Source organism: Leptosomus discolor, chromosome 22 (assembly GCF_034619465.1).
Source record: "Leptosomus discolor isolate bLepDis1 chromosome 22, bLepDis1.hap2, whole genome shotgun sequence".
In the NCBI taxonomy this organism is placed as follows: Eukaryota; Metazoa; Chordata; class Aves; order Leptosomiformes; family Leptosomidae; genus Leptosomus; species Leptosomus discolor.
Genome location: NC_141412.1, coordinates 139,399 through 396,223, shown reverse-complemented (window position 1 = coordinate 396,223; position 256,825 = coordinate 139,399). Strand labels below are relative to the sequence as shown.

The window sequence follows — 256,825 nt, the reverse complement described above, 5'->3', positions numbered from 1 at the left end:
GCGCTGCCGGGCAGACCGGCGTAGGAAGGACGCGCTTCCCCCAACAGCGCACGTGTGGCCGGTGCTTTGGGAAGGCTTTAATTTCTGGTGTCCCCTCTCACCACGTAGCCCCCACCGTTGGATGCCCTGCAGAGGACCCGAGCTCGGGCGTGGGGCTCGGCCCCCGTTGCGGGAGGGTTCCCGGGCTGCGGCGTCGCAGGTGGGAGAGCGCCGGCGAGCCGCACGCGCTTCGGCGAGAGGATCCCTGGCGGGGATCCCGGCCGGAGGAGGGTGTTTTGGGGTAGGGATCTGGGTGCCAGCCGGGCTGCCTCATGGTGCTGCCCGGGGCTGCCGCCCTCCCCCTGACCAAAGACCTCTCTATGCATTTCCCTGCCTTCCCGGGGGGCGAGGGCGAAGCCCCCCACCGGGGAGATGCGGCCGGTTTGGTGATGCGCGGTTGATGCCGGTGCCGGCGGTGCGTGGCATCGCTCCGGACGGGGCGGGGGGGGATCCTCTTTTCTCTGCTAATTTGAGGTGCCTGGAAGGCGCCGAGCATGGTTTTTTGCCCAGCCCTCAGCTGCAGGAGCCCGCAAGCGAGGGGTGCCCGGTGGCAGGCGGCCTCGCTCGCCGCTTTTTTTTTTGCTTTTCGTTCGGTTTTTCTGAACTTTCTTTTGGAATATTTCCGCGTTTAGCACATTTTACTTGAAATTACCTCGTTTTTTTGTGACCTCATGAGCTTTTATTGATTTGGGGGGGACGGGGGGCGGCGTGGCCGGGAAGGCGCGAGCCGCGTTGCCCGGCACTGGCGGTGGAGGGGCGGCGCGGCAGCGGCGTCCCTGCCAGCCTCCCGTTGTGCATTATCCTTACCAAAACTGGTATTTTTTGCCCGGCCCCGCGGGGCCGGGGGTGTCGGTTCTGAAGCTACCTCTTGTGTTCGTTTTCGTTGTGTTTCTCCTTCGCGGTTGCGGAAGCGGGCTCTGCGGTTCCCATCCCGCGCGGCGCTTGCGGCCGCGGCCTTTCTTTTTTTGTTTTTGTCGTTTTGCTGCGTTTGGGTGAAAAGCAGTGGGGAGAAAGAGTCGGGGGAGCGGGTCGGTGTCTGGGTGTGGTTTGGAGGGGTGCCGGTGGCCCCTCTCGGTTTGGGGTGCCCGTCGCACCTCTCCGGGCGCCGAGCAGGGATGCGGCTGCGGGAGCAGCATCCTCCCTCGCACCCCGGCGCGGCTTTGCCCGCGTGTGCCTCTGCACGCGGGACCTTTCCTGCTGCGCGCGGGGCTGTTGTACAATCCGGGATGTGACTGTGGAGAACGGCTCGTTTAACTGTTGTGCCTAAGAAAAAAAAAAAAAGTAAAAGAAAAAAAAAAAATTAAAAAAAAAACCCCAGTTCTTTCACACGGAAAGTTGCTGCAATTCCTGGCGCGTGCACGGTGTCTCCCTGCGGCCCACCGGTGCTGCCGGCCGCGGGCGTCGCGGAGCGCACGGCCGAGCTCGCCTGGCTTTATTTTTTTGCTTTAACCTGCCCTCCCATCCCGCCGTCCCCCCTCCCTCCCTCCCTCCCCTAGTGCCGCAGCCTCCTGGCTGCGACGGCGTTGGGATCGGTGTTGGAGCGATGCCGCCGTGCCGCGGTGCCCCGGGCACGCGTCCCCGCGTCCGTGGGCAGCCCCCGCCGCCCCTCCATATATATATAAGTATATATATGTGTGTATCGTAGCAGTGAGGACCAAGCGCCCCGCAGGGCCCCGCGGCCCCGGGCTCCCTCTCCCCTGCCGTGTCGTCGGTGTCGTGAGCGCCCGCCTGCCCGTCCCCTTGCTCTGTGTTGCCGCTCGTGGTTCGGGTCCGTCGCTGTCCTCGTTCCGTCTACCTCAGCACCTCTCTGAGCCCGGGCGCAGAAGGTGCCCAAGTTCCCCTTTGGTTTTCTCAGAGTATCTATCGGCTCCTATTTTTTGTACGACTTTCTCCCTCTCCCCTCGCCGTTCGCTCCCTTGCGGTTCTGCTTGCGAGTCCTCTCTGTCCTCTAGCCACAGATGCCGTTAGCTAAGAGTTTCCTGAAAAATAAAGAGAAAAAAAAAAAAAAAAACACAAACAAAAAAAAAAAAAAAGAAAACAAAAAAAAAACCAAACCCAGTTGTGGTGTCTCCTAGTTGCAGCTCTCCGCATCTGCCTTCGTCCTGTGTAGATTCAGATGCATTTCTTTGTAAGACTTCAGTGTTTCTGACAGAGGAAAAAAAAAAAAAAAAAGACAAAAAAAAAAAAAAAAGAGGAAGAAGAATATACTGCTGCAGGTTTTTTTCTCTCCATGTGTCACTAAGTGAAGTTCGTGCCTTCTATAGCAAAGAGAATATTTTTTACATCCTACTAACGGTAGATTTTTTTGTAGTGAACATTTTTTGTATTTTTATTTATAAGTCTCATAAGGAAAATAGCAATGTTCAGTTGTATACCTTGAATCTGCAGTTAGAAAACAAAAAAACAACCAATAAAGTTAATTCCGTTGTCTCGGCCTGCCGTCTCCTGTTCCTGTGCCCGTGCCTGCCGGGAGGAGGAGGAGGAGGAGGAGGAGGAAGGTTGCGTCCCACCGGCTCGGGTGACCCGCGGTGGTGAGTTTGGGGGTGCCTGCTCGGCTCCCCTGGGGCCACGTCAGCGGGGTCCCATCCCTAAACCAACCCCCTGGGGCAGGGGGTGCCCCGGGAATGCCGACGACGGACGGGGAGTGAACCCGCAGCCCTCGCCCCGCGGCGCGCTGCCTGCGCCGCTGCCTGCCTGCCTGCGCGGCGGCTCACCAGGGAGCTGAGCAAGTTTGCCTCAATGAAAGTGAACTCGTTCATTTAAACCTGCCTGCAGAGTAGTCTGGCCCCCCGCTGCGTTAATTATCCTGTAGTTCTCGACTGATTGCTGTACACTAAGCTTAAGCCCTCCTTTATTTATTTACTGACTACATTAACGGCAGCGCCTGCGCTCCTCGTGTGCTGCGGCAAAACCGCACGGCACACCGCGGCGGGGCCAGGCCGTGCCCGCACCCAACGGGTGCCGCCGCCCGCCGGGGCACGACGGCGCGGTCGCGCGTTAGTTAACAACGGCGCAGCGGGAGTCGCTGGACGCGAAGCATCGCTTGGTTTTTTTCCAGGGACGGACGACGCGTGCCGGGCTGCCGCGTGTGCTGGCGTCGAGGCCGGGCTCGTCCTGTGCCCCGGGGCTTCCCGGTGGGTTTGGAGGGCTGCAAGCGCGCCCCGAGGTCCCGCTTGTGGTCTGTGCTGCCCAGAGCACACCCAGCACAGCTCTTCCAGGGAGGCTTTGGGCGAGCGGGGGGAGAACGTTGGTCCGGGTGCAGGCAAGCGGAGGTGGTCCCGCTGCAAGCACCCCGCCGGCTGCAGCATCCCGGGAGGAGGGGGGCGAAGCCCCTCTCCGGCGTTTGGCCGGGTACAAAGGCGTTGCGATAATAACGGGGAAATTGTCGTAGGACCGGGCCTTTGTCTGCACGCTCGCGCAGCAGCTGGGAGCGATTATGCTGCAACAATGTTCTGTTCCATCAACATTATGTCCTCATTAAACCTTTATTAGGAGATTAGATTCAGATTTATTGATTTTTCTTTTATTTTTTTTTAAAGAGGAAAATCCAGGCTCCTCTTGGAGAGACGCCTGGAACTTTTTCCCCGCGTGCAGCACTTCCCAAAGCAGCGAGAGGGCAAAGGGAGAACCTGGAGCCTTTCCCCCGGCACGAGCAGCTTCCTCTTCCAGGGGGAAAGGACCGCGGAGCTGCACGAGGGGGTTAGTTCAGGCGCGGGACGGGTTCCTAGCGCGGGGAAGGACGAGGACCGAGCACCCGCACGGCCACCCACGTGGTCCGACGGATGCGGCGGCACAGGTGAGCGTCTCACGGTGGGTGCCCGAGGGTGCAGAGGGACGGCGAGGCTGGCTCGGGGGTCCCGCCGCCCCGTCCCCTCCCGGAAGGTGCGGGCCGGGCGGCGCTGCGCGCCGGGGTCAGTGGGCCCATTGGATTTGCCTGTTGGAGCGTTTGATGTTACACGAAGGCAGCTCATTCCAGAGGGTGTTAATTGCCCGCTGCAGCGATCAGGTCTGTAGCACCATCGATCTCGGCAGGATCAATGGGCTGATTTAGTGTCTCACGAACTCTTTAACTGGACACCTCATCGATAGGCAGCCACTTACAGACCATCAGCGTGTTAGCACGGGCCGGCGCCGGCAGGGGCCCGCTCCGCCCGTCCTCGGCCCCCCTGTCACTCAGCCAGGAGTTTTCCTGCAGGTGATGGCTCCGGGACAGTGAGCGGGGCCCTCGCTCTGGGGCCAGTGGGCTTGGGGGCGGACGCAGGACAGCCGGCGCTGTCAGCCCACCTCTCCCCGCCACCCGACCGTACGCAGAGACGCTCCAGGGGCGCAGGATGGGCTCTCCCACCATCGCCGCCGCGCTGGAGGACAGTGCCCGCGCTGGTTGCTCAGGTACGTTACCGGTCTCGGGCAAGCACGGCGGGGCCAGCGACCGCCCCGAAAACATCGCTGGCGTTTCTCGTCACCGCACCCAGCTCTGAAACGAGGGTGGGCACCGCATCGGGCAGCTCTGGGCTCAGCCCCTTGCACTGGGGCACAGCCAGCGGTTCCCTCTGCTCGCCCTCGTGCCTCTGCCCTGGCACGGGTGGAGAGAGCCACCGGGGCGACGGACCGGAGCTGCGGCAGCAACCGGGGACCCCCCAGGGTCTCTCCTCGGCGTGCCCACGGAGCCGGTCCCGTCGGCGCCCCGGTTCGTTTGCTGTGGGCCGGCTCTGGTTCCCTCCCAGTTTGCCGCTGGGCAGGAGCGCGGTGGGGACCCGTGTGGCCCCGGGGGGGATCCAAGACCCGAGTGAGGCCCGGCGAGCAGCCGGGGGCAGGGCGGGTGCTTGGGGGGCGGCGGGGACCCCCCGGGGCGGCGGGGACCCGCTCCGGGGCCGCTGTCCGCGGTGCTGAAGCGGCGACCGCCGGTCGGGCTGGGCCGGGGGCGCTCCCGTGGGGGGGGGGGGGGGGGGGGACGGACGCGCTGCGCGCCAGGCGTGGGCAGGGGTCGGTTGCGGGGAAGGGGGGGGATGGGAGGCGGCTCCTCCCCGGCCCTATCCTCCGCGCAGAGCGGGCTGCGGCGGGGACGGGGGGGCGCAGCGAACACCGGGGAGCCCCCGCTGCCGCCCCTCAGGCGTCCCGCCACGCCGACCAGAGGGCGCCCAGCGTGATGGCGTAGGCCAGGACGGCCACCACGTAGGCGCGGAAGAGGAGGACGTCCAGCACGTGGCCCACCTGCAGCCACTCGCGGGCGACGTCGCGGAGCCCCTCGCGTTTCTCCAGGAGCTGGCGGACGGCGGCGACCTCCCGCAGGAGGCCGCGCGCCAGCGGGGAGCCCCCCGCCGCCTCGCGCTCCTGGGGGTCCTCGCCGACGTCGTGGTTCCGCTTGGCTGCGGGAGGGAGAAGGGCGAGTGTGAGAAACTCCTTTAAACGAGGTGGCGGGGCTTCTGCGGGTGACCCCGGCAGCCGGACCACCCTGCAGACGGGGGCTCCGTGGACGGCTACGTAGGACCTAGTCCCCGCCGGCTCCCGTGGGCGCTCTGGGCGCAGCCCTTACCTGTGCTGTCGTTGCTCTCCGCCTGGCTGGAGACGTCCGAGCTCTGCGTCCTGCTTTGGCTGAATTTCTCCCGGTCCCGGATGCAGAGCAGGACGGTGGCTCGTTCCAGCAGCAGGCGCTTCACCCACTCGGGGACGTGGGGCTGCAGGTCTTGCTTGTGCACCAGGCGCACGATGAGGATGGTCTCCGTCAGGCTGATGACGAGCAGCGCCATGCACACCACGAAGTAGATGCCTGTGGAGACGCCGGCGAGGTGAGCGGCCGGCAGAGGCTCGTGCGCGGAAGCACGGTCCTGGGCGAGTCCTCCCTTCCCAGGGGACCTGGGGTCTCTGTACAGAGCAGCAGCTCCTGCTCCTGCAGGCCTAGGACTGCCGTAGCGGTTGGCTCGGCCGGCAGTGCCGCCGTACCTATCAGGGGGGTGCCGACGGCAGTAGCCGGCAGCGTGTCGGATACGATGATGAGGAAAACCGAGTAGCCCAGCAGGAGGGTGATCTTGAAAGAGACCCTCTCGCCGCTGTTGGGAGGCAGGTAGAAGCCCACGATGTCCATCACCATCAGGAAGATGCTGGGGAGGAGAAGGCTGACGGTGTAGAAGAGGGGGCGTCTCCGGATGACTACCTGCAGGACAGAGAGAGGGTAAAGGCTCAGCGAAGGGTTGAAACGAGGGCTTGAGCTGGCGCGGCTCTCCGCCAAGGCAGGCGGGGACGGCGGGGTGCATGAAGGTGAGCCAGGGGAAGGGCTGAGCACCGGGAGCCTCCCGTCTGCAGGCAGGAGCACCGCGGCGCAGAGCAGCTGAGTGGTCAAGCAACAGGGGCGGCGGCAAGACCCCTCCCCGAGTAGCGCGGCGGCCGAAGACCCTTACGTAGAACTTCATCTCGGCGTAGCTGTCGCTGCTCTTGACGCTGAACTCCTGGAAGCGGCTGAGGACGTAGAGCAGCTCCCACTCGCCCTGGTTCATGAAGACGCTCCGGTCGAACTTGACCAGCTCCGGCTGCCGCCACAGCGAGAGGTTGATGTCGCGGACTGTGGGGCAGAGGGGAGGTGAGGACCAGGCGTGCCCGGCCTGAAGCGCCGGCAGCTGCCGGCACCTCCACGCCGGGCTGGGTGCCAGCCCTCCCCGCACGCATCGCCGATCCACTGGGGCCATCTAGAGGGACGAGCTGCCTTCTGCACAGGGCTCCAGCCTAGCGGAGGTCCTGCCCGCTCCCCCCCCCCCCCCCCCCGAGCCCCCCAGCCGCAGGGGTCCCGGCACTCACTGTGGTGCAGCCAGCTGGTGAAGGTGAGCGAGCAGTTCTGGACGTCGAAGGGGAAGTTGTAGATGTCCAGGCTGCAGGCGGTCATCACCTGGATGGGTTTGAGGTTCTGCACCTCCCCGTGGTGGCCAACGTAGACGTAGGGGAGGTGGGGGGACTTTCCGACATCCACACTGAGGGGCACGAGGGACAGAGATACGGGCTGAGGAGCACCTTCAGCGGGGGGCTTCTCCCACCCAGCTGCGTTCAGGAGGGGAGCTGCCCAGGAGCCGGGGACTTGCCCCCGAGCTGCTTTTTTGGCAGTACCGGTGCAGGCATGCCTGCCCGGCACCGCCTCTGCGCTGCCCGGGCTGCTGCCCTCTCCCAGCCCCAGGAGCACCTGCGTCCTCGCCCCGGCGCTCACTGGAGCCCCTGGGAACACCTCCCGTCCCCACGGAGCGGGAAGGACGCCGGCTGGCTTTGCAGGAAGGGCCGGCAGCTCTGCAGCTGCCCTCGCATTGTGCTGCCTTCACAAAGCCTTTCTCCAGATATCTGGATCCCACCCCTGGCACGGCACGCGTAATTACCGACGTTTGCGGTTAGCCAGCGTTGGAAACGGCCCAACTGCCAAGCCGTTCCCCATCTGCAGCTCGCCCGATGCGGGGAGGCTGCCAGCTCTGTGCCGGGAATACAAAGCGCGGGGCGGCGCGTGCCCGCAGTGGGCGAGGGGGGTCCGGCCCCCGGCCATCTCCCCCCCGCCCTGCGCGTTGGCCGCACTCACAACTCGTTGATGAGGATGTCGGGCACCCAGATGCTCTCCACGGGGAGGGAGATCTGCGTCAGGTTGTCGAAGCGCGCCGGGTCCCACCTGAGGAACTCGTCCGTCCAGTGCTGGGGGCAAGGGAGAGGGGGCTTGGAGGGCGAGGTCCCTTCCACCCCGCCGGGACCCAGACCCCAGGTTAGCACCCTGCCACGGGAACCAATCGTCGATGCCACCCGTGGCGGGGAGGAGAGGCTCGTCCTCCGGCTATCGCACCGCCCAACGGCGTGAAGCGCGGAGCGTGACAGCTGTGCCTTGAGGGCCGTGCCCTACAGGCGTCTGGTCATCCCCTGGGATCGCTTCCGCCTTGCTGCACGCCTCTCCCATGGGAAAACCTTTGTGTTTGCAGGGGTGCCCGGCCGTGGGGGTGGGGGCAGCAAGGCAGGGGTGAGGTTTCACGGCCTTGCTCACCTGCCTGTACCAGATGTAGGTGGTCAGCACCTGGTTCTTCTCATCCTGCGGGAAGAAGAGGACACGGGGTCAGCGCGGGGGCTATCGGCACTCTGGAAGACGGGCGGAGCGTGCCAGGAGGATGCTGCACACCGGGTACCGTTCCCCTTGCTGCTGAAGGTGGCCGCCCCCACCCCGTGTGGGACGGGAGCAGAGGACTCACCACGCTGAGGATGGCGTAGACCATGAAGTCGATGGCCACGTTGGTGGTCGTTCGCCAGTCCCGCACTGGCCGGGTGCCCTTCTGGTAGTGGGAGAGCAAGTAGTGGGACAGCCGGCGCAGGGCGGGCTCGGCAGGGTCTGGCGTCTGGCCCCCCCACTGGGTACCTGCTGGCAGAGGGAGGGATGGAGGGAGGGCTGCTCGCTCCAGGTGCGGCGGCCAAAATCACCCAGGGGTGTGCTGCAAAACCACGGGACACCGCTGGCTGCCGTCCCTCGCTTACCGGTTGGGCTTTCCCATCACGGGTCAATAGGAGCATCCCGATGGGAAACACCAGAACCACCGCCTAACGTTTTATTCACGGCTTCTGCTGTGCAGGCGGATGGGGCTGTGACCTTCCCCAGCCTCGGAAGGCAGGCCTGCCACCTTGCGCCTCTCCCCGGCGGGTGCCAGGACCCCGGCAGTGGGGAACCACGAGGGACTCGCTGCCCCCAGGTAAGTTTCCTACCGCTCACTACTGCCAGGGCCACTTCTTCTTTGCTCTGCAGGTGGAGGCAGTGAGGGTTAGAGACGAACCGGGACGCTAAGTTCATTTATTAGGTGTCTTGGTGTTTATTATGTATCTCGGTGCTTGTTTCCTGTGGAAACGACCCCTCGGCTGGTGCCGGCAGCATTAACTGCCGAGCAAATTGCTCACGGCACCCACGTCCTCGCTGCAAGGCAGCCGGTGCCGCCACGGCCGCTCCCAGGCAGCAGAGCTGCGCTCGTGGCTTTGCTCTGCAGCACGCCCAGACCCGGAGTCCAATTCCCGCCTAATGGAAGAGACTAATTGGAATAGATCTGTGGGAACTTGGGAAAAGCTGCTGGGAAAGGAACTTGAATCTCTCTTTTGAGCTAAAAAAAGAAGAACCCGGCAGCCTCAGCCCCTCCAACGTCGCAGGCGATCGGTAATGCCGGGGAGCCAGGCGGGCGCACGACCCTCGCCCAGGCAGGCGTGCGCCGACGGAGGCGGCGAGGGGGGGGCGAGAGGCAGCAATTAGGGCGAGGGGAGGAAAACAGGCGCTGCCGTTGGGGGGCTGGGGGCCAAGCGGCCTTTCCTGCTGCAGCTGGTGGCAGCTGGCTCACGCCCGCGCTCCTCCTCACACCCTCTCCTCCTCCTCCTCCTCCTCGCCCCTGCGCTGCCGAGCTCCGGGCTGGGATGCTTGGGCGGCGGGGAAACGGCTTTGCAGAGGGAGGACTGGGCTGGGTTCGCACCGGTGTGCTGCCCTTTCCCAGGAAAAGGTAAAACGAGAAAATAGTCGCGATGGCGGCCGAATGTTCTGGCAGTTGGTTTTGCTCCACGCAGAGCTGGGAGCGCAAACCGTAGGCACAGCACCGCTCTCGCACCCTGCCACCCGCAAAACCCAGCTCTGCGCTGTGAGGGGCAAAACGTGACATGAGAGAGAGAAATCCCCGTATCGGGAGGAGGGCTCAGGCAGCAGCTTCCCGACAGAGGGATGCAGGCAGGCAAGCAGGGCATCACCCTGTTCCTCTCTTTCTCTCCCGTGTGCGCTTCCAGAGTACTTCGAGGCCCCGTACCGACGAGCCCGCGACGCGGAGCTGGGTCCAAACTCCCTTGCTGCGGGCGTTCAGCCGGCGTCGCCCAGGCAGGCAGCGCCTCCAGGCTCTCACACCAGAGCTTTGCCACGCTCGGGCTTCTCCCAGGTACGTCGCTTCTCGCTAGCGTTAGGGTCTCCCTGGAAAGCAGCCTTTGCACGCCGTGCAGCGCTGCTCGGATTTTAGGAAGGCGTGGCACCGTGCCTTTCAGCGCCAGGAGCCCTCTAGCCCTGCCCGCGGGTCTCTCGCCTTACCTGGGCTCTGCAGCGTCGAGGCAAGGGGCAGCAGCAGGGCCAGAAGCGCCCCGAGAGCGACGGGCATCGTGGCTCTCGTGCTGCCGCTCCGCTGGCTCCCAGCCGCCGCCTGCCTCCTCCCCGGCTCGGCGGAGGAGTGAGCCCGAGCAGGGAGGCAGGCAGCACTCCTTGCTCGCTTTCCCCCCGCCGTCGGGTTTTTGAGAACGCCCAATTAATCTCGCGATCAGCCTCTCCCGCTGCATCAAGTTTCAGGCTGGGAGGATGCGAGAGGAGCCCACCCCGCCGGCTCCCCAGGGGCTGCCCCGGCGCCTGGCGGTGGAAAAGTGGGTTCTGGGGGGGTGCAAGCACCGTGCCTGCGTGCAGCAGGGGCAGGGGGGAGAGGATGCTGCCGGCACCAGGCGATCCTCAGCGGCCGGGAAGTCGGGGAGAACCCTCTGAGGTGGGTGGTCAGTCCTGGGAGGTTGCAGAGACATGGCACTGGCACGGGGTGGGTTTCCATGAGCAGGGGCACAGGGGGCTCTGGAGGCCCCGGGCTTCCCTTCGCACCCTGTGGGGGGCTGGATCTGTCCCGCCGGAGACGGGCACGCAGGCAGAGGAGGGTTGCAGGCAGCACGTGCTGGGGGCAGCGAGCTCTCCCCAGCCGCCTCCAACCTGCACCAAGATCAGGGTCTTTTTTCGTTGCAGCAATTTGCATTTGCGTGCAAATTTCAGCAAATGAAAGCACTTGTTACCGGGTTTTGCTTCCCCCAAATATTCAACACCATCGGGCGGACAAGACCACAAGCGAGGGTTGGTCTCGCATGAGCGAGAGCAAAAATTCATTGAGCCGAGGCTGCAGCGTCCTTCCCTCCACGTCAGAGCATCGCGTCCCTGGGGTAGGCGACGTCCCCCTGCCTGGCAGGGCAGCCTCACCCCGACCCCCGTTCCCCACCACCGTGTGCGTTCGTGTACGTGCTTCTGCGTTCCTACGTGTGGCAGGTGCCCGTGCCCCCGCGAAGCTGCCAGCTGCTGGGAGTGCTCGGGAAGCGGCGGGCAGAGACCGGAGCCTGCGGCGGCGGCGGCACGGAGCAAATCGCATCAGATGGCAGCGTGGAGTCACTTAAACGAGATAAGAATTAGTGCGCGGCCCTGATGAACTCCCCCTCGGCTGCCAACAGCGGTGTCAGGGAGAGAGCGAGAGCAGAGACGGGGCTAATTTGATTTCTCGGCTCCGTTAGCGGCTGGCAAGCCACCTCCCGGGGAGCGCAGGCAGCTCGGAGCTCTTTCCCCTTATTGAATCTGGGTAATGAAAATCACGGGCAGCGCCGCCGCGGCGCTGGGGGCCGTGCCCCGCTCTGCCCCCTCTCCTCCGGCCCCCCGCATCCGCGGCGGGCAGGATGCGGCCGAGGGGGGCGAGGACTGCTCGAGCGGAGCCTCTGCTGCAGCATCATTAACTCTGAATTTTCTCCCTCGGGTTTTACGTCTTCATCTCGAAGAGATGTTAATGCAGTTCCTATCAGCCCTCCCGTTATCGGATATCTAATTAGCGTGATCTATTACAGCCTCGCGTCACACGCGCGCGCGCGCGCAGGGGGCTCTGGCGGGACTTTTTGTGGGACGGCTGATATCAACCGGCAGCGCCCGGATCAGATTTACTTTCCGAAATGGCGTAATGGGATTTTATTAGCCCTGTAATCTGCAGCGCGGCGACGACTTTTCTGGGAATCGAAGCGCTCGGCGGCCGGGGCTTCCCGCGGCTCGGCCCCGTGTCCAGCAGCACCGACGGCGAGCGAGGGCGGTTTCCTAGGGCGTCCCTCGGCAGCCCCCACCCAAAGCCACGGGCCTTGCCAAGGGCTGCAGGGGCTTCTGCAGGCGCGTGGCTGGGCCCTGCGCGGGACGGGGTGCTGCGGCCAGGCCGGGGGCCGCGGCGGGAGGTCACAGCCGCGGCGCCTGCCCGCGCAGAGCAGGCAGGAGAGGGAAGCGGCCCTCCTCCGGGCTGCCGGGACTCGCCTTTCAGCGCGCGTTCGGAGCGTCAAAAGCAATAAAGCGTCACGGAGGAGCCCTGGCAGCGCGGCTGCCTGCCGGCCCCGTCCCCGTCACGCGCCCGAGGCCGCCCATTACGGAGCCTCGCGCTCCCCCGAATTGCATGTCTGCTGTGATTTAACGCTGCGAGACATGAAACGAGCGCAGCGCACCGGCAGGGCTGCCGGCGCCGGCACCGGCGGGCTCGAGGCAGCCCCCGGCGCCGGGGGATGCGGGACCCTTGGGGATGCTCGGGCTGGATGGAGCGGCCAAAAATCGCCCTTGGCAAGTAGCAGGCCCACCCTGCCTTGACGCCTTTAAACGCCCCGGCGAAGGGAGGGGAGCGCGTTGCTGTCAGTCCCCTTCTCCATTAGACACCCTTCAGGTGTTTGCAATATTCCGCCACCGTTTCATTGCCCATTAAAGCCAGGCAACGATCAGCGCACGTTTCGGAGCCCGTTGCTGTTAATGAAGGAGATTCGACTCATCCCGAGCGGGGACGGCAGCCGCGCGGCGCAGGCGCGGCATCACCCAAAGTTAGGCAGGAATTGCCTTGCCGAGAGCGGACCCGACCGGTGTTTGGTCTCGTGCAACCGTCTTCTTCTCTTTCTTTTTATTTTTTTAAAGGAGACCCGTGCCGGAGGCTCGCTGGGCAGGAGAGGGAAGCTGGGCTCCAGCGCCGTTGTGGCCGCACCGGCTGCGTGCCGCCTTCTCGTCGGAGAGCCCGTCCCAAGGGCGGGTTTGCAGCGGGGGTTGCGCACACGCCAGCTCCCTTGGCGCAAAACCCTCGTGCCTGCCTTCCTCACCTCCCACCCCAGCTCCAGTCAGAAACCGCAGCGCTTCCAGCCTGGGCTTTAATAAAACCACGTCGGCTGTTACAGCTGGCCGTTATTCCCTTCATTTTCTGGAGAAAATGAGAGAGATTTCAAGCACGTGGGACAGGTTAATTCGGGCTGAGAAGGCTGCTGGCTTGCGATGGAAAAAGTCTCGCAGAAACGCCTCCTCCCTCTTGTTTCTGTTGCACCCCCACGCACAGCTGGGGCGGCCGGGGGGTCCCAGCCTCGCCGGGTCACCTGAAGAAGCCCGAGGTGTCAAGGGGAAGGTGGAGGCCACCAGGCTGCACGTGGGCATCGTGTCCTGACCACCCCGCGGCCAGGGATTTCACGGGGAAGCATGAATGTGGGGGTGCTCTGTTTTCTGGGTGCTGAGCTGGAGACGGGGCCCAGCACGAGGCTTTGGGGGGGGGGGCATGGGGCAGGATGGGGGCAGGTCTGCACCTTGTTCTTCGTCCGAGAGCGTACGATAGCCCCGGCAGCACGTGGGGATCCCATAGCAAAAATTACAGGGACCGACGCTGCGGCCCCATCTCTCGCTGTTAACAGCCTCCTGAAATGGGCAGAATTCCTCGGGTTGTGTTTAAACTTCACCGGGTGTCTTGTTTTCTCCTGGCATAGCAGGGAAATTGGGCGATGCTGCCGGCTTGCTTATATTTACTTTATCAACCCTGCTAACTCCTCCTCCTCCTCCTCACCCTCTCGCCTCCCGAATTCCTGAGCTGGAGCACCCGTGAGAACCCAGGAGCCGAGATGATCCCGGAACGGGCCACGTTGCGATTCCCACACCTCTCCCAAAACAAAAGGCAAGGGATGCCCTGCGAGCGCCCGGGGGAAATCCGTGCAGCGGCTTCCGCGCCCGGCCGGGGAGAAACGCGGCTCGGTAATGGTAAGTGACACATTTCTGATGGTGCAGAAGGACATTTGGGTCACCGGCCCCAGGGGAGCTCGGCCTCGCCGGGCTGGGCCAAATTGCCCGGGGTGCATGAGCCACGTCTCGGCGTCGATGTCCCGGCACTCGAGCCGCTGACAGCACCGGGGCTGTGCTGACCTGCCCGCACCCTGCCCAGCCCCCCGGTCCCTGGGTGTCTCTGTTTTGGGTGGCTTGTGATGATTTGGGGCGTTAAGGTGTTTTATCGGGAGAAAGGTGAAACCGTGGCTGTGCGGGAACGGGGAAGGGGGAAGGGAAGGGCCCTCGGTGCCTTCCTTGGGCTCGGCAAACCGGGCAAACGCCCATTTTCTGCTGATTTTACCAGGACCCCGAAAAGCGCGGCCCCGGAGAAGGCCGGTGACCGCCCCTTCCCCCCCCGCCCCCCTCCCCGTTACGCACCTTCCTTCACGGTTCCCCCCAGGCCGCCCCGGGACCGCTCTACCGGGCGGCGGGGTCCGGCCCCTCCAGCGGCGCCGCCGGGGCAGGGGCCGCCCCCGCCGCGGCCCCACGGGGGGCGGGCGCTTGCCCGGGGCGGGGCGAGGGGTCCCCGGGGCCGGGGGGAACGGGCGGACACGGGCACGCACCGGGGCCGGAACCGCGGGGGGCGCGCATGCGCGGGGGCGGCGCGGCCCCGCTCCCGCTGGCGGGCGGCATGACGGCCGAGCTGCAGGCCCCGGGCGGCGGCGGCGGCGGCGGCGGGGTGAGACCGCGGGGCGGCCGGGGGGGGTGTGTTTGCGGGGAGGGGGGGCTGCTGCCGGCTCGGGCGTGGGCGGCCCCGCTTCCCCTGGGGCCTGCGGCCCTGCGCGGGAAGGCGCCCCCGGGGCGCGGCGCCCGCTCGGTGCGGGCTTCCAGCGCCGCTTCTCCGTCCGGGCGGGCGACGGCCTCGGCCTCGGCCTCGGCCCGGCCCGGCAGCAGCCGTCGTGCGGCAGCTGTTGTTGTTACAAGAGCTCTCGCCGCCGTTGTTCGCCTTCAGAGCCCCGGTGGGTAGAGCGCGGCGCGGTGGCGGCTGTGGGAAGGGCCGCGGGCAGCTCGGGGTGGGTTCCCCACGTCGGCTGCCTCCCTGCGGGGAGCTGCTGACCCCGCTCCTTTCCCTGTCACGCCTTCTGCTACCCGTTAACAAAAGCCGTTGCTCTTAAACTTCAGGGCTTTGCGTGCGTTGTCCCCAAGAGGACCCGGACCCCAGCGCCGAAAGGGACGCGTGGCTGCTCGGCGGTGCGCTGGGCTCGCGGGGCCCGTGGCCGTGCCCAGGGGACCGCAGCCCGGCGTGTCCCCAGTTCACGCGGGCGCCCGCGCTTCTCCGTAGCGTCTCTGCTCTCTCCCCGGGGACGGGGGAGAAGCGCTTCGGAGAGGCCGGCGTTAAAGGCGTGAGGGGCAAGAGGGTCTCGACCCTTTCGCCGTGCACGTAGAAGCCGCACGTCTGCGGCAGCCGTTTCCCGCCCGCGCGGGGATGGTGTCAAGGCAGTGCCCGGCGCGCAGGAGGAGTTCGCTGGCCGCCGCTTCGTCCCGTGATGGACGTCGGCGCGTAAAAGCCTCGGTCGGGAGCGCGGGCATTGTTCCTGCTGCCGCCTGCGGGATTTGGCCCTCCTCGTATCTGCTGCCCCGCTGCGACGGAAGCGCGGCTGAGGGGTGCGGAGGCCGAAGGCCGTGGCTCCCCATGCCTCTTGCGCGCCACCGCCGTCCCCCTCCTCGTGCGCTCGTGTTTCTGGAACCTCCTTGAACTCCCGCGCCACGCTTGCACCCTTCCCCGCTTGCGGTTCCGCATCAAAACAAACTCCTCCTGAGTGAGGGAAACGGCAAAACCTTTCGCTGTGATCGCCCGCCGGCCGACCACGTAATTTTTCTCTCCGGTGCCCTCCTTCCTCTCGGCCTTTTGGTTTTGTGCTCGTCTCCTGTTGCTGTAATTTGTACTATTAGCGTCTGGGTTTGGGCTGTTATTTTTCCGGCAGGTGGGACTTTGGTTTGGTTTCGTTTTTCAAGCGCGGTACGTATTAGCAGCGGCAGCACGCTGGGGGTAATTACCAGCTCTGGAGCCCGTTGTAAAGCGCCGCGGCGCGTAACCTCAAAAAGCAATCACCCAGCTGAGTTACAGCAACGAAACCGCGCGCGCGCGCTCCCCAAAAACGTAACCAAACCGTCGCGCAGAGTGCGGTTCCCAGTGGCTTGGCTTTTGTGGGCTGCCAGCCGGCCGCGAGCTTGTTGTACGGGATAAGCTCTCCGGTGTTCGTACAAGCCTGCCTTCGCAAAGGCCGGATAAAAGCGTGCTGGAAACCATTAGAATATCAAGCGGTAACTGGGAGCGGTGGATCAGGAATTAGCTTTTGTGGTTACAGCAGCCTTTGTGAGCCCTCCTTTTGGCGAAGCAGGAAAAACCCTGGAAATCGTGCCCTGTCCTGCCTCGGATTTCATCGTTGTGATTCGGTTGATTAGCGTGAGGGGGTTTTTTTTTTTTTTCCTCCAACGGAAAAACGCGCCCTGCAGCGTTAGGTGGGGTGAGCTGATAAGCACGCCGGCTGGCTAAGGCAGCAAAATTAGCAACAGGATAGGAGCGAAAGTATGCCCGTCCTGAGCCTCCTACCCTTGGCTCCTTCTCGTGCAGTTCTCATCGTGCCGCTGGCTGGGCCGGAGGATTTCCAGTGCCCCTCAGCTTTTTGTGGGACCAAAAGAGCACGTGGGGCGGGTTGGGGCGCACGCACGCGCGCTTTTTCTTGTAAAAGTTGAGCAAGGGCGGTATTTCGGGTGGGGCTGTCACAAGTAACTTGTCAGGGGAATTCTGATCCAAAAAGAAGGATTTTTTTGTTGTTGTAACACCCCCACCCCCCGTGTGTGTGCGTGAAGCAGCATCCGTCAGCGGTGAGAACAGATGGCTCAAAAAAGTAGCTGACTTGCTGCTCGCTGGGTGGAACTTGTGCCCCAGGGGCCTGACGGCGTCCCGAGTTTTTCCCAGCGGTGGGAGTAAGTAGAAACTTGAACGTTTCTGTCTGCAGCGTCGCTGGTGAAGACGAGTTAAGCGTGTGCTCTTAAGAACCTGGGGTTCCTCGGGCCGTGCTGACGGCAGGACCCTAGGCAGCCTTTGTCATCAGGCTGGGTTTCCTGCTGCGGCGTCCTTCCCGTCCCGTGCCGGCGCTACAGCCACAGCTCGCGGCGTCAGATTTTGCCCGGACCGAGCCGTCGGTGGTGGCGGCTGGGCTGCAGCCGCGACAGGGCGGTGGTGGGACGCTCGGCATCGGGGCTCGCTGCTGGAGGGGGCTCCTTGTAGAGAGCTGCCTCTCCTCCTAGCCGGTTGAGTGAAGTTGTTTGTGGCTCGGTGAGCACCGTGGCCGCCCCCGCGGTAAGCCGGGGCTGCAGAGGTTTGACCAGTCCGGTAAGGCAGATTTCTGCAGTTGATTCAAGGGGTTGAAGCTGTGGAAGAACTGGTCGTTGACCGTGGCTTAGGGCCTGGAGCGAGCATCTCGCTAAACCCGGAGTGGGCTGCGTGGTGGGGAAGGAGACGCGACGGCAGCCCCCCGGGCCCTCGCGCTGAGGCCTCATTGTCAGTGAGAAATGACACGCGCAAATGGCATGTGCGGCCGGACTTAAAATAGCCCCTCGCCTGCGCCCCGGGAGCGTGCGGCCTCCTTATATGTCCCGCCGCACATGCCGCTGCCGTCGGGGAGGGGGGGCGGGGGAGCCCCTTCCCACCGCAGGTGCCCTGCGTCCGACAGCGGGGAGGGCGCTTCCCCTCAGGCCGGCCGGCGTCCTCGCGAGGGTGCAACGGGTTGGACGTTCGTCTGTACGGGGAGGCGGGGGGGAAAACCCGAGTGCGATGCTCCAGCCGATGTTGGTTTCACCGTGAAGCAAGCGCGGCCGGGTTTCTGTGTCGGTCTGTCGGTAAAAAGGAGAGACGGAAGCCATACTGCGGTGAGCCCTCGGCTGGCCTTGCCGAAACAGCTCGATGTCCGTCCTGGCCGCCTTTTCACGTGAGCTCTCTGTGTTTCTTGCCCGTAGGACTGCCAGATGCTTTTAAACCAGCTGAAAGAGATCACAGAAATTCAAGACTCGGCTTTCCTTCACGCAGCTCTAAAGGTTTGTGCCTCTTGTCACTGTTCTGTGGGAAGGAGACCTCTGAATTTGTCCCAAAAGTCAGGCAAGTTCGGGCTCTCTCGAAACACCACGTTTGCGGGCACGTCTGTGGGCCGATAACGAGCTGGTCCTCGCTAAGATGGTCGGCGCGTGGCCTGGGAGAGCGATAAACTCTGTGTGCTGTGTGGGATAACGTGGGGCTCTCTGGGAGGTGGAGGGTAAACCCTCCGCTGCTTCTCTGCCCCTCGCCGGCGCTTCCTTGCGGTGCACCCAAGAGGCAGGCAGGTGGGCGAGGCCAGCGCCGGTTGGTGTCGGCGGGGGGACACGCGGTCTTGGCGTTCGCGTGCGTTCGTCCACATCTGGACCAAAAACCCCGCGCCGAGTTGAGAGCGGTTCGTTTTGCTAACGGTAGAGGTTTAGGTAGACCTTAAAATCCGCGCTGCAGCAGCGCCTGCTGCGCTGAGAACATCGTAAACGTTTCCTGGAAGTTCTGCTCCCGCGGGGCTGCTACCTGTGCGTTACGGTAAAGGCAAACCGAGGGGGTCACCGTAGGTTTTTCTTCGTGTAAACTGCTTCGGGAGCCCCAGACAGCTGCGGTAACGTCAGTAGCTTTGCGGCTGGTGGCTGTCTTCTCCGTCAGCCCTCAAAGCTGGCAGCCCTGATGAAGCGAGGGGACGCAGGAATCTCGGGCACTTGGAGAAGCAGCGTGTACGTGGAGAGATCCCTCCTCGAAGCACGTGTCTGGGTATTGGTGAGTTCTGGTCTTAAACCGGCTGCAGCCGCAGCAGTCTGGACTCACCGGGCGCCCTCCGTCCGCGGGAGGTGTCGCAGCAGGACGCGGGCGCTGCTGGAAATACACAGAGGGGTTTGTTTAGAAAAAATCCTGAGGCGTTCCGTCAAGAAGCGATGTCCGGGAAACGTTCGAATAAATTTGAAGGGGTTCAGTCTGAAGGAAGCCCTGGCTCGGTCAGAGACGCGTGCCTTGAAATCCACAGGGAGTTTGATTCCTGTGAGTCCATCCCCGTGGCAAAGTACCCTGTCGTGCCTCAGGCCTCCCGCGAGTACTCGAATGTCTCGCGTGGGAAACGAAACTAGGTAATGGAGCCTGTTGTCAGAGTCGCGAAGCCAAAGTGCTTTCCGACAGAGGAATTCTAGCCCGCGTTGTTTTCGTGCTGCTTGTCGCCGACAGGTAGCTCTCTGCCCTGCCCTGGCCAGGGTAAGCCAAGCTCGTGGCGGTGTGCCTGTCTCTGCCACGGGTGCATTAAGCGTCCTGCAAACGTAGATGCAGCGACCCTGCCACAACGGATTTCTTTCCCCTGTCGTTCTAGGCTGCCAATGGAGACCTCATGGAAGCCGTCGCCTTCCTGACGGAGGAGCGCGCGCAGGAGCCGGCTCAGGACGCGGCCGCTGCGGAGCCGTCCGCTTGGGAAGGCAGCGCTGTGGGCAGACAGCTCCCACCAGGTAAGTCCTTCCTCTCTGCTCGCCCTGCCGGTTCCACGTGTTTCGGGCCGAGCCGAAAGGGCGGGTGCTGTTGCCCCCTGCTTCTGCCGCTGGGTCCCGCCGGCTCCCGGCCCGGCGCCGCTCTGGGTTTGGCAGCGCTGGCCGCTTGCCGCGGGACGGTTCAGGCAGTTAAGCCTTGCTGGGGGAGGAGAGCTGCGTCCGAAAGGGAGGTGGCCTCGTAGCGCTTCAGTAGCGTTTGCGGGTGGCGCGTCCCGGTTACAAAGCTGTCGTCGTTCGAAACAGGTGGCCTTGGCCGACGCGGGGGGGCCCAGAAAGCTCCTAGAGCAGAGCAAGCGGAACGGAGAGCTGGATCCGTTTCGTTCTACTGCGCCTGCCGGCAGGGCGGGCCAGCGGGGCGTTCGGTATTGCGCTGTCCTGAGAAGCGGAGATGTCGTTTGAGCAGTTCGACCGCGTGAAAAAATGGTTTTAGAAACGTTACTGGTATTGGCAAAAGCGGGACGTCAGTTTGGCGCGTGTAGCTGGAGAAAGCGTAATTGTGGTCTGGGGTGGTCGGGGATAGCTGCTGTAAACCTTCTCGCTAACGGCACAGCTATTAACCGGAGCCTTCCCAAGCGAGACGGGTTCTCAGTGCCAAAAATCCGTGCTGGGAGCCGTGAAGCGCCGCCCGGAACAGCTCGGCTGCCCTTCGTTCCGCTGCGTACGGCTCCCGCCCCTTCCAGGGCTGCTCGTTTCCCTTCCTCCTGCTTCCCTGCGCAGCCAGGACACCAAGCGACTCGCAGCTGAGCACCCCGACGCGGGCGAAGGCGGGCGATTCTGTGTGGCCGTGCCGGTTTTGCTGAAATCCTTTATTTCGCGAAACGGTGTCGGTCGTCAGCGCTGGTGTCAGGGCCCGGCAGATCCGAGCAGCGGCTGATGTTCCTGTTCCGTTGTTTCGGGAGGTTTGAAACGTTCCCTTTAGCTCTGAGTTTGGCTGTGAGGAAACCCAGCCGGTACGCAGCTGCGCACAGCCCGTCCTCCTCTCCTCAGCTGGCCCTCTCGGTGGCTCTTTAGCTTCCCCAGCGCGGTCCAAGCTACAGGGATTTGTATTTAAATCTGAAGCTCGAAAATTACGCTCGTCTCCATCGAAAAGCCGTCTTTGCGAGGTCTTAACGTTTCCTCCAAGTTCCTTTTTAAAGAGAACGTTTGCCAGCTCCGGGTGGAGAGCTGATCAGAACGCTGCCTCCGCTTCCAGATGCTGCTACTGCGCTAACCCCTCACAACAAGGCCGACCCCCGCGCCGCCGCCGCCTTCCGGCCCCTGGAATCGCCCAAGGCTCCGGCTGCAGAAGGGGACGCTGCGGACAGGTCAGTGCGGCCGCGGGTTGGGTTTGGTTTCCCCGGGTGTCGCGAGTGCCGCCTTAAGCTGATGCCCGCGGCCCAGCCCTGGAGCCCTCACCAGCGGTACACCCCCTGCCTTTAGAAGGGGCCTGGTCGCCGCTGCCGTCCGGGTTGGCCTGTACTTCTGGGGCAGCGCTGCAGCGGGCGGTTGGAACAGCAAGGGCAGGTTTGCTTGCGGGTCGCTCGCTCCCGCTGCCGTTGCTGACACGCGCCATGCTGCCGTGTGGCGCCGGTTGAGGAAGCGCCTTGAAATCTCGTGCCCGTCGCCTCGCCTCGTGCCCGTCGCCACGTGGCTGTCTGCTTTCCCCTGTGGGCTGAGTTTGCCTCCGCTCGTGACTAAGGGCAGCAGTCGCGCGTGCAGCTGGCTCATCCTTCCCCTCCTTCCGTCGTTCCGAACGGTCTTGCGGGCGTGTTTGCCATCCAGCTCCTCTGGAGCCAGAGCAGACGTGTTGCCTCTTGCGCTGGGCGTCACCCGGCGGCGCGGGGCTCTAGCGTCCCGCCTGTGGCCGGAGGGCAGCGCGCTTCCCGTGGTTCTCGAGGGTCTCTGCGAGGGGGTGTTTCACGGCACGGCGCGCGTCTCTTGCGACAGGCCCCAGGAGGCGCATTCTGCTGAGAGCAAAAACCGCTCCAAAAGGAAACGCTGTGAAGTCTGGGGAGAGAACACCAAGCAGAGCGACTGGAGACGGGTGGGCGACTGGCCCGTCGGAATGAAAAACATTGGAAACACGTGTTGGTTTAGCGCTGTCATACAGGTAAGGTGACGGAAAAGCTCTTCGGGAGTCGCTGCGGTCTCGGCGTCCCGGCGTTTCTCAGTTAGAATTAAACGTGCGACGGCTCCGTGAAGCGTCACCGCACGCAGACGGGCGAAGGTGACCGTGCTCAGACGAGCCTTCTCTTTCCGTGGGATATGGTGGCGATGGGTTCTGGGCCTGCTCAGAAAGAGCCGGAGGGCGGTTCGGTGGACTTTGCCTAAAAGCAGACGCCGATGCCTGTAACCTGCCTGTGCGTAGGCAGAGGTTTTTTCGGTGCAGCGGCGTCCGAACGCTTATCGAGTGACAGAAGCCTGACTGGCAAAGCGAACCGATAATTCCCTCTGACTGCGGTTCTCGTTGGCTCCGCGATACGTGGTGTATCACGTTCCGGTTAATGGCGTACGCTGGCGTAGATGCTTGGACAAATAAGCAAGCAAGCAGGCAGCGTGCGTTATTAGCGATAGCTGAAACAAGAGGAGACGGCAGTAAGGGGAGCTGAGCAGATTTGTCCCTTCTAACCATTTCCCATCAGCAGCTGGACGCTAATGGCGCGTCTCAGCGTTGGGAGGGAGAAAGCAAGCTCCAAATGGGCTCCTTTCTCTCTGCGGCTCGTTCCTCGGTGCTTTTTCTAAGCTTGCCTGTGCCAAAGACAGCGCTCTTTCCTAAAGCGCCGCTCCGTACCCCAGAGAGTTTGGCCTTTGGTGGCTTCGAACATGCTGGTCCGGCACATCGACCGCTCGCTTCCCGAGGGTTGATTTAGCAGCAGCGGGCCATCGAAGCAGTAGAGGTTACCGAAAAAAGGCTGACGAGTAAAAGCGTGACAACGGGGCGGCGAGCGAAAGCCTCGCGGGTGCTGACTGGTCTCTGCCTCTCCTTTCCTTTCAGTCTCTGTTTCAGCTGCCGGAATTCCGGAGGCTGGTCCTCGGGTACTCCCTCCCGCAAAACGTGCTCGAAAGTTGTCATAGTCGCACTGTAAGTTTTCGTCGAGGGGCGCTGAAAAACTGCCCTCTTCCCCGGCGTCCTGTTCTGCTCTTTCTCTAGGCAGATTTAGTTTGGGGCCATCCGAGACGCCTCTGCCTTTGCGCTAATGGCTTTCACTTCGTCGGGCTGCGTTAAAGGCAAATTTGGGAAATACTTCTCAAAGACCGAATCACTGCAGGGAAAAGTCAGGCGCTTCTCATAAAGCTTTCCCCTAGAGCTTCTGACTGTGGTGCAGTGACACGTTTGCCCCGTGGAACTCCTTCGGTAGCTCCAGGTTGTCCGTGTGTTCGCGTGCACCGCGGAAGAACTGGTGTTCGAGCCAGGCCGAAGGTCCCTCTCACCCCAGTGCCTTCACAGAGCGGGCAGCAGGAGGGGCTTAGAAAATACGCAGAGCACGGGCCGTACGTAGAATAATCCTTCGCTTGTTACGTCGCTCTGGCGTGCGCCCGCCGCCGTTTCAGGGACTTTGCTGTACTCTGTTTACGCTCTAAAAAACCTCCAGCGCAAACAGACTTAAGTTCACGGATTCACCGGCTTCTGCCGTCCGGTTTAGCGGCTGCCGCTTCTGGCGCCCTTTTCTCTAAAGGGTTTGTTTCGCTTGGGTCTTTTCTCCCGCACGTCCGTTGGGAGAGCGGGTGGCTTCCCGGAAAGGCCGCCGGGTGTCTGTCTGTCTGCTGCTGTCCTCTGTCACGTTGCTGCTTCCCTCGGTTGCTGGCCTGCCCCTTACAGGCGTGCCCCCGTGGTGTGCAGGAGCCCGTTGCTCTTTTGAGTTGCGGGAAGGGCTTGGCTCTTCTTCTTTTTGCGACGCAGGGAAAAAGAAACGTCGTGTTCATGCAAGAACTGCAGTGCCTGTTTGCCTTGATGCTGGGGACGCGTCGCAAGTTCGTGGACCCTTCGGCGGCGCTGGAACTCTTGAGGGATGCATTCAGATCCGCCGAAGAGCAGCAGGTAAGACCGCCGCCTTCAGAAGCCTTCTGCTGTCTCCGACACAGCACGGCGACCCTGTCTCGCATCGCCCGGCCGGTACTCTGGGAGGCCCCTTCCGTGTTCGTCGGGTGACAAGCAGCTGTCCCCGTGTGGCGGCGCCCTGCCCCGCACCATCGGGGGCGGGGGCGGGTAGTGATCACGAGAACTTCCTCCGAGGTGGTTTTGGGAGGAGCAGAGCGTCCGCTGTCGGTCTGAGTCAGCACAGCGCTTCGGTTCCGCGCTTCCCTCGGCCGGGCGCGTCCGGCAGCGCCGGTCGGGTGGTGCGCCCGTAGGTCCGCGAAGCCGGCGCGCAGTGGGAACGCCTTCGGGTCGGCGCTGCGTTTGACTCTCAGCTTTTGGCTCTCTTCTAGCAAGACGTGAGTGAATTTACGCACAAACTGCTGGACTGGCTGGAGGACGCGTTCCAGCTTGCTGTGAACGTCAAGTGAGTGTTTTGTCACCTCGGGAGTCGGGGCTGGCCCTGAGGAGGAACAGATGTCGCACGCGGCGCCTTAATAAACGAGGGGGGCTTTACGTGAAAATTCCGAGAGAGTTCTGTGTTCGCTGAGGGCGATGCTCCTTGGGCTGGAAACGCCCCTCTCAAGCGTCACGTCCGCGTTTCCTGCACGTATGCGCAGGACTCGGTTCAGCGCCGGTACGGCCCGCGGAGTACAGGAGCTTCTTGGGGGAGAACTGGCGCGCGTGAACGATCTGGGGTTTGGGACTGCGTCTCGAAGGGTAGTGCCTTCACTGGGTGTGCTCCCCTTGCCCAGTGTAAGCGTTACCGTGCGCTCTGGAGTGCGACAGCGGACGAGGAGCTTCCTCTGCCTTTTGTGCTTGGACAGAAGACGTTACTTTTGACCGCAGGAGCAGCCCCAGGCCAAGGCTTGGTCTGTGGCTTTGGGACTTCCCTTGCAGCCTGCGGCTGCGCCTGAGCGCGTGCTTTTTCTTTCCCAAACAGGAGCCCTGGGGACAAATCTGAAAACCCAATGGTCCAGCTCTTCTATGGGACTTTCTTGACGGAGGGCGTCCACGAGGGTGAGTTAAGGCTTCGGCAGGTTCGCTTTTTAACTCCTTCGGGTGTTCCGAGTTCTGGCAGCGATGACGCCGGATTTTGTGGCGCGTTCCTGATGGCGTTGCCTCGCTCTTTAAACTTGCAGGTAGTCTTTGTGATCAAATGGCCTGTGGCATTCGTAAAGCCGGCCTTTGGGAAGCAACAAAGGCCCGCGGTGCTGCAAGCACGCGTTTCCGCGGAGGCTTTCTCTGGCGGCCGCGTGCGCGGCCGCGTGCGGTTGGGTGCCGGCAGGCAGCGCCTCTGGCTGGTGCTGACAGCAAACTCTTGAGCTAAGCAGAGCTTCGTGTTGCCTGAAGCTAGTTCACGGGTTTTGTATCGTTTCCATCATCCAGGCAATACTTTTTCCAAGATCGAAACCTTTGGTCAGTATCCCCTTCAGGTAAACGGTTATCGAAACCTGAACGAGTGCTTGGAAGGAGCCATGGTGGAGGGCGAGATGGATGAGGCGACAGCATCTCAGTCAGCCAAGTATGGACAGGAGGTTAGTCTGACGGGTTTTTGTTGAGCTGGTGCTTGCCTGTCGCAGAAACACGCACGGCGCGCCGCCCAGGGCTGTCTCGGTGTGTTCCCACACCTTTGCGAGTGCTCCCGGGGTGGAACACGAAGTGGTTGCCCGATGCCTGGAGGCTCCTGGAAGTACCCGCTGCTGCTACGCGGTGAGACGCTCCGTCTTGCCTTAGTTGTAAAGACGCGTGGTGCTCTACGGCCGGCTCGAGGAGTTTGTTCTGAGCTAAAAAGGCAAACGGCTGCTTCTGATGCAAGCGCGGTAAAGTCTCTCTCTTTCTGTTCAAGCCCACCTGTGCCCGAGTAGGGGGAGAACCCCTGCCCCCCTATTTTCGGAGGGTAGAAGTACAGTGCTTAACTCTGCGGTACGCCCTTTGGAATTTGTATCTTTCTCCCTACTACAGCGTGTGGTTTTTTTTCCTTCTCGTTCTCACTCTGCTCTTCCAACTGTGATGATTTTTTTCTTTTTTTCTTTTTTTTTTTTTTATTCTGCTTTTTCAAATCTCGCAAATCACAAGCCAACCCTAAAATACTTAGCTGCAGCAAAGTAGGAAGCGAAGGTGTACCCTTACAGTCGGCAGCCCACAGCGCAAGCGCAGCTGGGAGGTTAGCTTAGAGAAAGACTGGGAAGCCAGATGAGGAAGTTTGCGAAGGTGTCTGGCGTAGAGGGGGCAGGGAAGGGTGTTCCGCTTCTGCCAGACAGTCCGAAAAACATGCTGCTGTGCTCTGAACTGGCAAAGGAGAAAGGGAGCCTTGGGTGGGCCAGCCCTGCCCACCTCTGGGCTCAGAGGCTTGTTCCTGGTTGTCCAGCCTGAGGCGGCCCCGGCGCATTTGCAGCGGGCGCGGGTGAGGCTGGTGCGGGCTGGTGCCAGAGCCAACGGGGCGCGGGGAGCTGTTCGGGCGGGCTCTTTTCAGGTCCTCCAAAGCCTTTTCCAAAAACTGAGGGAAACGGGACCGCTCGTGGAGACGTTTGCATCGTTCTTTGTGTGCTCGGATAGAAGGAAAAGGCTCTGGCTTTATTTCCGAGGAATCGGACTGGAAAACGTGTGCGTCTTAATTTCACTCCCTAGGGTGTCGTGGCTAGAGGACTGCATGATAGGGGACGTAGAGGATAAGGTGCGTTTTGTCTTTTGAGAACGTAGGTGAGTGTACCGGAGCTCAGAGCGTCCGTGGGATTCACGGACGTTCCTCCTAGATCGTAGGTGTGTAAATCGCTCCTCCTCTGTGTTCGGCCGCCTTCTCAAAGAGCTCGGCTGCCTGGCCGTTCCCTTCCCTTTAAAAACAGTAACAAAAATTCGCCTTCAGCTGAAGTGTTTTAGACCTAAAAGCTCTCTGTGGCACTTTGGGGCGGGGCGGACACCTGACCTGAATGCCGCAGCGGGCGGTGAGCTCAGCGTGCTCGTCCTGCGGCCGGCGGGGAGGAGCGTTGTCTGGGGTCCGCGGAGGAGACCTCTGGCACCGGCTGCTGGGGTGGCCCGGGGGGAGAGAGAGAGGAGGTGTCCGTTCAGCCGAGACTCACTCCTTCAGCACGGCCCTCTGAAACGGTGTGCGGCACGTACAGAAAGGGGGTGTCGGCTCCGAATCGGCTAAATCTTGACTAGTTTGTACGTAGAGGGAGGAGGAGGAACCAGCGACTGCCTCGGGACTTGTGTTTGGTTCTTCATCTTTGCACGTGGTCCACGTTGGACGGGGGCTCTCCTGGAGGCTCTTAGCTGACGTGCAGAGCGTGCGTAGCGTCTGCTAATCTTGTAAAAAAGTTCGCTGCGGGGCCCGTTAATAGTAATAATCCGTCCGGCTGGATGCGTCAGGCAACGAAAAGTAGCTTTCCGAAGGCTATTCGGAGGGGTTTTCACAGCAAGAGCATAAAATGGAAGCGGGAATTTTAACCTCCTAAAGTTCGGCTTTCGGACTAGTCGCTCTGCAAACAAAATAGACGCTAACTGGGTGTCTGAAGGCGGACGGATGGGTCTAAAATCGTTTAGGACCGGCCTAAAACGTGCCGTTTGGCAGCCGTTTTAAAGCAAGTCCCTTTGGGGGCGTTTCTGCTTTTGCTGCAGCGCTGGTTTACAAAGCTCCCCCCGGTGCTGACCTTCGAACTCTCCCGGTTTGAGTTCAACCAGTCGCTGGGACAGCCGGAGAAAATTCACACCAGGCTGGAATTTCCCCAGACCATTTTTATGGACAGGTGAGTTGCGCTGCTGGACGGGCCGCTGCGAGCTACTGCTCCGCCGTCGCGTGGGTGAGCAAGGAGGGACTCGAAAATGGTTGTGGCAGGTTGGGGCTGCTGGAAGGGAGCAAACCTCGCGTGGCGGGGCTCTGTCTCTCCGCTCAGGTACCTCTACTGCAGTAAAGAGCTTATCCGGATGAAGAGAGAAGAACTGAAGAGGTTGAAGGGGAAAATGGCGCTTCTGCAGCAGAAACTGGAGAGGTGAGTAGCCGGCGAGCTGTATTTTTGCGCCCTGGGGCAGCGCGCGGAGGCTTCCTCTGAAGTGAGCTTTCCAAGAGAAGAGAAGCTTGGAGGGGAAGGAGGAACGGCCCCGGGTTTGTTCCGAGGCGCGTGGAGTGAGGAGGCCGCCTGTTCTTGAAAACAAACCCGGGGCTCTGACGGTTTCTGAACGCTGCTGGTGCCGTTGCTTGCGCTGGTGGGAGGTGGCGGGTCGCGCCCCCTCCCGTCACCGGGGTTTCTCCCCTCCTTCCTTGGCCGCTTAAACTGCCTCCGCCCCGACCAGGACTCTGCTTCCCTCCTGGCCCCTCAGGTTTAAGCAAGCGGCCGCCTTCCTTCGCTCGTGCAACGTCTCGCGTTTTGCCCTAGGTACATGAAGTACGGCTCCGGCCCGGCCCGCTTCCCGCTGCCCAACATGCTCCAGTACGTTCTCGAGTTCGTCGCTACGAAGCCCAGTTCGTCGCTGCGGTCCCCGGCCGAGCCTCCTGTCCCGGACGCGTTTTCGCAGCCGAGCGGGTTAGTAAGCAGGACCGAAAGCGATCCGCAGGGGAGCGCCCTGCCTTTCAGCCAAGGGCTGCTGGGTCGCGCTCGAGGGCGCGGTGCTGCGACGGACGGGTGCCCCTGCGGGCAGTCCCTGCTTCGCCCGTGGTTTGGTGCTGCTCGCGTGAACAAGGCGCCGCATCCAGCCCGTTCTTTTCCCTTTTCTGAAAGCGTCGCCCCAGTCCCTGTCTGAACAGCCAGGCTGGGTTCAACTGGGTGCTGTTGTTGCTTCGGCTGTTGGTGGTTTTGCCACACTCATCAAGCAGTAAATTACTGCAGCATCGGATTGTTACGCAGCCAGCCAGCGCGGTCGGTTTACGCTGTAAATTGAGCCGAGTAAAATACCCGAGCGCCTCAGCCGTAAGGGAAGGAAGGGTTAGAATTGCTGGTCGTGGATCTGGGCTCGCAGAGCTGGGTCAGAGCTTTCGCCTTGATTCACCCCGTGTATCCGCCTGGCCTGCGAAGGCGGGAGCGCGCCTCGGCGTTCTTGTTCTCTCCGCGTTTTGCGCCGCCCCGCGGGGGAGATCCCGCTCTGGCTCCGGAGGGGTTTTGGCTGTGGTTCCTTTCACGTTCTTTTCCGCAAAGAGGAAAGAGAAACGGAAGATTGAGAAACCTGTCCCCTGCTCTTGGATTTTGCTTCGCAGCATCCCAGAAAGAGAGGATCCTAGGACCGAGGACGGAGCTTTCTTTTTGGCGGAGTCTGAGCCGCGGCAAAGATCGCGCGCGTCGCCCCAGCCTTCTGGCTCTCCAGCAGAAGCGTCAGAACGTCCGGCTCCTCACGTGGTTTCCGAGGAAGAGCTGAACCTGGTTCGGACGTGTCTGCAGCGCTGGAGAAACGAGATTGAGCAGGACGTGCGAGGTTGGCCCCAAAAACGTTTGTTGGGATCTTTCTGTTGAGTGCCAGCCTGGTTTCCCCTCTGTTGCTCCAGCTGGGTGCGTCCCGAACTGCAGATAGTGTCGTGCGTGGTTCAGCTCTGCTCTCCAGTGTGTTTGACAGCCCCTGCAGGCCTGAATTCAGCCTTTTTTGAAGTGAGAGGGGCCGGAGCAGCCTCACGAGTAGTCGCTGATTTCGATGTATTTCTCTCGTTCCCGATGTTCTTGGCAGATCTGAAGGAGTCTATTGCCAGAGTCAGCCTGTCCGTTGAGCAGATGTACTGTGACCCTCTCCTCCAGCAGGTAGGAAGCGCGGCTGCCTTGGGGGTACGTGTGAGAGCGATGTTGCTGGCGGCCGGGTTTTGTCGCGGCCGTCGGTTTAAATGGCCGCTTTGTTGTCCTCGGGGAAATCCCCGTGCTAGGCCGAAGCAGAGAAAGGAGTCGTTTCCGCAGCTCTTGCTGCCGTTTCCCTTAGCGGCCGCCCTCCCGTAGTAAGGAGGTCGCTGTGTGACCCGGGAGCCTCGCGCCGGGCCGCAGCTCTGAGCGTGTGTTGCAGGTTTTGCGCGGAGGCCAGAGAAAACCCTTCCCTGGGAGCACGTCTGAACGCCGCGTCCGTGTGAACTTGCAGGTTCCCTACCGTTTGCACGCGGTCTTGGTCCACGAAGGGCAAGCAAATGCTGGGCACTACTGGGCCTTCATCTACGACCAGCCTCGAAGAAGCTGGCTCAAATACAATGACATCTCGGTGACAGAGTCATCGTGGGAGGAACTGGAGAGGGATTCGTTCGGAGGCCTGAAGAACGCCAGCGCCTACTGCCTGATGTACATCAGCGACACGGTGTCCCGCTCCGTTGCAGGTACTGGAGCCGGACGCGCGGGTTCCTTCGGCGTTTGCGCGTCCCCGTGCCTCGCCAGCCTGCGCGATCCTCGCGTCCCTCCGCCTCTCGTCGGCACCGTTGCCGAAAGGCTTCGCCCCAGGTAGAAGCGGAAGTCGTTTGCTCCCTGCTCGGCGCGCTTCAAAGTTCCCCCCCGGGGTTGCAAACAGAGGACGGCGGGTGCTGGCAGGGGAGGGGCAGCGCTGGCTGTCTTAGTAACGCGCATAACCGTTCGGGCTCCCCGTTTTGCCGCTTTCCCTGTGCGCCCGGTGGTGGTGGTCTTGGTTTTGACCCCGCCCGTAACTTACGTGACGGAGTTCCTTTTACGAGGGCACGTGAAACGCCTCTCGCTTTACCTCCCCCGGTTTTTTGTCGCGCTTTCTGCCTCGTTGGCGTGGGTTTTAGTGGTTGCGGTGCATCGGACCTCCGCGGGGCCCCTTTTCGGCGCAGCCCTCGACCGGCGCGCGAGTTGTTGGTGACGGGGGGCTTAGGCTTGCGAGCGCGTTTGCCGTGCCAACGCGTAAATAGTCGTGTGGAGAAATTACTGGGCACGTGGCGCCATCCATGGCAAACAGCTGTCGAAGAACCTAATAATTTCACGCGTGGTTCATTTTGATGTAATAAGTAGGAAGAAACAATGGGGAACTGTCATTCTGTTCACTGCTAAATATGGCTGATGAGGGTCTGGAGGCTGTTCTTTGTCTGTCTTCCTGTGACAGCTCCGTTTCTGAAACGAGCCCGCGGTGGTGTGTTTTCTCCCATTTAATGCGGTTTTGGTGGCTTTTGAAAGATGCTCTGCCTTCCCAGTGGGCGCGTAAGAAGTATCCGGCCAAGAGAAGCGCCGTGCGCTTTGGGAAATGCTGGGACTTGTCTAAAGCTGCGGCTGCTGGGGGGGTTGGTGCTCTTGTGAACGCGGGTGCTGAAGGAGACCCAAGAAGCGCTGAGGAGTACCGGCAGGGCGCTCGGGCCGCGCGATCCCTGCCGCTGTGTGCCGAGTGCCGTTGTCGGTATGAAGCCTCCAGCCAAACGCCCCGGCCGTCGGCAGCCTAGACGCCGTTCTGGGTGCGATCGGAGCCCCTGGAGGAGGCTGCCGCTCTGCCCCGCTGCGTCAGCGGGCGCCGCTTCTGCGGTTCCGCTGTGGCAAGTGCTCGCCCGGTGGCAGAGCGAAGCCGGGGTTTGTTCCGGCTAACTCCGTCGATTCCTCTTTGCTTTTGCCCTTACGAGTCCTCCTAAATTACGAAGCCCGTAGGAGCCGGTGTTCTTCCCGTTTATCCCTCGGCCCGTTCGATTGCGGCTGGCCGCGGTCCCGCCCGTTCGGTTGGTCTCGGACGGTGGCGTCCTGCTGCCACGCGCGTTCCCTTACACGCCGGTCCTGCCTGCCTTCCAGACGGGGCCGAGGGCTCGGAGGCGGGGCAGTTCCAGAAGGAGGTCGAAGCCTTGCCCCCGGAGCTGCGGCACTACGTCCAGGAGGACAACTGGCGGCTGGAGCAGGAGGCGGAGGAGTGGGAGGAGGAGCAGTCGTGCAAGATTCCTCAGATGGAGCCTTCGCCTGCTTCTGAATCGCAGGACCTCTCTTCCGAGTCGGGGCCAGGTAATACCGCGTCGGCATTTTGCAAACTCCCGTGCGAGCGGCGGCCGCCGGCGGGTCAGACGTAGCGCCGCGCCCGGAGCCTCCGCGTACGGCGCTGGGTGTGGCGGAGGGTCGGCTGACGGAGTGGCAAGGGCGGCTGGCGGAGGCTCAGTCCTGGCAGCGCCACAGGCCGCTCTGCCTGGTTTTTTTGCACGTGCTTGTCACCAGGAACGCTCCTTTCCCTCCGTTCAACCATCGTGGGCTCGCCTCGTGCCGCTTCCGCCTTTGGGTTTTTTCATAAATGCCGAGCAGGACGCGTTCCAGCGCCGCTCTCCGGGGCGGGAAGGCGGCGCTCGGCCGTCCCTGGGGGCAGGTGGAAAGGGGTGTCCACGATCCCAGGGCGAAGTGCCTCCCCCTCTCGGGGTCGAACGCCGCAGCCGCTCAGCCCGGCGCCGGCAAGCGACCAAGTGCTTCGGAACAGGCGAGGCGAAGCCGTCTCGCGGCTCGTGCCGACTCGTTCCTCTGTCCCGACAGACCAGGCCTCCGTCTGCGAGCAGAGCCTGCGCTCGCTGTCCTCGGAGCACGCCATGATCGCCAAGGAGCAGACCGCCCAGGCCATCGCGAACACCGCCGACGCCTACGAGAAGAACGGCGTGGAGGCAGCCCTCTGCGAGGTAGGAGCAGAGCCCTGGCCCGGGAAGCCTCCCGCCCTGCTCCTTGCGTTCTGCTTCCCGACAGACCTTTGCCTCTGCCCTGTCTGTGCGATTCTGTAGCTGTGCCACGCGTAACTCGGCCCCCTTTTGCTTTCCTCTACTCTGCTGTGGGTTTTCTTACTCTTTTTCTTCTTCTTCTTCTTCTTCTTCTTCTTCTTCTTCTTCTTCTTTTTTCTTCCTGGCCGCAGCCCAAGGAGGCAGAGCCAATGAAGGCCCAGCCGGGAGAAACGGCCCTTACAGTTCAGGCAGAACCACCGCAGGACGCTCAGGGAACAGAGTCTGCTGCCCAGGCTAGCTCACGGGTCTCTGAAGTGGAGATCCCCAGTGTGGGGAAGATTCCCGTTAGGTCCGATGCAGACGGATATAACGAGGAGGTACAGGTCCCACTGCAGGGGTTAACCACGGCCGGGCAATGACCCTGGCGTCGTAGCTGGCAGCCGTTGGGCTTTCCTCACGCTGGGTACGGCAGAGGCTGTCCCGGAAACGGCGCCCTCCGCAAACTCCGCTTCCCCGCGGCGGAAGCGAGGGCGGCCAGACCCAGCCTGTCAGAAGTTCCCGTGCTGAGTGCCCGCGGAAGGGCAGCTCTGTCACCCGACCGGTAGCTCTGCCCGTCGGTCCTTTGGGTCTCCTGTCTGGCACAAGCGTGTCAAAGCGGAGCCTAGCCGCGCCAGTTTAGCTGCCAGCCTCGTCCCCGCCTTCCGCTACGCTGCTCTTCCCCTCTCAAAGGCAGTAGCCGCTAACAGCACGGGCTGCCCTGGCGCTGGGCTGCGGGATCGGGCCGTGGATCCGCCCTCGCACGTGCTCCAGCAGCCCCGTGGAAGCCTCAGGCGGCCTCACCAGCGCCATCGCGTTCCGCACCGGCCCCCGGCCCGTTCCTCGCCCCCCTCGAGCGTGCGGAGCGGCCGCGCGCGCGGCGTTGGCGCGGTGGGTGGCCCCACCGCAGGCGCCGCTCCCCGGTTCGTACCACTGGCAGAGACGGAACGGGACGCAGCGGGGCGAGGGCTGGCGTGCTTCGCGCGCTCGCCTGCCGGACGCGCCGATCCCAGGCTTGGAGTGAGCGGCCGTAGGGCCTTTGGGTGCTTCGACCCCCCCGCGCGTAGAGCGTGCAGGTGGCAGAATGGAGAGGGTGGCACACGAGTAGGTCGCAGCTCTGGCTTGTCCCACCCGCGTTCCTACGGTTTCCTTGAAACCCAGGCTTCTGAAAGTCTTTTCTGTCCTTCACCAGGCCTTCTCTTCTTTCCCTGTCTGTTACCGTTCCTTTCCCTCGTTCCTGTCTGTCTTTGTTTTCCTGCTTTCGTGGTAGGTGATGCTGAGTCCAGCCATGCAGGGCGTCATCCTGGCTATTGCGAAAGCCCGCCAGACCTTTGATCGAGACGGGTCTGAAGCGGGGCTCGTTAAGGTCAGAGAACAAACCCGCACCCGTGAGTGGTTTTCCGTGGCTCCGCCACGCGCGCGCTCGCTCGCCCGCCCGCCGCGCCCCCTCCGCTTAAACGCGCCCCCGCGGGACGGAGGGGCGCGAGGGACGAAGCGCTGCTGGGTAGCGAAGCCGCTGTCGGGGTTTGCAGGCAGGCGGGCCGCAAGCGCGTCGCAGCCGGTTCTCACAACCTCGGCGCTTGCGAGGGGACGGCCGCGGCCAAGGCGGCTCCGCGCCCCCCCGCCCCCCTCCCTTCTCGGGAAGGCGGTGCAACACCTCGGCGCCTCCGCAAAGCGTGCGCGGGGTTGGCCTTGCCGCGGCGCCTTGCCTTGCTAGCCCGGGTGCTCGTGGGCTTCCCGTCCCCGCCAGAAGCTGCCCCAGGCGGCTGGGTGCCGCCCGCGGGAGTCCCGTCACTGCAGGAGAGGTCTGAGCCGCGGAGCCGCTGCCGGGGCAGGGGAGCGGGCACGTGAGCGCGTGCATCTCGCCAGCAGGCGTTCCACGAGGAGTACTCCCGCCTCTACCTGCTCGCCAAGGAGACCCCGACCCCGCAGAACGACGCCCGCCTGCAGCACGTGCTCATCTACTTCCTGCAGAACAACGCTCCCCAGCAGGTGGTGGAGCGGACCCTCCTGGAGCAGTTTGCGGACAAAAACCTCAGCTACGACGAAAGGTTTGTGCCGCGCCTTGCGCGACGGGGCCTTTCTCGCCCGGCGGCTGCTCTGACTTGTCTCGCCCCTGCTTGCCCGGAGCAGGTCCATCAGCATCATGAAGGTGGCGCGAGCGAAGCTGAGAGAAATCGGTCCCGACGACGTGGACATGGAGGAGTACAAGGTAAGGGATGGGCGAGCTGCCTTGGACCCTGCCCGGGCCGCTGCCCGCGGCGCGGGTCGGCGGCGGGGGATGCTGGGCGGGAGGGTGGCGACGGCCTGAGCCTGGAGGAGCGGCTGCGCGGTCGCCCGAAGGGGTTTACGCGCGGCTTAAGCTCTTGGCGGGGTAAAACCTGGCGCCGCGCCGCGCGGCGGGGGAGCATGAGGCGCTGACGCCCTGCTTGCCCCCCTCTCCCCGCAGAGGTGGCACGAAGACTACAGCCTCTTCCGCAAGGTGTCCGTCTACCTGCTGACCGGGCTGGAGCTGTACCAGAACAGAAAGTAAGTGACCGCCGCCGGCGCCTCCGGACCGGGTCAGCTGCAGCCGGCGAGTAAGGGCCGCCTCGGCGGGGCTCCGTCCCTCTGAGCCGCGGGGCCGGCTGCCCTGTGGGCTCGCGTTGGAGGGCAGGGGGCTTTCTGTTTGGCCGGCCAGCAGCCCGCTCCCCAGGCTGCAGCAGTTGGGACGTTCCGCCCGGGTGCTGGCCGCCCGTTCCCTAGAGCTTGCCCTGCGTTCGCCCTCTGCGAAGCAGATCCAGAGGCGGGCTGGCAGGAGCAGGTGCCATCCCTGCCCACCCCCACCACCCCCACCCCCCCCCGCCTTGGACTCCGCTGTTAAAAGGAAACTTGAGTTGGACACTCTGCTTCGTGTAAACGCACGCTTCAGAGTGCTCCAGGCTCTTAAGAGCCTTCAAAGGGCCTGGGCTTCCCCCCACACACACACCCCCCACACCCCCCCCCCGCTGTTTTGGAACCGGTGTTTCACAATAAATGCTGTGGTGTGGAGAAGGGCGGTGCCTCGTGGCGAGGGGTTTGTAACTGGAAAAGCGAGATTCTTCCCACCCTGGCTTTCAGAAACAGTCCGTGGATGGAGACAGAACGGAGCTCTGAGGCGGTCAGCAGCGACGAGCTGCCCCGTGCGGGTGGGCAAGGGGGCGAGAGCCCGCTCAAGCTTCCCTGAACCGAGCTCACCCCGTCGGCTGTTCTGCTTTCTCGCCAGGGGGTTAGAGGCTGGGAGGAGGCGGCAAAACCAGTACACCCCCCCCCGGCCCCCCCCCCGCTTCTTGGAGCGTTCCCTTGAGGTGCAGAGCTCCCAGAGCAGTACAGCGAAGGTCAGCGCCAGCGCTCATGCTTGGGCTGTACCCAGACGGGGCTGTGCAGGGCCCTCCCTGGGGGGCGCGGTGGGCATCCTGGGCGAAAAGGAGCGCCGGTTACCGGCCGTAGGGCGTCCCTTCAGTTACGCTTTGGCAAGGAGATGGTTTTTTCCTGTCGGGCCTGACGCTGGTTACCGTTGAGGCCAAGCAGGAGACGTTTCCCGAGCTGCCGCGCCCACCTGTGCCGCCGCTCTTCCTTCCCCCAGGTACCAGGAGTCGCTCACCTACCTGGTCTACGCCTACCAGAGCAACACCAAGCTGCTGCTGAAAGGCACCAACAGAGGAGTGAACGAGTCGCTGATCGCCTTGTACAGAAGGAAGTGTCTGCTGGTTTGTATCGAGGATCTCTGCGCTCGCCCTCGGGCAGGCGGGGAGGGAGCAGCCCCGGGGGACGGCGGCGCGGTCGGTAGCGGCTGCTCGGGGCGCGGCGCTGTCCTGGCTTCGCAGGGAATCGCGCGTGTCGAGCCGTAGATCGATCGGTTTGCTTTCTGCGGCGTGCTTCCCGCGGTGACGGTGGCCGTTCCGCCAGGCGCCTGGTGCCGCCGGCCTTAGCGTCTCCGCGTGGCCGCCGGCGAAGGGCCCCGAGCTCTGCGTGGCTTGCTGGTGGTCCGGGGTCCCTTCTCGCTCTTGGCGAGCTGTCCCCCCCGCCCCCGTCCTCCCTTCTCCCGCAGAAGCTGAACGAGGTGGCGGCCTCCCTGTTCGTGAGCTGTGAGGAAGCTCGTGTGGCGGAAGGCGTTGGCATCCTGAACGAGCTGATCATCCCCTGCATGCACCTCATGAACAACTTTGAGATCTCCAAAGAGGACCTGGACGCCATCGAGGTCATGAGGAACCGCTGGTGCTCCTACTTGGGACGAGACGACATGGACGGTAGGCAGCGGCTGCCGGCCTCGCCTTTTTCGTGCTGGTGGGGGCAGGGCGGCGCCTAGGCCTGGACCAGAAAGGGGGGTTAAAGGGCCGTTTAAAACCCTTTCTGCGGCAGTGGGGAGGCACAGGCTCTGCCGCTGGCCAGAGGCGTTTCCAGAGTTGCGGAAGACCAGACAGGGGAGCGGGTTCGGGGGATCTTTGCTTCCCGAAGCAGGGTTTGGCCATTTGGAAGGGGAATTCCAGCCCCCGGGTAGCCGTCCTTGTTCTGGATCCCCTTCTGCAGCCCAAGGCTGGGCTCCCACGACTCCCCTCAGGTCATTTTGGTTAAGAGAAATGGGTTTCACCCCCCCTTCACCTGTGACTCTGGGGAGTCGTGGCGGGGATTCTGGCATTAGCAGAGGGCACGCTTGCTGTAGGAAAACCAGGCAGGACTTGGGGGCCGAGTGAGGCCCCGGCCAGCAGCTGGTGCGACGCCTCCCCCCGCGTCCGCGGGCGCTGCTCGTCCTTGCCTGCGGCCGGGCAGCCTTCGGCGCTGGAAGATGGTTCCCTCCAAGGCATCGCAGCTTTTTAGCTCGCGGCCCCGGAGCCCTCTGCCGCCTGCTCTTTCCCGCTTGCGGCGCCGCTGACTGTCTCCTCCTCTCCCCCCCCGACAGCGAAATTGCAGATGAAGCTGGGCGAGCTGCTGCCCCGGCTGCTCGACGGCTCCACCGAGGTCGTTGTTCTGAAGGAGCCCCCCAAGATCCGGCCCAACTCCCCCTACGACCTCTGCAGCCGGTTCGCAGCCGTGATGGAGTCCATTCACGGGGCCTCGACCGTGACGGTGAAGTAGAGGCCAGAGCCCCGCCGCGGTGTGGTGGGCGCCCCGCAGACCCCCCCACCCGCCCAGGCTCCTCCCAGCGGGCGGTGTCCGAAAAGGGGGAGGGAGGAGAAGGGGTGATGGGGGTTCAGAGCTGTGTTCCTTGTAAATACGAACAAATAAAAAAGCGGTATTGCACTTGTGAGAGGAAACGATCCGCGGTGGCGCGGGGGGCCTGAGCCGCCCTTCGCGAGCCTCACGCACTGCCAGGTCCTGGCAGCACCGTCTGCCCCGGGGTCCCCAGGCTGTCTCGGGAGGCTCTGCCCCTCAGCAGCTTCCTCCACGCAGGTCCCTGGGCCTGCGATGGCAGCAGAGCCCCTCTGGCGAGCCAGGCGGCGAGCTGGCCGCGATCTGATCTGCCTGAAGGCTTGGCCGCCGGAGGTTGTGCGCTCAGGTCGGCCGAGCTCCCGCTAGCAGGAGGCCGAGCTGCGGGGCGAGGAAGCGGAGAGGAGCAGGTCCAGCCAAGCGGGCGTTGGCCTTTTGGCATTTTAACTGGCCAAAGGGAAATAGGCAGGAGCCCCTCCGAGACGGGCGCAGCGCCGTAGGGACCGTGACAAGGGACGGGACGGGACTAAAGATTCCCCCGCGGTGCGGCTGTGCCGCAGCGAGATCGCGCGCCCCAAAGGACGTTCCCCTCCCGGGTCGGGAGGCACGCGTCCTGCTCGCCTCTGGTGGATCTTCCGTGCCGCATTCGCGTTCGCCAGAGGACTGCGAGGAGGGTTTGGGGTTTCCCGCTGACTTTCTGTAAAAGATGGGCCCTGTGTGTGTCTGCGCTCGCGGGCGGCCTGTACCTGCGTTTGGGGAGCAGCCGCTGTTGTAAACGAAACGTTCTGAGCGAGCAGAGGGGGACTCGGTCTGTTTGGACGATGCAGAAGTTCCTGAAAGTGCAATAAAAGCGTTTGTTCTATGTTAGAATGAAAAAGCTCCCTCTGTGGTTTTATTCACCCCGGTGTCGCGCCCTAAGGTTCCTCCTGGCTTCAATATGAAGAAAGGGAAGCAGAAGAAAAAAAAAAAAAAAAAAAAAAACAAACCACAAACCAAAAGAATAAGGTGGGTGAACCAACGCAGAAATTTCTGCAGCTTGATGAAGCCCCCCAGCTGGGCAGAACCGTGCGCAGGGTCCTGAGCTTGACTTGGGTCTCCTGTGAAGACAGCGGAGCCCTCGGGACAGGAGTTTCACGTGCTTTAGCAGAAAACCAGGTGAGTTTGGCGCCTCTGAGCGTAGGTAGGTGTGGAGCGGGCACGCGGAGAGGCGCGGTGGGGAGCAGCTGGGAAGGCGGGCGCCGGGGAAAGGTCTGCGGTCGCTGTCGGTGCCGGGGCGGTTCTGTCGAGTCTTGTTCTTTGGAGCAGCGGGGGGTCTGCGCTGGAGCCCCTTCCCCCTGCAGCCGCTCTGCCTTCACTCGCGGGGCCCCGGGGAGGGATCCTGCCGTTCCCAGGGGACCAGCAGCAGAGAAGCATTCACGTTCAATGAGGAAAGAGGAGGGAAAACCGCTCTTTTCCTGTAGCCAGAATCCCTGTTTTCTTTATTAGGAGCTGAAACGTTTAATTCCGTATTGAGCTGCTGACGTGCCCCCGTGTTCTAATGGCCCCCTTCTACCTGCTGCTGCTGGCGGCGCGCTGCCAAAGCACAGATTTCTTGTCAGCGGCGTAGGAAGAGGGGAGAGGCGCGCGCGCGCTCTCGGGCGAGGGTTTTTTTCCCCAACAAATTAGGCAGATGTTTGTAGGACTCGTTCCTCGTACCGCATTCGTGGCAATTAGCAGAGCTGTCTTTGGATGGAGCTTGTCGGCGCGGTCGCACCGCTCTGCCGGTGCGCCTTTCCCCGTTATTTAGGCCTGAAGGGCCCCCGTGGGAGAACCTCGCGTTCTCCCGGTTCTCTTGCGATACAGGGGAAGCGCTGTTATCTGCCGAGACCGCAGCTGCCCGCAGCCGAGCGGCGAGCCGTGCCGCTCCCGGGTAACGGGGGTGCTGCGGAGCCGGGGCTGCTGCTTTGGCGGCGTTTTCCCCCCGTGGCCGTGCCGGCGAGCGGAAGGACGAGACCGCCAGGTTCCTTCTCGGGGCCTGCGGTGAAGGAAAACACTGAACTTCTGCACCGTGAAATACCCAGCCGGTGTCCAAAGCCTGCTTTGACAAAAAAAAAAAAAAAAGACTTCTCAAGAGCACAGGTCGGTGCCTGGTGGTGTTTGGACGGGGCTGGAAGCGGGGAGCATCCTGAAGCTGGCAACCTCTGCCCAGTGCCTTGTCCTCCCGTTGCCTGGGGATGTGGGTGAGGAGTTACAGCCAAAACACACCCCCTGGGCTTTCAGGGTTGCCCAGACCTCTCCAGGGCAGCTAACAGCAGGTGCCGCTTGTCCGAAAGCAGCTGGCCGGCCAAGAACACCTCCCTCCTGGCCCCTCTGGTGTTCCTCCCTGGGTTTCTCGAGGGAGGACCGAGCACCCGCCTCTCCCCTCTTAACCCTCTGCACGGCCGGCTGGGCGATGACCACCCGCCTGGGGATAATCTCTTCCCTCCCTCCCTGCCCACCCGCAGCCGAGCAAAGTGCAGGTTTCAAAAGGCGACTTTCGGAGGAAAGCGGACTTTGCCTCCCCCAGGAATGCCGCTGCCGGCTGGGGGCTTCCTTGGGTCCGGTCACGCGCCCGCGGCTCTTGGCCTGCGGGGATTAAACCAGCCGTGAACCCGGTGTTCAAGCGGCGCTGCGGCCGCGGGCCGGCTCGTTGTCAGGGCTCCGGGCGTTAATCCAGCCTGACGCTCCGCACCGTTGGTCGCACGGAGGCGCGCAAGGAGGCTTTGTGTTCACGGCTGAGTCGCGAAAATGTGGAAGAAGCGGTGGAGGAGACCCACAAAACACCGCTCTTACCCCTCGCGCACAGGCAAACGGCGCAGTGGAGGTGCTCTCTGCGCGCAGGTCTGTGGCACGCTCGCGGCTTTATCACCTCAGCTGCCGGAAGACGAGGCTACCGCAGGGGATGCGGCCGTGGCAGCCGGCCTTTGCAGCAGGAGCGGTCTCGGGTGCCACCTCGTCTCTCGTTTTTCCCACCCCGCCTTGTTTGCCACCCACCTTTCTCTCCTTTTTTTCACCCCAATTTTTTCTGGACAGATCAAAGCATCGCTGGAGCGGCAGCGCTGGCCCTTGCCGCTCCCGCCCTTCCTCCTCGCTCGTGCAGGCTGCAGCTGCACTTTCAGAGCACAGAAACAGGCTGCCGACAACCGCGATAATTTATTGCGAATACATCAGAGCGATACGGTCGTGCAGGGAATGAGCCGCTGCCCCGGGGCGTGGCCGCTGGCCACGACAGACTTGGCTACGGGGGCTCGCGGGGGATGCTACACGCAGCGCCGCCAGCAAGGGACTCTGCCACGCGTGTCACCACGGGCACAACGTGCTGCCTGCTCCTCTGCCTCTGCCTCGCTGCCTTCCCACGCTCGCTCGGCTGCGGGGGAAGCTGCTGCTCCTTAAAAAGGAAAAAGCGAAGCGGACACACGAGAAGGAAAAAAAAGTCTGCGGGGCTGCCATAGGAATTAGCGAATCATCCTGTAAAACGCGCAGGAGCCGTCCCTGCGGCACCCGCGAAGAGCCGGGGGGGTGGGGGGGGGGGGGGGCGGTGCAGGGCACTAGAGTCCCTAGATGACCAGGTCTGCGTTTTCGGGGTGCGGGTGGTGGCCACCGGCCGGGCCCTGCGTGGTGGCAGGCTGGGGGCAGGCAGGGGCCGGCGGCGTCGCCGTCCTCGTGGAGCGGGCGCTGCAGGCGAGGAGCAGCCCACCGGCGGCGAGGAAGGCTCCGGCGAACCACCCCAGGAAGGTGGCCTCGCCAAATTCCCACCGGGGGACGATGTCGGGGACGGTGTCATCCCAGAAGTCGAGGACGGTGTTGTAGGCGACCCAGGAGACCGGCGCCAAGGTGGCCATCCCCGCCGTGCCGAAAGCCGCTCCCCCGGCGAGCAGGAGCCGCCGCTTGCGCCCGGGTTTGTCCTCGCAGGCTCTCCAGCCCTCCAGCCCCGGGGCGGCCAGGAGGCACCCCAGCAGCCCCAGCCCGTTGGAGAGGCACATCAGGAGGCGGGAGACGCGCAGCTCGGGGGGCAGCGCCAGGAAGGAGCCGTGGGCTCGGCACTCGACCGCCCCCTCCTCCCGGGCGATGCAGACCTGCCAGAGCCCCATGGTCCAGACCTCCAGCTCGTTCAGGTCCAAGTTGAGGCTCTTCCAGAGGGGCACGAAGGTGGTGACGCAGGAGGAGACCCACCCGAGGAGGGCCAGCAGCGTCCCCCCCGCCTGCGCCTTCGCCCGCCAGCTCCCGGCCATGCTAACGCCGCCCCGCAACCTGCGCGCCGGCCGAGATAAGCCGGCCTGGGCGGCGGCCGCGGGCATTAACGCTTGTGGAGCAGCGTCCGCCCCACTGCCGGCCACGTCTGGCACCCGGGGGAGCGCGTTCGAGCCCGTTCCTCCAACGCTGGGGTGTGGCCTCGGTCGTTTTCCAGCCGATGTCGGCTTTTCCAGGCTAAAAGGGAAGCGCGCCCGGCTCAGCAGGGAAAAGCCGGGTGCATCCCTGCCGTGACTCCAGCCGGCGTCCCGCCCGCTGCCTCACCGAGCCCAGGAGGGTTAAGCCAAAGCATGCAAATCCTCCGAGCCTCGGCCACCCCGAAGCGAGGGCCTTGGCAGGGAAAGTGCCTCTCGGCAGCGGCGGTTCCGGCCGCAGTGGGACGGAGAGGGGGTGCCGAGGCAGGACGCTGGCAGCAGAGAGCCGGTGTCAGGCTCTTCTCGGGAGGGTTTGAGGCATCGAGCCCCCATTCGGGCACTAGCTAAATGTGCAAAGGAGCCCTTGAGAGCTGCGTTGAGGATGGGGACGTCCGGGGGGTGGGTGAGCCTTTACCCGCTGCCAGCGGGTGGGCACTGAGCGGCCTGTCCTGCACCCAGCACCTCACCAGGGGACGCGGTTCTCGGTGCTGGACGTGAGCAAGCGCTTGCCTGGGAGCAGATACCCTGCCGCCAAAACAAAACAACGAGGGAAAAGGATGGGCCGCGCTGTCGGGAAAAATCCCAACTTTGTGCTGGCGCTCGGCTCCCATCCGCCCCTGCGCGTGTCCCCTCCGCAGGGTCCAGCTTGCGGCTTCATCTTCCCTGGGAGATTAGCGACTAATCTCTCCTTCATCTGCCATCTTTCTTATCCACGAGGATATCAGGGGCCAGGCTAGAAATTACCGAGGCCTGCCGCAACTGGGGGTCCAGCCCCAGTAAGCGTCAGGGTGGGGGGGTACACCTTCGCAGGGTGGGTCCCAAAAGGAGGGAGCGAGGGAAGACGGACTGCGTTCATCCTGGAGCACAGACTGGGCGGGAGAGGGGGGACGTTTTCCAGCCCTTTGTTGACGGCCCCGTCCCCAAGAGCATCAGCCCGAGGGTGAGAGCTGGGAAATCCGCCGGGAAACATGCTGGGAAACCCCTCCTGCTCCTTCCCCCGGGCGCCGGGGCGCCCGCTCCTTCCGATTAAATCGTCTCGAGGTAATTGTGCCTGTCATTGAGACAGATTAACGGGCGACCTTCTGCTGCTGGAGCAGGATTGGCGGCCGCCGCCGAGCTCCCCGTCCTTCCCTCCCACCGGCCACGGCGGCACAGCCCGGTGGAGGATTCCCATCCACGACTGGTGGGAAGATGCCCGGCGCCGGCGGCGGCCGGGGCGGAGCGGGAACCACCAGCCGGGAACAACGTCTGCCGGCCCGGCAGCCGCTCCGCCTGGACATGAGGTGGGTGCCCCCCTCGCCCAGGGGTCTGCGCGGGGCTGGGGGGGGCCGGGAGGTCGCTCCAGAGGGTGACGTCCTCCATCGCTGCGCCGAGGACGGCTGGTCCCGCCACTTTGCAGCTGCAGGGGATGCTCAGAGGAGGCAGCGCGCCCACGCTCCCCATCCCCATCCCCATCCCCATCCCGGCAGTTCGCCGCTCTCCGGGTTGCGTTTCCAGGAACGTGACCTCCCACCGCATCTCCCCATGGGGACCCGGCTGGACTCAGTCCATCCCGAGGAGCCCAGCTGGGGGGGGGGGGGGGGTCTGCACCTCTGTCACGGGCTGTCCTTCCTCCCACACCCGGGGGCCGCCCATTCCCACTGGGTGCTCGTCGCAGAGCCGGCGATTACGGCCGCGGCCTGGGAGAAGCGCGGAGCGCAGCCGGGGCCGCTCGCCTGGGGCCTGCCCGCTGCTGGGCTGCTCCCCGCCGGAGGCGGATGCCTCCTTCCCCGGCCCCTGCAATGCAATTATGGCCCCTAATGGGCTTAGCCATCTGGTGCCAGCCAGTAGCCGCCCTGGCACGGCTCTGTGCCTGGCACATGCGCTGCCGGGCAAGGGTGGCCCTGCCAGACCCTGGCCCGTGGGGGATGTGGAGAGGGGTGGGAGCCCTGCACCGCCCTCTGCCCCCAGAATAACACACGCACACACACCCCCCGCTTTGTGTCCCCTGTGGCAGGACCCGAGGCTGAGCCCCCGCCCCGGCACTGCCATGGTGCTCCCCTGCGCCGGCGGCGGCGGCGGCGGCAGCTGGCTGGTGCCCGAGGAGCCCCGCGGCCGCAGCAACTCCATCCCCCCGGCGCAGACCCCCACCGCCAAGCACATGCTGGCATACCTGCCCCGGCCGCCCACCGACACCAGCTGGTACGGCACCTTCCCCCAGAAGGTATGGCTCGCACCGGGGCTCTCAGGCATCCTTGATGCCGCCGGGCGGTCGTGGTGGTGGTGGTCTGGCGGCGATGTCTCACCGGCGGGCTCCTTTCCGCCCTGCAGCCTGAACTCCCGGCTGCCCCTGGGGCTCTGCCAGAGCACGACTGGCAGCAAACCAGCACCGCTGCTGCCGAGAGAAGCACCCTGATGCCAAACTACCCATCCCTGCCCTGCCGCCCCGGCGTCGTCCCCAGCGAGCCGTCCCTCCCGTCAAGCCACGGCAGCGTGGCTGCCCAGCGCCATCCGGGAGATCTGTCCCGGTGCCCGCCGGCCGCCCCGCGGGAGACAGGCACCCACTGGTACCCGCTGCACGCGCTGAGCGTGCCCAACCTCCCCGCCTCAGCGCGCAGCAGGACCCCCGTCCGCGGCAGCTATGCCGCCGCCGCCACTGCCGCCGTCTCCACCCCGGAGGGGCTGCAGGGCCGGCGCCGCAAGCTGCTGGAGGAGGACAGCCCCGTGGTCCAGGCTGGCAAGCGGCAGCGGCAGCGCTACGTGACGAAGGTGGGCAAGTGCCAGGTGAACCTGGGCAACATCCAGGAGAAGAAGCGGTTCCTCTCGGACATCTTCACCACCATCGTGGACCTCAAGTACCGCTGGTTCCTCTTTGTCTTCATGATGTGCTACATCGTCACCTGGGTGGTCTTCGGCACCGTCTACTTCTTCGACGCCTGGGTGCGGGGCGACGTCCGGCACCGGGGCGATCCCGAGTGGCCGGCGTGCATCGAGAACATCGACGGCTTCGTCTCCGCCCTGCTCTTCTCGGTGGAAAGCCAGCGGACCATCGGCTACGGCTCCCGGATGGTGACGGCCAACTGCGCCGAGGGCGTCATCCTGCTGATGGCGCAGTCCATCGTCGGCTCCATGATCGACGCCCTGATGGTGGGCTGCATGTTCGTCAAGATCTCCCGGCCCAAAAAGCGCGCCCAGACCCTCATCTTCAGCAAGAACTGCGTCGTCTCCCGCCGGGACGAGAAGCTCTGCCTCATGTTCCGCGTGGGGGACCTGCGGGAGAGCCACATGGTGGACGCCAAGATCCGGGCCAAGCTGATCAAGTCCCGGCAGACGGCCGAGGGGGAGTTCATCCCCCTGGAGCAGTCGGAGCTGAACCTGGGCTACGACACCGGGGAGGACCGCCTGTTCCTGGTGGAGCCCCAGATCATCTGCCACGTCATCGACCGCCGCAGCCCCTTCTGGGACATGTCGGCCGAGTCGCTGCGCCGGGAGCAGTTCGAAATCATCATCATCCTCGAAGGCATTGTGGAAGCCACAGGTGAGGGGGCCGAGGGGAGGGAGGTGAGGGGGCCCGAGGGGAGGGAGGTGAGGGGGTCCCGCAGGTGCCAGGCGAGCCTGGGCTCGGGGGCCAGCGTCCCAGCAAGAGACACCTGGGGCCGGCGATGGGTGACCCGGGGCTGGGAGCCCCGCCACGGGGCAGCGGGAGGGTCGTCGCGTCCGCCGCTCTGCCCGCCGGCCTCGTCTCGCCGCAGGAATGACGTGCCAAGCCCGCACCTCGTACACGGAGGACGAGATCCTCTGGGGGTACCGCTTCGAGCCCTGCATGTCGCTGGAGAAAGGCGCCTTCCGCGTGGACTACAGCCGCTTCGAGATGACCTTCGAGGTGCAGACGCCGGCGGCCAGCGCCAAGGAGCTGCAGGAGCTGAAGGAGCTGGAGCAGCAGGAGCACTCGACCCTCAGCCTCTGCTGGGACCACCTCCTCCTGCAGCCCTGCGCCCCGCCGGGCGCCGCGGCCGGCCCGGACGCCCTCGCCCCCACGCCGACAGTGCCATAGCCCACCCGCCCCTCGCCCCCGGCCGCAGCGGCGAGGTGATGTCTCCTGCGGCGAGACCCACGCGAGGGGGTGGGGGGGTGTGTGGTGTGTGTGATTAAAGGCGTTGATTAAAAAAAGCCCACGGGACCAACCTGCCAGTGTGTGTTTTGTGTGCTCGGGGTGGGGGGGTGATGTTGGGAGGGGGGTGTGTGATTTGCTCCCACCCCCACAGGTGTGTGGCCCCCCCCCCCCCCCCCAACGCGTGGCCTCAAGGCCCATGGACCCAGACGTTGCCCCACGACACCCCCAAACTGCCCCACACATTGCCCTGGGGCACTTCCCCCCCCCCCCCCCGCCCAAAAAAATGTCGCGTCCGGCCGGTGCTGCCCGAGGCTGGGAGACAGTTTAATAGAATTAAAATAATTAAATTAAATTAATTACATTAATAGAATTAAATTAATAGCATTAGGCTGGTCGGTATCCGTTCCTGTGCGGGGGTCCACGGGGGGGGGGGGGCACCCGAGGGTGGCCTCACCCGGGGTGGGTTGGGGGGGGGGGGGGGGGGGGGGGGGGGTGTCCCGCCCATCGCTCCCGCCCACCCCACCGATCACCGGTGTCGCTGCCCGGCTGCCGCTCCGCCGCGGAGGGGGGGGGGGGGGTGTGGGGGGTGTGGGGTGGGGTCCCGCCGGAGCGAGGAGGGGCTCGTCGAGGGGTCGCGGTGCCGGCGGCACCGGGGTGTCCGCGCGCCGGTGGACGGTGTCAGCCCCAAACGCCCCACAGCCCGCGGCAACAACGTCACCGAGCGGGACGTGACGTGGTTTATGTCTGTGTTAAAGAACAGGGTCAGTGCTGGGCCTGGCATCGCCCCCCGCCCCCCCCTCACCGCCCCCCCCCCCCCCCCCCCGCCAAGTCAGGGCCATCGCTTGAGGTTAAGGGTCGTGCCCAACCCCCCCCCCCCCCCCCCCAAACACGGGGGCGTCACAGCCCGTTTCTCCAGCCCCACGCATTGTCCCCAGACACTCCACACAGCACCCCCCCCCCCCCCCCGCCTGACCCACAGTTTGCCCCCTCCCATCACACACACACAAACACACCCTCCCCCCCCCCCCCCCAGCCCCACATTTTGCCACAGCACAGACACCCCCCCCACCCCCCCCCGCAGCACCAGGCCCCCCCGTGTGTGTGTGTGTGTGTGTGTGTGTAGATAGATAGATAGATAGCTATAGATATAGATCTATCTATAGATAGATCTATAGATAGATATATATATAGATCTATCTATGTATCTCGGGTCCCCAGTGAGGCGGTAGCGTTGTGGTAGCCCCACCAAAACCCTATAGAGCCACTGTTTGCCGCCCCCCCCCCCCCCCCCCCCCCAAGAGGAAAATAAAAAAGACACAAGAAAAAAAAAAAAAAAAAAAAAAAACACCCCACAAACCCACTAAAAAAAAAAAAAAAAAAAACCCAAAAAAAAAAACCACACCACAAAATACCACCCCCCCCCAAAACTTGAAACCAAAAAAGGGGTTTTTTTAGTGCCTTTATGCAACTGCAAACAGGTAATTATTCATGCAAATCACAAGCTGCATATTAATAATCTCATCAGCATAACAATTAGCATATTAACCACATAATTTACATATCATTAATATGCAAACGGCATGTCCTGGCTCCGGTAACACCGGCCAGCGGGGCCACAGGGCACGGCCGGCGCTGCCCCGCACGCCAGCAGCCTCGGCCGGGCCTGGGGCCTCCGTCCCGGTGTCCCCGTGTCCCACCGTCCCGGTGTCCCCACGTCCCGGTGTCCCCAGGGACCTCCCGCCGCCAGGGGCCGCTGCCGCCCGCTCTCCTCCCGCCCCCCCCCCCCCCCCTCCGGGCTCCTCCTCAAAAGCGCCCGCCTCCCCGCCGCCCCGCTTCCGGCGCACGGCGGTGACGTCTATCGCGGCGCGCCCGCCCCCCTCGCCCCCAGTGACGCGCGGCGCTCTCCGGCGGCGGAGGTCAGCGCACCGGGCCCGGTGAGCGCCCCGCAGCGCGGCCGCGGGTCGGGGCCCGGGGGCAGCGCGGCCCGGCGGGCCGGGGCCCTGACGGCGGCTCTCCCCGCAGCCCCGCCGCCCCCCCGCATGGCGCGGCGCTGAGGGGCGATGACCGACCAGGAGAACAACAACAGCATCTCCAGCAACCCCTTCGCCGCCCTCTTCGGCTCCGTGGCCGACGCCAAGCACTTCGCCGCCGTCCAAAAGCAGCAGCAGCAGCTGCGGCAGCTGCGAGGTGCGGGGGCGGGCGGCGGGGCGGCCGCCGACGGGCGGGCGGGCGGCGGCGGCGGCGGCTCGCCGGGCGGGCCGCTGAAGGGGCCGCGTTTTGCAGGCGAGGAGAGCTCCGTCAGCCACGATGACTCCGACAACAGCGTCTCCGAGAGCCTGGACGAGTGCGACTACTCGGTGGCCGAGATCAGCCGCTCGTTCCGCTCGCAGCGGGAGCTCTGCGAGCAGCTCAACATCAACCACATGATCCAGAGGATCTTCCTCATCACCCTCGACAACAGTGAGCGCTGGGAACGCGCCGCCTTCTGCTGAGGGGCGGGAGGGGATAGGGAAGCCCGCGGCGCCAGCGGGTCTCGCCGCATCCCCCCCGAAATCGGAGGGGAGCGCTGGGAGCGGGGGGGGGGGACACGTGCCCGCCGGTTCCGCCGCCTGCCTGGGTGAAACTCTGCGTTTTTCAGGCGACCCCAGCATGAAGAGCGGGAACGGGATCCCGGCGCGCTGCGTCTACCTGGAAGAAATGGCCGCGGACCTGGACGACCAGGACTGGCTGGACATGGACAACGTCGAGCAGGTGGGGCCGTTCCACCCGCTGCAGCCGCAGGGGTTCTTGGGGTGCGGCGCCGAGTAGGGTTTAGGATTTGGCGCCTGGAGGCGGCAGGAGTTCGCGGGGGGCAGGGAGGGGAACACACCGGGCCCGGATGGGGCGTAAGGGGAGGTGCGGGGGGCGGCCGCAGGAGGCAAACGCTGCGCTGCGACGAGCCGTCTGTGATGCGCGTGCTCAGCTTGGTCTGCAGGCGCAGGGGTGATTTTTGGGGTGGGGTTTCCAGCATAAACAGCTGCCATCGGGCCTCGTGGGAAGCTGTTTGGTTAGCCGAGGAGCAGCCCGAGGGCTCTCGGCATAGCGCCCTGCTACTGAACGAGGGGCGGAGCGGGCTCCTCCGGGCAGAAGTCGCTTCGCTGGCGGTGACCCGGGCCGTTTGACGTCCCGCTTCTCCCTGCTGGTGCCTAGGCCCTGTTCGCCCGCCTGCTGCTGCAGGAGCCCGGGAGCCACCTGATCCACATGACCTCGGCCGGTCGCAGAACCTCTCCGCCGACCGCGACGCCGGGGAGAGGCAGATTCTGCGCTACCTCTACGCCTGTTTCCAGAGGGCGAGGGAAGAGGTGGGCAGGGCCTCCTGAGGAAGAGGGCGGCTTTGTCGCCCAGCTTCCCGGGCCGAGGCGACCCGGCTGAGGTCCCGACGGTGCCTCGTTCCCCTGGCGCAGATAACCAAGGTCCCCGAGAACCTGCTGCCCTTTGCCGTGCGCTGCCGGAACCTGACGGTGTCAAACGCTCGCACTGTCCTCCTCACCCCGGAGATCTACGTCAACCAGAACGTGTACGAGCAGCTGGTGGACCTGATGCTGGAGGCGCTGAGAGGGGCGCGTAAGTCCGGCTGCGGGCCTCGCGCCGCGAGGCTGCCCTTCGCGTCCCGGAGCCGCGGGCAGCCTGGCTCCCCTGGCGCTGAAAGGGAGGGCCGTGCTCGGGCCGTGGCGCCTGCCCACGTGCCGGGGTTCGGCCACTCGCTGCAGCGCGAGCGACAGCCTTGCTTCCCCTGCTAGACTTTGAGGACGTGACCGAGTTTCTGGAGGAGGTCGTAGAAGCCTTAACGATGGACGAGGAGGTGCGGACGTTCGGGGAGGTCATGGTCCCGGTGTTTGATATCCTCTCGGGCAGGGTTAAGGACCTGGAGCTCTGCCAGATCCTGCTGTACACGCACCTCGACGTGCTCCTCTACTTCACGAAGCAGAAGGACATAGCGAAGGTGGGTGCCTCGGCCCGATCGGGAGCTCCTGGCGGGTGCTGTGTGCAGGGGCGCGTTTACGGCACCCGGTCTGAGGTCCAGCCGGCAGTGCGGCACCGCCTCGTGGGCACCCACGCACCCCCTTCCTCCTTCCCAATACCCTGCCCCAGACCCGTAAGCGCGGGCTGTTTTTTTTTTTACTGGGATTTCATACAGCTGTCGGCGCGTCCCGCTATGCTCCCCAGGTTTTTGCAGGCTACATCCAGCCCAAGGACCCCGGCAACGGGCAGATGTACCAGAAGACTTTGCTGGGCGCCATTTTAAACATCTCCTGCTTGTTAAAGACCCCCGGCGTGGTGGAGAACCACGGCTACTTCCTGAATCCAGCCCGATCCAGCCCGCAAGAGATCAAAGTGCAGGAATCCAACATCCACCAGGTGGGCTGTGCCGCTTCCCCTTGCGTTGTGGTGGCCTCCGAGGGTCGAAGAGCCGAGGCCCGGGCTCAGGTTCCGCCACCGGCTCTGGCCGGTGACGAAGCAAGTCACAAAACCGTTTTGGGTTCTGCAGCTGAGGCGCGCCAACGGTTTTGCCCGCTTGCCTGGGCGGTTGTAACCCAAGTCTCCGTGTCGAGCGAGCCCTGGATTATCGAAGCGGTTGTCTGAGCGCTGGGGAGGGGGCAGGGTGGCGCTCGTGGGACGGGCAGCGGCACCGTAACTGGAGGCGCTACGCGGCACCGGTCTGCCTTGGGCGGTGCCGTCACCGGGGAATAGTTTCAGCGCCTGCCCTGCGGTTGAGACACTAGCTGACCCCCCGGCTGGGAAAGTGAGAGGCGACGTTCCCTCTCTGTCACGATGAAAGTAAACAGCTTCCTTCCTCGGGGGAGCGGTGCTAGGAGGGCTGTCAGGAATGTTCCAGAAGGAAGGAAGCGTCAGCACGCAGGGTATAAGCGCGGGGGTGAAGACAGGCACAGAGGTGGCCTCGGAGAGGGGCTTTCCCCCTCACGCATGCTTTCAGGGTCGTTGGTGCTGCCAAAAGCCTGTCGAGAATTTGGGGTGTACTCCCCGCGGACACAGCTTGCTCTCGACTGTGCTTTTTGAGTCCGTCCCTGATTGATTGTTTTTGGCTGCTGGTCCCGGGATTTGACCCGCTTGTAAGGCGCTGGGTGGTCGCTAGAGGCCTCCTGGCCACGACCGACCGTGGAAGCCCTGCCCTTGGGAGCGGGATGCCGTCTGGAGCTGGGGGGGGGCTCCGGGAGCGTCGATGACAGGAGAGGCAAGGGAGGGACGCGGCCAACGGCACCCTTAGCCCCGCCCTGTTCCCCCTAACAGTTCATGGCCCAGTTCCACGAGAAGATCTACCAGACGCTGAAGAACCTGCTGCAGTTGTCTCCAGAGACGAAGCACAGGATTCTCTCCTGGCTGGGAAACTGTCTCCACGCGAACGCGGGCCGCACCAAAATCTGGGCTAACCAGATGCCGGAGATCTTCTTCCAGATGTACGCCTCGGATGCCTTCTTCCTCAACCTGGGAGCCGCCCTCCTGAGGCTGTGCCAGCCCTTCTGCAAGCCCAAATCTCCGAGGCTGCTAACCTTCAACCCTACCTACTGTGCCCTGAAGGAGCTGAACGAGGAGGAGAGGAGGAGTAAGAACGTACACATGAAAGGTACGCCCGAACCTCGGGGAGCCAGGGGATGAGAAAGGGGACCTCCGCAGGTCCTCGCCTCTCCCAGCAGCGCGCCCTCAACGCCCGCGTCCCAGTGCAGGGAGAGGAGCGAGGGGAGAGCCGAGCACAAGTAGCGCCGCCAGCAGCCGTTTTTGGAGTCTTTAGCAGGGGCTCCCTCGAGCCCTCTCCGCCCCAGCGCTGACCTGACGCAGAGGCACTTTTCCTTCCAGGGCTGGAGAAAGAAACGTGCTTGATACCCGCGCTGAGCGAGCGAGAGCCGGAGTTTGCCAGCAGCTACAACCTGGTGACGGAGAACCTGGTGCTCACGCAGTACACCCTTCACTTGGGGTTTCACAGGTAACCGCGCTCGGTCGCCCCCGGGGCTGCTCTCCGCCCGTGCGCGGCCACGTGAACGGTTTGCCAGTGCTCGGGAAACAGAGCCCGAGCACCTTTCGCCACCCGCCTCGGCTGATGCTTGAGCCTCAGGCTGAGGGATTTCAGAAAGGATTTTGTCCGCTGTTGTTCGCAGTCACCGCGAGCGGCCTTGGGGCCTCCGTGGTGTTTACAGAGCCGCAACAGGCGAGTGCAGGGTGCCCGTGGGTCGCTTGGTTCCTCCCTTTCCTTGGGGGAACGGGCCGCTGGCGTCTCGCTTCTCCACTAGAAAGCATCTCGGTGGCAGAGCACCTGCCCGCCCTGAGCTCCCTGAACCGCCCTGGTAAAGGGGATCGTACGCGAGGCAGAAACACGAGGTGGCCACCCATTCCCAGGAGAGGGCCTTCTGGACAGCAGAACGCCCTGTTTTTCTGTGCTTCCCTCTGCAAATCGTTGCCTGGAGACCGTGAGGTCACGGCTGATCCGTGCGCCGTCCCCTTCTGGTTGATTCTCTAAATATAGAAATCGATAAAAAAAAGTTACACAGGCGGCTCGTTGCTGGGAAACTGAAAACGTCACCTTGCAGGCAGCCCTCGGGCTGGCCGGATCCCTGACCGTGGTAACCCGGGGGGGCCCACAGCTGTGCCGGCTCGCCATCCGTGCCCCGGCGGGGGGCTTCGCGGCAGCCCTCGTCTGTCCAGACCGCTCTGCGGCTCCTTGGCGGGGTCTGGTACCCTCCCGAGGCCTGGCTTGCGTTTCTCTGAGGGCTTCCCGCAGCTGGCACCCCAGGCCGGTCGTCCACACGAAATGCTTTGAACTCGGACGCGCAGGGCTCTTATCCTCACGAGCAGCCTGGCTCGTGTATCGCTTCGGCAGCACGTGCGTCCCGTCTCATCTCCTCCCCTACCGTGTTTTCCGGGCAGGTTGCACGACCAGATGGTAAAGATCAACCAAAGCCTTCACCGCCTGCAAGTCGCGTGGCGAGAAGCTCAGCAGAGCTCCAGCCCCGCTGCCGACGGCCTCAGGGAGCAGTTCGAGCGCCTGATGACCATCTATCTCTCCACCAAGGCGGCGATGACGGAGCCGCAGATGCTGCAGAACTGCCTGAACCTGCAGGTGTCCATGGCGGTCCTGCTGGTGCAGCTGGCCATGGGGAACAGCGGGACGGAGCCGCTGGAGCTGAGCTTCCCGCTCCCGGCAGTGGAGAACAGCGCGTTGGCCTACGTGCCAGGTGAAGCCGCTTGTCCCGCCGGCGGTCGGTCTGTGCGGCCACCGCCGCTCGCCGCCCGAGCCTGGAGCCGCTCGCAGGGTCGTTCCACGTACGCGGCCGATTCCCTGAGGAACGTCCCCTTCGCTGACGTGCCGAAGGGGCGTCCCGCCTTTGAAAAGAGGGGTCCCTGAGCGTGCCGGGAGGCGTAGGGGGGGTCGGCCACACCTTCACGCTGTCCGCAGCGAGATCAGGAACTCCCAAGAAAGCTCGCCCTCTGGACAGTGGTTTGTGTTCTCTGGAGGTTCTCTCCCCGTGGGTTTGTCGGCGTAGCGGTGCGTACGATCAGTGGACAGCCCTGGGTTTCACCCTGGAGGCGACCCGACTTTGGACAGAGGTGAAGCGAATCCTGCGCGTTACTGCTTTCGTCAGGCCGGGCATCCTCCACGGCTGCCACGTTCTGATACAGCTAGCTGGTGCTCGAAACCTTAGTCAGATTTGGGGCGATGAGAGGGGCGTAGACAGGAGGCTAGAACGGGGCAAAACGAGCTGCCCGAGGAGGAGGAGCTCACGTGCCGTCTCTTCGCAGAGTTCTTTGCCGATAACTTGGGCGACTTCTTCATTTTCCTGCGGCGTTTCGCCGATGACATCTTGGAGACTTCCGCCGACTCTCTGGAGCACATCCTTCACTTTGTCACTGTCTTCATGGGTGACGTGGAGAGGTACGTACGGCCCCGGGCGGGAGCCCTGCAGAGCACCCAGCAGGGAACAAGCGAGTGGAAACGCTCAGAGATGTCTCGAGGCTCGGGCTGTAGAGCCACGAGTGGGTTGGTCTCCTGGGAAGAGCGAAACCCTGCCCGCAGGACGGGGGCTTCGCGCCAGGCGCAAAGCGGGTTGGGTGTCGGAAGGCTCGTTCGGCCGCACGACGCGGCTAGAGACACTTTGGCGCCAGCTGAAGGGAGCTATTGGGATTGATCTGCTCGGAGTATCTCCGTGAAGCCTGCTGCGGGACCGAGCGCGGGACGGAATCGAGCAGTTGCGTCGATCGTCCTGATAGGCAGTTGCCGCGCACGCCACACGTCCGCTGTTCCTTCGTTTGTACGTGTGCGCGCAAGCACAGCGAACGCGCGGCGGCGGCAGGCGAGACGGGGATCCCAGCCGTCGGCCCCGCTGGCTGGCCCTCGGCTGGCCCCGGGAGGGCGAGGCTGTCGTTCTTCCTGGTCCTCCGGCCTCTCCGCCCGAGATGTAGCCGCAGGCATGGGGTGCGCACCTCCGCCCCGGTGGTGAGAGGGAGCTGCTGGGCACCAGCGTGAGCTCTGCCGATGGGCGCTCCTGCACAGATGGGAGTGGTTCCCGAGCGGCTCGGTCCCTGCTCCTGGCCCTCATGCCCTGCTGGGGTTTGCTTTGTGTTTTCTCCTGCAGGATGAAGAATCCTCACCTGCGAGCCAAGCTGGCAGAGGTGCTGGAAGCTGTGATGCCTCACTTAGATCAGGCCCAGAACCCGCTCGTCTCCAGCGTATTTCATCGCAAGCGAGTGTTCTGCTCTTATCAAAACGCTGCCCATCTGGCCGAGGCGCTTATCAAGGTCTTTGTGGATATCGAGTTTACCGGTGAGCACGCAAGGGGAAGAGTTGTGTCGTCCTCCTCCGGGGTTTGGGGTGCGCCAGTGGAAACGAACGGGTCTCTTTTTGTGCTGCGTGAAGCTGCTCGGCCGTGTCAGGCGGACGGCGTCCCAGCGAGGCGTCGGGCTTTCCAAACCTCTGGCTCGCGCAGAGCCGCGTACCTAGAAGGGATACCCTCCGGGGCCGAAGCTTTTCGGCTCGGCACTGCTTCCGGCGGGTCCTCTGCTGACGTGGGATCGGTTCTGCTGCTTTGAAATCGGTGACCTGTGCGGGAGCAGGGTTTTGTTTGACACAAGCCGTGGAAAGGAACTGGCAGCCCCTGCCCGCCCCCGCTGCCTGCTGGAAACGCTCTTGCTTTGCTCGTGTCTAGGTGACCCGCACCAGTTCGAACAGAAGTTTAACTACCGCCGCCCCATGTATCCCATCCTGAGGTACATGTGGGGCACGGATTCGTACCGGCAGAGCATAAAGGTGAGGCGAGGGGGCGTGTGTGTCAGCCTCTGTGTGTGTGTATGTGTGTACAGCTCCGTGTGGGGCGCCCGGACCTGCGTCCCGCTGTCGGGACCTGCATCCCGCGGCACTCACCGTGCTCACGTTCCTTGCAGGCGCTGGCTGATTACGCCTCCGAGAACCTGGAGGCAATGAACCCCCCTCTTTTCTTGCGCTTCCTTAATTTGCTCATGAACGACGCCATTTTCCTGTTGGATGAAGCCATACAGGTAGGGCACGTGGGCGATGGGTCTCGCTCTCTCGAGGCTGGCCGGGCGCAGCGCTGTCCTCCCGTCCCCAGAGCACTAGCGGCTTGCTCCGGTCCTGGCCGCCGAATCCGTGCAGTAGATACTTGCAGGGGGCGAATGCAGGCTGGTGAAGGGGCGGAGGGCGAGGGGCGGCGGGGTCTGGGACCCTCTCCGGCCTCCCCTTGGCCTTGGGAGGCGGGTCAGAACGAAGAGGAGCCTCCCCTTTACCTGCCTGTTGTCCCAGACGCTTCCCTGCCGTGTCTTTGCAGTACCTCAGCAAGATTAAAGTTCAGCAGATCGAGAAGGACCGCGGGGAGTGGGACAGCCTGTCCCCGGAGGCTCGCCGCGAGAAGGAGTCGAGCCTGCAGATGTTCGGCCAGCTGGCGCGCTTCCACAACATCATGTCCAACGAAACCATCGGCACTCTGGCCTTCCTGACCTCAGGTAGGGCGAGCAGCCCCTCCGGAGAAGGGCCCTGCCTGGGAGCGGGCTGGGCTTCAGGGTGGCCGGAGCAGGACGGGGTCACTGTGGAGCTGAGCGAGCTGTTGGCTTCTGTTCCAGAAATCAAGTCCCTGTTCGTGCATCCCTTCCTTGCTGAGCGCATCATCTCCATGCTCAACTACTTCCTGCAACACCTGGTCGGGCCCAAAATGGGCGCTCTGAAAGTCAAGGATTTCAGCGAGTTCGATTTCAAGCCACAGCAGCTCGTCTCTGACATCTGCACCATCTACCTCAACCTCGGGTAGGCGGCGAGGCAGAGCCGGCTTGTGGGGTGGCCGGAGGCACCCGGGAGGGAGCCATCCCGCGGTCATCGTGCCTAGCAGAGCCCCGTGGCCCGCCCTGTCGCAGGGCAGGAGCCTCCCCTGACAGAATCGCTCTGTGTGCTTTCCGCCGTCCTCGGTGGGCCCTTTTAGCAAGTGTCCCGTGCTGTTCTGCAGCTGTTGGCACGGGAATTCCCCGGGGTGGTTGGCTGCAGCCCAGCGAGCAGGGGTGGAAGTTAAGCACTGTCACGGGCGTGTTGGTACCGCGGGTCGCTCTGGAGAGGCCCCGGGGGAAACGCTTTGTTACGGTCAAGCTTTTCTCCAGCTCAGAGTCCTCTGCTGTTGCGGGGACCGGGTGTTGCAGCCCGCTAAATGAGGGTTCTTACACCTTCGCTCTCTTCTAACTTGCGGTCCAGGGATGAGGAAAACTTCTGTGCCACGGTGCCCAAGGACGGCCGCTCCTACTCGCCGACGCTCTTTGCCCAGACCGTTCGGGTTCTGAAGAAAATCAACAAGCCTGGCAACATGATCGTGTCCTTCAGTAACCTGGCTGAGAGGATCAAGGTGAGAACCGGAGTGACTTTCAGCACGCAGGAAAAGGCAGAGCTGGTTCCTGGCGTCCTGTTCCATCTGTGTGTTGCCGCATCCTTGGTGCGGAGCTGGATTTCTGGGAGTGGGGCTTCCTCTGAGGCTCGGGCGGGGCAGCGGGGAGGGCTCCCTGCCAGTGCTTCAGACACGAGTCAGGAGCAAACCTGGTTTTAGAAGAACCGGGAGACTGGGCCTCTGAAAGGCACATGTGCCCACCAGTCTCTTGCAGACCGCCAGCAGCAGGAGGAGGAGACGTACGCGGACGCCTGCGATGAGTTCCTGGATCCCATTATGAGCACTCTGATGTCGGACCCTGTGATACTGCCCTCCTCCCGCGTCACCGTGGACCGCTCAACTATAGCCCGGCATCTCCTCAGGTACGCACCGCAGGCCTCGTACCTCGGCGCTTTTGCGGGATCAGTTTCACTTATCCAGTGGCTCTTCCTGGCCATTGTTCCTCCTCTTTTTTTTTTTTTTTATTTCTAGCACCGGCACCATCCAAATAATCTCCTCGATGCTTTGTCTTTCAGTGACCAGACGGATCCTTTCAATCGGAGCCCCCTCACTATGGACCAGATCAGACCAAACACGGAGCTCAAAGAGAAGATCCAGCGGTGGCTGGCGGAGAGGAAAAAGCAGAAGGAGGAGCTGGAGGACACGCTGAACTGAAAAAAAAAAACCCAGGATCTCATCCCTAGACCTACAATCCCGGGCGCGATCGCTGCCTTGCAGGGGGCAGCAGCCGGAGCTCCGCGGCGTCTGTGCGACTCGCCACCTTAATCATCAAGACCGCAATTAGCGCATTGCCACCGCCTCCTAGGACCTTCCCTTCCATCCCTCGTTCTGTCTCTTCCTTCCAAGACTTACTCTTTAATACTAAGACTTTCCACTGCAGTACAGCTTTGAGCCTCTGCCTCGGGTGAGGACCGCAGCCTCTCCTGCGTGGCCACGTGCCCCGGCCCCCTCTCTTACTCGGGCCGTGCGTTGGCACTGTTCTTTTTCAGCGGCACCAAAAGCCTCCCTCTGTTGCGTGGCTGCGTTTAAGCTCTGTAACGTGAAAGCGGTGCCTGCGCGCCCACGGCTGCTCCCAGGGTTCGGCGCGGGGACGGGCTGGAGGGCGACGGTTTTGTACGTGACGGGCTTTCTCTTCTAGAAGAGGGCTGGGAAGGGCGAGGCGTTGGAAATTAAAGTCAGAGGTGATCTTGCAGCTACCGGGAGCAGTAGAACAGCCGGACGCGAGTGGCTCAGCGGGTTCAGCCCCGCCGTGCGAGGGGCCCGGCCCGGGTCTCGAACCCGCGGCTCCGGCGGCGCGGGGCAGCGCGCCGCGCCCCGCCCCGCGCAGGCGGCCCGGGGTCCTGTCTGCGGGCTGCCCGCGGCAGGCGCCTGCCGGGAGCGCGGGGGGGCGGGGCGGGCGCGCAGGCGCGGCGCGGGCAGCCGTGGCGGCGGGGTCCTGGCGGCGGCGGCAGCGGCGGCGGCGGCGGGGTGACATTCAGCCGGTGCCCGCAGCAGCATGGCGCAGGCCGCGCAGAGGCTGGCGCAGCGCATCGCCACCCAAGGGCCGCAGCTCCTCAGCGGTGAGCGGCGGGAGGGACGGCGGGAGGGACTGGCCCGGGGAGGCCGCGCCGGTGGGAAAACGCCTTTCGATTCCTTCTCCCGGCAGCCGCCGTGGCGTACTCGAAGCCGCGCTTGGCCACGTTCTGGTACTACGCCAAGGTGGAGCTGGCCCCGCCGACCCCCGCCGAGATTCCCCGGGCCATCGACGGCATAAAGGGCTTGGTCAGGAGCTTCCAGACCGGCCGGCTGGCGCAGCTCACCGTCAGGGTAACGGCGGGCCGGGCGGGAGCGAGGGGTGGCGGCGTCCTCGCCTCCTCGTTCTCTCCCTGAACGCTCGGCTGGCGAACGGGCTGGCGGCCCGGTCGGTCCTCCGCGGGGCCTGGACGCAGGAGCGAGGGAGGCGGCCGTCCCGGGAGCCGGCGGCCTCACCGGTGGCGGCTTTTCTTTCTTTCAGGAGGCGCTGAGGAACGGGCTGGTGGCCACGGAGGTGCTGATGTGGTTTTACATCGGGGAGATCATAGGCAAGGGCGGCGTGATCGGGTACAACGTCTGAAGGCTGGTCCACGGCGATGCCGTCGTCCTCGGTGCCGGGGTCCCGCGTCTGTAACGGGGTCTGTCACAATAAAGCCAGGAACCGGTGTCGAGCTGTCGTGGTCTTTTGGGACGGGTGGGGGGTGAGCCCGGCCCCGGCCCGGTGCGGAGGGGCAGCCAGCCAGCCGCCTGAAGGGGCCAGTCCCCTGGGACGGCCCCAGAGCTGGTTCAGCGCCGCCACTGCTCGTTACCGCGCCCGGGCTCGTTCTTTGGGCGACGGCTGCGGCGCTCAGGGGACCCCAGGAGCCCCAGGGTCGCGCTGGGAGCGCGCATGCTCTCCTTTGTTTCCGACTGTTTCACGTCAGCTCCCGGGGACCGCTTTATTGATGCCGTCAGAGCCTGTCTGCCCTGGCTCGTGCCGTAGGGTACGTCGCGCTGTGCCACGCGGTTCTGCTGCTTTGGGGTGCGGCGCGTTGAGCAGGAGCCCGTGAAGGTAAGCGGAGCTTTCCCGTACACGTCAGCTCGGTTCGCTGCCGGCCGGAGGCGCGAGCCGTCCGGAAACCCCCCAGCTCGCTCCTTTTCACCCCGCTGTGGTGGAGGCGCACCCACAAACCCAGCGCGGCCCCTGCACCCTGGCGTGTTTTCAGAGAACGGTTTGTAGACGGAGCTCTCGGAAGCCAGCGCTCCCGCTAGGGCAGGACCTCACCGGCCTTATTGCCTTAGAAGATGGTTCCCAGCCAGCGCCGCTTCTTGTCGATACTGGCATCGTACCGGCCGCTCCTTTGCTGCTCCGGGCCCTGTGTTTGGCTCCCTGGCGCACCCACAGCCCCCAGTTTGGCCGCCCCGAGTGACCCAGACAGTGCTGGGGCGGCTGCGCCAGCAGCACAGCAATTCCTGTTCTCCCTGCAGCACAGCGGGCCTGCTCCACGCTTCGTCCCGGCGAGAAGCCCCCTCGGACCCCTGACAGGCGGCGCAGGTGAGCTCACGCGCTTCGCATTTGGTGGCTGGAAGGTTATCAGTGGTATCGATGGAAAGATTTGCCTATTTTGTGAACCAGAAGGGTTCCCGACCCAGCAGCTCTGGGTCACAGCTGGCAAAGGCCAAGACGGCCCCGAAAACTGCCCCTCCCTGGAAGCTCTTCGCTCCTCTTTTCCCAAACCCATTGCCTGGCAGGCAGATACCGGTAAGGGGAGCCCACCGGGCCCCTCCGTAGGGGTCTGCAGTGCATATTCCCTAGTGAGGGACAGACAGACTGCTCACACGAGGGATTTAAGGTGTGATGCTGGTTTGCAGAAGGGTTCTGGACCCACGAGAATCTCCCTGACAGCCAGCCTGCCTGACCTGGCTCAAAGGCCTGCTCGCCCCCTGCGACTTGTCCCTACCTGTGCGTGCTGCTAGCAAGGGATGGGCGCTCATAGGCACTCGGGCGCAGCTTGCACAGCAGCGCCGGGGCTGGCAGACCCGCTTCCTTGGGAGGACTGGCTTAAACTCGACTAGGAAAAACATCCCTTGCTCCTTAGAGAGACAGAAGCCATCTAATTTTAGTTTTCCGCCCCCCTGGAAGTCCTCACAAGAAGCTACCCTCACCCCGCTCCCCCAGCAGAACCCCGGCAGCATATCAAGTGTGCAGCGTCTGTGAACCCGGTGGAAGTTTTCTGTCCTCTTTAACATCACAGACACTGTTTGGGTGCTGCTGCTGGGGGCGAACAGCCGTTCTCTCCTCCACCATCACTCTCCCCTCCTCAGCAGATGGGCTTCCAAGGAAATGGGCGATTTACGGTTCCCTGTTCCCCAGGCGGAGGGGGTTTGTAACTGGTACTCGTGTGTTCGCAGTGGTGTTTTTCTGCGGGAATACAGCGGGCACTTGTTGGCCGTTAACCCCCTTCTTGCTGCACTGTACAAGATGGAGGAGGCGACCCTGCGGCGGGACACCGGGGACCAGAGCGAGCTGCCGGCCTGGCGCCATCGCCTCCTTCCCGGAGGTGGCACCGGGCGGGACCCCGGCGCGGGGGGCGCAGGTAGGAGGTGGACGGGGCGGCGGAGGGGAAGGGCTGACCCCAGCTCACGGTACCTCAGTGCCGCCACCTCCTCGCACCTACCTGGGTGGCTGCTTGCCGCCCCCCAGACAGCGAGCCGGGCTGCCCCGCTTTCCCGGGCGGGCCCCGAGCCCCGCGTCGGCCCGGACGGAGTCCCTGCGGGGGGGGGGCGGGTGCCCTGTCAGGGGCCGGCGCGGTCCCGTTGTCGGGCGGCCCTGGGAGGCCAGGCCCGGCCCGGCCCCGCCCGGCCCGCTCCGCCGCCCTCCCGCCTCAGCGCCGGCCCCGCGCCCTGCCTGCGCGCCGCCGGTATGCGGAGCGCCAGCCCGCGCCTCCCGCCCCAGGCAGGGCCCGGGGCGGCGCCGAGAGGCGCCCCGCGCCCCGCATACGGCCTGGCGCTATGGAGGGAGCTGGCGGGGCGGCCTATGCCGTATGCGCGGTCCCGGGCGCCGGCGGCTCGCGCTCTCGCTCGGCATCGCCGTCGCGGTTATGCGGGCTGCTTGCGGCCCGGTTATGCGGCAGTCAGGTTCTGGGGTCCGCTCACGGGGTGCCCCGCGCCTGCATGGCCCTCCGAGCTATGAGGGACCGCGGCGGCGGCAGTCTGCGCTATCCAGGACGGGGGTCCGCGCTGGGGCTCGGGCCCCGGGCCCTGCATATCGCCCAGCGTTATGCCGGGCTAGCACCCGCCGCGCATGGCTTAGCCAGGCGCCCGGGCGGCGGGATGGCGGGGCCCCGTAACCTGAATGGCGGCCTCTGTTATGCAGCACCTCTGCGGGCCGGCGAAGCGCCATCCAGGGCGCGGGGCGCGGCCCGGCCCCGCTCTCTGGCTCGTCGCCTCACAGTAAAGATGGCGCACAGCGGTCGGTGGCGCTTCCCTGCCCGGCCCGGCAGCGGCGGCTGGGGCCGCCGGGGGCTGGGGGGGTCCCGGCTGCGGGTGCCGGCCGTGCGGAGCCTGCGAGCCGCCGAGCCGGCGTCGGCGTCGGCTGCGGCGGGCGAGGGGGAGCGCGGCGGCCCGTGCTCCGGCGGGGCGGCGGGAAGCGGGGGAGGCGGGGCAGCGCCGGGCTCCGGCGGCTCCGGGGGCCCCGCGGCCGGGGTGGGACCCGGCTTCGACGCGGCGCTCCAGGTCTCGGCCGCCATCGGCATCAACCTGCGGCGGTTCCGCGCGGCCTGCGGCGCCGAGGCGGGCAGCGGAGAGGTGAGGAGGGGCGGCGGGGCGGGGGAGGCGGGGGGGGGGGGGGGGAGGGGGGGTGGTGTGCGGCGGCGGGCGGCGGCGGGAGGGAGGGCGCGGCGCGGCCCGCGGGTCCCGGCCCGCAGCATCCCCGCTCCGCCCCGGCGGGCGGCACACCCCCCTGCCCGCACACCCCGCGCCGCCGGGACACACCTACCGCGCCCGCGGGGCCCGCGCCGCCGCTCCCGCTCCCCGCACAAAGGGCGCGCCCCGCCGCCGGGCCCCGCCGCGGCGGGGAGGGAGGGGGGCGGGGGGGGGTGGGGGGGGGCGGATTGGGGGGTGCCGGACGCCCTCCGCCTCCGCGCCGTCCCTCCCCGCGCACGCGACTTGCCGCCGGGGTGTCCTCCCCGCCGCCGCCGCCTCCATTATCCTCCTCCCGCCGCTCCCTCTCCCGCGCCGCCGCGGGGCCGAGGAGCGCGCTCCCCGCCACCGGGAGGTAGGATGGGGCCGGGGGGCGGCGGCGGCTCCTCTCCCCGCGGAGGGCGGCGGCGGGGCGAAGCGGGGCCGGGCTCTGGTTTCTCCCCGTTGCGGAGGATGCTCCGCCGGGGTATCGCGTCCTTCCCCGGGAGAGGGGCCGCGGGGGGCGATCGCCGGGCCGAGCCGGGGGGCCGGCTCCTCCTGCGTGCCCCTTGCGCCGCCCCGAGGGCCCAGCCAGAGCCCGGGGCAGCGTGGCCCGGGGCGAGCGCCGTTCGCTGGCACCCAGAGAGATGGCTGTCTTCCCCCCCCCCCCCCCCCGCCCCCTCCCTTTTTCTTTTTTCTTTTTTTTTTTTTTTTGGGTTGCTCTTCCTGCCTTTTTTTTTTTTTTTTTTTTTTTTTTTTTTGAAGCTTTTCTAAGGCAGCCAGAGCAAGAGTCTGACAACAGCCCACCTATTGACAGAACAGGGAAGACATGATGGGGGTGTGTTACTCACTACAAGCTGCGGCACTCCTTTCCCCCGGTTCTTGTCTGGCATCACTTGTTAGCTGCGTCCTTGCGCCGGCAAGAGCGTTCCCCGGGCCCTTTGTAGCGGGAGCGCTGTATCGCCTTCTGAAAGGCCGGTTCTGTCTCTCCTTCCATGGGCAGGCTGTCAGCTGCGGGGCGGGCGAGCGTAGCTTTGTCTGTATTCCATCCCTCTAAAGAGTAGTTGCTTTGCTTTTGAGTTGCTGGCGATATCAGAGTTCATTAAAACGCACATAAAAATACAGTTTTCTTGTATCTTTCCAGCTTAGTTTTGGTGTTTTCTGTTGGGAGCCGTGAAGCGGAGCTAGTCGCTCACGGCTGAGCTGGAGGAATCCCTGGGCTGTGGGGTCCCAGCTCCGGCAGGCTGCAGTGTGGGGAGGGAGGGGGTCATGTTTGCATGCACCGAGCTGACCGTGGGCGCACTTTAACCTCCCCGGCGCAGCGCTCGGGGTTTTGGCTTGGACTGCCTGCCAGCATCCCTTCTCTTTGATGCCAGTCTCTTGGGATGCTCCTGCTTTTCTCCGTTTGCAATAGACGGGGTGCAGTGGAATTTACCGGGTCTACTTGAAAGAAGTTAATGCCTCGGAAGCACTAGTTCAGGGGCAGAAATGACTGAAATCTGGCTAACCAACCTGACCACAGAGTTAACAACTCGGGAGGTTTTCATGTGGGGGGAGGCGGGTTGCTTTGTTTCTGTTCTTTTTTTTTTTTTTCCTGAGATGGCATTGGGTCGTTTGGTTGTTTTGTGTTTTTTCTTTTTAATTCCAATTGTCTTAAAGTATACTTTTGCATCTCCGAAAAACTCTGAAAGATCTTTGTGAGTTTGGCCTTTAGGGCATCTTTGCTTTAAAGTAACATAGCTTTGATAGGTTCTTGGTGCTAGCGGCTGATGAAGACAGGATCTCTTAGATCTAGAGTGTTTCACTTCTTAGGCCACTTTTCTATTTAGCTGCTCAATAGTTCTGTCTAATAACGTTACGTGCAGTGGGAGGTAACGATGAAAGCTCTTTGCGGCCTGGTCTCTGTAGGTCGAGCTTCACCTGGCCGCTCGTGAGCAGGGAAGGGGGAGACCCCGGGTGCTTCCCCTCGCTCTGAACTTGCAGCACGCGCTGGCGTACTCGAGGAGCGGACACCCTCAAGCGTTCAGGTGTAGCCGGCCCATGGAGTTGGTTTCTTTCCTTCAGCGGCACTCAAGAAGCAGAGCCTTGAACGACCTAGTGCTCCCGACCGGTGACTTACTCCGCGTGCGCTGTAGTCATAGTGAAGCTCACAGCACCGCTGCCGGTCACCAGAAGCTGTAGGACAAGCTCTTCTCTCTGCGGGGTGGGAGCGGGGGGTGTGGGAAGAGCCCTAGCACACGTAGGAAATCGGTGTGCGGGTGCTGCCCGTGGTCCCTTTAGAGGCGTTGGCATTGAAACGGTGAGGCTCTGGTGCCCGTGTGGTACCCCGCTTTGGGTGCAGAAGGGGCTCCCCAAAGACCCTGCTTGCTGGAGCTCCCCGTGCTCTCGGAGGGACTGCCCGGTGCTCGGGCCGTTCCCTTCCACAAGGTTGAGGGTCTTCCCTGAACCAAGCTGGTTATGGTCTTCAGCTGAGTTGGCGTTTTGCATCGGGAGTAAGCGCCGAGCTGTCGCTTTGAGTTTTGGGAGCCTGGGGTGATCCGGGGAAGAAGCTGCGTTGTCTTTTTATGTACAGCTTCTGCTCCGTGTCCTTTGGTTTTGGCCTCCTGGTGTCACGCTGCCTTCCGGTGTTCGCTTGTGTAAGTACCTGTTGAAACAGTGCATTGACGTCCAAACTGGACGTAACAAAGCATAGGAGTCCAGAGCGAGTGTTACACTCGGTCTTTCCTGTGTCTCCTTGGCCGTTTTGTGGTACAGAGCAGACCTCTGGAAGGTACCTGAGTTCTGGGGTGTCGCTGCGTACTCCCCAGCTTTCTGGTTGCTTTGTACGAATCCTCGACTTCTGCTGCAGCTCAGGGTTTCACTGAGTTATCTTGAAACCGCCTTGCTCAAAGGGAGCTTCGTTATGATGCTTGATTTTGGCACTGCAAGAGCTGGGGGGGAGCTTTTGCACAGTAAAGCTACAACTGGTTGGAAACGGTGGTGTTTGTACTGCGATTTTTCCCTTTCTGCCTGATGCGAACAGCACTTCAGTAATAAGGGAAATTTGCTTGTGTTTTCTTGATTCATTACGTCGGTAATTGGCATAAAAGAAGCTTGCGCGTAGTTGTTAAATATCTGCTGCGCCTGTCAGTTCAGAGCTGCCTCCCCGCCCCTGAAGCTTAATTGAAGCTTTGGGATGTAGAAGTTGAGAGCGTGTTGGATGCGCGTTGGCAGTTTACACCACGAATCTCCATCAGCTGGAAAGCTGCAGAAACCTGAGGTTTGAAACGGAACGTCACGGTGATGATGGTGTCTCTAGTAGCGCTGCTGTAATTATGCACGGGTCGTAATTTTTTACGAGGTGAGCGTTAGAGTCGTGGATGTTCACCGAGGGCTGGCTTGTTTTGAAATGGTCCGAGACCCATGTGCTGCGAGGAAGGAGTGGCTTCTGCGCTGCCGCCACGGTCACGCCTGAGCTGGAAGTACGGATGATTTCTTTCCTCCACAGGCATTGAAATTCTGTCCGCCTCAAAATTTTCTCCGCTAGCGTTAAGCTGAGCAGCCACTGTCAAGCTGCCCGGGTGTTTAATCTGCGAAGTGGAGGTGCGGAGCCCGGCCCGTTCCTGGCGTGTGCATGGCACTCGTGGGCAGCCGCTCGCGGGCACTGGTGTCGAACAAGGGTGAGGAGGATACGGATCACATCCCGAGAGGCGGAGGGAGGGCTCCTTCATGCTTTTTTTCCCCTTTCTGAAGACTCGGGTGCTCCTTTGGCCGAAGCGTGACAATAAAAGTCCGTGTTTTAGTCCTCCTGGTGAGTTTCCCGCTTCCGTGGTTCGGTCAGCGTTACACAGTACTCGGAACCCTCCAGGGAGCCGTTTTGTGAAGCTTCTTGGCAGAAAGGAATCGGGGTTCCCCGTGGGAAGCTGTTTTCGACGGAAGGGAGTGTCACTTGTCTCACTGGCAGAGGTGATGGGTAGGTATTTCAGAAGCAGCAGCAACGTGCGCTGACCGGTTTGCTCCGGGGGCTTTTCGAGGTTGAGCTGCCTTCAGCTGGACACCTCGCGGGACAGACTCTTGCAGCAGCGTTTCCCCGCATGCCTCTGTGTTGTCAGCAGGGCACTGAAGTACAGATTTTACTGTACCGCCTTTGGAGGAAACGAGGGAAGAGCCTGGGTAACTCTTTGACTCAGTACTTCGCTTCTCGGCCTCTCTTAGCCGGCTTCCGGGTGCGTCCCCGCTGAGGCGGCATCCCCCCCAGCCTTTTGAGCGCCTGTGGAAGGTGCTGATGGCTTCCACTGGTGAGGGGGTAGTGGCGCGTGCAGGCGCTTTTCTCCTGCGGGCGAGGGAGCTCGCTCGCTGCAGGCTCGCCTGCTGTGGTGCCCAAGCTTGCTGCCCGACCGCTTTTCAGCGGCGAGAATGAAGTGGGGAAAAGGCGCTGCCTTACGTGAGGTAAAACTGCGACAAGGAGGCGTTTTTTTCGGGTTTCAGTTGTGTTTGGCTTCAGTGAACAGAAGGACGGGCAACCTGCGTTCAGAGGGAGCCTTCCGGCAGAGGGACTTTGTGGGTTCGGGTCCCCGACCAGCAAATGTTTGCCACTCCAGCCGGCTCCTCTTCTTGGCCTGTCCCGTCAGCTGCCTGAGGAAACCATACCTGCTGTTTATCGGAAGGCATCCTCGTCCCCGCTGATCTCTCACGAAATCGGTGCTGTTTTGCGGTGAAGTACCTGTAAAGGGCAGACACGGGGAGTCACTGATGAGGTGCCGTGTTTCGCGTCCCTCTCCAGCTTTGCTGTGGCCACTGGGGATGGCCTTGGCAAAGAACGTGGGTTCTTGCGAACTTATTGCTTGGGTGTGACGCTTCCCTGGCAATGAAATCCTTGTAGCCAGGTGGCCACAGCACATAGGAGCTTGTTTCTTACTGAGAGTAATGCCCTTCGTGATGGTCAGTCCCCTCAGTTCGGTCTTGGGCACCGACAGCCAGTGAATTCTCGATCCTTAAGGTGAAGGAGCGCCGCAAAATTCCCGCAGAGGGGTGAGCTGTTCCCCCCCTGAGCCAAGCTACAAAGCGTAGTTCGACTTGAATATTAAACACTGTCACGCTTTGCTGTGTGGTGGAGATTTCTTTAGGAGCAAGGGATGAGTTTGTGGCTACCAAAGGTTTTTTTCATGCATCGATACAGCAACTCTAGAGCGTAGCCGCGTGTGCACAGAACAAGCTGAGGTGTTGCAGCCCGCTGCGTTGGGCAGGTGTTAGTTAGGTCCACTTCTATTGAACAGCAGGATTCTTTCCTTTCCTCGGTTGTCCAAGTCCGGCTGAAGCATTGCTTTCTGAATGTCCATTGTGGAACCGGGAGAGCGAGCGACGTGCTGCCAGTGGTCTCTTGGGTGTGGTCCCGGAGGCTTTGGTCTCACTTTTCTCCCACCAGGTGCGAGCCGGGTCTTTCTAGGTAACAGTTGGGCTGACCCTCTTCCTCAGAGGTGGCATTGAAAGCTGGTTGTGAGCAGAACGGGGCTGTTTCAGGTGCTCTAAAAAGCACCCCTCTGTGTTCAGAGCAGGAACTGTAAATCAGCGTTTCTCATCCGGGACGGAGCCAGGACTCTGCGGGAAGCAGGGACCGATTTGGTTTCGTTAGTGGGACGCTGCTGTGGGTCAGCCTGTCCTGCTGCTCGCAGTTTGGCCGGACAGCGAGGGCCTGGCTGTGTCCTTGCCTCCCGACGCTGGCTACTCTCGTTTGCCGTCTAGCAAGCTGGCGGACTGGTCCGCGCTCCCGGTGGTGCTGTCCGAACGGGCGCTCTCTGCGCTCGAGCCCCGTAAAGAGGCTCTGTCCAGTTCCAAAATCGGGTGTCGTGCAAGGGGCTCTGGCAGCCGCGGTCCTAATGACGGTTGTGTGGTCGGGGTTGATTGCCGAGGGTACAGCTGGGACGCGGTGGCAGGGGCGTATCTTCCCGTTGTTCTGGTCTGGGGGTTGTCGTGCGGAGGTGACCCGGCCAAGAGCTGCTCTGCGCTCTCGGGACACGCTGTGTAGGTTGGTGCTGTTTCGAGGCGAAGCCCCGGCAGAGTCCGTGCGTCACTCCCCTTCAAAGCTTTTGTCTAATTAAAGAACGAAGGGACAAGTGGACCCTCAGCCGAGTCGTTACGTAGCGGTAGCCCCAAGTGCCCTGCCGCTTATTAGCGGCGTTGCGGTGCCAACGATCGCTTGGGAAGCGTCTCCCCAAACTCCCAGATGACTTCGCTCCCGACAGGGCGCAGAGCGCACCCGGCGTTTGTCTCTGGGTCACTTAGGATGTTTACTCTGCTGCAAGAAGAGGAGCCGTTGGGTATTGTGCCGTAGTTACTAAGCAGGCTTCTGGATGAGCTCCTGAGAATAACTCCTCTCTTTCCAAGAAGGTGAGGTGCTGTGTAATTGGGGGCCAAAACCAAGATGATGAAGAGGAGGAGAAGTAAAGCTTTGTTCAGACGACTCTATCTTAACATTAACCAAACCTTTTCAAGAGCTGATCGGAACAGCTGCATTGCGGGTGTAATGCTTTGGACAGCTTTGATGACAGTCCTGCGTGACTTCTTGGGTCCGTAGTGGTACGGGTCACACTGTGATTCCTCAGACGGAGACCGGAACATCAGTCGGTACCTTCAGAACGAGTTTCTCGTTTGAAGGTGGATTTTTCCTCCAAGATCTTTAGTCGGGAATTCTTTGAAAAGTAATTTTGCTCAAGAGCGCTGCTATTAGGGATTTGCTCGCGACTTTTCTGTTCCCGTAGTAGCTGGGTTACTCCAGGAAAAGCCTTTCTCCATCTGCTCACAGCTCTGAGCTTTACACCAGTTGAGGTGGTGTGATGTTTGAGTGGGAGATGCACGTGGAAGCTCCGCTGCCCACGGAGGGATCGCCCCTTGCCTGCTGAGTTAGGCTTCGTGTCTTGCACATGAGGCAAGCCTTCCTTCATCCTTTTATTTATAATCCCGAGTGACCTTTTTTGTGTTGCGTTATTCTTTCTCCGGTAAATGAGGTCACGTTCAAAACCATTATGGTTTTTAATCACTCTCCATCTGTCGTGCTGTATAGTCACTCCTGAAAAACTGAAGGGAGGCTGTTCCTGCTTGATTTGCCTCAAAACTGTGTGTCGACTTGTGATGGCCGACCGGGCGGTTTAGCCTGGCAAACGCTTGCTGGTACTTGGTGGCCTTCTCAGTCCTCTCTGATCAGTTATGAGGCTGCCTTCCAGGCGACGGGAAGGACCGCTCTGAGGTCACCGACGCGCTCGTGAGTGTCACCGAACAAACGTGAACGGCGTAGCGGTCGTGCTACTTGTAGCTGTAAGTGAAGCCGGAGGGATCGTTGTGTGGAGAGTGCCCTTTTGCCGTGGACGCTTCTGGTGACTGCTCGGGAGGAAATGGAGGAGGAATGACCGTTCCCAGGACATCGGGGCAAAGCCAGAGTTTTTGTATCCTGTTGGAAAAGTGAGCTAGCAGAGCTCGGTTCAAAAATAGCGCAGGTTCTGAACAAGCTTTTGGGGGCAGTAGAAGTGGAATACCTCTCTGAAGAGCGCGAAAAGGTGGAGGAGCAGCTGGAGCGTTAGAAAGCCGCACGACGGGTTCTTGGGTGTCTTCAGGCCCGGTGTTTTGTTCTGGGCAGAAGAGCAGTTAGCAGAAACTACTCGTCTGTTGTGCGGCACCGGTACCTGCAAACACCAGCCTGTCAAGTCGTAGCTGTGAGCGCATGCTTGTTCTCCGTTCCTAAGGTCTCGCTGCGCGCAGTCAGCCCCTTGGCGACTCTGGTGCTGTGTGTGAGGTTGTCTTCATTCGCAGCTGCTGGAGACTGTATTGGATATTAGCTGCGTCTCTGCCTTTGTCACAGGAGACGTGAAGTCATTGGCCAACGGTGAGTGTTCCATACCCGTCTAAGTTGGGCGCCAGTGAGGGATTTCCGTGGAAAGTATTATTTGAGGTTACACCGAACTTACCTGCCTCTCTGGGCGGGGATGAGCTCTAACTCAGTCTTGTAAATACAGGTCTTTGTGTCTGTTACTCTTCCTGAAAACTGTTTGCTTGTTTATTTAGTGTTTTAAGTGGTCTGTTGGAAACGTGGCTAGTCCTTGGAGCTCGGTACGTTGGCGCTTCCGTAGGGAGGGCCCTGCGTTTGGCAGGGTGGGCTTCTGAGGCCGCAGCGCTGTGGTTCTGGAGGTGCAGCCGGCGAGCTGCCCCTTCCTCTGAGCTGCTCCCGCACAGCAAATGAGCAGAGCATGGGGGAGCTCTTTAGTTAGAGCTGTGAGACCTGGGAATGAATCGTTTCATGGAAAGAAATCGCTGCCGTCTTTTTATTTTTTTGCCAGGCAGTCTAAAGGGTTCTCCTGTCAGGGGCTGTATACCTGCCTTAAGAGCCTTCTGCTTGCGGCAGTGAGTTCTGCTCCCTCGGGGGAGATGTGCTCGTACAGGCAAAGTCAGCGTTTTCCAGCCTTTCTCTGTACCCGGCGTACGCTACACGCACGCGATCGTGTGTTTGAGGATGCTGCAGATCTCGATTTTTGGTAGGCTGGCAAAGAAGAAATTGCGTGGGGCGAGCGGCTGTTCCCTTTGCGTTTCTAAACCTGGCTGTTCGTAGGCAGCGTGTTATTTTTCCAGCTCGCATTCTCGGGGTTTAGACCGTTTCAGCCCAGATCTGGCTCCGTGCGCAGCCTCTCCCTCTGCGGTGCCGGGGACCCTCTTCCCTGCGAAGGCCGTGCCTGCGCAGCACTGTTTACATCCTGCAGCGAGCCCACGTGCTCGGGGAGCGGCAGGCAGGCGTGACAGGCCATCGATCCGCAGCGCCGGGAGCCGGCGGGCAGCCAGGCCCTTCCGCAGCCTTCCTCGCTCCCGTTTCGTCGCTGTAGGTTACAGCTGGGAGGCGGCAGCTTTTCCCTTTTCGGGGAAGGGCCGGCGGGGGGGTGGGGGGGCTCCTGTGTGAAGCAAGGTTCCTCGGGTAGAACTAGCGCGCTTTGGCGTAACTTTTTTGGTTTCCTTGGCATCGCTGCTGCAACTGCAAAGGGCGGGTAGGCAGCAGGGAGGTGAGGAAGGGCAGGACTATCCCTTCCCCAGCCATGCGGGCTGGTGGTTGCTCACAGCGATGATGACCTGCGGCCCAAATTCGTAGGTGGCGCGTTGGACTCAGCGGAGCGCTGTCTGCATTGAAAACTTGAATGGCCTTCTGCTCGGGCTGTTTACTCTGTCCGAATTGTTTAATACTGAGGCTTGTCAAACAGAAACAGAGCAGAAAATTTTTGAGAAATTGCGGCTTATCACATCGTGACTTTCCCGCAGATGCGGGCGTGGGTCTCGGTGCGTGTGGTTTAGTGTCTGTAAAGCTCGACTGTGGTTTCAGTAGCTGAGCCTGACTGCGCGGTCTGTCCTGTAGCCCTGTAAATTGTGTGTCGGAAGCACAAGGTGGAAATAAGGCGCCGTTTCGACAAAGGCTTCTGCCGGGGCCGAAGCTGCATCAGGAAACGGCGTTACTTCTTCGCCCAGCTCACCTTCTGCTGTTCAGTGTCGCGCCTTGTCCCTTTCGGGCTGCTGGTCTGTGGTGCTTGCTCTTGGCAGAGCTCTTTGCAGACGCCGGTTGTCACAGGAGCAGCAGAATGGCTTTCTAGCGGGCGGCCACCTTGCGCAGCAGTTTAAAGGAGCAAGCAGCAAGTGGCCTCTCTGTTTTCGGAGAGAAGTTAAGACTGGCAGACCCGAATGCCTGAGGTGAAAATGGACTAGGAGGGCTGGAAGGACGTGAAAACAAAAAATGTGTCGGAGGTTTTGGTGGCAGATGAATAGGATTGACAGCTTTGCGTACTCCCTGAAAAGGCCGCCTTGACGTGAACAGAGTGCCTTTAACGTTGTGCCTCTGCCCGAGAGAACAGCTCTGCAATGGAAGTCGGGTTTCTGTCTCTCCTAAAGACAAAGTCTGAAGCGAATTGAAAGAAACCCGCCCAGCCCAACCCAGCCCAACCACCTTTACTGTAGTCAAGAGTCAGTTTTTAAGACGGTGGCCCGTGACGTTCCATAATGTTACCTGCACGGCTGCTCGTTGCGTTATTCTTTGAAGTGTAACAACTAGCAAAGGTTGTGGTCCCTTAGCGAGAAGTGCTCCTTTGGTGGTGGCTTCGCTGGGAGCCACCGGAGACGAAACAACCTTTGGTGCCCCTGAGAGGAGGCTTGTTCTGCCACCTCACCTGTTCGCAGTGTTTCGAGGTGCTTAGTGCTATGACGGGCTGCGGCTCTTGGGGTGTACGAACGGTGCCTGCACCTCATGATGGAGCTGGGGGGGGGGGGGGGGGGGGGTGTTCATCTGACGGCAAGGCGATCCTATAGGGTCCAGAACGGCCCAGCGGTCGAGCGTTCTCCACCCAGAGGCTGACAGCATCGCTGTGGGGTCTTGTGGGAGCAGGAGGCGAGCCCTCCCTCGGGGAAGCTGTCGGACAGGGGCCGGAGCGAGCCGCGAGGTCTTGTTCGAGCTCCAGGCTGCTTGGGCAGAGTTACAGACCTCGGATGCTCCTGCGCATCCAGAGGGGCTTTTGCGTGAGTTTGGAGGAAGTTAGTCCACTAACAAAAAAACACGGAAACGCTGCTTCTGCTGAAGTGTGTCTCTCGGGTAGTCTGAAGGATAGCTTGTGAGAGCAGAGCTTTGTGATCTGGTACAAGCAGCAGATTCTCTGCGTTAAGGGTTTGTTTCCGTATGTACTTATCCTTTGTTTCCCCGTGACGCTTTTTGATCGTTCCGTAGCTGTAAACTGTAGCTGCTTTATATGTACATATGAAAGTTGTGTTTCCTTTTCAGCAATTGTTTGCTGGAAGAACAAATGCCAGTGTGTTACCGGGGGAGGGAAAGTCCTCTAGAATCCTTCCACGCGTTGATCGTGGTGAAGTTTGTTTTCATGTTAATAGCCCCGTCTTCAAATTTCCATCCCCTTTCTCTTGCAGGATGAACAGTTTTTAGGTTTTGGTTCAGATGAAGAAGTCAAAGTACGAAGTCCCACCAGGTCCCCCACAGGTACGTTCAAGTCGCGGGATTGACTGTTGGCTTTGTGCTCTCCATTGTGACCGTTTTGCCATGTCTCTCCCATTTGTTCCATCAAAGCTCATGCACCGTAAAAGCCACCCCAGGCTGTGGGTTTGACTCTGTAAGTTTTGGACTCTTTACACCTGGTCCGTTACGGAACGGGGAAACGTTGAGTAAAAGAGTTATCCTGGTGAAACCGGAACGTTAAACCTCGTGCTGGCGTTTTGGTAGAGGCAATTATCTTAACAGTAAGGATCTAAGACCGTCTTGACTGTTTTAGTAGACTCATTGCCTGTGACTGGAGCCTTCACTTTTTTGGAAACAGAGGAAATACTGAAGGCTTGAGGATAAGTTGTAGCTAAGCTGTTGCGTTTCCAGCTGTGGAGATGCAGGGTCAGATCATGATGGGACTGCCAGCGAAGGAGTTGAGCTTCGGCTTAGATTCTTGTCCATAGACGCTCTCGCCGCAGCACTCCGCTCGTTCGCTGCAAGCGTCTGCTCGGCTTGGCCTCGCCAGCCCGTTGTGCTGCGGAGAGCCTAGTGACCAGGGTGTTTCAAGTGAGCAGTGAAGCACGCTGTCGGAGCTGGGAAGACCCAGAACTGGGAGGGCTGGGTTTGGTGGGCACGCACTGAAAAGCATTGGTGGAGGTGAAGAGTCAAGTCTCGCACATCTGCGTGCTAATGCCAAGTTTCAAAGGAAAAGCAGGGTATTTTTAGTAAATTATCTTGTATCAACCTCTCCCTGTGCGTTGTTCCTGCCTTACTGACCTGTCCCTTAGCAGTGTAGATGGATGGTACCGGGGAGGAAGGATTCCCGCCCCCTCCCCCCCCCCTTCAACTACCTGTGATCTGCTTAAAAAAAAAAAAAAAAAAAAAAACCAAAACGAAACAAAAAAAATCCCACAGCAAATCTTTTAATGCCTCTGAAAGGTGGCACGTGCCCTTAAGAACTGTTGTTCCCTCTCAACGTTAGGTTGATAGTGGGCTTGTGCCGTGGCAGATGTAGTTGGGAAAAGGCAAGCGTCTGCTTTGAGAAAAAAATTGCCTACTCGTATTTTATGTGGGAGAAGAGGTTTGTTGGGAAGGGACTCTTTACACGTATTGATAAAACTGTTTGTGTTGGTGATTCACCGGAGTGTCTTGGCAGCTTGTACGGACGGTGTGGCTGATCCTGAGTAAACCCTCGCGTGACCTGGGTATGCCGATCCGCCGCTCGGAGAAGTGTAACGCGTGCTTTGCGTTCTCTCCTTCCCTCCCAGTGAAATCCAGCCCGCGGAAACCTCGCGGGAGGCCCCGGAGCAGCTCTGACCGCAGTTCGGCTGTCCTGTCGGACTCTTCATCGGTGTGTTCCCCTTCGAGCAAGTCTGAAACTACATCCATGGAGAAGGTAAAGAAGAAGGAGCTGAAGAGTGGGGAGAAAAGACGAGGAAGGCCTCCAACGCTTACGAGCGTGAAGTTCAAATTGTCGCAAGTGAAGGACGCGTCGGACGTTCAGAAGGGCAGTAAAGAAGAAAAACAGAGCCTGAAAAAAATCAAAAGGTCGCCATCCACTACATTTCAGCAAGCAACTAAAATCAAGAAGTTAAGAACTAGTAAGCTCTCCCCCCTGAAATCTAAATTTAAGCCTGGGGCGAAACTTCAGATTGGGAGGAAGAGCGTTCAGATCGTGCGCAGGAGGGGCCGGCCGCCGTCCTCCGAGCGTTTAAAGACTTCCTCGACCTTAGTCATGAACTCGCAGCTGGAGAAACCCCAAAGGATTCGCAAAGAGAAGGATGGCACCCCGCCTCTTACGAAGGAGGAGAAGACCGCCGTCAGACAGAGTCCGCGCAGGATCAAGCCCGTTCGGATTATACCTTCCACCAAAAGGACAGATGCCACGATCGCGAAGCAACTCTTGCAGAGGGCCAAAAAGGGGGCGCAGAAAAAGATCGAGAAAGAAGCGGCCAAACTGCAGGGCCGGAAGGGGAGGACCCAGCTCAAAAATATCCGACAGTTCATCATGCCGGTTGTGAGCGCTATCTCTTCACGGATTATCAAAACACCCAAACGGTTCATTGAGGACGAGGACTACGATCCTCCTATTAAGATATCCAGACTGGAATCCACACCGAACAGCAGGTTCAGCGCTACGTCTTGTGGCTCCAGCGAGAAGTCCAGCGCTGCTTCTCAGCATTCGTCTCAGGTGTCTTCGGACTCCTCGCGGTCCAGTAGCCCCAGCGTGGATACGTCTACGGACTCCCAGGCTTCCGAGGAGATGCAGACGCTTTCTGAGGAGCGGAGCAATACTCCAGAAGTTCACGCACCGCTGCCTGTTTCTCAGTCTCCCGAAAACGATAATGGCGACAGGAGAAACAGAAGGTTTTCGATAACGGAAAGAAGTTTTGGCCAGAGGACCGCTAAAAAGCTGTCGGCCTTACCAAGCGTGCCGCAGCAGCAGTCCTCCTCCTCTCCTCCTCCCCCGTTGCTCACTCCCCCGCCACCGCTGCAGCCTGCTTCCAGCATCTCGGACCATACCCCTTGGCTCATGCCTCCTACCATACCGTTAGCCTCACCCTTTCTTCCCGCTTCCGCCGCGCCGATGCAAGAGAAACGGAAGTCGATCCTGCGAGAGCCGACGTTTAGGTGGACCTCCCTGAAGCACTCCAGGTCGGAACCGCAGTACTTCTCATCAGCGAAATATGCCAAAGAGGGTCTTATTCGCAAGCCGATATTCGACAACTTCAGGCCCCCGCCGCTGACACCGGAGGACGTCGGCTTCGCGCCCGGCTTCTCGACGCCGGGCGCGACGGCTCCGGCGCGTCTCTTTTCTCTTCACTCTGGAACGAGGTTTGACCTGCACAAGAGAAGTCCTCTGCTGCGAGCGCCCAGGTTCACACCGAGCGAGGCCCACTCCCGGATCTTTGAATCTGTGACTCTGCCCTCGTCGGTGGGTCGCACTGCTGCGGGGACCTCCGCTACGGGCGCCTCCTCTCGGAGGCGGAAGAGGAAAGCGTTCAGCCCCATCCGATCGGAACCCAGATCTCCTTCGCACTCCATGAGGACGAGAAGCGGGAGACTGAGTACCTCGGACCTGGCGACTCTCACCCCACAGTCTTCTGTCTCTTCCTCGTTAACTAGCATTTCTGTTAGTTCTCTTGCCACTAGTGCCTTAAATTCAACTTTTACTTTTCCTTCCCATTCCCTAACGCAGTCTGGGGAATCGGCAGAAAGAAGCCAGCGACCGAGGAAGCAGACGAGCGCTCCAGCGGAGCCATTCTCGTCCAGTAGCCCTACTCCTCTCTTCCCCTGGTTCACGTCGAGCCCCCAGACGGAGAGAGGCAGAAGCAAGGACAGGGCAGCAGAGGAGCTCTCCAAAGACAAAGACGCTGACAAGAGCCTGGAGAAGGACAAGAGCAGAGAGAAAGACAGAGAGAGAGAAAAGGAGAACAAACGGGAGTCGAGGAAAGAGAAAAGGAGAAAAGGGTCAGATGTTCAGAGTAGCTCCGCTCTGTTTCCTGTAGGGAAAATGCCCAAAGACAAAGTTGTCAGCGAAGATGTGGCGGCGGCATCCTCGTCTGCCAAGAAAGCCGCCGGGCGGAAGAAGTCTACGGCAATAGATGCCGCGGCAGACGTTTCCACCGCTGCTCTGGTAGAGACGGCAGCCATCAAAACCAAAACGTCCAAGAAAGGTAGAGGGGGCTTAGACAAGTCGGACCTGGACCTCAGCCCCGCCGCGCCGTCTTTGGAGAAGGAAAAAGCCCTGCGTCTTTCTGCTCCTTCGTCAAGCACCGTTAAACATTCCGCTTCCTCCATCAGCTCTATGCTGGCTCAAGCAGACAAACTGCCGATGACCGACAAGAGGGTGGCCAGTCTTCTGAAAAAGGCAAAAGCCCAGCTCTACAAGATTGAGAAGAGCAAGTCCCTCAAGCAAGCAGACCAGCCAAAAGCACAGGTATTCCTGTTTTCTAGTTGGGTTTTTTGTTTGGGTTTTTTGTTTGATTTGTTTTGTGGGTTGGTGGTTTTGTTTTTGTTTTTGTTTTTTTGCTAGAGCGCATCTTATTTTGAACTTGCACTGGAAGTCACGAGTAGCTTTCTGATCCGAAGCGTGAAGAATTAACGTGCCGAGCTAAGCAGCTGTTGGTGCAACAGATGGCAAACGATCCAAAAACGAGAAGCCCTGGGCAGAAGCTGAGGGGGAGAGGGAGCCGCTGTGTAGTCGGCTCAGGGGGAAGCTGCGTGCCTTTTTAGCGATCAGTACGGCGTAGCTGCTTATTTGGTTCCTCCGAATAAATCTAAGGAAAGTGGTAGTCTGGAGTAGTAGTACTCGCTCTTAAAGCACGGCTCCAGCGAACGGCAGTAGTTGTTCTTGGCCCCAGTATTTCTGGTGGGCCCTTCTCGAGCGTGAAGCTGGTCCTGGCCTCTCTCTTCTTTCTAACTCTACACGGTGGTGACCTTACTTACAGCTTACAGCGGGAGTAATATCCATTGGGATTTTGCATCTCATTGGGGGAATGCTTGCTACCGCTCTCCTCTCTTCCCTCTCCCCCCCCCCCCCCCCCGCCCCACCCCCAGCCTTTTCCGCAGTCCTCTTTAGCCACCAGAAAGGCAGGTGCAACACACTTCCAGAGAATACTTCCTTTTTATTTCAGCTTCTACTTGCCTTAGTGGCACTGTTGAAAATCACTAGCGCATACTTTAAACAGAAAACTCTCAAACTTTTGTGTCTGAAATGAAGAAGCGCGTGCTTCTGTTTGCCTGGCCCGGTGTCGAAGCAGCCCAGGCCCTCGCGGTTGCCCGTGTCGGGGAAATGTTTCAGAATCCTGCAACGAAAACATGGAAAATTGCACAAAAATGCTACGTTTCTTTCAGCACCTCAGTAAACACAAGCCCCTCTTCTTAAAGGCCAGCTGCTACGAAGCTGTCAAACAGCTTGGTTAGCTTCTGGCTTCTGCTGGATCAGGTAGCACCGAATGTTCAGTCTGACTCCAGTTGACTCTTGGTTTTTGTGGTACCGGTGCCTCGATAACACGGCTTCACGGGCAAGTTTGCTTTCCGGTAGCGGGTAGAAGCTTACCTTGTAATTCCAAATCAGTAAGACCTCTTGCACTTCTGAGTTCATCCTCTCATGGATAACTGAGGCTCAGAAGGCCGGGAGTCTGTATTTTTATCCCGATTCTTCCCAAGACATAGTTTAACTCTCTTTAGGTTGTTCAGAAGTTTCTGTTAAGTGTGTTGCCCAGCCTCGTTTTGGTACCTTCCTTAGGCACAGTGTCTGTTCTCCTTTTCTGACATCTAGGGGCAGGAGAGCGATTCGTCAGAGACGTCAGTCCGAGGACCACGAATAAAACATGTTTGCAGGAGAGCAGCCGTGGCGCTGGGCCGCAAGCGAGCGGTGTTTCCTGACGACATGCCCACTCTGAGTGCCTTACCGTGGGAAGAGCGGGAGAAGATTCTGTCTTCCATGGGGAACGACGGTGGGTTCAGAGCTTTAGTTTTCGCTTGTGGTTTCCTCCAAAGTCAGCTTCGGTGGACCGCTTAAAGCGAGGGCTTCGAGCGGTTAACGAGGGAAGGTGCTCCGGGCTCCCCGTGGCAGCGCCACTCAAACAGGGTGAAGCCTTTTAACCGTCCTTGGTAACTGTTGTGAACGGGTGCCCTGCACTAAACTGTTCTTCTGCCGGGGGGGAGGGTGTGTGCTCACATACGCACTCCTGGAACGTTCTTGGGCATCGGCGAATTCACATCAGACGTTTTTCTTGATAGATAAGTCGTCGATAGCCGGCTCAGAAGAGGCTGAACCTCTCGCTCCACCTATCAAGCCAATTAAGCCGGTTACCAGAAACAAGGCGCAGCAAGAACCTCCGGTGAAGAAGGGCCGGCGCTCGAGGCGCTGTGGGCAGTGTTCGGGCTGTCAGGTCCCAGAGGACTGCGGTGTCTGTACGAACTGTCTAGACAAACCCAAGTTTGGTGGGCGCAATATAAAGAAGCAGTGCTGCAAGTAAGTGTGTGCCTGAGCGATGGCTCGGCTGATCCCTGCGCCGAGGGGATGAGCGCGCCCGCGCGTCGGGGCAGGGAGCAGCAGGTTTGCCCCGTGGCACAGGCTTTGGGTGGACTTGCCCTGGGCTGCGGCTGGAGCGCAGCGGGGGATCGTGAGGAGTTTAGTTTAAGGGTCAAGGTCCCGATTCGAGGCGTGCTGGGGACAGGCCCTTTTCCTAACCTTCGCCTCCGGGTTGTTCTCCCCAGTTCGGTGAAACTGGCGTAGCATTGGAAAGCGTTTGCTGTGAGCCCGGGGGCTTTCGTTAGGCAGTGTGGGTTTTTGCAAGGAAGGCAACGTGCACGTAAATATTTAGCTCCTGTTCCCCCAAACTGCGTTTGTGAAGAGCTTTTCGAGATGGTGTTTATCATCTGCTGTACAGACACTTCCTATGACAAAGGTGTCTCTGGGTGTCATCAAGAAATACCGCTCTTGCTTCGTTTTTCCCATCATTTTCCATACGTATCGCTTCGCCTGAACCTTTTGCTTTTTTTAAATTGCCGCATTAAGTTGATTTTACCAGACTAGATCATCTGTCTGAAAAGGCAGCAACTGAAGTGGCACCAATGACGATTGTTGTGGCATGAAAGCTATTTATAAAGCGTAGCTGTGAGGATTGCTGTGTGGTGCTCATCCGTGTGAAAGCACTCCGCAGACTACAATCTGTAAGTAGTCTCGCTCTTAGCAGCTTCGCCCAGGCCTCGGGCGAGGTTTCAAAGCTGCGGGCCCTGCTGCAAGAACGGAGGCAGAAGGGAGGCCTAGCCCGTCTTCTGGAAGCCGCCGTGTGCTAAACATGAGGAAAATAGGAAATAGAGTTGAATGCTTGGGGAAAAAAAAAAAAGGGCTTGGTCACCTGATCCGATCCCACTCCCAAGGGTAACTACTCCTGTCTGAAGTGGCCTCGGTTCGGATTGCACAAAACCTACAGTTGAGATAGTTTGATGTGGTTTCTTAGAGCTCTCGGAAGTATTCTGACGCTTCTCGAATCGAAGAAAGGGAATTGATGGGGGCTTCACTGGTGGAGCAGCGCTGTTGCGAAAGCAGTCTTGTTAACCTCAAAATTGTGTTCAGTGTGCAGCAAACCAAAAGGGAAATACGGAGGGAAATGAGAAGTGTCTTTTGCGTGTCTCTGAAGAAAGGGGCGGGGGGCAGGGGTGGGAAAGATTGCTTGGGAAAAGGTAGTGGCTGTACTGATGATGTGTTTTTCAGTGTTTCATGTTGAATATGTACGGACTGCCCGCTTGACGTCCGCGTTTTTCTTCTGAGTTCACGACATGCTCTTTCTTTGTAGAATGAGGAAATGTCAGAATCTACAGTGGATGCCTTCAAAAGCGTATCTCCAGAAGCAAGCTAAAGGTAGGCAGAAAGGCTTGGCTGGAGTATATATAGCACAAGAGGGAGGTTTTCACCTCTCGGGTTTTGCTCTCGGCGCTGTTGTTGCGGCTACACGGAGCTTACAGAAGGTTAGTCTGGAACCAAGCGTTGACAAGGAGCCTGGCTGTTCTGCTGCGGTCGGGTGAAAGCTGCAGGAGAGTTGTGGGCGCAGGCAGCATCGGTGCTCCCCGGTGGTGGCTGTCCCGTTCGGCCCTGGGCTTGTAGTTTTTCCTTCCTGTCCTAGGGAGCTGCTGCCGCTGGCTCTCGGTCTCCCCTCTGCCCCGCAGGTGAAGCGTTTCTCAGAGGTTTGCCTGCTCCCGTCTGGCCCGGGGACCGATGAGTCTCTCGGAGCCTCCTTGTCTCCGACACGAGGCTGAAGCGAGCCGTCGTGTGCGTCCTGTTAAATCCCGGCGTCCTGGGACAGGGCTTCGGGAGGCTGTGCGTTAGCCTGACGGCGGTTGGGCGGCTGCCTTGCGCTCCCCGAGCCTCGCCGTGCCAAGTCTCCTTTCGCCTTTGCGCGGTTAAGCTCCGAATCTGCTTTGCTACAGACGGGTTTTGCTTACTGCTCTGTCGGAAGAGAGTCCCCAAGGTATTAGAAGGCGGGTTGTGACGTAGGCCGAGCGCGTTGTTTTTACCAACAAAATGCCTTGTTTTTTCGAGTACCCTTTTTTTCTTTTGTACGACAGAATGGCAGCGTTGTGACATCAAAGTGTCTGTTTCCTTGTTTTAAAAGAGCAGCAAGTCATTTGTAGTCACGCCCTTTTGTCTGTGTTGCTTCACTGATGCTTCTTCTTCCTAGCTGCAAAAAAGAAAGAGAAGAAATCGAAGGCAAACGAAAAGAAAGAAAGCCATTCTGGAAAGAACCAGTTGGACTCTGGACAGAAGCAAACTCCTCAGACTGTCGTGTCGAGAGAAGACAATGCCATAAAGAAGAGCGGCGAGCCTGCCCGTAAGCCCGTGGAGGAAAAGCACGAGGATGGGAGTTCTGCCGCGCCAGCGTCGGAGCCCAAACAGGTCCCTGCGTCTGGTACCAGAAAGGCTGGCAAGCAGGCGTCCCAGCCAGTACAGCTCCCTCCTCCTCAGCCGCCGAGCTCAGGACCTTTGAAAAAAGAAGCACCTAAACTTACCGCTTCTGAGCCCAAGAAAAAGCAGACTCCCCAGCCAGAAATAGGTAATCGGGACTGTTTGTCCTCAGTGTGGTTGAGTCACGTTAAGTAGCGATATTAATGCCGCTAAAAGCCGTTGGATTTTAAAACTGACGAGTGCTTTATGATCTGGTGGAACTGCAGCAGAGTGTTTCGGAAATTTGGCGTAGAGCTGGCTTCCTTTTTATTGAACTACAGTGCGTATCGGGGTGGGGAGGAAGGTGGCCGTCTCCGGGGTGCTTTTTAGTCGTGTAGTCTCGGCAGTCTTGAAGCGTATTTTCGATCGGGTTAAGTCTGTCGGCTGTTGGCAGTCTGGGCGCCAAACGAGAAGGACGTAATCTTTTACCGCAAAACCGGAGTCTGCGCCTAGCACGGGGCAGCATGAGCAGTGACCCCCGGGGCAGCTGCAGCTTTGCACCCAGAGCGCTGCCGATCTTTGGCAGAGCAAGCTCTCCTGGTCGTGCCTCGAGGAGACCGCTCGAGTCGTAGCTGGTGAGGTGCAGTCACAGAGGAGAGCGGAAAAAGTCCGGTCTACATACAACTCGTCGCATGTTACCCAGCTGATTTTTTTTTTTTTTTTTTTTTTTCCCTTTTCTTCTCTACAGGTGGCTGTTAGTTACTTGAAATACTGATAATTTTTCCCCCCCTTCCTAGGCACAGAACAAAGCAAACAGAAAAAAATTGCTCCCCGTCCAACTTTCCCCGTGAAACAGAAACCAAAAGAAAAGGTGAATACAGTTTTTTGTACGCAGTGGGTAAATTTCAAGAACCTGGCGCTTCTGTCTGTCTAGAAAGCAGAACTGTGTTACTTAACCCTTTAGCAGATTTTTTTTTTTTTTTTTACCTCAAGATGTTAGTTTTTTTCCTTGTGGCAGTGCACGAATACCAAAGTACGGGGCGTAACGCCTAAGATTTGGCTCAGGTGTTTGTTAACTTGTTCTCGAAGGCTTGCGCGTTGTGGGGTGGAGGCTAGCTTTTGCGTTAAAGCGTGGCACCGTCTTCACCTCAGAAACAACTCCCTTGTGAAAGAGAAAATTAAAAAAAGAGTTACCATCTCTCAATCTGAGCGAGAAGTGCGCGGGGGCCGAACGGCGCCCAGAGCAGCCCCGCGGCGGCGACGTAAAGCCAGCGCTCTGGTGGGAGCGAGCGGCGCGGCGTTAGAGGAGAGCGCGGCAGGCGGAATTAGAAGCGTGATCGCGGGCGCGCCGCCCTTCAGAAAGGGGCTGCGGAGCGGCTGCTCTCTGGCAGGTTCTGCGGGCTCGTTAGTTCTGTGGCGGTTGGGGGTTTTGTCCGCAAGTCGTCTGCGGCGTTTAACGCAGCTACTGGCGGAGCTTTCACGTCCGGGTTGGGATTAACGCAGGCTCCTTTACTTGACTAGGAAAAGCCCCCTCCTATAAGCAAGCCAGAAAGCAGCACGCTGAATTTGCTCAGCACCCTGACCAACGGAAGCAGTTCCAAGCAAAAGCCACCTACAGATGGAGTCCACAGAATCCGGGTGGATTTCAAGGTAGAGGACAATGTGTTTTAAGTGTTTGAATGTGGCCGGGCTCTAAACGCTGGAAGTAGAGTCCCGCGAGAGGGCTGGCAGTGCCTTCTCGGTTTGTGTGTCTGGTACCGTTCAGAGAGAGCTGCAAATAGGAGCCTTCATGACAAGTCACTCGGTTGATTCCTAGAAGCTTGTTATGCCTTTTTTTTCTTATAATTAGAGTACTGGACGAAGAGAGACACTTAAAGCTTTAAAACCTTAACTGTCAATGTGTGAGGATGAGCAAGAATTTGAGGTTTATGAAGAATGATTCCATTAAGATGGAACTATAAAACCTTACCACAACTTGGGCCAACAAGATTTGGGGAAAATGTTAGTAACTTGTAATTCACAACATTTGGGGTATATCTGGGGGTTTTAAAGTGATAAATCATGTACTTTTTGAACAACAGTGTTGAAATAATAAAAATCAATATTTTCCTAATAATTTTTCAGTCCATCTATAAGCGTTGATACTGGAGATTATAGCGAGATCTCACAAGTGTTTTATACGACTATGGAGCTTTAATAAAGTACAATTCTTCTGAAATTTCACTTTTAGTAATAATTGTGCAGTCGTGAAAAACTTTGTCTCGTTCCTTAAGCCGGCTTTCTGTAGAAGGAAGGCTAGTGTATTGTTGAGCTCTCTTGGCGAGCACAGCGCCGAGGCGGGACTATTCCGATACACGCTGTAAAGTAGCCCGAGGTAGAAGTTGAGATGATCGCAGTTTGAGGCCGCTTAATCGCGGGCCCTGTAAAGCAGCAAGCGATGTGAGCTCTCTTGATACTGATGATGTGTTGCCTTGTTCTGCATGGTGATATGTCCTTTTGTACTTTCAGGAGGACTGTGAAGTGGAGAATGTTTGGGAGATGGGTGGGTTAGGCATCGTCACCTCGGTACCTATTACTCCCAGGGTGGTCTGTTTTCTCTGTGCCAGCAGTGGACATGTGGAGGTAAAGCATTGTGTTCTGCTGTCGATGACTTAGTTACAGCACCGTGTTGTTACAAACGTAAATAAATCAGAAATGTCATGGCCTTAATCCAGAAGAAGTTAAAGTGACACCTGTAAGTCTGTCCTTGCTAAGCTTTGTCCCAAGATGCTAAACCGCAAGGTGTTTCAAATGGGTCTGGAAATTTCTGCGGTGCTTGCTTTGGAGGTGGACTGTGTTAGACGTAAAGAGTAGCGTATTTGAGAGCACCCGTGTCTCCTCTTAATTTGGAGCCCCACATCCGACGTAAAGCGGGGGCTTTGCTGTCTTTTAACCCGAACTGAGAAGGGCCGCCCGATAACGTTAGAGGGCTTGAGGCAGCGTTGGCTTTCCCAAGGTACGTCTGTATCTGCTGAGAGCTGCAAGCCGTTACTCAGACGTGGCTGGGAAGACTCTGGTGCTGCAGAAAGAGCTGGATTGAGACTGTTAAGTGTGTTTCCAGGTGTAGATAGGTGCCTCCTCAGCGTCTTCAGACCAGCTGCCCTGGGAAGGTGATGCTAGCGCTCTAGAAAAAGACTTGGCCGTGAGGAGTGAACAATACTTGGGGGGGGGGGGGGGGGGGAGGGGGAAAGGGGGTTAAGTTCTGCACGTGGGCATCGGTTCACTTGAGGACCGTGAAAGTCCCCTGGGGCGTGGAGCCATCCCCTTCTCAGTCAGGTTGCTCAAGGGGCCAGACGATTCTGATGTCCCGTGCGAGCCTGCGGCGTTGGTGCCCTGAGCATGGTCCTTTTTCTAACACGACCGGCCTTGCAGGGGGTACGTGGAAATCGGAAGAGCTTTCACGTGGGCCGCCTGAGGCGAACGGAGGGAGAGATGTCTCCCTTTGCTCTGCACATCCCATCCCTCTGCACTAAGTGGTTCTCCTGGTGCGGCTGGCTTGTGTTTCAGCAAGGGAGGGGGGTGCTGAAGAGCCCTGTAGGCCTTTGCCAGGACTCAGAACGCTTAGCTGACAGGACCAGGCTCCCCTTTGCTGCTAGGTGCCGCGTCCGGGTAGGCGAGCGCGTGTCTGGGTTACCTGCGGTACGCGCAGTTTCCCTCCTAAAACACGCCGGTAGAAACCCTCGTTCTGTCAGTCGTAAAGCAGCGTTCAGAGTAGTTCGGCGCGCGAGGGGGCTTGTTTGGGACTCGAGAGCAGCTTCTGACTCGCTAAAACCTCCCTCTCCCCCCTTGCAGTTTGTGTATTGTCAGGTCTGTTGCGAGCCTTTCCACAAGTTCTGCTTAGAGGAGAGCGAGCGGCCCCTGGAGGACCAGCTGGAAAACTGGTGCTGCCGTCGCTGCAAGTTCTGCCACGTCTGTGGGAGACAGCACCAGGCCACCAAGGTACCCCCAAACCGCCGGGAGAGCCGGCGGGCACCCCCCGCGCTGCTCCCAGAGCCCCCCTCGCTCTGGAGCTGGGCTGAGCGAGCGTGCGCCGGGGAGCGGGGAGGCGCCGGGTCTCTGCGAGGCCGCTCTGCGCTGGGGGGAATCCCTCCCTCTCTCTCTCTCGAGTCGCTTCGTTCCAGCTTCTTCCTGGGGCCCCGGGCGGGGCGTCCCCCGTAAAACGAAAACGCCCAGGATTTCGCGTCCCTTCGAAGGGCCCCTGTTCCAGTGCTTTTTCCTCTCGTTCTTGTAGCAGTTGCTGGAGTGTAACAAGTGCCGAAACAGCTATCACCCCGAGTGCCTGGGCCCGAACTACCCGACCAAACCCACCAAGAAAAAGAAAGTTTGGGTGAGGAATTTTGATTTCTTTCTTGCGGCAGTTCGCCTGCTGACCGACCGTAACGCTACGGGCCAGAGCTGCGCAGGCGGCTCGCTCTGGTGCAGTCGCTTAGCCCCGCGAGGCAGGGCGCCTGTTGCCTTGGGAGGTACATTTGGAAACAGGTGGTGAGGCGGGTTGTTGATAAGGTTCTGAACAAGCAGGACTCTTGGAGGGATTACGCCTTTCTTTACTTGTTGTAATTCTTCTGATGGTGGTCCCAGGAGGTGGAAGAAGCTCTGGAGAGGTGGAAGCCTTTGCCTGGTTTGCCTGATATTGAGAGACAGTTTGCACTACTGTGCCGTTTTGTGTCTTTCACGTTTCTGTTCTAGACAAGTGCCTGTGGTGTATTTGGTACTAACAGTTTTTCGGTGATTCCTACTGCGATGCGAAGCAGAGTTGGAAAGCTGTTAAAATAAGGCTTGGTATTTCAGGTCAGAAGAAATGCCGCTTAACGCTGTTGTTTTATGTGAAGGGAAAGGTGGTGTTTTCTCCAGGGCAAATACGAAGGACAGAACAACTGTACTGTGACTTACCTTCTTTTTGTTGTCCTGTTGCATCATCACCATCTTACCGTAAAGGGAGTGAAAGCGGTGGCATTTTAGTGAAAGTTCTGCTGTTTGAAACTCCTTATTCCGCGCTCGCTAAATAACAAAGACTGTGCAGTGTATCGTTAGGACTAAAGAACGGACGCCGACGCCGCCGGGTAAAAGCGAATCACTCTTGCCAAACGCGTTCCTTCCCCAGATCTGTACCAAGTGCGTTCGCTGCAAGAGCTGCGGATCGACGACGCCAGGCAAAGGGTGGGATGCGCAGTGGTCTCACGACTTCTCGCTGTGTCATGATTGTGCCAAACTCTTTGCTAAAGGTACGTAAAGTTGTGATCCTTCACAGCAGCGGCCTCTTCAGGTGCTCGGTTGTGAACGAGGCAGCGTCAGTGCAGGGGGAACAGAGGGCCTGCCGGGCGGGTGAGCTTGCCGCGGTGCAAACAGGAGTGGAAGCTGGTGTTAGGGTCAAGCGTGAGAGCACGTGTAACCGTTTCTGTGGGACAGGCAGGCCCTTAGCTTTCACAGGGGCTGTGGTGACAGAAGTCACCACCGTGTTACTGTCGGAGTTTGAGACTTCCAGAAGTTAGACCCTGTGCCGAGTAAAGCGGCTGTTACACGCCTCTCGGCCCAGGGTTTCAACTAGCCGTGGGGAAGAAGGCGTTTGAAAGGACCCCTGCCTTAAAAGCAACAGAATTCCTGTTGTAAAGCGGTGGTTCCTTCTCGCGTTGGTTACTGTACGTGAGTGACGCCTTTGGATCCGGGAGGAGCGCTCTAGGGAGGAGTCTCAGGACGGCAAATCGTGGCTATCCCACCCGATCTCTTGCCTGTCCTTTGGTTTTGCTCTGTCGAGCCAACTGCATACGGTGTTTTGTTAGGCTCGCCACCCCCAAAAGATGGGTACCCGGTCCCGGCGTCCTGGAGTAGTCAGGGGTCTTCCAAGCAGGTTGTTTTTGCGGCCGTGGCTGGCGGTGTTGTAAATGTGGACGTAACTGTGGGCAGCTTGCTGGTGGGGGCTTTCAGGGAGCGGCTGTCGTCTTGGCACGCTAGTAAGTAGGCGCCCAGCCTGCCGGGTGTGTGCGGCGGCTGAACTTCTGATCAAAATTGCGTCTCGCTTGCAGGGAACTTTTGTCCTCTCTGCGATAAGTGCTACGACGATGACGACTACGAGAGCAAGATGATGCAGTGCGGGAAATGCGACCGCTGGGTCCACTCCAAATGTGAAAACCTTTCCGGTAAGGCAAATCCTTACCTCCTCGGTACTCCGGAACGCGGGGCAGCGAGCAGAGCAAAGCAATCCCGTGTTGGACCTTTCGACTAGAGTGTTAATGCTAGCACTCTCCCCTGGCGTGACCCACCTGAAAAATACCCGTAGAAAGGCTGCAGGTAAACCTCTGCGGTGTCAGAGACCTCCTGAGCGCGTAGGACCCGCCTCGAACGCGGTATCGCTCGGTTGCTTGTGTTAGGTGGGACGTCTTCCAGTCAGACAGTGCGGGCAGGGTAGGGTTTTTCCCTGTCTCCAGCAAGCAGATCAGACTCACTCCGATTTCCTTGTTTCTTGCCTGCAGATGAAATGTATGAGATACTCTCTAACTTGCCTGAGAGCGTAGCGTACACCTGCATTAACTGCACGGAGCAGCACCCTGCGGAGTGGCGCCTGGCGCTGGAAAAGGAGCTGCAGGTTTCCTTAAAGCAGGTTTTAACGGCCCTGCTGAATTCTAGAACTACGAGCCACTTGCTGCGGTATCGGCAGGTAAGCTGGAGCCTCGCGTCTCGTTCGTGTTTTCTGGCTTGAGGAGCTGCCCGGCGTTCAGCCGGATTCTGGCGTGGCGGTGCGTCGTCCTGCAAAAGCGTCTGTTGTCGTACTTGGAACAACACCTACTGTGATTTTTGTTTTCTTTGTTTCGTCCACTCCGGTGGAAAGAAAGAAGTGAGTATCGACGATACGACTTGTGAGGCTGGGAGAAGAAAGAGGGTGAAGTTCTTTGGGGACCGGGAGGGTTTAGCTCTGTGGTGGCGAAGGTGCTCTCTTGGCAGAACAGCAGGACCTTGGTCTTGAAATACCGACTCAGAACCAAGACTTCCGACAAACGGGTGTGATCCTTAGAGCTGATTGCCCTGCTGCGTGCCTTACTGGTCGGCAGCTGGAAGCTGGTGAAGATCTCCTCTTCAATTTTGTCCCTGCGTTTCGGACAGGAGCTCAGAACTCGAGTCTCCTCTCTTTCGTGATAGCGGGGGTCTCTGGGCCGATAAACGCGCCTGGGCGTGTGTCGCGAGTAGCAGCCACGCCTCAATAGCCAGCGTCCCTCTGTCTTGTCGCTCATGTCAACAGGCAGCAAAACCGCCTGATTTAAATCCCGAGACGGAAGAGAGTATCCCATCCAGAAGCTCTCCTGAAGGTCCCGACCCACCTGTCCTGACAGAAGTCAGTAAACAGGAGGAGCAGCAACCTCTGGATCTGGAAGGAGTGAAACGGAAAATGGATCAAGGAGGTTACATTTCTGTGGTACGTCGCGCCTTTCGTGTTCTGCCCTGATAGTAGCTCCTGTGAATTGCTGTATGACCCGCGGTGTTTATAGCGGAGCGCGCTGCAGCCTTGCCTTTGCGGACCAGGAAACGGGTTAGCGTGCTGCTAAAAGTACTTCTGACCGGCGCTGGTGTTGGCCCACGGGCGTGTCACCTAGGCTGCCTTATGGCGCGCTCTAACCAGCAGCGGTGCTCGGTTAAACCCCTCCTGCTCTTAGCCAGACGCGTACGTCGGCGGAAGCAGGATACGTTGTCCTTCATGTGCGCGTTCCGGCCGAAGGCCTGGCCAAGTGGCAGTGGTGGTGGCTGGTTCTCTGGAAGCTCGTGATTCCCGTGTGGAGGGACGGTCCCTCTGGGGGGGTCGTTCGTACGAAACGCTAACGTTGACCGAGTTGGTTTTCTTTGTAGGGAGCAGCCTTGTCCTCTCGCTCCCCTGCAGAGCCTGCAGTCTCGAGAAGGGCTGCGCATTGCCAAGCGCCGGGCAAGCGTGCTGTTGCCAGGTTTGGGGGCAGATCCTCGTGAGGTGGCTAGCTTGGCCGATTTAAAGCCGGTCAGCCGTCGCCCCCTGGGAGAAGAAGGGAGAAGTGTGCAGTTGCGGGCGTAGCGGTTCCGCCAGCCGGCTTGCGAATGCAAGGGGGCTGCTGCTCTCTTCCCAGCCACGTTCTTCTTCTGATTTTAAGTCGATGCTCTGGTTCGGTCTCCTAGTCATCCGGGTGCTCGCTTGATGCCTTAAAAAATTAGAGGGTGGTGTAGCTGTACAAGAGGCGATCCCGTTCATGTGAGGTTCTGTGGCTTTCTTACAGCTGGATTTCAGTGACGATATCGTGAAGATAATTCAAGCGGCCATTAATTCCGACGGAGGGCAGCCAGAAGTGAAGAAGGCCAATAGCATGGTCAAGTCCTTCTTCATTCGGGTGAGACAGTTATTTTGAAGTCTGTTTGGTACCGTACCGCTGCGCGTTGCTGTCGGAATCCAAAGGGCCCGTCACGCCTGCCGTTGCTCGGCTATTTCCAGGAATAACATAATAGGTTGTCAGCGTTGTTGATGTTAATGAAATCTCACTAGTTGTGCAGTAGATCTTGGCTGAACGTCTTTGGATTTTGGGGTATGTTGCATAACGTTTCTAATGGAGTGTTGTTTTCCTTCAGCAAATGGAGCGTGTTTTCCCGTGGTTCAGTGTAAAAAAGTCCAGATTTTGGGAGCCAAATAAAGTAACAAGCAAGTAAGTAATTGTTGTGTGTCCAACTGCGACACCCTGCGGTTTGCCAGCTGTCCAAGCAAAAAGTATCAAGAGAGCCTGTTCGTGGGGTTGGGTTTTCTGTTTTTCCTTTTTCTTTTCCTTTTTTTTTTTTTTTAATTTTTTTGATTTTTTAAAGAAGATAAAGGGTAATCCCATTCCCAGGTTTTGTGTACGCTTCCTTGTTCTAAAGCAGAGAAACCAAAAACACGATTTAGGACTGGGCGTGCTGTGTGTTGGCTTGTCGGTCCTGTCCTTCCTTCCCCCTCCTCCCCCTCGCCCCCGTTTGGTGTGGCCCTCCTCCTGCCTCTGTTACCCTCAAAAGAAACGGGCAGCCCCAGCACAGACCTTGCGACGTAAGTCGCCGCTCGTAGCCCTCGCTGAGGGCGTGTCGGGGCGTGTAGGTGAGGAGCTGAGTTGCTGTTGGCGTGTCAAGCGTTGGCAGCGCTGGCAGAGCGGGCGCGAGGTCCCCTGGCGCCGTCAGGCCTGACAGCGGGCTCCGTGTTGCGTTTCAGCAGCGGTATGTTGCCGAACGCGGTGCTGCCCCCTTCGCTTGACCACAATTACGCTCAGTGGCAGGAGCGCGAAGAGAACAGCCGCACCGAACAGCCCCCTCTGATGAAGAAAATCATTCCGGCTCCAAAACCCAAAGGGCCTGGGGAGCCAGATTCACCGACTCCTCTACATCCTCCCACCCCACCGATCTCTGGTAAGAAACGGAAGGCAGCGCTGTTGCTCCCAAACCCGGAGGGCTTCATTCCAGGCCTCCTAGTGGTTAAGAGAGGGCGGTGTTGGTTCTGTGTGCCGCTGAAGGATTTCGGAGGCCTCTGTGACCTGAAATCATTCAGAGGCCCTTACAGGTGAGATGTGTCTGAGCGGAGCCTGGGCCCACAAATGCATTTGCAGCCCCTTCCTCTTTTCCCCCAGAACAGGGCGGGGGGGGGTTGTGCTGTGTGGAGGCTGCTGTGTGCTTTTCCTCCCCTTGCGAGGTGGGCGTTGAAAACTCCAGGCTGCTGTTTGGCTCTGTCTACCCTGTTGGCTTACTGCCCGTCCTCCCGGGTGCGTTTTTGCCTCCCGACCCTCAAGAATAAAAGAGCGCTCTGTCTTTTAACTCTTCAGGCTCCGACAGAAGCAGAGAGGACAGTCCTGAACTTAACCCACCTCCGGACGTGGAAGACAACAGGCAGTGCGCGTTGTGCCTGAAGTACGGCGACGACAGCGCTAACGTGAGTGTCTGGCGCGTGCCCGTTTCGATGGGAGCCGACGTGGGCAGCGCTACGGGCCCGGTGCTGCGCACAGGCTGCGTGCTCGTTGTGCGTTGCTGTGTCTCGTGGAGCGCTGGAAAAGAGCGTTTCCTTCCGTTCTTTAGGATGCTGGGCGCCTTCTCTATATTGGCCAAAACGAGTGGACGCACGTGAACTGTGCTTTATGGTCAGCAGAAGTGTTTGAAGATGATGATGGCTCGCTGAAAAACGTGCACATGGCTGTGATCAGGGGAAAGCAGCTGGTGGGTATAAGTAAAGAATAGTTTGTTAAACTTTGCGCCGATTTACGCGGAACCGAGACAGGAAGACGGCTGAAAGATTCCTTGTGTGTGCTTTTTTGCTCTGTCCTCTCCTTGTCATTTCTTTTTTTCTTTTTTCTTTTTACACTGACGAAAGATATTTGGACATTGATTTTATCCTTGCTCAGTTCCGAAGTATTGTGGAGACCAAAAGGAACTTGTAGCGGGAGAACTGGAGTCGTGTTTTTCTCAGAAGGTCCGCAATTGCCGGTGCTGTACCTTAAGCAGTTGATGCCGTATCTGTCGTCACAACCTGTTCTCAAAAAACAACGTGGAAGACCTAAAGCACGGCCAAGCGCCGTGTAGAGCCCAACTCCTCTCTCTAGTGCAGGGATGTCACGGTCCACCCAGTGGCCTCGTGGTGGGGGCTCATTCTGTTGCAGCCCAAACGGGTGACAGCAGAGGAAGTCCTCATGCCCCGTGGTATTTTGACCAAGGTTGAATCTTATGTATGTATAAAAGAAATACAAGTGGAGAGCAAATCTTGCCCACTTCAGGTGTTGACCAAGGAGCGTCCTTTTAACGTTTGAGCCGAGGTGAAGGAGCTCGACATCTAGCTTGTACGTCGCCTCTCTGTTGAATACCGCGAAGGGAGGGGGGGGTGTCTTTTTTCTGAACCTCCACGCAGTCCTAGAAAACAAAATAGTCTAAAACCCCATTGCAAATTGGTTGTCGCTTACTTTCCAGAAGAACAAAACGAGACTGGAAGCACGACTGGAAATGAGTTTGTCCAAATTTTGGTTTAATATTGCGTCCTTTGGTCCTAAATGTTCAGTAGCAGGGGAGAAGCAGGGGGATGGGACTGCTCTTAGCCAGCAGTAAGCTGCCCACGTGGGGAATACTCTGTGCAAGAGAAATAGTTGACATATTAATAGGCGAAGCTCACAGATATGTGACTTGGACGTGGCGTACGAGCAAGGGAGCCTTAGGCTTGGAGGAGCCAGTCTGCAAGTGCGAAAGTTGTTCTGTGTGGAGGGCTCCTTCTTCCTCTCGCCTCCTCCTCCGCGTCTCACTTGTGCCTGTGAGTCACGGTGCTGGAAGCGCTACAGCAGCGAAGCGGGAGGTCGAGCATTACTCTAGGCTTCTGTCTGCGCTGAAAGAAACGCCTGACGACCGTCATGGTAGCCTGGGTTTAGAAGAGCTTAATTTTTAACTGGTTTTGTTGCGGTTTTTTTTTCTTTTTTTTTCTTTTTTTTCCCTCTTGCAGAGGTGTGAGTTCTGCCAGAAGTCAGGCGCCACGGTGGGCTGCTGCCTCACTTCCTGTACGAGCAACTACCATTTTATGTGCTCGCGAGCCAAGAACTGTGTCTTTCTGGACGATAAGAAGGTCTACTGCCAGAGGCATCGCGACTTGATTAAAGGAGAGGTGAGATTCTTCTTTCACACCCTGCCTCGTCGAAGGGGGGGGTCAGCCTGTAGCTGTGAGCGCTTTTTAGAAGTTGACGTTGAACGTGCTCCTCACGAACGAGGGCCGGACCGCAGCGCTGTTAGGAAGCCGTCGGCGATACAAGTGGCACGGGGACGTTGGGCCAGCGGTACCGTGCGGCAGTTCCAAAACCGAAAGGCCGCGCTGAGGATCGCGTTGGACTGTGTGGCGTACACGCGGTGATTCCTCTAAAGCCAATGAGTAGTTGGGTGGGTTCTTGTTCCAGGTGGTTCCCGAGAACGGGTTTGAAGTTCTTAGGAGAGTTTTCGTGGACTTTGAAGGGATCAGTTTGAGAAGAAAGTTTCTTAGTGGCTTGGAACCAGAGAACATCCACATGATGATTGGTAAGATCCAGTCTCGGGACACTCGATCCACCTTTGGTGCTGGAGCCTGGCTCACAGACCCCTTCTGTTCCTCTCTCTGCTCAGGGTCGATGACCATAGACTGTTTAGGAATTCTGAATGACCTCTCAGACTGTGAAGATAAGCTGTTTCCCATCGGCTACCAGTGAGTATAAGCTGTTTCACGATTAGACGCCGTAGCGGCGCCCAAGTAGCTTCTGTACGAATCGACTGTAGCTTTCGTACGCCGCTCCGGTATCAGGCGATTAGGCTGGGTGTGCGACGTGTTGTGCCAGGGAGCCCCTGTCCCGCGCGGCTTTGAGAAACTGGAAATTTGAAACGGGAATGCTGAGGTTTCCTCGACCGTTGAGTAAATTGTGTTGTGTTTGAATTATCTTCCAGGTGCTCCAGGGTGTACTGGAGCACCACAGATGCCAGGAAGCGCTGTGTGTATACGTGCAAGATCATGGAGTGCCGGCCTCCGGTCATAGAACCTGACATCAACAGCACCGTAGAGCACGATGATAACAGAACAATTGCCCATAGCCCCGTTCCCCTTACAGGTAATCTTTCAAGGACTCTCTGAAAGGGTATTCTCTACAGGTTTTTGCCTACTGCATCCTCACCGGAAAGCCAGGTGGTGGCTGGGAGCTGTGTCGCTTAAACCGATTTGGACTAGGATCCACTTCAGGCTTCCAAATTATGTTACAGCATCTTAAGACTTCAAAAAAAAAAAAAAAAAATGCTCCCGAGTCTACTGGTAACTTCAAAAACTGGAGCCAAACGAAAGCTGCTGTGCTGTAGTACTGCTTTCTAGTCTGCAGATCTGAGGTTTTTCTGGTGATCTAAAACTCCAAATTGTACTTCACGTGTCAGTGGCGTTCTGTCCTATGGGGGCTGTTAAGTACAGTGTTGACCAGGGTGCTGCTTCTGTATTTCCAAATCACTTTCTCTGTATCCACAGGTGACTAAAAAAAAAAATTAAAAAAAAAAAGTCTCAGCCCTGTCCTTTTCGGTCTCCAGAAGGTGAGGCTGTGGAAGGTATTTGAAACATTCGTAGTGGTTGTCATTGTCAACGTAGAATGTTAAACTTTGTTATAGTGTAATGGGGTTTCCAGTGTAAGCTGAGGGTTACTGTATTGCTGCAAGTACGTGAAAATCTTCTTGGGAGAGGAAGCCAGGCATTATCCGATGGCAAGGAAGCAGGAATCTTGACTTGGTCAACAAATACCCTGGTTCTCCAAGTGATATAGCCTGATAGCAACAGGTACTTTTATCAGATCGTAGCTTTTAAGGTTCAGCGGTGGCTTATACTGTCGTTTCTCTTTTCTATAACAGCAGAAACTCTACCTAAAGACAGCCGAAACACACCTGAAATTGTAAACCCACCGTCACCAGATCGTCCCTTGCATTCTCAGACCTCTAGTTCCTGTTACTATCCGGTGGCCTCAAAGGGCCCCCGGATCAGGACGCCGAGTTACCCGTCCACACAGAGGTCTCCCGGCTCTAGGCCCTTGCCCTCTGCAGGTATTTCAAGTGCTGTTGATGTTGATTTCTGGGCTTTTGGGGAGGTTTTGTTTGCTTGTTTTGGAAGTGTTTTCGGTTTGGTTCGTGTTGTTTTTGGCTTCATTCAGAATGTGGCGTTCAGTTTTCTCTTCCTAGAGAAAACAGCGCAATGGCCGTAGTTCAAGGGAAGGACAGTTCTGAAAACAGACAGTAGCGCTGGCCTGTCACGAAGTGTTCTGACTGAAACAGAAGTTTCCCTGGGGTGAAGAAAGCAGCGTTTGGGCAATGTAATAGCAGTAATACGGAAGAGCCGTAATACAAGTCAGGGACTTGATCATCTCAGCGGGTGTTTTTCCAGAGAGGGTCGGAAATGCGGTGTGGGGGTTCAGCTGCTATCCCCGTATGAGTGAGTCGCGTTTTGTTTCAAAGCGGTGTTGGAAACGCCGCGTCTGAAGTTGGGGTGCAGAACCCCGAGGCACACGCTCGTCAGCTCTGCCTGGTGGGCGCTGACTGACGGTAGCGGGTGTCCGGTACCCGTCTCGAGTGTCGTCGTTAGGGTAATGCTGTTTGCCTGAAAGGTTTTGCTGGATTTTGATCTCTTGCGTTTCGTATGAAGGAACTGGGTGTGCATCGATTGCGAAGGTTTCAGATCACTTGACAGTCTTTCTTGCCTTGTTTTCTCAGGAAGTCCTACCCCGGTGACCCACGAAATAGTGACAGTAGGAGATCCTTTACTGTCCTCTGGACTGAAGAGCATTGGTTCTAGGAGACACAGCACCTCCTCTTTGTCGCAGCAGCAATCAAAACTGCGGATGATTTCCCCTACGCGAGCCGGGAGCGCTTATTCCAGGCACAGTGCGTCTTCAGTTTCCAGCACGGGGTCCCCCTCAGAACATGAGCCGAGCGTCAAAAGCACCGACCGCTTCGTGGGATCGGCGAATGCAGGCGCTCCGAGCGCTCCGGTTCAGAGCAGCTCCGCCAGCTCAGGCTCCCAGAAAGCCGCGGCTACGAGTGGAAGTAAAACTTACCAGCTGGATGCACCTCAGTCCGCGGAAGGAAAACATTCTAGCGGTTCAGATTCCGTAGCCAAAGGGGTGCCTTCCAAGGGCGAGAAGATGAGAACGCTGACCTCGAAGGACCCAGATTATTCAGCTCATAGTTTTGCTTCTGGAGGAAACTCCAAAACTCAGCCAAGCGCTGCGTCGGGCGCAGAAATGAACGTTAAAATAGGAACCTTTCAGGAGTGTTCCGGACCGTTTTCTTCCAAAGAAGCAATATCCTTTCCGCCTTTGCACCAGAGAGGCCCGAGGAAAGACAGAGATCAGCACGTGGAACCCGTGCAGCCGGAGAAAACGGCTGCGGTCGATGAGATGGAGGCGAAGGCCTTGAAGCCTGCCGGAGTGAACAGCAGGTCCCCTGCAGCAGGCGAGCAGGTAGTTTCTGCCTCGAGAGACCGGCGCCAGAAGGGGAAGAAGTTAACGAAAGATAAAGAGAAGCACTCCCTGAAGTCTCTCGCGGAGTCCGGTCAGGCGGCGGGCGGTGACGAAGGAAACCTGAAACCAGAATTTGGTAATCCGGGTTTGGCGACGGAGCAGATGAGCCAGCGGTTGTGTAACAGTGTTCCTGCTGAGAAGGCTGGCGAGAAGTCTCCACCTTCACAGGGGCTGTCCAAAGGTTCTGCAGGGCAGATCGAGGGGGCCTCTAAGGAGTCGCAGGCTCCCAGGAAACGCACCGTTAAAGTCACCCTGACTCCTCTCAAGATGGAAAGCGAAAACCAGTCGAAAAATGCGCAGCAGGAAAGCGACGCTGAACCTCAGTCTGCAGGGGCAGAGCTGGCCGCCTCGGCGGAGCCGCCCTCAACGGCGGAAGGCCCGGAAGATCGCCCTGGAGGTCAGGGAAGTCCAAGCGACGCGTCGGCGCAGGAATCTCAAAATAACGCGTATGAAAACTTGCCTGTTCAAGATAACAACTTGATGCTCCAGGACGGAGCTAAAGCTCAAGAAGAGGGCTCGTACAAGCGGCGGTACCCGCGGAGAAGTGCTCGGGCCAGATCCAACATGTTCTTTGGGTTGACTCCTCTCTACGGCGTGAGGTCTTACGGAGAGGAAGACATTCCCTTCTACAGTAACTCAACTGGGAAGAAGCGAGGGAAGCGGTCCGCGGAGGGGCAGGTGGACGGCGCGGATGACTTGAGCACGTCCGATGAAGACGACTTGTACTACTACAACTTCACCAGAACGGTGGTTTCCTCGAGCGCGGAGGAGAGGCTCGCGTCCCATAACTTATTCAGGGAGGAGGAGCAGTGCGACCTTCCGAAAATCTCACAGCTCGACGGCGTGGATGATGGAACCGAAAGCGATACGAGTGTCACGGCCACGACGAGAAAAGTCAGTCAAGTAACAAAAAGGAGCGGGAAGGAGAACGGAACGGAGAACCTGAAGCTCGACAGAACGGAGGAAGCCGGCGAGAAAGTACAAGTCACCAAGAGCTCCGCCGTCCACAAAGGTGACCCGAAGATCGATAACTGCCACCCCGCGAGCAGGGTTAAAGCGCAAGGTCAGGATTCGCTGGAAGCTCAGCTGAGCTCGTTGGAGACGGGCCGCAGGGCTCACGCGAGCACGCCTTCCGACAAGAACTTGCTGGACACTTTCAACACGGAGCTTCTGAAATCCGACTCTGACAATAACAACAGCGACGACTGCGGGAACATCCTCCCGTCTGACATCATGGACTTTGTGCTGAAGAACACGCCGTCCATGCAGGCACTGGGCGAAAGTCCGGAGTCCTCGTCCTCTGAGCTTCTGACGCTTGGGGAGGGTTTAGGTCTCGACAGCAACCGTGGCAAGGACATGGGTTTGTTTGAGGTGTTCTCCCAGCAGCTGCCGACCGCCGAGCCGGTGGATAGCAGCGTCTCTTCCTCCATATCAGCGGAGGAGCAGTTTGAGTTGCCGCTGGAGCTTCCTTCCGACCTCTCTGTCCTGACCACTCGCAGCCCTACGGTGCCCAGCCAAAATCACAACAGGCTCGCCGTCATCTCGGAGTCTTCGCTCTCCTCCTCGGGAGAGAGGTCCATGCTTGCCTTGCCTTCCGCGGAGTCTGGGGAAAAGAGAGTGACGGTCACAGAAAAATCTGCCCCCGGGGAAGGCGACACGGCTCTCCTGAGTCCCGGAGTGGACCCGAGCCCCGACGGACACATGACTCCCGATCACTTCATCCAGGGCCACATGGATGCAGAGCACATAGCCAGCCCGCCCTGCGGCCCTGTCGAGCAAGGACACGGCAGCAACCAGGATTTGACGAGAAACAGCGGGACTCCGGGCATCCAGGTGCCGGTATCGCCCACCGTGCCCCTCCAGAGCCAGAAGTACGTGCCAAACTCCACGGACAGTCCCGGCCCCTCGCAGATCTCCAACGCTGCCGTGCAGACAACGCCGCCCCACCTCAAGCCGGCCGCGGAAAAGCTTCTGGTAGTCAACCAGAACATGCAGCCGCTGTACGTCCTCCAAACTCTTCCCAACGGCGTTACCCAGAAGATACAGTTGACGCCTTCCGTTAGTTCTGCGCAGGGCGTGATGGAGACCAGCGCTTCGGTGCTGGGGCCTATGGGGAGCGGGCTCACGCTGACCACCGGGTTAAACCCGAGCTTGCCCTCCTCGCAGTCCTTATTCCCTCCCGCGAGCAAGGGGCTGCTGCCCATGTCCCATCACCAGCACATACACCCCTTCCCCACAGCTGCTCAGACTGGCTTCCCACCGAACATCAGCAGTCCTTCGCCGGGCCTTCTGATCGGCGTGCAGCCGCCGCCCGATCCTCAGCTCTTGGTGTCGGAGGCTAGTCAGAGGACGGACCTCGGTACCACCGCTCCTGCCCCGGCTGCTGCCCTGGGCAAGAAACGGCCCATATCTCGTCTGCAGTCGCGGAAGAATAAGAAGCTGGCTCCCTCCGGCACCCCTTCTGCTATAGCTCCTCCTGACATGGTCTCCAACATGACCTTAATTAATTTTGCTCCTTCCCAACTTTCCAACCACCCCTTGGATTTGGGAACCATTACGAATTCAACGTCCCACAGAACCGTCCCCAACATTATCAAAAGGTCCAAGTCTGGGGTCATGTATTTCGAGCAAACATCGTTGCTCCCGCAAGGTGGGACCACCACTGCGGTTGGCACGTCTCCCAGCGTGATCGGGCCAGATGCCAGTCACCTGCCAGCGGGGCCCGTGTCAGGCCTGGCGTCGAGTTCCTCGGTGCTGAACGTCGTTTCCATGCAGGCCACAGCAGCCCCTGCTGCCGGTGGGTCGGTTCCCGGTCACGTTCTGGGACAGAGTTCGGTCACGTTAACTAGCCCTGGATTACTAGGGGACCTCGGCTCGATAAGCAACCTCCTGATCAAAGCTAGTCAGCAAAGCCTTGGCCTTCAGGAGCAGCACATGACTTTGCCGCCAAGTTCTGGGATGTTTTCGCAGCTGGGAGCGTCCCAGACTCCGTCTACGGCAGCGATGACAGCTGCCTCGAGCATATGCGTCCTGCCTTCCGCGCAGACAATGGGCATGACCGTTGCTCCGTCGTCTGCCGACCCGGAAGGCTCTTACCAGCTTCCCCACATGACGCAGCTCCTAGCCAGCAAGCCCGGCGTTGCTTCCTCCCAGCTGGACCTTGGCACGGCTTCGGCGGCAACACAGTTGTCGAGCTTCCCGCAGCTGGTTGACGTTCCCAGTAGCACCGGACTCGAACAAAGCAAGGCTTCCTCGTCGGCGATGCACGCCAGTTCAGCGTCTCCCGGAGGCTCCCCGTCGTCTGGCCAGCAGTCTGCGAGCGGCTCCGTGCTGGGTCCCGCGAAAACGAAGCCGAAAATCAAGCGCGTTCAGCCATCGTTAGACAAAGGGAACGGAAAGAAGCACAAAACTTCTCACCCGTGGGCCAGTTCGTCCGAAGCCCACCTTCCCGACAGAGGGGCCGTTGCTGTACCCCCGGTCTCAGCCGCAGGGTAAGAGGAGTGTTTGGTTTCGCTCATCCTTGAGGTTTTGTAACGGTGTAAGAAGGAATCTCGCCCTAGCTTCTGCAGCAGAAGCGTCTTTTGATCATTTCTAAAAGGTAGAAACCTCAGCTGCTGGCGGAAAGTAGGTACGGAAAGGAGTTGTTGGTGGAACCCTTACCTCTGGAAAGGGAAGGATGAAAAACCCAAGACTTTGAGGGTCAGGGTTACGAGGACGTCCTCCGTCGCTGGCAGCTCTGGCAAATGACAGAGCATTTTAAAGACACCGGTAGAGAAGGCGGCACTCCACGGGTGGTGGGTTCTAGTCCTTTACGTTGTTAACGCGAGCGCTCTCGAAGCGTTGGTCGTGCTGCCAGCAGTGTGCCAGGGCACCAGGATGGCACGCCGTTAACGGCGTTGCCTTGGTCGTTCTGACTACCGACTCCGAACTGCACGCCGGGTTCCGTGAGCCTAGCGGCTCTCCAGCGTGCGGTCCGTTCTTCCTGCCCCTCTTCCCTCCTCTGTAGTCCCTACAGGCAAGAGGGCCTGGGGCGGAGCCGGGAGAAGAGGGAGGATCGTGCTGTCTTTGCCAGCAGGGCACGCACTTGTCTCTCGCAGCAGGGGATTACTTTGCAGACCTTAGGTCAAAATTACGTTTGAATTGACTCCTTGGATCTGTAGAGAGAATAGGAGCCGCTGGTCGGCGTTTTGTATGCAAAACTAGCCGGTTTTCTTGACGCGGGCCACAGCCGTGTCTTAGTAGCACGCTGCCAGCAGTGGCGCGTTCGGCAAAGACGTTGCCCCACTGCCGGCCGGTCCTGGCCGCCTGAGAGAACTCTCCAAAACGCCTGCTGACACTAAGAGACGATAACGTCCAGCTTTTGGAAACTGGGGAGCACTGCACGTCACTTGTGCAATTCCTGGGTCGTCTTACTGTCTTGCAATAAGCCCGGCTCTTAAAACATTGATCCCGAGCTCTTTAGGCAGCCTGACCTTTTAGGGCCGCTTTTTTTTGCGTTGCTGACAGATGCCGATTTGGCTCAGTCTGTAGAAGTTTTCGGTAGCTGCGTCTGCATCGCGCCTGCACCGCTTGATTCCTGGGCTCACTGCTTGTGGTTGCTCAGGCGCGTTTCCCTTGCACCCGGGCTCACGCTCCTCCTTCCCCCTGAAGTGCGAGCCTCGATTCTGATGTGGCGCTGGAAGCGTGGTCTGGTTCCTCGTGTCGCAGGAGCAGTTTTACCGCTTCCGTAGTTCTGCTGAACTGCTGCGTCGCTCGTGGCAACTCCCGGCGGGGGGGGGGGGCTGTTCCTGCTTCCCAGTCCCGTTTGTGGCACACGCGGCTTGGCAGGTATTCCAGACTTCCCTCCACCTTCTCGTTCCAGGCCTCCTGCTATGAAGGCAGATACACAGGATGCAGCCAGCATCGACCAGCCATCGCAGAAGCAGTGCGGCCCGTCTGCAGGGTAAGCGTTCCACAGCCCTCTCCGTCAGCTCCTGCTCGCTTGAGCTTCAGGGGGTTTGTCCGGAGAACGCGAGAAGTCTTGCTTTGCTGGTCGAAGCGTCTCCGGAGCGCTCGGTCCGGAAGGAGCGGTCACGTTTAGTTGCCGCATGGAGCCGCTTTTTAAGCGAGGCTGCGCATAGCTCTGGGAAGCTCGGCGCTCGCTGAGGAGAAGTCTGCTCCGACCAAACGTTGGCGCGCGCGCGCCTTGTTACTGAGGAGGGCTGGCACGAGGGACAGGTCGCAGGCTGCGCGAAGTCAGACTGCCGCCCGCAGGCTGGCAGGTGCCTCGGAGAGGGGCGCTACCAAGCGGGCTGCTCTCGAGCCGATGTTAGAGCGCGCGAGCTGCAAAAAAGGTTCCGGGGTCTTTGTCTGCTTCTCGGGATCTTACAGGCGGCTGCTCGGGGCTGGTGAGGAAGTGGGGCAGGCTGTTAAATGCGTTCCTCCATGTTCGCTTCCTTCCCTCCCAAGGCAAGCGGCAGTGCTCCCAGAATCTCAGTCAATGCAGAACTCAACCAGCGAGCAAGAAAGCGCAGGTACGTTGCTTCTTCCGGAGCACCGAGCCAGGGGATTCTCCAGGGCTGGGAAGTTAGTACCTGGAGGGTTCGATTGTTGTGTGTCTCGCTCTCTCGGGAGAAATCTGGGCGCTCCCAGTTACATTATTCTTGCTGCGAAGGGAGGCGAGGTTTGTCCGCTCTTGATAGGTACTGGGCAAACAGTTACGTCTCTGCCTTTAGCGAGCGGAAATTTCAGCACTCGAGGTTTCACGCTCTTACTGCAACGCTGTCTAGATTTTTTTTTTTTTTTTTTTTTTTCTTGGGTGGGTGTACTGCTCAGAAAGCAACTTAGTAAAGTAGTTTTCAGTTGTGGGACAGCCAGTGGAAAAGAGCCGGTTCTGCCCCATTTCCATCTTGGTGCTGGCTTCTGTCTTTTCAGGCTCAAAAGCTCTCGAGGAGGAGGAGAGCACCTTCAGCTCCCCCCTTATGTTTTGGCTTCAGCAAGAGCAGAAGAGGAAAGAGTGTCTTGGTGAGAAGAAACCAAAGAAAGGTTTGGTCTTTGAGATCTCTAGCGATGATGGTTTTCAGATCTGCGCAGAAAGCATTGAAGGTGAGAACTGCGTGCTTTGCTTGGGCTGCGCTTCGCTTTCCTTGCCAGAAGCGAAACGGTGGCTTCTGAGGATCTCTTGCTTGCTTTTTTTTAATAGATTTAAAACCCCCCAAATCTCTAGGTTTGCAGCCCTGGAACAATCCTAGTTCCTAACACCGTCTGGATTCTGTTGGTGGGGGTTGTTCCCACACCCCCCCCATCCCGGTAGAGTGTATCCAGTGGCATATATATTGTTGTCCCGTTCTGTTCTATCAGTCGGCCGATGGTGTTGAGCCATGTTTTGTCGAGAAACGGGCAGTGTGGGTCAGGCAGCCTGGTGTCTAGACTGCTCCTCCAGACCAGCGGCGGAAGGAGCTTACTGCCCTTTGTGCCAAAGTCAGTTTTGGAGAGGACGGAAGCAATTGGAGCCGAGGGTCTTAATTGACGGCCCCTGAAAGGGTGCAGACTTCGCCTTCTCCAATTGGCCTCTTCAGACGCGAGCGTCTCGTTGGCGCGCAGCAGCGCGCCGCTGGTGTGCCATTGCACTGGAAACCCGAGGTGGTGTGGCCAAGAGGGGGCGCGGCGCGGCGCCCGTTTCGGCTGCCCTCGGGGCCCCGCGCTCGGGTGTTCGCTCACTGCCTCATCCCTGTGTGTGCGCCCGCAGATGCCTGGAAGTCGCTGACCGACAAGGTCCAAGAAGCCCGTTCCAACGCCCGCCTGAAGCAGCTCTCCTTCGCAGGTAACGGCCAAACTCACTTCCGTGCTTTTGAGCCTGTGGTGGGAGCGAACGGATCTGGCTGCCAGGCTCCTGGGGTTCAGAGCCCTGAGAGCTGCGGTGCAGCCGCTGAGGTGCTTTACGGAGGATTGTGGAAAGGATTGAAGACGGGAGGGAATGACCTGGCTAAGGCCGTGCTTCTGTGGCGGTCGCAGGCCGGCACACGAGCTGTGTGTGTAGCAAGGCGGCTGTGTCCTCCTGCTCCGAGGCTGCATCGTCACTTGGGGTTTTTGTTGGGCTCTGCTGCTTCTTCCAGGTGTGAATGGTTTGAGGATGCTGGGGATTATCCACGATACTGTTGTGTTCCTGATCGAGCAGCTGTATGGAGCAAAGCACTGCCACAACTACAAGTTCAGATTTCACAAGCCGGAGGAGGCCAACGAACCTCCTCTGAACCCCCACGGCTCCGCCAGGGCCGAAGTCCACCTGAGGCAAGTGTGAGCGTTGTCGTCCTTAAAGGGTAGCGGCCCGTCCGCTCCGGTAGCCGACCCCGTGGCAGCCCCAAACCCCTGCAGCACCGAAGCTCTCGGTTAGAAAGAGGCGTTAGCCACTTGGGCGTGCCAGTCGGTGACGGTGCATCTCCTGAGCCGGCACGTTCTCTCCTGTGCCGCTGCGCTGACCGTTGGCGTTGTTCAGCAAAGCTTTCCCGGCCGGCGCTTTTGTCCGCGGTTCTCCGAAAGCGTTGCGTGTTCCCCTGGTGTGCCGAAGGCCTGGAGAGAGGCCAGGCTGCAGAAGGCGTAAAGCAGAGAACGTGTCGGACTCTTGCGGCGGCCACGTGCTCGTTTTCGGTCAGTAAAACGAGCTTCCCTTTGGTCTCTTCATGTTGCAGGAAATCTGCCTTTGATATGTTTAATTTCTTGGCTTCTAAACACCGGCAGCCACCGGAATACAACCCAAACGACGAGGAGGAGGAGGAAGTGCAGCTGAAGTCAGCCCGGTAGGCAGCAGGGTTTGAAGGTTCAAGGGGGAGAGCGAATAATGCTGTGGCGTCAGAGCGAGCTGACCGGGCTCGGTGGCGCGTGGTGCCTTCTGAGGTGGCGACTGAAACCCGAAAGCTGCCGGGCCCTAGGAAGTGCGGAGGAGTCTGCTGTAATGGCAAGAGGGCTGGCAGCTGAGGGTGACCGGACCAGAACGCTCCTCCTTGGGTCATTTCTTTTCCTTGCTCGTGTGGAACAACCTGAGGAGAGTTTGGGCAGAAAAGGGAGGAAATAATCTTGTACGCGTGTGTGAAAACGCCGAATCAGCTTTGATCGTGTTCTCAGCGGGCTGCAGCGTCGCGGTGTCTAAAGTACTGTATCTTGGAAAGTGTCCCGCGTACGGCGTGGCCTAGACTCTCGACTAAAGGTCGTGGCTTAGCAGCGCCTCTTTGTTCTAGGAGGGCGACTAGTATGGACCTGCCAATGCCCATGCGCTTCCGACACCTGAAGAAGACCTCCAAGGAGGCAGTCGGCGTCTACAGGTACGGTTTTGCTCTGGTCACGCTGCCTGTGGGACGGCGGAAGGCGAAAACGGGAAACTGCAATGAAGTCGGGCTCCCAAAGCGAGGGGGAAAAGCAGGTTTGGGGGTTTTGCCCCCTCCTCCTCCCCACACGAGTTCTGCATCTGAAAAGTGATCCTCAGCACAAGCGGCTTCTCCCTCGCTGGCCTGCCTGGGTGGCAGCTGAGGCACGTGCTGGCGGGTGGGCGGGGGGCGGGGGGGTGGGGCAGGAGGGACCTGGGCTTGTTCTTGGTGGCGCTGCTCGTGGAAGAGTGTGAAACGGCGGTCGGCGATTCTCGTAACGGGTGATAACCTGTGTCCCGCAGTGTTGGCAGCCTCGTGCGCCTGCGCTTCATCCTTGGGAACGGCCGCTTACCTTGTTGCCTTTCCAGGTCTCCCATCCACGGCCGGGGTCTGTTCTGCAAAAGGAACATCGATGCAGGTGAGATGGTGATCGAATATTCAGGCAATGTCATTCGCTCCATCCTCACTGACAAACGAGAGAAATACTACGACAGTAAGGTGAGTTGTGGGCTTTCGCAGAGGTTCTTAAAGAGTTTGGGAGAAGTAGAAAGTGGCTGTGAAGGTAGGACAGGCTTACGCGAAGGCTGCGTTTGTTTGGAGCACGGTGAATTGGGACCGCGGGCTTCTCGGGGTGCTTCGTTCCTGCTGGAGCTCCGGAGGGGCGCCGCCTCTGCGGGCTGGGAGGCACCTCGGCCCGGCCGTGGCGTTGGCAGATCAGAGGGTGCGGGGACGGAGCGGCTCCGGGCCGAGCTTGCCCCGACGGGCGAGGAGAGGTCACAGACGCTCGTGAGGGCTTGACGTGAGGCTGCCGCCGTGAGCTAGGCTGTCTGCTAGGGCGGCTCTGCCGTCGCTTCCCTGAGCTGACCCTCTCTCTGTCCTCCGTGCGTAGGGGATCGGTTGCTACATGTTCCGCATTGACGACTCCGAAGTGGTGGATGCCACCATGCACGGGAACGCGGCCCGCTTCATCAATCACTCCTGCGAGCCCAACTGCTACTCCCGGGTCATCAACATCGACGGCCAGAAACACATCGTCATCTTCGCCATGCGCAAGATCTACCGGGGGGAAGAGCTCACGTACGACTACAAGTTCCCCATTGAAGACGCCAGCAACAAGCTGCCCTGCAACTGCGGCGCCAAGAAGTGCAGGAAGTTTTTAAACTAGAGCTTCCGTCAGCCGCGAGCTGAGCCCTGCGGGGCCCGGGGCCGACCAAAGCCACGAGAGAACCCCTCCCCGGCCGTCCGGAGGGGACGGGGAGGCCGGAGGCAGGGCTGAAGACCGGCTGGGCTCAGGGGCCGGACTGGCGGCTGCGCTTCTCTGTCAGAGTCCACATCGTCATGTCTCGCATGCGCACACTTACCCCGGCGAAAGGCGCGGGCGACCGGAGAAGATCCTCGGCGTGATTATGTTTTTGCTAATTCTCATTTCCCCCGGTGTGTGTTTCTCAGCGTGGGGCTGCTCCCGAGCGGGAGAGGGGAGGGGCGGCCGGCCCAGGCCCGAGCGTGGGGGAGCGATCGCGGGCCCCGTCCCTCTGCCCCGCTCCGTCTCTTGGCTCCGCGTGCCGAAAGCAGAGTTCTCCTCCTCCGCCTCGGCGGCGGTTCGGTAGCGCGGTGTGTTGGAGGGAGCTTTGCCCCGCGGAGAGGGGCTGCACCCCGCGCAGCCGGCTGCCCCCAGGACCGTGCGCGCGTCCCCGTGGTTCCTTGTGCGAGGCGCCTGCGAAACACTACGTGTGAGCTTGGCCGGCGTGCGGCGCGGGGGGCCACGCGGGGTGTGGGTCTGGCTCGGCCTCTTCCGTCTAGGAAGGCCGGAACGGAGCGGCCCACGGCTGGACTGAGGAGAGCTGGGCTGGGCTTCGCGCCGAAACCCCTGCCCGAGCGCCGGGCCGTTCCCGGGGGGTCTCTGGAAGGGGGCGGGCGGGGGCGGCTTGCGACGGCACGGTGAATGTTGGAGAGCGAGGGTTCCTCTCGTCAGTGCCCTCCCGCTCGGGCTCTGCGGGAGGGGAGCGATCCTGTCCCCAGCAGCTGCCTTCCCCTTCTACCCGGCGGGCAGGAGGTGCTTCCAGCCGGCGGTCCCTCTGTCACCACGAAGCTGGTCCGGGGCACGGTCGTCTCTAGGGGAGAGGTGGGGAGCGAGGGCCAGCCCCGGCGCTGGCTGCGCAGAGCGGGAGCGAGGCAGGACTGGCGTGGAGGCTCCCGCTCCGCTCGGCCTCGCTGCAGCGTCCGAGGGCCATCCGGGGGGGGGGGGCACGGAGGAGCGATCCTGTGGGCAGGCGCCCGTCACGGCCCGTCTGCCAGGCGTAGTCGCGTCGTCTTCCCCAAGCGGCACGGGAAGAGGCACCGGAGCGGAGCCTCCGTTCCTGCCAAGGCAAGGCCAGACGCTGCCCGGCCTCGCGCCGTCCCGAAGGTGACCGGCGCGGCCGGGCTGGCCGGGGCCGAGGGACCGAGCTCGTTTTCAGCGCCTCAAAAGGCACCGTCGGCCTGGTCGGAGCCGCGTAAACCCTCCCCCGTCGGGGTCCGCTCCGCGCCTCCCGAGCGAGAGCACAGAAGGAAGCAGAAAGCCCCGAGCCTGGCAAGTGACGACGTTGGGTTTTACTCTGTTCTGTTTACAGTTTAGTATTTAAGGTTTTATAAATGTAAATATATTTTGTATATTTTTCTATGAGAAGCACTTCATAGGGGAAAGCACTTATGACGAGGCTTTTTAAACAGTGGTATTGTCCTAATTTAAGAGAATCTCTTTTTAATGATTTTTTTATTTTCGTAGGTCGGTTATAGGAAATACCTGGCTGGACACAGTCTGGTCCTTTCTCCAGAGAGGGGGGGGGTGGGGGTACGCTTTATTTTTGTGTTTTACTCTGGTTCTGCCTTTTTGACTTCAGTAAGTGTTTCCAGGAGGTTTGGCTGGACCTTAAACTCGATTATTTACCCGTCAGGATGGGAGCGGGAGGGAGAGTTGGCCGGCTTAGGAGGAGTTTGACTCTGTCTGAAGGACGGTGGGTGCCCCCGGGCGGGAGGCGAGATCCGCCTCGCGCGCCCCCCGCCCCCGCCAGCATCCCCTGTGCGCTTAAAAAGGAAAAATGGGGAACGCTGAGGGACCCGACCCTCGGTGCCTCCCGTGCCGGGGGGCTGCTCCGGGGCACGCGCCTCGCCCCGCAGTCTCTCCCTCGAAGGCAGAGGAGCTGGCGGCAGAGAAGGGAGCGCAGGAGGCGCCCTGGCTTTTCCAGGCTGCCCCTGCGGCTGGAGCGGGAGCCGGCGGTCGCGGGAGGGCTGCCCGGGAGCGGTGCCGGCGGTTGGTCAGGAAAGGGATGGGGGCGCCTGCCGCCTCCCCGGCGCTCGCCGTGCGGCACCCCGAGTCCTCTCCCTCGGACCCGAGAGCGAGCTGGGGCGCTCAGAGGGCGGGGAACGGCCCGTTTCCTTCCGTTATTGCACTGTGTGACGATGATTTGGCGATAACCGTTGAAAGCGAAGTCAAATTGACGCTGCATTTGTTACTGAGACGATTTGATGCACTGACAGTTTGGGAACGCACATACCTTGAGGAGGCCAAGGAGCGTCCGCCCGGGGGGCTCTCAGCCCCGCGGCCCCGGGCACGGCCGCCCTCGGCCCTTCTCCTCTCCGGTTTCTGGCGGCAGTGCTGGGGGACAGCCCTCGCCCCGGCGAGTTTCTCCGGGTGGCTCGGCTCCGCTGCGTTCCCTCTCGAGGGCGGAGGAGGAGTGGGAGACGTGCCCGAAGCGCTGCCTGAAGCCGCCCCGCGTCGGGAGCAGGGCCGGGGCAGCGGCGTGCCGCGGGGCCCCCTGAGAGCCGAGCGCGGGTCCGGCTGGCCGTCCGCTTTGCTGCTATACCCGCCGCGGGAGCCGCCGTGGCCAGTGACGCCGCCCGTACCCCCCGGGGAGCTGCGCTGCGGCCGGCCCGGGCCCTTCGGGGCGAGGGCAGCCAGCCCCCGGGCTCGCCCGCCGCCTGCCCCCGGCCGGCGGCGAGCGCGGCGCGGCCTCCCCGTGCATGAATGTATATTTTATAAGGACTGACACGGATCGCGGCGCCTGAAAATACTAAAAAAAAAAAACAAACGAAAACGGAACCTTAGGGCGTTTGTTTTCCTTCGTGCAAACCGACGTGGTGGGTTTTTTTTTTTTAAGGAAAAGCGGGTCATTGCAAAGGGCTGGGTATCTTTTCTTTCTGGTTTTCTTTCCTTTCAAAGCAATACCAGGTTCTTCAGCGAGACGGTCCTTGTGCAGAATCGTGCCGTTCACACCCATGCTACTGGTCCACTCCCGGCACTCGCAGGTTTCTTTTGTAACTATAAATACGATATATATAGGAGCTAATATAGTGATGCACCGTGTAACGAAGCCTAGTTCAGTATCGGTCCATGGCTTTTGATTCTCTTAACACTATAGATAAGGATTGTGTTACAGTTGCTAACGCCGGCCGGGAAGGCCGCGCCGCGCCGTCCCCGCCGGGCGAGGGCTGCCGGCAGCCGGGAGCGGGCGGCTCGGCCCTTCCCGGCCCTCCGTGTTACCAGTCAGTACTCGTACCACTTGGCTTCTCCTTTCCTTCCTCTCGTTTTGGTTATGGATGTTGGGGTACCACCTGCATATAGGGAAAAAAAATGTGCTCTGTGCTTTCCTGGTCTCTTTTTAACGAGGTACAGTAGCTTCGTCTTTCAACCGAGAACTATTACTTGTGGTGTTTCTTTTATTGAGCTTAACAGTCTCTTTAGTAAATAACAGGTAGGTGAGTAATTGTTTCAAAAAGAAAAAAAAAAAAGAAAAAAAAAAAAAAAAAGCTCTGCAAAGGCAAGGTTATGTTCTAGCAATGCATTTCTTGACAACTTATCATGTATAACAGATCTCTCCTTTTTTTTTTTTTTCTTGTGTTCTTCCGAGCTTCTGGTCGTTTGGGTTTTGTTTTGTTTTGTTTTGTTTTTTAAAAAAAAAAAAAAAAAAGAGGAAACGTGTCTAAAGTACATCAGTGTTAACTCCCTGTCACAGGGAAGAAGGAAATACTTTAATAGTTTAAAAAAACGCTGAAAGCTCTGCAAAAGACTGAATGTAAAAATAAAAAAGTGTACATAGTTGTAAAAAAACAAAAAAAAAAAACAAAGGAGTTTTTAAACATGTTTATTTTCTATGCACTTTTTTTTATTTAAGTGATAGTTTAATTAATAAACATGTCAAGTTTATTGCTGCAGAGGGCTGCTCTCGCTTTCTTCTTGAGGGTCCCGCAGCTGCCTCCCAGCGCCCCGACTTCTCCTCCTGGGAGCTCCTGAGGGGGGACAACGGGAGCCCCTGGCCTGGGACGGCCGAGGGCTCTGCGGGGCCCCTTCCCCCCCCGCCCCCCGCTGCAGGCCCCGGTGGCGTTTCGGCGGGGAGGCACTTGGCCGTGGGCGGCCGCAGGTCTTCCAGCGCAGCCCCCGGCGCCAGGAGCCAGGCGGGCGGCGGGGCCTCGCGCCCCGGGCCGGGATAGGACGGGGCCGGGTGGAGCGATGCCCTGGGTGTGAACATTAACCCGCAGCCTGGCCACGGCGCAGAGGGCACCATGGCCACGGTGAACGACAGGGCCGTCCTGCAGACCATCTTTAACCCCAGCACCCCTTTTGGGGACATCCCCGGGCTGGACGACGAGGAGGAGGAGGACACCCAGGAGGAAGGTGAGGTGACGCTGCCGGTGGCGGCGGGGGCGGCCGGGCACGGGAAGGAGGCTCTGCGGGCTGGGAGCAGCCCCTGCCCGAGGCCAGGACGAGGGGTGAGGGGCGGGCGCTGCCCCGGGGATGTCCTGGGGCCGGCTGCTTCCCTGGCCAAGGGCTCCCCGTCGCCCCCCCCCCCCCCCCCGCAGATGCAGCCTTTGCGCCGGAGCTGCTGGAGCAGGTCCGGGACCTGGAGCTGCAGGGGGTTTCTGCGGCTGAGTCCGGAGATGTGAGCACGGCCCTGGAGAGGTTCAGCGAGGCCATCCGCCTGCTGCCCGAGCGCGCCTCGGGCTACAACAACCGGGCCCAGGCCCTGCGGCTGCGGGGCGACGTGGCAGGTGAGCAGCGCCGGCGCGGCTGGGTGGCGAGCGGGCAGCCCCCCGTAGCCACGGCCCACCCTGACGCCTCTCTGCCCCCGGCCAGGAGCCCTGCAGGACCTGGAGGCGGCCATCCGCCTGAGCCGGGGCTGCGGCCGTGCCGCCTGCCAGAGCTTCGTGCAGCGCGGCCTGATCCGCCGGCTGCAGGCGCGCGAGGAGGAGGCCCGGCGGGACTTCGAGCGAGCGGCGCGGCTGGGCAGTGCCTTCGCCCGGCGGCAGCTGGTGCTGCTGAACCCCTACTCCGCGCTCTGCAACCAGATGCTCTGCGAGATGCTGGGGCGGCTGCGCAACCCCGGCGGCGCTGGGAGCGAGTGAGGCGGGCCAGGCGGAGTCATGCTCCTGGCATGGCCCAGACGGGCCCCTCCTGGCTGCTGGAGAAGATCCATCTCTGCTGCCAGGGATCCTGTTCCTCATCCTCCTGGCTGGGCGGCTGGGGGACTGAAGGTCCCGCAGCGCCTCGCTTTGTCTCGGCTCTGCTCCGCCCCCAATAAACCTCCCTGCGACCCTGGCACCGGCGGCGGTGTTGCGGGTGGTTTTGGCGTGATTCCACGATGGGCGGCCCATGGGTGCGAGGCGGGGCTGAGCATGGTGCTGAGCCTTCCCCGTTGAAGAGGGGAGATGGGGGCCATGGGGATGTTCGTCCCCCGTCCTGGCTGGGTGGTCTCGGGCTGCTCTCGCTTGCGCCGGGGCCCTGCTCAGGACCACCCAGGCTGCCGGCAGGACCAACCTCACTGCCGCAGCGGCTGCATGCAGCACCGGCCCTGCTCGGGGAAGGCGGCTGCGGGGCCCGGCGGGAGGGATGCTCGCAGCCGCGCTGGGGACCGCCCCTGTGCCGCATGCACGGCTCGCCGTGCCGGGGCCCAGGCGCAGAGCTGCACTGCGGGCCGGGCTGGATGCTGCTGCGGCCATGCTCCAGGTAAGGTGCAGCCCAGCCGCGTTCTCCAGCCTTGCTGCGTGCCAGAACACCGGGGGGCCCGGTGCAGGGACGGTCCCGTGTCCCTGCTCCAGCTGCCTCTCTCCTAGCGCTGAGTGTGGTCAGCGTGCCATGGGGGGTCCCGGGGGCCGGCCGGGGGCTGCCCTTGCCTGCCTGCTGCTGCTGCTCAGCCTCCCGGCGCTCTGCTCGGCAGGTGAGGCCGTGGTGGGGTCTGGCACACGGCTCCGGCAGCGGGATCCAGCCGTGGCTCTGACGGGACGCGGGCTCTCTGGCAGGGCTGGGGGAGCCGGGACCCACCATCGATGGGCAGCCGCTGGCGGTGTGCGTGCTGCGGGAGGAGGAGAGCCGTGCCTTCACCTGCCGGGCCCCCCGGCCAGCCCCCGGCGCCACCCTGGTGTGGTACCTCGACGGCCGGAAGCAGGAGGTGAACTGCTCGGCCGCGGGTGCTGCCAGCACCCTCACCCTCACTGCCCGGCGCACTGACCGCGAGCTCAACTGCTCCCTGACGGACCCGGCCTCCGGCGAGACCTACAACGCCTCCGTCCTCCTCGACGTGCAGTGTAAGGTCTGCGGCGCCGGCCCTGCTCTGGCCGGAGGTGTGGGGAGGGCGCGTGGGGCTGCTGCCCAGCCAGGGCGGGACCGTGACCTGTGCCCATGGCAGCCACGGTGGGGCCGTATCTCGTCAGTCCTGTGCCAACGCGGCTGACGAGTGCTCCTGGCGAGATAAACCCTGCTCCTGGCTGTGCTGCCGCCGTCCCTCTTGCCCATCTCACGGCCTGTGTTTTTTCACGGCCCAGATAAGCCAGAGATCCTGCGGGCAGACGCCCGCTACCAGGAGGTCGAGGGCGCGGGGCTCCTCCTGGTGCTCTTTGTGCTGGTGCAAGCCAACCCGCCCGCCAGCATCACCTGGGTGGACCCGGACGGGCACGCGATGGCCAACGCCTCCGAGATCCTCCTCCTGGGCACCACACGCTACCCGGGGCTGGCCAACCACTCGCTCTGTGTCCACCTCGACAGCGTGGCCGGCAACTTCTCCGTCAGCGCTGCCAACAGCGTGGGCGTCACCAACGCCTCCCTCCTGCCCCCAGGTAGGTGTTGGGGGGGGCTGCTGTGGAGCAGGGGCCCTGCGGAGGGGCGCTGAGGGGGCCGCACTGCCCATGCAGGTCTGCTGGACGCCCGCGTGGAGCTGCCCCTCCTGGGCGTCGCCATCGGAGCAGCCCTGGCCCTGAGCGCCCTGCTCAGCCTCGGCTCCTGCGCCGCCTGCCTGGCGTGCCACCGGCCCAAGCCGGTGCCAGGCAAGGGGCAAGCGGGACGGAGCAGCCCACCTGGCCGGTCCTCCCGTTGCAGCGGCTCCGAGCACCCGCAGCCCCAGGGCGCACGCCTGCCCCGCCAGACCCAGTCCCTGCCACCCGACCTGCGCCTCGGCGACCTCACACAGGAGGCCGGAGGTGAGACCCCGAGGTGCTGGCGGGGCGCGTGGGGCCACAGCTCCTGCCGGGGTGAGGGCTAGGTGTCCTGCCTCTTGCCCCCTTCCTTCCCTGCAGCTGCCCCCGAGGACGCGGGAGCCGGTGCCAGGGAAGAGGAGAGCACCCTGCCGGGGCTGGAGAACTCCCTGGTCCTCAGCAAGCTCGGTGAGTGGGCGCAGGCGGGCGAGCAGCCCCAAAAGCCATGCTGCAGGATCGCCGGCCCCCGCGGCTGCCCCAAAAGGCCACGGCAACGAGCCGCCTTTGCCCTGCAGGTTTTGTCCAGCTCCCGACCTCCGGGCGCATCTACAAAGTGCCTAGCGGGAGCAGCGACGAGATCTGGCTGTGAGACGCGGCGCGATGCCCGTGGGCCAAGGCTGCCCGGCACTAGGTACGTACCAGCCAAGGGTGCCGGGGAGGCCGCAGTGGGCAGCGGGCGCTGACCGGCCCCCGGCTATGCATTAAGCTACGCACTGCAGGTCTCGCCAGCCGCCCTGTTAGCTGAGGCATGTTTTTATGTAGCCCCTTATGAACAGACTAATCAAAACGCATCAGAGCCGTTTATATCCAGGCTCTGGCACTGCGAGTCCTCCCGGGGCGAGGCCAAGTACCAGCCTTGCTTTAGCAGGTTCGTGGCCTGCGTGCTGCGTGACCCTCCCCACCCTGCCAGAGCGGCGGCAGACGGGGGGGGGGGGGGCGGGGCAGGCAGCGTGGCAGGGGCTGGGGAGAGTCGTCCCAACAGCAATAAAACAAAAACTCGAGCGTCTCTGTGGTGCCGCACCCGTTACTGCTCCCTGGCAGCAGCCAAGGGGCTTAAGAACAGAAAACGGGCTCAATTACAGGGGGCAGGGGTGAGGTGACTTGAGATCCCCAGATCAGACCTCGGAGCACACTGGGCAGATCTGAGCACGGAATTTATTCCCACTCGCTCTAGCACCCATAGCGTGCAAACTCGAGGAGCCTCTGCTCTGCAGTGCCTGCGGCACAGGGACCCTCTCGTGGGGAAGAGCTGGTTTAACGCTCGACTCCTCGAGAGCGAGTCAAAACTGGAGCGATCGGGCAGCTTCTGTGATGAGCAGAGTCCTGCTCTACGAACGCGGAGCAGCGCAGCAGCATCTAGAAAACCAGGGAGGCTCCCGAGGTGCCACGTGCTGCTTCGCAGGCTCCTTTGGAGGGATCTCGATGTCCAGCAGCAGACCCTGATCCGGTGAGGCGAGGGTTCGACGCGAAGCTTCAAGTGAGGCTTAACGCCTCTGCATCTGCTGCTTGTGAAGGGGGGTTGGACGGCGGGGTCCTGCCCTTCTTCCCGTCAGCCAGGGGCTTGAAATGCTGCAGGGGACAGAACGCGTCAGGGCGAAGGTCTGACGCTCGTTCATCAGGGCACGTGCCTGCCGCTGGAAGGGCCACCTCTGCCCTGCGCAAGTCGCCCTGGCGTCGGTGGGAAAACCACTCTGGGCTTATGCCGGACTGTGAAACGGCGCCACACGCCAGCCCTGCCGCGCACGAGGCTCCCCGTGTGATGCTGAGGCACGAGGGAAAGCAGCAGCCGCCTAGAAAACGTTCTTTGGGGCCCTTCGCCCTGGCCAACCAGCCCTTTGCACACCCCGCAGCGCCCCAAAGCCAAACGCCAGGAGAGCAGCTCTGTGACGCTCCCAGCTGGGCGAGCGGGGCCTGCCCGGCGGCGCGTACCTGTGAGTTCTTGAACTCCGAGTAGAGGGAGAAGAGGACGTGCAGCGGCTGCACCCGGCTCTTGTACACGGGGATGTCCAGGACGGCTACGAACGAGAGCAGGAGCGCATGAGAGCGGCCGGGCTGCGCCGCCCTGCACGGGGTGCTGCAGGTCAAGGCTGAGCCTCCCGCTGCCCACCCGTGCCCAGGCCTTCACTCATCAAGGACCGCGGGCACCCGCTTCCTGCTGGCGGCAGCCGAGCACGATTTGAGGGGTCGGGGCTGAGCCTGCACCCAGAGGCCTCTTGCTCTACAGGAGGGAGCCCCAGGCCAGCAGCACGCTTGTGTGCTCAGCACAGCCTCCCCCGCTCACCACAGATCATGTCGATGTATTCAGCCAGGTCGCAGCTCATCTCCGCGGTCGGGAGGCCCACCTGGAACAGACGGGGATGACAGCTCTGCTCCCAGAGCCCGAGAGCCGGCGCCGACCTCGGGCCGAGCACAGAGGCCACCTGGGCGGCAGCCGCGAGTTCCGGCATCAGGCTGCTCCCCGGGGCGAGGGAGAAACAGCCCGCGAGGAACAAACCCGCCCGGGCCGGGCTGCGGGCAGAGAGCTCAAAACGGAGCAGGGACCCGGCGCTGAGCGAAGACGTTTCTAACGCCGCGCGCTGAGCCAACCCCTTCCCGCTCAGGTAACGCACCTTTCCCAAGAGCTCCTCAAATTCCGGTGACCATTCCTGCATCAGGGTCTCGACGTCGGGCATGGGCCTGCCGGGGAAGAAAAGACCATAGACGTGAGGGTTGCAACAGCTCCCTGCTAGCAGAGGGCTGCACGGGGGACAGGCCCCGTCCTGGTTAGCTGAGAGCGAGACGTGTGTCTGCTGAGGGGCAACGCGGGCGTTTCCGTTCACCAGAACAAGCCTGAGCTTGCTGAGCCGCAAGTTCCGTGTGCTGTGAAGGTAACCCATATGACGGGGGGGGGGGGGGGGGGGGAGAGAGAGAGGTGCAGAGAGGGAAACAGAGCGTCCTGCACACGGGCACGGCGGGACTACCCTGAGCACCAGCCCCTCTTCTCCGTCTCAGGGAGGTTTGGGTGGTTTCACTCGGCGGCGTCGCTGCCGGCCTCCCGCGGGCGCGGGGCGAGCGGCCGTCACGGCTCACCTGCTGTAATGGACCGTGGCAGGCGGTTTGCAGCGGTGAAGCTCGCTGATGCTTTCGATCCAGCCGTCAATGGCTTTGGGGTTCTTCTCCGCATTCTCCAAGCTCTTCACCTTGATCTGCTGCTGAACGCACAAACACAAACCTGGAAGCGTTTCGCGGGGTCTGGGGCCGTTCTCGCCAGCCCTGTGCTCGCTCCCGCTTAACCCTTCCTAGCTGCGCTTACACCAATGGGTTTCGGCAGACCGAGGAGCAGGTGGCAAACAGACCGCTGAGCAAAGCCTGCTACGGACCACCAAAAGGGAGCAAAGCTCCACCCGAAGGAAACGGATCCCACGGCTGTACGGAGCCCTGCCTGGCGCAAGGCTCAGTTTAAAGCCACGGTTGAAGGGGAAGGTTAGTCCCGTGTCTGAAGCCAAGCTGTCAGCTGTGCTGCAATGCTGTCCTCGCAGAGACCAAAGCGAAACGCGACGCTTTTGCTACGGCCAGTGCACCCTCCCTCGCCCCGGCTCACCGAGACGTTGTGCTGCTTGGAGTTCTCCGTCAGCCAAAGGGACAGCACGGTGGGATCCGACTGCTTGGTCGAGGGCTCGTCCAGGACCAGCAGGCCGAGGTTATCGGGCTTCCCGTCGGGACGGGGAACCTGCGGAGCAACAGCGACCCTCTTTCCTGTGGGAGTCCCGGGCGGGGGCATTCGGGACTGCTTCGTACCCAGCCTCCCCGCGGGCTAAACCTCGGCCCCTGGAAGGAAGGGGCAGGCGTGCTCTTGTGAACACTGGGTGCTAGTACAGCACCACCCCGAAAGCACAAGGTCCCGGACGAGGGAAAACCCAGCCCTCGCCCCAAATTACGTATCTGCTGTTTGAGAAGTGACGGAGCCACTGAGCGTGGCTGCCCAGGTCTCTCTAGAACGTTCTCGCCGCCAGCGCAGGGCACGGCTGCAGGGACGGACCGGCCGCCCCTCTCGCCCCGCTGCCACTTGCGGCAGGACGCGCAGAGGCCCCCAAAGCCACTGTACCTTTAGGAACGCGTCAATGTCTCCAACGGCAGGAATGAAGTCGGGAATGAAAGGCTGCAGCTTGGGCTCAATCTCTACAACCTTGGGCGTGTACCTGGAACGAACCCCCACCACAGCGCAGGCGATGACGAACGGTCCTGCAAAGCTCGGAGGAAGAATTGACTCAAAGGAGGGCCGAGAGCGGGCTACAGCCCCTGCCACTCACCTCTTGATGTATTCAAAGAGTTCTTTGATCTCAGAAGACACCGGCAGGTAGTCGTAATCGGCTAGGTTGAGGTCTCTAGAGAAAGGAAGAGAAACACGGGCACAGATGGACGTGGGGCCAGTTCTGTACCGGCGGGAACTGGGACCCAAGACACTCATGAAGGGAGCTGAAACAGCAGGTGGCCAGTCCTCTCTGAAAAAGGCTTCTTGCACAGGAAAAACACTACGGGGCCGTGTTCTGCCTTCTGCCTCCAGGCCCAAAAAGAGCAACTGAGCGATGGACAGGGGCTTGTGGCCAGAAAGCCTTGTGCGGGGGACGTCAAAAGCGGACAAGTGCTCTGCGCAAAGGCGGGCGTGAGGACAGCGACTGGGGAGGCAGCGATGGATGGAGAACGGTGCAACCGGAGGAGGATCAGCAGGAGCAGAGGACGCGCGTGGGATGTTCCTGCTCTTTCTGGGGCAGGCGCTGCCGGCAGGGCTGCAGCCAGGACGGGAGGCGGGCTCACACCTCGGGTCCCCGGCGGGGCCGAAAGGGCCCCGACGGCACCGGGCCTGACTCCTCCGGCCGGTAGCGCCCCTTACCCGTCCAGCGCGGCCCCGTGCTCCTCCGAGTCGTCCTCCGAGTCGCTCTCGGAGGAATCCTCCTCTGAGTCGTCCTCGTCGTCGTCGTCGTCGTCCTCCTCCTCGCTGAGGGCGGCGGGGGGGGCCGAGCGGGCCGCCGCCTCCTCCTAGGCGAGAGGGACCGGGCCTCACCGGGCGGCCGCCCCACCGGACCGTCCCCCCCCCGCCGCCGCCGCCGCCGCGCCTACCTTGCCGCCGCTGCCCTCCTCCTCGCTGCTGCGATCGCCGCCGCCCGCCGCGGGCAGCCCCATCCGCCGGGGGCCCCGGGGGCGGCCCGCGCCCCCCGCCCGCGGCGAGCGGGCCCCGGCCGGCCTCCCCGCCGCGCCGCCCGCCTCCTCGGCCTCCGGCAGCTCCAGGCTCTCGTCGTACGGCTGGTTCTCGACCAGGCGGGTCGGGGAGGGCGGGCGCGCTGAGGAGGAGGCGCCGGCCCGGCCCGCCCCGCTCGCTTCCAGCGCCCGCCGCTCCGCCATGCCGGCGCGCCGCCGCCCCGCCGTCGCCATGGCGACCCGCCCGCCTCGCTCGCCTTTGCCCGGCTAGAGCGGCCCGGCCTCCGCGGCGCCCCCGGGCGGGCGGGCGGGCGGGCGGGGCGGGCCACCGCCCCGCCCCTCCCCGCGCGCCGTGCGTAAGAGCGCTTCCGGCTGGGGACGTGGCTCGGCGCCGCCATCTTGTGGGGCTGCCCGAGGGGACGCGGAACGCGGAGGCAGCGAGCGCGGAGCCCAGCGCTGCCGCCGCCGCCATGGTAAGGGCTCGCCCGCGGCCTGCCGCCCGCCGCAGCGGGGCGGAGTGGAGCGGGGCCTGGGGCAGCGGCGGGGGGCCGGCCCGGCCCCTTCCCGCCCCGGCGCGTAGGCCCGGCGCTCGCCCAGGCCCCGGCGCAGGCCGGCGTCGGAGCCCCGTGGCCTGCGGGGGCAGAGCAGGGCGCTGTGGCGGGTTCTTCCGTCGCCCGGGGAGCCGGGGTCGGGGCGGGCGGCGCTCGGGACGCGCTTTTCGGCGGAGCTCCGCTTGTAGAGCCGCGGTGCCGCTTCGGCAGAGGAGCCGGCGGCCGCAGCCTTGGGCACGCGGTATTGCACTTGTTTTAAAGGTCGCCCGGGCTGTTGGGGCCCTTCCCTGGAGGGCTGGGGGGCGATGGCCGCCTGTCCCCGTGTCGGTGCGGAGCGTAACGCTGCGAGCTTTTGCTCTCCTGGAGCTGGTCCTGCTCCTCGTCGCCCATCCGCAGCGTCGCTTGACGGCGACCTCGGCCAGCAAAGGCTGGCACAGTGCTCCGTTAAAGAGCGGAGCTGCGTGCAGCCGGGATCCCTGGTGCCCTGCGGTTCTCTTGGCACCGTGCTCTGAGCGCTTGCGGGCAGAGCTTGGGGGTTTGTTCGTGGCCCGTGAGTACTTCGGGGCCTGTTCGTCCCGGAGCCGTTCAGCTGCAGGGCCCCGGGGCGGGTCCGAAGGTGCCTGGCACTCTTACCGAGGTGCACAGGCTGAGCGCTGTCGACCTGGGGCCGGGGTGGGGCTGGAGATCTGTCTCTGTGTGAGAGTTTCTGGCGCTTGCCTGTTAAAAACAGTGGCTGGGGACTTAAAAGACCTTGAGCGTAAAAACGGCCTGGTCCCGACAAAGTTAGTTAAGAAGCTGACCTGCGAGAGAGAGAGAAATGCGAGGAGGAAGTCCAGGCAGTCTGAGAGAATGAGAAAACGTAGGCTGGCACTCGCCTTCCTGCAGTTTTATTGCCGTTGCGATAACATCTCTGAGGTGCCCAGGAGAGTCCTCCGTGGGCCGAGGTTAATCGAGCTGCCGGTGTTTTATTAACCCGGCTTTGCTGTGAGGGGGGCACGGGGAAGAAATGTCGTGGGTTACAACGTTCCTGTATTTAGGCGTAAGGTGGGGCCGGCCTGACAGAAGACTGAAGAACTCGGAGCCTCATCTAAAGCGTTCGGGCGCGAGGGGGAAGGGGTCTAACACCTCTGCGTGCGTAGGGAAGGGCGGACTCGCCACGGGAGCACTCGGGGCTCTCCTTGAGGATAACCAGGAAGAGAAGGCGGGCGGGAGAGGGAGAGGGAGAGGAGCAGCGGTGGCTGCGCGCTTAGCGCCGTTCAGTTCCTGGCGCTGGTCACAGAAAAAGCCCCAAAATGGCGTGCAAGGAGACCCGCCAGGCCGCGCGGCGCACGCGGAGGTGGAAGGCGGCGGGGGGCGACCCTTCCTTCGAGCGGGGCCGGCCGAGGCTGTGCGGCGTGGGAGGCCCCGCTCAGCGGCGCTCGCCTTCTCCGCAGGTGCTGTTGGCAGCAGCCGTCTGCACGAAGGCGGGGAAGGCCATCGTCTCCCGGCAGTTTGTGGAGATGACCCGGACCCGCATCGAGGGGCTGCTGGCGGCTTTCCCCAAGCTGATGAACACGGGGAAGCAGCACACCTTTGTGGAGACGGAGAGCGTGCGGTACGTCTACCAGCCCATGGAGAAGCTCTACATGGTGCTGATCACCACCAAGAACAGCAACATCCTGGAAGACCTAGAAACGCTCCGGCTCTTCTCTAGAGTGGTAAGGGTCTGCCGCTTGACGCAGAGCCGGTGCGTGCGTAGCCCCAGACGGCGCCGTCGGCGAGCCGGTGCTGCGGCGCTGGCTGCCTCCGCCTGGCAGCTCGAATCTGCCAGAGCCTCTTCCCGCCCTGGAAGCGAGCTCGGAGGTTTCGGTGGTGCTTCTGAGTTACACGTGACAAACTTCTGGTCGCGTTTCAGCCGGGGAGGCCAAAGGGATGACATTGTAAATTTGGCACTGAACGTTCTCCCTACGCCCCTGTTTCTCCTCAAAGTAACGTGACGTTGCGGTACGTGATCGTGACAAGTACGGCGCCGCTTTTAAGCGCGTTTCTAGGCAGCCAGTGCGTGCAGCTGTCCTCCTGCAAGCGGAGGATACTCGGGGAATTCGCCGTGTGTTTAGGTTCCTCCGAGCTAGTGTTAGGATGAAGCTAAGAGGTTGTGTAAGTATGTTAGTGTAGGAAAAGCTGGTAACGGCAAAACTTTGTCTTGTTGTTCGTCAGCAGCGTGAGGTTACGGGAAGCAGCTGAGTGGAGCGCTGGCCTCCTGGAGGGCTAGTGCAGCTGGGGACGGCAGAAGGAAAATGTTTGCACGGTGTTGTCTGCTGCGGGTGCTCCTCTAAACTGTTTTCCCCTGACTAGATCCCTGAATACTGTCGAGCTCTGGAGGAGAACGAGATCTCCGAACACTGCTTCGACCTGATTTTTGCCTTTGATGAAATTGTGGCCCTGGGCTACCGTGAGAACGTGAACCTGGCGCAGATCCGGACCTTCACCGAGATGGACTCGCACGAAGAGAAGGTGTTCCGAGCAGTCCGAGAGGTGAGCGGGAGTAACCGCAAGGCTGGTGCGAGGTACCATGGCCGGGCAGCGCTGCTCTCCCTGCGCAGCGGCGCTGCTCCGCTCCGACGGGGATCGTAGAATTGCTTTCCTGGAAGCTAAGCGCCCTCCTCTTGTTTCCGTTCTCCCCGCAAAGGGCGCTAAGTTCCTGTGTGGGGTGAGGCCGAGGTGGCAAAGCCCTCTCAGCCTGGGGTCTTTTGCTTCAGACTCAGGAACGCGAAGCAAAAGCTGAGATGCGCCGCAAAGCGAAGGAACTGCAGCAGGCCAGGAGGGACGCGGAGAGGCAGGGCAAGAAGGCGCCCGGTTTCGGCGGCTTCGGCAGCTCGGCCGTGTCCGGGGGCACGACAGCGGCGATGATCACGGAGACCATCGTTGAAACGGAGAAGCCCAAAGTGGCGCCAGCGCCTGCCAGGTGGGTGGGCAGCAGGGAGCGAGCCTTCCTCGGAGCCAGCCGCCTGCCCAAAGAAAGGCGCTCTGGCACGGGTTCTGTGGCCCTCCCGTTCGGATGCTGCGCGGGCAGAGATCGTCGCGCCACCCTAAAGCCTCCCCTTGGCGTTGCCGATCTGCGTGCGTCGACCTCCGAGCCCCGAAGGTGGTGGGCGCGGTCTGGAGACCCCCCGCTCTGCCCTTGAGCAGCGTTTGTGCTGTGTGCCGCGGGGGGCGTCCCGGAGTCTCTCCGGAGTCTTTGGGCCTCTCGCTTTGCGCGAGGAAAAGCCGTCCCAGCTGCTGGCAACGCACGGAACAGAGCCCAGGTCTAAAGTGTGACTTGGCGCCCTGCGTGTCCGATGGTCGGTTTCAGGCGCGTTCTCCCCCTGCGGAGGCTGCGGAGGTGAAGGCCGTGTGGCCGGGGTGGTGCGGCTGCAGCGCTTGAAGGTGGCTGGGGAAGGAGGGGTCTGGTGCCACGAGCCGACTTGGAGATTCCTTTGCCTTTTGTTTAGGCCCTCAGGTCCCAGTAAAGCCTTGAAACTTGGTGCCAAGGGGAAGGAGGTGGACAACTTTGTGGACAAGCTGAAATCGGAAGGGGAGAATATCATGACTGCCGTCGGCAAGCGCTCTACGGAAGCAGCCAAGGTTCTCACTCCTCCTGTTAATATGGAGAGGTGGGTACGGCCTTCGCTTTGGAAGGGCTCTCATCGCAGCGCTCTCTTCGGGAGCCAGCTTCCTTTTTTTGGGTCTCAGAGCAGGCCTTTTCCCGCCGCTCAGTCCAGCGTGCGCACTTGGCCTGTTAATTTCGGTAGCTGGTGGGCAAGATCTTGGCAAGCAGAGCAGCGGAAAAGCGAAGGGCTCGTTCGATTAGGAGTCGCCTTAACTAAAACGGGATGGACGGCCACTGGTCGGCTGAGGCTGGGGGTTTTCCTGTGCCTTTTTCTCTTAAAATAGCTGCCCTTTGTCCTGTTCCCCAGACACAAATCGTTCCTCATTATTACACGTAGCCCGTCCTTGCTGGGCGCAGACCTCCTATCTCGCCCGTCGGCTGACGGGCACAGGACTCAACGGCTGCTTTCTTGTCTGTCCGTCTGTCTAGCGTGCACATGAAAATAGAGGAGAAAATCTCCTTGACTTGCGGCCGTGACGGAGGGTTGCAGAACATGGAGCTGCACGGCATGATCATGCTGCACATCTCCGACGAAAAGTTTGCGCGGATCCGCCTGCACGTGGAAAACGAAGACAAGAGGGGAGTGCAGCTACAGGTAAAGCCTGCCGGGCGTCCGTGCCGCTGAACGCGCTCCTGCTGCTCTCCGGGGTGAAACGGGGGGGTGCTCCAGCGTGTTGCTGTCCCCTGCTCTCGTCCGAGCCCTCTCGGCAAAGGCGTTGGCAAGGGGAGTAGTCGCCGCAGACGCGGCGCGGCGTAGGCACAGGGCGAGCTCACGCTCAAAAGGTTGAGGTTGGCTTGAGAAGCCCGGCCTTGGGCGCTTACCCTCCTGCCCTCGGAGCCGTCTGTCCTGCAGCGCGTGTGGCCGTGCCGTCCGAGCTCGCCTGCGCTTTCCCGCAGCCCGGTGCGCCGCTTAGCCGCGCGCTTTGGCCGCAGCGTGGCAGCGTTACAGTAAACGTAGCGTGCGGGCGCGGCCACGGTCCCCTGCCAGGAGGGCCGTTCCTCTTGGGGTCGCTTGGGGCCTGTCCCTGCGACAGTATCCGAGGTGGCCGCGGGAGCCCTTGACTGCTGTCAGTAGCAGCAGCTCCAGAGGTCCTGAGGAGAGACGTCCTCCCCCTTTCCCCTCTCTGCGTGGTCTTACTGATCCCTGGGGACGGCGCTGCTTTGACACGCTCTTTTGCTCCCTCCTCCTCCTCCTCCTCCTCCTCCTCCTCCCCGAGAGCTCGTCCACACGTAGCTGGCGGGCGGTCTCCCTGCCCAGCCGTAGGTTCCTTATCAGGGCGTCTCGTGAGCGAGTTCCCAGCACCGCTCCCACGCCCGCTGCTTCAGGTGGAGGGCGAGATCCAACCCAGTGCTGGCTCCCGTCTTTCTGGAGTAGCTCGAGCGTTGGCTTGCAGGACTCCCCTGCTTCTGGAAAGCTGCCGACGCCGCTCCATTTCCGAGGGCTCTGGCTGCTGTCGTGTTGCATGTGCGAAGGCTGCTGAGGGGAGAAGGGGGGTTCGGGGTGTTCTTCCCAGCAGCATGAGGTTGTCTTCTCTTCAAGAGAGAGAGATGTCCATGGTGGGTCCTCGGGGTGGTCTCTGAGCTCTGGAGGGCTGTTACGGTTGTACGCTCGGTTACAGCCCAGGACACGCGTTGCTGGAGTCTCTGGCACAGTGGCTTGGGGAAGGGGCGGTGGCGTGGGTCCTCCCTGACAGGTCAGCGTTCCCGGGAAGGAATCCTGGGTCCATAAGCAGGTGTGCTCCGGCTGGGCTTCCGAGCCAGCAGCAAAAGGGGTGCGTCTTCTGTCACGGAGAGTACTCTGGGGTGCGTAGGCTTGCCTGCCTCGGGCCCGCGCTGCCCGCACGCGCTTCTCCTTAGGCCGGGAGTTACGGCCCGCGCCCGCGTTCCCCTTCCAGACCCACCCGAACGTGGACAAGAAGCTCTTCACCGCAGAATCGCAGATCGGTTTGAAGAACCCGGAGAAGTCATTCCCCATCAACAGCGACGTGGGCGTGCTGAAGTGGAGGTTGCAGACGGCGGAGGAGTCCTTCATTCCGTTGACCAGTGAGTGCGAGCGTGCGTCCGGGGGGCGCGGGCGGAAGAGGCTGCCGCTCATCCGGGGGGCTGCCGTGCGGCAGCAGCCGTTCTCTGTCACGCTCCGGAGGAAAACAAAAAGCTGTTCTTCAAGCCCGAGTTTCTTTGCCGCGCGTTTTGGAGCACGTCACCTTTCGAGAGCCCGTTGGGCGCGGAAAGGCGGCGTGGTCCAGCGTAGGGTTTCTGTGCCCTCAGTTAACTGCTGGCCGTCAGAGAGCGGGAACAGTTGTGACGTGAACATTGAATACGAGTTGCAAGAGGAGAGCCTAGAGCTGAACGACGTGATCATCACCATTCCCTTGCCGTAAGTGACGCTCCTTGGCTGGGCAGCGCCAGCGGGTGCCGCCTTGGGCGCCGTCGGTTCCTTCCCCTCCCTGGTTTGGGGGATGGGCCTCTGACAAGCGTTTCCCTAGCTCTGTGCGCGTAGGCTATTGTCGCCTCTCGTCGCCTGCTCTAGGTCCGGTGTCGGCGCCCCCGTGATCGGGGAGATCGATGGCGAGTATCGCCACGACAGCCGGAGAAACCTCCTCGAGTGGTGCCTGCCAGTGATAGATGCCAAAACCAAGAGCGGCAGCCTGGAGTTCAGCATAGCAGGGCAGCCAAATGACTTCTTCCCGGTGCAAGTCTCCTTCGTCTCCAAAAAGAACTATTGCAACATACAGGTATGCTCGCCGCTGGCGCCCTGCGGGCGGGACGTCGCTCTTGCCTCTCTCGAGCTGCCTCAGCCATCCGCTGGCTAGAAACGGCCACGCCGCGGCCCATGGGCCCTGCTGCCCCGCTCGGCGAAGGCCCGGCTGTCAGCGTTAAGTTGCCTCTGTGCCGGCGGGTCCAGCAGTGCCGGCGGGCCGCGCCGGCAGCTGCCGCCTCCCAGGGCTCGCCTGCGCTTCCGGTGGTGCCTTCGGGCCTCCTGGGAATCGTTAGTTCCCCTCGGACGCGGTTAGAGGGCCCGTCGGCCTTCCCAGCCAAAACGCTGCTCGGCGCAGCAGGGCCGGCCGGCTGTCCCCGCTGCGCTGTGGGCAGCGGCTGCTGCCCAGCTCCTCCCCGGCCGCTTTCAGCCCAGACGCGGGTACCCCAGAAAGGTCTTTCCCCCGTTCTCAGGTTGCCCGGGAACAAAGACCTTCCCTGGGGGGCTGGCTTGTGGTTCGAAGGCGCTGGGCCGATTCCGCCCTCGTGGCTGTCCCGGCGTCAGAGCGCGGTGCGCAGCGGCGGTTAATTTAAATGTAAAACGCTCAGGAATTTAAGGACAAAAGTAAACATAGTGTTTTATACTTTTGTTTGTTTGTTTGTTTTTAAATATTCACTGTAAAGTAAATCTGAGGTTCAGAGCAGTGCGCACAGCTCCTAGGACATTCAGCACCACCATGTCACAAATTAATAAAAATATCCTCCTTTAACTGCACAGTTATTCTGACAGCATTAAGACGGGTACACGGGAAGGGTTGTGCAATAGCAATGGAACACCTTTATGGCTTTTACTGACACCAAATTCAGTTTTTGAGAGGATCATGATGACACCTAGCCTGTATTTTCAGTTATCGAGGTCCTGAGCACGCGTACGTTGCTAACTCTGCCTGTTGCCTCCGCAGGTTACCAAAGTGACCCAGGTAGACGGGAACAGCCCTGTAAGGTTTTCTACTGAAACCACCTTCCTGGTGGACAAGTACGAAATCCTGTAACGCCAGCCGTGGGGAAGCGCAAAGGAAGAAATTTTTAAATTAAAGAAAAAAAAAAAAAAGGCCGAAGTTTATTCTGAATGTTGGGAATGCCACAGCCCCTTCTCTGCTAGGACGCGTGGCTCTGTCTGCCCTCTGCAGCGTTCCTGGGTCACAGACATTTTTGGCAGAGAATTGACATGCTCACAGGGGGAAAGGCTACAAATTTCTTTGGCAGATTTTTCCCGGCCGGCAGAAAAGCAAGACCTCTGCAGAGAACCTGGCTTCGACACGTCCCCTTCTCCCCTGAAGACGACCGGAGCTCGGTCCCGGAGCCTACCAGGCATCGTTCTCTTCCTTCCTCAAGCGTCGCACGGTGCTCCGCTGTCGGCGCTGCCGTTTTAATTTCTCCTCGGCCTTCAACTCCCGTCTCGGCGGTGAAAGCAGGCATCGAGATGACGTGCGCGGGGGCCCCGCTGCCTGGTGCAAGCGGAGCAAGACAGCCTCGGTTCCCAGGGTGGGGGGGGCTGGCGGCCGGGCCGTGGCGTGGGGAAGAGGGGTGTGGGGCTTCAGCCCTTTTGCCCCACGCGGTCGCTGCTGTCTCTCTGCCGCAGCCCTGCGCCAGGGCGTGCTTCTCTGGCTCAGGGCGGGCTCCGAGGTAGCACAGGCTCCGGCTCCTGCTGCCGGAGGAGAGCGTCCAGCAGGGCCTGTCCCGCACAGGGCCTTGCTGTCTGCTGCAGCTGCTCCTGGGCCGGGCTTTGGAGGCAGTTTAATGAGGTGAGGACCAGCTGCGAGTCGTTCCCAAGGCCATTTTGTTGTCTCCGGAGGGTGACCTGTCCCTAACCTAGTGTCCCTTCTCGGTGCTTGCGGACGGAGGAGAAGGGAGCCCTGGTTTCCAGAGAGCAGGGGAGCTGGTCGGCGTGCAAGCAGAGCCCCAGCCTTGTCCCAGAGCTGTTCCTACCGACTATAGTGTTACTCGCCTTGTCTCGCAGACCGGTGCTCCCCTCAAACCCCGTCTCCTCCTCAGCTGCGGGGGAGCTGCTGAGGGGCCCGCGTGCGCGGATGGAAAGCCGATGCCCAAAAGCTCTCTGCTCCCCGCGAGAGTGAGCGTGTCGCAGTCCCCTGCCAAAGAAGTTTGTGGTCTCTCCTCCTCTGTCAGCAGCACCCGAGAGCAAATCGCCCTCATCCCTGTCCTGCCAGGGCGGGAGAGCAAGCCCCCTTCCCTGGCAAAGTAGGGGGCTGCCCCGTGAACTCGGTCGTGGGCGGGAGTTGATTGTCCGTTTGATTTTAAAATGGAGTCGAGGTTAGTTCAAGCATCCGAGGAGCTTTTTTTTTTTTCTTTTCTTCTTACAATCGTTGAGGGTAATATTTAAACCGCGCCGAGATTCCCCCCCCCCCCCCCCCCCCCTTTTTGTAACCCTGTACGATCCTGGCCTAGGGCATAGAGCACATTCCAGTGTACGCGGAGATCGCCGAGTCTTTAATCCAATAAAGAGTATTGTCAGAGGAGCCGGGCCGGGGTCCTGGGATCCTGCGGGAGAGGAGAGGGGCCGGGCCAGCGCCGTTCCCCGCCCCGCGGGGGCGGGACGGGGCGGCGGCCGCCGGCAGAGAGCGGCGGCGGAGCCCGGTCCGGGGCTGCCGGAGCCGCGGGACGGAGGTGAGCGGCGGCGGGGAGCGGGGCGGGAGGGTCGGAGGCGGCTCGTCCCTCCCGGGGCTGGGGGGGGCCGGGCGGTGGGACCCCCGCGGGCGCCCCGGGAGGCTCGCGGGGCCGGGGGTGCTTCGCGTGGGGAAGGGGCGGCAGAGCAGGACACCCCCCCCCCCCCCTTCAGCCGTGATAGCGGCCCTCACGGGGCGCGTTGGGGCGGCGAGGGTGGCCCGGGGCCGGGGGTCCCCGTCGGTGGCGGGCTGAGCGAGTGCGGGAGCCCCGGGAGCGGGCGGCCCCACGCGGGAGGGCAGACGAGGCCCGGATGAAAGTCTCCGTCCCCAAATCCTCCTGCGGCTCGTGGGCGGTTGCAGGGGGGAGACGGCGCTTACTTGGCCCAAGGCTGCCCCTGTGTCCCCGACGCCTCCCAGGGAGCCTGGGAACGGCGCTGGCCCGGCCGGACCCCACTCCGTGGCAGGACCTTGTTTACTCCGGCTTCCTGACACGCTCTCGCCGCAGCCTCTTCGGTCGCTGCCAGAAAAAGCCCGAGGAATTTGGCAGCCCCAGAAGGTATCCAGCTGCTGCACCAAGGGGCCGCCCGCTCTCCCAGCCCTCCAGCCGTCCTGCGAGCCCCGGGCACTGCTCAGGGGCTGCAGCGGGGCAGATCCCCCGGCCGAGTGCTGCAGGCAGCACGGAGATGGGGCAGGGGCAGGGCAGCGCTGCCCCGGTGCTTTTTCCGCAGCAATTCATGTGTTTGGGTTTGCCGTGTGTTGGCACGCGTGGGGCTGCAGCGGGCAGGGCGCCGTGCAGGGTGATGGAGCCGCGGGTTTGCGTGGCGTGGCGGTGCTTGCCGACAGCCAGACACCAGGAAGGAGGGAGCGATGCCCGTTTTGGAGAGGTGAGGCTTGCCCCCACCCCTCTCCCAGTGAACGCAGGGCTGGGTGATGGGCTCACGCTGGGCACCGGATCCAAGACCCACCAAACCCATCCAGTGCTACAGTCGCTGAGCTGTCATTAGCAGGAGCCACAGATGCTCCCCGCAGAGCCGAGCCCAGCGTCGGGCCTGCAGGTGAGAAGCCATTGTTTGCTACAAGAGGGCTTTGAGGAGTAGCTCTCGGTCGTGCAACCTTACGAGGGGTCCTGATGCTCAGCGGTGGTGGTTTCCCTGTCCATGCTGCAGTGACCAGAGGCATGTGCTGGCGCTGGGCTTGGTGCTTGAGCTCCAGCAGCGATCGGGACTGTGTAACGGTGTCACCGGCCCTCGGAGCTGGCTCGTTTCAGGGAGCGCCGGGTGCAGGAAAGCTGGGCTGCATGCCTTGCCGGGCTCAAGCACGCGGCGGGCGTCCCCCCGCCTGCACAGAGCCCAAGGCGCGATGCCGGCAGCGCGGTGGCCTCAGCCGCAGCGCAGCTGTGCCGCGGCCGTGCGGGAGCGCTTCCCGGGAGCGCTGAGATCAGCGGGTGCGGCCGGGATTCCTCAGCTCCCGCCGGAGCTGTCTGGCAGCTGATTTACGGTAATGTTATTGCCAGGAGCGTTGCGTCGTCCCAGCAACCGCGATGCGGCCCCTGCCGCCCCTCGCCCGGGTGGGATGGGGCTGCCTGGGTCTCCTCTCCTCCGCGTGGGGAAGCCCCAGGCACGGAGGCAGCGGCTGGGAGCTGGCTCCTCGCACCCCTCCGGCTTGGTGCTGGAGACAGGCTCCCCCTTCCCAGCTGCCGGCGGAAGGGCCGGTTGTTTACTGGGGCGGAGGGTGTGGGAAGGGGTAAGCGCGCCCTAAGCATGTTAGCAGATGGGGAGCGAGCAGGCAGCCAAGTTGGCCAGAGGCTGCGATGCTGCGTGGTGCGCTCCTGCTAGCTCGGTCGCTCTGGCTTCCGCACGTGACTCACCCGTGCCGTGGGATGCCGCGTGCCTGCCCCTTGCACACTGCATCCCAGGTACGGTTGGCACCACAAGGGGCGTGTGGCAGGGCGCGCCAGGCCACGCTCCGGTGCATTGGCACAGCCCTTTGCGACCGTGGGCTGGCTGACCATGCCCGGGTTGTGCCCCCGCACACGGTGTGGCTCCAGGGTCTGCCTGCCGGCTGCTGGCACCCGGCCACGCCGATGGGGCACAAGGCAGGTCGTGCCGCGCCTGGGTTGGGTCTTGGGGGGCAGCGGTCGGTTGGGCAGGAGCGGAGCCCCCGAGCACCCATGCCCGCGTGGGCGTGGGGCGGACAGGCAGGCAGGTCACAGCCTGCGGGCAGTGGGGTGCAGGGGCTCCCCAGGAGCGTGGTGGCGGTGGGGCGGCGTGTCGGTGTGCAGCCCGCCCGGCGTCGGCAGGGGCCCTGCGTTGGCGGGGCTGGGCGTCCTCCCAGGTGAGGCCTCTGCCTGCGCCGGGAGAAGAAAGGGGCTTTTGTCCTCCGGGAGGCCGGGGCCGAGCAGGCAGCCCTGCGCGCGAGGGGCACGGGGGCCGTGGGCTGTTTGGCGGTAACCGAGCCCGACCCCTTGGCATTTGCTGCCTTCGCCGCTTCCCACGGCGGGAACAAGCGTCGCGTTCTGCAGGCGGCGGCGGGAGAAGAAAGGCCGCCTTGTCCGCCCCAGCGGCGGGGCGCCGGACGGGGCGGCCACGCTCCCGCCCCGCATTCCTACGGCGGAGCTGGCTGGAGAGGGGCTGGACCCCCGAGGGACGGGCTGGGGGGGACGGCAGGCGCTTCCTGCGCGGTGAGAAGCCAGGTGAGGGGCTCTGACGGGCGGCGATGCTGGGGGGCCGGGGGCCGTCAGCTGGCAGGGTGGGCATCGGCGAGCAGCCGGATGCCAGGGTCCCCCTCCAGCTCACGGGCAGGCAGGGCTGCCTGCGGAGTTGCAGGGTGGAGTGAGTTTGGGCAGCAGGAGATGGGCAGGAGTGGGGGCAAACCCCCATGCAGCAGGGCCGGGGGCCCCCCACGATGCTCACCCGGGCCCACCAGCACAGCTGTGCTGGGAAGGGGTTAACGCCGGCACAGGATCCCACCCTGTCCCCGCTCCTTTCCTATGCAGCAGCCTGGCCCCTCCTGGCTTTTCCTCCTTCCCGGACATTGTGGTGGGGCCTGGGTGCGGGCGAGGGACAGGGGCTCAGGGCAGGCTTCGGGGGCTCCGGATGCTGGGAAACACAACCCTCCTGCACCCGGGGGGCATGGGCACCCTGCCACGGAAGGCGCCGCTCGGCGCCCAGGCCAGGACCAGGCAGCAGGTAAGGGAAAGTGGGGGTGCCTCCTTGGCAGCTGGTGGGCACCGGGGAGCTGCTCCCGGGGTGCTGCATCCCGGCTTCCCCCTGACCCGGCTGAGCTGTTGCCATCTTGCGTGGGGTGGACGCGGTCCCCGTGGAGCCCCCGCTGTGGGGCAGCCGACCCTGGTGTCGCACGGAGCCGCCTGGGTTCCGTCCCAGCCCTGGATCCCACGCCTGGTGTTTTCCAGCGTTTCATTTTTTCCGCAGTGTGTAATAGCCACCCGCTCGCTCGCCCCCGCAGCCGAGCCCGCTGCTGCTGGCCGAGCCGGGGTGAGGGGGGGGTTTATCGCCCCGCAGGACGCTGGGGCTGGTGGGACCGTGGGCAATGCTGCAGGGAGTCGAGCCTGGGGGTCCTCCCGGTGCCCCTGGCTGCACCGGGACTGGGGTCCCTAACGGGTATGGGTCCACTCCCCAGTTTGGCTGCCCCAGCCAGCCCAGGAAGGGTTAAGCTGCGCTTGGCCAGGCCTGGGCGGAAGGGAGGGACAGGGACGTGGGGAGCAGCAGACGGTAAATTTAGTAACCCCGGAGCATCCCGGGCAGTGACGGTGGCGTGAGCACCGGGTGACGGAAACCGTTCCTCCCCCCCACGCAGAGAACGGCAGCAGGCGGCTGCTCCCGCGGGCACAGCCCTGCCAGCCCAGCGTGGGCGCAGGCAGGGACAAGCCGTGCTCCGATGGGCTTGTGCACCCCGAAGTGCTGCTGCTGCCACCGCTGCCAGGCTGCATGGGAGCAAAGGTGTGCGCCTGGGTGCCAGGGATGGGCACTCGTGGCACGTGTGGGTGTGCTGGGGCGTGCCACGGGCCATGCACAGGCAGGCAGGTGTTGCTGGGGCCGGCTGGGTGCTGTGCTCATGTGTCCTTGTCCACCGGCGGCCATCGGTGTCCGGCTGCCCATCTCTCTCGGCGTTTGGGGGCAACTTTCCCATGCTGCCTCCCCAAAGCCGAGCCAGCGTGCCGGCTCCTCCTGGCACCGTGTCCCGGCCTGATGCTCGGCGCGTGGGTTTCCCTGGGCGGGCAGAGGCACGTGCCTTGCCAGGCGGGGATGCTCGCCGGCTTCGGGCAGCTGCTGTGGGGCTGGAGATGGGAGCTCAGGTGGGGAACGCCCTTGGTGGCAAATGCTGGTTTGGGGTGGGGTTAGGGTTTGTGAGGCTTGGGCTCTGGCTGCCGGAGGTGCAGGCAGCCCGCAGGGATGCGCGGGAGGAATACAGCAGAGCTGTGCCCAGCGTGGTCACCTGTACTGGCGTCCTCTGTTTCTTCTGGCAGCAGCCTGTCCCTGGGAGTGCCTGGCGTCTCCGAGCGGGCACCATGGAGTCATCCTGCAGGACCCCCGCCAGCCCGACCCGCAGAGTGCAGACTGTCATCCAGGTGAGCACATGGGGCTGCAGGACCTCTGGCCGGGAGCCCTTGTCCTCCGTAGCCAGCCCTGCCAGGGGCCGCTGGCACTGCCCTCCAGCCTCTCCTTGCCCCAATCCTATTACAGGATCGGTGGCAAAGCCAATTGAGCTGAGTGGCCGGCAGCTCAGATCCTCTTAGATGCAGCCCCGGGGATCTGCTCCCGCAGCAGCTCACCTCTGCTCCCCAGGACGGAGCCCTCAGCTCCTGCGTCCTGCTGCTGGATGGCCCTGCCCGCCGGCGGCTGTGCCTGGGCATCGCTCCCTGCCTGCACGCACGGCCGTTTCGGAGCAGCCTGGGCATCTGGCGCAGGTGAGCGGGCTGTAGCGGTGCGAGCTGTGAGCATCCCTCCCTCTCCTCCTGCAGAACAGCCCCCTGGACCTGATCGACACGGGCAAGGGGCTGAAGGTGCAGACAGAGAAGCCGCACTTGGTGAGCCTGGGCAGCGGCCGGCTCAGCACCGCCATCACGCTCCTGCCCCTGGAGGAAGGTGAGTGCCGGCTGCCAGGGGGTGCCCGCGGGCATGCCGGTGGCAGGGATGCTGAGCTGCTCTCTCCACCGGCAGGGAGGACCACCATCGGCACGGCCGCGAGGGACATCGTCCTGCAGGGCCCCGGCCTGGCGCCCCAGCACTGCTACATCGAGAACGTGCGGGGGACGCTCACGCTGCACCCCTGCGGCAATGCCTGCGCCATTGATGGCGTGCCGCTCCGGCGGCCCACCCGCCTCACCCAAGGTAGGGATGGCCTGGTCCCCTCCGGAGCAGGACCCGATGGCGTTCGTGGGTGGCGTTGTGCCGTCGGGGCGTTTGCGGCTCCATCCTGCAGCGGCTCCGGCCCCTTTGCCCTGGCGTGGGGACACGCCGGGTGCCGGCACCGTTTGGGAACCGGCTTCGAGAGCCGGTTTTGAGCGCGGGAGGCAGAAAGCGACTGTGGGCGGGCGGTGCCGGGCAGGGTTTGGGCCCCGCCGTCGCCCCCGTTCCACAGCCAGCAGCAGAGGTGCTGGGCCGGGTTTGGGAAGGGGAGGCGAAGGAGGACAATGGCTCGGGCATCCCGGGGCACGGCTGCCGGGGACCCGCCGGGGTGCTTGCGCGGCCGAAGGGGCCTGGAGCCCCCTGTCCCCCGCCGCGTCCGCTCCCGGGGGAGCGGGGGGTCCCTCCCCACGCCGTCCCCTCTCCCCGCACGCTTTCCCCGGGTCCTGGGGAGGACCCTCCGCCCGGGCGGCGGGGCAGGGTGAGGCCCGGCCCCCGACGTCCCCGCCCTCCCTCCCTCCTGCCGCCCCTCCCCGGGGGCGGTGCGCGGCGCTGCCCGGGCGGTGGCGGCGGCGGTGGTGAGTGCGGCGCGGCGCAGGGGGGCCACGCGTGTCCGCGGCGGCGGGGAGGGGCGGGGGGGGGAAGCGCTGCGCGTACCTCCGCGGGCTGCAAAGCCCCTTTGTGTCCCCCGTCTCCCCGGGCGGCCGCGCTGCTACCCCGCTGTGCCTTCCCCGGCGGGGAAGCGGGGGGGACACGGGACCCACCGGCGTGGGCGCCGCCGCGGGCGTCCCCTCGGGGGACAATGGGAGCCACGTGGCGGCCGGGGAAGGGACGCGGCGGAGCGCGGGGGGTGCTGTCCCCCCCAGCAGGAGGCTGGGGGTGCAGGCGGGGGCCGCTGCGAGGCCGGCGCTCGGGGCGTGGGGTGGGGGTGCCCCGCTTTACCGGGGCGACGCGCGGCTCCCCGGTGCCGGCAGCCGGGGAGGGCGCAGGTCGGGGCTGCCCCGCGGCGGAGCAGCCGGTGCCGGGCCGGGCGGGATGCTCTCGCCGAGCCGGGGTGCTGCGGCAGCTCCTGCCGGGGAGCGGGACTCCTGCCCGCCCCGGCGCTCGGGCGAGGAAGCCGGGCCTCCGCGGCGGCGGTGAATCCGTACGCCCTCCCGCTCGCCCTGCCGCCGGCCTGGGCTGCTCCGCAAACGCGTCGCCTCCGGCGAGGGATTTTCGGTGGCGGCTGCCGGTGCAGAGCGAGCCTCTCCCGGGGCGCTGGCAGGCGCTTCAAAGCGGGGTGTGGCGGCAGCACGAAGCCGCCCCGCCGCGCCCCGCCGCCGGCACGCGGCTCCCCGGCCCCGCCGGCGCAGCGGCGGGCAGCCCGCGGCCCCGCTCCCCTTCCCCAGCCGCCTTCCCCCGGAGGGCTGCCGCTCCGGGCCGCGAAGAGGTGCTTTCGGGGCCGGGGACAGGAGCGGTCTTGTCCGCCGCTGGCAGCCGCGCAGGCCCGGGAGCGCCGCCAGCTCCCCCGCGGCAGCGCGGCCCCCGGCGGGGACCCCAGCTGTGCCTGCGCCTGCGACGCGCCGCCTGCAGCTGCCGGGGAGTGACCTGGATTTCAGCCTCCCCCGAAGCCTCTGCCGATGGCGGGAGCTCGCTCCCCTCCCGGGGACGCCGCTTAGGGACGGGCAGCGCCCGCCCGCCCGTGCCGGCTCCCGCCTCACCGCTCCCCGGCACCGCTCGGGTGCGTCCGGCCAGGCGGCGGCTGAGCCCTCTCCCCTCCCTCCCCAGGGTGCACCATCTGCCTGGGACAGGCCACCTTCCTCCGCTTCAACCACCCTGCCGAGGCCAAGTGGATGAAGAGCATGATCCCGGCGGGGGGCAGGAGCCCGGCGGCTCTCTACGGGCTGCCAGCAAGTAAGTGGCCCCCTCCTCATCCCAGGCGGGGCGGGGGGGATGCTGGGGCACTCCCTGAGCTGCGCCACCGGCCCTCCCGGCACACGATGCTCTCCTGGCCCGGTCATGCCCGGGCTGCGGCGCTCAGGAGCTGCGCTCGTGCCCGGCCACGGATGTGCCGGCCGTTGACTCGGCACGGCAGCTGCGCTGGTGTTCGTTAATGATTAATATTGCCTCGGAAGAGGGTTATTGCGAGGGCAGCGAGGCACGGCACTTGCCTCTGCCCAGCCTGGCCGTGGCAGAGCCATCGCCCGTCAGCCTGCGCCAGGGATGTGGGGTGCGCAGGGCCCCCCCCGGCTGCCTTGGAGCCCGTGTTTACGTGCCAGGGCGTCCAGGCGAAGGCTGTGAAGGCCGTTTCCCCGGCTGCAATCCTCCATCTCGCCAGCCGCTTATCTTGCTGTGTCTGCCTGTCTGCGGGGCTGACGGGACGAGCGCCTGCGCCGAGATCCGGTGCCGCACCCGGTTCCCGGGGATGTCCAGATCCCCAGCAGCGATCCCTGGGCTGGTACTCTTTCTCCCTGCCCCGACCAGCACGCCCTGGCACGGGGAGAGGAGCTTGGCAGCCTCCCCATGCCACGTGTGTGTGTGCCGGGAAGGCAGCACACCCCGCAGCTGTGGGACGGGAGGAGGGACGCGGGGAGGTGCCACGACCGTGGAGCATCCCGCGTGGGCCCCATACGGTCCCTCTCTTTGCCCCGCGGGACCGAGTGGGATTGCAGGGCAGGGCTGCGGCACATCTCTCTGGGTGTGGAGGCGCTGCCTGCCGCCGCAGGGGAGCCGCTGGGTGCCAGGGCGTGACGCAGCCTGGGTGGCACGCTGTCCTGGCCGGGCTCCGCGCCTGCCGCTATTAGCTCATCCCCTGAGTGACAGGCACATTGGTGCTGTGCCGGGAGGACGGGGCAGCTCGAGCAGGGGGCACCCCAGCCGGGGGCGCAGGGAGGCTGTGGGCAACATGGCGGTGGGTTTGGACGCGCCGTGGGTCTGCGCTCAGCAGCTTTTGTCCGTTGCATCTCTGCCCCCTTGCTGGGGTGCCAGAGCGTGCCAGGGGGCGAGCGGTGGGCGCCGGCGGCTGGCACGGACAGCTGCTCCCTGGGGAGCGGGGCCGGGAGCTGCGGCAGCGCAGGGATGTCGGAGCGGGCGGCTGGGCTGCGTTATCGGGTTTCTGTCTCCCTAGTGATGGGGCCAGCGGGATGCTGGCCTCCTCCCCAGCCCGGTGCAAGAAATGGTGGGAAAAGGTGGCAGTAGGGTGCAGGCAGCTCGGGGTCGGGGGGAGAGGAGCTGCAACCTGGCACTGGCTCCACAAGGCTGTGGGGATGGGTGATGCCGGGCTGCGCCCTGGGAGGCAGGCAGGCAGGGGCCATGGCGGGGTCCCACCACGCTGACGCCTGCTCCCGTGTCTCCCCGCAGAGCCCGAGGCCGTGGTGAATGGTGGCCACCAGGCATCGGAGCATGGGTGTCCCAGCCACAGCTCCCTTGTCAGCTCCATCGAGAAGGACCTGCAGGACATCATGGACTCGCTGGTGCTGGAGGAGCCGGCGTCCCCCAGCGGCAAGAAGCCACCTGCCCGCGGCCGGTCTCCCCTCTCCCCCGTGGTGAACGGGGGTGGGCACTGCCTCCTGTCCCCCCCGCCCAGCCCCGGCGCCGCCTCGGGGGGCTCCAGCTACGAGAACTTCTCGCCCCTCTCCTCCCCGGCCAGCAGCGGCAGCTACACCAGCCCCTCGCCCAGCAGCCAGGAGCAGGGTCCGGCCGTGCCCCCTCTCGTCCCGCTCCGCTCCTCCAGCTACAACCACGCCGTGCAGCCACCCCCCCAGCGCCCGCCCCCCCCGCCTGGTGGGGGTCCCGGTGAGCCTTGGCCGGCTGAGAGGCTTGGGGACCACCGGGCGGGCAGCCCCCAGCTGAACCCCAGGGCGGCGCCGCGGCCACGGGCGGCCCTGCAGGAGCGGCCCCCCAGCCCCTTCCGGGAGCCACGGGACCCCCTGGCTCCCAGCCGGCAGCCCACTGGCAGGGTGGTCCTCGAGGCCCGGCTGCAGCCCCCCGAGAGCCCGCGGGCGGCCCGCAGGAACGTGGAGAGCATGCGGGAGCTGCCCCCGCTGAGCCCCTCCTTGTCGCGCCGGGCCGCCAGCCCCCGGGCGGCCCCCGACACCCCCTCCCCACAGCCCCGACTGGTCAGGGAGGTGCCCGGCAGCCCCCGCGCCAGGCGCAAGGGCCTGGAGGAGCCAAGGGGTCCCGGGAACCCCTCGCCCCCGCTGCTGGCGGAGACCCCTCCACGCCGCCCCAGCTTCGGCACCTGTCCAAGCCCAGCGTATGGGCTGGGCTCCCCGGCTGTGCCCTCGCCCCGGCAGAGCCCCCGCGCCCCCAGGAAGACCTTGGGGGACCCGCGGCCGCTGGCGGGGCCGCGGGAGCGCAAGAACAGCATCACCGAGATCAGCGACAACGAGGACGAGCTGCTGGAGTACCACCGGCGGCAGCGGCAGGAGCGGGTGCGAGAGCAGGAGATGGAGCGCCTGGTGAGCCCCGGGGCCTGGGGAGGGGGGGGGGGGAGCATGGGGCCGTGTTCGAGCGTGGGACACCCTCTTTGCAAACACCTTTTGGCTTTTGCTGCTTTAAAACCTGGCCCTTGCCTCTTGGGGATTTGCTGCAGCTGCCAGGCTGCCGGCTTATCCAGGGGGATTACGGCCAGGAGCGGCTGTCGGTGCACGGCAGCTCTCTTTCGGGGGCACAAAGCCCCCAGCTTGCAGCAGCCCGGGGAAACCCTCAGGGTCGTCGGGGCTGCCGGCTGAAATTGTGGTGCCCCCGGCTTTGCAAACGCATCCACGTCTCGTCCAGCCCCGCCAGGGCCGCCTCTGCCGGCGACAGCGCTGTGGCTTTGTGGGCATTGCGTCTATATTTAGGGTAGATGGAGTTTTTATAGAGCCAGCAGCTGCCTGGGTGGGGTTTGCCCCATGCGTCTGCCGGTGCCGGGGGCTGTGCCGCCGGAGCCCTGTTTGCTCAGCCCTGACTCACAGGCGGCCTGAGTCACCGCCTGGAAATAGCGGAGGTGCTCGGCAGCCAGCACCGCCGCCTGTAATTAGTCTGTCTCCAGCTCCCGGCGCATCGTGCGCCTGGCTCTGGCGTGGGGTCAGGGTGGGCTTCATTGGGCTTTGCAACGTCCCCAGCCTGTCCCAGTGTGCGGGTGGGCGAGGAGCGAGCCCGCGTCCCGGCGCCTGCCGTCGGCACAGGGTCCTGCAGGCCCTGGCGGTGGCACGTGCCGAGATGGGCGCCACGCTGACCGTTCTTCCCCGCAGGAGCGGCAGCGCCTGGAGACCATCCTGAATCTCTGTGCCGAGTACACCAAGACGGACGGCACCGAGCCGGGTGATGTGCACCGGCTCCTGGCTGGTGGCGCGGATGCTGGCCGGCGGGTGCCCAGGGGTGCCGTGGCTCTGGGCCGTGCTGCTGAGGAGCTGCGACAGAGGGAGAGCCTGGAGAGGTCGGACGAGGAGAACCTGAAGGAGGAGTGCAGCAGCACTGAGAGCACCCACCAAGAGGTATGGGGATGGCCGTGCCGTGGCATGCCACTCCGTGCTGCCCTGTGCCGTGCCGTGCCGTGCCGACCTGCCCTCTCTGCAGCACGAGGAGCTGGTGGGTCCCCGGGCCAAGGAGGCGCAGCGGCTGGAGGAGGAGCGGGCCAGCGTGCTCGGCCGCCTGGACCAGCTGAAGGGCCGCGTCAAGGAGCTGGAGCAGCAGCTGCAGGAGACGTCACGAGAGGTGAGGGGATGGGGAGCCCCGTCGCCGTTGCCTGCTGGTGGCTGCTCTCGCCAGCCAGTGCCCGAACCTGTGGGCGTGAGCCATCTTGACACAGCCCTGCCCGTCCAGGCGGAGATGGAGCGGGCGCTGCTGCAGGGTGAGCGGGAGTCGGAGGCGGCGCGGCTGCGGCAGGAGCAGGAGGTGGTGCAGCAGTTGCAGGAGAAGCTCTCCAGCCTGGACGCCAGCATTCGGAAGGAGCGGGACAAGGTGAGCCCCGAGGCAGGGCACCTCGCCACCGCCGGCTGTGCCGTGCCCTCCCCGGTGCTCACAGCTGGTGCCGCCGTGTTCCCCTGCGGACACGCTCTGCTGTCGCTGGGCTCCACGGAGGCGTCAAGGAGCACCCCCTCGAGGTTTGCGTCGCCGGGGGTTGGGGGTCTGTCTGTCCATCTGTCTGCCTGGGACCAGTCCAACAGACCTGCCAGAGGAGGAGGGCAGGGCTGATGCTTGGGGTGCGTTTTGGCCACTGTCTGTCACGCTGGCAGGGTCTTGCAGGGAGGCTCTGTGGCCTGAGGCTTTCCCGGACGGCCGCTGCCTGCAGCGGCCAGCACCAACCCGGGTTGGGGACCTCGGCACTTCCCGTTCCCTGGCCTTGCTGGGGGGCTGTGTCTTCCGGCAAGCGGCCCTGCTCTGTTGCCCATTGGGGCACCTTCATCCATGATGGCGGCCACCACTGTAGTGTTCAGCTCGCTGGAGGTGGCCGGGAAATCACTGTGGGTGTTTCACTTGGCTTGGTGGCTGAAAAGGGGGTCCCGGCCCCCTTCCCCTGGAGTCGTCTTTGGTGCAATCGCTGCTGGGGTCTGCCAGCCGTGCCTGATGGCACCCATGCCGCTGCGTGCATGGCACGCTCGTCCTGGCTGCTGGTTGCCAGCCATCCCGCAGCCTTATGGGCAGCGTGGCATGGCCCTGGGTGAGCTGCTCCACGGCAGGAGAACCGCCAGGACCTGGCTCTCCGCTGCCCGAAGCTGGCATCTGTGCGCAGCCTCTGCCCGGGTCCCACCAGAGGGCCTGTGCCGCCGTGATGCAGCACCAGCGTCCCTGGGGGCCTGGCCGGCCCCATGGCTGGAGGTGCCTGGGCTGTTCGGTAGCCTATGTACGGGCAGGGCTGCCATCGGCGCCTGCTGGTGGTGCCCCCGCGTCATCTGGGGGTCTTGGTCTGGTTTTGGTCTTCCAGCGCTTTGTGGGTGTCTTCTCTAGCCAGGGGCAGCCTCGTGCAGAGCCAGGAGAGGAGCACAGGGAAATCCCCCTCCTGACCTCTCTGCTGACCTAACCACCCGCTTTCCTAACCAGCCTGCACTAATTGCGCTAACGGTGCCTGCTCTGAAATCTGCCGTCACCTCTGACACCTCTGCATGCCTGGGAGTCCCCTGGGCACCCTGCAGCCCCTTGTCTCGGGGCGCCTGTCTCTGCCAGCCCTGTCTCCCGCCTCAGCGTGTCCCCCTGTTATCCCTTTCTGTGGATGCCCCGTGTCTCCGCGCTGCCGCAGCGTGGAGCAGGGTCTCTTGCAGTGGCGTATCCCAATGCTGAGCCCCTGTACGGTGCTGCTGGACCCGTGGGAGGTGACCCGTGATGCCAGCCCCATGTTGCTGGCCTCGGTTGTACTGTTCTGTGGCTGCAGGAGGGAGGGTTGGGGACGCTTCCCCCGTCCTCCCAGGGCCAGGAGCGCCTCGGCATAGCCTGAACATCTCCGGCAGCGGGGTTGGACCTCAGTCTCCCATTTCCACTGCTGTCCTGTGAGCAGCCCTCTCCTTCCGATGGATGCGGGTGCTCTGTGGTCCCTCAGCCTGCGTACAGGACCTGCTGTGCCTAGTTGGCAGCGCCCCGGGTGGTGAGCATCAGTTAAAACAAAGCTAGTTAGCGGTGGTTCAGAAGGTGTGCGTGATGCAGCCACTTGCAGGACTGGGATGATGTTATCCGTGCTCTCGGCACCGATCTTTTTGCTGCCCCTAAGTGGGCTCTCGGCACGGAAATGCAAGCCTGAAGTCAAGGGCCGGCCGTAACCCCTCTAACACCGCCCAGCCCGGGTCCCTATGGCTGTTGCTCTCTAGACCCCTCCGTAGAAGCCATGATGCTCCTCCTCACGAGCCCCCTCTTTTTCCCGCTGAGCAGCTGAGCCCCTCTCTAACTCTGCAGCTTCTGCATGGCGCGGATTTGAGAAGTGTGTTTTCTCTCTCTCTCTCTCTCTCTCTCTCTCTCTCTCTCTTCCTTTTTCTTTTCTTTTTTTTTTTGTTTTGTTTTGTCTCATTCTCCCCTGATTCAGGAAAGGGCAAAGGTTGATGCTGAAAGGAAGGAGCTAGAGCAACTCCGGGCGCTTTACCATGAGTCGAAGAGCCACCTTGATAAGTGCCCCGAGTCAATGCGGGAGCAGTTGCGGGAGCAGATGCGAAGGGTCAGTGTCTCCCCCCACCCCTCCCGGACCATGGCCCACCTCCCTCCGCTCCAGCTTAGGCCAGCTCTTCCCCGCCAGCCGGGGCCGCACTGGGAGCGTCGCACCTGGGCTGGAGGCGGCTGGCGCCGGGCACCGCCGTCCTGGTAAGCTTGCCGCTCGCCCGGGCCCGGGGCGCGGTGCCGGCTTGGCAGAGCGCGGGGCTGCCCCCGCCGCCGCGGAGCCGCCGTGCTCCTCTGGACCGGGCAGGACGCGAGCACGGACCCTGCCCCGTCAAGGAGGGCAGGCTGGGGAGCCTTGGGGACCGCCGCGTCCTCGTCTGTCTGCTTCCAGCTGTTTCCTGAGAGCTTTTATTTACACGGCGCCGTCAGTTTACATTACCGTCGGTCCGCAGCGTTTTTTCTCGTTATCTAATATTTTGCGGTAGCGGCCAACCTTTCCCCCCACCGTGCTGATAAACCCACCTCGCCGCAGCCTGCTTGGGGCAGGCACGCCCGTGCTGGACGTGGCTCCTGGCATGAGGCGGGCAGGGGTGGTGGCGGGGCAGCCCTGGTGCGTGGGAGCCCTCGGTAGCCGCCACGCTGGCGGTGCCGCGCCATGCCACGAGAACAATGGCTGCCTGGCTCCGGGAGCAGGGTGAAGCACATCCCCGCGGGGAGCGCGGTGCAGTTGCTGCCGAGGTGGCACCGGCAGACCGTGAGCAGAGCGCTGCCACGTGCCGTCGGTGCTTGAAGGCTGGGAGGGCGCACAGGTGTTTGTCCGGTGCCAGGCTCGCCCGTGGGTGCTGTGCTGCCCGTCGGCTCGGTGATGCGGGGCCACGTGTTGGTGATCACGCCAGTGTGTGGCATTTTGCCACCCGGCAGGGCCCAGCAGCGGCCTGGATGTGGTTCAACGGGGGCTGCTGGTCTCCAAGGGCTGGGTGAAGCCCCCGGCCAGGGCGAGCCCCTCGTCCCACGGGGCCAACAGCTCTGACCCGGCCAGTGCCCGGTGCCTCCACCGCCTTCTCCAGCCGAGCTGAGGTTGACGGTGGCTCCCACGTCGCTGGCCGGGGGCAAAGCTGCCTGTGTCCCTGCACAAGGCACTGGGGACAGGCTTTGCCCCAGGTCCCTGTTCCTGGCCTGCGCCAGCAGGACGTGGGGGCATGCAGGAGGTTTCTCTGCGGGAGAGCAGCCAGTGGGATGCAGAGATGCCCACCCAGAGGGAGTGATCCGCCGTGCCCTTGTGTCCCCGAAGGAGGCGGAGGCGCTGGAGACGGAGGCCAAGCTGTTTGAGGACCTGGAGTTCCAGCAGCTGGAGCGGGAGAGCCGCCTCGAGGAGGAGCGGGAGGCGCGGGGCCAGCACCTCCTGCAGAGCCGGGCCGAGTGCCACCGCAGCATCGCCCGCAGGAAGGTAGGGGCAGAGGAGGGCAGTGGGTCTGGCATGGTCAGGCTGCGCCCCGCAGGTCGGTCTGGCTGAGCCCCGCGGTTCGCCAGCGGCCAGCTCATCCCCTGCTCCGCAGGAGCGGGTGGCTGCGCTGGACGCCCAGGCTGCCCAGATCCGGCTGCAGAGCGCCCAGGAGGCCGAGCGCCTGGCCAGGGAGAGGAACGGCGTCCTGCAGCTCCTGCAGAAGGTAAGGCAGCAGCTGGGACGTCTGGGGCTTGGCAGGCACTGCCCAACCCTGGGTGTGCCCAAGGCAGGGGACAGCATCGCACTGGCTCTTGCCAGGGTGCTGGCAGTTGGGGTGAGCTTGGGGGGGGACCAGCCATGGGGGGCCAGTAACCATCAGCTGCCTCTGCTCTTGCTGTCGCCCCACGCTCAGGAGAAGGAGAAGCTTGTGTCTCTGGAGAGGCAATACCAGCTCGTCACAGGCGGCAGGAGCTTCCCTAAAATGTCCTCAGCTCTCAGAGAGGTAAGCAAGGAGAGGGGGGGTACGATCCCTAGGGCTGCTCTCCTGCCACCCCGAGCTGCTGTCGCCAGCAGGGACGAGCCTGCTGTATTGCAAACTCTGCTCTGCAGCAGCTCCTGTGCGTCTGGACGGAGCCAGGTGCTCCCGGCCACGCAGAGCCTCTCCGTGGGCTGCAGGGACCATGGGCAGGTTGGGAGGGAGGGGGGAGAACACAACAGAGCCGGGCTTGGGAGCAGCAGCGTCTCCCCTGCCAGGCTGCTCGGGTGCTGCAGGAGCCCCGGAGCAGTCCAGGCTTTTAGCAGGCGGCTCAGCTCGAGCTGTGAGTGCCCACGAGGGAGAGGCTCAACGTGGCTGTGGAGCACCCAGGGCAGGCACCGCCTGGGGTCCCGTCCTGCCCAGAGAGCAAGCCTGGGGCTGTCTTGGTGCCCGCACGGGGGACTCCTTCCAGTTCATGTTCGAAGGCTTTTAGGTGGGAGTGGGTTACCCTGCTTCTGGTTCTGAACAAGGAGCCGGAGCCGTGATGCCCTTGGGGACCACGGTGCTGCCCGACCTGCTGCTAGGGAGAGGGGCGGGATGGCAGAGTCTCCTTGCGCCCGCCTGCAGTGGGGCTTCTGCAGCTGCCACCTTGCTGCCTGTGCCCACCTTGCCTACGTGATCTTTACCCTCCAACAGGAGACCCTCCATATCTCAGAGCCTTATGAGCTGTTGGAGGGAACTAAGCCCCTGAGCCCCCTGCCAGCAGCAGCTGCCTCCTTAGCTTCTCCTGCCGCCCGCTCCTACCCCAAGGCACAAGAGGTAACGGGACTAACTGCATGTGCTTGCTCGCTTGCCCGCTCCGTGGCCGAGCCACCGCCAGACCCTTCGCGCGGACTAACAGCAGGGCATCCCCGCCACAGCGCGCCGAGATGGCACGGCCGGGGCGTTTCTTGTTCAGCGCTCTGGCGGCTGCGCTCAGACCCCTAATTTCAGGTGCTCTCCTGAGCCTGCTGGGCATCCCAGCTCCTGCTGTCGCCCTCGGTTTTAAACCGGGCACAGTGCTGTGTGGCACAGGCATCCCTGCGCTTCCCCTTTGCTTGCCGCTGGCTGGGCGCCCCCTGACAGCGCCCTTTAGGGTCCTGCTAGCCTGGCTTCCCCAAAAAAAAAGAGCACGTCCCCAGCTTTAGCATGTTTCGTTCAGAAAGGGTGAGGAAGTGGGTTTTAAGCTGGCTCGGAGCAGCTCGAGGTGCCTTATCCAGTGCTGTCGCACCAGGGAGGGCTTGTGGCCAGGGACCCTGGAGGGGACCCTGAGATTTGGGTGACGGGAACAGCTAAAGGTGCCTGGGGCCTCAGCAGGGCAGGTTGCAGCCCTCCGTCCCCAGCCTGCACCCAGCAAAGCTGCGCCTAAGGCAGGAGCGAGGCGGCGTGCCGGGACGCCCGGCCCAGCTCGGGCACCCTGCTCCTCTTGTGCGGTGCTGTGCAGGGAGGGCAGCTGGGCAGGGAAGGGCTGGGCAGGTGGCGGCGGGGCGCGCGTGTGCGGGGAGGCTCGCTCCTGCTTTGCAGTCAGCACCGTGATGCCAGCGCATGGGTCTAACTCTCCTCCTTCTCCTCCGCCGTGGATTTCTAGGAGTACATGAGGCTGTCTGACGTTTTCAGGTTCTGCAGCAATGCGCACGGCCCCAGCCCGGACGCTAAAGCTTCTGCTGCTGCCCCTGCTGCTGCTCAGCGCTCTTTCTTGCTTGCTGTACCTCCCGCAGCCGACGAGGTACCCGCTCCAGAGCATGCTCGGGTTTCCTCCCTCGGGTTGCCTGCCGCATCCCGGGCAGGGAGGATGCTGCAGACCGTGCAGCCGCCCCGTGTGCCCTGGTGCTTGGAGCCCACCTCTTTCTTGGGCTGGGGGACTTGTCCGGCTGCAGCTGAGCAGGCAGCAGAGGCTGGAGCCACCCGGTCTCCTTGCCGGGGACCGCTTCTCGATGGCCCTGCACGGGCTTTGCCCTCTGGGGCGGTGGCAGCGGGGCTGGGGAGCGGAGCGAGTGCCCAGCGGGGCAGGAGGGTGGCCCTTTGTCTGTTGGACCTGGTCCCGGCTGCCGGTCCCGGGCAGGGAGGACGCAGAGCAGGCAGGGACCTGACCCCGTGCTCGGCACCAGCTGCTTTTCCTCCTGGGGATGCGGCACCCTCTTTTGGGGGCTGGAGCCGCCTGCTCATCCCCTTGTGCCTGCTTGCCCTTGCTCGAAGCCTCTTCTCCTGGTTTAATCTGCTTCTTTCTGCCCAGTACGTGACCGTTGAGCAGCTCTCGGGCATCCTGGGCGGTCTCTGTGCCCCTGCTGCTTCCCCGCTGAGCTGCGCCCCTCCGGCTCCTTCATCCTCAGGCTGTGCTGCTCCTCCTCCTCCTCCTCCTCTCCCGTCTCTCACTTCTCCCTCCGTCTCTGCAGAGGTTCGTGTCCTGTTTCCCTCCCTCCACCCCGTGCTCTCCCCGGGAGGTGATGGGGATGCCTGGGAAGGGGTGACCTGCGGACCAGGCTGAGCAGTAGCTCAGGCTCTCACCGGCCCACACACCACTTGTTGCCCTGCCTGCCGGGTGCCCTGCCACTCACCTGAGCCCTGCCTGTCCCGTGGTGCGGCGCAGGGGCTCTCTGTGCCCTCCTGGTGCTTGTGTTGGCTCTCGCCATCCCCGTGAGCAGCATGAGGGTGCTAGAGCTGCTGGGACTCGGCCAGGGAGTGCCTGGGGTCCCTGGGGGGTCTGCAGGTCAATAGGGCTGGGCTGGACGGTGCAGGTGCAGGCGGGGATGCTCTGACTTCTCTGTCTCTGTGCGTCTGTCCCTCTCACTGTCTTGCCCTCCCTCCTTTCTCATGAGGCGTCTCTCTCCAGATGGAGCAGCAGCTGCCGGGGGGCCCCGTGTGGCTCCCGGCCCTTGATTTAGAGAAGTGGTACCAGGAGGTCATGGCTGGCTTTGAGACCTCCTCCTCCTCTGTCTCTCCTCCTTCTTCCCCTCCTCCGCTTCCAGCTAAAGCTCACTCCTCTCACAAGCCTCTCCAGGTAATCCCGGCTCCCTGACGCCGGGGCTCGGGCATTTGGGCTGCTGGCTGCGGTGGGAGCGGGGCAGCACGGGGACGTTCCCACCGGCTCTGCACCCTGGGCTATGCCAGGCACCCGGCTGCCACAGCAGGCAGGGGCAGAGCGGACTTGTGGCAGGCAGCAGCTGCCGCCTCTTGCCTGCGCCGCTGCCAAGATGTCACCGACACAGAGGCGAGATCTGGGGAGGGGATGCTCGGCCCTGCCGGCAGCTGAGCCATCTGTCCAGGGGGGGACTTTTGCAGTCCCCCGTGCCCCCTCTCACCTCTGTGCCTCTGTGCCCAGGTCTACCGTGCCAAAACGGAGGGCGACGCTGGTGCCCTCACCCCTCGGATGAAGAGCGGGACCCCCTCGTCCTCGCAGCTCAACCTCTCCGTGCTGGGGCGCAGCCCCTCGCCCAAGGTACGGCTTGCTGGGGACAGCTGGGTGCCACGTGGCCCCGGGCACCCTGTCCCTGGCTCTTGTGCGCCCAGTGCCAGCCCCCGTCCCCACAGCTGACTGCCTGCCGTCCTGCGCAGGGTCCCCCCAGCCCGGCGGGCAGCCTGCCCCGCAACCTGGCGGCCACGCTGCAGGACATCGAGACCAAGCGCCAGCTGGCCCTGCAGCAGAAGGGTAAGCTCCAGCTCCGCAGGGCGGCGGGACTTTGGGAGGCGCTTCCCCCGCTGTCGCTCGGGAGATGGAGAAGGGAGCCCAGCCACGGGTGGCAGCAGCGGTGCTCTGGTGGGACGCAGTCCCTCTCTCACGGTCTCTCGCTTTTCCCCCTCTTTCCCGCCCGACGGCATGTCTCCAGCCGAGCCGCTCCCAGCAGAGCCCTTGCAGCCGGGCGATCTACCAGGTAGAGACATGGGGCGGCTTGGACTGCCTAGAGCAGCCCGGAGGCAGCAGCATGGCTGTTTGCTGGCACCTTCTGCCATGCATAGGAGGGGCACGCCCAGCCCAGGACCCCGGGTGCCTCTCAGCCTCTGCTTAGGGACAACCCTGTGCATCCCTAACACACTAATGCTTTGCCCGGCCTGCTCCTGCCAGCCTGGCACATGTGCCCCCCTTGGCTGCCCAGGCCCCCTCCTCCTGCCCGCACAGATGCTGCCTGCTGTGCTCACCCGGGAGTCGTGGCAGCGGCTCCCACCTCTGCACCCACCATCCCTCCCCGGCTCCAGCAGCACCTACAGCATCTTCTCCTGGCCACGCTGTGCCCTAGCCCGCTGTGGCATGGCTCTGAGCGTGGCGTGCTCAGTCGTCACCTTCTTCCCGTGGCGCAGGTCAGCAGGTGATCGAGGAGCAGAAGCGGCGGCTGGCGGAGCTGAAGCAGAAAGCGGCTGCCGAGGCTCAGTCCCAGTGGGAAGCCCTGCACGGGCAGCCCCCCTTCCCCACCACCTTCCCGCCGCTTGTGCATCACTCCATCCTCCACCACCACCGTCCCCACGGCGTCGGGCCCCGGGCTGAGGAGCTGGACCATGCGTACGACACCCTCAGCCTGGAGAGCTCGGACAGCATGGAGACCAGCATCTCCACCAGCAACAACTCTGCCTGCTCGCCCGACAACATCTCCAGGTAACCCCGGGGCCAGCTCCCGTGGCCGGAGGGAGAGGGTGCTCTGCTGGCTGTGCCCCGGGCTCTGGGTCCTTCCCGCTGGGACAGCAGCTGTGGCTGTCTTGCAGTGCCAGCGGGATGGAGGCAGGGAAGATCGAAGAGATGGAGAAGATGCTGAAGGAGGCGCACGCGGAGAAGTCACGGCTGATGGAGTGCCGGGTGAGCGGGGGGCGCTGGCGCCGTGCCCGGCTGGGGAGTGGATCCCTGATCCCCAAGACTGAGCGCTTCTCTGTGCCAGCAGGAGCGGGAGATGGAGCTGCGCCGGCAGGCGCTGGAGGACGAGCGCCGGCGCCGGGAGCAGCTGGAACGCCGGCTGCAGGACGAGACTGCGCGGCGGCAGAAGCTGGTGGAGAAGGAGGTCAAGCTGCGGGAGAAGCACTTCTCACAGGTGCGGGGCAGGCTGCCACTCTCCGATGCGGGGTCCCCTCTCCCAGGCCGGACGGCGAGGCAGACCCGTCTCCACACTGCTGCCCCAGGGTTCCTGTGGCGGGGGGACACGTGGCTCTCGTCACCACGGGCACAGTTTGCAGGGCTGCGTTGCTTTTCCAGGCTCGTCCCCTGACACGGTACCTCCCCATCCGCAAGGAGGATTTCAACCTGCGGCTGCACATCGAGTCCTCGGGCCACAGCGTGGACACTTGCTACCACGTCATCCTAACGGAGAAGATGTGCAAGGGCTACCTGGTGAAGATGGGCGGCAAGATCAAGTCTTGGAAGAAGCGCTGGTTCGTCTTCGACCGCATGAAGCGCACCCTCTCCTACTATGTGGGTGAGTCCCTGTGCTCCCCGTGCCATCTCCCCCTCCCCGTGCCGTTGCCCACAGCACCGTGGTCAACACTGGTTCCCTCTCTCGGGCAGATAAACATGAGACGAAGCTGAAGGGCGTCATCTACTTCCAGGCCATCGAAGAGGTTTACTACGACCACCTCCGCAGCGCTGCAAAGGTGAGAGCTGGGCACCGCTGCTGCCCCGGTGTCCTCCCGGACCCTCCGACATTGCCACTCCCGCGTTGCCCTCTGTCGTGCAGGCAGGAGGCAGCGGGGCAGCTCGTGCCAGGGATGTGCCTGGAGCGGTCCCTGGCCCCTAATGCCACCCGCTCCTCTGAGTGCCGACAGCAGCACCTCCATGCTGGGCATTGGGGGGAGGGGGGGTGAAAGGGGGGGCACACCGCGGCGGGAGAGTGCTGACCCTGTCCTCTTCCTCCTCCTCCACAGAGCCCCAACCCTGCGCTCACCTTCTGTGTCAAGACCCACGACCGCCTCTACTTCATGGTGGCACCCTCGGCCGAGGCCATGCGCATCTGGATGGACGTCATCGTCACCGGGGCGGAGGGGTACACCCAGTTCATGAACTGAGGGGGGGGCAGGGGTGCTGCGCACCCCACATCCACCGGCGTGACGGGCTCCGGAGCGACACGAACGCAGAGGATCTCCCGGTGGCTGCGGTCCCTGCTGCGCCCCCTGCTGTGCCCCTTGTCATCGGCCACGCGGGCCGTGCCCCGCGCCGGGCGGCGCTGAGCATCGCCTGCTCCGCCGCGGGAGGAACTGTCTTCTTTTTTATGTTGACTTTTTAAAAACGAAATTTATTTGAAACGTATCAAAGTGCTGAAAGGTAAAACGCTGCCAAAGAGCTGCCGGTGCCGGAGCTGTGTGTCGGGGGAGCGGCGGGGGGGGCGGAGCCTGGAGGGGCGGCCAGTGAGTGGCGGGGCGGAGCTCGGAGCAGGAGCGGAGCCCCGGAAGGGGCGGGGCGGCGCTCGGGGCAGAGGCGGAGTTCCGCAAGGGGCGGGGCGGCGCTCGGGGCAGAGGCGGAGTTCCGCAAGGGGCGGGGCGGGGCTCGGGGCCGAGGCGGAGTTCCGCAAGGGGCGGGGCGGGGCTCGGGGCCGAGGCGGAGCCCCGCAAGGGGCGGGGCGGGGCTCGGGGCCGAGGCGGAGCCCCGCAAGGGGCGGGGCGGGGCTCGGGGCCGAGGCGGAGCCCCGCAAGGGGCGGGGCGGGGCTCGGGGCCGAGGCGGAGCCCCGCAAGGGGCGGGGCGGGGCTCGGGGCCGAGGCGGAGCCCCGCAAGGGGCGGGGCGGGGCTCGGGGCCGAGGCGGAGCCCCGCAAGGGGCGGGGCGGGGCTCGGGGCCGAGGCGGAGCCCCGCAAGGGGCGGGGCGGGGCTCGGGGCCGAGGCGGAGCCCCGCAAGGGGCGGGGCGGCGCTCGGGGCCGAGGCGGAGCCCCGCAAGGCGAGGGGCGGGGCTCGGGGCAGAGGCCTAGCCCGGGCAGGGGCGGGGCGGGGCGGGGCGGTGCTCGGGGCAGAAGCCGGGCCCCGCAATGTTGACGAAAGGTCGCAATCACGACAAACTTCTCTACGCAGTTGCAGATAAGCCGGCACTTCTTTATTGCAGCGCTGGGAAGCACGGGGAAATAGCTCCACCTGACGTGCTTTAAAGTTACAAAAAAAAAAATTCAGCATTTTATTTCCTTTCTCTGCAGAGTCCTGGTCTTTAACATAGTTTAACGTAAGCATGCATGTTATGCCCGCTATGAATTTTGACATTTACAATGATTGGTCCACCTTATTAACTGACTTCATTAATATTCCTATACTAATATAATCATTGGTTATCTTACTGATCAAGATCTCTGATATACAAATTAGGATGGGGAGGAGGTGTGGGTCTTCACCTTAACATTCCTTAGTTTCTCTGGTTTCATCACATAAGACAAGAGGACACGTCAAGAATGTGCACTTTCAGTCCCTGTACCTGCCTCCCTGCCTCCCTGTTCTGTTCTGGACAATTTCACAATTAGCTGCAGCTTTAGCTTTGACCTTCTTGGCAAGGCCTGCAGCTGTTGTTTCTTAGCCTACGTGAGGTTTTGCGTATTTCTTACTACAATGTAAACTAATATCATTAATCCATAGCGTTAGTTATGCCTTAAAGCAATTAAGTCGTTCATTAAAAGCAATTACTTATCCATGAAAAGTAATTATCTATTCAAAATCCAAATCTGATTATAACAGCAAGGGGCGGAGAGGGGCTCGGGGCAGAGGCGGAGCCCGGGGCAGTGTCTGGGCCCGGCGGTGTCGTGGCGTCTCTTTGCCACCAGGGCGCGCTCGCGCCAAGCTAACGGGCCGCACATGGCTCCGCTGGCGGCTGTTTGCGCGCGCACGCCTACGCATGACGCCATCACGCATTCCCCTCACGCCCCCTCCCGTTGCCCCGCCCAGGCGCGTCCGGCCAATGGGGCCGAAGCTCCCGTCATGCCCACTTCCGGCTTCCCCCGACGTGGCCCAATGGGGGCGCGCGGGCCGCCGGGATTGGCGCGCGGCGTCCCGGCACTGGCGGCCGCGCCAATGAGCTTGCGCCGCGTCCGGGCCGGGGGTCGCGCGAGACGCCGGGGCCGCCGCCGCCGCAGCGCCTGCCGGCGGGCTGGAACGGGCTGGGACGGGCCGGACGGCGGCGAGGATGGCGGCGCGGGTGCGGTGCTGGGCGCTGGCCTGGCTGCTGCTCTGCTTCCGCCTGCCCGGTGCCGGTACGTGCGGCAGTGGGGCCGCTCCCGCGTGGGCCGCGGTGTGGGGCCGGCGGCTCTCGGGGAGGGCGCGGAGGGGTGCGCGGCCGGCGCCGGCCTCTTCCTCTCGGCGCTGCCCCTCGGTGCTTCGGCACCGGCCCGCCGCCGCCCCCTCTAGCGGCCCATGCGCCCGCCCGGGAAGTTTGGCGTCCCGCGGCGCGGGCTCTTAACGGCAGGTTTTCGTTATTTCCTCGCCCGCTGCAGAGTCCGTGGCGGTGATGTCGGTGGACGTGGGCAGCGAGTCGATGAAGATCGCCATCGTGAAGCCCGGGGTGCCGATGGAGATCGTCTTAAACAAGTGAGCGGCCCGGCCGTCGCAGGCGTAACGCGGGGCCTCGGTCTGGGGCGCTGGGGTGCACAGCACCCTCGCACGTGCCGTAGGGAGGCCGCGGTTTAGGGTGGCGGGTGCCCCACCGGCGCCGTCCCTCTGCTGGGGACGGGGGTCGGGATTTGCTGACTTGCTCCCTGACGGAGGTGAGCAGCCGCCCAGCACCACCCAGGGCAGAGGTTCAGCCTTTGGCCTGTCTGCAGGGGCGCTTTCTTGTACCCTGTGGGCCTCGTGTGATTAACGGTAGGTGGTGGTTCAGGTGTGAGGGGGCGCCGCATCGTGTTCTTGGCTGCCCCAGCCCCAGCTCTCCATGAGGGACCCCCGAGGAGGGTTCGTTTGGCTGCAGCTGTTCAGAACCGCTACTCGTTCGTGAGGCCTATAAAGCTCTCCTTTCACTTGGCTGCTGCCGCCCATCCCCGAGACGCTGAATGAAAAACCTGTGGTTGGGAGAGGATGTGCGGTCAGGAACATCCTGGTTTTCCGGGAGCCTGGACTGAGAGATAATATTCACCCAGCTCCCTGAAGCTTGGCAGCCGTTGACAGAACGAGGGAACTGTCTGGACTTGCTCGCTGGTGGAAGAAAGCAAAAATAAAGCAAGTTTTGTCTAAGTGTGAAGCAGCGTGTTGCGGAAAGCTACTTGTGAACCTTTCCTCTTCGTGGCAATTCGTTCTGTTGTAGCCTGATGTTAGAGAATTGCTAACCTGTTGTGAGGTATTTGGAAGCGGGTATTGGGCACTGAGCTTAGTGGCCAGCTTTAAACCATTTTGTGGCTATCGTGGAGAAATACTTACCTCGGTGTGCTGATGCACAAATGGGAGCAGAGATGAGTCACCTCTCATTAAGGCCTCTTGTGTTGTGGGAAAAATAACATCAGGAGGTGCGAAAGCTCTGGAGGGACGGGCACGGTTGAAGCTGGCCTTCCTCTCTGAGCACCCTCCCTTAGTCTCTCCAAAAAATGGAAACCACCCTTCCCCACTAAGGACACTGAACGTTCACCTGTTTTAACTGGTTTATTCCTCTGTTTCTACGCAGGGAGTCGCGAAGGAAAACGCCCGTGGCTGTTTCTTTGAAGGAGAACGAGCGTCTCTTTGGTGACAGCGCGCTAGGAATGGTAAGAGTTCATGTTGCTCACCGCGCCAGCTGCGGTGCCTGTACGCAGAGTGTGTCTTCCCGCTGCTGGGTCCTTCGCGATGAAGGTCCAAGCTAGGAAGTGTCCTTTCTCACCCTGTACTTCCCATGTCCTTCGCGTGTTGCTGGCTTTCTGCGCTGGCTCTTTGCGTACCGGTCTCGTGCTCATAACGCCCATAACAAGGGCCGTTTGCCACGTCACTTGGGAGAGGTTTGTGTGACGAGAGCAAAGCCAAAGAAATGCAGCTGAGTAATGTGCTTTTTCTTCTTGAAGTCCATAAGGACCCCCAAGGTGGCATTCAGATACTTTCAGGATCTGCTGGGTAAGCGTATCGACAACCCCCACGTGGCGCTGTACCAGTCCCGATTCCCAGAGCATGAACTGGTGAAGGATGAGAAAAGGCAGACCGTTATCTTCAAGCTGTCCCAGTAAGTGGCTGCTTCTGGGTTCCTTGTGGGTGGGACTTTGGCTACTGGGCTTCTGCAGCCGACTGTTGTTGCTGTCATTTTTTTTCCTGTCTGTTTCTTGTAGAGCGATGCAGTATTCTCCAGAGGAGATGCTGGGGATGGTCCTGAACTATTCCCGTGGTCTGGCTGAGGAATTTGCAGGTTGGAAGGATTTAGCTGTTTCTTATAGTATCTGCGTGTGTGTGTGTTTGTCTGTTAGAGGGTTTGAGTAGAGACGGAAAGCGTTTGAAAACCCGTAGATGTTGGGTCTCTTCAGCTGTCGGCTGTAAGCAAGAGCTAGCAGCTACCGAGCGGCCGTTTGTTCCTAATACGATGTGAGTTTGGGGCCTTAATTCTGTTCTCGGGGGCAGGCGCCCCAGGTCCCACCCAGCCTTGCAGTGAAGAAGCCTTACTGGCAGTCTCTGGAAAAAGAGCGGCGTGTTGTCTCCCTTGCGTGCGTGGCTGGAGCGGGGGCACGTTGGTAGGTAGCTGCAGGGGAAGGTGGAAGTGGCTCTCTGGAAGCCTGTGTTGTGCCCGGTCTGGATGGAGACTGGCTGCCGGAGCTGAGCTTCAATTAAAGAGCAAAGCCAGCGCTCCGTTGTGAAACGGGCTCGCTGGTAAGAGGCCGCCAGGCGTTTTGCGTGCGGTGATGCTGGTGAGTTCTGTGACTTGTTGATGCGTTTGACTCGCGTGGCTGCTAGGAGGCTGTGTGGCATTTGGTCGGTGATAGTAAAGCCAGTCCAAAGACTTTTTACTGTAGACAGTGAACAGAGTCCAGTGATAAAGCGAGGCTCCGTGAAGGTGGCATCTGTTGAAATCTAAGGCGTGCCAGAGCGGTTGAGAGTATCGAATAGGGCGAAGAGAGGTCGGTGGACACGTGGCTTTGCAAGAATCTGCAAAGGCTGCTCGGTTTCACCAGGACACAGAGAGGTTCATCTCTAATGGTCCTGGCTGCTGGTGCCGCTTCGGGATTGCACCCTGTGCGAGTCTTGACCTTGGGCTCTCTGGCTTTGCTACCGTCACCCCATGAGAATGAGTCCTTGCGCGCGGCTGGACTGGTGGAAAAACACGTTCCCTGCAACTCTTTCAGAGCAGCCCATCAAGGATGCGGTGATCACCGTTCCCGCCTACTTCAACCAGGCGGAGAGGAGAGCGGTTCTGCACGCGGCGCGCGTGGCCGACCTGAAGGTGCTGCAGCTGATCAACGACAACACCGCTGTCGCATTGAACTACGGAGTTTTTAGGAGGAAAGACATCAACGCCACTGCGCAGGTAGGCGCAGCTGGGAGGTGTGGAGAGTCCCGTGCAAGTGCCTGCGTGTGGGGGAGAAAGCGCTGCAGATAAAATGGAAGGGACTTAACTGTGGGGAAGGGGACTCTGCTAGTCAGCCAGCCTCCTCCGTTTTCACGCATTCGTCCGCAAGAAGTGAAACCCTGTGTGAATACGTGGTGAAGCCTGAAAGCTGCTGGCGTGAGGGCAGGTGGGGCTGGGAGTTCCCATTTTGTGCCCCTGTGTGTGTTCCTTGCCCATCAACGGGGGGGGGGGGGGGGGGAGGGGCAGCAGCGAATAACAGGAGCCATTTTGTAAGGAAGGTATTGGAAGACTGACTCTGAAATACTTGATTTTCCTGAGGTTGAAGAAACTTTTGCAGAGCAAAGCTTTGCTTTCTGATCTGTGAAATGAATGAAAAAGATTTTCCTGTCCGCTTGTGTCAAGCGTGACCCTGAACATCCCCTGCGTTCGCTCAAAGTACGAGTCCTGTCATTATGGTATAAAGCCAGGCTGGGGAGCAGATAGTCTTGGCCTGTGCCAAGCTCTGACGGCAGTGGGTTCTGTCCTTATTCGTGGGGGATATCCAGGTGTTTCTGCTTCACCGTCCCAGCTTCTCTTTTCAGAATATCATGTTTTACGACATGGGAGCAGGAAGCACCGTTTGTACTATTGTTACGTATCAGACAGTGAAAACTAAGGACTCGGGAACCCAGCCTCAGTTGCAGATCCAGGGCATTGGGTAAGAATTTGATGTGAGTTGCACGAAACCCGCAGGTCTCAGGAAAGGAAACCATTTGTTTCACAGTCTCTTCTAAATGGGGCGTTTTGCACTGAGGCTTCAGCACAGTTATTTGGATGGCAGAGTGGGGAGCGTTGGGGAGCAAGAAGGCTCCAGTTGGTAACAATTCTGGTGTGGCTGCCTCGTGCAGAAGGTAACTTGAGATCTTCCAGGAGCCCAGGAGGCAACCAATATACATGATTTGCTTCGGGCTTGCTGTTTTTATAGCCCCGAGCCATTTCTGCCTAATGCCGCTTCCTGCAATCTTACCAAAGCAGAGCGTGTCAGTTGGAAAAAGCAGAATATCCTTCTAGAGAGGAATGAAAATGCAGTGCCTTTGCCAAAGGAGGAGGGGGAGTCCTGTGAAGTACCAGCCCAGCAATTTTAACTCCAAAGCATTTATACTGCTGTTTCCAAGAAAATACCTGGCACCTGACACAGTTATTCTTGGGCTTCTCCGCTGTTTGACGTGCTTGCAATAAGGCCTTTACCATAAATATAATGAAGTTTCCTGCTTGAAGGCTGTTGCAGTGGTGGATCTTACTTTTCTTTGTTTGGTGATAACGTGTTATTTTCGGAACAGCCGTGGTTCTTTCACAGTCAGTCACAGCTAGTAGCACTGCAGCTACCTTTGGCCGCTTGCTGATCTGCCTGTCTGTGAAGTAATACATGAAGTTTATTTGTGTTTCAGCTCGGCTGAAGTTGTTGCATCTCCGTTCATTCTTTGCTCAGGTTTGACCGTACTCTTGGAGGTTTAGAGATGGAGCTTCGTCTCCGGGACTACTTGGCAAAACTCTTTAACGATCAGCACCCTTCAAAAGATGTCCGAAAGAATCCCCGGGCCATGGCCAAACTGCTGAAGGAGGCCAACCGCCTGAAAACTGTCCTGAGCGCAAATGCTGACCACATGGCACAGGTCTGACCTTCTGACACGGGGCTTCCAGCTCTTTTAGGACCGAGGGTGGGGTGGGGTCAGGACAGGAACGCTGTCCGTCTGCAGCGGCGGTGTGCTGAAGAGCATCGCTCCTGGTGTTCCGGGGTGGTGGCAGCACTGGTGGTTCCTCTCAGCTTACACCCACTTAGTACCACTGGTGAGCACTGAGCGTGAAGTTTGGTAAATAAACTTCTACTGAGAGAAACTGTTGGTTACACGCACATTCCATCCTCCCGTCGCCTTAGCAGGGCTCGGGTGAGCGCGGTCGGGTCCTAGGTGCGTTAAAAGAAAGCTGGAACTTTCTGCACAGTGGGCAAGTCGGGCAAAGATTTTGCGTGGAGAATGCTCTGTGAAGAATTTCATTCTGGTTGTGGTTTTTTTTTTTTTTCTGGACAGATTGAGGGACTGTTAGATGACATCGACTTCAAGGCCAAGGTCTCAAGGCAAGAATTTGAGGATTTGTGCTCCGACTTGTTCCAGCGAGTCCCAGGACCTGTGCAGCAGGCTCTGAGCAGCGCAGAGATGAACCTGGTAGGTTTAGGAAAGCAGTAACAGGTGTTGAGTTTCTCTGTGCAGATCTGCTGTCGTGTCACGACCAAAGCCTCAGCGATGGTTATCAGCATTGCTGAGAGGTGCAGGTGCCTGCTGTTGCGAGAGTGGCGTTGCTGCTGCAGCGAGGTTACTTGCTGCGGTGTCGGGCAGGAGTCTGTCCGGGCTCCCTGTGCTACCCACCAGAAACAAAACCGGACTTGGAGGCGGCGTTTCATTCTGCTAAAAGGCTTTACTCCTGGGCTGGAGGTTTGAAATGCTGATCTTCCCTTTTTTTTTTTGTCCCGGGTGTTGGTTGTGGTCTGTCATCTGAAGTTTGACCTCAAATGCTTGGGAACAGAATTACTGCTGTTGCAGCTTCTCCCTTGAGCGCCCCCTTTAGAAGCCCTGTTGTGGACTGCGGTGGGACCGAGCGCGATGCAGTCCTTCGGAGACGCTTGCCGCGTTGTTAAATGCTCGCTTTGCAGGGTGCCAGGACGCTCCTGAGCGTCTTTTGGCTCTGATATTCACCGCAGGACCCTGAGTCGCTTCTCAGAGTCCGTGTTCCCATCTGTTCCGGTGCAGCTCGCGGTCCGAGTCACCGGCTCCTCTGGCATTAAACTGTAGTCTGTCGAATTTTGAATCGAGTCCCACGTTTCAGGGTGACTTGAAGCAGTGGCCACGTTGTCCCTGTTTGGCAGACATGACGCCAGGTTCCTCATGTTGGCATGGCTTGTGTCAGCCTGTCTTGAGATCCGTCAGGCACTGACCTGCTCTGGGACGGCAGGACGTAGCACGGGTATTCTCAGAGCACCCCATCAGTGTGTCAGACCGGGGAAGGAGCGTAAGGAAGCCCTGAACTTAGCTTTCCAAAATTGCTTTCTCAAGACAAGGTGACTGTTTCCAATCCCTAGGATGGAATTGACCAGGTGATTCTAGTTGGCGGTGCCACACGGGTCCCCAAAGTGCAGGAGGTTTTGCTGAAAGCTGTGGGCAAGTGAGTATGTGAGGCCCCCTTCTAGTCTGCCTCCTATTGACAAGTCGCTCTTCATGGCAGCGGCCGCAAAGCTGACGTCTGTTGCTTTTCCCTTCCTAGAGAAGAACTGGGCAAGAATATCAACGCCGATGAGGCCGCTGCCATGGGTGCGGTCTACCAGGCAGCTGCCCTGAGCAAAGCCTTTAAGGTGAAGCCTTTCGTTGTTCGGGATGCTGCTGTGTTTCCTATCCAGGTAACCCTTGGCTTTCCTCCTCGTGTGCAAGGTGTGGGTAAACGGGGCTGTTCTGGGAGAAACGTTCCGGGTGACCGGTTGGATTCCTCCGAGTGAGGGAGCTGTGGCGATCTTTCTGCCCATCTAACAAAGAAAGGAGAATAAAGTCGGCCCTGCTGCAGAAGTGCAGCCAGGCACATGGAAACGTCTGTTGAGAAATACCCTGCCTGTCCCCCAGCTTTTGCACGAGGTAGAGCAGCTAAACGCTGCCGAAGCCTCCGGCGTAAGGTGCCGTAGAGGAAGCGTGCGGTCGCTGAGTCGTATTTTCTGTTTGTGTGGCAGGTGGAGTTTACTCGTGAGGTTGAGGAAGAGGATAAATCCAAGAGCTTAAAGCATAACAAGAGGATTTTGTTCCAGCGCATGGCGCCCTATCCACAGCGCAAAGTTATCACTTTCAACCGCTACACGGACGACTTTGAGTTCCACGTCAACTATGGAGATCTGTCTTTCCTGAACCAGGACGACATGCGGTGAGTTGAGGCAGGCGTCTGAGCAGAAGACAGCTCCGTGGCAGCGCAGCGTGCCTAGCTGGAAACCCTGCGGTCAGGCAGGCCTGTGAATCTGACGGGGCAGTTTGCAGAGCTGCTCTGTCGTGCGTGCTTCAGCGAACCGAACCTCGCCAGCTCCTTGCTCTGTGCAGTTGTCCGTCGCTGCGGGCGTGAGAAGCGGTTCGCCCTTCTGCAGCGCCGCCGTCAAAAGTTTTCTCTGTGCTTTTGTCTCTGTGTCGCCAGGATTTTTGGTTCTCTCAATCTCACTACCGTGAGGCTAAAGGGAGTTGGGGACAGTTTCAAGAAGCACTCGGATTACGAGTCCAAAGGCATCAAAGCTCACTTCAACATGGATGAGAGCGGAGTACTAAGTCTTGACCGGGTAAGCGCCACCCTGTTGGGATGCTTCTCAGCCTGTGTGTTTTCCCTCTCTCCGGTGCTGGTGCTCCCTGCTTAAAACTAATTCTGTGTGCTCCCCTCTCCAAGGTGGAATCTGTGTTTGAGATCTTGGTGGAAGACAAGCTGGAGGAGGAGTCCACGCTGACGAGTAATGCTGCACTTTTTGATATTCACACCAATTGTCGTGTTTCACCTGCAGTAGCTGGGATAACCGACCATGGCTTTGAGCAGAGCAAGTGCCATGTTTTGGGGGCGTGGAAGTTAAACAGTTAGCTGTAGCCTCTGACTGTGTACACGGCTCCAAAATGCCTTGAAGCCCCTTGCAGATGGGTTCTGGGAGCTGCAAGGTGCTCTGAAATGTCGTACAGTCCTAAGGTGACTATGGCATGCGTCGCAACTTGGAAAATAAAAGTTGTTTCCTCCTTGGTCAGCTGCAGCTGATCCGTTCTGGGGGCCTGTCCTGAAGGGAAGTCCCGCATCCGCAGCCTCGCAGCATTCCCCTGCTTGGTGGTCTGCGTTGTGGTGCCCTGATCTGTGTTTTGCACAGACTTCCCTGCAGCGAGGGGTTGGAAATATCTATGCTTGGAGGTGAAGGGGAGGTGCAGGGATGGCTCATGCAGCCACAGGTTGAAGCTGGAAGCTTTTTAGTTAAGTTAAAATTGCAGGTCATGTTCCAACAGAGGTAGAGGCCTCAGCTTGTCTGCACGTGCAAAAATACAAGGTGAGGTCAGGGAAGGAAGAGTTTTTCTGTGTTGTCTGTAGCTAACCTGCACCACCGAGGTACCTCCTTGGTGGTCGTCAGGGTTGTGAGGGGAAGAACTGAGAGCTGAAGGTGACTTTCTTCCTCCTTGGGATACAAAATATTCCAGATTGATGATTTGTTTTGTGGTTTGGTTTTTTTTTTTTAATCTTCCATCAACAGAACTTGGAAATACCATCTCAAGCCTGTTTGGGGGTGGTGGCCCTACAGCAGAGACTGGAGAGAACCTGACAGACTCAGTTCAGGTGAGCCCCAGGGTGATTGCTAGCAGGAGGGAGCCCCTGGGTCTTGCCATGGCTGCTAAAGAGGCAGCGATTCCTGTGAGTGGAATTAAGGGCGTCTGGCGGCATGTCAGGATTTTAAATATTTTCAGAAAGCTCTTTTTATTCCTCTAGGTAGTTACAGGGCTTGTTTCTGGGGAAGTCTCTCATTTCTAAGTTGTCCTGGTGCTCTGTGGGTAGGCTTGTGCCTGCGGGTTGTCTGTGCGGGCGTCGAGCAGGCTCCTTGTTTCCTCCTGGGCCGTACAGGCACAGCTGCCGTCATGCTGGCAGCAGCGATGAGGTTTCCCTCTAATGAGGTGAAAGCTCCTTGTCGTGGAGTCATGTCCCGCACCGAAGTAACTCTTAATCCATATGTTGTAGCTCGGCACAGTCCCTCACTAATGGCTGCGGTTGCTGTGAGCTTTGTTTTTCATATGTACGTGCTTTTGCAGAGAATTACCTGTGTTCTGTAAAACGTGTGCATGGAGTTCCTATGTTAAAAACACCGTTTTGGTTTCCCCTTTACTTGCCTGTGGTGACCAGGAAGAAGAAGAGAGCCTAGCGGAAACGGGTAAAGAAGAGCAAGGGGAGAAGCAAGACCAGAAAAGCAGCGCAGAAGACGCCGGTGAAGAGCAAGGAGAAGAGAAACAGCAGTCTCCAGGTCAGGCAGAAACTGCCCCTCCGAAAGCAGAGTCACAGAAGAAGGAAGAGGGCGAGAAATCAGAGTCTCAGGTGAGCATCAGGTTGAAGGAACGGGACTGTGATTTTGGTGTCTGAGGGGCGTGTTTGAAACTAATAAAATTCCTACCGTGCTCGGTGGAATTCTTCTTTCCCTGCTAGTGCCCTGCCTTGGGAAAAACGTTGCAAAATCCGCAGATATGTTCCCTGGCCTGAGAAAATACTCTGTCTGTTACAGGATCCCAAAGAAAACAGAGAAAGTGTGAAAGAGGAAGAACCGTCCAAAAGCTCTGGGGACAGCACAGTTACCAAAACGGAGGAAGAGAAGAAGATCAAAGCGCCCAAAAAGCAGAAGCTTGTCCACGAGATCACCATGGAACTGGATGTAAACGATGTGCCCGACCTGCTGGAGGAGGAACTGAAGAGCTCAATGAAAAAGTATGTTTGAAATGGCTCTGCTGGGTTAAAGCTCTAGATGAAGGAAGTGAACTGCTTTGGAATGGTGGTAGCTCAGGTAGCGCCGCTGTCCGCGGAAGCTGATGTATCTGCTGTGGTGCTCATCTAAAGGCACTTGCTACCTTTGGCTTCTGTTCTCTTTGCATATAAGACTCCAAGACTTGACGGTTAGAGATCTGGAGAAACAGGAAAGAGAAAAATCGGCCAACAGCTTGGAGTCGTTCATCTTTGAGACCCAGGTAAGAGAGGATAGAAAGAAATGAGAACTCCTGTAAAGCAGGTCGAAGTGTCACGTGCGGCTTAGCTGATGGGAACGCAAGGGAGTGGTGTGAGCTGGGGGAAGCTGATTTGAAGAGCCCGGCTCTCGCCTTTCAGTCACTTTTTCTGCTACCGTTAGGCCTCCCAAGCCCACGTGGATTTGGGAGGTTTTCTCAACGCAGAATGAACGCTTTCCTTCAGCGTGTCTAACAATTCAGCTTTGGGTTTCCAGTATCCCTCCTGTGCACTCAACCTGTGTGTTTTGGAATGACTGCACTCAGACCAGGAAGAAGCTACAGCTTCTTGAGAGCCGTTGGACAGAAGAGGCAGTTAATGTTAAGTGCATGTGGCATTACGGTTGCTGCAGCTTTACCACCACGTACCTGGTGTGCGTGTGTGTGTGTGTGTGTGTCTATATACCTGGTGTGTTACCATCATGCTCCTGGTAACGCTCGGAGCAGGAGCTCCAGTTTGGGAGGGCTGAATGAGACTCTCCTGGCCAGCACAGGCAGCACCCCAGGAGTTCGCAGTCCGGCCCCGTTGCAAGTGGGTGACCCGGTTGTTTTGTGCTTCCGTGCTCAGTGGTATTTAATGGGGGTGCTTGCTTTGTTCTTTTCAGGACAAGCTTTACCAAGAGGAGTACCAGTTTGTCTCAACAGAGGAGCAGAGGGAAGAAATTTCCAGAAAGCTTAGTGAGGCTTCCAGTTGGATGGAGGAGGAGGGCTATGCAGCTGCAACTAAGGTATTGCTGTGTGCAGTCAGGATACCGCTCTGCTGTCACAGAAATCGCCACGCAGGCTGACGCAGAGTATTGTTCCACCTCAATCCTTTATAACCTGGTTCTTGAAAGTTTATTCCTTCCTCAGCGCGTTACGCACAAAACATGATATGAGGTTGTTCATCCAGCCTCGGGTGCATCGTCAACACCTTCAGCAGTAACCTGTTGATTCCACACGAAGTTCAGTCATGTGGCTTTTTTTTACTCTGTTGAAATAATGTATTTGCCGGAGGAAAAAAATGACAAAAACTGCTGTTTTAACTTCTGGGGTTTACAGCGTTAGACAGTGGACAAACTAATTGTGTCCTTCCCCCTCTTCCCCATTCGCAGGAGCTGAAAGACAAGCTTTTGGAGCTGAAGAAGCTTTGTAGGAACCTCTTCTTCCGTGTGGAGGAAAGGAGAAAGTGGCCGGAACGCCTGGCTGCCCTGGAGAGCCTGCTCAACCACTCAACCATCTTTCTGAAGTAAGAGCACCCTGTTAGGAAGGAGAGTTGTGCAGCCAGTGCTGTAAGAGGTGCCAACAGAACTCGGCCAAGCTGCGTGTGGTCTGAAAGCCGCTAGCACTCCTTGAGGAAGGACGACCAAAACCCTGCTTCTCGGGGCTTGGCTCTACAGAAGCCGCTAGCAGGGGACAGAAAGTGCCCAACGCTGTACTCGTTTGCAAGCAATTTTTTCCCTCTTGCTCCTGTGGCCTCAGCTCTTTGCATCTTCCCTGTTTTTCTGCTCCCGTGATAGCTGCGTTTGCCAGCTCTGTGTTCCATTCTTAGCATCCAGAGATTGATTGAGGACTCTCTGTTTCCTGCAGATGTAAGAGACGCAGGTGCAAAATGTGCTAATGGCTTGGTATGTGCTGTGACTGTTTATTATTGTGATCGCAGGAGCTGTAAACACCGAGTTGGCAGTGTATAGTCTGTGTGGTTTGACAACAACAAACTTTGTTCTTATCCTTCAGGGGAGCGCGGATGATTCCAGAGTCTGACCAGATATTCACAGAAGTGGAACTGAGTACGCTGGAAAAAGCCATCAACGAAACAACGGTAATAGAGGATCGAGTGGTTCTGGGGGAGGGAGGGGGTGGCAGTTTGGGTTGCGTTTCTGCTGCGTACTTCCAGTCAAGGTCATGGAACAGAGGGTGCCTGTTCTGTTCCCATGCCACCAGCAAACCTTTTGTGTTTTAGTGATTTCTAGTGCCCAGCTTGACCCCACACTGCTTGGGGGGGGGTAATGGTTCTCATGTTGCGTGTGGAAAGTTGTCTCCAGGAGTGCTGGCATAGCCAGCCCAGCGATCTGACCGTGTACAGTTTTTGAAAGCCGCCGCTGGGTTTTGAGGGTTTTTGTTTCTTGGCTTTGTCCTATGTCTGGGTAACTAAGCAGCTGGTGGAAATGTAGCAGGGAGCAGCGGTATCCTGAGTAAGTCAGAAGGCGGCCCAGGAGTAGTGCGTGATATACAGGGGTTCCTGGAACTCAGAAGCATTCAAAAAGCACCTCTTCCCTGCCATCCCACAGATCTGGAAAAACGAGACGCTGGCTGAACAGAACAAGCTCTCTCCTACCGAGAAACCCATCTTGCTGTCCAAAGATATAGAGCTCAAGATAGCAGCCCTGGACAGGGAAGTGCAGTACCTCCTAAATAAGGCCAAGTTTGCAAAACCCAAACCCAAAAAGGAGAAGAACGCCACAAAAACAGATTCAGGCAAGAATGCTACAGCAGCCTCTGAGACTGAGAACACTATCCCTCCCACGGAGGGGAAGCCAGAAGGTAAGGAGCGGGTGGGGAGCAAGCGTGTAACTCCTAGCGTACAATTACCACGCGTAACACACTTGTGTGTCTCTGCCTTGAGTGAGAGGGAGCTAAATAAGCAAAGACAATAGTTAACTGTAGGATTACATGATCCTCCTCTTAATTTTGAGAGACAGCTGGGAAAATCTAGGTGGGGCAGTGTCCTTTTCCCCCGACATTTGTTTGTGGGGTTTTTTTTTTTTTTTCTGTGAGGGAACAGAAAGTGTTTATAAACTTCGTGGGATGGTTAGTCAGTGTCTGTCTTGCTTTTGTTTCTCTTTGCTTTAAACATAGACAAACCTGAGGATATTGGTCCAGCCGAGGAACCTCCTACAGCTGAGAAAGTAGCAACAGATGATGAGCCTGGATCAGACTCTGGTAGGTGAATGATTAACGGTCTGGAATGTGGTAGCTACGAGTGCAAGCTGTCTGTCTGCTTCTTTCCATCTTTTTAGCTGTAGGAGGTAGTAAGGCAGTAGAACCCCCGATTTTGCAGCTCAATTGTGAATCCTGCAAAGAGGAAGACAAAAACGTTGGTTCCTCACTGCTCCTACGTTTTCATTGTTCAGAGGGAAGTTCTCACGTACCTCTGCCCCCTGCCTCGGCAGCTGCTTTGTGCCTCGGTCGCTGCAGCTGATAGCCGATCCCCTAGCTGGAAGCCTGGCTCTGTCAGAGAGCTGATCAGAGTCGTAATTAGGTTGGAATAGACCTCTCAGGTCGTCAAGTCCAACTGTTGACCTAATACCACCGTGCCCACAAGGGTAGATGTGCAGGCCCGTGCTCATTGTGCCCCTCCCACTGAGGACTGCGGTGCTCCGCAGGTGGAGGGCAGTAACGTCTTCAGCGCTTTGGAGCCGAGCATCTGTCCCCAAAGCATTCCCCCGACTTCTCTGCTGTAGACTGAGAGTTTGGTGGAGTGCTTAGTGAATGTCGGGGACTTTGAGCGCTGCTTTGTATGCTGTAAGGCTGTTACAGGGCCTAACTGAGTTTACTTCCATTACACAGGGTCCAAAAAAGAGAAGACAACAGAAGCCGGAGGCGAAAGCAGGAAAAACGATGAGTTATAACGTCCCTGAAATCTCACTAGTGTCAACATCTATTTATTTCATGGTTACTTTCTTGTTTTTATAACGGACCTGGTTAGTCATCATGTAAACGAACGCAACAAAATGGGATAGAGATGTAAATTTTTTTTTTTTTCCTTTCTGGGGATTTTGGCGCTACTAACTTAGTGAATTGGGGTTTTGTTTTTTCTTTTCTTATGTGTTTAAAAGTGGCAGTGTGCCCACCGAGAATTGTCTCTGTTTCAGTACAGGAGTCACCAAAGTGACTTTTCTGTGGAGAGAAAGCAGTAAAGAAACACCTTAAGCTTTAGGAAGTAACTTGGAACATAAAACTCTGTGCCACGCCTGCTCTGGTGAAGATAAATGGGATTACTGCAGAAGCAGAGGTAGCGGAGATGGCAGTGTCTGTGCATATGAGGCCCTAGCTTAAAGAAATTGTGTGATTTCAGCTGCTGGGAGGCGTCTTCTCGTTTGGAACCGTGGGAAGGTGGATCAGAATTGGGGAGGCGGATGCTCCGTGCTTCGAGATAACGACTGTGTTGGCTTCCCGTAGGCTGCTGTTGGCGCCATCCCTGTCCGTGCTCTGTAGCAGAGTCTGGAAACCGAGCACGGAGACTCGACAAAAAGTTTGTTTGTAGTCTACTATAGAGCGAAAAGTTCAGACACGGCACCGCTGGGTGTGAAGGAGACGGAAGGAAGAAACACGTCTCGGGCAGGACCACAGCCGCTACCACGGGCCGGAGGCAACGCAGGGTCGGGCGAAAACCAAATGGGTGGATTTAAGGGCGGCTGTCCTCCTTCCTCGGGCTCTCGTGTACTTGGACTGGCTTCATTGTGCCCCCCCCCCCCCCCCCTGCCCTGGGCTGCGGCCTCCCAGCCCCCGGGGCCACTCATGCTGCTGCAACACGCGAGCGGGGTCGGGCCGACCCCCGCGGACACCCATGAATGTGCGTCTGATGTTGTTCTCCATTTTGGCCTCTTCGACCAAAAATAAAAATTACACTTCCCGACGGCCGCGTGTCCTTTGTGCCCGGCGCCGCGGTACGTGCTGGGGGCGGAACGGGGCCACGGCGGCGGGGGGGGGCCGGGGGAGCGGGCGGACCGGGGGCCGTGGGCGGGGCGGGGCGCGGGGCCCGGCGCCCAATGGGAGCGGCGGGGCGGGACTTCCGCGCGGGGCGCCGGGGGGGGCACCGGGGCTGCAGCAGGAGCCGGTGGCGGTCGCCGCTCCCTCCGCCCGTCCTCTCCCCGGCGTCGCCGTCCGCCCGCCGGGCTCGCGGGGCCGGGCCGTCGGCCGCCTGGCCTTGCCCCGTCCCGTCCCGTCGCCGCTTGGCCCCGGAGGAAGGCGGCGGGATGGCGACCGGCGGGTACGGGCGGTACCGGGCCGTGATCTTTGCGGCCATGTTCGTCGGCTACACGCTGTACTACTTCAACCGCAAAACCTTCTCGTTCGTCATGCCCGCCGTCATGGCCGAGGTGCCGCTGGGGAAGGACGAGCTGGGTGAGTGCCGGTCCCCGGGCCCCCCCCCGGTGCCCTGCCTGCTCGGTGCGGCCCCTGACGGGTGGGCAGGTGGCCGTGCCACCCGGCTGAGGCGCGTCCCGGGCTCTGCCCCGCCGCAGGTCTCATCACCAGCAGCCAGTCCGCAGCGTACGCCATCAGCAAGTTTGTCAGCGGCGTCCTCTCCGACCAGATGAGCGCCCGCTGGCTCTTCTCCTCCGGTCTCCTGATGGTGGGCTTGGTCAACGTGGTCTTCTCCTGGAGCTCCACCGTCACAGCCTTCGCCGGGCTCTGGTTCCTCAATGGCTTGGCCCAGGGACTGGGCTGGCCGCCCTGCGGGAAGATACTGCGAAAAGTAAGTGTTTGTGGGAGCACTTGCTCCGAATCCTGAGGAACTCGCCTCCCTTGAGCCGAGCAGGGCAGAACAACTAGCTGCGCTTTCTTCTGCCTGTGGAGCAAGTTTCTATGCACAGGGTTCTGCTTATTCCAGCAAACATTGAGAAACCGTTAGCCCTTGCGTTTATGTGCCTCGATTCTAGCTCGGTTTGATAAGTAACATCTCCTGGTAGCACACCACCTCCGCTTTAAGAGATGTGGTTTGTGGGAAACAGAGTTCTGCTTGTCTCTTTGCCATTGCGGCGGTTTGCTGCCGGGCAAGGGGCAGCGAGCAGAATTCCATCTGCGTGCCCAGGGAACTCGGGAATGGCAAATCGCAGGCTGTTCAGGTAGAAAACCGGGGAACGTGTGGGGAAGCAGCATGAGTCGAGCCTCCAGGCTGCCTGTGTTTGGGTTTCACGACAGTCTAAACGGAGCAGACTGCTCTCTGCCCTAGGACGGCAGGGAGGAGGTCAGCTGTGGGCTAACCTCTCTTGAAAGACATGAAATCTAGGAGTGCACGTACTTGCGGGACGGGGGGGGGATGAACAACTGCATTTCCCCACTGTGAGGTGTGTAGCCTCATCTAGCTGGTGAGAAAAGGACTGTCCAGGACTGCTGTGTGCACAGAAAGGAGTGGCCCAAATAACGGAGACAACAGACATAGTGTTTTCTGAAGGCGTTTGCGAGCGTCGCCCTCGGACATTTTCCTGCTGACAACAGCCACCCAAGGGGTTCTGGCTCCGAGCGCACGTTGCAATGCTGAGCCGATCGTGCCTGATACTGAATGCAACAGCGAGTCCTAAAGTTACCGTGTGGGTCTCTGCGTATCCTTTCCCAGTCCTGTGCCAGCAGGACGCTGTTCCTAGCAAGGCAGTACGCAGAACCGTGTGCTCTTAACTTTGCCTTTCCTGGCCCGCGTCTCAGTTTCACAGTCTGTAAATGGAAATAACCCCAAGCTGGCTCGTGGCATGAGCACCTGTCAGGCCCCTGTGGCTGACATTTGTGTAAGGTTTGGGGTTCCCTGCGTGACTAAGGCAGCAAGGAGCGGGCGCTCCCTTTACCTGCTTTTGTAGGTCTGAGCCTGAGTTGAGGGTTGTCAGGTGCAGCGTCGCTCTCTTTCCCAGACCTCATGCCATTTTTCTTGTTATTGCACAGTGGTTTGAGCCTTCCCAGTTTGGGACTTGGTGGGCAATCCTGTCTACAAGCATGAACTTGGCTGGAGGCTTAGGCCCCATTGTCGCTGCTCTCGTGTCTCTGAACTACGACTGGCGCATGACTTTGTCCTTCTCCGGCTTCATCTGCGTCGTTGTCTCTTTTGTTTGCCTTGTCCTCATTAAAAACGAGCCGTCAGATGTTGGGCTGCCCAACATCGAACAAGGAGCCAAGAAAGGGAAGAAAGGTGAGCATGAGACCTCGCTGTGAGCGGGCGGCTGCGGGAGAAGGCACAGGGCCTTGTATGGGCTTCTGAGACTGGCACAGCACAGCAGGGCAGAGGAAGAGCCTGACCGCCAAGCACTCCCGCTCCCTGGCCTGCCAGCGGTCGCCTCCATGTCGCTGAGACGCTGGCGGCCGGCTATTTCATCTTCCCGTCTGTGTAATGTTTCCCTGCTAACCGTGCCCTGGTTTTCTTGGGGCTTTGTTCGCTCAGATAGCGAGCCGAGTGTCTGGGGGGCTACCGGAGAGAGAAACACCGCAGTGGGAGGGGGGAATGCTTCCTGAGGCCTGACCTTCCTCTCCTCCTCCGCGTTGGCAGAAGACGGGCGGTTGTCCCCTCACCCTGCCGTGGGTTCTCTTGACCCCTGGCTTGCGGTGGACTCTGCTCGGTGTTTTCTGTGCTCACCTACGATCTCCGGTTAGTAAATGTTTGTTCAGACCGCTGAGTATGGTGCTTCTCTGAAAGCAGGACAGGCAGAGGGGAATTGCGACACAGGTTTGCTGTAGGGTTTTAAAGGCCGGTGGAGGCTCGGCCTGTCTTCCACGCTGTGCTGTGATGCCTGTGCTGCTAGACTTGACCTCTTTGTCTAAGAAAACAGTATTGCGCGCCCTGGGGAGGGTGGGTGTGTAGGCATTCCTGGAAGACCGATGCAAAAGTTGAGGTAGCACCTGAAAGTCAGCATCTTTGTTTGGGTCTATATAGTGTCACAGCTTAAAGACTTTAGCACAGAATCTGGTGAAGCAGGTAATTGTTCTAACAACCTTTGTGAAGAGCGTATTGGCAACCGCAATACAGAACATTACTGGGAGTAGTGTTTTGATCGTTCTTTTGAAATCTTTAATGAATGTGGAATAAATTGACAGAAAAGACTCTGGAATCGCAGCAAACCCAGAACAAGGGGGAGGTAAAGCCCTTCGCTACCGGGAGCTATGAATATCTCCCTCCGTAAGGATGTCCTTGTGCGCGAACCCTGCTGTCTGTAGCGCCGCTGCGTCAGCGTGGTTCGGTAGCTGTGCTCAAGCAGTAGTAACGCTCCCCTGGATTTTCCTTACAGGTTCCTCCAGCGACAATAGTACTCTGACAGAGCTTCTGCTCTCGCCATACCTCTGGGTGCTCTCGACAGGCTACCTGGTCGTTTTTGGAGTGAAAACGTGCTGTACTGACTGGGGACAGCTCTTCCTGATCCAGGAGAGGGGACAATCCATGCTTGTGGGTAAGGCGCCAAGCTGCACGGTTAAGTTTTGTGGCTGCGATCGGGGAGGTATGGCCAGAGCTTGATGGGGTACAGGAGAAGGACGCAGGCATCTCCAACCGAGGGACTCGTTTGCCTACCTCCGAACTGTCTGCGTAGATACATGTAGGTATTGAAATAACGCGGTGATGGAGTTGCTGTGGGCACCGAGTGCCTCCGTGCCACGGCCCTCCCAGGACTGGACAGACGGGCATTCCTGTACAGGGATGAGCTGGAGGGTCTTGCCCAGCAGAGCTGCTCTGAGCTCACGGTGAGCTGACAGCACTTGAGATCTCGGTCTGAAGCGCATAGCAGCTTTGCTGTTGTGAGCAAACCTGACGGCCTGTTCTTTGCTTCGCCTACGTTCTAGGTAGTTCCTACATGAGCGCCCTGGAGATTGGGGGTCTGGTGGGCAGCATTGCTGCTGGATACCTTTCTGACAGAGCGGTAGCACGAGTAAGTAATCTGGGCCCTCAGCTCTGCTGGGCAGTTAGCACAGCGTCAAATGGAGCTGCTTCAGAATTTTTGCCATTTGTTTTGCCTGCCTTCGTGAGTGCTTAAAGATGATTTCCCACCCCCCCTCCCACCCCCCCCCCAATGCCTGCACCGGCAGTGGAGCAGTTCTGCTGTGTGCCTGAGAGCAACCGCTGAACGCCTCAGAAGGTGCTGGGAAATATCTCTGTCGATGTTACAGACTGCGGTACACCTGTCAGGGTGAAGGTGTTTGATCGGTTTCATTTGTTGGCTTGACTGGGCTCTCCAGATTTCCGTGTTGGAAGAGATCTGTTGACGAGCACTGTCTTCTGGCTGAAAAAAAAACGTTAAAATCCAGTTGTGGGATCCGAAGGCAAATGCAGGGTGGAAACAGGGCGCAGCTGATAACAGGAGTGACGTTCATCTCTGAGAGCTGCTCGTTTAGCACGGTTTGACTGCCGCCAGTCCTTAAACCAAACCAGGGAGCCTTGCTGAAAGGCGTGCTTTTGATGTTCTTAGTGTTCCTGACTGGGCCGTGTGGACGGCGTTAGTTACCACGAGTCCAAAGTGGAAGGAGTCCTTCCAGTTTCTGAGCCCGTTTCCCTTCTTGTGTTACAGGTGGGTCTGTCGAGCTACGGGAATCCTCGTCACGCGCTGCTGCTTTCCATGATGGCGGGGATGTGTGTGTCCATGTTTCTGTTCCGGGTCACAGTCACGGGCGATTCTCCCAAGGTAATCCTCGCGCGAGCAGCTGGCCGTCGGTCGCAGGGATAGCCCTGTCGCGGTGAGGAGCTTGACGACGGGGAGCGCGACTGTTTCCGTCACCACAAGTTTGCCTTTTCTTTGTTTGCGCTCTGGAGAGGCAGGCTGACTCAGTCTCGCCTGGACTGCTTCTGCCGCCTCCGTTGGCCCGGGTAGCCTGCGTTACCAGCTGTAGTGTAGACCTGGCTTGCCTCTGCGCTTATGATTGCCGAGTAAATGAAACCTTTTTTCTCCTTTCCTTTTTTTTTTTTTTTTTTTTTTCTTCTCCAGGAAAATCACTTCTGGACTGTAGCCTTGCAACCTCTAGCTCATCTCACAGGCCTAAAAGAACACGAGGTTTCTGCCTTGCATTTTTTCTCCCTCTGCCTGTTTCTGCTTTCGCTGATCTGCCCTTTTCCTACCCCGGGGAGGCTGGTTAGCACTACAGAACTTAGAACCAGGGCGTTGAGAAGAGCTTACTGTAAGTTTTGAAGGAGCAACCTTTTCTTATTGTCATTTGATTGATTAGACTAACTGACTTTAATAAGTCTGAACATGAGACTTCTAAGTTCTTACGTAGAAGGTTCTGAGGACCTTTGTTCATCAGGTGAAACGTAGCCAACGAGAGGGGTCTTGTGAGTGAGGTCAGGAGGAATGATTCTGCTCCTGCAGGTGCCTTCCTGCTTACCTTTTGGCAAGTGTCTTCCTAACTCGTTGTTTCCGTTTCCCATCTGGAAAATAAGACGGCATTTACTTCCTCCTGGGCATCTTGAAATGGCATTTCTAGTTCAAAAAAAGCATGCTGTAGTCTTGAGGTGGCCAAGTCGCTTATCCTATGTTGTCTTTTCACAAGTGACTGGTAAACTGTGAGCCAGGTGGTTTTCCTAGAGCGTAAGCTAACGCTGAAGTTCAAACTGTGGCGGTTTTTTGGCTTTGTTTCTGTGTTTGTTCAGTAACATAGAGGTTATCAGATGGTGGCTTCTGGCAAATGAAGATGGCCTGTCCGGTTGCTTGCAATTAAAACGAGAAAAGCTTTTAGTTGGTGTCTCCAGGATCATCTTTAAAAGCGACTCTATTCACAGCTCTCTCCTGTGATTTCATGGGCTCATTGCCCATCTCTCTCTGATGTTCTGGTTCTTTCTTGCAAAGCAGCAAGCGTTATGCGGTGCAGGGGGTGGAACTGTAGGAGAGGGGAGAGCTCGTGCCGGCCAACAAAAGACGGTGTGGTGGGGCTGGGGCTGAGCTGTGTGTGCGTGGGGTCTGTCGCAGGCTTGAGCTCTTCTGTCTGCAAGCGAGGGAGCTGCTGTGAGCCCAAAAATGTCAAAACCCCCTCGTACCGTGCATAGGAGCTGAGGTTTGTCAGCGGCTGCTGGCTGATGGTGCTAAGAGGCACAGATCCTGTTTCTGATCTTAACTTGTTTTGGCAGCTGTGGATCCTGACTCTGGGAGCTGTGTTCGGGTTCTCCTCGTACGGGCCGATCGCCCTGTTTGGGGTTATAGCCAACGAAAGCGCCCCTGCCAACCTCTGCGGCACCTCCCACGCCATAGTGGCCCTCATGGCCAACGGTGAGTAGCGCCCGTTTCCCCCAAAACCCACGTGTGTTATTGATGAGATGTGGTCTAGCCCCTGGGTGCCACGTTACCGATCATGGGAAGCTGAGACAATAGCACTGGAAGCCTCAGGGGGGCTTCCTGCTGCGCCTGGCAGGTTTTTGCCTTGTGCTTTAGGTTCAAACCAGGCCTGAGCAGTTTCTATACGTGCAAACCCAAGTATTGGCAGGTAAAATTGAGACGCACAAGCGTTGCGAGGTGTCTTGTTTGTCTTTCCTTACAGTCGGGGGTTTTCTGGCTGGACTACCCTTCAGTACCATTGCCAAGCACTACAGCTGGGCCACAGCCTTCTGGGTAGCTGAAATCACCTGTACCGGTAGCACGGTGGCTTTCTTCTTACTGCGGAACATCCGCACCAAGATGGGCCGCGTTCCCAAGAAGGCTGACTGAGGACGAGCTGCTCGGTGAGAAGGACGCTCCCCCGCCGACGTGAACGATGCTCGGTTTTTGTTTAACTGGCCTGCGAGTGAGCTCACCTATTGCTGCAACCTAGATAAAAATGCCCCAATTGATCCTCCACCGTCAGGTGCCCGAGGGCCCAAGGCTCCTGCTGCCAATCACTTTTTCCCTTGAGATGTGATAATTCAGCTAGTTTACATTTGTAATGATTTCACTGCACCTCCTCCTCCCAGCACCGTTGGTGAAGCAAGCAGGCGGCGCCGCCCCGGCTTCTCCGCCGAGTCCCTCCAAAACGACCGGCTTCGGGTGCTGTCACAGTTCGTTTCGTCCTTACGGTTTGTCCCGGCCATTAAGTGCCAGTTCAGCCTGGCGCAGGGGTGCTGAAGCGAGCCTTCGCCGCGTTCGCTCACCCCGTCCCGGTTTGCTTACGCGCGAGCTCCCTGCGCTGGAGCAGCGCCAGGGCAGTGAGTGATGATGATTACCCTTCGGCCTCACGGCTGATTTGAGCGCAGCGCAGCTTGAGCGTTACCTGGGCTCGGCTGCTAGGAGCGAGGGAGGTGTTTTGCTCTGGACAAGCAGAACACCGGCGCGGTGCTGTGGCAGCGCTTGAAAATAGGTGTGTTTCCAAGAAATTCTCGGCACATCAGGGAGAGCGTTTAGAGCAGCTCCTTCTGTCGAGCTGATCCTGCCCGGCGCAATTCCTGTCTGCGGCGTTAATGATTTGCAAGGGAGGCAGCTGCTGCCACGGCCGCTCGTAGCGAGCGCTCTGCAAATCAGCCAGGAAAGCCGACCCCGCAGCAGGTGTTGCGACAGCAGCCACCGCAGAAGTTGTGACTCCCGCAACAACCCGCCTTTCTAGCACTGGCTCGTATCTTCTCAGAACGGTCTAGGCTGTTCTCGGTCAAGAGCTGCATCTCTCAGGGCTGCAGGCAGGGGCTCGGGCTACCTGCGAGAGTCGGCGTTAGCAGAGCCGCTGCTGGCAGCCAGCAGCCCCGAGGGGTCCGGCCCAGCGCTCTTTGCAAGAAGTAGGCTCTGGTTTTTAGCCGGGTTTTTGTCGAATACCCTTGTTTTTCCCCAGAAGGACTGGCTGCTTTAGGGTCCTGGAAGAGGCAAGTTCAACTCGTGAAGAACCTGCACGCAGGTGTTTTGCTGAACGGTGGTGTGGTTGCAAGAGTCGGTAGCCAGCCTTAATTAAACAATGGAAGTGAATTACATTTTGTACTTAATTATATGATCTTCTACTGTCTGTGAAATAAAAATGGAGCAGTGTCACAAGGGCTCTGGTTGTCTTACGGAGACAGTGCAAGCAGAACCACCCAAACCTGCTCATCCTCTTGAGGTGCGACACAAAACGAACACCATCCACCTCTTGAACGAACGTTTATTAATTCTACACCAAGCCCTCTGCAAAACCATAAGTTAGAGCTATACAGGAAAAATACATATGTACAATTGTGAAAGGAAAGACAACAATCGAGTGCGGTAAGGCCACGGACCCGCACCGTACCCTCCTCCCTTCGCTCAAGGGCGGTGGAGCCACAACAGCAGAGTAAGCCTCCGAGGCCCAATGTAAACAGTAGCAACGAGTCTGTTTAAGGTAAACTTCACAACAAAGGGGATAAAAGGGTATCTTGGGAGATAACGAAGCGTGTTTTGGGGATACGCAGTCTCTGCCGTGGAGGAGACGGAGCTCCGGGAGAGGCCAGCCAGGGAAGAGAGGCCCCGCTCTCCAGAGAAAGGAGTCCGCACAACGGGTGAGGCTTTCTCTACGGTCCCGGTCCGAAGGGCCCAGCTTTCTCCGCCACCTCCAGCGCAAGTTTCAGGTTCTGATCAAACAGCTCGCACCTGAAATGGTCAGAAAGGCAGAAGGGGGTGACTTTACCTACGGGACAGGCTAACCAAGAGGGGATCGCCACATCCTTTGGCTCTGCATCCTTCAAGGGGAGATTCCGTAAGTCACGCGACGGCAACCTGACTGCTGGCAAGCTTCGGCTTGGCCGCTAATTAAGATTAAATAAGCCCTTCTTGCGTGGGCTCCAGGGTTACGCTAGGACAGCAGGGATTGTACCAAGGAAGAGCACTTCCCTAGCAGAGCGGCGCTGGCAAAAGCACGGGTCAGTGCTTTGTCCCTGCAGCGGTGCGCAGTGTCCTCCCCCTCCCCTCAACCTCGGGGTCTGCTTTGGCCACTTCGCTTAGGGGCCGTGCTGGCAGCGTTGGTTAATGCGCAGGCAGAACGCGACGAGGGGCTGCGGCCGTTCCACAAAAAGCGGGCTTTTCCTTACCTGATGGGCATCTCCAGGGAGTAGAAAGGGTTCTTCAGCGCAAAGTCAGAGTAAATCTCATAGATCTTGCGGAGAAGGGAGTCTATCCCCGCCTGCCGCGGGTCAGCGAGAACCACGAATTTGATCCCTGGAGCCACAACGGCAGGAGGGTGAGGAAGGCCGAGCTGCGCCACGGCCGAGGCAAAAGCAGAGCCGCGTGGGGTGCCCGGGGCCAGGCGGTACCTGTCAGCGTCTGGAAGCAGTGCAGCTTGAAGGTGTCGGTCTCCAGCATCTCGATCCCGGAGCTCCCAACCTCGGGGGACAGCTGCGACCCGATGGCAAACAGCCTGCGGGGAGAGGGCCCTCAGCGCCCGCCGCCGCCCCCGTCGCTCCCCCCCCCCGTCCCGTCCCGCCCTGTCTCACGAGTGGAACATGGAGGCCAGCATCAGCTTCTCGTTGGAGGAGAGGCGGTGGCGGCCGAAGCGGATGGACACCGGGTAGTTGGCGGGGTTGCCCAGGAACTCCAGCACGTCCTTCCCGTCCGCCGTGAAGCGCCCGTTGACCTCGGCGCCGTTGATGGCCAGCACGGCGTGGCCCACTGCGGGGACAGCGCGGCGGCAGGCAGTCAGCCGTCAGCCCAGCCCGCCCGGTGCCCCGGCCCGGCCCTCCCCGCCCGCCGCCGCACCGCGGATGCCGTCGCGCTGCCCGAAGGCGACGACGACGCGCTCGTCGTGCGGGCGCAGGACGAGGTCGAGCGGGAAGCTGAAGGTCTTCTCGGTGTCGGCGCGGGGCGCGTAGTGGTCCAGCTGGTAGATGAGGCCGCCGGCCTTGTTCACCACGTAGACGCTGAAGATCGCCATGGCACCGCCCGCCCTTGCCCCGGAAGTGGCGTCACGCCGTGCCCCGGAAGCCGCCCCGGACCACGGGGCTTCCCAGCGCCTCGCGCCAGGCGCTTCCTTTCTCGGCCGACATCTTGGGGGAGCAGCCGCCGCCGCAGCATGGTGAGTGCAGGACCGCCGTGTGGGCGGGCGGGGGGGGCCGAGCCCCTGAGGAGGGCGGGGGGGGGGCTCTCCCGCCGCTGACCGTCCCCTCCCGCCGCTGACCGTCCCCTCGCTTCCTCCCCCCCCTCCCGCAGCCGCCCAAAGACGACAAGAAGAAGAAGGACGCGGGCAAGTCCGCGAAGAAGGACAAGGACCCGGTCAACAAGTCCGGCGGCAAAGCCAAGAAGAAGGTAGGAGCCGGCGCCGCGCTGGGCGAGGGGGCCTCGCTGGCCGCAGGCCTCGAGCCGCGGCCCTCCCGGAGCCCCCCGTGGAAACCCGGGGCGGGGGCAGCGGGGCTCACGCTGAGCGCAGCAAAGCGGGGGCGGGAGCCTGGTAGCTCGGAGGAGGCTATTGGGTTCCCCAGGCATTCCACGTGTGCGGCGTGGGCAGCCCTGAAGAGTCGGGGGCTGGGTGGGTGCTCCTGGCACGATGCTGGCGTGGGGGGCGGGTGCCATCGCGTTGTTAGAGGGGCTGTTTCTTCACGTGGCAGCAAATTGCGCGCGATGGTGTTAAATCCGATCAACAAAAGGCTTTAGTCCTTTCTATTTGGAGATACCGTAGGTATTATCTGCAACACGGACATTTTACAAAGACCATCTTGTGCGCTTTGTTAGTCCTTTCATCTAGGATGGGTCATGGAGACATGGAATGGTGCAGTTCTTAGTCCTCCCCAAAGCTAGATCTTTCGTTATTGCTTAGAAGGTGGCTTAGTGGGTGTTTCTCTTTTTTTTTTCAAGTAGAAGTGGTCCAAGGGGAAAGTGAGAGACAAGTTGAACAACCTTGTCCTGTTTGACAAGGCCACCTATGACAAACTGTGCAAAGAAGTGCCCAACTACAAGCTCATCACCCCTGCAGTTGTCTCTGAGAGACTGAAGATTCGAGGCTCCCTGGCTAGGGCTGCCCTCCAGGAGCTGCTCAGCAAAGGTAAGCGCTCGAAACTGTGGAAGAACAGAAAGGTGCTTGAATTGGATGGTTTTGCCTTGCTCACGTAGAAGATTTCCTGCTGCGCCTGAAGTATGGAAATCAGCATGGTTTTGACCAGCCACTGCCTTAGCTTGCGTTTCAGAGTGGCTCTGCCGCGTTCAGGGGCGCCGCTGTGCTAAGGAAATGCTGCCAGAAGGACAGGCTGTGGCGTAACCGCTGCTGTGCCTGAACAAAGCCTTGTACGAGCGTGTTAAGTGTTGGGTACCCTGGTGTTTCCTATCGCCCATTGTCCGGTCTGCCACTTCAGAAGGGAGCACAACGTCCCCGGTGCCCTCCAGTACGCACGCCGCTCAAGTAATCTTTTTTTTTGTAGGTTTGATCAAACTGGTGTCCAAACACCGAGCCCAAGTGATCTACACGAGGAACACGAAAGGTGGAGACGCGCCTGCCGCGGGGGAGGATGCGTAGGGAGGTGAGGCAGCAGGGTCTGGGCAGGAGCTGTGTAACAGACGGCTCCCGCCTTGGTTTGGATGGGCCGTTTCTCCAGGCGGCCAGGGGAGGTTGCTCGCACTCCGAGCAGCTTCCTGGGTGGCGTTACTGGGAACATCAGTTCTCCAGAGTTAAAAGAGCGGTTTGTGGTTTGTCTCTGTGCCCGTTGGGTGAGGAGAGCCGAGTGCGCTCCCCTGTCGCCAGGCCCAGGGGTGCGCAGGGACACGTCCTCCCTGCTGTGGCAGGGCGCTGTGACGGAGCGTTCCTGGTGGAGCAGAGCTGTGGGGCTGTTTGCTGCGTCCTGGCCTGCTTCGGCCTGGTGGTCTGATTTGGGACTTCTTGCTTTGCAGGTTCTCCAGTGGCCTCGTCAACAACGTGTCATGTGTAGATGCACACAATAAAACTATTGAAGTAATTTTTCTGGCTTTTTCAATAATGTGTACGTTTCATTATTGACGCATTATTGATAGCGGACTCTGGTACAGGTCATGGCTGTCTGCCAGCCAGTTCTTGCATTTACAGTGTCACGAGCGTACCGTGAACGTGCTGTTGTATTGCGGAAAGGGAAGGAACTTTTGCATCGCCTACAGCAGCCAGCGATGTTGAACCGTACTCGGTTCTAGTAGGAGGGAAATTGAAGCCCGTCTCTTGCATCGTAGATAGTGAAGACGCTAGCGGGATGTTTTCATTATTTATTTAAACTCCCTCTGAACAAGCCGTGCCCACAGATCTCTGTGTACAAGGCAACAGCGTCTGCCAGGTCCGTGTCTAGTGGGGAAGTGTAGGTAGGCAGCTCTAAATAAGGCTGTAATTATTATATTTAAATTAAAAGAAAGAACTGCCCACAGCAGAGGTCTTTAAGGCCTCTTTTCTTCTGCTGAGGACTAATTAGTCGCCCTTGAGGTGAGGCATAGCGAGTTAAAAGTAATATAAATTAGAACAAAAACATCAGGCACATGGCATCAGTTGCCCCCAGAGCTGGCCCTGCGTCTGAAACAAGTTTCAGTTGGTCTGCTAACACAGGTAATTTTTAAAAAAGGAAGTTTCTTTCTCAAAAGTTTAATGGGATGTCGGCGCTGGACGCTGGCAGCACACGCCGCATAAGCTAGGCTTTCTGATTATGAAGGCAGGGTGCAGGCAGGAGCCCTTCCTTGCCAGCAGGATCTGCCTCTCTGTAGCTTAAAGCTTCAGAACTCGATGCCCAGATACATGCTGCCTGTCTGCTACGGGGGGGTGCATCTGCTGCGACACCCCCCGGCAGAGCAGCTTTCAGTAACAGCGCTGGACTCGGTGTTATGCCGTGGCCTCCCTGCCTTCAGGGGACCGAAGGCGTCCAGATGCGTATTTTAAATAAGAGCGCTAAACCCACCGGCGGCGGCAGCAGCAGCACCACAAAGCTGCAGCCACTGCCTTTCCACAGCAGTCAGCGCTTGGTTTCTTCAGTGTTCCTCTTCTGATCACCTTTTTTTCTTCTTTTCCCCCGATTCAGTTCTAAACTGATGCCTGAAAGAGAGCGTAGAAGTCATGTTGCAACAGCCTTTAGAAAGAGGTAACGGACGCTCCCTCATCTAACGAGCGCGATAGTGCTACGTGTAGCGCTTCAGGACGGAGCTCACCCAGTGATTTCCTTTGTTACCTCAGTGAGCTGTAGCAGCCTCTCCCGCTAGCTGACGCAGGTTTCTATCACGCTCAGAGGCGCCAGCGGGACTGTACACGGGTCTGAGGGTGAGCCAAGCTCAGCAAGGCACACACCTTCACGCGCGCAGCCTCTACGGCTGCGACCACGTGTCACCTCGCGGGTCACGCGTGCGCTGCTCCGGGACGAGAGCGACGCTCCGCCTGCATTGAGCGCCACGCGGCCTAACTCTCCCCTGCGGCAAGACGTCGCCTTACGCATGCTGCCACCGCCGCAGAGCCTGCTCTGCGAGCAGTCTGCGTGGAAGGAAGCCGCAAACCCTCCGCTCGGTGTCAGTCCGCGCTGCCCCAAAGCTCACCTGGACTGCCACCTCCTGCCGTGGTTCCAAACCCGCCCGAAAGAGGGGAGCCAGCCATCGCCTGTCTGAGAGGTATGGTCAAAGTTGGCACCAACACGCTCCGCGGGGAGCTTTCTCAGCTTCTGCTTCTCCTCTAAAAAAAACCATTTGGTTCAGCGAAGGTTTTTTCAGCCAAAGTGATTCTGATTCTTTACTGCGGTAAAGGGAACGTAAGGTTAACCGAAATGTGTACAAGCCGCTCACTTTGCCTGAGAAATTCCTCGTACGAAGGTCCAATTTGTGGTTTACTTCCATCCTCCTCCTCTGTTAGCCATGGAGGTTTTGCTCCTAGAAGTCAGGGGGAAGATGGTTTTAGCCAGCGCAGCTATCCTAAGCTCGAGGTTGGGAAAAGCATCCCCTCTTCCCCCTGTCCCTGCAGCTCGCCCTGCCAAATCAGCGGCGATGGAAAAGTAAACTTGAGGCATTGCAAGGAAAAGCAGCTGGCTTGCCTCGGTTACGGCCCAAACCGCACGCTCCATGCAGCAGCACCAACAGTGTTCGTAATACGGAGGCGTTTCCGCCTCCTCTGGTACGTCAAGCATTAGCGAAAGAGCGAGCACCTCCTGGTTACGCTGTAACTGCTTCAAAATCGCTTTCAGTCACCCCTGTTACACTTGCAGGCCAAGAGTTCTCCGTAGGGTAGCAATCAAAGGAGGCACGAGGTGGGCATGATTGATTTACCTGTGTGAACGTTGCCTTTCCCTTCTGTGTCCTGTTCACAGAAACATAAAACACTAATGAGAAACGGATGCTTTTAGGAGCATCTTTAAACAGAATGGCACCGTGTGCGTTCCTGTCTGGAATCGAGTTCTGTTACGAAAGGACAGAGGGAGGCTCTTCTCTACTTTCTTTAAGGAGTGTTTGGGCATTTTGTGCATGTTAAAGAACGTTTGCTTAGGGAAACACAAGTTGGCACTGGATGAGTGAACTCTCAGCTAGTTGCTCGCCTGAATCTGGAAGGGTGCCTTTTTCAGCAAGACCCCTTGTCTTGCTTTGTAAGTGACTTGTCGTTACATTTAAGTCACGCTCGTTAGCGAGTCCCCCCTACCTGGTGGCCGATGAAGGTCAAAGCCTGGCCTGATTCCATCCAGTTCACGTCGGGTCCTGTCTGCAACCCACTTGGGCCGGGCTGCTCTGTGTCGCGAGAGGAGTCCCTGGAACAGAGGGGCCAAGAGGCAGTCGGGGAGGTGAGTGACGGTCCGACTGCCCAGGGGTTTCTGGAGCGGAGTTTGTGTTTGGAGAGCTTTGCGGTAAGAAGGAAAAGGAGAAATGTTCTTGGGGCACGGCAATGTTAAAGGCTTGTATGTGATCGCTGTGATCACACTTTGTGGCTGTTGGTGCTTACCTACAAACCTGCCTGCAGCTATGGCGCTTACTACAGTCTAGGTAAAAGTTTGTGAGGGATCTGAGCGGGTGCAAGATCCCAGTGACAACAGTGTCGACTCCGGTGGCGGCAGCAGCAAGCGAGGAGGCTGCGGCTGTGGTGCGGTCCGGCGTTCGGACCGGGAACGGGTTGGCAGCTGCGCAAGGAAAATGGTTCTCACCTTTCGGGTCCTGCCGGGGCGCTGCAGACGGAAGGTCCTGCACAAAGCTCCGGCGCCGTTTGAAGCTGGGTTTGATTCAGGAAAAAGGAACAATATTTCTGGTATGGAGCAGAGCCCCCCCAGCCCCTCCCGAGAGTGCCCGGTGCCGGTGGGGGTGCGCGACCCCGTCCCCGGTCCCCGCCGGGGCGCAGCCAGGGCAGGATACAGCTCACCGACCTGGAGGGCGGCCTGCACCGTCTCCCGCTGCCTGCGCTCGGCCTCCCGGATGCCGGCGGCCATCTGCCGGGAGAGGAGAGGGTGAGGCGAGGGTGAGGCCGGGCCGGGCGCTGCGGGGCCGGCGGGGGGCCGGCGGTACCTGTTGGATGCGCTCCTCCTCCCGCCGCTGGTGCGCGGCCAGCGCCCGCTCCAGCGCCCGGGCGAACCGCTCGTACTCCTCGGCCGGCACCAGGACCCGCTCCCGCAGCGCCGCCTCCGCCCTGTTCTCCCGCCAGAACCGCGCCGTCTCCCGGCGGTGCTCGGGCCTGCGGGACACCCGTCAGCGCCGCCCCGCCCCGGCCCGCCCGCCGGTCCCGTCCCGTCCCGTCCCGTCCCGTCCCGTCCGCCCACCCACCCGGCCAGGTGCTGGAGAAGGCCGGCCTGCGGCAGCGCCAGCCCTCCGCGCCGCCCGTCCCGCCGCACGCCGCGCCCGCAGCACAGGCACCAGACGCGCCGCTCGTGCTCCGCCGGGTCGTAGCGCCGCACGGCCCCGCCGCCATCGCCCTCCGCCGCCGCTGCCGCCGCCCGCGCCGCCGCCACCTCCTCCTGCAGCCGCGTCAGCGCCTCCCGCAGCCGCCGCCGGTGCGCGGCGCTGTACAGGTGCCGGCGGCCCGAGAAGGAGGTGCGGCGGCACAGCCCGCAGTAGTGCACCGCCATGGCGGCGCGGCCCGGCCCCGCGGGGCGCAGGCGCGGCAGGCCCGCCCCTTCCTCCCCTCCCCGCCCCTTCCCGCCGGCGGCGGGAGCGGGGCGCGCCGGGGCACCCTCCTGAGCGGGGCGCGGGGGTGGCCCCGCCAGCCGTACCTTGCCCTCTGCAGCCCGCTCGCCCTCCGCCTGGTGCCAAGCGGGGACGTGCGAGCGGCGAGCGCCCCTCTCGCCCGGCCTCTCCCACACCGATGCCGGACCGGGTATTGCTATGAACGCGCTCGGGAGGCGCCACGCATCCCCGAAACCGTTTGACGCAGCCTGTCCGGTAGCGTTGCTCTAACCCCGCCCCTCCCCAGCCCTATCAAGATCTTGCGTGGGTTTTGTTTGGTGGGTTTTCACGCTTCGTAAGAGCAGGGGATGCTCAAGGCCTAGTCTGGCGTGATGGGGGCGAGCACCCGAAGTGCAGCGTCAGGATTACCTCAGTGCTGCCATCCAGTGCAGCCAGGCCTTCAAAGGCCGTTCGCCTCTATCCGCTCGTGCGTGGGGCTGACAGCCGCCTGTCTCCCTCCCTCTGACTTGTGCAGCGGCTCCGGTGATGTTAGCGCCCCGCTCTGCAGACCCACCCCGTGCAGCGGTTTGCACCCCACCACGCCAGTGTGTGCTGTTAGACTTGAGCCTAGGGATCAACTCACCTCTGATGCGTCTTCTCTTACGCTCTCATGAGCGCATGGGTGAAAGGAGCTGATCTCCAGGGTGCCCCCAGCCCGCCCTGTCAAGGAGTTTCGGATGGGCTGTCCCCTGGCATCCTTTCCCTGTGGGTCAGGTCTAGGGTACAACCTAGCAGTGAACTCCAGAACTTGCGTCGTGACTGTGCGCTGTTTGTCCCTGTCGACAGGGCGCCCCAGCTCCCGCTGCACACGGGACTGATAATGGCCATAACTGGACCGATCGTGTTTCAGCTCGAGCGACTGCCACAGCAGCCAGGAAGAAGGTATGAAAAATCTGCTCTTCTTGAAGGCTAGACGCCTGCTATCTGCCTGACTTCTGGCCTGGGGATGTGATTTTCCTGCCTCTTGCTCGAGAAGCAAGTCGTCAACACAACAGTAAGCTCCGATTGTGCCTTTTTTTTTTTTTTTTTTTTTTTTTTTTTTGGTCACATCCCTGGCAAGTGTGACAAGGTAACTCTCTCCCTCCTCGCACTCTGCAGCGCTCACTGATTTCTGCCAAGTGAGCGTTGCAGAAATTCCGAGCAGCCTGCCCAGCAGTTGTGTGGATCCTGGCCCGCCCGTTTTACAACTGGTCAGGCAAGTGCAATGGCTTGGAGTAACGTCTGTATGGTAGGGGATACTTTCGCTGAGCCAGCTAACGCCTTCTCTGCTCAGCCTCTGACCTGTGGGCCGAGACCCTTTGTTAGGGAACAGATCAACCTTCTAGTGCAGCTTGATCCTCTGCACTGCAAGAACATTGCAAGAGGCAACAGCTTGTGTGCAGGACTTTGTGTTAAAGTCGTAGTGGGTGCCACACGTCAAAATGCCTGTGCAACATGGGATGTGTGCGGCTGGAGCAAAAACTTGCTTCGCTGAAGGAAAAGAGATTGGTCATCTTTCTCCTCCCCCCCTTCTAAATTTGAGTCCTTAATCACAAGGTTCATAACTTCGACACGTGGTTCTTGGGGAGCTACCTGTGGCAGCACTTGAGAAAACAAGCTTGGTTTGAAAACCCACGGTACGTCTTTCAGAAGCAGGGAGCCGGAAGGAATCATAGGCCAAACAGAGATCTCATGAGATCTGCAAAAGAGAGAGGCGGCGGGGGGGGGGGGGGGGGGGGGGGAGTTGCGATAGTCACTTGGAGCATAACGTCTGCTCGGGCGCTGATGCTACAGCCTCAGTCCTTACCTATATTAAACTGACAGGTATTGTATTGCTGAGCAACGCGACACCAAGATGAAGGCTTTGTGGCTTAATGTAGTCGTCTGCTTTGTTTCTCTCGCTGTGTTTGTTTCATTAAAGAAGGGTTCTTGGCCAGTCTGGTGACCAAGCCCTGCTCGTGGAGGTATCCCTACAGGGATCTCCGAGCGTCTGGTATCACCTCCTAGACCTAGCGTGCTGCAGTCCTGCTGACTGCGTACTGGCTGGGGTGCCCGCCTGTATCCCTCCTGCCGTGGGAATCTTGTAAAGTCTGACCCGCCCTGCGTTTTGCAGGGCTCCTGCCTTCTGAAACGTACCTGGTTCGCTCATGCTTTGGTGCACCAAGTCGAGAGTCTCTTTGGGCAGGGCCTCTGCTTCCTCCTGAAACTTCCTGTGTCCTTCTGGAGTCAGTCTCCACAGGCAGGACTTGCGCTTTCCCTCTCCGCGTACGAAGCCAGTGGTTTTCTCAAAGCAGCTGCTGAAGCAAAGGTTGTGTCGGACTGTGTTTTTCCAGCCCTGTGGGGCCATTCGAAAAAATGGGAAGTGCTGCCTGCAGGGAGAAAAGATTTGTCCTGAGCTGAAGCACTTAAAGGCTGTGGTGAATAACCAAATACACCATATCCGAGCGAGGGAGGGAGCAGAGGGTCCTCCCTGACCCCTGTGGTGTTGTTGACTGCCGGCGCAGTTGAGCACTGGGTTTTCTAAGGAGGGTGAGACAAAACTAAAACACCGGCTCTCGCGACTCGTGGGTTTGGGCGTTTACAAAGAGGGGAAGCAGTTTTTTCAGCGGCACCTTGAGCCAAAGGCAGAGCCGAGACCCAAATGTGAGTCCTGGCTGCCACATCCCTGCTCCCCAGTAGAAGATCCGAGACCCCTGTACCCCTCATTGTCCCTCTTCCCCTCATTCTGCTCTAGGAGCTGGGAGAAGAGTGGATACCGTATGAACTGGTAGATCTGCTGTACGGTCAGACTGCCGCTTGCGCTGTTGCACAGGGCAAGGGTGATGAGGATGGAGTAATTAAGGGGGGGACGGAGCCAGCCTCCCTCCATTTTGGTGCTCGTCTGCCTGGGGCGCTTGAGCTTCATGCTCTGAGGTCTGAGGACTGTGGATTTCCAAGGCACCGGCATTGCCTTGAGTCCGGGAATTTCCGCCGTCTCCTGAGGAACTGGGATGTCCGCACAAGAAGCATCTTCATCCTCAGTGAGCTGGGGAGAGGAAGGAGAGAAAGGATGTGGATATATTAGCCCCGGGTGGAACGAGGGAGAGGGATAAGCTGCTTTGTTCTAGGGGAGGGTGGGTCTGGCAGAGTGTGCATAGAAAACCTACATACTTAAAATTTCAGCCTGCACCCCCGCACTTTGTACTCAGCCTGTGCATTGACAGGCCCCTGCTGAAACAGGAGGCAACCGCTCGCGGAGCTGCTGAGCCAGCTCGTTTGTTCTCGCAGGTTCGTTAAGCGCGCACGATGCCTAGGACCGCCCAAGCAGTTCCTTTTTTTTTTGTACCTTTCCAGCCTCACTGGAGGATGACAGCACATCCTCCTCGGAGCAGTCCGGGTCGGAGTAGTCCCAGGATGTGTTCGGAGAGGAGGTTTCTGTGGCACCAGCAGCCGAGGCCACCAGGCTACTGGATCTGGCCAGGTCTATGCCAGGGCTCCCGGAGATGGGGCAGACCAGGCTGGGGTTTACCCACATCCACAGGTGGGGCTGAACGCTAGGGTCTAAGGAGAAGGAGAAACGTCACCCCGATGGTCCTACCTGAGGACCGTTTCTAGGCCCTGCTGTCCAGAGGCAGCCTGGCAAGCAAATGCCACAATGCAAATGCCAAGGCAAAGGTCCCCAGTTGCCTCCTCGTCCCTCTAAATAGCGTTTTATTTCCTGTTTTGCACACAGCAATGTGCATGCCTGCATGTTCTTGCCGCGCTCGGCTCCGAAATTTGTCTTTGCCCTGCAAAGCCAGAAGTGTATAAATTACTCCCATCGGCCCTCCTTTCCCAAGTTTATCCACCCAAAAGGTTGCGTTCGGAGGGAGGTGTGTCTGCAGGCCTAGCCATGTCATTATATCCTTCTCCTTGAGAGATGGGCTTCAACATTTTCTAAGGAAGCTTAGAAAAATTCCGGTCTGGACACAGATGTTCTGGCTGGCAAAAGAAAAGCCCCTTTCCCAGGCCATTCCCTGAAACACCACCAGCCTCTCTAGGTAACACCAGGTCCCAAACTTAACTCTCGCATCAGGCAGTGCCCCCAGCAGTGAGCACCCGTGTGCTGAGGGGTCAGCTTGCCATGGCAGCATGCGATGGCAGAGGGTCCCATCAGGAGCTGGTAGACGTGGGGGGCCCAGAGACGTGGTGGGAGCTTATCTTTTTTGTGTCAGCCTCATTTTCTGTGAGCTGCAAACGCTTGCCTTATACGTAATTGCAGACACTTCTAATTTGATCTGATCACATTTAAACATTCTAGGCTGGAACTTACTATTAACCAGATTTTACAGTTTTCACCTGAGTTTTGGAGACGGGAGTCGTTTTAAAAGGAAGCCAGGTCAATCAGTCCCCCTGAAGCCCTTACCTTGCAGAAAGTCCTCAGTAGTGATGGTGAGTTTGAGCTCCTCTGCCATATCCCAGTCCTCAAGGCCATTTTTTAGGTGCAGACTTTCCCAAAATGACTTGTTTTGAAAACTCAAGTACATTTTCTTTGTATGGCAAAGTAATCTCTAGGTGCTGAGCGCACTGGGATGTGGAAGGCTGGCACAAAGAATCCCACGAGCTTGAACTGCTGTGTGTGCCCAGAGACTTGATTTCTTTTTTTTTTTTTTTTTTAAAAAGGGTGTCGCACAGGTGGGTGAAAGGCTGGTCTCTGTTTCACACTTCTAAATAGCTATTAAAGCCCCTTCCAGTGAGTAAATGGTCCATATTGGTGGAGTAAGTGAGCTGATTGAGAATAAGATGAGTGGTACCAGTAGGCTCTGTTTTCTGCCCGTTTACTTTGCTGGAGTCTTGATAAGTGAGCCATTCCTGTGTTCATTAGGCTAACTTTTTTTTTTTCTGCTTTTATCAAATCACAGTATTACCTGCACCCTGCAGTGGATTCCCCCCAGGCTGAGAACCCAAGCGTCTCTGGAAGCAGGACAGAGCTCTGAGGGATGCACAGAGTGCTCAGGGTGCATTTCCAGGTGCCAGGGAGGTCCCTCACCCTGCTGGCCTGGAAGTGGTGGGCTTTAAGACTGGAAGCTGCTTTAGATCAGCCCAGGCAGAACAGTGAGGGGGTGCCACAATCGGGGGGGAAGGGAGCCAGGTTAAGCAGACACTGGTCATGCTTTCACAGCGCGTCTCTCGGAAACTTCTTGCGCAGCTTGAAGACGCAGTCTAAATTCTGCGCTTTCCTGAGTTGCCTTTGTTTCTTTGACCGTGTCTTTCACACGAAGCCCCTGCCTAATCTGTCCCAGGCGTTACAAAGGAAGCGACGTGGTTTGCGCTGTTGGAGGGTGGTTGCAATGCATCTTCATCCTGTTCGCCTGCTCACCACCGCTCTTCTGCTCGGGGGGCAGGGGAAGTAGTGGCACGGGTGGGAACGGAGTAGCTACAAATCAAAATGCAAGCCTTGGCTTAGTACCAGCAGGCAATTAGGTTTCAGGCTCTCTACATATGTTGACCATTTTGTAGGAGGACACAGGTTATGTTTGTAGCAGAGTACGTCAGGGACTCGCTGCCAGCCTGCAGCAGGGAGAAGGACAAAAATAGGCCGGTTTTGGCAATTGCTGGAAAAGATTGCGCCACAACTTTAGCGTCACGATGTTCAGAGAATCTCGGCTTAAAAGTGAATTTTATGACCCTTGCACCAAAGGTTTGGCTTAGAGTTGTTTGGGTTTCTTCTGCATGGTGAAAGAAAAGGGTAAGGTGCTTTTCCCTATGGCAGGCTTGCTCTGCAGTGCTTTGGCCCAAATGTTCCTGCGCTGTTTGCCGTCACTGGCCAAACCAAGCTCCCCTCGAAAAGTTAACCCTCAAAGGGCAGAGAAGGACCTGGCGTGCTCGGTTTTGCCTCCTCAATAAAAGCAGGCACGGGAGTTTGTACTGTGTTCGGGTTTGCTTGGTTCTTGTTAGGCATTCCACAAACCCCAAGTCAGTATGGCTTTGCTTTTGCTAGATGCAAAAGACTGCCGTTGCGTAGCTTTGTCTGCCCTTGTGTGAGAAAGTTCAGTTGTTAGTGGAGAAGGCGTGCTTCCCCATCAGATTCCTCGGGTGCGAGCGGGACCTGCTCAGCTGGCTGCTTTCCTTGGAAAAGTCTGAGCGCACCCCAGTCAAAACCCTTTCCCCTTCCTGAAACTGGAGCCTGGTGTTTGACTTGGGATGTGTCGCAAACAATCCGGCTACTGTAGTTTAATAATTTACCACATATCACTCGACCCGTCCCACCACGGAGTTGCTTTCCCCTTTCTGTCTGGAGCGAAACTCTCGCAGTGGCGTGTGCATCAGCTGGGGCGTAGTAATCCATTAAGCCTGTGATTATCTAGATGCACCCTCAACCGATGCCTCACCTACTCGCATAACCTTTGGTACTTCAACAGTACACTCGCACTGGAGCGCTAGGCTGGATGCAGTTATGTTAATCGTCGCCGATCTACGCGAGCGTTTTGGGGGGCGCGGAAGCCCGGCGGTAGCTAGACCTTGCATGCGGATGAGGGATCTTGCCCTGCTTGCTCTTCAGCCGGGCGCGGCTTTCACAAAGCAAGCGGGGCACCGCCTGGGGCACCGGGGTGAGTAAAGGACAGGGGAATATTCGGGACGGACTTGGCCGTGGGAAGGACTCCCTTCTCGGTGCCACTTCCCAGGAGCCGCCCTGGGAAGAGCAGGCTGGCAGAGCTGGGGGGGGGGTGATGGGTGTGTGTGGCTTGGCCACAAGAGGCCGTGTGAGCTGGCATTTTGCAAGGAGCAACTGAATTCACCTGTAGCTAGTCCAGAGCCGGTGCCCCCGGGGGGGGGGGGGGGGGGGGGGGCGTCCTGTGTGCGCTACCCAGCAAAAGCTGCTCCAGAGCAATAAAGGAGATGAGAGGCAGCTGCAGACCTTCCAGGGCTGTGGGCAGCAGCTGGCTGCGGCTGATTAGAGATTCCTTTCTCCCATCTTCCCCCAGGTTTCTGTGTCCTCAGAGAAGGCTGAACTGGTTTGTGGAACTGGTAAGTAACACAAGGGAAGGGGAGGGGAGGGGAGGGGAGGGATAGGATGTAACGTAATATTCTCTGTGCTCCACCCAGAGAAGCCCTGAACAGTTGTACTTAGACCCTCCCCAAAAAAAAAAAAAAAAAAAAAAAAAGTGAAAAGAGCTTGCTAATGTTTCCTGCCTGTGCTGCAGGGAGGGAAAGCATTCCCCCATGTGATAACGTTTACTCCTTACTGGTAGGGATGTGAGGTGCAGCTATAACACAAACAGGTAAAGAGGGAAATGAGCCCTGTGGTCTGCCCAGTCCGTGCAAGGAAGCTAGCGAAACTGGAAACAGAAGCGTTGGTTTCCAGCTTAAAGCCTAAGAACGTTTTAAGTATATACAGTTGCAACCACGGACCTTTCCCTTGAGTCTAGGACAAGGCTAACGGGCCTTAATTTTGCCTTTGGCCATTCAGCTGCTGAATCTGAGTCCCGTCGGTTTGTATACTGTGTATTCTGGGTGAAAGCATCATAACCCCTGAGCGCTGTCTTGCTACCCCTGCTTTCCCAGGCGGGGAGGGATCTTGATCAGACTGATAGAGCCAATCTGTGGCAAATAAAATCTAAGACTGCATATTCCTTATGCCCTATGCTTTAACCTGGCTTTTCCTTATGCTCCCGTTCGTATCCTAAAGCCATCTTGTGTTCTGGTCCCACTCCAGCTTTGGAAGCTGAAACAGAAGTTAGAAGAGAACCTGCGGACACGTGCGGAAGGCCGAAGTAGCCAGCATCAATATCTGCATCATGAACGGAGCTGAAAATGTAGAGAGGTGACAAGCTGGAGGTGGCTTGGCTCGGGGCGTCTGGATTCTTCAAAGCCAGCTCTCTTTGGGTGAGTGTTGCGTGCACGGAAGCCAGCTGATGGGGTAGCTTTACTGAAAAGCAGTCTCGCCTACTCTCACACACCTCATAGCCACAAGAACTACCGGGAAACTCTGTCAGGATGCGGGTTGGGGTCAGGGGGTGAGCGCTGTTCTCCTTCCTTGCCGATTCCCATCTCCTGGCATTTTAGATTAAGACTTGTTTACAAATCAAGAGAAAAGATACTTCAGGTTCGAGATGTAACTGCGAGCGGGCTCAGTTGCTTCTCAGGGTGTCGGACTTTTGCACGTGCGTTTCCGTGTGTGTGTGCAAGGTGCAGATAGATGTCTTCGGACAGGCTTATGGCTTCATGCGAATGTGCTGTGCGAGGTCGCCTCGGCAAGCCCGAGAAACTAGATTTGCGCCTCTTTCTGAAAGATGTTGGATCCAAGCTCGCTCTCTCCCCTAAAGACAGGGGAGCTGTGTAACTTGGCTCCTGACTCAGAGTTGTTAGTCAAGTCTGGCTCGAATGGCTCCTGTATTCCGCAGCCCCTTGAAAGCTTTGAATTTGTCCGGAGTGACATCTGCTTGTCTGCAGTGATACAAGGGTGTCGTCTCTTGTCTTGGCTTCACCCAGCTGATGGTGGTTGTATAGAAGCAAATTCAGTGGACTTGGTGCGGACTCTGGGTTTGTGGATGCTGGCCATGCCAATCAACTGTGATTTTTTTGTTGTTGGTGGTGGTGGGGTGTTTTTTTATTTTCCTGTCGTAGAGGAGGGATTAATTTCCGATTAAGTAATCGGTACTTTTTCCGATCTTGCTGGTATGGGGTGTACGGTAGGTGCCTGGCTTGTCCTCACACAGTGCCACCCCTGCTGTGTTGGCATCGCTTCAGTTCCCTGTGCTGCAGCAAGTGGGTGATGCTGTGACTATAATATAGGAAGAGCTCCCAGGGTTTGCGTGGGCCAGGGTTAAAAGCAGTCCTCTCTGATAAAGAGAGGCGGTGAGGAAAGTACGGGCGTGTCGGGGGGCAGGGACTGTGAGGTAGGGAGAAGGCCGTGACCAGTGAGAGATGATGGTTGCTCCATCGGCACCGCAACCGGGGGCTGTCTCAGGGTGCCCGGTTAATTCCACGGATGCCTGGTGGTGTCTCTGCCGGTACTGTAGGCAGAGGCTGCTGCCGTCATAGCCGTTCGTAGCCTCCTCAGGACGTGAGAGCGCAACAGATGTACTTGATGAGCATCGCAGCCTTTTTTATTAGCCATACTCCTCTCTCTGAACAGATACACTATTTTTCTGGTGGGGGAAAGGCGGCCTCTTACCCCCCACGTCCTCGAATTCTGTGAAGTTGCAGTAAAAGAGCTGAACTTGGGTCTCTGCCCCTCCTCCCTGATTTTGAAAACCACTTCAAAGGTGAGCTGGCGGACGATTGAAGCGACTGGTTCTGCCGGGCTCGCCGCCGCTCACCTTTCGTGCCGCTCCCCCGCGGAACAAAGCGCGGCGCTTCCCTTTGATTTCCCACTTTGAAAGCCATAGGGGACAGAGTCTGAAACACTCCACAACTTTTTTGGCGACTCTGCTCCGGTATCTTCCCGAAGCGCTGGGTGGATCAGGACAGGGCTCCGGGGAGGAGACCTCACTTGTGGCTATGTTGGCCCCCGGCGCAGGCTGGCTGGCGGCATGCCTCCTCCCTCCTGGGTGTCGCAGCTGGCACCCCCGGGTTTGCAGGGGGGGCGAGGTAACACAGGCAGCGAGGGGAGGAAGGAGCTACAGAGCGTCTCAGGGTCGGTAGCTTTGACTGACACACGTGGGGGTCTCGGAGCCCAGCCTGGCTGCCCCTCGCCAGCAGTACGTGCCACCTCCCAGCTCAGCTGCTGCCCGAGGGGTCTGCCCTATTCTCCATTTTTGCGTGCCTTCTTCCAAGAGGAGGTGGCACACGGTGGAGCCGAGCACGTGCTCTGCCAGATTCTTCCCAGGTGGGAAGGGGAAAACCAGTGAGTGTGTGCTGCAGCCAGTGCTCAAGGCGCAGTCTGCTCCCTGTCTCTGCAAGGGACGCTTCTTGTCACAAGCACGGGGCTGGGTGGAGGGCAGGGCAGGAGAGCAGGGCTTGTCTTCGTGATGTGAGTTTCCAGACCTCCTCCTGTGCCATCAGGGCTTGAGGCGTTTGCAGAGCTCGAACACATAAGGCTGTCGTTTGCAGGCAGGCAGCGATGCAGGCCCTCCCTGCCTCGTGTGAGGGGGGTGTAGACCACCTAGTGGTACTGAATCAACAACCCCACCTAATGCCATGTCCCAGAGCTCTCTTATCAAAACACAAACAGGGCTTGTCTCTGCTCAGCTCAAGAGATGACAAGAGCATGGCTTGCAGCAGGGCAGCTGCATGGCCAGCGCGTGGGAAGCGATGCAGGTCATGGCTGCGGTGCTCGGAAACAGTGGGATGCTGGCTCGGCGCAGGGAGCAGCGGTCATGAAGCAGTAGGAATCGGTCGTGTTGAAGGCAGTACCAGATGACAGACTTGGGCTAAGGTTAATAAATCTGATCTCTGTTATTCTGGCGAGACTCTTCCTATTTTATAGCCAGTGTCGCTTTTGTATGTGTTGCGGAGCTGCGGAATCGAGAGGAAGCCTCCTCTTGCCCGCTGATTCAGGGCCAGGCTGGATGCCTACACACAGCTTCTTAAGGGGCGGCGCTGAAAATCTAAATACGTTAGCGTGTGCATTCACCTCTCAGCCCCGGGGTACGAGAATGGGTGCTGGAATTGCATTCAGCTGCTTAGAGCAGGGCGACCCATGTATCGGGGCAAGAGCTGTTGGTAAGACCACTCTGTGTGATTCAGCTTATCCTGCTCATCCTGCTAATGGAGAGTCGCTGAGATCAGGAGGAGCCTGTCACTGAAAGTTTAGTCTGAAAAAACCCGCTTTTCTTTTTACTGCCACTCGAAACGGGGATGTTGTATCTTTAAGGCACCCCCTTCTCCTTCCTCTAATACCTCAAGGCCTCGGAGTCATTCTGGAGAGGATCAGTGCAGGAGTTTAAGGCATCTTTCCCTGCCCTGCTGCACTGCTCACTTACTGCTCCGAAGGCTGTGCTTTGCCATTTCCATGGAAACCATTAGTTGCTAAGCAACTGGAGCATCATCTGCGCTGAGCCCTCGCATCTAATTATCCCATCACAGTGGCTGAGAGGGGCTGGGGGGGGATTAGCTCCTCTACCATGGCAGATCCATTGACAACACTTTAGTCACATTTAAAGGGACATCGTCTCCCTTCTGCCACACTGACCGACAGTCTCTTCCTCGGGCAGTTAACTTGGTTTTCTTGCGACGTTGGACTATGAAGAGGGATGTGGGTTTCTGCGAGCAGCAGAGACACCGTGGCACGCTTGCTGACTGTGCACGGGGCTCTGCTGGGAGCTCTTCTTTCTCCCCAAGTCACGAACGACGTGCTTGTCTGGATGTTTGGACCACCACGCGGTCCTTGCCTCGCAGACTCTGTCTGGGCCGTGCTTTTAGTCCTTCGTATGTCCCCTTCATGTTGCGATTGCCTCGACGCTCCCCTTATGCTATTGTCTCTGTCCCAAGAGCCTGATGTCATGTCTGCTCTGTGAAGGATTGCTAATTCTTCAGAACTCGGCAATGGCAGGGGCGGGCAGCCCGCTGCTTTCGGTCTGTCTGCGAACTACAGCAGACACTGCATAGCCTGATATTCAGTTCAGTGTTGCCTTACTGTTCGCTGCCGGGAGGGCTAGAGGTTGTCTTCGAGGGGCACTGTGAAAGTCTGAGGTGTACAGTGACAAATAAGGAAAATCTCGTTCCCCGGACCTCTGTAGGTGGATGAAGCCACCAGCCGACCAGTGAATGTTGCACATTCTGATAAAACAATCGGTCCAAGAGGCGATTCTGATTCTGAGTTTGCAAATCCAGGGTCGGTGTTGTGCAGGACTGGGTCTCCCCTTGTGATAGATTGCGACTGAGTGAGGTTCCCGGACCTGTGAGGAGAGTGGTTGCAGTTTGAGTTACCTTTAGGCAAATGCCTGAGCTTCACGAAAACCTGACTGCACCAAGGTCCGTGCTTGAGGAAGTTGCGTCAGCTTCTTGCCTGCTCCCATCTGTCTGGATAGGGAAGAATTTCTCCGTTTTCCCTTTCTCCTGGGAAATGGATGCTTTGTGCTTTACCAAGGTGATAGCTTTTCTGGTGGCTGGGTCAGTGAGAACGGGGAGGTTTGTGAGAAAGTTTTCCCCGTGGTTTTTTACTGCATAGGTCTGTGAACCAGCTGAGTGTTACTGCAAAGCTTCCTAGCAGTGTTTGCTGCGCCTTGTCTGATAGCGAGGATGGAGCTTCCTCGGCAGGAGGGTGGCCCATCCTTAACCTTTGAAAACAAGAGAATCCCCAAGAACTCCCCGAACTGTCTTTGTTTCTGTGTCCACCCTTGAATTGCAATGTCTTGCGCTGCAGCCAAAGCCCGCGGGCGTATCCAGCCCTGGCAATATGTCGTGCCAACCTGTTAGCAGCGCTTCCATCCCTCTCCGTTGGCATGGGACCAGGGCATGTGGCTCTCCGAGGAGTGAGTGACCGGGGGCTAGGTGGGGTGGGGTAACTTGGGAAGATGGAGCAGGTGCCCCCCACCTCGCTCTCGGGGTAGACAGATGATGATAATTATTGTTAGAGCTCTGGTAATGGTCTCGGGGAGGGGCAGGTGGAGGAGAGAGACATATTTTGTCGTGAAAATGGGAAATGTAATTAAAGTCCACATGTTAATTAAGAGCTGGAGGGGAGAAATAGATGGATTTCTGCCTGAAGTTTCATTGGCATTGGCAGTTGGGCGCTTTGCATAATGCTAATAGACGAGGAAGAAAGGCTTTGGAGGCGAAGCATGGAAGGTGGGGGTATTGCGCAGAGGTTCCCGTGGCTTGGAGCGGAGTGCGTAATGTAAAAAGGAAAAGCTTTGTTTTCCCCAGCCGAGGTTAGGAAACCGGGAAGAGGAACAGGATCCGCAACTCTTTGCATTTGGTTCTTCGGTGTAAACGGGCTGTGTCGAGACTCACAAGGAGATGGTCCAGGCCCGATGACCCGCGTGTGCTTCTCTTGGGCCTGCCTGGACACCTCCGTGTTCCCTGCATGGGGATTTTCAGTCCCTGGAGTGTCAGATCAGTGCACTCATCCTCCTAAGTGGATGTGAGAGGGTCCCTGAGCTCCCGCTGCCCCCTCGGCGGTGGGCATCGCAGCCAGGCACACGTCTAGTGCAGCTCCTGAGACGGCAAGTGGGAATACCTCATAGCTCTGTGCAGGTCAGGGCAGCTGAAACTTACTCATCTGCCCCTCTGGAAAAGTGCGAGATTGCTAATCAGGTGTGGGTCCCTGGTGGTTTCAGATGCTCTAATAAGGAATTTAATCCTTGCTTTTTTCTCGCGGGTCAGGAGTCAATGAGATTACAGCTCTGCTGCTTTGACAGGCTGCTGAATGTCAGGGCAGGTCTAGCAGGAGGATCTCATAGGTTTGGATCTCAGACTCTTTTGCCACGTAGGACAGATCTGCAGAAACACACTGGGAAAAGGCGTCTGCCCTCTTTGGAGCGGGGCATTAACGTATTTGACGTGGGGATCCTCCGCTCCTTCAGCTTTGCCTGTACCCCAGTACCACGGGTCTGGAGAAGGGAAGGGGAGCTTCTACGTGCGCCTCATGGGCAGCTGAAGCACCGTATGGGAACTGGGGTGGAAATGAGTGGAGAGGGTGTGAGAGTAGGGGAGTCTGGTGTACCTGCTTACAGGAGGGTACGCAAAATCTGAACGTGTCGGTGAGAAAAGGGGGTGGTGGTCCATGTGCGCATGATGCTGTTTGGGGGGAGTAGAGGATGACTCTGCTTCTTTGCAAAAGCGAGAAGAAGGTTGTCTACGTGCAGAAATTTAGGGAACTGTTCAAAATGTAGTTTGCCGTGTGTCGGGGGCTCGCAGGGATCAGGGGAAGCAAATGTGCAAGCCTCTGACTCACGCACGAGGTCCCAGAGTCAGGAAGGAGTAATCTAAAAGCTGCTTGAGCCATGTGCTGAATGTTAATGAGGCAGGCGCCGCTCACAAAAATGCTGCAGCCCGGCTCCTGCCACCCAGCTTTGCTACCAGTGCAGCTGCTTCCCTGAAAAGAGCAAAAGGGCTTGCGCTGTCAGAGCGGTCCTGGGGACTTGAGCTTGCCTTGGAGAGCGAGGCAGCCTGGGAGCATGCCGAGCTGAACAGTTAGCGTCCCTCCGCGCTCCATCCAAAAGCTTGGCGAAACGCTCCCTTTGCACCCGCGGGTTTCTCGGTGGAGAGCAGCGTCCCGCTGTTTGAGCCGAGCGTGGCGTCAGGCGGAAGCAGGGCAAAACTCGAGGAAAAGTGTCGCGACTGCCACAGAGCACGATGAATTTGGTTTGTGAGATTGTCCGTGTCTGTGCTGGCGGATGAATGCTGCGCTGGGGCAGGACACATAATTGCAGGCGCACGGTGCTGTCCCACAGCACCCGGGACAAAGAAGAAATTAAAGTGAGGGAGGGAGTTGAGGAAGATAGGGAGTCGCTGCCTGAGGTGGAATTTGGCCAGGATGCTGAGTTGAGCAGCCCGACTTCTGGAAAATGTCGAGGGATTTGTAACGGCTTGTTTGAAATACGGTGCTTGAGGTATCGCGGTTGCTCCCGCGTGGCTGGCTGGGTGGGAGGCTTCCCGGCTGCCGGACAGCCGGCAGCGTTCGCGGTTCGCTCCCCGACCTGGAAGTGGTACTGGGGAATGTCTCGCTCTGTCCGCATCCTTGCTCTTCTGCTTCGCTCGTGGGCTCTCTCTTTTGCTTTTCTTTTCATTTCCTTGTTGGCATCTTGGGGCTTAAAGCTTTCCAAGAAGATCTGAAGTTAGGAGAGCAGCAGCTGAGGAAGCTTGCCAAATGCTCTACATCAGTTGACAGCTCTTCTCAAAACCAGATGGTTACTAATTAAAGGGAGTCAAGTGAGGAGGCTGCATTGGCCTTTCTATTTTTTTTTTTTTTTTTCTTTCTCTGAAGAAATGGTTTTGTGACCTTGGAGGAAGATGGTCTTCCTCCATTTGCAGGGATGTCCTCCTCCAGCACCTGTAGTCTGTGGTGATCCCAGTGCTGTCTGCTGGGCACAGTATCTTTCTGGAGAAGCAGGCTCACAGTTTGCTCTAAGCCCAAGGTAGCTGCTGTGGGAGGTAGGGCAGAAGTGCGGTTGCAAAAAGGAAACGCAAAGCAGGAGAGGAGTTTGAAATACTGGGACGAGCCCTTCTCCCAGACCTTGTGCGGGACCTTTCCCTGGAGCGTTATATTGCCAGTAGAAACGAGTCTGACATCATTGTGCCGCCCTTTCACCGAGTCTTGCCGTCCGTGGGGTTCTTCTCCTTGTTCCTCGGCCTGCTGCACCTTTCACAGGGAGGAGTACTTTAAACGTGGCCTCTCTTGGGCCGCCCGTGTGGGTGTGGGCTGCTCCACGAGGCTTTTCTCCGTGGTACTGGGAGCTGGATGGCTGGGAAGATGAAGGGCAAGCCCAGCATGTTTCTCTCTCTTACTTTCAGGAACATTTGATTTCTAGAGCCAATCTTAACAGATGCACTGTCAACGCTTAACGGTTCAACCTCATGTGGAAGAACTGTGTATCAGGAAAGATGTATTGGCAGTAACAAACACCTCCCACTCAAATTCACGTCCAAGAAAAGTGCAGCAGCTTTGTCTCAATTCACTTCCAGAGCTGTGGTCCTCCACAGGCTCCCCTTGCTGAAATCTTGCGCCTTCCTCCTCTTGGCATCACTGCTGCATGGCTGGGTTTTGGGGGCCTTGAACGGGATGGCTGGTCATTCCCTCCACACAGGCGTGCTGATAGGAATGCACTTCGGTACTGTACCCCTGATAATTTTGTTGCTAGATCGCGCTTGAGTTTCAGAGATGAGCCTCGCCCTGCTGCAGGCAGCCCTGCCTTGTGCTGCTCAGTGCATTTTCTTTCTGCCCTCTACACGCGCTCTGGAGACACAAACGCTCCTTTTATGCCAGACTCTCAGAGACTCTTAGACAGGACCCGCTCAGCATATTGCAAAGAGTCAAAACAGGGGTCTCGAACCTCGCTCTCCTTTTGAATGGAGGAAGTTGTACTGAGTGCCTGAATCAAAGGGCGCCTATACAGGTTGTGCCAAATGCAGTCCAGCCCCTCTAGAGATGTCTTTGTGTTCCAGTTGGATATTGCGCCTTTCTGGAAACCCGGGCTCCAGTTAGCAGTGACCGCCTGGTTACGCCTTGTGTTTTGGGGCCGGCGCAGCGTTCTGACGGGGCGTCACGGTACTAGGGATGTCCTGGGGACCGACAGGGCTGTCCCTCTGCCCCTCCCCAGACCGGGCCAACGTGCAGCTTTCTCTGCTGGGGTATTGCTGCCAGGCGGAGGGTGGCAGGTTTGTGTGGGAGCTGCTGGCACCACCTGTGGCTCCTCATACTGCTGGCCCTGCAGAGCAAACGTGGGCAAAGGAGGTCCCTTTAACCTTGGGGGGCTTCTCTTCTCGGTGGGCTCCCTGGGAGCTGGAGAGGGCTGACCTGGGATCTGTCCTTTTGTGTCCCTGACAGCACAGTGAAGATCCACGTCTGCATGATGCTGCTGAAGCATCCTCTCCCTGTCATGAAATATTCATGCCCGTCTCCAAAAGGGCTTTGGCACAGCAAATCCCCGTGTCCCTCCCGTGCCCCCCCCCCCCCCCCCCCCCCCCGCCACGCACACAGGCAATCTGTGCTGCAGAGAGGGTGGCTGTGGGCTCTGCTGTGAGGTCAAGCCAGATCCAAGCAGCTGATCTCGCTGATCTCGGTCTTTGAGGAAATAAAACAGCAAAAAAGAAGTAGCAAAACCCCAGGAGGTGCTTTTGAGACTTAACCCTTTCCAGGCTGGGAAGCGCCATCAGAGAGGGTGCGCAGCGAGCAGCCTAAGCAGTGCAGGGAGAGCCAGATCCAGAGAGCAGCCGAGATGCTGTAGTCCTTTCTCAGGCTGGGAAGCTTGTTCCCAAGCCTGGGAACCCTGCTGGAACAGGCTCTGCTGCTGTTGGATGTGCTGGTTTAAATCCATCGATGCGAGTTGCTGTGCTTCTCGCGGCTGTACTGAAAGCCACCTTGATTTCACTGTATTCGCTCCGCAAAGTGCGAGTCCTTGCTAGAATGTCACAGAGTACTGTTTCCCCTGTGGGTGGAGGAGCATAAATCCTGGGTCTCGTGGGTTACTTCGCTTTGATTTTTTTTTTTTTTTTTTTTTTTTAATGTTCAGGGCATTTTTTGAGCCTCCTCCTCATTTATGGCTAAGATGTCAGACAGTGGAAGTAATGTATTGCATCAATTATAGGGAGACTGCTCCACTCGGGGATGAGTTTCTGAGCTGGGAGTGGTGGTGGTAGAACTCCCTCAGTGGCCTCCGTGAGCCCCGTTGTTCTGCGAGGACCTTGCCTCGCTGGGTGGCTCTGGAGCAGAGCGAACTGCTGCACGGGGAGCTCTCCGGGCAGGCGTTACAGTGAGGAGGGGATTCGGTACTCCGGCTCCCAGCGCAGGTGGTGTTTGAGCAGCCTGGCTGGGCTGGCGGATGCAACTGGTTCGTTTGTCCCTCCCTGTTCATCCCCTTGATAATCCGATTTACATTCCCTTTTCTTCCCCTGGATCCTGCTGTTACCATGGGAACTATGTTCACAGTCTCATTTCATTGGCTTCTGGAAAAAACTCCTTTTTCCCTTTCCCCCCTCTCTCTTTCCCCTTTTCTGGCTTGGACATGGAGCTCTGGCTGTCAGGGGATGGGGAAGCTTGCCAGGCTTCTAATAATTGGGGTGAAGGCAGCGGTTAGAGGGAGGAATTGGGGAAATACGGCAAGACCGTTAGGGACCGGATGAAGTCTCTCTCCTTATGTGGTCTTTAGCTCGGTCTTTTCTGTGTCCCGCAGCTATGAAAGGGAGTCCTGGGCACCTGCTGTCCACGACTATGCCCGCTCGCCCCAAGGGTCTCTGCTGCTTTGAGTCCACTGCTGCCTCGGGTGGCCTGGGAAGCCAGCACCGGGTGGTACGCACTGTGCTCCTCCTTGCAGCTGAGGGATTTTCCTGCCTGTTTCTGCAAAGTCCGAGCTGGTGTTGTGACTGCTGTATGGTTGAGGGTGAAAGGGGAGATGCTGCTCCAGGCTCTTGCTGCCTTTTACTTTGTCCAAGAAAACTGTGCTTTGGCCTGGTAGAGGGTGCAGAGAAAGTCACAAACAGTGCCCATGTTACCTCTTACAGAATCGTCATTTGTTGGCTGCTTTGTTCCTTGAGTGACTGCCCCTTGGTGTTTTCAGTACAGCTTATTTGCTTCAGGTGGGAGAGAGGTTGCATTTGAAGGAGGAAGGGGCAGTAGCAGAAGTTCCCCAAGCCCCTTTTAGAAGGGTTCTCCTTCTGGTACTCAGTCCCACGTGTAGTGGGGCTAGCAGCTAGGCTGCTTCAGCCTCAGCACTCTGGCCTCCGCTCTTCCTCACCCTGCCTAGTCACGCTGCTGGAGAGCCAACAGTGCTTTGGCAGCCTCCCTCCGTCTCTACCCACCTAAACCCAGTTCCTGCCTCTGTTTTGTTCTGGCCAAGCATCTGGCTGACCTCAATACCTGTGGCCAGGCCGACCCCTGTATTTGATGTTCTGGCTCCGGCAGCCTTTGTTGCCAGACACTCAGCTCTCCCACAGCCCCTGGCGTTGCCAGACACCTGGGAGAGGATTTCGACGCCCGGTTCTCAGTGTCCACACCGCATAAAGGGCAGTGGTAAAGTGCATTAAGGTACCTGTTACACTGACATTCAAGAAGGGCTGTCTGTGCAGGAAGGCATGGTTTAAGGGTTCGGGTGCCAGCTGTAAGCCCCTGCTGCTCACGGGGATGGGGGTTCATTTAGCTCTTCGTGTTCTAGCACAGGGACAAGGATGTATCGCAGGCTGCGGAAATCCATTTCCACACTTCTGCGCCTGGATGTTAAAGCTCCGTTTGACATTTTTCACTGGAGCCACAGTTTCTCCTTTTCCTCTTAATTAAAACATCCCCTTCTGCCGCGCACGTGCTGCTATTTTGTCACGCGTAGCCCTGGAGATCGCTGCATCTCCTTCGCATCATCTGAGAGAGAAAAGAGGGTAAATACAATCAGGCAACGTGTCGTCTTCCAGTGTTTCTTGTCCCAGCGCTGGTGCTGGGTCTCAGCGTCGGGTGTACAGAGGGAGAATCCGGCCGTGGTGAGAGCAGCCTGCCGTCCCCGGGTGAAGGAGGACCGCGGGACCCTCGCGCCGCGGGGCTGGGAGCGCAGGGTGCCCGGGGCTGGGCCGGGCCGGGCCCTCCCCTCCTCGCCAGTCGGGTTGTTGGGGGAGCCCCCGCCGCTCCGCCCGCCGGAACCCCCCGGGCTTCTCCCCGTAGCGGGACCGCGGCTGCGGCCGCTGCGCCGCCCGCGTCCGCCAGGTGGCGCCGCCGGGCCCCGGCGCCGGCCCGCGCCCCCCCCCCCCCCCCCCCGCGGGCAGCGCTGCCGGGGATGGGGCCCGCTAACACGGTGTCGTGTCCCCCCCCGCCCCGGGCTGCGCTGGGCTGGGGCGGCCCGGCTCTCCCTGCCCGAGCCCCGGGCCCTGCCCGCGGAGCTGCGCCCGGGCAGCCCCGCGCCGGCTGCAGGCGGGAGGTGCCAGCAGCCCCCCCGTGCCAGCAGCCCCCCCGTGCCAGCAGCCCCCCCGTGCCAGCAGCCCCCCCGTGCCAGCCTGCCTGTCCCAGGCCGCGATGGGAGGCAGCGTGAGGCCGGCTTGTGTGTGCGGAGCAGCCTCCATCACCAAAGGGGGACCTTTCTCTCTCCCCTCCTGTGGTCCTGGTCTTCCCCATGCCCTCGCAGCCCGGGGAAGTGCCGGTGCTCCCGAGGCTGGAGAAGCTGGCCTTCTGTGTGCGTCCCTCTGTAGCTGTCTGCCCGCGGCAGGCGATGGTGTGAACGTTTAATAACCCTGACGTCGGGGGGAGGGAAGAGCGCGGGGAGAGGCAACCAGCCTCCAGCTCCACGCTTGCCTCGCTGGGCACTGTGGAGGAGGCAGGCAGAGAGGTTTGATAGCGCTTCTGTGTGTCCGTATGGGAGGGCACATCGTTGGAGAGCATGAAGGGATGTGGAGAAATCTGGAGCGTGAAAGGAAACCAAACAGAAATGCAAGATGAGTAATTGGGCAGGGATGGGATTGTCCCAGCCAGGGGGACCTTCTCCTTGTCCCAAATGCTGTAGAGTCCTCATGGCAGTCAGCCAAGCTGCTCAGCATCTCTGGCAGGGAGGTACCACGAGACCTGGGTAAATGCATGTGTGTTTTGGGAGACTGGGGTGCAGCTGAGCAAGGGCTGGGGGAAAACCAAGGCAGCAAAAGTGAGAGCAGAGCCTGGGCACACAAGTAGAGACCGTGGCTTTACTCAGGCGGTCGCCGCCCCCCCCCGCCCCGCGGAGCACGCAGGACAGATGGGCCTAAGGCAGGCAGCCATGTGTTGGTGCAGGTGAGGCTGGCTGCATCAGCCCTCACGCCAGGCTATGTGCCTGGCTTCTCTGCAGAACAGGTCTGCCCCTGGGACGCTGGGGGAGAGGCTTTTCCCCCAGGTAGAGATTTGCATGGTTGAGGCGTCGCATGCACCAAGGCGCACGTGACCGTCTCGGGAACGGAGACTTCTCGTGTGGGAACGGGGGTAGCAAGTGCTGGTCCAGGCTACCGGCGACACGAGTCCTTGTTGTGCTGGCAGATGGCGCAAGGCAGCAGCTTGCTAACTTTTCCTCTTATGACCCCACTTACAGAGCCGTGATTTCGAGTGACCCCAAGTACTAATAGAGACATTGAATGAAATTGAATTTGTGTCAGGATTGTGACCTCCCTGAAAACTCTCCCGGTCTCTGCTGCGCGACTGGCTGACACAGGGCTCGAGTGTCTGCAGTGACCAGGCTGCAGGAGTCCTCCGGAGATGGAGGCACCGAGTAAATAAATCAAAGGGAGGGATTGCTCCGTTCCCAGTTCCGCCTTGCTGTAGGAGCAGGGACAGCAAGAGCCGTTCTTGCGCCTGCCTTGAGGATCTCGTTACCCCCGGTACGATGCACCGCGGACCGGCCGGTGCTCCATCCGCAGCTGGCACCGGTGCCCCGGCTGGTCGTGCTCGCACAAGCCCGTGCCCGCCTGCAGAACGCGCGTCTGCCCCGGCACCGTCCCCGCCGCCCGCCGCTGGCGTTTGCGGACGGAGCTCGGCCCGTGTGCGCGGTCGGGACCCGCCGGCGCGGTGCGGGGCGGCTGGGGGGGGGGGGCGCGGGGGCAGCTGAGGAGCGCGGCGGCAGCCAGGCAGCGCCCGGAGCCGCCGGCCTCTTCGCACAGACCCGAAATCCCCCGCAGCCCGCCCGGGGGCTGCTTCTGCCCGCGCAGCCGGCCGGGAATGGCACCGGGAAGGGACATCTCGCTGGCCCGAGCCCGCCCGCCCGCCCGTCCTTTCGGCGAGGGCTCTGCTGGCTTTGTGTCACCGAGGCGCTGCGATTGCAGAGCCAGCCCTGCCTGCTCAGTTTTTCCAAACCCGCACTCGGGAGGAAGGCGCCGTATCAGGATAAGAGTCCTCCCCACCCACCCCCCACCCACCCCCTGCCACCTTCCCGCTCCCCAGCCCTGGGTGGCAGTGGGAGGCGCCGGCTTTGCCGATGGCTGCATTTATCACGCCGGTGGCCTCGCTCAGTGCTTTAACCCTTTGTGCCCCGCAGGCGTTGCTGGCAGCAGGCTGGGTGGTCTGCCCTCCCGCAGGCTGCCTGGCGGGCCCCGGCTCTCCTGGCTCTACCAGGTGGCAGGGGCAGAGGCTCCCTCCTAGCTCGAACGCCGGTAAACCTCAGGCTCTTCTTGGTTTGCCGCTGGCCAGGGGCTGCTTGGGATGGCAGCAATGTACCGCGACCAGAGACAGCAAAGCAAATGTCTCTGGCGGGGCCCCGTGTAAAGAGCAGCCTAGATGTAGCCAGAGCGTGTAGCAGAGGCCACCGAGGCCAGGCCGTTGCGGTAGGAGTTAAGCTCACCTCCCGTGCCAGTATCCTAGCGGCACCAGGACCTTGTGCTCCGCGCAGCAGACCCGGGATGACTTCCCCTGGGCTGCAGTGAGCATCTGAGGTGGTGGGAGGACGAGGCTGGCGTTCAGAGCGCACGGGAAGAAGGCTTGAAGAGCTACGTCGTGCCTGCGCCCATGCGGGCGTTATGAGTGCATCTGACATTGCAGGAATAGCAAGGTACCCAGGATCCCCAGCCTCGGTGTCTTTGTGATCCCAGGACCGTGTCAGGAGTTTGTCTTTGCTAGACGATGGTGTGACAGCCATGCTGTGGCTGCAGCGGCATGTTTCCATTTGGGAAGAGGGCAGCTCGGCTTGATTAAATTCTCCTCCGGTACTCCAGCACAGGCTGTGTTTTGCCTGTAGAACTGCAGCATAGGAAAATCCCAGCCTATGGACTGGGGCCAGGGCCCAGCTCTGGTGTGAGGGTGCTGAGCAGGAGACTGTGGCTGGCTGGCTGCGTCGCTTCACGTGTTGCCTTTGGTTTCCCGTTTTCCTCTGGCCGTGGGGGGTAAATGGCCTTGTCTTGCTGGAGATGTGATGGTTAATAAGTCAGTGCAAAGGAAATGGGCTGGGATCCCATTTGAAAGTCGGCAGAGAAGCCAAGCTGGGCATTCCTGTTTCTCTCCAGACCCATCTGGCCAGGGGCACAGGCTGCTGAGGCAGCTGCAGAGGTGGCAGAGGTGCGGGCTGCTGGTGGCTGCCCTGCTCAAACTCCAACCAGCGTGAAATGAGGGAGCCCATTCTTCCCTGGCTGACTGAAGGGCTGGGCACAGACCTGGGGCCTCTCCTGGGCTGGGTTTTTTCCCCTTGCCCTGAGCGACAGCTTTGTGGTACCATCAAAACAGAAGTGGGATTGAGACCTCCGTGACGCGGCCCGAGGGAGATGGAGGCGCGGCAGGGTCCTGCGAGGCTGGGGGATAGGATCCGTGCCAGCATCTGGGGGCAGAAGAGGGCACTGTGGCTGGGAGCCTGTGTAGGGATGGGCAGGTCTGAGGGTAGCACTGGGAGAGCTGAAAAGCCGGTTTTGGGCCAGAGTCTACCTCTGCAGCAGTAACGTAGTCTCTTCTGTATCCTTGCTGGGCCTTTGCCTTTCTGGGGGAACACGGGGTGTCTGTGTGCCAGGTCTGTGGATTTAACGCTGGAGCTGCCACCAGCTCCCTGCTCTGTGCCTATGTGGATCAGCAAAGCAGAGGGCTGCTCTGAAACAGGCATTTTGCAGCCCCCGGACTCGTTCCCTCCATCCCAGTTCATCTGTGCTCTTCCATCTCTGGGGCCTCTGCTGGGGGCTGGTCTGGGACTGGAGCGAGCCACTGGGGAAATGCTTCGCAAAGAGGCAGCTCCAGCTGACTGCGAGTCACATCATTAATTCCAGTATAGTTAATTGGACCTAATTAATCATATTCATAAGTGTAATGAGGGCCTTGCCCACAGGGGTCTTGCGAAGGTCTGAGCTTGGGGCTGGCGTTCTGGAGAGGCAATGGGAACAAACAAGTCCCAGAGCCTTGGAGGTGGCTTGGGACCCAGCTTCCACGTACTCCAGATGTCCTCATCGGCATGAGCACGACAGGACGAGGCAGATCCGTCTGAGCCTGCAGCCCAGTACGCTTTGCATCCCACAGAGGTAGGTGTCAGGAGCTTCTGGGTGGCTGGTCCCTGTTGCTCCCAGGGAAGGCCAGAGTCACGATCACAGGTGGCTCCCTCTTGGTCCTTGACTGGTTTGGAAGGGAGACTTTCGATTTTGTGGGCACGTGTTTTGTGGCCCGAAGGCAGGAGAGCCCCGTGCGAAGGAGGGGCAGGTAGCAGCCAGTCTGGGCATCTCGGCCAGGGGCTCGCTGACGTGCTGACGTACCAGGCAGCTCCTGAGATGAGATGCTGCTGTGGTGGTGGTGGTGGTGGTGGTGGTGTTGGCAGAGGGAGGCTTTGAAGTGCTCCAAGGACTCCGACTCCCTGTCTCCTCCCCTCCCTGTCTCTCCTAGCGTGGGCGTAATGATAGAGGAGGGTAGGGGAGACTGGGAGTTGGAGTTGAGCGCAGGGAGGGCAGCTAGCCCGGCAGATGTTAATTAAAGACAGAGGCTCAGCGCTGAGCCGGCAGCGGCTGGTCCTCCCGCTGACCTTTCCTGGTCTCACTCTGCCACTTTCATGTGCGCAGGCTGGGAGAGATGCGAGGGGCTGTGATGTAGAAAGCCTGGGAGGCCGTGGGGAAGCAGCGGGAGGGAGAGGCAGCCAGAGGGCCTGGAGGACAGGTGGCTCCGCACGCGTCCCCTCTGCACCAGACGTGGCTGGAGGGAAGGGGCTGCCGCTGCGCCCCTGGCACCCAGCCGTTGTGCCGGGCAGCGGTGGCCGGGCACCGTCTTTAACCCGCTGCACCCGTCCATGCCGTCTGCCCCAGCGCCGCTCCCGGGGAGGGTGAAAGCGCGAAAACATGTCATTGCTCGCCGAGAGGCGCTCGGGGGCTCAGCGGAGGGGCAGGGCGGTGCACGGCCCCGCTGCTCCCCGCTCCCTGCGAGGGTGCGGCTGGGTGGCCCGTGTGAGCCGAGCGCGCTCGACGCTGCTTTTTGCGAAGGGATCCCCCGGGGCCGTCCTCCGAAGGGAAAACCCGGGGCCGCCGCCCGCCCTCCCGGCCGCCCGCTCCGCCTCGGCTCCGACCCCCGGCTCCGCCGCTGCCCGCCCCGCCCCGGCAGGGGGCGCTGCTGCACACCCTGCCCGTGCTCCCGCCGCGGCCACCCGGGGGTGGGCGGTGGGGTCCCCCCATCCCCGCCGCCCCCTCTCCTGCCTGGGCTTCCCAGGGCCGGACTGGCTTGCTCGCCGCGAGCCAGGGGAGGGCGAGCGACCGGGGCCTCGGCGGCGGGTGTGTGCGGGGTCGCAGCTGCGGGCTGGGGGGTGGGCCGCGCTCCCGCCGCAGCAAATGGTGGGTTTGAGGTGCAGGCTGTTCCCACCCGAGCCCGCACCCGGCTGCCCCCCGCCGTCTAGCCTCCCACATCCCTCTGCTCCTCGGGTCTCGTCCGCCTCTGCGGCTGTCCGTGGAGGCTGTTGCTCAGGGGAGGAGGGTGGTTAACGCCTGGAAAACTTGTTGGTAAAGACACCAACGTGCTGCCCTTGCCAGGCGCTGGGGCGCCTTGCGCCCAGGCTCTGGGAGAGAGGGGCTCAGGGGTGGGACCCCCCCGGCACGGCGGTGCTCAGAAGCGGGATGCGCAGGGTGTCGGCATGGCGCGGGAGTGGGAGGCTTGCGGAGCTTCGTCCCAAGTGCGCTAGTGAAGCGGAGCAGGCTGGTGTTCGGGTGATGCGGCGGGGCAGAGAGATGCTCGGCAGGAGGGTCCCGACCGGGAGGTCGGGGGCGCGGCCCGGATGCGTGCCGGCGGCGCTGGGACCCCCACGGCGGCCGGGGTTGCAAGGCCTGCGGGCCCCGGACGGCCGCTCGCAGGGCGGCGGCACCTCCTCTCCCCTGCGGAGGCCGCAGGCGACCCCCGGCCGCCGCTGTCGGCCGGCCCGGTGGCGGGGCTCGGCGCGGCCCCCGGGGCGGTGCTGGTCCCCGGCAGGCCGCTGGGCGGCCGGCAGCGCCCGCGACCAGGAAGCGGTTAATCAGCGCGCGGGGCTTTTATTTTGACAGGGCAGCGCCTGGCTCCGCGCTCGGAGGAAAGTGAATGATCCTGTTTCTCCAAATGATTATTCAGGCTCCGGCGGAGAAAGGAGCACTCGGCACGCAGCGCCTCGCCCCTCGCCACGGCGTCCCCGCCCGCGCCCGGGCCGCCGCGCCCGCCGGCACCGCAGCCCGCCGCCCGCGCCCGGCCGCCCGCCGCAGCGCGGGGAAGCCGCCCGCGGCCCGGGGCCGGGCGGGCAGCCGGGGCCCGCCGCGGCCGGACGCCCACCCCCGCCGGCGGGCGCGGGCTGGAGCCGCCGCCGGCGGCGGCGCTGCCGGCGGAAGGAGCGGCGCGGCGGGGCGGGGGGCTCCGCCGGCAGCGCCGCCGCCGGCCCCGGCCCCGCGCCCCGCGGCGGGCGGCCGAGCCATGAGCGCGGCCCGAGCCGCCGGCCCCGCGCCGCTGGCCGGCCCCCAGCAGCCCGCGGAGCCGCGCCGCGCCGCCCCGGCGGGCTCGCCCGGCCTGCCCTGAGCCGCGCCGCCGCCGCCGCCGAGGTGAGTGCCCCGCCGGGCCCGGGCGACCGCCGCCCCATTGTTCCGCCCCGCGCAGCCGGCGGCGGCCGGGCCCGCCGCGGGGCTGTCATCCCGGTGCGCGAGGGGCCGCGGAAGCGGCGGTCTGAGCCCGCTCCGGGGAGCGGTGAGCCGCCGTACTACAACTCCCAGGGGGCGGCATGGTCCGCGGGTGGGGGCAGCGGGAACTCGGCGGGGAGACGGCCCCGGCCCCGGCCCCGGCCCCGGCCCCGGCCCCGTCTCGGCCTGCCCGGCGCGGTTCCCCACGCGGGTCCGGTGCCCCAGCCCGCTGGTGCCGTGGGCGGCCCGGGCCAGGGAGAGCGGCTGGCCGGGGCCGTGGTGTCAGCGCTCCCGCTGTCCTCGGGCACGGCTCGTACGTCGCCCCCGGTCCGCGTGGCCCTTCCCGCTGTGCTCGTACGTTGCGGGGACCGCTCTCCTCGGGTCCCCGTGACCCGTCGCTGCGGCCGCGGGCAGTTGCACCGGGACCAGAGAGCCTCGAGTGGGGCTCCGCTCCAGACGCAAAGAACTTGCTTGCATTGGGCCCGGTTTTACCCGGGCTGCTCTGGGTTTGGCAAGACGTTATCGGTGCTGTTAGAGCCTCAGGCAGGATTGGAACTGGGGTTCCTGTATCCAGACTTGCTGCCTTTTGCATGAGGCTTAAATGAACACTCCCGCCGCAGCACATCCTGAGTGTCAGGGGAGACCTCTCCCCGCGCTCTGCGGTGTCCTACTCCATGGGCTTCTCTTCCCTCTGGAGGTAGACTAGGCGTGTGATCGGCGCGGAGGCAAAAGGGTGGAAACACCACACGTACACGCTTCCCTCGGGCACAGAAGGGAACGGATGTAACGAAACCTTCCTTGCGTTGTATTAGGGACGTGTCTTTAGCAGGTGGCGAACTTGTCCTAGCCTCGCTCTGCTAGCAACCACTTGCTGGAGTAGAAATGTGAGAAGGATGCATATCTGAACGCATAAGTAATGCTACATGACAGGGCAGGCTGTTGTGTTGTTGCGTGCGGCGTCTGCGCGCCTTGGGGGCAGCGCTGTTTGACAGGGCGTCGGGCTGCGGTGTCACACGGTTGTGCCCTGGCTGCGCGAGGCAGAGGGCCGCCGACAGCGTGGCGCGGGGGATAACCGCTTGCCTTCGGCTGCTGTGCGTCCCCGCAGAGCGGTGCCACGAGGGACTTAGCAGCGTGCTCCTCACCGGCGGGATCCGTGCTGCGAATGTGGCTGCGGCTCATTGCCCTGCCCAAACGCCGTTTCATGCCAGGCACGCAGTAGTGACATGCAGCCCCTTCCATCCGTCAGTCGCCAGGTCCCTGCGAAGGGACGTACGTGCGCCGTGTTTTGCTGCTTTGGCGGCAGGAGGGATAAGAAAAGTGAGTCACGGAGGAAGTGATTTGCCCAAGGTCGCACGCTGAGTCTGTCAGTGCTGAAGCAAGACCTCTTTTGGCTCCTGTGCCTGCGATGATAACACTGGCTGCTGCCACGCGTGGGTATATCCTGCACACCCAGGGCTGGTACTAGTGCAGAAATCACCCGGTCAACGTTGTTGCCTGGTTCTCTTTCACCTTAGTAGAAAGATGAGCATATCAGTGTGCTGTCTCTACAGCAATTGTCTGCTCCATCAGGGACTTTATCCAGAGCATTTGCACCCTAAATGCTCTAGAACCTTTTTGTCTGTTTTTGGGTTTTTTTTTTGTTTGTTTTTTGTTTTTGTTTTTTACCGTATGTTTTACCATTTTAGCTGGGGAGATGGTCTGATTGGTGCCTCGCCACCAGCCTGACCTGCATCTGTGTTACCTAGAAAACCCCTTTCCTGGTGTTTGGCATTTTCTGTAGTGCAGTTTTCTAGGTGTTACTATGTTTCCCTGCCCCTGAAAGTCCCTCTTCTCTTTTCAGACCCCCTTGCTGGGGGAAAAAAAACAACCAACCAACCAAAAAAAAAAAAAGCTGCAGCAAAAGGAAGGCTTGCTCAGAAACTCTAAGAAACCGTAGTTGTTGTTCAGTTGAAGAAAGTAAAATAGTTACGATTGTACTTTAAAGCCCTCCACCTTTGCATCTTGGTGTGCTGCTGCTGGAAGGTGGCTCTCTGGCCACTGTGTGACACAGGGAACAGACTGCTGCGTGAAGCTACTGGGCCATCCCAGAGCTGGAAGTACTGACCTCCTTGGGCTACGCTGCTCCAGGGCAGCTGCCGAGGATGCACGGGAGCTGCACTTCAGCTCCAGGATAACTTAAGCCGAGGGAGCTGTGGAGCTTGCTTGTGCTGGCTTGGAGTCCCCAAGGTCCAAGCTCAGCTCAGCCTTTGACTTTTCTATCGAGTCATCAACCCAGCTGGCGTCACATACTCTGTGCCTGCTGTTTTTTGGGGAAAAAAACTTTGCTTTTCTTTCTCCCCGCCACTGTTCTTTCCCGCTGAAACACTGCGAGTGCGCACTCTCCCAGCAGCACTCGCTGTGTGGAGGGCTGTGGAAGGGAGCGGTAGCTAGAGAGGAGACTCTTGGTTCCCTCTGTGGGGAGCATCATCCGTGTCCCGGCCAGTGGCTGTTTCATACTGCTGCAGAGACATTAGTCTTTGTGGCTTACCCCGGTAGTCTTCAGCTGGTTGCAGAGTCCCGAATAAAAGAAGGGTCTTGAGATTGTTTTCTGTGCCCCGTCTGTCGTCAGTACAGTGTCCAGTTCAGCGTTGGTGTCAGGACAGCCTTTTTCACTTCTTTGTGCTGTCTCAGGTGATTGTCTCAGGCTGGGTTGCTGCTAGGTGTGGAAGTTTTTAGCCATTGGAGCACCCGAGGATGCGTCTGTGTGTCCCCGAGGTCCAGATGAGCTCTCCCTGGCACTGGTTGTGTATTTTAGCTGCTGCGATGGGCTTTAAGCTGCTTGGGTCTAGCTGTTTCCTGGGGATGGCACAGGCTGGCTTCCAGCTCTTAATTCCTTAGGGCTCCATCCAGTTTTAAATACCCTGACTGGCGGATCTCCCAAGCAGGCCTCTTCTAGGGGAGTAAGGCCCCTGTGGAAAAGCACAAGTTTGCTGTTCCTGTCCGAGAACACATCAGGGGTCTGCTTCTCCTGCGAGCTTGCTCCTGAGCTGCTGTTGCCATCGCCTTCCAGGGATGCCGGCCATCCCCCGTAGCCTGAGCCGAGCAGAAGCCCGGAGCTTGCCCTGCAAACATCATTTTCCTTGTGCTGTTGTGTCACGCTGGTGCCCTGGATGAGGGGGAGCATAGGAGGGTTGTGCTATGTTTGTGGCCACTTTTGGCTTTTTTGCAGGAAACGTGGTGCGTAGATGCATGGATATATGATATAATGAAGGATAGAGACATCCCAGCAATATGATGTACAGATGCAGCAGTATTTTGTCAGTGTTACTTAAGCTGCATCAGCGAAGTGCTAGGAAGATTGCCAGCATGGCTTTTCTGGCAAATCAAAATCTAATGCAGGTCAGGACTCGGTGTCACTCAGCACTCCGTTCCTCCCTGGAAGATGTTGACTGGCAAATGCGTCTCCTGGTGATCTCGCACGTGGCTCTGTGTTTCCAGGGGGTGCGGGAGCTTGGGATACTGACTTTATGTGGTTGACCTCCATGAGATTAAAACTACCCTGTGAAGTTTCTTGTAGCGCTGATGCCTGTGGAAAATACACCCATATTGGAGCAAGGGGCCTAGGAAGCATTGCAGCTCCATTGCTTCTCAGTTGTGCGTTTCCAGCAGCTCAGCACGGCGTGGGGGGTGAGGATGGCCCAAACGAGATTCCTTGGTTCTTCCTGACTTTTGTTTCAAAGTTGCTTGCTACCTTCCAGCAGGTCGGTCTTTGCTCCTCTGGTTTTGGCCTCCCTCCTGTGAGCCACCGCCCTGAGCAGCCCCGGGTGGAAGGTGCCCAGGAATTGTTACTGGAGGTTGGCGGGGATGGTTTCTGTTGCTCTATTTTGCTCTTCCTCGGCGTCTCCCCGGGAGGCAGCACCAGCCAAACCACGTGGCGTGGATGAGGGGCACCCTTCCTCCTCCCATGGTGCCTGTTCCAGGTCATCTGCTTGGCACCAGGCCCTTCCTGGGAATGGGGAGCTGGTTTTGTTTCCTTCCTACCTGGTTTTCTTTGAAACTTAAAGGTGGACAGGGTGATGGATTTTGTTCTAATTGGGACCAATTCACGGTGGCATTTGCAGTTGCCCCAGGGCTGCACTTGGCAGGAGCCGGCATAGAGGAAGCAGTTAGTGTCACTGGCACCTGCTTTTGATTTAAGGGAGAGCCACGCTACGGAGGGGCGACCTGCCAGGAGCCCTGTGCGCTCCCCGTGTCCTTGGTGAGCAGAGCTGTGCTTGCTGGTGCCCTGGGCAGCCTGGTCCCCGGCGCGGCCGGAGAGGGAGCATGGGATGCCTCGGCGTGGCTATTGGAACCCCACACTGAGTCTTGGAAGTGGGTGTGCTATTGTTGGGTGGGCGTACTGACCGGCTCGGAGTCCCACTTGCTTGGACCCGGTCCTCCCTTCCCACCTTGCGCTCCTGCTGCCCCCCTCTTCCAGGGCGTGGCACAGCCCATCAGGGACATGCAGCTCCTCAATGGGCAGGGTTGCCCTGATGCTAGCTGTGACCCTCCGCTGGAGAAAGCGGCATGAGGATGGTGGGCTGCAACACCCTGAAGAGACAAGTGGGAACCTGTTCTGCTCTCGCTGGGCACAGCCAGCAGGATGAGGCCTGCTTCCTACTTGCTCAGCTTTTTCTGGAGAGGTGGGCCTGTTCTTTGGCAGCTGCTGGTGCCTGGGCAGAAGTGGGCTCCCCTGTATCCCAGTGTCCTTGCTGGATTGCCAGACGGGTGCATCAGCAGTGATCTCCAGACCCTTTGCGCTGCCAGCGGTGGGAGGGCAGGGCCTTCACCTGGCATCTTGTCCTGCTGCGTCTTTCTGGGCAGCTGCAGGCAGAGGAACATGCTAGTTGTGCCTGGGTGTCTTTGGGAGGCTGTGCTTCCCCGACGCGGGCAGATCCGGTACCATCTTCGGCTGGAGCTGCTAGAGAAAACAACGCTTTGTCGCTGGGTTTTGCTTCCACCAAGAGCAGGAGCTAGGTTTGGGGTTTGTTTTTTTTTTTTCTGCTGCGGCTCAAGATGCTTTGAATCCCAGCTAGGGGATGATGGGGAGCCTCTTCTGATGCTGGGGTAATAGCCTCAAGATGGCTTTAAGACTGGGCTGTGTGCTGTGCCCAGAGGTGGGGCGTCACCCTGTTTGGTGAGGAGCTCTGCTGGAGCCAAGTCCTGGGCCAGAAGCCAGGTTTGTGATCCGTGCCAGAGAGGGCGAGACTTGGAAAGCGAAGCAGAGCTCCTCCTGTGTGAGAGATGGCCTGAAATACCGAGCAAAACCACAGAGTGCTCCTTGTTCCTGCCTATGCCTACTGGTCTTCCCTCTCCCCGAAGTGTGTGGGAGGCCACAGGATGGATCTGCTAGGGAGCAGCAGGAGGGCTGCGCTCCTCAGGCACCTCTGCTCCATCCTGCCTCTTCGGGCTGCTGGTTGGGTTGGACTTTTGCAGTTTTATTTTTTGGGGTTTTTCCTCTTTTAACCTTACCTCTTCTGTGGCTGTATCTTCCCCATCCTTGCTGCTGCTGCTGCTGTGAGGGCCACCTCCTTGCAGGCGCTGGCTGTCCAGAGCAAGGCTGTGTGTGGTTGTGCTGCTCCTGCTGTCACAGCTCAGCTGAGCAGCTTTCCTTTTCCTCGCTCGGCTGCTTACTGCAGTGGCCGAGGAGGGGAATGGGCCAGGATATGGTTTGTGTAGAAGATGCTCCGCAGCACTGACTGTTTACAGGCTCTGTGCTTCTCAAAATGTAAGCACAGGAAATGCCAGGTTCTGCTGGGGTCTGTGCGAGCGGCGTGGCTCCTGCACGCTGGGTGCCTTGCAGCCTCTGGCGGTAGCGGTGTTCTGCACTGTCACAGGCCAGAGGAGGGTTCGAGCACCCTGCAGAAGCAAGGGCTTGGGTTTTTTTCACCTCCGAAATAGAGACTGGGAGGAAAAGTGAAAGGAAATGACTTAACCAAAGACAGGAAGGGAATATGGGGCAGAGCTAGGGACAGAAGCCAGGATTCCCAATTCCTGCTCATCGCTCTGCTCCTACTCGGCTGCCTCTTTGGGTCTCAGCCTCCTATTTGAGTCCAGGCGTAAGGGGGCTTTCCCAGCCCTCTGAGAAGCTGGAGGTTGGGAGCTTCTCTTGTGAAGTATCCTCGATGCTCGGTGCATCTGTGAGCTTTCCAGTCCCCGAGTGTCTCATCTCCAGGATTTGCCCAGCTGAGAAAACTGTAAGTTAGAAAGCTACAACTGGTGCGGTTACAGCCGAAGTCGCAAACCGTGTCCTTGGCTGGTGAGTCGAGCGTCTGGTTCTCCAAGGAGCACCATGGTCCTCATCTGATGCGCGTTCTGTAGAGAAATGCCGCTCTCTCTCTCTGAATGCTGTACCCTTCTTTGGGGCACCGTAGCCAGATTTCTTTTAAGGGCTTAAGTTAAGGGAAGCTGTTTCTCTCTGCTTGCAATGTACCCCCTCCTGAAGCTGGCTTTGCGGACTTCTTCCTTGACTTGCCACCCGGGGCTTGGTAACTGTCTGATCAGGTGCGCGTCGGCTGTCTGGTTCTGCAGGCAGGGACTCTGTGGAGCACTGCAGCCTTCCTCATAGAAAATACGTTCTTAATGTCCTCTTTGGAGACAGATCCTGCTAAATAGCCATGTATCAGTGAGCAGTTGTGCTCCCCTTCAGATGGGAAGGGGTTTCAGCAGTGGGTGCTTCCTTCTGTTGTTATGCGGGGCTGGGCTCCTGGCTTCTTGGGAAAGGCACACTGTGAGGCTGCAGTCGGTAGAGGATACTGGCTCATAAAAAGGCGGTTGCAAGGGTCCCGGGTAGCCACGCTGTAGGTCTCCACGCTCAGGGCAGCGAGGAGCCAGATGGGGAGCTCCAAAGGGCAGTAGCTGAGAGCAAGGGCTGCACCTCTGGGCGACTCCTCCCGACAGCAGGCTAGCCAAGGCTGTGGAAACCCCTTCAGCACTGGAGCTTTCACCACTTCCTCAGCAGGATTTGTTCCAGCACCGGTCTGTAGCGGAGGATTGGGCCAGACAGGGCCTGAACGGAGCGGGTCCGGCCACAGGCGAGCCTCAAGCGCGGCAGTTAGGCTGGGCTGAAAGCTGCCTGTGTCCTGCCTCTGCGCAGCCTTGTTTGAACTTTTCTCTGGCAAGGAGCAAAAGGAACCGGGGAGACCTAGGGCTGGTCCAAGCAAGTTTCCTCTGCTCTCCCCGCCCCCAGATGCAGTGGGGGGAACGGCAGCAGCTCCAGACTGCCGTCCCAGAGCGGAGCGGTTTGGGGGGGCCATGGTCACGACAGCTTTTGAGCAAATGGTTTTTTGCCTCCGGTGTTCCCTGCCTCTTGGGCTGCGACGCAGGGAGGGGGAAGTGAAACTGTGGTTCAGAACAAGCCCTCTGGATGGCAAGAAAATTGCTGAGTAGCCGGTTTCCAGGTTGCCGAGGTCCTAGCCAGGGCCCGGCACAGCTGCCAGAAGCAACAGGCTTGGAATTTCCTCCGCTTGGTGCCAGCTCCTCTTGGGCTGGCCGCAGCACCTCTGCTGGGGCTGGGGCTCCTCTCGAGCCCCGTGGATGGGGCGCTCCCCGAGCAGGGGTTGCGCCGGAGCTGGAGCTGCCCCCCTCGCTCTCGCAGCCTGGTTTCTATTTTCTTTTCCAGGGTCCAAGCTGTTTTGAATTATGCAGCCTGTGCCTCCCGCGGGGCTCCTTGAGCAGCCGCCTAACGAGCTGAGCTCCTGACAAACTTTGCTCTGGCTCTGGCTACGCTTGGAAAATTTTACAGCCTTTTCAGAAAAAGGAAATGCCAGGAAAGGCCTGTCTCTTCTTACTTTTATGAGGGGGTCCCAGTTGAGAGGGGGCAAGATGGGTTTGGAAACGAAGACAGGAAGGATTTTGTATATTGCAGTGTATACGCATTCTAGTGATCTAGGCGAGAGGGCTCGGTGCCTCCTGCCGGAGCGGGGGCGAGACCCACAGGTCTCTCGGCGGTGGGGGGTGTGCGATGGGTGCAGGGAAGCAACGACTTGTCTTCTACAGGGAGGTGGTGGTCTGCGTTTTCCCTCCCAGCTGCCAGCATAGCTACGGGCTGTTCAATCTTTGCTAATTACGCTTTTTCTGAATGGCAGTGGTTTTATTTTTACTGTGGTCGCAGACAGAGGCTCCTGCACGTGGATGCGCTGCATGTTGGTCCATGAGACGGACCGCATCCGGATGCTGGGCTGGTGGTCTCCCCACCATGGGGGACGGCAGAGTTGCCCGGGCAGGGTGCTGGGGGGCACAGGGATGTAGGAACGCAGGTGCTGCCGCCAGCACAACGTTTGACCCGAAGGGGACAGTCTTGTGTAATTTGCCCCTTCGGCCGAGCAACCATGTTTACAGCAGGAGAAACGGGGGCACAAAATAGGCTGCGATCTGCCTGCCTTCCCTAGGTAAGGCAGTGCTGAAAAGGGAGCCGGGAGCCCTCGGTTTTGGATAAACTCCCCCTCGTGTGGTGCTATAGGTCTGCCCTTGCATTTGGCTGGCTTCCTTCAGCAGAGCCCACCCGATCGCAGCACTGATCTCGCGACAAGCGCTTCTGTCTGAGGAGGCGCTGGGGGGTACCGGCTTTTCCTCGCCTGTCCTCGCAGAGGCCCGGATCCCTTTCTGATGGTAAAAAGGCGTCTGCGGGAACCAGGACAGCGGGGTGTCGGTTGGAGCCTGTAAAACTGCGGTGGCCTGGGGAGTCGTGGGGCTTCTCCAGCGGGAGGGATCGAGGTTTCTCTGCGATCCGTAGGCATCAGCTGCTGCCAGTCGTGGTGGATGAGCATCAGGCATGGGCAGCGATGGCTCTGGGTGGAAGGAGCCTCGCGCCGGCCCTGCTTTGAGGGCTTTGCCTGTTACGCCTGTCAGGAGCGCAGCTCTGGACAGCTATTTGATTTGGCAGCCTGTGCGGGCCTGGCAGCCCTCAGAGTGGGGTGCGGGCGCCAGAACCGTGCCCTCCTCTCCCTTTTTTTCATCACTCCACCCATGCCCAGCTTTCTGCTGTGTCGGGCAGGAGAACGTGCCTCCCGGGGGCTGCGTCCCCTCCTCCACCTGGAAAACGAGTGGTATGTCCCCTTTCCTTTCTCGGGGCTCACGGGCAGAAGCCGAGATTGCCTTTGACAGTGGAGGCCAAGCGCCTTCGCTCTGCTGCCGGGAAGTGTGAGTGCGGCTCTCCTGCTGGCTTCGTGCAGACATGAGCTGCTTGGTCCCAGCTCGTTCTTGGAGCGCGAAACACGTGGGGAACTGCTGGGAAAAGTATTAAAAAAAATAGTTAAATGCCTTTTTGTTATTGTTATTGATTTCTGCAGTGCTATCTGCATGTATCTGGTTTAGAATGGCCCAAGTGGGTGGGTTTTGTTACTCTAGTTAGTTTCCTAATTTTCAGTGTGGAGTCCTGTTTCACATGAACTCGACGCTGCAGAAGTCCCAAGGCCTGTTTGCCATCTTTGCCGTGAGAACAGTACAAACCCAAAGGAAGAACAGATGAGTGCAGGGGCATGGCCGTGCTGCAGTCAGTAGCACCTTTCCTTCTAAAACATTTCCACAGGTCAGCGGTTCGGTAATGGTCTGCCTAGGCTGCCCACCTCCATTGGAGAATCCAGTGTGAGTTTTGCTCCTCGGTCTCTTTTTGGGGAAAAAAAAAAAAAAAAAAAAAAATCACAGTATTTAGTGTTTGAATCTGTGATTTGGAGCCCGTTTCAAGAAAACAAAACCAAGCAAACAAAAACCCCTCCCAAAACCCAAGCCTGGTTTTACTCATTGAAAGTTAGTTTCAGGAGTTGAAGTTGTAAACGTTTTGTTGATAAAAAAAGAGTTACTTTGCCTTAAGCAGCACTTCGGCAAAGAAGTGTCTGCCACTTACAGATGTCTTTATATAAATGTAATTTTAGCCCTGACATTGCAGGTTCGTGCGTTATTTTAGTGAGAAGAGTGATTTACCCACCTAAGCATTGGTGCGGTCAGGACCTTAACTGTAAGCGACTGCTCCCTACCCTGCGTAGCGGTTTCGAAATATTCGGAGACTCGGCTACTGGTGGCAAATGTTTATCGTGTAGTTTATTATGCTTTTTAATCAAAAGTTGTTTCACAAAGTCCTAGCCTAATTAGAACGTATTACTTGTATTAGTAGGGTGAAGTCTTGTTTTGTTTTGTTTTGTTTTTCTTCTTAGTTTAAGGTCTCTGGGCATTTTTCTGATGCTGGCATGGACCCCTACACAACAGATCTAAGGCTGTTGCAATAACAGGCAGCCTTTCAGAAGTGCTTTCCCCAGAACTCCCAGTGGTAGCCTACAGGCCCTTGGAGGTCCACAGTGGGTCAGTTTAACACCAGCGAAGCAAACCAGCTGCCCTAGGATTTCCTAGTTCTCGGGCCGATGTGCCCGAGCAGTGCCATGCTCCGAGCCTTTTCAGTGGACAGGGACGACGTTGGCATCCCTCGGGGCTGCAGATCCCTGTCTGGGCGATGCCAAGCTTTGTGTTCTGCTGCAACCACATGGAGAGGAGGATAATTGCTTTGCACAACCTCAGGTTGACAGAAGATTGCAGAAGAGAGTAGCTGTAGTTGATGGTTAGTTAGTTGGAAGGGGAGAGAGGAGAGGTGAGCATGACCAAGGGTAACGCCGTGTTTTGGCATTGCCCTTCCTCCCAGACCTGATCTGGAGCACGCTGGATTGGCTGCTGTTTCGGTGTGTGGTCTGTGGCTGTTCCTGGCCGCGGGTGGTGCAATGGCTGGGCCTGCGGTTGCCGTTTGCAGTGTATTTGGAAAAGCTATCGGGGGTGTGCCAAGAATTGATCTCTCTTGGAAACCGATAGGCAAATCCCAATAGCAAACACGCCGGGAGGCCAGGCTCTTACTTCCCTTCCTACCTTCTTGCCTCCCCACTGAGCACAGACGTTGATGTGCCCAGAGCAGCTCTGTCATCCTGCTTAGCAGACTCAAAACTCAGATTGCAGGCAAGTGGCTCAGCTTGAGGTGAGAGCCCAGTAGTGCTCCTGCCAGATGTGACACACTGGTTTTGATGGTCAGGGAGCGGAGGAGGCAGAGCTGGGACCTGGCTCGAGAGGAACATGTGCCGTCCAGGGACGTCTTGCGCGCAAGGTGTGCATCCACAGGGTCCTCCCTGCTCTGGAGAGCTGTGGCTAACGGCTGACCCTGGGCTTGGGAAGGAGGAGAGGCGTGGGGGAGTTGGGATTGTAGCATCAAACAGCAGGGAATCTGTGCATCGCCCTTGGCCAGTAGACTAGTCTAATGCCTCGTCTGATTTGCATATCAATTAATTTTTATTTTAAGAGGACTCAAGTGAGCCCAAGTGCCAGACTGCATCTCAGTATGCTGCAGGAGGAGCCCAGGAACTGCTTGATTTGATCTGAACAACAAGCCCGAGGGTGGTATCACTTAATGAGCCAAAGACCCTTCTGGCTGAAGTCAGTTCCTTTCCATCTGAAACGGGCAAGTGCCAGTTTTTCTGAGGGTTTTAAAGTCCTTTGGAACGGTCTGGGCAGTCGGTGAGTGAGAGGGGGTCGCTCGGACGCTGGCGATGGTCAGGATGCTGTCTGACGGGGAGAATGGCTCGCCTAGGAGCTGCTGCTGCCCTCGACTGTCCCGGAGCCACAGGACCAGTTCTCTACGCCTGGCTCGCCGCATCCCAGGTGCGGAACAAAACCCATGGGAGAAGGATGGTTGCAGGGTAGCTGCTGGATGCAGAGCTCCCCTGGTCGGCCTCACTGCCGCGGGGTGGGGAGGAAGCCAATGTCCCCTGCCCAGAGGCAGGAAGCGAGAACCACGTGGGCTGCCTCGGAGCCCCGCCGACACCTCGGCTCGCACTGAGAGCGGCTGGGCTTGGGCTCGCTGGCTGCCTGCCGTGGCGCCGGCGGCCCTGCTCTGCGTCCTCTGTTTGCAAAGCGAGGGGGGGAACATGGACCCGCCTCAGTGCCGGGGGTCTCTTCTTTTGGCTCGGCTGCACTGGTGCTCCAGTGCTCAAAGGAGGAGGCTGCAGCCAGAGCTCCTGGGCTGTCTTCCTATTTCTGCTGGGAATCTGCTGTGCATCCGTCTTCAGGCGCTTGCCCGGGCTGTGGCTGTCAGTACCCGGGTGGCAGTTGTGTATGCCAGGATTCAAGGTGGCTCGTGGGCTGCCGCACGCCGCCTTTGCCCAGACTCCCGTAGCCAGACTCGGCTCTGGCACGATGGCTGGGCTGGGGTTTGCAGCCGTTTCCTGGGGAAGAAGGGTCTTGCAGCTGTTGTGGCAGGGCTTTTTTCCTCCTGTGTTCGAGGTTTCTACACAGTCATCCTGGGGTCTTTCTCTGATGCCCAGCCGGGGTCCTGGGACTCCCGCTTCACATCGCTGAAGTAGCAGCTATCGGGGGGAAAGGCGACGTAAGCCTTCTCGGCAGACTCTGTCGTGTTTGTCCTGTTCAATTACAATGCAGCAGCAGTGGCACCAGCCGCCGCCTTCTTCCCCTTGCTGGGCTGGAGCGCTGCAGGCTCTCAGCAAATGCTGTCTGCGGACATCTGCTGCCTCCTCCCCCACTGCCTCCTGGCAAGCGGCAGCAGCTTCCCAGCGAACAGCCTGCTCTTTGCATCACCCCCCGCACGCTCGACCAAAGCTCCCTTCTGCTCTTACAGGCTCCTTCGCAGGACCTTGAAATGGTGGTTTCCCCGGTGCTGGCTTGGCTCCAAGCAGCCTTCCGTCTCACAAGACCGTAGCTGAACAAAATCAGGGTGCCTGATGGAGGGGAAAGGCTTATTAAAGGTGATGCTTACCCGGTTCTGGCTCGTGATTCAAACAGGCAGCCCTCTCCTTGGCAGGTCTCCAGCCAGCGCCTGGGGCCTGAGGCAGGCGCCGGAGTCTGGGGCAAAAAGCTCGGAGCCGTTTGACTGGAGCAGATGTGGCAAGGTCAGCTGTGATCTGCAGCCCTGGTGCCAGAGCTGGATGCTTTGCTCCGATGTCAGGCTCGGGTCTGTCCTGCGCAGCTGTGGGGGGCAGAGTTTGCTTTTCCGGGTATTCGTCTGGCCCCTTCGGGGAGGTTTGGGTCCTTCTGCTGCGGCCGAGCAGTGGGATGATGTGCCCCTTGGGTGCAGAGGGGCACAGGGCTGTGGATTTCTGGCTCCCGAGAGTAACACCCAGGCTTGGTAGTCCTGCCATCTTGGCAGCAGGAAGCGCCCTGCAAAGTGGCATTTCTGTGGCTGCAGCCTCTCGGCGCTGCTGCACCACGTTGCTGTCTGTGGGTACGCGTTTGGCACCAGAAAGTGCGTTGGTAGCCTGAGAGGAGAGGTCTTTACCCCCAGCCCAGCCAGTCCCCCAACATGACGGTCGCCAAGATGGCCCGGCCGCACCACATGTGCTTCTAGCCTGGGGCTTCTCCTGAGGCGAGAGTGGAGGAGCTGGGAGGGATGGAGCGGAAGGATTTAATGAACAGGGCACGGGGGCTGTAGCAAACCCCTTTCTCCTGAAACTGGTGAAGCGGTAGCTGGGAGCATGAAGGCAATGCTGGGCTGTGATCTCAGAGAAAGCCCAGAAGGAGGGCTGAGGTATGTGGATTAGTCAGAAGAGATGGTAGAGGATGAAAGAGGATTCAGCAGCTCTGACTGTAAAGGCAGGTTTGGAAGAAGGAGCTGGAGGGATTGCAGGTGGGACATGAAAACAGGAGCTTGGAAAGATGGAATAAACGAAGCCGGTGGGGAAATTTGCCGTTTTGTACCTGGATCAGAAAGATACGAGCGCGATTCAAAGAGATTTAGACAAGAAGGCACAAGTCTGTATTTGGAGGGAGAGGGATCATCCTCTTCACTTTGACCGTCTTTGCGGTGGAGGGGTGCAGAGGCACAGCCAGATCCCCCCTGCTAGCTCGGAGGAAGCATGGTGTTACGGAGGAGCGTTGCTCGGCCCGCGGCTCGTTGCCAGTAGGTTCTGGCCCCCCTGTTTGGTCAGTAAGGCTGCGGTCCGTGCCCGCACCAGGCAGCGAAGTAGCGATAGCAGGAGAGCTGGGTGACTGCCACTGGAGGAGCTAGCGAAATCGTCTGAGTGCCCGTGAAGGATATGGCCTAGAGACGGGGGCTGTGGAGCCAGCCTGGGGTAGGGCGTCTGGCGGACAGCGAGTAGTGGGGCCGGGGGCTCCACGGCGAGCAGGGCCAAGGCTCTGCGGCATCACCAGCGAAAGGCCCTGGCCCGCCCGTCGGCACGCTTTTGGGCGCCAGTCTGTGACAACCGGGACCGCTGTGCGGAGGGGAAGAGCCTAGAGCAGATCCAGCAGCCAGACCCGAGTCGAATACTTGGGTCTCCTGTTTGCCTGGGCAGTAACCGCAGGCCCCTCCTCCCTGTCGGTGCGGCGCTGAGCACGAAGGAGATGAAGCGAGGGAAAGATGGGGCATGCGTCTGAGAGGAAGATGAGAGATGCCGCTGAGAAACAGAACTGAGCTCCCTTCCTCTTTGTGTGCTGGCAGATACTCGGTGGGGTGGGGGCAGCGGGGCTGGGCTGCAGGCCAGAAGTGCTCGCACACATCCCTGGGAGAGGAAGCTGAAATGCTGCAGGAAGCCATGCTCTCGCCTGCACAGGTGATCCAGAGCTGCTGCGTCGCAGGGGTGAGACAGCAGAGCCATGCCTCCCCCAGCCAGCCAGGCCCGGTCCCCGAGCCCGAGCCCGAGAGGAGGTGGCTAAGGAGATAAAGGAGCCCTGGCAGGCAGCTTTTAAGGCCCCCCCCCCCCCAGGGAATGGGAACATCACCAGCAGCTGGAAGCAAGACTGGTAGGTCCTGGTGTTTACCCGATGCTGAGGAGAAGCAGGAGCTGCCATGTGGAGGCCGGTCACCGCCTCCCCCAGGAGATCAGCAAGGGAGAGGGGGAAGGCAGCGGGGCATGACGTTACCCTGGGAAGAAAGGACTGATGAGTGGAGGCAGGGAGAGCGCCGGGGCCCGGGAGGTTGCTGGGGAGGACGTCCTTCCCCTGAGCAGAGAAGGGGTGCCAGGAGGTTGGCAGCACCCTGCCCACAGGAGTGTGATCTCCCACAGGTGCCCCAAGTAGCACCCCTGCTTGTGACTTTGTGCCCACAGGCTTCTTGGATGTCAGTGATGTGGTGGAGGCAGGCATCCAGGCTGCAGGGACCGGTGTTGGGCTCAAGGAGAGCGGTACCTGGCTCTTCTCCCTGCTGCAGCGGTGCTGGGTCCGTTCCTGGGAGCCGTCTTTCCCTCCATGCCGAGGATAGCGCGGGGCTTTACCCCGAGCACTTGGCTCTCACTCTGCTGGGCTCTTGTTTTCCCCCGCTAGGACTCTGACTCTTGGACCTGGCGCGCTGGCAGGACTTGGTTGCCGGCAAGCCAAGAAGCAAGCTGAGCTTGCCTGCGGGTGGCTGAGTCCAGGCCCCGTCGAGCTGCCTCCCCAGCCCAGCGCTGTGCCCCGGTGGGTCTACAGCAGCCACCCTTCTCTTCCCAGGCTGGAGCCAGGGGAGCTGGAGGGGGCAGTCGCCCTGCGAAGGGTTAAGGGTGCTGTGCTGCAGCCGGGTGCTGTGCTGCAGGAGCGGGTTCAGCAGCCTGCTCCAGTTGGCGCCTTTCCCAGAATGCTTTGGAAAAGCACCGACCTCTGACCCCCAGTACAAACTGAGCCCAGCACGTGGGAGGGAGAAATTACTCCCAGACCTTCAGGCTCCAGGGTTTACAAGCTGCCTGCAATAAAGCAGCCATTTTTTCCGACAGTTACTAAATCTCCCCTTTTAGCTCCGTGGCAAACCTCTACCCGTCGCTCCCCTCCCCTACCCCCAGCCCTGCGTCGTGCTCCTTCTGCTCAAACCAGAAGCATCTCCCACGGGGAGGGCAGCTTGTTCCCCCTGGCTGAAGGCTCGGGAGAGCGCCGGTTGCTGGTCCACCGGCGGTGCTCCTCGCCCCGCAGCGGCGGGTCCCGTCCGGCTCGGCAGCTGTCCTCGCGTCCGTCTGCCTGCTCCCTGCGTGAACCGGTGCTGGCAGCAGCAGGCTCCCCGGGCGCCTCGCCGCAGCCATCCCCAGGGGGGTCCTGCACCTGCTCCCCCCGCCCACGGGGTGCACATCTGCACCTCTTTTCTGAGCCCTGGCAGGGTGCTGCTGCAGAGGATACCTTGTCTGGGGCAGCTGGCAGGCCGCGTTTCGGTATTGTCTTGGTGTCCGTGCTGGGGACCGGGAGCTAAAGGGCAAAGGTTTTCTTCTTGGCTTTGCTGATGGCTGGGGCAGCTTTGGGCAAGGCCTTGGTTTTTCTGTGCCTCTGTTCTGCTACCTTGAAACGGGCCTAAGAGCCACAGGGTTTGCTCTTGCCCGTCGTCAGCTCCTTAGGTAACTTATTCTGTCTGCGCTCCCCGCAGCGAGCGAGGGATTAATCTCCAGGGAGGCTGGCCAGTTTCTATGGGAGATCACTGCGTGGGAGGCTCACGAGGCTTCACCAGCTAATGTTTGTAATGCCTGCTGCAGCTGCAAAGTGCCAAGTGCTGCTTATTCACATATGATTTCATGACCATCCAGTTGTGTGGAAGCGCCGAGTTGGCGTGGGGCGGTGAGCTCTGCGTGTCTGGTGCCATGCTGAGCGTGCCAGCGCGTTGTGTTGCCGCAAAGGGCGTGGGGAGCGCGTGTTCGTGTTTGTACAGCGCTTTGGGAACAGAAAGCGCTCGTTACGAGTGGCTACCGTGCCATGGGCACTGTGGGATCCAGATAAACAAAACGGGAGCTGGTATTTCAAAACAACCTCTTCCCCGCTCCTCCCACCTCCTGTGCACATTCCTCTGGCGGGGAGCAGGCAAAGGTGGGGAGCTGCCCGCAGCGCGCAGCCCTAGCCCACGGCCCGAGAGCAGCCGCAGCGGCAGGCAGCCTGCCGCACAGCTCTCTTCCCAGCAGATGTAGGACGCCTCGGATGCAGCGGGTCTCCCTGGCCTTGGCCGTGCCACCCGGCAGGTAGATGGCACCTGCCTGGGGAGCCAGACTGCTGTCTGGAGCCCTCGGGATGGCTGGAGAGAGCCAGCTCCGGGGGTGGTCCTGAAGCCTTCGGCCTTCGCCGCGCTTCATTTCAGACCCGGTGCTCTGCCGGGAGCAGTGCCGTGGTGGGAGTCTCGCGCTGCTCGTGGCACCGGCAGCGCGGCAGCGGCAGACCTGCGCTGCGCCTTGCTCTGCGCTGAGCCCCTGGGCACAATGTGGCAGGGAAGCCATTTTCCTAAACACGTCTTGGGCCGATCTAGGATCTGCTCGACATGCAACAAAAAAGGCACATTCCTCCGAATCCCCTTCTCTCCCCTCTCCGAGAGCTTGGTTTTGTTTTTAAATCTATATGGCAGGCGACCAAACGGGCTGAGTCAGTCAGCTGGCTGGCCACCAGAATAAAAATGCGGTTTTGTCCCCTCCCTCGTCGTCCCCCCATCCCCCCGCCTTCCCCCCCCCCCGATTTTTTTTCTACTTCACTTAGCGACAGTTTCATGTATTGACAACAAACCTCTTTCTGCCTCCTCCTCTCTCGGGGCAAGGACAAGTGGAAGCTGGTTTTTATTTTGAGAATCGGTCTAGGGGGAGAAGGTGCAGGATGGCACCCTGTTTTTTTTGCCATCTTGTTTCTGCCTGCAGTGATGCCGCCTGGGAGGTGGGGGGGCTGCCCGCTGCGCCCAGGCCTTTGCAGGCTGATGGCAGTGGCTGCTCTGCTAAGGGCGATTAGATGGAGGGACGGAGAGGTGAAGTGTCTTGCTCAAGGCCGCGCAGGCCAGGCTGAGGAGCGAGTCTGGCATGCAGGAGCCGTGCTGGCCGTGGGCTGGCTTTCGGGGGGCAGGAGGAGGCGAGCGGTGAAGCTTTGTTCCCGAGTATTTACAAATGCTCCTGGCTGCTGTGGCGCAGGTGTGGCTGGTTGAAATGTGTCCTGGAATCAGCTCTTCCACTGGGAAGAGGGGAGCCAGCAACCCTTCTGTGTGAACGGCGTGACGTCTTGTAGAGGGGCAGGCGGACACTGTGCTGTTGAGGGGGCAGCAGGGGTGTTTGGCCTCTCCATCGACAGGCTGCGTGGGCAGCTGGCCGGGTTTCAGGCGCCTCATGCCGTCGGGCTGCGCGCGAGGCGTGTGTCTTGGGGACAGGGGCACGGGCATCTCCTGTGGGTGCTGTCGCGGCAGGGTGGTACAGGAGTCGTCTGCTTCCTCTATGCTGGAGGTCGTTGCCGGTAAGCACCGATATCGCTCCCCACAGCTGGGGGGCTGCATGGCTCTCTCCCTGCCTGCTGCACCGAGCGATCGGGTGAAACAGGTGCGCCGGAGCACTGGGGCTCAGACGTGGACATGAAAGCTTTGAGAGCCCCTGCTTGCCGCTGGCAGCGTTCCTGGGCCTCCCCTTTGGTCTGTTAATTCCAAGGAAGCAGCATCCCAGCTCGGGAGCTCAGCTTTCCCCTAGGCTTTCAGGGAAGCCACCCATCAGTGTCCCACCTCATGCTCCCGCTGCACGTATCCCTGCACCCAGACGTAGCTGGGCTTGGGCAGAAGCCGGGCGCGTGCACGAGGGGTGGTCTTCTGCCCCGCGGCCTGTGGTTTGGCCATCGACATCTTTACTCCCTGTGCAGCCACCTTCTGTAGCCCAGCTGTGGGCAGCCCGGTGGCCGGTTCCCAGGGTGGAGGGGAGATGGTGCAGGTGCGGCCCGAGTACTGCCAACTCGGCTCGCTGCTTGCGGCAAGCCTGCGTCTGAGCCTGAACTGCGTGACAGGTCATGGGATCTCGCTGTGTGTCCCGGCTCCCAGGGGGTCGCTGGGCGCCAGGGCGTGTGGCACCTCACAGGAGTAAAACTTACTGAGCAAACAAAGGAGGCTCCTCAGGCAGAGGAGTTTTCAGATGCAAATTGGCCGGTTGGTTTCAGAGACAGATTTTCTTAATTTGTATGTTGATTTTTGCTATTTCAAATGCATAAATCACAGCAAATGCTCCAGCCTGACTCTGGCTTCTGTGTACTTCAGCAAGAGGGCTGCATGAGAGCAAGCAGCCGGTTGGCCGCTGTAAGCCATGCGGGTATCTGAGGATACCCGCACTGGTCTGAACTAGTTTGCTGCTTCCTCCGTCATACATCACCGCTCAATTGCGAGCCATGCTTCCAAGGCAGCAAAGGCAGGGAAGGGGAGAAATTGATTTACTGGTTTTTATTTTAGCAGGAAAGGATGTGATGGGCTTAGAAATGTAAAAGGCAAAATAAATCCTCCAGAATATTTTGCTCTGTTGAAATGAAAGGAACTGAAAGGTGCACAAGGAGGCTTGAGAACACAGTGGGGAAAGGTGCCTGCGAGCTCCCGGTAAGGCTGAGCCTCTTTGCCACGTGTCACGTGGGGAATGCGGGCGTGAGGGGAACGATAGCTATCTTAGTCCCCGAAAGATGTCTCTCTGCACACGTAGTTGCGCCCCCACCTCTTCTTCGACGGTTGGTGGCCCTGCCTGTACTGTGCAGCTGGAGGTGGCTATGGAAATGCTGCGGTGTGCGTGCATCTGCGGTTCGTGCAGGAGCTGTGATAGCAGGACAGAAGTGGCGAGGAAAAGAGAGAAGCGCTGCTGGGATCCGTTGTTTGTTGGCAGAGATTTCTGGGGCTGGAAATGAGTTAGAGGGCAATGGATGCTGCACGTTTGCTGGGCACTAAGGAGCTTTGAGATCAGGAGGTAGCTGCTGGGCATGCAGCTCCTGCGTTCATTTGTGCCTAGTCCTCAGCCTGTCCCTAATTCTCTTCCCTTCCCCGTCTCTTAAGAGCTTGTGCCCGTAGGGTTGAGGAGGTGTGGGAAGAGGAGAGCTCTGTAGCAACGCCTGAGTGTCTCTGACGGAATAACTGTGCCTGATGGAGCCACGTTTTTCCCTTGAACTTATTTGCGGTCATTTCACTCGGCTAATGTCCGGGAGAGAAGAAGAGCAGGAATGGTTTGGAAGGGAACATAGTAGCTTGGGCTGACCAGTGGATTGCTGGCGCCCACAGCTGGGTGCTGAAGTGGGGGCCGTTATTTTCCACCAAATGTGGAGCCCATGGAGGGCCTGAGCTGGTAGAGGAGCTATTTGTGAGCAGTGCTTTTGGAAGCTGTCTGTGTTATTAGGTGCCTACTTGATCCCGGTACTTACTCGTTTGCTTTGGTTTTTGCTGGTGAGAAGGCAACAGGACTCGTCAGTTCCATGTTGTGCTGGTCAGCATCATTTTCTGGTTCTCGAGCCCTTGCCTGCTTGGATTGCAAACCTGTGGGGATCTTGAAATCCCATCGCTCTTCCAGAGAGAAAGGGGGGCGCGGGGAATAATCCTGAATGGATCTGCTGTTTAAATCCTTTCCACCTCGTGGTCTGAAACCCCTGACAAACTGCCTGGCCTTCAGCCCCCTGTTTACACCCTAGCTGTGCTGTGCTCCTCAAAATGCCGGTGCTGACCTACAGATGTTTGTGGTGTTCCTCCACCCAACAACACGGGTTTTAATGTTGGGGGAGTGGAGGAGGGAAGCATCCCTGAGGGACTACTTAACTTCCACACCTGCTTACATTCTGCTCCCCAGACAGGTGACCGGAGTTTGGCACAGTCCGTTTCTAATGTCCTCACCAGGAAAGATGCTTGGAACAAGGTCTGACCCGTGGGCAAACTTTTAAACAAACACAAACTCCTGCATCAAATCGATACCAGGATCAATGGGTTTTTTTTCCCTCTGTCAGAAATAGAGTATAGCTGTGTTGACTCAGTCTGCTGAGGCTGTTTCCCAGCACATCTCCCTGCCAAGGCCTGAAACGAAGAGCTGGAATTTCAAGCTCTTCCCATTTACGTTGTCACCCGAGTTCGAGGTGTACCTGCATTTTGGGCTTCTTGGAAGGTCTCGCTTATAGTTCTTGGAGCTAGCTGGCTATCTCGGGTACATCAGAGGGGCGAAAGAGACTGGGCAGCTTGGCTAACCCTGAACAAAACTGTGGTGATATTGTAGTTTCTGCCCTCTGACCTTCCTACCTGTCAGGTTCCCTTTGGAATGCACTCCAGGAAAAGCCAGATGACACTTCAGTGGTGCAGCACTCCAGTACGGCAGGCTTGGTCCCTTCCACCAGCCCGTGTGTGCAGGTACAGTCTTGAGAGGGCCCCTCGCAGTGTTTCTTGCCAGTGGGCTCTGTGTCTGTGTGTGTGTGTGTGTTGGACAGGGAGGCTTAGCTCCACGTGCGCTGCGTTGTGGCAGGGATTCCCCACCCCAGCGCCATCAGGGTTAGCGACTGGCAGAAACAGAGCGCCCTGCGACAGCTCCATCCCGTACCGCAGCCAGGCACCTTTGTGTTTGGGGCTTTGACTATAGCTTTACTTGGTCTGGAAGGGAAAATCGCTCTTGTGGAAGTAGTTAGAGATGAAAACCTGGCTGCTGCCTGAGCCTCAGGCTGTCGTCACTGGGTGGAGGACGGGCACCGCTTGTCCCCTCCCTATAGCTGTGCGTGCGCATCGCCCTGTAATGTGGTGTCAGCAGGGCCAGCAGCCGGGGCCGAGCTGCTTTGTGATGGCCCCCACTGAATAGTGGGTGTTTGAGCAGGAGCTGTGCTTGGCTTGGCACAGAGCAGGCGGACAGCACTGTGCCCTGAGGATGCTCAGGAGGACAGTCTGCTCTTGGACAATATGTCTGGATTTGGGAGCTGGCAACTGCTTTCCCATTTTGCCTTGTGACCGTGAAGATGATCGTTGTCTCCTGGATTTGCCCGCCTGGAGTGAGGCTAATGGGCTTGGCAGTCAGAAGGGTGAACCTACCGATGTCTTTGATACTTGGAAAGAGCTATGAGAGACTTGGAGCCCACGCTGCTCCGAGAGAAAGCTGTCATGTCTGCAGCAGGAGCCTTGCCGTGGCGCTCTCTGTGGAGCGCTTGAGGAAATCCTGCAAGCCCCGGCTGGATGTGAGCAGGGTGGCGTGTCTCTGGCCCCACGCAGATCAGGCTTTACTTGCTTTTGCAGCGAGGTTCTGGTGCCCAGAGGTGGGGTTGCCAAACGTGCTGAGCCAAACGTTGAACAAGAGAACAGGCGTCCTCCCTTCCCCGCTGCGTGCGCTCTAGGGTCGGCTCGCCGTCTGGACTGCAGTGCCAGGGCCTGGGGACGGCGGCGGGGCCTCACGGGGCAACCTGGTTCACGCTGAGGCCGAGTAGGGCCGGGCTGCAGCAGAAGTGCCTGGCCGCGCGCCGCCGTGCTGCCGGGGAAAAGGGCACGGCGGGACCGCCGTCGCATCCACTGGCGGAGAGGCTTCCACGTTCTCTCACGCCCACGCGCTGGTGCAGACGCGCACACGCGTACAGATGCAGGTTCGTACCGGCGCGAACATGCTCGTGCGGATTCACATGGATCTGCGGTTCAGCAGGCACACCCACGCCAACATGGATGCAAATAGACCCGTGCTGGTGCGGGCCTGCTCCCCATCGCAGAGGCAGACGTGTTCGTATTCGCACGGCTCCGGGCTTGCGCCGGCACAGGCGCACGCATGCATGCTCCTGCGCTCGCAGACGCAGGCGACAGAGCTAAGCCACAGCGCTGGTCTATTTTTGGGAGCACTCCTAAGAATTGTGAGCGTGTTTCAGATGTTAGAGTCTTAGATGGGGGAAAGCTAGAACAGATGGCTGGAGGGTTCAGAGCAGCAGCCCTGCTGAGAACAGATATTTATAGGCAGGTTTAACCCTTGTGTGGTCTCTGGAGCCACATTTAAAGGGGCAGCGTCAGAAGCGAACATTGTGGAGCCGAGCGGTGACCTCTGAGGGTGTGCTGTCCTATCTGGTTCCTGTGAGCCGATTATCAGCGTAGCCCGGAAATCCCGTCTATGCTCTACCTCTTTCTCGAGTACAGGGATGCCGCTTTCCCTAGACCGTAGAGCCTGGCTTCTGTAAGCCTCAGTGAAACTGGGCCGGTCGAGCTTATCACTTGCTGTCCGAGCTGGGGCAGCGGGTACTGCAGCTGCCCTGTGCTTGCGTGACCAGCAAAATGAGGACAAAGATTGTTTTGTCCCTCTTGGCCTGATTTTTTTTTTTCCTTTTTTCTTTTTTTTTTTTTTTTTTTGGTCTCTTTTTGCCAGAGGTTACCCAGATTCTTCCTTTTCCATGTTGGAAGGAGAGACCGTGTTTTCTTTTAGGCGTGCTGTCTTGTAAAGAGACACAGATTAAACCCTGCCCTGCCAGATTCATCAGACCTTTTTACCTGCCCTCGTCTTGGGCCCTCTTGCTCGAGTATTTAGGGAAGAGCAAAATCCATCTGCAGGCTGCTGCGCTGGTTTGTTGAACAGAGCTGGCTGCAAAGTGGGGAGCACAGCACGTTTACGTTGACAGATCTACCTGTAGCCCTTTCTTTGAGATCAGCCAGCCTCCTGTTCGGGACCTGAAGTAGCGTTGTGTTTAACTTGTATGGCGTGTTTTGAAGTGGGCTTGGCGGAGCTGAGTAACAGCAGCAGGAGAGCGTGATCTGGGGGCAAGGAAGAAAGCGATGCCCTCAGGTGGGAAGTGTAAAGAAATGACAGAATAGTTATCTGTGATTTGCAGGGGAGAAGGCTCTGGCTCTGAAAGCACAAACCGGGGTGCAGACATGGGGGGGGCTGCGTGTGTTCACTCAGGCTGCTTGTCAGCCTGGCTCTGGGACAATTAGGGAGCAGTGGTGCTCCTGAGGTGGTGTGGGACACAAGAAGACGGGATAAAAAAGAAACCGAAATGGGGGCTGCTGGCACAGTTGGTGCTGGCCTGTATTTGTGCTCCTGAAAACGGGGAGATCGAGTCTAGTTGCGAGATGGGGGAAGAAGCTGCAGCGCCAAGTGGAAAAGGACCCGTCTCCCACACGGATAGGCGGTCGACCCTTTGGGGTTTGAGCTGCAGTGGTTGTGCACGGCACCACGCACAGCGTGCACCTGAGCCGCACCTTCCCCCTGCTGGGACTTGGACTAATCCAGATATTTGGCGCTGCGCTCTGCAGCATCACCTGCAGCCTCGTGCCCGGAACAGGGGTCCTGGGGAAGGCAGAGTGCCGAGCGGTACAGGGCTGTTTTCCACTTCCCTTTGCACTGCTATGCTCCTGTGGACCAGCCAGAGCTGCCTCTGATGTTGGAGGCAGCATGCGGTGGCTCTAAGTCGTGCTGTTAGTCCGGAGTCAGGTTCCCGGCCAAGGGTTTCACGCAGATTCTCAGGGTACACTTCAGTGAGCCGGGTTTTGTTGTTGGGTGCCCTGGTCCCATGCCCAAGGGGGCATGAGGATCTGCTGGAAAGTCTGGGAGCGTGACAGAGTGCCAGCCCCAGCCTTGCCTTGACGTAGGACTTCCCAGCGGTGCTGCCGCTGTGTTGGGGACCGGCTCTGTATCTTGAGAGTGTGAATTCGGAGCATCCTGAGTTCTCTTTGCGCTGACGTGCTGGGGCCAGGAGATGCAAATCTGTAGGAGAGTGGGAGTATGTTGGAGCTGCTTGCTCCCTTGCTTATTCATCCCAGTTTCAGACTGTGGAGGCTTGGAAAGCAGTCACTGTCGCCCCCCCCCCCCGCCCCCCGCATGCGGTTGTGTTCTCGGTGCTCACATGCGTGTCAAGTTGAGGAGTTCTCAGGTGTCCCACCAGCTCTTGGTCCTGGGTCAGTGCTTGCATCCACCACTGACATGGGACTTGGGGCTGAGAAAAACCCTTCCTCCTCCAGCCCCCTTGTAGCACATCCTGAGAGCGCAGCTGATCCTGCTGGAGACCCAGGTGCAGTGCTGGCAGTGCTCAGCAGCCGGCTCGCAGTCTGGTCTGCTGCACGCTGGTGTTGGCTGTCAGCTTTGTGCCGGTGGCTGTCTGACTGCGTTTTGTACCCAGACAAATTGGTAGGAGCGAGGCTGCTCGGCAGGGCCACCGGGCACGCTGGCATGGTGTTCCTGCGGCTGGGCTGGCCCTGTTTCCTTCCAGGGCCCGCGGGAAGGGCCGGCAGCCGCCGCTCTCCTCCTACCTGAGAGGAGGAGGAGGAGGAGGAGGCGGAGAGTGCATGGCAGTGACGACCCACCCGGTGGGTAGCTGCCAGTCCCAGGGATCTGCCCACACTTGCCTGGCCTCCCACAATGGCCCCATTGTTCCCGAGAGAGCAAGGAGGAGGCTGCCTGCAGCTCCCTGGGCATCGTTAACCCTCCACCTGCCGGCAGCAGGCTGCAGGGCGAGCGGGAGCGGGAGGTCCCGTGGGCAGGTGGAGGAGCTCCCACCACCCTGGAGTACGGGAGGGGAGCTGCAGGGGAGCGCCAGCCTCTCTCTGCCAGCTGCCTCCCGACCCGCCCGTGGCTGCTGTTTTGAGGACAGCTCGCACACGCCTGTGGCGAAGACGTACACAGAGAGGCAGGGCCCCGCTGAGCCTTGATTTCCTCTGACAAGGCGTAGGGAGGCCCTCTGCCTTCTTCCAGGCTGCTTGGTGCCCCGACCTTGCTTTGGGAGCAGCCCTCATCCAGCCCCGGCGCTGGCCCCGGCTCTGTTGCTCTGGCCCTGACGCGCGTGCCGGGGCAGGACGTATCTGTAGGAAACGGGACGTTTGGGGTGGTGGGGTGCTAATTCCAGTGGCTGAGCTATCAGTGTGGAAGCTGTTTAAAGCGATTCCAGCCTGATCAAAGTGCCTTCTTCCTTCCTGTCCTGTAACGTGATCGCGGGCCAACGAGCTGCTCTTGGTCCGCTGTGGCTTCTGGTTCCTGTTGTTGTCGAGGCGCAGCCTGGGAGGGCACAGGCATGCCTCGCCGGTGCGCTCACGCTGCCGGGGTGCAGGCTCGGAGCCAGAGCACAGTGTCCGTGTGCCTAAGAGGACAACAAGTACCCTGGCGCCAGCCAAAAGAGCTGGACGCTCGTGTCCCTCTGTGCTGGCCGGCTCTGCGCTGCCCGACTTTTGGGAGCGCTGATGCTTCCCTACAGCTTTCTGCCACGCTTGCTTCCCCGTCAGCTGACTCCAGGGATTAGAGGGCTGCCTCAACACCCCTGCTCTGTCGCAGATTTCCTCTCCAGAATCTGTGGGATGAGGGAGAGGAAGAGTCATTTGGCTGGCATGCCAAGACTGCGTACGGGAAACTTTCAGTCTGTCGGTCTTTGGAGATGCCGAACTCCGCGTGTCTCATGCTAGCTCAGAGAGCTGCGAATCGGCTCGGTAGTCCAGATGGCCGAGAACTTTGAAACCTAATAGGTACCGCGTGAGCGTCACCAATTAGTTCTACTGCAGACCTTGCAGCTAATTTGCTTATATCGTAACCTAAACAGCTACCCTGCTTCCAAAAGGTTTGTTATCTCCACGTCTCCCACTAGGTAGCCTTTGCACTCTTCTCCCCTCCTTTGTACCCTGGTCTTCGTTGATGCAATAACTTTTCTTTTCGATACGTTCCGTGTTTAAATAAATGCATGACTAGAGTTGAGCTTGGAGAGGGCCAAGGGCTGAGCTGGGAGTGCTTGACAGCCCCTGTTACTGTACCAAATGCAAACAAAACTGCTGCAGAGCTTGTTCTGGCCAAGTCTGGGCACCTGGGCTCTGGCCACAGAGACCAGTGCAAACCCCAAAGCCACCTGCGAGCCTCGGGCGTGAGGGCTGGAGAAGTGTCGGAAGCCCCTGCCAGCTCTGAGCATCGTGCGGTAATGAGACCTCCCTCTCCTGGTGGAGAAGAGGGGCTTTCGGGGGGCAGCCCCCAGGACAGGTTGCTGTTCTGTCCCTCCTTGCTGTCTGCAGGGCTACAGCTCCTGTTAAACAGGGGTCTTGCTGCCCCCCCCCCCGCCCTCCCCCCGGAAGGCTGCAGTTAGCGAGGTGGGGCGATTTCTGGCTCTTCCTGCCTGTTTCTCGTGGGTGGTTGGAGGCCTGCGTCAGGGTTAGATTATGGTGTTTCTGGAGGAGCTCCGTGAGCTGTGGGGATGTTTGTGTAAGGGCAAAGTAGCCCCTGGGACTTGGGGCTAGGTCTGCGGGGAAGGCCGTGCCTCTTGGCACCCCCTGAGTGGGAGAAGCTGGGGAATTTCAGCTCGAGGTGCGGAGGAGGCTTCTGGGAGGTGAAGCGTAGCGAGGAGGCGGAGTAGCTGCCCTTTCGGGGTGCGCAGTGGGGAAATCCCTCTCTGGATCGGTGCAAGCCCAGGCTCTGACAGCAAAGCCAGGTGGGGAGCACGGGCTCCCCTCTCCTCTCCAGCCCAGCACTGGAGTCCCAGTGCCGCTGCTCAGCAGCAGGATCTCTGCTGCCCATGCCGATCCGATCTGCGCTGGGGAAGGTGAAGGGTTTCCCAGGGTGGAATTTCCTGTGAGGCAGATGTGTGGCCGCATCCCCTCTGACCTTAAACCCCAGTGTGCCTTAGTCATGATGGCATGCAAATACGAGGCGATGGGCTGAGGGCTGGAGGGAGCTGCTGGGAAAAGGAAGTGACCTCAGCTGGGGTTTAAATATAGAGAGCCCAGGCGCCGCTGCGTGCTGGGCCTGGTATTTATAATCCTGGAGGAGCGCTTGGCGACCCTCTGCATCTCTTCTGCAATCCGGGCTGGCAGAGGGCAACGTAGGGGCAGGGTGCCGGGGCAGCCGGCCTTGCTTTCCCCCACTCTTCCCTGCGTGTCTCTGTCAGCTCCCCCTCCCCAGGTGAGCTGGGGTATGTATGTTGTGCTGCTCACGGGCGAAGGCGAGGTGCTGCAATCTGGGCAGTGTGCTGGCCCGCAGGTGCTCCTGCCTCTGCTTCTTGTGCAGGTGTGCCCTTTGTACGTTGCATTTAGTGCCAGGACTGGATGCAGGAAGGGAGCCAAACTCTTCCCAATTCATGTCTGTCTGGAGAGCAGGCCAAGAACCCTGGGACACTGAGTGATCCGAAAGACGCGTCCAGTCAGCCCGAAGTAGGGCTGTTGGGCTGAGCCTTCCTGCGTGTGGCTTATTTCCTCTGCCGTGAGCCTCCTCAAAGGCAAACCTGCTTGTGGCACCGCTGGTCACACCGTGCGGTGCAGCTGGTGTGCACGGCTGAGAGGTGACGGGGGTGTCCCCGCCTCAAGGGTTTCCTGATGAGACTCTGCACAGATCGTGCCTTTCTTCAGGCTGGAAAGTGGCCTGAGCTTGCATTGTCAGGCTCAAAGGGAGAGCTGTTGTTCTGGGGGAAGTTTTCAGCAAGGTGGTATAGGATGTCTGGCCCTCGCTTGCAGCGTGCAACAGCCACCTCTGTGCCGCCTTTATCTGAGGAAGTGGAGTAAGCATCTGCTGCAGCAGTTTGGTGCGTGGCTCTGCCCTCCAGCATGCCCCTCTGCACCCTGCGCAGTCCCCAGTGTGAAGGGCTGGGGTGCTGAGGACGGCCGTGGTCCAGCCCGGGTGCTTCAGTGCTGGCGGGAGGTGCAGAGAGTCTGCCCGTGCTCAGCCCTGGTGAGGCTGCAGGTGCTCTGGGTGACGGTGACACCTAGTGGCTTCGTTCCCCAGCCTCCACCTCAGGCCCGGAGATGGGGCGCTGGGTGTGACACCCCAGAAAATCTCCTGGTGCGTTTGGACGCCCGGCATGAAGCTGGACCAGCCGTGGGCAACGGACCCCGTGGCGCTCGGGATCCCTCTGGCTTGGAGACAGTTGGCAGGGATGGGACCACGTGTGATGTCCTTGTTGGCGATGGCTAGTCTATCACAGAGCCCTGTGAAGAGATTTTCTGCTAAAAAGAGCAGCAGAAATTACTGTGTTAAAGCTCAGGAGCTCCCTGTGAAGCTCTGGCATTGCTGGGTTCCGGTCCTGCAGGCTGCTGGCATCTCATGGGCTTCCTTAGTTATTACTAAAGGATCCTAAAGCAGTTACTGAACTCCAGACGCAGCTGCGCAGCCGTCCTCACAGGCTTAGCTGCATCAGGCATTTACCCGACACACGTGACTCTAGGCAAGACTTGGCTCCCTTGTGATTCTTGTGGGAAAGTTGGGTTTTCAAGGTCTCGGCTACGAGCCCTGCTGCTCAGGAGAGCTGGCGTAGCAGAGGGCAGTGCGAGGCACAGCTCACCACCAGCTAGGCTTTTTAGCATTACTCACCCAGTCCCAGTAACCCCAGTGCACAACCAGAGTGGGAACTGGCCAGGGAGGCCTTTTAGTGCCATGTAGCAGCTGCACAGGGAGGTCTGTGCTGTGGCCTTGCGTTGCAGCTTGCAGCGTTATCTGCCAGAAGAGCTTTCACAGGGAAACCACCCGCTTTGTGTATGCGTGAGCTTGTCTTCGTGCACTCCAGCACAGCCATGCTGTTGTGGTCCAGGACTGTCCCCTGCCCTGAGATGCGTGTGATGGGACAGCCAGTGGGGAGCGGCCAAGGGGGTCGGGTGCTAGGTGCCTGCCGCAGAAGTTTTACGTATCCCGGTGTGGCTTCCTGCCTGAGCCATGCTGCTGGCATCTACAAGCTTAAGATCCTCAAGGCGTTTAACAAAGGCTGCATGGGGGTGTCCAGCTGTCACAGCAGCCCGTGACTCTGGCCACATTTCACACACAGCGGGAAGAGACCCTGCCTCACTGGAAATGAAGCTCCCCGAGCAGCAGCAGTACCTTTGGAAGAGACTTCTGGCTTTGCTCCCTGACCTACTAGTTGCCGTTACACCACCGCCACCCGCTGAGCTGCAACGTGCAGGTGCCTGTGCCACCCTGCACATGGGGCACCCGGAGCTCCCTGCAGGTCTCTCGCTGACCCGTCCCCAGCAGGTCGCATGAGCCCAGTGTACGAAGTAATTCCTCGTTATCATCCCAATAGAGCCACTTGTGGCTATCGAGTAATGTCTGGCACGTGTAGGGTTTCTGCAGGGAATGTGCCAGTTGGACTCGGAAGCTGGAAGGATCTGCAAATTTGGTGGTAGAGCTGTAGACTCCCTGTGCACAGGACAGGAAGCCAGGCTCTGCCTGGGGATGCAGTAAGCAGCAGAAGAGTGGGAGAAACTGTTGATCTGCGGGCAAGGAGGTGCTAAGAAAAGCTCTTCTAACAGCAATGGATTGAAGCTGCGACAGGAGAAAGGTAGCAGGATGCGGGGCAGAAAGCAGACTGCGTTCCCAATTCGCCTCGCTCTCTCTGAGCCTCAGTTTCCACCCGTATTACATGGGGATGTCTGTCCCTAGGTGGAAGGGAACGTGAGTCTGAGGTTTTGTCCTACTAAAGACTGTTGAGGCTCGTGGCCAAGCAGCCCTGCTGAAATGCGTTGTTCCCGAGGCAGCTCCAAATGGCAGGAGATTAGCAGGGCCTGCCAAAATGACTCTGAGAACTGCTAGGGTTCAACAGCATCAGGTTCTCTCTGCAGGTCTTTTAGGAACCCTCTCGTACAGCTTGCGAGGGTACCGCCTTTTCTGCCACTTAAAAGGGCATGAGAAGAATCCAAGAAATGGCTAGAAGAGAAAACAGGCTTCTCCGGGCTATCCATCTCATGGTATACGAGCAAGACAACGTCATGATGCGTTCAAACCAGATGACTCTTGTCAGCGGAGCGTTGCCCTGTGGAACTCCCTGCCTCCCTGTGTCTCGAGTCCGGCTGGCCACAGCAAGGCTGAAGTGAGAACGCCTTTAGCAGCAGCAGCCTGGGTCGAGGCTGCTCTTGCTGGTGATAAACACGCTCAGGCGAGTTCTCCCGTGCGCTCCTGCAATCGTTGGTCGCTAAATAGCGTGCTGGTCTGGAGCTGTGCTTGTTGGGCTCGGGTGGGTTCCAGGGCTCATCTGGCTGTTAGAGCCCATCGCTGACTCTTGGCTGGAGCTGGCTGGGTGACAGCAATGCTGCTTCACTACTGTTTTTGAGGGTTTTGTTTCTCACTGGAACAGACTCAAAACCCGTTGAATGGTCTTGCGAAAAGGATTGTTTTGGAACAACCATTTTTGCATGGAAAAGGTCAAGTTTCTGATTCTGGTCTTTTTCTCAAATCAGAAATGATCCAAGAGTCTCGGACTTCAGAAATCTCGCTTCTGGAAAGTTCGTTGCAGTCTTTGCCTCCATGAAATACTCTAGCTTTAATGAAACGGTGTGATATTTCTTTGGAGGTGTTCCAGCCCCTTCTGCCGTTAACCCTGGGAGGACTGGTAACGTAGGAGCGGTGTTAGGCAGCCATGCCCGTGATCTCACCCGGACTTGGGGTGAGAGGTATTTCAGGAAGGGGCGACAGGTCTTTGGGGTCTCTCCTTTTGCTGTTCTCTGCCTGATGCCTTAATGCCTTTCTTCAAGAAGCCCTTGAGCTTGCTTAGGACCTCTCATTTCCAAGGCCGAGGTGTTCCGCTCGAGTTTGCCGTGGTGTCCACGGGACGTTTCGGATCGGGCTTGACCCAGGATTGCCGCTTGTAGTGAGTGGGTGGGTGGTTATCGGTATAGGCGATGCGCTTAGAGGGCGTTGGCAACGGCAGCCCGCTCTCATTGCTTCCTGAACTGGCTGGCGGAGAGGGGCCGGGTGGCTTTCTGCTCGTTGCATCACTCCGTCACGACCCGTCTTGTACGTTGGGTGTTGGCGAGCTGGGGGCATGTCAGCACAGCTCAGGAGGCCCGAGTTCTGGCCTTCGCCCTGTGTGCGCAAGTCAGCAGTCGTCTGGGTTTTGCAAGAGCTCTCCCCAGCATCTGACGGGAGGGAGGTGCGGCAAAGCTCCTTCCTTTTTGAATGGTCGTGACTCTGGTCTCCCGGCTTCCACTCTCGCCCTTTCTCCCGATAGGGATAGCGGAGCAGCAGTGTCGGCCAGCACCAAGATGTGGAAGCTGCGGGGCGGGCGGGCAGGCAGGCAGGCAGGCTGGCAGGAGGGAGGCAGGCGCGGGCTCCGCATTCTTGCGGCCGCGTTGGGAATCTGTGTTATCGTCCTTGGGAGCCAGCGGGAGCATGATTCACCAGAAAGTCCTCCGGGAACGCAGTGGGGTTTCAGGTTTCTTGAACTATCAGCTAGCAATTCCGGGACTGGGAATATGTCAGCCCAGTCTCTCCTGGCCCAGAGCTTCCTCCTCCCCCTCTGCTGCTGTTCGGACTGTACTGGAGGAGACTTACTGAAAGCAGTTTTTGTTGTTTTGTTTTGAGGTTTCTTGTCTGCTAACGTCCCAGTCTTTGATTTAAAGCTGTGGCTTTTCAGATGTACCAGGCGCAAATACTCTCTCTGCGTTTCACTGTAGCGCTTCGTTCAGCAGAGGTATTTATTGTGCCTTGTAAGCCTCCTTCCCTGCATGGGATAGGGTGGCCTGTCCCCCCCTTTAATGACGGCGGGGACCGAGGCACCCAGAAACAGTGTATCTTGCTCGGGGTCACTCGTGGAATCAGTGGCTGCCGGGGGCAGAAGCCAGGAGTCTCGGCTCCTTGCTTTAACCACTGGGAATTAAGTTTGCTATTGTCTTTAAAACTACTGGGCTGGAGTGGGTGTGTTGCTAAATTGCAGAGGGAGCCAGATGTCTATGCAATCTCCTTTTTGTCATGCTCTTTTCAAGATGTTTGGGATCGTTTGTCTCCCCATGTCAGTGTATCTACTTTCTAATTAATTCTCTTCTGTGGCCCAGATGTGTGGCATGCCTGCTGGAATCTAGTTTGAATCTAGGGGCGTGTGCAAGGAGCTTGCAGCAATCGAGATGCCTATCGGCGTGCTGCAACCAGACAGATGGGAGGCCGGGGTGGATCCCCGCTTTGCATCTGCAACAGGATCCAACTGTTGCTACTCCTGAAAGCAGAGCAGAATCCGCAGGCAGCTGCTCCTGGCGTTTCTCCCAATAGGAACTGCGAGGGGAGTGCGGTCAGTCTCAGCGAAGCCTGGAAGAGGAGAGCTTCCCAAGGTTGAGCCAGGGCCCCCGCTCGGCCCAGGGTGGCTTACCGTCCTGCCACTGGCTGCGGCAAGGCATTGGATGGCCTCCCTGGAGCACCAGCCTCCTCCCAAAACGAAGGGAGAGGACGGATGCCCCAAAAGCGTAACATTCTGGAGGGACCTGGCAGACAGCGAGGCTCATCAACGCTGCAGGCAGCGTCTGAAGGTTTCGTTGTGGCGGCTGCCAGGTCCTTCGGGATCGATGTGTGTGTTCCCTGCAATCTGACCCGAGAACCAGAGGGATAGGGGGTGGGTGCATCTCCAACGTTAGCGTCTGGACTCTGCAGGCGTGGTCTTAGCGGGCCTCGGTCTTCTGCCTCCCTCCCTCCCCAGGGCATTCACGTGCCCTTGCTGTGGCGCGGTAGGGTTGTGCTGCAATGCTGCTGAGCGTTCACGTTTTCGGTGAAGCGCTTATGGGATCCGTTTTGACTGCAATATCGTGTCCATGCAGATGTGCCACAGGCAGACCTGCATCTCCTAGCCTGTCGTCAGTGTGGGTGGCGATGCTAGCACCTCCTCGGCTGGTCCGGCCGCACCCCGGTGTCGGTCGGTTTGTGACCCTCAGGACTGCGGTGCGATGTATTGCAGAGATTGCCAAGCGCGGTGCAGCAGGCGGGGGCTCTGGGCCACCGGCAGCGGGAGCTGCTGCAGGGCTTGCTTTCTGGAATGCTGTCTGGCAGCAGCCTCTTCCAGCGGGGCTGAAGGCTCCCTGCAGCTGGCCAGCCAGCGGCCGCAGGCAGCCTGTGTGCTTAGCGCTGCAGCTTGTGCCATATGGACCTTCTCCTCCTCCCCGCTTGCCCTCTCCATGTCTCCTTCCCCGCTCTGCTCCCCTCCCCCTGCGAGCAGTTTGACAGAGCAATTGGGCAGGCACTGGGACGGCAGCTCTGACATAAATCTCTCCTGGTGTGGAATGAGGGGTATAAATATCCAGAGAGTGATGTGATCTTTCCAGCTGCTATTAATAGGTCCCTGGAGAACAAGAGCGAGCGAGCGAGACTGGCTGACACTTAAAGGGCTAGCAACTCCCTTATGTGCTGTGAAAATTAATCAGCGCCGTGGCTCACCATCTTCCTCCAGGCTAGAGCAGAGCCCTCGCCGAGGTGCGTGGGGAGGAGGCGGAGGAGGAGGGAGCAACTAACGACTTGCTAGTTAGGAAGCGGTGATAGGCCAAGCTGTGCACGAACGATCCCACTAACTAACTAGGAGTGCCTGGGCGGGCTGCGCGATAGCGCTGTCTGTGCAGGCTGCTCTCGGTGTGCCTGCCAGCCAGCCGCCGCGGTGCTCAGCCTTGCCTCGCAGGGAGGCGGGTGCCGAGAAGCCCCTTTTGCAGGCAGGGAACTGGCCGGCGGCGGACAGCGAGACGCAGCCTGCGCCTTGCGGCGATCGCCGTCTTTTGGGGATGACGGGTCTGCCAAGCGTGCTTTGCTCTCTGCTTGCGTGCCGTTCTGGGCATGGTGTTTTGCTTGAGCAGAGCGAGCGCTTGGCTTTCGCCGATGGCACGTCTTCAGGCCCGCCTTCGGCAACGTGGTGCTGCCGAGCTCTGGCGGCGCTATTTAGAGACGCGGGGTTTGGTCTGGTGCCGGTGCTTCCTGTCCCTGGGTGGCACGAGAAATCTGTGCGCAGCATCTGGCCTGCGTGGTCCAGATGGGAGGAGCAGGCTGCGGGCCCGGTAACACCCGTGCGCTGGGAAATTTCTCTGCCTGTCCACAGGAAGGGTTCTTGAGTGCGTTGCGGGGGTGTCATGCAAAGCGCATAGGAGACGTAAGCAAACAGAGAGTAATACCTCAACTTCCATGAACACGTGGTTTACTCTCCTTCCCCCTTGCTCCCGGAGAAGTAGAGAAGACTGCGACAGGCAGTGAAGGGTCTCTGCAGTTTTGGGGTCACTGGCTGGGGTAGTGAGGAGGCTGTAGCAGCGGAACATCAGTGGGGCCCTGATGCAGGGAGAGTTACGTGCTCTAGATGAAGAAAGCCAGGAGTAGTTCTCATGCGGCTGTGCGTCTCTCTGCAATGGGACTGTCTCCGAGAGCTTAGCAGTGATTGTGGTTCTGGCCAGGACGAGTCGGTGCCTAAGAGCCGTGTCCAAAGGTCAGGGACATCCTCTGCCCGCTCCAGTAGCCCCTGAGGTGAGGCTGCCCGATGTCACACGCTGAAGGCCGCTTGCTGCAAGTAGGAGCTACTCATAGGCCAGCGGGGATGCACCCTGCAGTTATCAGGGTTGTCTGCTGAATGGAGGGTTCGTAGCAGCCTTCCAGAGCACACGATGCGCTCAGGTACTGCGGAACTGCATCCCAGTCCTCTCTAATGCCCGTGCAGAACTCCGAGGGGAAGAATCTCAGCGCAAGCCCAGGAGACTGCCAAGGCAAATAGATCCTGCGAGGAGGGCTGCCGCAGCTTTGCTCAGCTGCACGCACGTCCTCCAGCCTAGAAGCCTGCATGCTCTGCCCTAACCGCCTCTTCTCCCAAACCTTCTGCCTCAGCCTGCGGGGCTGGTTCAGAAAGCTGGGCTGGGTCTGGAGCAGGAGAGCCTCACCCTGCTGTCCCGGCAGGCCCGTGGCACGTTGCGTCATCCTGCTGGGCTGGAAGCTGACCCTGAAGTTGAACGCTGCCTCACCCGGGGCCTTGGAGCAGGAGCCGGAACGGTCCCTCAGGCCCCCGGGAGGGACAGGGATATCACTTAGCCGAGGAGCTCCTGCACTTCCCAGCTCTGCCCTCGCCTTGCAACCCACCGCTGCCGCCTCCTCCGCTGCCCCAGCCCAGCTTCCTCTGTATAGGCTTGCGTCAAGACCATTTTCTGTCTGCTGTGCGTTTCCCAGGGCAGAGGAAGCTTACTTGGTGGCAGAAGGGGTCCCCAAGAGCAGCAGGGCAACAGGGTTGTTCCGGGTCACGGAGTTGTCTGAGCTCTGGGAACGCCTGCAAAACAGCTCTAAGGATCCTTGCGCTCGCCAAAGGGCCAGGCTGGCATGGAGCGCTCCGTTTTTGTCACGGCCTCGGAAACCAGGGCTCCGGTGTCCGTGCCTGTGCCTCGGAGCGCTGGCGAGCCTGCCGTGCCTGGGTGGGAGTTTGCTGCTTGTCCACACGTAGCTAACTGCGGGGCAGGATTGTTCGCTCGCTCGAAGGGGCCAGGCCTGATTCCTGGCACGAGCGGCTCTGGCTTGTGCCTTGCCGTAGGCTTTGTCTGGCCACGCGACCAAGCAGCAGTCCCCGTGCCCCGGCCCTGGGCAGTGTCCCTGGCAGCTGCGCCCGCCCGAGGGGCACTGGGCTCACTCCCTGCCCTGTTCTCTTGCAGGTTTCTGACCAAAGGGCCTGGGAGGTCCCTCCACTGGCGCTGTGGGAAGCTTTAGCCAATCCAATGCACCCTGACAACAAACTGCCCAGCCATGGCAAGGCAGGCAGCAGCGGTGCCCCGGCCCAGCACCACAACGTGAGCCAAGCACCCACCTGCAACCTGGGCTCTAAGGGTGTGGGGGCGGGCAGCCATGGCGGCAAGGCCACTCAGATCTCCCCTGGCAACTCTGGACTGAAAAACAGCCAGAACACTGTCCCAAACTTCAGCTCCTTGAAGGGCAAGGTGAAACGGGAACGAAGCATCTCGGTGGACTCTGGAGAACAGCGAGAAGCCAGCACTCCTTCACAGGACGCAGAATCAAAAGGTAATACTCTCCTAAACCTTGCCTCAGCATGTCCTCCTCGCGGTTGCTCCGAGCGTCCTGACAGGACCTGGGGTGGGAGCAGCTGTGGGCATCTTGGGCTCCTGTGCTGCAGCTTCTGCCCGGGCTTGTCCTGGCTGCCTGCGCGTCTTTGCGTTGCTGCTTGTCGCCCCCACGGGTTCTGGGACCGGAGTGGCTGAGCACTGTCTTTACGTTTCATTCCCTAAACCGCTTGTTACACCGAGAATCTTGGACTCTGGTTTTCGTGGGCTACTGAGGCCGGCTAAGCAAGAGCGCGGTTCGCTGAAACTGCACCCAACGCCCCTGCTCTGCAACGTGCAGACTTTCAACTTGGGACCAAGTTGAGTGGTTTTCTGTCTCCCTGCTGTTGGCAAAGAGCCGCCTTTGTGGCGTTCTTGCAGCTGCCCGGCGGCTCGGTCGTGGTTAGTGAGGAGGTGCTGCGAGGGTCGCTGTCTGAGCAGTTCTGTGATTTCGTCAGCGATGGATGACTCTTGTGTTACAGCACGTGGCTTCTGGAAAAGGGCTGAGTCAGTGCTTCCAAACCCTCTGGCGTCCCAGTCTTCGCCACCCTTCCCTGTAGCCTCTCGCATTCCACTGAGCCCCGTGCTGAACGGCTGCGTGGGACGCTTGAGCATCTTGCAGGGGATTGTCGGAGGAGAAATCCCAGTGGTGCCCTTGGTTCCAACCAAGACTCGCGCCTGGTCCCCAAACACAGAGCCGCTGTTCTGGCTCGCGCTCCTACGTGTTTGGTTCCGCAGCCAAAGCTGCGTGGCCTGACGGGCTTAGGCCAGAGCCGTGCCTTGGAAGAACGGGTAGAGTGGACCCGAACAGACCTCCTGCCCCCAGGAAAGCGTTCTCCCCATTGTGTTGGGGGGTTACTATATGCCACTGATCATAAGCGTTCGTAGCTTTATCCCAGTACTGTCTTGTAGCCCAGACTTCCAGAGGAGAGTTATTGAAACGTGTTGGTCTGGAATGCCCGAATCACCTATGTTCGCGCTGCAGGGCACTGCTAGGTGATGTAAATACGGCCTAGAAACCACTAGATGATGTGAAGAAGGGAGCCCAGACAGTGTCACTTTAGAGCGAAAGCACAGGACTGGAAGTTAGCCATCCTGTGTCTGATGCCTTTCCCCAAGTCCCGGGGTGCCTTTAGGCAAGCCGCTTCCTCTCCGAGCTGCGTCGGCCTCATCTGAGAAGTGGAGGGAGCATCCAAGTTTCCAGAGGGCACGAAGGCCCCTGCCTGATGGATGTCTGTGAAGGGCAGAGTCTGCCTCCTGTTCCTACAAAGGATGTGACCGTGCCCGCTCATTCCATTTTCAGGTTTTAGTTGCTAAGTCACAGACCCCTTCAATTTAGGGTTAATGCCCAAAGCTCTCCGGTCCGGAACAGCAGTCGGACATGTCCTGCGTTTGCAGGCTCCTCTCGGGCAGTAAGAAACGCATCTCGTTCTGAACTGCCAGCTCTCACAGGGCAAGTCTCGCCGGGTCTGGCTGCAAAGACAAGGAGCCCAGATGGAGCCGGTGCTTCAGAATCTTTGCCTGGGCTGGGCAGATGTCGGTGTGAGGCTTCTCACCCAGCGCGTCCTGGCTGGGTTGGCCGTGCCGGCGTGCAGCACGCAGCTGGGCAGGGCCCCAGCCTTCTGAGCCCCTGCCAGGTCTCCTCAGCTCTTCTGATGGCTCTGTCCCTCTGCAGGTGAGGTGGCTCCCCGTAGCAAGCGACGGTGCGTGCTGGAAAGGAAGCAGCCGTACAGTGGGGACGAATGGTGCTCTGGGCCGGACAGCGAGGAAGACGACAAGCCCATCAGCAGTGCACACAGTGAGTGTCTGCCTCCTTGCCAGCTCGGAAGCTTGAATCAAGCCAGGTCTTTTCCTGCAGCTCAGCAGGGCAGATGGCACTGGCACCTCTGGCTTTGCCTGTGCACGCCGACCTTGCCGGGTGTGTGGCGTGGTGGGCCGTTGCCGTTGGCACTTGTGCTGGGAGAACGTTTGCAGCCGTGCAGGGAGGTGTGGGACCTGTTTCGTGGCGATGCTACCGAGATGCTGGAGCAGAAGGCGTTGAGGTCCCTGCTGTGCGTTGTTCTGGCCACGCTAGCAGCAAAATTGCCATCACGAAAGCAGGCCCGGCTTAACCCTGGTTAATTGTGCCTACCCTGGTCATAGCGCCAGCCAGACCGTGCACGTGCGTTGCCCTTGTTGCGGCAGCTAGGTCTGTGCCAGGCCATCCACCCGGCTCTCCCCAGCTCTGCCTTAAAGGCAGATGAGTCTGAAGAGGCTCTCGGGGCCTTGACAGTGGTTCAGCCAGGGCCGAGGCGGCCAAGGGGTGCGCTGTTTGGGGCAACAAACTGTAGGTTTCCCAAGAGCATCAAAACTCTGATTTTTTTTTTTATTTTATTTTTATTTTTTTTTTTGTATCTAGAGTTCAGTTTACTTTCCAATTGCAACAGGGAGAGTATCTGAGAGGACAGGGCAAGGTCCTGTGGGGCCCAAGGGCCGCAGGTGATGGAGAAGTGCATGAATCCAAGCAGAGGGTGGCCTTGGTGCCTGCCAGTGCGCCACCGCCATCCTCTCCAGCGCGTTCCCCTGGGCTGCCAGGCACAGTCCACAGCCCTTGGGGGAAGGGGTAGCGCTGCCGCCCTGTCGCAGCCTGCTCCGAGACCTGCCTAATCGGAGCAGGTCACGCTGGGGCCGTCCGGGGCAGGGGCTGGCAGCGAGGCAGAGCGCCTGTCCCCACGCCCGGTTTCCAGCGCTGTCTCTGCGCCCGCCGTGCTGCTGTGCCGGGGCTGGGCTGCTGGCGCCGGTGCTCGGCGGCTCTGGTGAGAGGCTGCCGGGAGGAGAGCAGGCCAGCCTGCCCTGGCGGGGGGCCGTCTGCGGCCGCACCTCCCCCCGTCCCCGGCTCCCGGGGTGCCCGGCGGCGGGCAGGGCGAGCAGGGGCGCCCGGGGCCGCCGTGCTCCGGGGACAGCGGCCGCCCTGGCGGCGGGGACGGGCGGGCGCTGCTGCCACCTGCCGGCCTGGCCTCGACAGGCTCTGTGCTCCCGCAGGCTGTAATGTAGCAGATCCTGCGATGTCCACGGCCTCACAGCTTGGCCCAGGGTCCAACCCGCTGCCGAACCTGACCGAGACCAGCTCTTCCAGCGTGCCTCATGGTGCTGCCCCCGGCTTGCGGTCAGACCCTGCAGGAGGCGGAGGCGGCGGGACAGGAAAGCCGCCCTCGCAGTTCGTTTACGTCTTCACCACGCACCTTGCCAACACGTAAGCAGTAAACCCCATCCGTCCTCCGCTGGTACGGGGCTGGCCTGTCACGCTGCCCGCCGCGTGCCACGCTTGAGTACGAGGGGGCTGGACGGACCCGCGTCTCTGTGGTTGCTCAGAGCGGGTCCCCCGAGGTTCCGGAAGGTTGCTGGCAGCTACTGCCGGAGGGCAAACTTTGCCTTAAAGCACGCTTCCTCCCCGCAATGCCCAGCATGGCGTTCTGCGGCACACGCCGTAGAGTACCTCCGGTCAGCACCCAACGAGAAGACTCGCCCAAAGCAGCGCGGACTGCTGGGCTGGTTCAGAAGCGTCCAAGGGGCTGGGTGTCACGGGGGGCGCCGTGTAACGCTTGGTGTTCTCCGCTCGATTCCTCCTGTCTGTCCTGCATTGCCTCAGCTGTGGAGTCTTAGCAAGGCTGTTGAGTTTCAGAGCTCTGCTGTACCACGGGTTCGGTGCGGCAGAACCCAGAGCATCTCGGTGACAGCCGCCCTAGGCCAGCAGGCACGACTGAGTGCCCGTCACAGGACATGGGGAGAGGGAAATGCCAGAGCAAGCGACTGTCAGTTGGAGAACCTCCCTGGGGCCTGTGCGGGGCGGGTGGGAGGACTCTGAGAGTATCCCCCCCTTCTCGGTGATCTCCAGAAGTTTCCCTCTTTCCTCAGGACTGGAGGTGGCACCTGGGGCCTGAGGTGGGTGGGATGGGGCACGGTGCCTGTTCTTGAGCGGTTTGTGCTTTCTCCCCAGAGCTGCAGAAGCTGTCCTGCAGGGCCGAGCTGACTCCATTCTGGCCTACCACCAGCAGAACGTCCCGCGGGCAAAGCTAGACCAGGTACACCAGCTACAAACTGAACGCTCCTGTCGGCGCGTGCTGCTGACTGCTGACCCTTCCCTTCTGGTGTGGTCATTCTGCCCCAGCTCCTGGCTCAGCTGTGGAGGAAGGGGCTGTCAGAACGCCCCTTCAGTGGGGTGGGAAGCTGCTTTGCTGTGGAACCTCTTTGGAGTGAGTCCTGGCTGCTGGCAGCTGTGAAAAGTGTGGGATGGGGCGCGTGGCCCTGAGCCATGTGGGCAGAGTACCCAATTGTGTGTTTCCAGGGCATGAAACGGGGCCTTCGTCTTCCCCAGGAGAAGGGAAGGTGAACGGCCATGGGGCACGTTTTTGGGACAGGGAGGTCTCCTGCAGGACACAGGGAAGAATACCTACCTGGTGTTTTTCCTGCTCAGGTTTATTTCCTTTTTCTCTGCCAGGCGCCAGCTCCGAAAGTGCTGGGGGTGACGGAGCCGCTTCCGATTAACCCTCCTGCTGCCAACACTCCACAGTCCCAGCCACCGGCACCCCAAGCGAGTCAGCCGCAGCCGCAGCCTCCCCCGCCGCAGCCTCCGCCCCCGCCTCAGCCCATCAGTCAAACGCCTTTGCCTGCGCCCAGCAGCCTGCCCCAGGAAGGGACAAGTGAAGATGTCCGGAGAGATCTGACTCCCAACTCTTTGGGGAACAACAGCAGCAGCAACCAGCCTGGAAGTAACCACCCAAATACGCCCACCGCCTCTGCCAACACCATGCAGCCTGGGCAAGTGGACTCCTCCGCCACGTCCAGCGCCAGCCTCCTCGGGGAGGGCCCGGGCGCCGGGGTGCCGGGGAACGGGCAGGCAGGCCTGGGCCCCAGGAACCCCATGAACTCGGAGGGGCTCTCGAAGGAGCAGCTGGAGCACCGAGAGCGCTCTCTGCAGACCCTGCGGGACATTGAGCGTCTGCTGCTGCGCAGCGGGGAGGCCGAGTCCTTCATGAAGTCCGGCCAAAACGCGGGCGAGGGCGGGGGCGGGACTGCGCCTCAGCCGCAGGCTGCCCCTGCCCAGGCCCCCGCGCCCCCCGCCAGCATGAAGAAGTACGAAGAGCCTCTGCAGTCCATGATCTCCCAGACCCAGAGCCTTGGTGGGCCCAGCCTGGAGCACGAGGTGCCCCACCACCCAGGCGGTGACATGGGGCAGCAGATGAACATGATGATGCAGCGGCTGAACCAGGACAGCCTGACGCCGGAGCAAGTGGCCTGGAGGAAGCTGCAGGAGGAGTACTATGAGGAAAAGCGACGGAAAGAGGAGCAGATCAGCATCCACGGCCGACCCATGCAGGAGATCATGATCCCGCAGTCGATGGGCAGCATGATGATGCGTGGGCCCCCGCCGCCCTACCACAGCAAGCCTGGGGAGCAGTGGCCGCCGGGGATGGGTAGCCAGCTGCGGGGACCCATAGATGTGCAGGACCCTATGCAGCTGCGGGGAGGGCCACCCTTCCCGGGGCCGCGGTTCCCTGGGACTCAAATGCAGAGAGTCTCTGGCTTCGGAGGGATGCAGAACGTGCCCTTGGATGCTCTTGGGCCCATGAACGCCATGCAGAGGCCAGTCCGGCCCGGCATGGGGTGGAGCGACGATATGCCTCCTATGGGAGGCCCCGGGAACTTTCCGCAAGGCACCCTGCCTTACCCGTCAGGGCAAGGGGACCCCGAAAGGTTCATGAATCCCCGTGCCAGGGAGGAGATCCTGCGGCATCAGCTGATGGAGAAACGCCCCGTGGCAATGCAGAGGCCCATGGGGATGTCTGGCAACTCCATGAGCCAGGGCATGGAAATGGAGAGGATGATACAGGCTCACAGGCAGATGGATCCATCCATGTTTGCTGGGCAGATAACGGGGGACAGCCTGAGCAGTGCCCCGATGGGAATGGATTTTGCAGGCACTCGGGGGATGCTGAGCCCCCCTATGAGTCAGTCGGGCCTTCGCGACATGGACGCACCCATGGGCCCTGGCAACCTCAACATGAACATGAACGTCAACATGAACATGAACATGAACCTCAATGTCCAGATGACCCCGCAGCAGCAGATGATGATGTCGCAGAAGATGAGGGGCCCCGATATGATGGCCCACCAGGGCATGAGCCCTGAGGAGCTGGCCAGGGCGAGGGCTCAGAACGGCAATGGCGGTGCGATGCTGGGGGGACCTCAGAAGATGATGATTCCCTCCCAGTTCCCCAACCAAGGACAGCAAGGCTTCTCGAGCGGGCAAGGCCCTTACCCCAACATGCCCCAGGAGATGGGCAGCGGCTCGGACATGTTCAGCCCTGAGCAGGGCACCATGCCTGTCGGGAGCATCAGTGGCACCACCAGGCTCAGCCACATCCCTCTGCCTCCCGCCTCCAATCCCGCTCCCGCGCAGGGAGGAAACCTGGCCAACATGCACCCAGCACCTTCCCGGGGGCTGGGCCGCCGGCCCTCTGACCTCACCATCAACATCAGCCAGATGAACTCCCCCAGCATGGGTCACCTCAAGTCTCCCACCCTCAGCCAGGTGCACTCGCCACTGGTCACCTCCCCCTCTGCCAACCTCAAGTCCCCCCAGACGCCCTCGCAGATGGTCAGCATGCCACCTTCAAACCAGTCTGGACCCCTCAAGTCCCCCCAGGTGATGAGCTCCTCGCTGAACGTCCGGTCTCCGACGGGCTCACCGAGCCGCCTGAAGTCCCCTTCTATGGCTGTTCCTTCCCCTGGTTGGGTGCCGTCTCCCAAAGCCACCCTGCCCAGCCCAGGAGTCAACCAGAGCAAGCAGACTCTCAGCATGAACTCGTCCACTGCCATGGGAGGACTGGATCAGGGTACGCCAGGTGTCTCGTGCGCGAGCGCACGTGTCCGCTCGGTTTTGGTGAGCGTGCGGACAGCGTTTCTCGCCAGCCCCCGTGCTCTTGCGGGAGCGGGGAGACACTCGTGCCTGCGCGCGCCCTTACGTGGAGCGAGTTTTTGGGGGGTTTTTAGTTTTGCCTTTTTTTTTTTTTTTAATTCCCCCCCAGGAGTCCAAACAGGGCCTTTTTAGGCAGACGGGAGGGTGAACAGAGCAGCTTTTGCTTCGGCCCTGGCTCACGCTCTGTGATAGAGGCAGCAAAAGATGTGTCTGTGCTGGGCAGTCAGGCTCCGTCACCGCTCTGGAGCCTGCTCCGAGTCCGGAGGGTGCTGGGCTGTGCCAGCTCTGCGCTTTGCAGCCTCCTCTGGTCACTGCCGTCAGAAGGAGGGGGACGGGGTTGCTGTCTGACAGGAGCAAGCCATGGTGCGCAGGCGGTACTAAGCTGGTCTCTCTCTTGCTTGCAGGGTCTCTCCCTTCTGGGCCTCGGAGCAGCTCTTCCGCACCAGCCAGTAACACCTCTAGCACCATGAATCCCAACATGCCTTTTACTTCCTCTCCAGATCCATCCCCCTCCCAGAACCCCCTCTCGCTGATGATGTCCCAGATGTCCAAGTATGCCATGCCCAGCTCCACACCGCTTTACCACAATGCCATCAAAACCATCGCCACCTCTGATGACGAGCTGCTGCCGGACAGGCCTATGCTCCCGCCTGGGAGCATGTCAGGTGCGTTCTTCTGGGGCCGGGCTTGCCAGGGGTCAGACGGTCTCGTGGCTGCCAGCAGGCCTGAGGCACGAGAAACCACGTTCTGCCACCGACTGCCACGTCAAATATCTTAGATTTGCCCTCGTTTGTAATAGTCTGCTCGCTTCGCCGCCCTGTGCCCAGGCTGTCCGTCAGCTTTTGGCTCGGGTTTGCTGTCTGGAAGGACGCAGGCCGGGCCGGCCTTTGAGGCACACTTCTTCCAGAAGCTCTGGAAGCTTTCAGGGCTACCTTTACTCCGCGTGGACGCCCTGGATTTTCGTGGCGCCTGGAGTTGTCTCGGCCCGGGACTTGCAGGCAGAGGTCTGCTGCTCGGGGCCCTTGTGTTCTCCTGCAGCGGGACAGGGAGGCTCTGGGCAGGGTTTGGGAGCCTGGTGTTTTGAGCGGAGCCCAGGTGCCTGCGCAGGCATGGCTACGTCGTAGCAGCGTTCTGATTTCGGTAGGCGGCAGCCAGACACGCTCCGCTAGCTGGTGGCACTGGGGAGGACAGCTAGGCAAATGAGTGTTTTTCGTCACTTGGTGACCAGCCCGGAGGGGAATTCCAGCACGCCGTGCCACTTGATTTTAGGGGTTTTAAGCTGTCTGATAAGTATTTTTGGCAGTTTTCAGAACAAAAAAAAAAACCAACTTTTTGACTCTTTAGCCGCTGAGTAGTCACTCAGGTTGACCGCAGGCATGCAAATGCATTGCCTCCCTCCTAACCCGAAGCCCTCCGCAGGCGCCGATTGCTCTGCCGCACCGACGAGCACGGTCCTCCCTCCCGGCTGGCACCTGGGTCGGGCTGACGACTCTTTTGCTTTTTCTCCTCGCCGCCCGAGGTTGTGCGGCCACAGGAGCTTGCCGGGTGGCCGACCCTGCCGGCAGGCAGCGGCGAAGGGTCGCTCCTCGGTGCCTTCCAGGCAGCCGAGAGCCCTGCTGAGATCACGGCCGTAGGGCTGTGTCAAGGTGCGGGGCCAGCCGGGACCCTGAAATCAGCGGCCTGTGAGGGGCGACAACCCCGGCGTGGGAGCGGGTGAAGCTGGAATAGCTCCCTGCTGCCGGCGGGCTTGGGGAGCCGGAGTCTGGGGCGCTTCTTCCCGATGCTGGTGCTTTGCAAGCCCGTCTCGCGGCGGCTTGCCGAGCATCGCGCTCCACGCTCCGGGCTTTCCGAGCAGGAGTGCTCGGCAGGCTTCCAGGGTGCGGGCTGTGCAGCCCTGAGAGGTCTGTGGGCAGAGTGACCTCCTCTCTCTTTTTTCCGTTCCTTAGGCGTGGCGGGGAATCAGCCGAATCAACTGCACTTGAACTCTGTAGGGCCTGGATCCTCTCAGAGCCCCATGGGAATGAACCTGCCTGGTCAGCAACCCCTCTCCCATGAACCGCCCCCCACCTCCATGATGTCCTCCCCGAACCCCCTGGGCTCCAACATTCCTATGCACCCGAGTGCGCCAGGGGCGGGCGTGCCCCCCCAGAACCCCATGATGCTGCCCCCGGGGCCCCAGGACTCGTTGAACCAGCAGTGCGGCCCCGTGCCCAACAGTTCGCAGATGATTCCTTCCAACCAGCTCGTGTTCCCCCGCCTGCAGCAGCCCCACAACGCCATGCCGTCTCCTGCCAGCGGCATGCCGATGGCCCCCGGCGGGGGAGGCGGCCCTGGGATGCAGCAGCATTACCCGCCGGGGATGCCCTTGCCGCCCGAGGACCTTCCCTCCCAGCAGCCTGGCCAGATGCCCCCTCAGCAGCACATGATGGGCAAGAACATCCCTCCCCGGATCGGCGAGCCCTACCCGCCCGTGCTTCCCGGGGTGGCGTCGGTGCTGAACGACCCCGAGCTCAGCGAGGTCATCCGCCCCACGCCCACGGGCATCCCCGAGTTCGACCTCTCCAGGATCATCCCGTCAGAGAAGCCGAGCAGCACCTTGCAGTATTTCCCCAAGAGCGACAGCCAAGCGCCCAAGTCGCAGCCTTCCAACCTCCACCTCATGAACCTGCAGAACATGATGGCTGACCAGCCCCCGGTGCGGCCAGGTATGAACGCCCCCAGCCTCCCCGGGCAGCAGGGTGTGCAGAGGGGACTCGGCATGCCCATGTGCCACCCCGGACAAGTGCCCATGCTGGGCAGGACAGGCATACCGCCCCAGCAAGGCATGATGGGCAACAGCATGCACCAGGGCATGATGTCTCCGCAGCAGAGCCTGATGGCCCAGCAGAATTTCATGCTGATGCAGGCCAAGCAGAGGAGCATGTCTGTGTCGGGGGAGATGTATGCCCAGACAGGACACATGATGTCACCTCAGGGCTCTCTCATGGGGCCCCCGCCTCAGCAGAACCTCATGGTCACGCACCAGATGAGGCAGAGGAGTGTCTCCCTGGACAGCCAGATGAGTTACATCCCCGGGCCCGGGAACATGGCGAACCTGCCTTTCTAACCCCGGCTGGCGCGCAGGGGTGGGAGGGGAGGGGGACGGGGCTGCCTGTACAGACGTTTTTAAACCTTTCTTTGGGGGAGGGTTGGGGGCCAGCGCCGGTGGAGGACACCACGTGGGATGCTTTTCGTATCGGATGCGCCTCTACACAGAAAACCAGATGTGCAGTAAACTTGATGTGAATTGGGTTTCTTTTTCCTTTCTTTTTTGGGGAAGGGGAGGGTGGAGGGGTTGGGAGTGGGGCTTTTGCTTTGGACCCTGCGTGCTGACCAGGGACATCCAGACCCTGTGGCCGTCTGTAAAGTTTTCACATGGTTTTCCTCCGTCGAGTGTTTTTCTTTTCCTTCCCCCCACCCCACCCCACCCCTCTTTTTTCTTTTTTTTTTTTTTCTTTTTTCTTTTTAAACAACCAAAATGTGCAAGAGGGTTTTTGGAACTAGCTGTAAATAGGTCGCTGGGAAAGGCAAAACTTGTGCTGGTTTTTAATTGTTCTGTATTTCTGTGTTTTAATAGAAGCCTCAAAACATGTTTTAAACAAACGGAAATGAAAAACGTGCTAAAGGCAACAGTGTACAAGGATTGAAAACTCTCCTTGGGGGAGGCAGGAGGATCCCCCAGGGTGCACAGGGCATTGAGAGATCCCTTTGTAGAGTGACTCTGTGTCAAGCCTGCGTTGTTCACGTGTCTGAACAGTTTGCATGTGCGGGGTGTGTAGTTTCACGCAGATCTTAGGCCCCTGTGGAGGCTGCGCCAAGTACACGAAGGCAACCGAGGGCCGTCGGGGAGGTCAGAGCCACGGCCCTGGCAAAACGCTGCAGGAGAAGTCGGCCCTCATCCGGCGGGGCCGAGGCCGCAGCTTCACGGGTTGCAGCGGTCCCTGCTCGGCGGCGAAGCTGCCGTGGCCGGGGCGGGGAGGCCCTTCAGCTGGAGAAGCGGCGAGGATCTGGGCTTCGCAGGTGATAACGTGCTGGACCCGAAGGTCTTGACCAGCCGTGTCACCTCTAGTCCCTTCCCTTCGCGCTGCGTCCCCCGTGGGCAGGGTGGTGCGGTGCGTAGGGATAGGTGGGCTCCGAGACGGGTGAAGCAACGCATTCCTGTGCTTCCAGGAGAGGCCCGCTAGGAACCTTGCTCTTTTGAAGCCTTCCAACGCCAGGCCTTCACCCACCCATCGCCCTCCTCGACTGCGCCATGCCCTCTCTACCTCTGCCGTTGAATGCTCTCCAAGGTCTTCCTCGTGCTTGTCGGTCCTCCTCCTCCGGAGTTTCGCAGGCAGTCTTCGCTCCGTCTTGCCCTGAGCTACCGGCAGCAGCCCGGCTCTACTGCGCAACAGAGGTCCGGCCGTGGAAGAGGACCTGTCCCCGCGCGCGGTGCTCCATCTCAGTGTAAGAGTTGTCTTGTACGGTGTCAGCGGCGCGGCCGTCCCGTGCTTCGGACGGAAGAGGCCAAGGTTGCGCTGCAGCCCCTCGTTCCTAGGCTGGCGGAAGCGCGCCATTCGAACAACAACGGCGTTTCTGGGTGCGCTCCACCCGCCCCATCCTCCACTCCGTAAGGTCTTCCTGCGCGCGGCACCAACGGTCTTTCCTGTGTTTGTTCCCGGGAGGGACGGCAGGGTGACACGCGCGCATTTCTGCACACACCGCCGTGTCTCTGGACCTCCGCGGGGGCCGCGTTCCAGCGTGGTGTACCCTGTGGGTATCCAACGGCAAACTCGGGGCGCGCGATTGCCGGAGGAACACCAGTTGGAGGGTTATCTCTGCAGAGCCAGCCTTAGCATACTACCTCTTTTGTAACAGAGCTCACCTTCCCCTACTTGCTGCAGGGAGGAGAGGGCTTTCGTAAAGGGAGATTGTCGCGTAGCGAGCGGGCGGCAACGCTTTCTGTCCCGTTGCCAGCTGCTCGGAAAAGCCGGCGGGCACTGAAACGTCAGCCCAGCGGCTGTCTTGATCTAGTCTGTAGGAAGGTGGAGCCACAAAGTCCGGTTAGGAACACCTCGAAGCCTGGGGGTGTTTTGTAGCAAGCGGTACTGGGTGGGAAGTGTGGGTCTGGATTCGAGGAGGATTTCGCTCTGGTCTCCTGCTTTGTGTGGGTTTGTTGTGGACGATGCGAGCGAGCGAGCGGCGTTTTTAGAGATGGCAAAATGGGAGCGATCCCGGGAAGCGCTCATCCCTGCCTTGGCAGCTGGAGCAGAAGAATGATCCTCAGCCCAGGCTAACGAAGCGTGCTTGGGACCTGACGCGTTAGCCGGTTGGATTCTCCATCCTTTCAGAGCGTGCGTTTCACGTGGGAGGATGTGGCTCGAACAGATGTAGCTCTTTCTAAGCTTGACTTGCCTGAAAGGCTGTGGCTTCTCTTGGCTGCACTTCGGGGTGTTGGCTGCTGGTGGTTTCTCGTAAACATCCAAGTACCGATGCCAGCCCCAAAC

The 256,825-nt window shown here is 60.2% G+C and overlaps 19 protein-coding genes across 26 annotated transcripts; 13 read left to right on the top strand and 6 right to left on the bottom strand.

Annotated features, from left to right (window-relative positions):
- Nucleotides 1-5,145: 5,145 nt before the first annotated feature.
- On the bottom strand, nt 5,146-10,151 carry LOC147413924 (5-hydroxytryptamine receptor 3A-like). Its single transcript, XM_086476846.1, has 9 exons — nt 10,085-10,151; nt 8,238-8,401; nt 8,036-8,080; nt 7,586-7,695; nt 6,829-6,998; nt 6,435-6,595; nt 5,980-6,190; nt 5,573-5,806; nt 5,146-5,405 (listed from the first exon to the last, which is right to left on the bottom strand). Exons 1-9 carry the CDS (start codon nt 10,149-10,151, stop codon nt 5,146-5,148), a joined length of 1,422 nt encoding a protein of 473 aa, XP_086332972.1.
- A 4,350-nt stretch (nt 10,152-14,501) lies between these two features.
- On the top strand, nt 14,502-37,640 carry USP28 (ubiquitin specific peptidase 28). Of its 3 annotated transcripts, XM_086476830.1 has the most exons (27): nt 14,502-14,541; nt 17,240-17,250; nt 17,834-17,911; nt 19,237-19,369; nt 20,601-20,748; nt 21,335-21,497; nt 22,383-22,469; nt 23,289-23,426; nt 23,816-23,889; nt 24,406-24,482; nt 24,852-25,000; nt 27,081-27,208; nt 27,356-27,451; nt 27,836-27,982; nt 28,651-28,865; nt 29,112-29,182; nt 29,508-29,736; nt 31,142-31,345; nt 31,859-31,998; nt 32,226-32,411; nt 33,341-33,436; nt 33,943-34,121; nt 34,204-34,282; nt 34,520-34,599; nt 35,675-35,798; nt 36,140-36,338; nt 36,989-37,640. In XM_086476830.1, exons 1-27 carry the CDS (start codon nt 14,502-14,504, stop codon nt 37,162-37,164), a joined length of 3,447 nt encoding a protein of 1,148 aa, XP_086332956.1. In that variant the 3' UTR covers nt 37,165-37,640. The 3 variants fall into 3 exon arrangements, with proteins under 3 accessions (XP_086332956.1, XP_086332957.1, XP_086332958.1); XM_086476831.1 differs by lacking the exon at nt 17,240-17,250 and having other exon boundaries at nt 14,502-14,538; nt 17,832-17,911; nt 20,601-20,712; XM_086476832.1 differs by lacking the exons at nt 17,240-17,250; nt 32,226-32,411; nt 33,341-33,436 and having other exon boundaries at nt 14,502-14,549; nt 20,601-20,712.
- A 3,171-nt stretch (nt 37,641-40,811) lies between these two features.
- Nucleotides 40,812-41,486, bottom strand: CLDN25 (claudin 25). Its single transcript, XM_086476984.1, has one exon. The coding sequence runs from the start codon at nt 41,484-41,486 to the stop codon at nt 40,812-40,814; it is 675 nt and encodes a 224-aa protein (XP_086333110.1).
- Nucleotides 41,487-43,668: 2,182 nt separating this feature from the next.
- On the top strand, nt 43,669-45,672 carry LOC104348218 (G protein-activated inward rectifier potassium channel 4-like). The gene is made up of 3 exons (XM_086476763.1): nt 43,669-43,842; nt 43,950-45,156; nt 45,371-45,672. Exons 1-3 carry the CDS (start codon nt 43,669-43,671, stop codon nt 45,670-45,672), a joined length of 1,683 nt encoding a protein of 560 aa, XP_086332889.1.
- Nucleotides 45,673-47,792: 2,120 nt separating this feature from the next.
- UBE4A (ubiquitination factor E4A) lies at nt 47,793-57,849 on the top strand. Its single transcript, XM_086476799.1, is given in 20 exon segments — nt 47,793-47,919; nt 48,016-48,192; nt 48,371-48,483; nt 48,922-48,982; nt 48,985-49,073; nt 49,176-49,335; nt 49,512-49,714; nt 49,939-50,130; nt 51,022-51,355; nt 51,586-51,712; nt 52,651-52,958; nt 53,524-53,656; nt 54,357-54,544; nt 54,927-55,027; nt 55,162-55,275; nt 55,563-55,737; nt 55,855-56,035; nt 56,471-56,618; nt 56,862-57,019; nt 57,173-57,849. Coding segments are annotated over 20 exon segments (3,228 nt in total). The 3' UTR covers nt 57,312-57,849.
- A 286-nt stretch (nt 57,850-58,135) lies between these two features.
- On the top strand, nt 58,136-58,835 carry ATP5MG (ATP synthase membrane subunit g). The gene is made up of 3 exons (XM_086476934.1): nt 58,136-58,216; nt 58,303-58,463; nt 58,651-58,835. The coding sequence occupies exons 1-3, from the start codon at nt 58,153-58,155 to the stop codon at nt 58,747-58,749; spliced, it is 324 nt and encodes a 107-aa protein (XP_086333060.1). The 5' UTR covers nt 58,136-58,152; the 3' UTR covers nt 58,750-58,835.
- Nucleotides 58,836-61,607: 2,772 nt separating this feature from the next.
- KMT2A (lysine methyltransferase 2A) lies at nt 61,608-106,223 on the top strand. Its single transcript, XM_086476957.1, has 36 exons — nt 61,608-61,955; nt 72,963-73,032; nt 74,301-76,972; nt 78,317-78,494; nt 78,781-79,015; nt 80,343-80,407; nt 81,225-81,596; nt 82,225-82,298; nt 82,949-83,077; nt 83,936-84,049; nt 85,259-85,405; nt 85,698-85,793; nt 86,568-86,688; nt 87,487-87,600; nt 87,934-88,118; nt 88,698-88,871; nt 89,695-89,805; nt 90,041-90,114; nt 90,645-90,838; nt 91,249-91,355; nt 91,499-91,636; nt 92,901-93,059; nt 93,346-93,463; nt 93,548-93,626; nt 93,863-94,023; nt 94,802-94,987; nt 95,651-99,950; nt 101,321-101,401; nt 101,908-101,972; nt 102,373-102,543; nt 103,187-103,261; nt 103,554-103,728; nt 104,127-104,234; nt 104,673-104,756; nt 105,167-105,296; nt 105,688-106,223. The coding sequence occupies exons 1-36, from the start codon at nt 61,608-61,610 to the stop codon at nt 105,961-105,963; spliced, it is 11,886 nt and encodes a 3,961-aa protein (XP_086333083.1). The 3' UTR covers nt 105,964-106,223.
- A 4,113-nt stretch (nt 106,224-110,336) lies between these two features.
- Nucleotides 110,337-111,176, top strand: TTC36 (tetratricopeptide repeat domain 36). Its single transcript, XM_086476952.1, has 3 exons — nt 110,337-110,448; nt 110,634-110,822; nt 110,908-111,176. Exons 1-3 carry the CDS (start codon nt 110,337-110,339, stop codon nt 111,174-111,176), a joined length of 570 nt encoding a protein of 189 aa, XP_086333078.1.
- Nucleotides 111,177-111,906: 730 nt separating this feature from the next.
- TMEM25 (transmembrane protein 25) lies at nt 111,907-113,607 on the top strand. The gene is given in 7 exon segments (XM_086476938.1): nt 111,907-111,988; nt 112,071-112,375; nt 112,377-112,512; nt 112,515-112,883; nt 112,959-113,243; nt 113,340-113,426; nt 113,534-113,607. Coding segments are annotated over 7 exon segments (1,338 nt in total).
- Nucleotides 113,608-114,189: 582 nt separating this feature from the next.
- IFT46 (intraflagellar transport 46) lies at nt 114,190-118,427 on the bottom strand. Its single transcript, XM_086476762.1, has 10 exons — nt 118,116-118,427; nt 117,889-118,034; nt 117,308-117,382; nt 117,103-117,196; nt 116,599-116,727; nt 116,088-116,209; nt 115,628-115,694; nt 115,300-115,360; nt 114,948-115,033; nt 114,190-114,587 (listed from the first exon to the last, which is right to left on the bottom strand). Exons 1-10 carry the CDS (start codon nt 118,425-118,427, stop codon nt 114,492-114,494), a joined length of 1,188 nt encoding a protein of 395 aa, XP_086332888.1. The 3' UTR covers nt 114,190-114,491.
- A 207-nt stretch (nt 118,428-118,634) lies between these two features.
- Nucleotides 118,635-126,607, top strand: ARCN1 (archain 1 coat protein complex I subunit delta). The gene is made up of 10 exons (XM_086476759.1): nt 118,635-118,666; nt 120,178-120,441; nt 121,079-121,258; nt 121,483-121,688; nt 122,215-122,376; nt 122,802-122,967; nt 124,268-124,415; nt 124,641-124,749; nt 124,903-125,107; nt 126,032-126,607. Exons 1-10 carry the CDS (start codon nt 118,664-118,666, stop codon nt 126,119-126,121), a joined length of 1,533 nt encoding a protein of 510 aa, XP_086332885.1. The 5' UTR covers nt 118,635-118,663; the 3' UTR covers nt 126,122-126,607.
- Nucleotides 126,608-130,848: 4,241 nt separating this feature from the next.
- On the top strand, nt 130,849-149,099 carry PHLDB1 (pleckstrin homology like domain family B member 1). 3 transcript variants are annotated; one of them, XM_086476871.1, is made up of 26 exons: nt 130,849-130,941; nt 132,240-132,341; nt 132,735-132,858; nt 132,934-133,104; nt 134,887-135,012; nt 136,459-137,558; nt 138,336-138,578; nt 138,661-138,798; nt 138,907-139,044; nt 141,095-141,223; nt 142,454-142,609; nt 142,719-142,829; nt 143,019-143,108; nt 143,778-143,900; nt 144,709-144,846; nt 145,354-145,515; nt 145,951-146,118; nt 146,440-146,556; nt 146,673-146,766; nt 146,945-146,989; nt 147,414-147,705; nt 147,813-147,903; nt 147,986-148,132; nt 148,294-148,513; nt 148,603-148,688; nt 148,959-149,099. In XM_086476871.1, exons 1-26 carry the CDS (start codon nt 130,849-130,851, stop codon nt 149,097-149,099), a joined length of 4,545 nt encoding a protein of 1,514 aa, XP_086332997.1. The 3 variants fall into 3 exon arrangements, with proteins under 3 accessions (XP_086332997.1, XP_086332998.1, XP_086332999.1); XM_086476873.1 differs by lacking the exon at nt 130,849-130,941 and having other exon boundaries at nt 132,273-132,341; nt 146,649-146,766; XM_086476872.1 differs by lacking the exons at nt 144,709-144,846; nt 145,354-145,515; nt 145,951-146,118 and having other exon boundaries at nt 132,243-132,341; nt 146,649-146,766.
- Nucleotides 149,100-151,187: 2,088 nt separating this feature from the next.
- HYOU1 (hypoxia up-regulated 1) lies at nt 151,188-165,724 on the top strand. The gene is made up of 24 exons (XM_086476761.1): nt 151,188-151,254; nt 151,495-151,588; nt 152,652-152,730; nt 153,022-153,176; nt 153,280-153,356; nt 154,285-154,466; nt 155,090-155,205; nt 155,977-156,160; nt 156,575-156,709; nt 157,621-157,703; nt 157,803-157,935; nt 158,257-158,444; nt 158,706-158,844; nt 158,949-159,009; nt 159,784-159,866; nt 160,425-160,613; nt 160,798-160,997; nt 161,167-161,254; nt 161,893-162,015; nt 162,382-162,515; nt 163,004-163,088; nt 163,558-163,810; nt 164,126-164,209; nt 164,837-165,724. Exons 1-24 carry the CDS (start codon nt 151,188-151,190, stop codon nt 164,896-164,898), a joined length of 2,994 nt encoding a protein of 997 aa, XP_086332887.1. The 3' UTR covers nt 164,899-165,724.
- A 521-nt stretch (nt 165,725-166,245) lies between these two features.
- Nucleotides 166,246-173,934, top strand: SLC37A4 (solute carrier family 37 member 4). Of its 3 annotated transcripts, XM_086476789.1 has the most exons (10): nt 166,246-166,393; nt 166,513-166,745; nt 167,924-168,167; nt 169,258-169,416; nt 169,805-169,890; nt 170,527-170,640; nt 170,941-171,006; nt 172,077-172,215; nt 172,484-172,664; nt 173,738-173,751. In XM_086476789.1, exons 1-9 carry the CDS (start codon nt 166,246-166,248, stop codon nt 172,648-172,650), a joined length of 1,356 nt encoding a protein of 451 aa, XP_086332915.1. In that variant the 3' UTR covers nt 172,651-172,664; nt 173,738-173,751. The 3 variants fall into 3 exon arrangements, with proteins under 3 accessions (XP_086332915.1, XP_086332914.1, XP_086332916.1); XM_086476788.1 differs by having other exon boundaries at nt 172,484-173,934; XM_086476790.1 differs by lacking the exon at nt 170,941-171,006 and having other exon boundaries at nt 172,484-173,934.
- Nucleotides 173,935-174,022: 88 nt separating this feature from the next.
- On the bottom strand, nt 174,023-175,781 carry TRAPPC4 (trafficking protein particle complex subunit 4). The gene is made up of 5 exons (XM_086476800.1): nt 175,606-175,781; nt 175,344-175,518; nt 175,164-175,267; nt 174,942-175,068; nt 174,023-174,504 (listed from the first exon to the last, which is right to left on the bottom strand). Exons 1-5 carry the CDS (start codon nt 175,778-175,780, stop codon nt 174,426-174,428), a joined length of 660 nt encoding a protein of 219 aa, XP_086332926.1. The 5' UTR covers nt 175,781; the 3' UTR covers nt 174,023-174,425.
- Nucleotides 175,782-175,885: 104 nt separating this feature from the next.
- On the top strand, nt 175,886-177,788 carry RPS25 (ribosomal protein S25). Its single transcript, XM_086476802.1, has 5 exons — nt 175,886-175,921; nt 176,056-176,151; nt 176,701-176,884; nt 177,258-177,356; nt 177,724-177,788. Exons 1-4 carry the CDS (start codon nt 175,919-175,921, stop codon nt 177,350-177,352), a joined length of 378 nt encoding a protein of 125 aa, XP_086332928.1. The 5' UTR covers nt 175,886-175,918; the 3' UTR covers nt 177,353-177,356; nt 177,724-177,788.
- Nucleotides 177,789-178,052: 264 nt separating this feature from the next.
- CENATAC (centrosomal AT-AC splicing factor) lies at nt 178,053-181,862 on the bottom strand. The gene is made up of 9 exons (XM_086476839.1): nt 181,561-181,862; nt 181,306-181,471; nt 181,167-181,229; nt 180,951-181,015; nt 180,455-180,560; nt 180,088-180,118; nt 179,611-179,694; nt 179,368-179,500; nt 178,053-178,876 (listed from the first exon to the last, which is right to left on the bottom strand). The coding sequence occupies exons 1-9, from the start codon at nt 181,860-181,862 to the stop codon at nt 178,831-178,833; spliced, it is 996 nt and encodes a 331-aa protein (XP_086332965.1). The 3' UTR covers nt 178,053-178,830.
- A 1,418-nt stretch (nt 181,863-183,280) lies between these two features.
- FOXR1 (forkhead box R1) lies at nt 183,281-186,443 on the bottom strand. The gene is made up of 5 exons (XM_086476760.1): nt 186,323-186,443; nt 185,264-185,478; nt 184,695-184,963; nt 183,979-184,307; nt 183,281-183,384 (listed from the first exon to the last, which is right to left on the bottom strand). The coding sequence occupies exons 1-5, from the start codon at nt 186,441-186,443 to the stop codon at nt 183,281-183,283; spliced, it is 1,038 nt and encodes a 345-aa protein (XP_086332886.1).
- Nucleotides 186,444-243,988: 57,545 nt separating this feature from the next.
- Nucleotides 243,989-254,406, top strand: BCL9L (BCL9 like). 2 transcript variants are annotated; one of them, XM_086476877.1, is made up of 7 exons: nt 243,989-244,304; nt 246,018-246,140; nt 247,364-247,574; nt 248,319-248,403; nt 248,820-251,226; nt 251,705-251,965; nt 253,247-254,406. In XM_086476877.1, exons 1-7 carry the CDS (start codon nt 244,004-244,006, stop codon nt 254,404-254,406), a joined length of 4,548 nt encoding a protein of 1,515 aa, XP_086333003.1. In that variant the 5' UTR covers nt 243,989-244,003. The 2 variants fall into 2 exon arrangements, with proteins under 2 accessions (XP_086333003.1, XP_086333002.1); XM_086476876.1 differs by having other exon boundaries at nt 244,004-244,304; nt 248,820-251,217.
- Nucleotides 254,407-256,825: the final 2,419 nt, after the last annotated feature.

Coding starts and splice junctions, on each gene's coding strand:
- TRAPPC4 (XM_086476800.1), bottom strand. CDS start 175,780: ATGGCGATCTTCAGCGTCTACGTGGTGAACAAGGCCGGCGGCCTCATC. Junction 175,069..175,163: donor CTGCTTCCAGACGCTGACAG/GTACCGCCTGGC, acceptor TTGTGGCTCCAG/GGATCAAATTCGTGGTTCTC. Junction 174,505..174,941: donor TCCCTGGAGATGCCCATCAG/GTAAGGAAAAGC, acceptor TGACCATTTCAG/GTGCGAGCTGTTTGATCAGA.
- ARCN1 (XM_086476759.1), top strand. Junction 121,259..121,482: donor TGTTCCGAGCAGTCCGAGAG/GTGAGCGGGAGT, acceptor CTTTTGCTTCAG/ACTCAGGAACGCGAAGCAAA. Junction 121,689..122,214: donor GTGGCGCCAGCGCCTGCCAG/GTGGGTGGGCAG, acceptor CCTTTTGTTTAG/GCCCTCAGGTCCCAGTAAAG.
- USP28 (XM_086476830.1), top strand. CDS start 14,502: ATGACGGCCGAGCTGCAGGCCCCGGGCGGCGGCGGCGGCG. Junction 29,183..29,507: donor GTGACCCTCTCCTCCAGCAG/GTAGGAAGCGCG, acceptor GTGAACTTGCAG/GTTCCCTACCGTTTGCACGC. Junction 33,437..33,942: donor CTGAAGCGGGGCTCGTTAAG/GTCAGAGAACAA, acceptor TCTCGCCAGCAG/GCGTTCCACGAGGAGTACTC.
- TTC36 (XM_086476952.1), top strand. CDS start 110,337: ATGGCCACGGTGAACGACAGGGCCGTCCTGCAGACCATCTTTAACCCC. Junction 110,449..110,633: donor GGAGGACACCCAGGAGGAAG/GTGAGGTGACGC, acceptor CCCCCCCCGCAG/ATGCAGCCTTTGCGCCGGAG. Junction 110,823..110,907: donor GCTGCGGGGCGACGTGGCAG/GTGAGCAGCGCC, acceptor GCCCCCGGCCAG/GAGCCCTGCAGGACCTGGAG.
- LOC147413924 (XM_086476846.1), bottom strand. CDS start 10,151: ATGCCCGTCGCTCTCGGGGCGCTTCTGGCCCTGCTGCTGCCCCTTGCC. Junction 7,696..8,035: donor CCTACATCTGGTACAGGCAG/GTGAGCAAGGCC, acceptor CCTTGCCCCCAG/CACTGGACGGACGAGTTCCT. Junction 6,191..6,434: donor ACGCCGAGATGAAGTTCTAC/GTAAGGGTCTTC, acceptor TCTGTCCTGCAG/GTAGTCATCCGGAGACGCCC.
- CLDN25 (XM_086476984.1), bottom strand. CDS start 41,486: ATGGCCGGGAGCTGGCGGGCGAAGGCGCAGGCGGGGGGGACGCTGCTG.
- ATP5MG (XM_086476934.1), top strand. CDS start 58,153: ATGGCGCAGGCCGCGCAGAGGCTGGCGCAGCGCATCGCCACCCAAGGG. Junction 58,217..58,302: donor AGGGCCGCAGCTCCTCAGCG/GTGAGCGGCGGG, acceptor TTCTCCCGGCAG/CCGCCGTGGCGTACTCGAAG. Junction 58,464..58,650: donor TGGCGCAGCTCACCGTCAGG/GTAACGGCGGGC, acceptor TCTTTCTTTCAG/GAGGCGCTGAGGAACGGGCT.
- KMT2A (XM_086476957.1), top strand. CDS start 61,608: ATGGCGCACAGCGGTCGGTGGCGCTTCCCTGCCCGGCCCGGCAGCGGC. Junction 73,033..74,300: donor TCCCACCAGGTCCCCCACAG/GTACGTTCAAGT, acceptor CTTCCCTCCCAG/TGAAATCCAGCCCGCGGAAA. Junction 94,024..94,801: donor TAGCCCCGTTCCCCTTACAG/GTAATCTTTCAA, acceptor CTATAACAGCAG/AAACTCTACCTAAAGACAGC.
- BCL9L (XM_086476877.1), top strand. CDS start 244,004: ATGCACCCTGACAACAAACTGCCCAGCCATGGCAAGGCAGGCAGCAGC. Junction 244,305..246,017: donor ACAGGACGCAGAATCAAAAG/GTAATACTCTCC, acceptor GTCCCTCTGCAG/GTGAGGTGGCTCCCCGTAGC. Junction 248,404..248,819: donor CGCGGGCAAAGCTAGACCAG/GTACACCAGCTA, acceptor TTTCTCTGCCAG/GCGCCAGCTCCGAAAGTGCT.
- IFT46 (XM_086476762.1), bottom strand. CDS start 118,427: ATGGCGACGGCGGGGCGGCGGCGCGCCGGCATGGCGGAGCGGCGGGCG. Junction 115,034..115,299: donor ATACATCGACATGATCTGTG/GTGAGCGGGGGA, acceptor TCTCGTTCGTAG/CCGTCCTGGACATCCCCGTG. Junction 114,588..114,947: donor CGGAGTTCAAGAACTCACAG/GTACGCGCCGCC, acceptor TGTCCCCTGCAG/CATTTCAAGCCCCTGGCTGA.
- FOXR1 (XM_086476760.1), bottom strand. CDS start 186,443: ATGTACTTGAGTTTTCAAAACAAGTCATTTTGGGAAAGTCTGCACCTA. Junction 184,308..184,694: donor CAGATCTACCAGTTCATACG/GTATCCACTCTT, acceptor TTCTCCCTGCAG/GCAGCACTTCCCATTTTTTC. Junction 183,385..183,978: donor ACAGGCGGGCACCCCAGCCA/GTACGCAGTCAG, acceptor CATGTTGCACAG/GCATTTTGACGTGTGGCACC.
- CENATAC (XM_086476839.1), bottom strand. CDS start 181,862: ATGGCGGTGCACTACTGCGGGCTGTGCCGCCGCACCTCCTTCTCGGGC. Junction 181,230..181,305: donor AGGAGGAGCGCATCCAACAG/GTACCGCCGGCC, acceptor CTCTCCCGGCAG/ATGGCCGCCGGCATCCGGGA. Junction 181,016..181,166: donor CGGTGCAGGCCGCCCTCCAG/GTCGGTGAGCTG, acceptor AATCAAACCCAG/CTTCAAACGGCGCCGGAGCT.
- LOC104348218 (XM_086476763.1), top strand. CDS start 43,669: ATGGTGCTCCCCTGCGCCGGCGGCGGCGGCGGCGGCAGCTGGCTGGTG. Junction 43,843..43,949: donor ACGGCACCTTCCCCCAGAAG/GTATGGCTCGCA, acceptor TCCGCCCTGCAG/CCTGAACTCCCGGCTGCCCC. Junction 45,157..45,370: donor AGGCATTGTGGAAGCCACAG/GTGAGGGGGCCG, acceptor GTCTCGCCGCAG/GAATGACGTGCCAAGCCCGC.
- RPS25 (XM_086476802.1), top strand. Junction 176,152..176,700: donor GCGGCAAAGCCAAGAAGAAG/GTAGGAGCCGGC, acceptor TTTTTCAAGTAG/AAGTGGTCCAAGGGGAAAGT. Junction 176,885..177,257: donor CCAGGAGCTGCTCAGCAAAG/GTAAGCGCTCGA, acceptor TTTTTTTTGTAG/GTTTGATCAAACTGGTGTCC.
- HYOU1 (XM_086476761.1), top strand. CDS start 151,188: ATGGCGGCGCGGGTGCGGTGCTGGGCGCTGGCCTGGCTGCTGCTCTGC. Junction 151,255..151,494: donor CTTCCGCCTGCCCGGTGCCG/GTACGTGCGGCA, acceptor CGCCCGCTGCAG/AGTCCGTGGCGGTGATGTCG. Junction 163,089..163,557: donor AAGCCATCAACGAAACAACG/GTAATAGAGGAT, acceptor GCCATCCCACAG/ATCTGGAAAAACGAGACGCT.
- SLC37A4 (XM_086476788.1), top strand. CDS start 166,246: ATGGCGACCGGCGGGTACGGGCGGTACCGGGCCGTGATCTTTGCGGCC. Junction 168,168..169,257: donor AGCCAAGAAAGGGAAGAAAG/GTGAGCATGAGA, acceptor TTTTCCTTACAG/GTTCCTCCAGCGACAATAGT. Junction 169,417..169,804: donor GGGACAATCCATGCTTGTGG/GTAAGGCGCCAA, acceptor CCTACGTTCTAG/GTAGTTCCTACATGAGCGCC.
- PHLDB1 (XM_086476871.1), top strand. CDS start 130,849: ATGCTGGGAAACACAACCCTCCTGCACCCGGGGGGCATGGGCACCCTG. Junction 146,119..146,439: donor CCTCTCACAAGCCTCTCCAG/GTAATCCCGGCT, acceptor CTCTGTGCCCAG/GTCTACCGTGCCAAAACGGA. Junction 148,514..148,602: donor CACCCTCTCCTACTATGTGG/GTGAGTCCCTGT, acceptor TCTCTCGGGCAG/ATAAACATGAGACGAAGCTG.